The sequence below is a fragment of the Castor canadensis genome, chromosome 14 (assembly GCF_047511655.1).
Source record: "Castor canadensis chromosome 14, mCasCan1.hap1v2, whole genome shotgun sequence".
Lineage (NCBI taxonomy): Eukaryota > Metazoa > Chordata > Mammalia > Rodentia > Castoridae > Castor > Castor canadensis.
The window spans coordinates 57,425,376-57,679,647 of record NC_133399.1 but is presented as its reverse complement, the minus strand read 5'-3'; the positions used below and the strand labels follow the sequence as shown (position 1 = coordinate 57,679,647).

Here is a 254,272-nt window from a genome sequence, read left to right as displayed (position 1 = left end):
CTGGCCCGCCCCAAATGCTGGTGAGGTCAGTGTTTCGGATTTTGTCACTATAAAAGGTGTGTGGTGGCACCTAATTTCAGTTTGCAATTTCCTAATGACGTGATGTGGAACATCTTTTTCATATGTGTCTTTGTTGAGTTGTCTGTTCAGCATTTTTAACTGGGCTGTTATTGTTGACTTTTAAGAACTCTTTGTATGCTTTGGACGATAGTCCTGTGATGTGATTTTCATAAATGTCTTTCTCCCAGCCTGTGTCTTCTCATTTTCTTGCCATCCTAGGGCAGACAGTTTAAATTTCTTTCTTTCTTTCTTTCTTTTTTTTTTTTGTGTGCTGTTTATCATTGTATTCCCTCCTCTTACTGGTTGGGTGTCTCTGAAGACCCTGGTCAGAAGATTCTTAGGCTCTTGGCTCTGGAACAAAGCACATTTGAATGGGAAGCTACACCAATTGCAGAGCAGAAGAGTTTTGTTAAAAGTAGAGAAAAAAGCATGAGCATTGTAACAAAAAAGTGATGGGCCAGATGGCTCAGAAGCCAAAAACCCTGAGCTTGTGTGTTTGTGTGTGTGTGTGTGTGTGTGTGTGTGTGTGTGTGTGTGTGTGTGTATTTATAGACCACAAGGAGGCTGTGTGGGGGGAATCTGGGCTGTTTTTGCAGGATGGGCTAGGATGGGTGTGACAAAATAACACTGGGTCCAACCTACCCCCAGTTTCTGGTTTTTCTTTCCTGTGTCTTTTTTTCTATCCTTTCAAGATGTTGATGTTGACACATCCTAGAATGGATAAGTCAAAAACACCTTGTGACTTCCTATGACCTTGATGGGTTATTTTGATCCTAATGGAGGGTGTTAGTTGGTTTTTCTCTCAGAGACCTTAAAGAATTCCCCATTTTTGGTTCTCTTTGCATATCCCAATTACTTCATTGGGTTGGGACAAGCAGGGGTTTCTTCTTTTTCTATTACTAGTCTCTCATTCTTTAAAGTTTTTTTTTTTTTTTTTTTTTTTTTGTGGTAGAGGGCTTTAACTCAAGGCCTATACCTTGATTCACTCCACCAGCCCTTTTTTGTGACAGGTTATTTGAGATAAGGTCTCAAGAACTATATGCCTGAGCTGACTTTGAACCATGATCCTCCCAATCTCTGCCTCCTGAGTAACTAGGATTACAGGTGAGAGCCACCAGCACCCGACTCATTCTTTAAAGTTTTTGAGAACATAATAGCTATTTACTGTAGAAATCATGTTGTACAATAGATCTCTTGAAATTATTCCTCCTATCAAAAACGTTTGTACCTTTTGAAAAACATCTGGCCCTGTCCTTGTCTCACTACCAGTATCTTGTAACTACCATTTTTCCCTAGTAGAAAGGATTGAACTTAGGGCCTCATGCATGCTAGACAAGGGCTCTTCCATTTAACCACACCCTCATCCCTTTTGTTTTTGTAAATTTTGTTTATGATATAGGGTCTCCCTAACTTTGCCTACTGTGGCTTCAAACTTATGATCCTCTTGTCTCTGCCTTCTGGGATTATAGATGTGCACCACTATGTCCAGCATCTACCATTCTACTTTCTGCATCTGTGAATTCGGCTTTTTAAGATTCTCACATACAACAGGTATTCCGGTGGCTCACACCTGTAACTCCAGCTACTTAGGAGGCAGAGATAAGGAGGATCATGGTTCAAGGCCAGCCTGAGCGAATAGTTTTCAACATCCTATCTCAAAAATACCTAACACAAAAAATGGCTGGTGGAGTGGGTCAAGTGGTAGAGTTCCTGCCTAGCAAACATGCAGCCCTGAGTTCAAACCCCAATAACAACAACAAAAAAGATTCCCACATATAACTGAGTTTATATATTTGTCTGTGTTAGGCCTCTTTTAATTACATAGTGTCCATCAGGTCCCCCCATTGCAAATGACAGGACTCCTTCTTTTTAAAGGCTAAATATCATCCCCTCATTCACTGTTGAGCCGTGGGTTGGTTCTTCATATTGACTGTTGTGAAAATGCTGCAGTGAGCACTGGAGTGCATATATTCCTGTGAGGTGCTGATTTCCTTCTCTGGATTTGCAGCCAAGAGAAGAATTGCTGTATGTAGAAGGGATTTACTACCACACAGATCATCAACATTGGATTTACATTTCTTTTTTTTCCTTCTTAGTTGATGCATAATAATTGTACAAACTTATGGGGTACAGTGTGATATAATGTGTAACGATCTAATGAAGATAATTGTCATTTCTATCTCCTTATTTATCATTTCATTGTGATCAGAACCTTCTCATTCTTCTCTTCAGTTCCATACAAAATGTACAATTATTGTGAACTATAGTCACTTATTTCTCTAATATAACTATATTTTGGTCCCCATTATCCAATTTCTGTCCTTCCTAACACTTTGCCACCAGTATTCTACTCTTTCTATGAAGTCAAATATTTTAGCTTCCATATAGAAGTGAGAATATGTGCTCTTTGTCTTTCTCTACCTGGTTCATTTATTTCACTTAGCATAATGTCCTCCAGTTACATTCATGTTGCCCCAAATGATAATATTTTCATCTTTATGGCTGAATAATTTTCCATTGTGAATATATACCACATTGGTTGAGTCTGTGCCTTGGCTATTAGGAATAATGCTGCAGTAAGCACGGGGATGCAGATATCTTTTCGAGGCATGGTGTCTTTTGGACTTTATCCATACAGTAGTGGGATGGGTGAATAATATGGTAGTTTGAGGAATCCCCACACTGTTTTACATAATGGCTATACTAATTCACATTCTCACCAGTAGTGTAGAAGAAAGAGTTCCCCCCCCTTTTTTTTTTTTCACATCCTCACCAGCATTTGCTATCTTTCTGATTGCAGCCATTATAACTGGAGTGAGAGAACTGGTTGTCATTGACTTATATTTTCCTTGTGACTAGTGGTATTTTGCATTTTTAACACATATTTACAGGTCATTTGCATCTTTCTTTTGAGGTAGGGTCTTGGTAAGTACCTAGGTGGGCTTTTAACTCATGATCCTCCTGCTTTGGCCTCCCATGAGGCTTGTGCCTTCCATGAGGCTTGTGCCACTGATCCGAGCTTTGTACATCTTGTTTTTCTTTGAGAATGATATTCAGATCATTTGCCAAATTTCTTCTGTGGTACTTGTGACACAGGGTCTTTGGGCTGACTTTGAATGTGATCCTCTTGATCTCTGCCTCCTCAGCAGCTAGGATTGGAGGTGTGAGCCACTGGCACTCGGCCAGTTTTAACTTCTTAAGAATTTTTTCTTTAGTAGTATGTGAATACATTCCAAAAGAAGAAAAAGAGATTATCCCTCTTGGCTGTCAGTTTTACTGTGCTTTTAAATATTACTACTGTGTTTATCCTATTGGTGGCACTTTTAACTATACATTTAGCTATGAGTATATAGAAATATAGAAATATATATATATAAATATATATATAAAGTATATATAAATATACTTTAAAGTATATATAAATATATAAAGTATATATAAATATACTTTTATATTTGTAAATGATGAATGCATGTTTCATATATTTATGTGTGCTATTTATTTCTCTGTATTTTGAATATTAGTTGTTCTATGTCTTACACAGGTTGTTTCCAAGACTTTTGCTTATCTTAGATAACTTTATTTGTGATATCTTGTTTTTCATATTAAGCTTATCTACCTTTTTTTCATGGTTTCTGCATTTTCTGTTTTGCTTATTAAGAAGGCTTCCTTCATGAGAGGAAGCAGAGTACAACAGTGACAGGAAGAGGGCCAGGGCAAGATACAGCCCCAATATCATGCCCCACTATCTACTTCCTCCAGCCAGGCCCACATTCCACAGTTCACCAGGTCCCAATAGTCTGTTCAGAGTTTGAATACATCAGTAGATTAAACCACTCGTTCTGTCAGAGGTATGCTTTGTTAATCTCCTGGGTGTTTCTCAGTTCAATTAAGTTGGCAATCGAGATTAACCTATATTTAGTAGATGTTAAATTCTGATCCTCCAACTCACACATGTCGTCTTAGAGTACTGTCAAGAGACCCAGGACTCATTGAAAGCATTTAATTGAAGACAGTGTGATGATGGGATTATTTATAGAGATATGAGAACCAATAATTAATTTTGAAATACACAGGGACTAGTAACATTGGAAAGTCACATCCATGTGGTAGAATGCTTGCAAAGATGATTATAGTTTTAATAATTCATCCATCCTTGCAGGCACTTTTTGCAATGTTTCTTTGTCATTCTTCTCATGAAGATGTGGAAGTTATTTTCCATCCCTTGAATCTAGCTGGTCCTGAAACTTGCTCTAACCATTTGAATGTGACAGAAGTGACTTGAGACTTCCAGGCCTCTGCTTCCAGAGGCCTTGCAGCTTATCCTTTTCTCTCTTTAGATACTACCTTAAGACTGCTCTGTGAGGAGTCCTGGACTAGGAGGATATGATGCCATGTGAAGTAGAGATGAGACTTGGCCATCTGGTTGAGACAAGAGAGTGGTTAATTTAGCCCATCTGGGCCCAGGTCTGCTGCCAGATGCCTGCAGCCATATCAGTTTCAGGCATACAAATCTTTTAGGTCTGCCATGTCACAAGTCTGGAGTGGCAGTGCAGTGTGGATTATTATCTTGGACTTGCTGCAGTGTCTTCTCTTGCTTCAGGCCCTAATCAAATTTGACAATTTTGTGGGTCACTTGATAAATGACTGAGATGGTCACACCCCAAACAGTATGTATTTCTCTAAATTCAGAGGCTTACAACTCCTTGTGCTTCTTCCTTTGTGGTGGGTAAAGCAAGGTACAGCCACTGAACCATTGTATATATGTAACACATTTTCTTTATCCTATCATTGGTTATTGGACTGATTACCTAGCTTGGCTATTGGGAAGAATTGTGCTGCTATAAAAAAATGGGAGTGCAGAAATCTCTATTGTATGTGGAATCACTTTCTTTGGAGTGGTATAACATGACAATATGAAAGTTCTATTTTTATTTTCTTGAGGAACCTCTATACTGATTTCCACAGTGGCTGACTAAAGGACAGTGCATAAAATTCCTCCCCCATCCCCTAGCATCTTCTCCCGCATTCGTTGTTTCCTTGACGATAGCCATTCTGACTGGGGTGAGATAGAAGGATTTCATACTTTTCTTTACGCATTCTTTCATGCTTATTCCTAGGTCTTTCACAGTTTTTATTGCTTTTGTGAATGAGATGAGCTCCTTTTTAAAAAAATTAGATATCTAGCAGGCAGAATGGTTCAAATGGTAGAGAGCGTGCCTAGCAAGCATGAGGCCCTGAGTTCAAACCCCAGTTCCACCAAAAAAAAAAAAAAAAAAGAAACCTGATTGGTCATTACTGGTGTGTAATGAAACAATTGATAGTACTTTTATATTTTGCCCTGTTCTAATTTTTTCAAAATCTTTTTTTAATGTAGATTATCATATCATCCTTTACATATGATAGTGTTACTTTACCCCAGTATTTAGAACTCCTTGTGCTATTATTTGAGTCAAAAATTGGTATTTTGTCTTCTATCAGATTAATGAAATTCCCTTCTATTTTTAATTTGTGGAGATTTTTAAAACTCATGTTGAATTTTATTATTTTTGCATCTATTGAGATTATGTGCTTTTTATTGCTTCTTTGATATACTGAGAATGACATCATTATTTTTTCTAGTGTTAAAATTATGTAGTGATTCTGAGATAAGTTTTACTTGGTCATGATGTAAAATTTTGATACACTGATGAATTTGGTTTGTTAATACATTTTGCATTTATTGTCATAAGTGAGATTGACTTATTTACCTTTTTTATACTGCCCCTGGCTTCATTATCCATATTATATTATCTTTGTAATGGATGAGTTTTATCAGATAGGAATTATATATTCTTTGATAGAACTAACCTGTAAAACTATTCAGATGTTTTCTGTCTCCCCATTCTTCTTCCTTATCTTCCTCCCTGATTACCTGCCTCTCTCCTCTCTTCCTTCCATTCTGATTTACTTATTAATTTTTTTAAACCTGGGATACTTTCTACAGTTGTATTGTTTAGCAATTTCCCTTAAAAAGTCATTTATAGAATTCAGTGATAGTGCAGGGTGTGTACATTGTGGCATTTACAAAAGTTCTTATAATATATCATACTTGAATTCACCCCCCATCATTCTTTTTTATTCCTCCTCCCCCCATTCCTGGAATAGGTCTCGTTTTTCCATTTATATAAATGTGTATACAGTATTTGTACCATATTCACCCACCTTCACCATTTCTCCACATCCCCCTCCCACTGGTACCAACCCTCTAGACAAGACCTGTTCTGCCTTCCTATTCTCTGATTCTGTAAAAGAAAAAAATGACATTTTTGTTTAAAGAGAGCTAAACAGGGAGTTTCATTGTGACATATTTATATATATATGTATTATAACTGTATTGGTTCATCCCCTCTATTTTTCTCCTTTCTACCTTAGTCCCCTTCTTATGGTGATTTCAACAGGTTTAAAAATTCTATTTTCATTTCTTGTGTAGGAAGTATATCCACCATTTTCACCTTCTTAACTTCCTTCTTTTACCCTCCCACTCTCATATGTGACCTCCCTTTAGCATGATCACTCACTATGTAACCAAGGTTGGCCTTGAACTCATGATCCTTCTGCCTCATCCTCCCAAGTGCTGAAATTACAGGTGTGTATCACCATGCCTGGTTTTACTGTTATTTCTTTCATGTACTTGAAAGGAGACCAGCCAACTGGAGGCTTCACCACAAAGTTTACAATGATACAGTTTCCTTTTAGTGCAGGTTCTTGTATGTATTCAAAATGAACTGAGTCAACTGAATGCTTTTCCACATTCCTCACATTTATATGGTCCATCTCCAATGTGCATTATCAGGTGCCTTCCAAAGCTTGAGAAGTGAATGAATGCTTCCCACATTCCTTACAGTCATGGGGTTCTCTCCAGTGCGAGCTCTTTCACACATTTGTAAACACTCATAATGTTTTTCTCCAGTGTGAGTCTTTTCATGTCTGAAAAAAGACTGGTGATAACCAAAGTATTCCTCATAATCTCTTAGATTTATAGGGATTGAATGGTGGTTTTGTTCATGTTTTTGAAAAGATGGATTTGTTTGTGGTTTTGAAAAGATAAGTGAAGGTTTTCCCACATTCCCTGCATTTATCTGGCTTCCACTGTTAAGTGTCTTCCTGACACTAATATGGGCTCCCATGGTGTTCAGTGTGGGACTGATGTGTTTATTGAGAGGCGAGCTGCATATGAAGACTTTCTCACATATGGCATTCCCATGGCTTGACCCTCTTTATTTTTATAGGGTCTCTCTATCACATGTCTTCTCATATTTCTCTTCTGGTTTTGTGCAAGCTTCAGTGTTAGGATCTTCATGTTTTCTCCCTAAAATGCAGACTCAAAAGAATCATCACAAATCATTAGAAACTATTGAAAAATTATTAGATTCTAGTTTCTTGATGTGCTGTCACTGTGCCTAGTTTATTTAGCATAGTAAATGAACATTTTGTTTTTAAGTTATAGAAGGTTGTTGTCATTATCTACTGTATCCAGTTTCCTGCAGGTTTCCACATCACATCTTGTACAGATTTTCTGCAGAGATTCCAGCAAAGCGACTTCTCAAGTGTGAAGCTCACAGCCACATCCTCAAAGACCATTCCTGAGTCTATTTCCCATCTTTGGGGTCTACTGATATGCTATCTACACCTCGAGCCACTGACCAAGAGGGTACTTAAGTCCAGGCACTTAAGACTGTTAAAAGGCTGGCAAGAGAACCTGAAACAAGACTGTGGTGGAAGTGTTCAGTTGTTCAAATGATTCTTTTGAGTTTTCCAGCAATATAGTAACACATGCGAAAAGAATTTTAGGATCACACAATTTTAGAACCAGAGAAAGGTTTGGAAATTACAGAGATGCTACAATGTGATAGAATCAAACTATCAGGAAAAACATGCATCAACAATGTGGGACAACACTGAAAACAACATGCTGCCACATCATCTCAGGGCTCTAGAGAGCAGAATCACTGCTCTGAGAATCTAGAAGGGCCAAATGATTTTACCACTACATATGCCAAAAGGAACAAATCTTCACGAGTGACTGCCATCTGACAATTCTCACTTCTGTAGCCAAGTCTTATGTGACTTTCTGAATAACAGAACCTTTCAAATGCCTCTATCCTAACTGCGATAGAGTCTGGTATATGAGTCATTTGGCTTCTGATCCTTTCTAGTATAGGAAAGCAAGATAGAAAAGAGTCTGAATGATTTGATATTTGGTCTACACGTAGTGTTCCACAGTCTATGTGTAGTTGGACTGGTTGACATCCATATTCACCCTTCTAACATTACTAATCTTTCAAGAAACAACACACAAAATAACTTGTTGCCTCATATAATAGAACCATTGCTTACACAGACAAGTTAGGCAAATACATGTAGTATGTTAAATTTCACTTACTGGATTTATTTATTCTTCTCTAATTCAGGGCCAACTTTAAAGGGCTTTATAAGCTTACATGAGTTGACTTTTGGGTGCTATTGGCATATTGCACATCTGCGTTTCTTCTTTCGGTTAGATGTTCACAGGAAGCCATAAGGGGAGTTGAAGGAGTGGTGGCAGTGTGACTGGACAAGGCACGGTGGAGTGTGGGTCACCTGAGTGTGCCAGGACCTGTTTAAAACCAACCCGAGGAGGCTGATGAGTACTCCTGGGAACGGCTGACAAGGTCCTTCCGTGAAGAGTGGCACAAGTTGCAAATCATGTAGTAGTACATGGTCTGAGTTTTAGCCTGTACTAGAGACCAGTTCCAGTAGAGCCCTAAACTTTCATAAAAGAAATATAGTTATATACTGTATTATTTTTCTGTGACTACCATGACAAACTTGGTAGTTTAATAAAACAAATTTATTCTTTCACAGTTCTGGAACCCAGAAGTCTGAAGTCATGGTATTGGAAATGTTGATTGCTTTTGGAGGCTTAGAGAAGAATCCCTTCCAAACCTCTCTTAGTTTTTGATGGTTGCTAGCAATCCTTGGCTTGCAGACTTATCATTCCAATCTTTGCCTCTGTCTTCACATTGCCCTCTTCTTCCTTTCTCTTGTAGGACAGTTGTCATTGGAAGATCCATTCTAATCCAGGATAGTCTCATTTCAAGATCCTTAACAATCCCTTGCAAAACCCTCTGTTTCTGGATTTTTGGTGGGCATACCTTTTGGAATGGCCATTATTTACCCCACTGCGTATACTAATGAGGGCATGTCTGCTATGATTATCCTAAAGGGACTCAACACGGGCTGGATTGAACATGAACATCTACCACCTACTCTTCATGTACTATTGTTTCTCTTGGCTATTAAGGAAAATCAAGAACTGTTTGTATAGCAGTCCACATCGATTGAGGAGATTTCTCTTACTCTGGCATCTTGCGAAGTTGGTAACCTCTAGTTTGTTTTTTAAAAGGATCAAAGCAAACAGAGTCATATGTGATATAATATGTTGTCTTCAAAATTCAAAGTGGTGGGGGAGCAGGGGGGAGAAATGACCCAAACCATGTATGCACATGTGAATAAATGAATAATAAAATAAAATAAATTAAAAAAAATTCAAAGTGGTCTACTAAATGTGCCTCTTGTCATTTATTATGGAGGAGGATATGTTCTCTAGACCGCTAGATATATATCCACTGATTTCTATATATATATTGTTTGTGTATACGTTTAATCAAGACTCTAGCACACCTGCTTCATACTGAGGCTTCTAATACTCCTACTACCTTCTTTAGGTCTCACAGGCATCATTTTTTTTATATAGTATATTACTTTCCTCTTGCTGTTATAGAAAGCTATCATAAACTTAGTGGTTTAAACAGTTTGAATTTATCTTACAGTTCTGTAGGTCGTAAGTCCAAAGTAGGTTCCATGGGCTTAAACCAAGGCCCTGTGTTCCTTCTTGAGGCTCTAGGAGAGAATCTGTGCTTACCCTTTCCAGCTTCTAGAAGCTGTCAGCACCTCTTAGCTTGAAGCACCTTTTTCCATCTTCAAAGCCAAGAACATTGGGCTGAGTCCTTTTTACACTGCCAAGTATCTTTCTGCTTCCTTCTTCTACTTACGAGAAACCCAAGGTCCTCTCTCGGGTTAATCACATAGGGATAACTCAAGATAACTTCCTTATTTTAAGGTCAGCTGATAGCAACTTTCTGTCTTGCCATGTAACCTAACACATTCATAGGTTCTGGAGATCAGGGTGTGGATATCTTTTGTGGGTCAGTATTCTATCTACCACAGATACCGAGGTGGTTAGGATCCAAATAGAAACAGATCCAGAGCTTTGAAAAGGATGTGAGGCAAAATTGTGAAGGTATATTGCCATCACTGCCAAGCAAAAATGCAAACTTGTTTCTGGAATTCTTGGCTTATTGGGATAGAGAAAATAGCAGTTAAAAAAACATCAATGGTTGCATATAGGGACCAATTCCTATGTTGATTTGCTTGAGCAAAGAGTCCCCATCTGGCACAATATTTGTCTTTACAGTCATCACCTGATTAAACCTAAGACTATTCACTTTCATTCTCTATTGCTTACCTGCCATTTGCACAGATCAAAGAAGTCAAATGGGGATACGGTAGGGATGATCACCCTTATACATTTTAGTTCTCTCTTGGTGGGACTCATTTTTTAATTCAGAATGACTGTAGCTTACTGTTTTGGTGAGGGCAGAGATGATATTCAGGGGTTTCCATTTGGCTATCCCTGTCATAACAACCCTTATCATCTGGGTCAGAGAGACAATGTACGAATCCTACAAGTTACTACTTGTGTCTCTTTAACAAACTGTTCCACAAGTAAGCAGATTTGATAGGATAGATTTGTAGAACCATGGGTGTACTCCTAAATCTGAACTTGAATTTCACTCTCATCTGACCTCTTATAAGCATTCATTTTTCCCTAAGTAAAATAGTGATATTTTAGGTTTCAAAATCAGGTTTGAGCCAGAGCTTAACATTATTCAGAAAGGTTGAGTAATTGGGTTCTGATTTTGAAAATCTAGTCCAAAGATTTTTCTTTTAGTCAGTTACTTCACCGTCCTTAAATTCATTGATATGCAGAGATGTTTGCACTATTTTATGCTTCCTAGTTATGTTGTACAATTCTGACTTCATGGTTTTGTCACAGCCAAACTTATCTACTCTACAGTGAGGCTTGGGTTTATTTTCTTGGTGCTTTGGATATGTTCTCTTAATTTAGAACATGTAGAGTCTGTTGTACATAGTAAATGGAGGGAGTCTCTCATGATATCTTACCAAAAGTGATTAGGAAATGTAGTCTCCTAGCACTTCTTATCTTCTGGTTTCCCTTTTATGGCATGATTATGGTTATTTTAATTTTGGCTTGTGTACCCTTATACCATGAAATGATTCCACTATTTGCTTTGATCTTTAATTCACTTTTCAAACTCGTTCTCTACAGTAAATTTAAGGAAGTCAGTACGCTTATGTGTTCTTCCTCTGCTGTTGGTGGGTGGGTTAGTGTGCCTCCATCACCACAAGCTTCAGCGTCTCATGCAGCCTTTCTCCTGTGTTCACACTTATTTTATGCTCACAACTAGGGCTTTTATCACAATTCCACTGATATATTTGTTGGGAGATACTTGTCTGTCTTTTGTGGAAGACACACGTGAACTGTTTTTTGGAAGATTTTCCTTGTAAATATCTGCCTTTGTCTCAATAGTTGAGTGACAGTTTAGCCTGGGTGTAAATTTCTTGGATCCTAATTTTTCCCCTTAAATATACATTTAAGAACATTGTTCTTCAGTCTTTTGGCATTGAATACTCAAGTCAGCCTGCTTCTCTCTCTTTATGCCAACATGATTTTATTTTTCTTCATATTCCTAGAGCATTCTTTATCTGAGAAACCCAAGAATTTGCCTCAGTTTTGATTAATTACTGCCAGTCATTTCTGAAATGCTATATACTTTCTAGTTTTATATCTTTTATTTCAGGAAAGTTTTCTTTCTTCATTTTTTTTCTTGATGGTACTAGGGCTTGAATTCAGGACCTTGTGCTCGCTGTTGAGGTGCTCTACCATTTGAGCCACACTTCCAGTCTTCAAGAAGGGTTTCTTCAAGTGTATCTTTGATTGGTTTAATTATTTTCACCTATTCTGTTTGGTCAGGAGCAGCAAATTTTGTGTAAGTTGAATACCTCCTCCAAGACTTTCTCTGGTCTTTCATGGTTATTTTGACTGTTTTTTCATTTTCTAATTAACATTAAAATTCATTAACGTTGCAAAGCTATGATGTGCAACAAAACAGGACATAAGTTACTATATTCATAACGAGTCAAAGGAAAATAAAATATTATATTTCTTTTGTAAATCATGACCAACCCTAGTATTTCTTGCAGGGCCACATCAATATCTTGCACACAGACAGCAGAACTAATAGTAGTAAAAAGGTTACAGTAAGTTAATTTTGCCATAATGACATCATGTGTACTGTGGTAATGAAAATATTTTTGAAACAGAGAACAGGAAGGTAAAACAGGTCCAGTCTTGGGATTGGTAACAGTGGGAGGGGGAGGATATTAGGAAAGAAGGAAGGAGGCTGAATGTAGTGGAAATATTATATACTCATGTATGAAAACGGAAAAATGAGACCTGTTGAAACTATTCCAGGAATGGGGGTGGGGAGGATAAAGGAGAATGATGAGGGGAGTGAATTCAACTATGATACATTTTAAGAAGTTTAGTAAATGTCACAAGGTGCCCCCCAGTACAACAATAATATAATTAAAAAGAAAATATTTTTAAAATATATATGAGAATGCATTAGAGCTTAAGAAATTCTAAACTATGTTCTATGTGAAGTGTTCTAAGTTGACTGTTTTTTAAATAAAATATTTTCAGGGTTTTTGTTGTTTTGTTTTAAATACAGAAGACTTCATGAAGTTGTGTGTCATCCTTGCACGGGGCCATGCCAATCATCTCTGTCATTCAGTTTGAATACAGATGCTGGTAAAGGGAGCACTCAAGGTTTTATAGGTGTACACAATGATGGGCCATTGATAATTGTATAAATAAACCTTATGCAAAAAATTGAGCAGGTATTTAGTTAAGCAAAAGGCAGGGTTACTAACTGTTTTTGTTTAAATTTCCTTAGGTTCTGAAAATCCATTTATACAAATCGTACTTCCAGAGAAAATCCAAGAAAATACAAATTCAGAAGTAAGAAATATTTTAAAATTATACTCTAAATTGTTATATGAAATTTCTTATTTTTTATTACATAGCTCTAAAAGCATCACCCCATTATACTATGAATATAAATATCTAATATTTATATACTTCTTATCTGACAAGAAATTGAAAGTTTTGATGGTGAAAGCAAATACTTGAGTAAAAAAAAATGCCTGCTTTAACATTTGTTACTTCATCGGCATAAATTATTTTAAGAGTTCAAATATAGAAAATAATTAGAAGTGGGGAGACAGGATAAAGGAGAATGATGGAGGGGGTGAAACCAGCTACGATATGTTGTAAGAACTTTTATAAATGTCACAATGTACCTCCAGTACAACAGTAATAAAAATAAATTTTAAAAATTAAAAAAGAAAATAATGTAGAAGAATTGAGTCTTATCTGAACAATATCAAGGAGTTATTTAGGAGACTCAGATGAGACTAATGTTCTCCAAATTGGCTAAAAATGTCCTTTAACAAAAACCTACATTTTCACTCTTCATCTCTATACACAAGAAACCTTTTATTCTCCTATTTTTATTACAGAGGGAAATACTTTGTAATAAAATTTGAATTTCATTCAGTGATTGATTTAATAAATATTTCTCTGGAGTTCCTTTTGTGCATATTCTAGTTAAAAAAAGAAATACAATTAAGCATGTCTGACTTACAAGTGTTCAGTCTTTTATTTGGTGGGACTGGCAGGGCTTCACACTTGCAAAGCAGGTGCTCTACCACTTGAGCCATTCCTCCAGTCCATTTTGCTCTGGAGATGGGGGTCTTGTGAACTATTTGTCCAGGCTGGCTTTGAACTGTGATTCTCCTGATCTCAGCCTCCCAAGTAGCTAGGATTACAGGCATGAGCCTTCTGCACCTGGCAGTGGCCAGGCTTTTGATTACACTTTGTTTTTAAACAATTTTATTGTGGTATAAATTTACACACTACCGAATTCATTCATCATAAGTACATGAATCATAAGTACAACTTAATGATTAGCACATGAATAGAATTGGGCAACCATCACCAAAATCCAGTTGTAGAATTCTTTTTTTTGCTCTAAATAGTTTCCTCTCTCCTTTTGTCCCCAGCCCTTGATATCTGTTTTCTGTCTCTATAAAGTTGCTCTTTTTGACATTTTCTATTAATGGAAATACCATATGTAGGCCTTTGCCTTGGGCTTATTTCACTCAGACTCACCCACTTTGTAATGTTTCTCAGGCCATTAATGTTTATTAATAAATGGGGGTATGTCACTTTTTTTATTCTTTCACCAGTGGATGGATGTTTGCATTGTTTTCAGATGTTGGCTATTGGGTTATTCATGTGTGGTCACCTATTTTCCTTTCTTTTCGGTAGGTTCTGTGGAGTGAAATTGATGAACTATAGGATAAGTTTATGATTAACATTTTTAGAAGATGCTACATTGTTTTACATAGTGACCATTCCAATTTATATTTCACATCAGCAATATGAGTATTCCAGTTTTCCCACATAGTTAGGAACATTTGATGTGGTCTGTCTTTCAGATTAAATCATTTTTAAGGCCTGGGGACATGGCTGCTGTGGTAGAGTGCCTGCCTAGCAAGTGCAAGGCCCTGAGTTAAAACACCAGTACTACCAAAACCCCCTATTTTTGTGGAGGTGTAGGGATATGTCACCGTGGGTTTAATTTACATTTCTCCTAAAAATAATGAGGTCGAACACTTTGACTCTTATTAGCCATTTATATACCTTTCTTTCAAATGTCTATTCAAATCACTTATTTACTTTACACTCAGATTTATTTATTTTTTGTTGTATTAGAGATGGAAGTCAGGGTCTTGCTCTACCCCTGAGCCACACTCTCAGTCATTTCACGTTTACTTTGTTTTTCACATAGGGTCTTATACTTTCTCCCAGGCCAGCTTCTGACCAACATCCTCCTTCCTCTGCCTCTGTAGTAGCTACAATTATGGGAGTGAAACACCATGCCTGTCCTCTTGATTTTTGAGTTTTAAGAATTTGCTGTATATCCTTGATATAAGTTCTTTATCAGGTGTATTATTTGTAGATTTTTCCCCCAGCTTAGAGCTTGCATTTTCTCAAAATTCTTGAAACAAATATTTTCATTTTTGATGACAATTTTTTTCCTTTGTGGATCCTGGTTTTGGCTTTGTGTCTAAGAGCTCTATTATGGACTGAATTTTGTCCCTTTCAAATTTGTATATTGAAGCCCTAACCCCCAGTGTGACTATATTTGGAGAAAATATTTTGAGATACGTAACCCGTGTTAAATGAGGTCGTAAGGGAAGGGCGCTCATCCAATATGACTGTACACTTATAAGAAGAGGAAGAGATGACATGGGTGCCCAAATAAAATGCAAAAGTCATATGAGAATATAACAAGAAGGCAACTGTGTGTAAGCCAGGAAGAGAGGTCTTAACCAAACCTTACTCTGCTGGCACCTTGATCTTGAACTTCTAGCCTCCAGAACTATGAGAAAATTAACTTCTGCTGTGTAAACCACCTATTCTATGGTATTTTGTTTAGGCAACCTGAACAGACTTTGGTAATGTTAAGTGCAGTGCTGTTGTAACAAGTACTTAAAAATATGGAGGTGGCTTTGGAAGTGGGTAGATGGAGGCTGAAAATGTACCTCTTAGATTGCCTTGAAGGCGCTATAGGTAGAAACATGACTGTTAAAGGTGACTTTGGTAAGGGCTCAGAAAGAAAGCTTCTGTAGTTTTTGGGAATACAGGTATCGTAATGAATAGAATGCTGGTAGAAATATGAACATTAAAGGTATTCTCAGTGAGGTCACAGATGAAAATGAGAAATATTCTCTGAGATATGGAAGGGAAGGAAACTTCTTGATTATATAGAGCAAACCACTTGAGTGGATTGTGTTCTAATATTTGGTGGAAGGTAGAATTTGTGAGGACAACCTTAGGTATGTAGCAGAGGAGATTTCTAAGCAAAGTGTTGAAAGTGGTGAAGACCTATTGTTTCCATAATTCTTGTAGTAAAATGTGAGAAGAGAGAGGTAATTGAAGGGACTGTGAAGCAAAAAAGGAATGAGTACTTGAAGATTTGGGAAATTCTTAGCCTATTCGTATTTCAAAAAACGAGAAAGCATATTCTTGAGAGAACACAAAAAGGGTGGCTGGACAATTGCCCTATAAAAAGATTGACTGTGATGTGATGTACTGAGTCATCTAAGCTGGAGTCAGGAATAGAGTGGAATTATACTAGAAGAAACAATGCCTGCTGGGATTAATGGGAACAGAGAAAATGGAAAAGAATGAAGGAACACTGGGTTAACTTCTGGGATTCTACAGGACAGGACAGTAGAGCTAGCTATTTGTTGTAAAGCTTTATTAGTGTATATTAATTGTACACAATAATGAGTTCCATTGTGACATTTTCATATGTGCATATAATGTACTTTTTTCATATTTAACCCCCCTTATCCTCTTTTATCTCCCCTCCCTCTAGATTCCACCACTGGAAAAAAAAACATGGGACAATTGCCTTTCTGAGTCTGGCTTATTTCACTTAACAGGATGCTCTCCAGATCCCCCAATTTTCCTGCAAATCACATGCCTATCTTCATTAGGGCTGAATAATACTCCATTGTGTATATATGCCACATCTCTTTATCCATTCATCTGTTCATGGACACCTATACAACTTGGCTATTGTAAATAGTGCTGTAATAAACATGGGTGTGCAGGTTATCTCTATTGTATGCTGACTTATATTCCTTGTGGTATACACCCAGGAGTGGTATGGCTGGATCATACGGGAAGTTCTATTTTTAGTTTCTTGAGAAACCTCCATACTGATTCTCATTAGTGGCTGTACTAATTTACATTTCTGCCAAGAGTGCATAAAGCTTCCTTCCTCCTTGCCTCTGAATCCTTGCCAGTATTTGTTGTTGTTTGTTTTCTCGATGACTGGGGTGAGATGGAATTTCAATGTCATTTTGATTTGCATTTCCATGATGTTTAAAGATGTCAAACATTTTTTCATGTATTTATTGGCCATTGTATTTCCTTTCTTGAAAAGTATCTGTTTAGTTCATTTGCCCATGTACTGATTACATTATTTATTCTTTTGGTGTTTAATTTTTTGAGTTCTTTATATATTCTGAATTGTAATCACCTGTCAGATGAGCTAGCAAATATTTTGTTCCCATTCTGTACGCTGTCTCTTCATTGTGGTAATCATTTCCTTTGCTGTGAAGAAGCTTTTCATTTTGATGCAATCCCATTAATCAATTCTTGCTATTTTCCCTAAGCTATTCAGAAAGATTCAGTGCTTATGCCTATATGGTTACCCTGTATTTTCCTCTAGTAATTTTGAACTTTCATGTCTTACAGAAGATCTGAATCCATTCTGCAATGAGTTTTGTAGAGAAGGAGAACTAGTAATCTAGTTTCAGTCCTCTACATATGTTCCCTATATATTCTGGTTATCAGTCCTTTGTCTGATGTGTAGCTGGCAAATATTTTCTCCCACTCTGTGGGTGTTCTCTTCAGTTTAGAGACCATTTCTTTTGATGAACAGAAGCTTTTTAGCTTTATGAGGTCCCATTTATCTATGCTATCTCTTAGTTGCTGTGCTGCTGGGGTTTCGTTGAGAAAGTTCTTACCTATACCTACTAACTCCAGAGTATTTCCTACTCTTTCCTGTATCACCTTAAGAGTTTGTGGTCTGATATTAAGATCCTTGATCCATTTTGAGTTAATCTTGGTATAGGGTGATATACATGGATCTAGTTTCAGTTTTTTGCAGACTGCTAACCAGTTTTCCCAGCAGTTTTTGTTGAAGAGGCTGCTATTTCTCCATCGTATATTTTTAGCTCCTTTGTCAAAGACGAGTTGGTTATAGTTTGTGGCTTCATATCTGGATCCTCTATTCTGTTCCACTGGTCTTCATGTCTGTTTTTGTGCCAGTACCATGCTGTTTTTATTGTTATTGCTTTGTAATATAGTTTGAAGTCAGGTATTGTGATACCTCCTGCATTGTTCTTTTGACTGAGTATTGCCCTGGCTATTCGTGGTCTCTTGTGTTTCCATATAAATTTAACAGTAGATTTTTCAATCTCTTTAATGAATGTCATTGGAATTTTGATGGGAATTGCATTAAACATGTAGATTACTTTTGGGAGTATAGACATTTTTACTATGTTGACTCTACCAATCCATGAGCATGGGAGATCTCTCCACTTTCTATAGTCTTCCTCAATCTCTTTCTTCAGAAGTTTATAGTTTTCCTTGTAGAGGTCTTTCACATCTTTTGTTAGGTTTACACCTAGGTATTTGATTTTTTTTGAGGCTATTGTAAATGGAATTGTTTTCATACATTCTTTTTCAGTTTGCTCATTGTTAGTGTATAGAAATGCTAATGATTTTTCTATGTTGATTTTATATCCTGCTACCTTGCTGTAGCTATTGATGATGTCTACGAGCTTCTGAGTAGAGTTTTTTGGGACTTTAAGGTATAGGATCATGTCGTTTGCAAATAGGGATATTTTGACAGTTTCTTTACCTATTTGTATTCCTTTTATTCCTTCTTCTTGCCTAATTGCTCTGGCTAGGAATTCCAGTACTATGGTTGAATAGGAGTGGAGATAGTGGGCATCCTTGTCTAGTTCCTGATTTTAGAGGGAATGGTTTTAGTTTTTCTCCGATAAGTATAATGCTGGCTGTAGGTTTGTCATATATAGCTTTTATAATGTTGAGGTACTTTCCTTCTATTCCTAGTTTTCTTAGAGCTTTTATCATGAAATGATGTTGGATCTTATCAAAGGCTTTTTGTGCATCTATTGAGATGATCAAGTGGTTTTTGTCTTTGCTTCTGTTAATGTGGTTTATTACGTTTATTGATTTTTGTATGTTGAACCACCCTTGCATCCCTGGGATGAAGCCTACTTGGTCGTGGTGAATAATCTTTTTGATGTGTTGTTGAATTTGGTTTGCCATTATTTTGTTGAGGATTTTTGCATCAATGTTCATTAAGGAGATTGGCCTATAGTTCTCCTTTTTGGAGGTGTCTTTGCCTAGTTTTGGGATAAGTGTAATACTGGCTTCATAAAATGTGTTTGGCAGTTTTCCTTCCCTTTCTATTTCATGGAACATTTTAAGGAGGGTTGATATCAGTTTTTCTTTAAAGGTCTGATAGAATTCAGCAGAGAATCCATCAGGTCCTGGACTTTTCTTTTTGGGGAGACTCTTGATTGCTGCTTCAATTTCATTTTGTGTTATAGGTCTGTTCAGGTGTTTAATTTCCTCTTTGTTCAGTTTTGGATGATCGTATGTATCTAGAAATCTGTCCATTTCTTTAAGATTTTCAAATTTATTTGAATATATGTTCTCGAAGTAGTGTCTGATGATTTCCTGGACTTCCATGGTGTTTGTTGTTATCTCCACTTTTGCATTCCTAATTCTACTAATTTGGTTTTTTTCTCTCCTCATTTTAGTCAAGTTTGCCAGGGGTGTATCAATCTTGTTTATTTTTTCAAAGAACCAACTTTTTGTTTCATTAATTCTTTGTATGGTTTTTTTGGTTTCTATTTTGTTGATTTCAGCTCTTATTTTTATTATTTCTCTCCTTCTATTTGTTTTGGGATTTGCTTGTTCTTATTTTTCTAGGAGTTTGAGATGTATCATTAGGTCATTGATTTGGGATCTTTCAGTCTTTTTAATATATGCACTCATGGCTATAAACTTTCCTCTCAGGACTGCCTTAGCTGTGTCCCATAGGTTCCGGTAGGTTGTGTTTTCATTTTCATTAACTTCCAGGAACTTTTAAATTTCCTCTTTTATTTCATCGATGATCCATTCTTCATTAAGTAATGAGTTATTTAGTTTCCAGCTGTTTGCATGTTTTTTGTCTTTACTTTTGTTGTTGAGTTCTACTTTTACTGCATTGTGATCAGATAGTATGCACGGTATAATTTCTATTTTCTTATATTTGCTGAGACTTGCTTTGTGCCCTAGGATATGATCTATTTTGGAGTAGGTTCCATGGGCTGCTGAGAAGAATGTATATTGTGTAGATGTTTGATGAAATGTTCTGTAGACATCTACTAGGTCCATTTGATTTATTGCATATTTTAGATCTTGGATTTCTTTATTGATTTTTTTGTTTGGATGACCTATCTATTGATGATAATGGGGTGTTAAAGTCTCCCACAACCACTGTGTTGCCGTTAATATATGCTTTTAGGTCTTTCAGTGTATGTTTGATGAAATTGGGTGCGTTGACATTGGGTGCATACAGATTGATGATTATTATCTCCTTTTGGTCTACTTCCCCTTTTATTAGTATGGAATGTCCTTCTTTATCTCATTTGATCAATGTAGGTTTGAAGTCTACTTTGTCAGAGATAAGTATTGCTATTCCTGCCTGTTTTCGGGGGCCATTGGCTTGGTAAATCTTCTTCCAGCCTTTCATCCTAAGCCTATGCTTATTTCTGTCGGTGTGATGGGTCTCCTGTAAGCAACAAATTGTTGGATCTTCCTTTTTAATCCATTTCATCAAGCGGTGCCTTTTGATGGGTGAATTAAGTCTGTTAACATTAAGCGTTAGTACTGATAGTTATGTGGTGATTCCTGTCATTTAGTTGTCTTAGTTGTTTGAAGGTTTGACTGTGTGTACCTAAGTTGAGGTTACTCTCTGCTGTCTTGCTTTTTCTTTTCTTATAGTTTGGTGCTGCCTGTCTTTTCATGGTTAAGTTGGGTTTCACTTTCTGTGTGCAGAATCCCTTGAAGAATCCTTTGTAGTGGTGTCTTTGTGGTCACATATTGTTTTAGTTTCTGCTTATTATGGAAGACTTTTATTGCTCCATCTATTTTGAATGATAGTTTTGCTGGGTAGAGTATCCTGGGGTTGAAGTTTTTTTCATTCAGTGCCCGGAAGATCTCACCCCACGCTCTTCTTGCTTTTAATGTTTCTGTTGAGAAGTCTGCTGTGATTTTGATAGGTTTACCTTTGTATATTATTTGTTTTTTCTCTCTTACAGCCTTCAATATTCTTTCCTTAGTTTCTGAACTTGTTGTTTTAATGATGATATGTCATGGAGTAGTTCTATTTTGATCTGGTCTGTTTGGTGTCCTGGAGGCCTCTTGCATCTGTATGGGAATATCCTTCTCTAGATTTGGGAAATTTTCCATTATTATTTTGTTGAATAGATTACGCATTCCCTTCGCTTGCACCTCTTCTCCTTCTTCGATGCTCATGATTGTCAAGTTTGGTCTTTTGATGGAGTCGGTGAGTTCTTGCATTTTCTTTTCACAGGTCTTGAGTTGTTTAATTAATAGTTCTTCAGTTTATCCTTTAATTACCATTTCATCTTCAAGTTCTGAGATTCTGTCTTCTGTTTGTTCTATTCTGCTGGATTGGCCTTCCGTTTCGTTTTACAGTTCTGTTTCGTTCTTTTTTCTGAGGTTTTCCATATCCTGGCTGTTTTCCTCTTTAATGTTGTCTATTTTTGTCCTGAGTTCATTTATCCATTTATTCATCGTGTTCTCTCTTTCACTTGGTGTTTATACAGTACTTCTATGGTTTCCTTTATTTCTTCTTTTGCTTTTTCAAATTCTCTATTTTTGTTGTCTTGGAATTTCTTGAGTGTTTCCTGTACATTTTGGTTGACTCTATCCAGTATCATCTCTATAAAATTCTCATTGAGTAACTGTAGTATGTCTTCTTTTAAATTATTCTTGTGGGCTTCATTGGGTCCTTTGGCATAGTTTATCTTCATTGTTTTGGAGTCTGGATCTGAGTATCTGTTTTCTTCATTCCCCTCTTGTTCCTGTACTAATTTTTTGCTGTGGGGAAACTGTTTTCCCTGTTTTTTCTGTCTTCCCGTCATTGTCTTTGGTGTTGTTACTGTCCCTGTACTGTGTGCAATTAAGTATTTTCTAACTTGTAATAATAACAATGGTGATATTTAGAATGGAAGGGTGAGCTGAGATGGAAAGCAAGAAGTTAAAGAAAAGGGGAAAACAAATACACAGAACAGAGGGAAAGCAGAACAAGGTTTCAGACAAGAAAGTTTCAAAGGTATAAACAAGGAGCATTAGTGCACTAATTGACAGTAAGCTGAACAGACATTAGAAAGACAGAGAGAGGATTGAAAAATAAAAAAAAATTAAGATAGGAATATAAATAAAAATTAAGTAAATGAAAGAAATATCTATATATTAAAAATGAATTAAAATACAATGGAAAATAGAAAATTAAAAAAAACCCCTCTAAGTTCAAATGCAATGAAATTTCCGTCTTAATAATTTGGGTTTCCGTCTCAGTCCCCAATCCTGGAGATGGTGCCTCAGATGTTGTTTTGTAGTTGTCTCATCAAAGGGGATGCATAAAGTAGAACAAAACTACACACGCACACACACAAAAACCACACCTAGTGTCCCAAGTTCAAATGCAATAGAGTTTCAGTAAGTTTTTCTGCTTGAAGGTGTAATTAGGTTGTTCTCTCATCAAAGGTAGGGAGAAAAAGAAAAAAGAGTCTGGAGACAGTTCTGAGAATGGTATCTGCAACTGTTGCTTGCCTGCCTGCTGCTGTCAGCTGCTGTTGCTGGAGGCATTGTTTATGCAGATCTCTGGAGTGAGCTTAGCACTCACCTGGCCCTGCAGGCTTTGTTTGTTCAGAGTTCTGCTGTGCGGGAGCCTCTGCTACAGGCTTTCCCCTTTCCAAGCACTGGGAAAGGTGACACTGCACCCGTGTTGTCAGGCCTGCGTGTTTATTTACAGTTCATGTGGGAGGTGGGTCTTCCCCTCTCTCCTGTGAAGTTTTCCCTCCTCTGCCACTCTCACAAGCTTCCCCGCTCCTGGTTGCTGGGCACGCACCCCGCCCCCACTCCCACCAGAGGCTCTCCGGCCCACCCGGCTTGTTTATTTACAGTTTATTTACAGTCCCGGGAAGGGTTCCCTTCCCCCAATCTTCAGCGCTCAGGGCACCCCACCCTCTTTCCAGCGTGTCTTTATTGCTCTTATTGCTTATTACTCAGTTTCTCTTTTTTCCCTGGGTGGAGGTCAGTCTGTCCAGGGGGCTATGCTGCTCTGGCCCAGGCTTGTCTGTGGGAGTACCGTGTACCGCTTAGCTCACCAGGTCTGCGTCTTCCCAAGCCGTCTGGGTGCCGGAGACTGGCGGCCCAGGGGCCCTCCTTGTTTCTCTGTTTAACGTGAAGTGGAGATTCTCTGCACTGGCTGGAGGTGTGGAGGGGTTAAAGTTATGCCTTTTCTCAGTGATTATGCCTGCAAAGTGTGTCTCCAGCGTCTCTCCAAGATTTCACTATAGGAAGCTCACTTTCTGCTTCCTCCCTCTAGCTGCCATCTTGGAATCCTCTCCACTGGTCTTCATGTCTGTTTTTGTGCCAGTACCATGCTGTTTTTATTGTTATTGCTTTGTAATATAGTTTGAAGTCGGGTATCGTGATACCTCCAGCATTGTTCTTTTGACTGAGTATTGCCTTGGCTATTTGTGGCCTCCTGTGTTTCCATATAAATTTAACAGTAGATTTTTCAATCTCTTTAATGAATGTTATTGGAATTTTGATGGGAATTGCATTAAACATGTAGATTTCTTTTGGGAGTATAGACATTTTTACTATGTTGATTCTACCAATCCATGAGCATGGGAGATCTCTCCACTTTCTATAGTCTTCCTCAATCTCTTTTTTCAGAAGTTTATAGTTTTCCTTGTAGAAGTTGTTCATATCCTTTCTTAGGTTTACACCTAGGTATTTGATTTTGTTTGAGGCTATTGTAAATGGAATTGTTTTCATATATTCTTTTTCAGTTTGCTCATTATTAGTGTATAGAAATGCTAATGAGTTTTCTATGTTGATTTTATATCCTGCTACCTTGATATAGCTATTGATGTGTCTAGGAGCTTTTGAGTAGAATTTTTTGGGTCTTTAAAGAATAGGATCATGTCATCTGCAAATAGGAATATTTTGACAGTTCCTTTCTTATTTGTATTCCTTTTATTCCTTCTTCTTGCCTAATAGCTCTGGCTAGGAATTCAAGTATTATGTTGAATAGGAATGGAGATAGTGGGCATCCTTGTCTAGTTCCTGATTTTAGAGGGAATGGTTTCACTTTTTCACTGTTAAGTGTAATGCTGGCTGTAGGATTGTCATATATAGCTTTTATAATGTTGAGGTACTTTCCTTCTATTCCTTGTTTTCTTAGAGCTTTTATCATGAAATGATGTTGGATCTTATCAAAGGCAGTTTCTGCATCTATTGAGATGATCAAGTGGTTTTTGTCTTTGCTTCTGTTAATGTGGTTTATTATGTTTATTTATTTTCATATGTTGAACCACACCTGCATTCCTTGGATGAAGCCTACTTGGTTGTGGTGAATAATCTTTTCAATGTGTCATTGAATTTGGTTTGCCATTATTTTGTTGAGGATTTTTGCATCAATGTTCATTAAGGAGATTGGCCTATAGTTCTCCTTTTTGGAGGTGTCTTTGCCTGGTTTTGGGATAAGTGTAATGCTGGCTTCATAAAATGTATTAGGCAGTTTTCCTTCCCTTTCTATTTTGTGGAACATTTTAAGGAGGGTTGATATCAGTTCTTCTTTAAAGGTCTGATAGAATTCAGCAGAGAATCCATCAGGTCCTGGACTTTTCTTTTTGCAGAGACTGTTGATTGCTGCTTCAATTTCATTTTGTTTTATAGATTTATTCAGGTGATTAATATCCTCTTAGTTCAGTTTTGGATGATCATATGTATCTAGAAATCTGTCCATTTCTTTAAGATTGTCAAATTTATTTGAATATAGGTTCTTGAAGTAGTCTCTGATGATTTCCTGGACTTTGATAGTGTTTGTTGTTATCTCCCCTTTTGCATTCCTGATTCTACTAATTTGGGTTTTTTCTCTCCTCATTTTAGTCAGGTTTGCCAGGGGTCTGTGGTTCTTGTTTATTTTTTCAAGGAACTGACTTTTTGTTTCATTAATTCTTTGTATGGTTTTTTTGGTTTCTATTTTGTTGATTTCAGCTCTTATTTTTATTATTTCTCTCCTATTTATTTTGGGATTTGCTTGTTCTTGTTTTTCTAGGAGTTTGAGATGTATCATTAGGTCATTGATTTGGGATCTTTTAGTCTTTTTAATATATGCAGTCATGGCTATAAACTTTCCTCTCAGCACTGCCTTTGCTGTGTCCCATAGGTTCCAGTAGGTTGTGTTTTCATTTTCATTGACTTCCAGTAACTTTTAAATTTCCTCTTTTATTTCATCAATGACCCATTGTTCATTAAATAAGTTATTCATTTTCCAGTGGTTTGCATGTTTTTTTGTCTTTACTTTTGTTGTTGAGTTCTAGTTTTATTGCATTGTGATCAGATAGTATGCATGGTATAATTTCTATTTTCTAATCTTTGCTGAGGCTTGCTTTGTGCCCTAGGATTTGATCTATTTTGGAGAAGGTTCCATGGGCTGCTGAGAAGAATGTATATTGTGTAGAAGTTGGATGAAGTGTTCTGTAGTCATCATGTAGGTCCATTTGATCTATTGTATGTTTTAGATCTTGGATTTCTTTATTGATTTTTTGTTTGGATGACCTATCTATTGATGGTAATGGGGTGTTAACGTCTCCCACAACCACTGTGTTGGGGTTAATATATGCTTTTAGTTCTTTCACGGTATGTTTGATGAAATTGGTTGCATTGACATTGGGTGCATATAGGTTGATAATTGTTATTTCCTTTTGGTCCATTTACCCTTTTATTAGTATGGAATGTCCTTCTTTATCTCAGTTGAGATCAATGTAGGTTTGTAGTCTCCTTTGTCAGAGATAAGTATTGCTAGTCCTGCCTGTTTTGGGGGGCCATTGGCTTGGTAAATCTTCTTCCAGCCTTTCATCCTAAGTTTATGCTTATTTCTGTCAGTGAGATGGGTCTCCTGTAAGCAACAAATTGTTGGATCTTGCTTATTGTCTCTGAGCCTATGATCACTTCTGCTATTTCACCACTAGATCATGTTCTAAGTCTAAATGTGCCACATGGCCACAATTGGTGTATCATCACTGTTTCAATTTGTCCCAAATTGGCAGTTGGTGTGTTATTGAGAATCAACTGGAGTGCCTAACCATTTATCTAGAGCTGAGTTGGGCCCAGTCACCCTGCAAACAGTTAATACTTGTGGTCAGGTGTGTGGGACTCTTCCTAGCTTAAGGTCTCACTGTAGAAGGATTTACTCCAGGCTCCTGTGCAATGAATTGGTGTCTGATCACTCATTTGGTTTTCTTAGCTCTTGTGAAGACAGTTTAGTACATGAATAGCTGTTCAAGTTGAAGTTTCTTTGGGGAGATGATCTCTGGAGAGTCTTACTTAGCTGTCATCTTTCTGTTTCCTGGTATGAAATTTCTTAAGGCTCAAAAGTAGATAAATTGCTTGTTACTAGAAATTTAACACAAACTTATTTATTGTTCAATAAATTGCCATATGGCCTTCATTGGTCAACCCCTCTGCTTTCTTTAAGGATTTGATTAAGTTTCTCTCTAGAGTTGCAAATAAAGTTAATCCTTGCTAACTCCCAGCATAAAAATACAATTAGGGGCAGTATTATTTGGTACAGGAGCATCTTTTTTCCTTTCATTTCAAATTAGTGTATATTAATTTTACAAAGGGGTTTCATTGTGACATTTCCATAAGTGCATTTACATTCTAATAATCAGTAAGCTTTTGTTTTGAGAAAGTATTTACCCAAGAAGTAGTTAAGGTAATTATTTGCACATCAAGTCCACTTTAAAACAAGGTAAAGGTGTTCTTGCATCCATGTTGATCTGAATTATTACATTCAGATCAATCTCTCCTTAGAGCTATATTCTCACCATTGTGAATTTTAAAACTAGGTTACTCTGCAACTTTAGTAGCAGAATCTTTTCTTTGGTATTTCTGCCTTATATCTACCATATGCCCATTTTGCTTTTATCCTCAATTTATTTCTGTTTTTAAAAATAAATAAAAAAATTTTGGAATAAATTTAGGTTTATAGAAAAAGTTTGAATATACTACAGAGAACTCCCACGTGCTTTTCACTAGGTTTCCCCTTATATAACTACGTTGCTGGATTATAGTTGTTAAAATCAAGAAAATAACATTGGTACATTTCAGGTAACTGGAGTACTTTATTTGGATTTCACTAGTTTTTCCACTGACATCCTTCTTCTCTTCCAGGAGCCAAACCATGATACTACATTGCATTTCTCACCAATCTCCTTTGCTCTAATTCTCAGTCTTTCCTTGGGTTTTTTTTTTAATTGTCTTGACAGTTTTGAAGAGTATTGGTCAGGTGTTTTGTAGAATGCCTCTCAATTTGTCTTTGATATTTTCTCATAATTAGATTGAGGTTTTGAGTTTATAAAGATTACCAGAGGTGAAATGCTTTTCTCATTACATCATTTTGAAGGGTGTTTGATATCAACTTCTCACTAATGATGTCAACTTCTAATATCATTTTGATCACTTGTTGTCTTGAGCTACCTGCTTTGTGGTAGCTGTCCTCCTCTGGTCTGTATAATATCCAAGTTGCTTCTTATTCTCACAAATAAGGACCTTTTTCTGGGTCCTTGTATTTGTATCTTTTCATTTTTATATGCCTTATTTTTTCTTTCCATAGATGCTCTAATATTTACTTTTGCATGCTCTTTTTTTGCTGGATAAAATCTTGTCACTCATGTTCACTGACCTACAGATAATTCAACTATTCTGATCAATGTTCTAACTTAGAAATAGATCTTGTTCAAGAAATCTTCATTTAAAAATACAGGAAATAGGCAATACCATTTAGCTAGGAGAATTTTGAAGAAAATGGTAAAAATTTTGTGCCTGGGAGAGTAATATTCATTGGTACAGATTATCTTATTATTCCAGTGATGCCACCTAATTAGGCTGTACAGCATTGTACCAGGTCTTTCCAAAGAGTATAGAATTTAGTGACATGTATACCTCTAGTCCTGTGTAAATCCTCAGGTTGACTATTTTTGTGGGTAGTAAGAATGCATTATATAAGAAGTAAATGTAAAAAATTTAAATATCTTATAGATTATAAATCATATGTTATTGTAGACATTTTTACAAAGACATTGCAAGCATTGTTTAAAGGGATTAATTAATACAGAGATGTTGTTTTGCTTCTTATATTAAATTTGTCTTCACTTCTTGTTGTTCTGGACTTTCTAGGAACAGATATCCTATATTATTCCAATAGATGAGAAACCACATATTGTGCACCTGAAGAAAAGGTAATTTTTTATTCTTTAGTTTGGGATTTCATTTTATTTCTTTGAAACTGATTACTTGTAATACCAAATGGAGTATGAAAAATAGTAAGTATAGTTATTAAAACTTTTAGTTGTATTGCATGAACAGATACTCTCTGGAAAAATAGAGACTCACCTCCTGAAGACTGATGTAAGTAATATTAAGTTGGTAGGACCAGCAAAACCTGTATGAACAGAGCAGAGGGAGAAAGGGAGTAGACCCTAGTCAGGGAAACTATGGGCTCATTGTTAGAGAAGTTGGTATGAATTGCTTGTAGGACATTCCAGGAGAATGGTTTATAGCATGGGAGAGAGAAATGTACTAAAAAAAACCCCTCAACAAATTAGGTATAGGAGGAATGTATGTTAACACAATAAAGGCATATATGAAAACACACAATCAACATCATACCCAGTGGTGAAAGGCTGAAGGCAAAGACAAGAGGCCCATATTGACCACTTTGTTCAACAGAATACTGGAAAGCCTAGCCAGAGCAGTTAGGCAAAAGAAGGAAAGAGAAGTCTTCTGAATTGGAAAGGAGTAAGTTAAATTTTCTGTCTTTGTAGAGAACATGATATTACATGTAGAAAACCTTAAAGACTCCACCAAAAACTGTCAAAGCCAGTAAATTAATTTGGTAAGTTGCAGAATACAAAATCAACTTACAAAAATCTGTAGCATTTCTATATAGTAATAATGAACTATCTGAAAAGAAATTAAGAAAGCAGTTCTATTCATAATAGCAAAATTACAGTGGCATTTTCATAAATGTAGAAAAACCAATCCTAAAATGTATATGAAAATGAAAAATATGCCAAATAGCCACAGCAATCTTGAGCAAAAATGAACAAGCTAGAAGTATCAAACTACTAAGCTTCAAAATATACTACAAAGCTGCAGTAATGAAAGCTGTCTTTTAATATAGATAGTAATGTAGTCACAGGAATAAACAAAACACCTGTAGAGGTATGAATGAGTTTTAAAGTCCAGAAGGAAAAACAGTGTAAAATTGAATGCCATGGAAACAGTTAAGGGTCAAAGGAAGGGACTTAACTAACATATATAGCTAGAAAAACATGAATGGGAAATTGGCAGGAAATAGTATCATTAAAGCCAAAGAAAAGATGGTTCGTGAAGAGGAATGTAGTCAGGTATGCAGTGCTTCAGAGTAATTTTACTTCAGACTACCTTTTGCATCTGACAACTAGTGGTCATCAATAACCTTTGCAAGACCAGGTTTATTGGAAGCTTCCCAACAGAAGCTAGTCTGAACAGTCTACTTAAGTTGGAGGAAGCATGAGGTGAGGAAACATCACTAAAATGACATGATAAATTAAGAAAATAACCAGAGAAGGTTGAACTTGGACTTAAAATTTAAGTACATTGCTAAAAATAATAAGACTTTTATATAATACTTTTTCACCTTATTATGAAAGTAACGTATTTGCATGTGGTAAAACCTAGAATGAAAGAACAGAAAACTTTCAAAATTCTATATCCAGTTCATATCTCTGTTATTTTAAAAATGTGTTTCCCTCTCTTCTTGTAGTCCCTTGTCTTATTATTTTTTAAAAGGAGTCCTTTCAATTGAGAAAATTAATCTTCCTTGAGTCAATGAGTAATACTTTTAATAAAATATAAGTCAAAAGAAAACACTACATTTATATCAAGGTTGACAAACATTCTTTTCTAAAGATCCAGAAAATACATATTTTAGACTTTAAGGGTCATATCATTTGTGCCAAAACCACTTAACTCTGCTATTGTAGCATGAAAAGAGACATAAAAGGTATGTAAGTGACTGGTTTCCAATAAAACTTTATTTACAGATTTGGCTAGAGGTATCCATTTACTGACTGCTGCTTTGTATGCTTCAAAAAGACTAATTGTAAATTGTCTCTTTTTTGTACTCAGATATTTTTTAGCAGATCATTTTATGATTTATTTGTATAATCAAGGATCTGTGAGTTCTCAATATTCAGATATTCCGGTAAGATTTAAGTTCTCTGTTTTAGGAAGTTTTAGAAAACCTTTTGTTTTTGCTTTCCTAATATAGAAATTCTCTAAGAACCCACAAAGGATATATTTAAGACACTTATTGATTAATTATTAGGCTTTCTGGAAGTCTTGATAAGCTTAATGTAAAGTAGATTGACTAAGCACATTTCACAGTGCCTAGAACATGGGCACTATTTATTTACTTATTTATTCATTTATATTTTGTTGAATCAGTGACTATAAATGAAGGTGAGATAAGCAGACACAAATGTTATTTAACAAAAATCACAGATCAAACCTTTTTTTCATTTACCCCTATTGTATTCATCAATAAATCCTACTGTCCTTAAAACTGCATACTCAGAATTATCCTCCTCTTTTGTTTCCATCCAGTGATATGACTCATGTCAAAGGAAACATCATATTTAGTGTGGATTATTGTTACAACTTTGATACAACCCATTTCCAAGTAAACATCATTTATAGTTTGGATTATTGCCATAACTTTTTGAATAGTCTCCCTGCTTCCATATCTTGTCCATTCCCTCAATCAATTCTCAATATGGCAACCAGATCTATCACAACTCTTTATGGGGATGGCCTTCCATTATTCACAAATGCCAGAGTCATTTCAGCGTTTTACATATTCACATAGTCTAGTTCACTTCTACACCTCTGACTTTGTTTCCTCATATTATACTCTTTCTCACTTTGTACCAGTCACACTGGCCTTTGTCAATTCCCAATAGCCTTACATTGTACATTGCTTACATCACCCCCACCATCTTTCACCTCCTGCAACCCTCTCTCTATCCCATTTCAAAGCAATTGCAAGAGGTTTCATCATTCTATTTCATATATGTATATGGAGCCCATCAACCATATTCCATTACCTTCATCTTCTCCATCCACCCTCTCCCCTCCCACAAGTATCCCCCCTACCCGCCCCACCCCGTACCTGTTTCACAGTCTGTTTTTCGTTATTAATTTCAAGGTCAATGTTCAAAGGGGTTTCTTGATTTATCACTCCTGTGAGTATACTTTGCTTTGGTTGGTTCATCCCCTTCCATTACTCTTCCTTTACCCTTCCCTCCCACCTCACCGTCATTCAGTAGCTTTCAGTATATATTGTTATACCCTCTACTTGGACAGATGTAATGCATTTTGATATTACTGACTCTGCAACATTCTGTATTCTCTCCTCCCCCATGTTCCATAGAGTAGTCCCACTTTTGCAAACATGCTCTTCATATAAATGTGTACGATTATTTGATTTCTTGTTGTTTCTTCTTCCCCTCAGTTCTGTTATAAAGCAGTGTGTTAATAAGAAAAATTACATTTACTTATACCAAAATTGATAGCACTATTGAATCTTGGAAATTTTATGATAGTTCTTTTTTTCTATAACAATGTTTTCACCTCCTCTATATATAACTTGATTGAGGTTAGAGACCAAATTCTGTACAATTTCACTGTTTTGACATTTGTCAAGTCCTGAATTTATGGCCCAGAATGCAGTTTCATTTTTGTAAATGCTTCATGTGTGTTTAGAAAGTATATTCTAAAGATTTTAGTTATTATGTTCCGTATATATCAATCAGTCCTTTGCTAACTTTGTTGTTCAAACCTGTAAATTTTGAATGCTTGTTTTTTTTTTTTTGAAGCTACATTATTTGGTGAATGCAAGTTTGGAATATTTGTGTCTTCCTGGTGAATTGAAACTCCTATTATTATCAAATGTTCCTCCTTACCTGCAGTAAGGCTTCTTGCCTTAACATCTGCATTTTCTGTTAATATAGCTTCACAGTCCTTCTTTTGGTTTACATTCAGTCTTCCTGGGTCATATTTTCATATGTTTCCTTTTAGCAGCATATTGTAATTTTAAGGAAAATCAGGTTTACGGTCTTTGTATTTTTACTGATAACCTAAATTATATTGAAAAATAACTTACCTACAAATGATATATATACCTTGAAAGCAGGGAATATTAAATCTGAAGTCATAATCTAACAAGCATAGTTGATATGGTGAAAGTGGCAGATAAGTGGAGACTTTTTTACTCATACTGATATAAATCATGTATCTTGTGGTCAATATTGAGAAGGTTCTATTAAGTATAGAAATGGGAGTCATTAGAAAGTTTTGTCAGTTCTTAAGTAACGAGTTTGCTTTCTTTCTTTCCTAGGCTCTATGTTTCTATCATGGCTATGTTGAAGGATACCCACATTCTTTTGTCACACTCAACACGTGTTCTGGACTGAGGTTACTTATTTTCTATTGTTGATTACAGAACAGCATGGTTATGATATCTGTTCTAGTGAATTTATTTTGCTTACATCATAGTGTAGCTGGAGGAGGATTCCTGTGTGATTGTTCAGCCATGTCCGCCTCTGAGCAGTTGTCATTGCTCTTCTCACTTTCCATACTAACCAGTGACTCTTCTAATGTTCTGGAAGGTTTGGGCTCTCTAGTGTCCTTGTGCTATCTCTTAGTTTTTCTTAACTACTAAATTGACAATAGAATAACTTGACTATAGTAAGTGTGTAGGAGCTAAGTTTAGGATGGCTTAGTGTTTTCAGAAAAAAGAGTATTTTTGACACCTCCCATGTATCTTGGTGTTTGATGATATAAACAAAATTGTATCTTGTTTTTTCTCAAAAAAATCATCTTCACAGAGAAGAGGTAAATTAAATATGTACCATGATTAACATACTCATATTTTTCTCATAATATCACTTTCTTCAACTCTTGAAGAAAGTTTGGGTTTTTTTCTTAGAGGGAATCTTAGAGTGTTTTCCATTTTGTCAGGAAATTGTACATCTTTTTTTTTAGTGTAAGATCCTTGTTCTCAGAAACAAATGTTTTCCAGTGCTTTCTTACTTGGAATCCTGAAATTTAGATCTGAAATTTGTTTTTTTTTTAATGGAAGGTAATTTAAACTGTTCCACTATTCAAGGAAAGATAGTTAACTAGAATCTTTTTATTTTTTATTTAAACTGTGTACCTAAACAAAATTAATAAATGTCATTTTGCAATGGTTGCTAAATTTTATTTTTATAAATAAAATTGCCTTATTTCTATTTTTGTAATAAAAGCCATGTAATACTGGACTCAACACATTCTATATCTTCATTTTTTCTTAAAGATTTTGTCCATTTTTATAATATAGATTTGGTTAAAAGTACTTAAAATTTTAAATCTTAATTTACAGAGGATTACTGCAATTTGAAAACATTTCTTATGGAATCGAGCCTCTGGAATCTGCAGTTAAAAATCAGCACATTCTTTATAAACTAGGCAATGCAAGCAATGGAACTGCAATTTTACAGGAAAATAGCAGAAGCATGGAAAAACATCAAATGGATTATAATATTTTTATAAGTAAAAAAGTGAGTTGTATATGGTTTATCACTACTTTCAAAAACAGTTATTGCTTCTAATTTATTTAAAAAAACTATTAGCCTACTGGAGAGTTGTAGCAAATATCCTTTCCTTACAATGACCCTAATCTTTCATTAATCTAACAATTTTCTTGAAACCTTAAATTCCCCTTTTCTCTAACAACATTGTCATTCACTTCCTTATTTACTTTATTTTAGCTCTTATTTTGTTTGCTACATTCTTATCGCTTTTTAAAAATTACCTAGAATATATTCAATATAAACTCAAAACACTCTGAACCTGCTTTTGTCTTTGTATGTCTGGATAGTAACAATGCCAATATTTATAAAGGTTTTATTCATGACTAAGGAGTCAGAACTAATTAAATTATATAGATTATTAAAATGTTACTAGCAGAATTGTCAGGTATGGTCATATAAATTGGTCAGTGCACATCCTGCATTAGTGTATGTGTTGTTTTTCACAAATGTAATTATGAAAGAAAAAATATGCCAAGTAACATTGACATAAATATGTGCAGTTTATACGGGGGTATGTGGCAGTGCCACTTGTTCCCAGTATATGTTCCCCTATCTTCTGTCAGTTTAACAAAGCCTCACAATTTAGCTGAGCATTAAAAAGCAAAGAAAGAAAAATGAAGGAAGGAAGAAAGGAAGAAAGAAAAAAAAACAGAAAGAAAAGAAAAACTGCATTTCTCAATCTCCCTTACATCTAGAGAGGAGCATGTTGAAAAAATATGGCTGATGTCATGTGACTATATATGTCAGCTCTGGATTGAATTCTAAAGGGGAGGGTCTTATTCACTTCATCTTTTCCCTTTCTTGCTGGCTGGAGTGTGGTCCACAAGGATAAGGATGGTGTCATATGGGTAGCAGAACAAAGTAGCATAAGCTTTGCTCATGAAGCATTTGCTGAAAGGAACCAGTGCACCTTTTCACACACATATGTGAGGGAGAAATGATTTACCATGCACTACTGCTATCTCCCTCTGTTACAACCACTACCATATCCTCAATAACACAAGGCCCAAATGGACTACAAAGCATGCATCTGGCATCAAAGAATTCAGTGTGATCCCATGTATGTGTATCATCTACAAAGGTCTAGCTGACCCAGCCTACTAGATAGTGTTGGGGCCGTGCCCAGATCCTCTCAGATTCCCTTCTGCAGTATTTTGTGGGGTGTTGCAGGTGGGTGGAACACCCTGTCTTTTTTGTACTTTTTGCTTTTGAAGTCCAGCACCTGTGACCCTTTTGTCAATGTACTGCTCTTCAGCCACTGACAGCCAGATGACAGAGAGCAGTTAGTTCTGGAGATTTACACTTCTCTAGGTGACCCTTCTCTAGTGCTGCACTGGTATGGAGCTCACTTCCCTGTCATAGGTCAGAACAACTTGAGGCTTAAATTACACTCCAGAGTTTAGTTGTGGATTTGTGGTCATTTCTGATAATCTGTGCCCAGAACTTCCATAGCCCAGATGGATGCATGAAGTAAAGTAGCAAAAATGTTAGTAACTGAGAAAGTAGAAGCTCTGTCTTTATGTGGAAATAGCATCATACTGAGTGAAGTTAACACAATTTGAGGCTTCCTGAGCTGGGATCTGAGAAGGGCCAGTAGATAATTTTCTTTTGAAGTGGTAGGTTTTCCTTTGTTGTGCAGAAATAAGGTGACACAGTGCATTTGGAGAACAGTGTGCTATTGGACCCAGGGAAAGAGGTGGCTAGACCATATAGAGTGCCAGTGGTGGATGTACAAAGTAGCAAAATTTTTTGTTTTACTATTCTTGATTAATAGAGTACTATAAATATATTTTAAAAATTAATTGTACAAAATAATAGGATTCATTATAGCATTTTATACTTGCATACTATAAACTTTGATTGTATTCACTGCCCCATTAGCCTCTCTTGCCCCCCCACAGACTCCCCAAATTTCCCTTTCTACTTTCATGTCTTTTTAAAAATTCTGGATTTTGCATGTGAGAGGAAACATGCAAAACTTGTCTTTCTTAGTCTGACTAATTTGCTTAATATGACAATTTTTGGTTCTATCCATTTTCCTGTAAATGACACGATTTCATATTTCTTTATGGCTGAATAAAACTCCATCTTGTGTCTTTATGTGTATATCTATATCTATATCTCTGTATCTCTATAGCACATTTTTCTTCACACATTCATCTAACACCTAGGCTAATTCCATGAGTTGGATATCATGAATATTGCTACAATCAACATGGGTATGCAAGTATCTCCATTGCACGCTGACTTTGATTCCTACAGGTGTCTACCCAGGAGTGGTAGAGCAGCATGATATAACAGTTATGTTTTTACTTTTTGAGGATCCTCAATACTGATTTCCACAGTGGATGGACTAATTTACATTCCCATTAACAGTGTATAAGGGTTCCCTTCCCCTTTGCATCCTCGCTAGCAATAATTCTTGTTTTTTCCTTGATGATTGTGATTTTGACCAGAGAGAGACAGAATATCAATGAGGTTTTGACTTGCATTTCCCTGATGGCTAAAGATGCAAATATTTAAAAAAATGTAGCACTCATAGCTGTTAACATCCCTTTAGAATGCCTTTGATGCATCCCAAGGTTTTTGATAAGCTGTGTTATCATTTTCATTTGAATCTAGGAATATTTTAATTTCCTCCCTGATTTCATCAATGACCCACAGCTGATTCAAAAAGTGTATTGTTTAATTTCCATGTGTTTGTGTAGTTTTTGTAATTTCTCACTATTAATTTCTAATTTTATTCCATTATGATATGTTGAGATACAAGAAATTTTTTTGATATTTTCTAAGACTTCTTTTATGGTCTAAAACATGATCTATTTTGGAGAAAGATCCATGGGCTGCTGAAAAGAATGCATATTCTACAGCAGTTGGATGGAGTAGTCTGTAAATGTCTGTTAAGTCCATTTGATTTTTGGTGCAGTTTAACTCCGATGTTTCTTTGTTGATTCTTTTTTTTGGTCTGGATGATTGGTCTATTGATGAGAGTTGGGTAATGAAGTCATTTAGTCATTCACTATTATTATATCTGGACTTGTCTGTCCCTTTTTGTTCAGTGGTGTTTGTTTTATGAAATTGAGTGCACCAATGTTTGGTGCATATATATTTATAATCACTATATCTTCTGAATGGATTTATTGTTATGTAGTGACCTTATTTATCTCTTCTGACTAATTTTGGCTTGAAGTCTACTTTGTCAGAGGTGAGTATAGTGAATCCTGCTTGACTTTGGTTTCTACTTGCTGGTATATCATTTTCCATCCTTTCACTTTGTGGGGCTTCTTTGTGCCACAGCATGGCCTGTGTTTCTCCTCTGTGGAGAAGAGCAGTCTGCAGCTTGCACCTCCAGTCAAGGACATTTGTCAGCAGAATTCCTTCTTTTTTTTTTTTTTTTTAAAGTTGGTAGCCATGCAAATTTTTTTATTTTTAATATTTTTGGCAGTAATAGGGTTTGAGCTCAGGGCCTCATGCTTGCTTGGCAGGCACTCTACCGCTTCAGAAACTCTGTTAGCCCTTTTTTTGTCTTGGATATTTTCTTTTTTTTTTGTTCATGTATTCACATGTGCGTACATTGTTTGGGTCATTTGTTCCTCCTGACCCCCTCCCCCACCCTTCCCCCTCCCCCACCCCCAGTTCCAGGCAGGTCCCGTTCTGCCCTTATCACTAATCTTGTTGAAGAAAAGACATAAACATAATAAGGAAGACAAAGTGTTTTTGCTAGTTGAGTTAAAGATAGCTATACAGAGAGATTCCTACTATTGCTTTCGTGTACCCATGTGTTATGACCCATGTTGATTCCAACTGTAACTGATCTTTACATTGGTTCCTGATCCCCTGCTCATGATCACCTCTGTCGTTTCAAGGTTTATTTATTAGTTCCTCTGCAGTGGGGACATCAAATGCTTTCATATTTTGGTTTTTCTATCTATTCCCATAACTCCCATATGTGCTCTCCCCTTGTCATGTGATCCAAGTCCAACCACACTGCTGCATTTGCTCTAGATCTAAAGTCCACATATGAGGGAGAACATATGATTTTTGGTCCTCTGAGCCTGGCTGACCTCGCTCAGAATGATGTTCTCCAGTTCCATCCATTTACCTGCAAATGATAAGATTTCATTCTTCTTCACGGCTGAGCAAAATTCCATTGTGTACAAGTGCCACATTTTCTTGATCTGTTCATCAGTAGTGGGGCATCTTGGTTGTTTCCATAACTTGGCTATTGTGAATAGCACTGCAATAAACATCGGTGTGCAGGTGCCTCTGGAGTAACCTGTGTCACATTCCTTTGGGTATATCCCCAGAAGTGGGATTGCTGGATCATATGGCAGGTCTATGTTTAGATTTTTAAGAAGTCTCCAAATTTTTTCCAGAGTGGTTGCAACAGCTTGCATTCCCACCAGCAGTGTACGAGGGTTCCTTTTTCCCCACATCCTCGCCAACACGTGGTTGGTGGTGTTTTTGATGATGGCTATTCTAACGGGTGAGGTGGAATCTTAGTGTGGTTTTGATTTGCATTTCCTTTATGGTTAGAGATGGTGAGCATCTTTTCATGTGTTTTTTGGCCATTTGAATTTCTTCTTTTGAAAATGTTCTGTTTAGTTCAGTTGCCCATTTCTTAATTGGTTCATTGATTTTAGGAGAGTTTAGTTTCTTAAAACCCCTATATATTCTGGATATCAGTACCTTGTCTGATGTAGAGCTGGCAAATATTTTCTCCCACTCTGTGGGTGGTCTCTTCAGTTTAGAGACCATTTCTTTTGTTGTGCAGAAGCTTTTTAGTTTTTTGAAGTCCCATTTATTCATCCTTTCTCTTAGTTGCTGGGCTGCTGGGGTTCTATTGAGGAAGTCTTTGCCTATACCTATTTGTTCTAGAGTGTTTCATACTCCTTCCTGTAGTAACTTCAGAGTTTCATTACTGATATTTAGGTCCTTGATCCATTTTGAGTTGATACTAGTAAGGGTGATAGACATGGATCTAGTTTCAGTTTCTTGCAGATGGATAACCACTTTTTCCCAGCAACATTTGTTGAAGAGGCTGTCTGCTCTCCATTATATATTTTTGGCACCTTTGTCAAAAATGAGGTGGGTGTGGTTGTGTGGATTCATCTCTGGGTCCTCTATTCTGTTCCACTGGTCTTTATGTCTGTTTTTGTGCCAGTACCATGCTGTTTTTATTATTGTTGCTTTGTAATACAGTTTGAAGTCAGGTATTGTGATACCTCCAGCATTGCTCTTTTTGCTCAGCATTGCCTTGGCTATTCATGGTCTCTTGTGTTTCCAAATGAACTTTAGGGTAGATTTTTCAGTCCCTGTGATGAAAGTCATTGGGATTTTGATGGGAATTGCATTAAACATGTAGATTGCTTTTGGTAGTATAGCCGTTTTTACTATGCTGAATCTATCGATCCATGAGCATGGGAGATCTGTCCACCTTCTGTAGTCTTCCTCGATCTCTTTCTTCAGGTGTTTGTAATTCTCCTTATAGAGGTCATTCACATCCTTTGTTAAATTTACTCCTAGGTATTTGATTTTTTTTGAGGCTACAGTGAATGGAATTGTTTCCATATATTCCTTCTCAGTTTGTTCATTGTTGGTGTATAGAAAAGCTAATGATTTTTATAAGTTGATTTTGTATCCTGGCACTTTACTGTAGCTGTTTATGGTGTCTGAGAGTGTTTGGATAGAGTTTTTTGGGTCTTTAAGGTATAGGATCATATCATCTACAAAAAAGGATATTTTGACCATTTCTTTACCTATTTATATTCCTTTTATTTCTTCTTGCCTAATTGCTCTGGCTAGAAATTTCAGTACTATGTTGAATAGGAGTGGGGATAGTGGGTACCCTTATCTTGTTCCTGATTTTAAGAGGAATGATTTCAGTTTTTCACCATTAAGTATGATGTTGACTATAGGTTTGCCATATATAGCCTTTACAATGTTGAGGCACATTCCTTCTATTCCTAGTTTTCTTAGAGCTTTTATCATGAAGTGGTGTTTGATCTTGTCCAAGGTTTTTTCTGCATCTATTGAGATGATCAAGTGGTTTTTGTCTTTGCTTCTATTGATGTGCTGTATTACATTTATAGATTTGTGTATGTTGAACCACCCCTGCATCCCTGGGATGAAGCTGACTTGGTTGTGGTGAATGATCTTTCTGATGTGTTGTTGGATTCAGTTTGCTATTATTTTATTGAGGATTTTTGCATTGATATTCATTAAGGAAATTGGCCTGTAGTTCTCCTTTTTGGAGGTGTCTTTGTCTGGTTGTGTGATGAGAGTAATATTGGCTTCATAAAATGTGTTAGGCAGTGTTCCTTCCCTTTCTATTTTGTGGAACAGTTTAAGGAGAGTTGGTATTAGTTCTTCTTTAAATGTCTGATAGAATTCAGCAGTGAATCTGTCAGGTCCTGGACTTTTCTTTTTTGTGAGGCTCTTGATGGCAGCTTCAATTTCTTTTTGTGTTATAGATCTATTCAAGTGATTAATATCCTCTTGGTTCAGTTTTGGGTGGTTGTAAGTTTCTAGAAATCTACCCATTTAAGATTTTCAAATTTATTAAGTATAGGCTCTCAAAGTAGTCTCTGATGATTTCCTGGATTTCCGTGGTGTTCGTTATTATCACCTCTTTTGCATTTCTGATTTTACTGATTTGGGTTTTTTTTTCTCTCCTCATTTTAGTCAGGTTTTCTAGATGTCTGTCAATCTTGTTTATTTTTTCAAAGAACCAGCTTTTTGTCTCATTGATTCCTTTTATGTTTTTTTTGTTTGTTTCAATTTCATTAATTTCTGCCCTTATTTTTATTATTTTTCTCCTTCTGCTTGTTTTGGGATTTGCTTGTTCTTGTTTTCCTAGGAGTTTGAGCTGTAGTGTTTGGTCATTGATTTGAGAACTTTCTGTCCTTTAAATATATGCACTCATGGCTATAAACTTTCCTCTTAGGACTGCCTTTGCTGTGTCCCATAGGTTCCAGTAGGTCGTGTTTTCATTTTCATTAACTTCCAGAAACCTTTTATTTTCCTCTTTTATTTCATCAATGATGCATTGATATATTGAGCAATGTGTTATTCAGCTTCCAATTGTTTGAATGTTTTTCACTGCTGTTTTTGTTGTTGATTTCTAGTTTTAGTGCATTGTGGTCAGATTCTGAATGCATGGGATTATTTCTATTTTCTTATATTTTCTGAGGCTTGCTTTGTGCCCTAAGATATGATCAATTTTGGAGTATGTTCCCTGAGCTGCTGAGAAGAAAATATATTGTGCAGAAGTTGGATGAAATATTGTGTAGACATCAGCTAGGTCCATTGTGTGATTTAGTTATAGGATTTCTTTTTTTTTTTTTTTCATTTTTCTTTTATTATTCATATGTGCATACAAGGCTTGGTTTATTTCTCCCCCCTGCCCCCACCCCCTCCCTTACCACCCACTCCACCCCCTCCCGCTCCCCCCCTCAATACCCAGCAGAAACTATTTTGCCCTTATCTCTAATTTTGTTGTAGAGAGAGTATAAGCAATAATAGGAAGGAACAAGGGGTTTTGCTGGTTGAGATAAGGATAGCTATACAGGGCATTGACTCACATTGATTTCCTGTGCGTGGGTGTTACCTTCTAGGTTAATTCTTTTTAATCTAACCTTTTCTCTAGTTCCTGGTCTCCTTTTCCTATTGGCCTCAGTTGCTTTAAGGTATCTGCTTTAGTTTCTCTGCATTAAGGGCAACAAATGCTAGCTAGTTTTTTAGGTGTCTTACCTATCCTCACCCCTCCCTTGTGTGCTCTCGCTTTTATCATGTGCTCATAGTCCAATCCCCTTGTTGTGTTTGCCCTTGATCTAATGTCCACATATGAGGGAGAACATACGATTTTTGGTCTTTTGAGCCAGGCTAACCTCACTCAGAATGATGTTCTCCAATTCCATCCATTTACCAGCGAATGATAACATTTCGTTCTTCTTCATGGCTGCATAAAATTCCATTGTGTATAGATACCACATTTTCTTAATCCATTCGTCAGTGCTGGGGCATCTTGGCTGTTTCCCTAACTTGGCTATTGTGAATAGTGCTGCAATAAACATGGATGAATAAAAATGAATTAAAATAAAAATGAATTAAAATGCCATGAAACTAAACATAGGAAATAGCTCCCTTTTCCACCAGTATTTTTCTTTCTGTTGTTAGAAATTCCTCATACTTGACTGCCTCCAATCTTTGGACACCAGGCCAGTGATAATCATCTCAGGACTTTTGTAAGAATTAATTGAAAAAATTAATCTGATACCCCAGGAATTGTTAAGTTTAAGAATGTAACCAGAAGATGAGTGTGGTCAAATTTGAACCACACTGAGATGATGTTTCTGATATTGAAGACAGCACAGAGGACTGAGAGGTGGAGTGATACAATGCTGAAGAATTTCAGCAAAAATGTTAAACTATACCATAGGACTCTTCAGTATCATAAATTTATGTGCATGTATTTGCTGAAACAACTTTGAATTGCATTTTGAGACCTGCTGGGATTATAGGTATGTACCACCATGCCCAGTTTCAGATATACATTTAAAGTAATCAACACAGAAATGAGTATAATTTTCAATTCAGCTAATATAATAAAAAATGGAGACATTGCCAGATTACAGAAGAAAGGACCAAGAGGTGAGCTGATGAGAGATCAAGAGACAACAGGGATCCAGCAATACCACTCTTGGGGATATACCCAAAAGACTGTTACTCCAGAGGCACCTGCACATCCATGTTTATTGTGGCACTATTCACAATAGCCAAGTTATGGAAACAGCCATGATGCCCCAGCACTGACGAATGGATTAAGAAAATGTGGTATCTATACACAATGGAATTTTATGCAGCCATGAAGAAGAACGAAATGTTATCATTCGCTGGTAAATGGATGGAATTGGAGAACACCATTTTGAGTGAGGTTAGCCTGGCCCAAAAGACCAAAAATCGTATGTTCTCCCTCATATGTGGACATTAGATCAAGGGCAAACACAACAAGGTGATTGGACTATGAGCACATGATAAAAGCGAGAGCACACAAGGGAGGGGTGAGGATAGGTAAGACACCTAAAAAACTAGCTAGCATTTGTTGCCCTTAATGCAGAGAAACTAAAGCAGATACCTTAAAGCAACTGAGGCCAATAGGAAAAGGGGACCAGGAACTAGAGAAAAGGTTAGATCAAAAAGAATTAACCTAGAAGGTAACACCCACGCACAGGAAATCAATGTGAGTCAATGCCCTGTATAACTATCCTTATCTCAACCAGCAAAACCCCTTGTTCCTTCCTATTATTGCTTATACTCTCTCTACAACAAAATTAGAGATAAGGGCAAAATAGTTTCTGCTGGGTATTGGGGGGGGGAGCGGGAGGGGGTGGAGTGGGTGGTAAGGGAGGGGGTGGGGGCAGGGGGGGAGAAATGAACCAAGCCTTGTATGCACATATGAATAATAAAGGAAAAATGAAAAAAAAAATGAGAGATTTGGAAAAAAAAAAAAAAAAAGAGACAACAGGGAGAATGTAGCTCAGTTTCCTGTTACTCTTCATTGTGCACACTCACATTTCTGTCTCGTATGTTCTTTTCTTAAAGAACTTTTTGACACTCTTTGAGCAGGGGGCAGGTCACCTTACAGTGATTCCTATGACCTTTTGTTTATATCAACACTGTTTTATTCATTTTTGAGAAGTTCTTCAGCTTGGTACAGAATGTTGGGGTAGCAGTATTTTTCTCTTTTAGCACTTTCATGATGCCATTTCATTGTCACTTACCTTTCAAGGTTTCTAAAGGAGGTTGTGCTGTAATTCTGATCTTTATTCTTCCATATGTAATTTCTCCCTTGTCTCTGGCTGCCTCCAACATTTGTTTTTCTTTGAGTTTAAACAATTGAAATATGAAGCATTATGTGTTTCTTATGTTTGTTTTTGGTAGTTCTGCCTTGTGTTCTCTGTGGCTTGATGTCTTATTATTTTGGGAAAATTCTCAGGCATTATTTGATTAACTATTATCTGTATAGTGCTTTCTCATATTTATTTTTTCTTTTTTATTATCATATTATTGTTGCATTGGGGTACATTGTGACATTTACAAAAGTTCCTACAATAAAGCTTAGTTAAATTCATCTCCTCCATCATTCTCCTCTATTTCACCTTCCCCCCATTCCTAGAATAGTTTCAACAGGTCTCATTTTTCCATTTTCATACATGAGTACATAGTATTGCCACTACATTCAGCTTCCTTCACCCTTTCCTTATATCTTCCTCCCTCCCACTGGTACCTACTCCTAGACCTGTTTTACCTTCCTGTCCTCCATTTTTGAAAAACAGACATTTTTGTTTTTTTAAGATATCTATGCAGGAGTTTCATTATTATCTTTTCATGTATATATGTATTGTATCCTGAATTTGTTCATTCCCTCCATTTTTCTTCATTTTACCTTAGTCCTCTTCCTACAGTGATTCCAACATGTTTAAAAATTCTATATTCATTATTGTATAGAAAGTACATCAACCATATTCATCTTCTTTACTTCCTTTTCTCTCCTACTTCTTGAGGTAAAATGATAAATATGTTACAGCATTTGGTATTGTCTCACAGCTGATGAATGCTCTGTCCACTCTTTTTCTCTTTGATGTCATCTCATGTAATTACATAGTTTCAGGTTCAGTGATTCTTTCCTCAGCCCTGTCAAGTTTATTCATAAGCCCCTTAATAAAATCCTTTTTGCTTAGATTTAAATTTCTAGTGTTTAAATATAATTATTTCTTAGTTTTTATTTCCCTGCTACATTGTCTCATCTTTTTGTGAGACATCAATATTTTATAGAAATTTTAATATATTAATAGCTGTTATTTTAAATTCTGTGACTGATATTTCCAACTTTTGGGTTATATTTTAGTCTAGTTCTGTTGGTTACTATGTTTCTTAACAGTGTATACTTTTTCCTTGCATTTTTGTCATAGTTTTTACTTACATCTACACATCACATTGAGGACAATAAAGACTTAAGTTAAATAGTAACTATTGCAGAAATAAGCACACTTCTTTTGTTAACTCTTTAGTATATAAAGTTAGATCAACTTAGTCTAGAATTCAGATGAGTTTGGGTTTGGCTGTTGTCATGGTTTCTTTCAGTGCACGCCTGACTTTAATCTTCTCTGAAAACCCAACTATATGTGCCTCCATTTCACAGCTAAAGATGTGCATAGATGAAAAGCAAAGGATTGGAAAAAGATATGTAACACAAATGGAAATCAAAAACAAGCAGGAATAACTATTCTCCTATTAGACAAAGCAGATTTTAAGTAAAAAATCTATAAAAAGAGACAAAAAGATAATTTTATATTGATAAATGGGTTAATTTACAAGAAGATATAATAATTATAAACATATATGCACCCAATAAGGGATCACCCAGATATATAAGCAAATATTATTAAATCTCAAGTGAGAAATAAATTCTAATACAGTGATAGCTGGGAGATGTCATTACCTACTTTCCTTAATGGACATACCATCCAAACAGAAAAGAAATACCTGAGTTAAACCAGACTATACAGTGAATGGACCTAACATATATGTACAGAACATTTCATCCATCAGTAGGAGAATTCATATTCTTCTCATCAGTACATGAAACAATTTCCAGGATAGATCATTTTTTAGGCCACAAATAAAATCTTAATAAATTAATAAAATTGAAATTTTATCCTGTATCTTCTCAGTATGGATATCTTAACAGTATCAATTCTTTGAAACCATCAACATAGGAAGTATGTTTTTATTTGTGTCATCTATAATATCTTCAGTATTTTATAGTACATAATGTACAAATCATTATCTTAGTTAACTTACTCTAACTTAATTTTTTTGGTGCTACTGGGGGTTTAAACTCAGGGCTTCATGGTTGCTAGGCAGTTGCTCTACTACTTGAGTCACTCTGCCAGACCTTCTTTTGACAGGGTGTGTGTTAGATATTTTTTGAGATAGGGTTTTATGAACTGTTTGCCCAGAGTGGCTACAAACTGTGATTCTCCTGATCTCTGCCTCTTAAGTAGCTAGAGTTATAGGCATGAGCCACTGGCACCCAGATCTGATTTTGTTTTTTGATATCACTGGAAATGGTATTGTTTTATTAATTTCTTTTCCAGATAGTTGTTAGTGTATAGAAATGCTACTGATTTTTGTATATTGATTTTTGAATCCTGAAACTTTACTGAATTTGTTTATCAGTTCTAGAAGGTTTTTGGTCTTTAGAATTTTCTGTAAATAAGATGGTGTTGTTAGCAAACAGAAACAACTTAACTTCTTCCTTTCAAATTTGAATGCCTTCTTTTTCTTTCTCTTGTCTAATTGTTGCTCTGTCTTTGTAGATTATGTGTTTCAAGGAATTTATTTTTTCTAGGTTGTCTAAACTATTGAGGTATAATTGTTCATAATAGACTTATGAAACTTTGTATTTCTGTTTTACCAATTACAATAAGTCTTCTTTAATTTCTGATTTTATTTGTTTGAATCTACTTTTTTCCTCATTACTTAACACTTTGTCAGTTTTATTTAGCTTTTCAAAAATAAACCTCAATTTTGTTGGTATTTTATACTCTTTTTCTTGTCTCTTTTTCATTTTTTTCTGCTCAGATTTTTATTATTTTCTTCTAGCTACTTGGGCTGAGTATGTTCTTGTCTTCTAGCTCCTTGAGATGTAACACTAGGTTTTATATTTGAGCTCTTTCTTTCTTTTTTTTTTGAGGTAAGAATTCCTTTTTTTTTTTGAAGGAATTTTACTATAAAATGCCTTTTTAGAACTTGTTTTCCTGCACCTCATGATTGTTAAATGGGAAATCTATCTAAAAATAAGAAAAAAATATGCTCATCTTCTTTCATTTCCAGAACTGTGAAAAATAAATCAACAGTGGTTTCCATCCTTGTATCCATGAGATTTGTAAAATTTGTAGAATACCAAGTCTTGGTAAAGAAGAGCAAGAGAAATATCATTTGGTGCTTATGGGTATTCCTACTGATAACAAGTTATGAAATAGTTTGTTATTCTTTAGCAAAATATGAGGTAATTCATCCTTTATGGCCCTGAGACTTCGGGGTACAGAAATGTACACTAAGTGCACTAAAATGCAGGATTTTTCATAGCATTGTAATACCAAAAAATCTTTGGGAGAATCCCAATTCTTGTAATAAAATTAATAAATGAATTAATTTTTACTCATGCAGTGGTCTGTCCTCTAGTCAGAAAATAAATGAGTTACAGCTATAACTCATACAACATGGAAGAATATTTAAAACATGAAAAGGAGTGAAATAAGCCAGGTACACATACCGTATTTTTCTGCTCATTTATAAGAAGATAAAATACAAGAAAAAAGGAATTCATTTGGAATAAAATCTTATGAAGGAATTAATTGATTATCATAATGACAGGGATGTGTTTACCTCTAGAAGCTATGAGCAGGTAAAAGAGGCCTAAGTGGATTCTGGGGGTGGGGAGGACAAGTAGATATGTTTCATTTCTTGAACTAAGTGAAATTATAAATTTCAGTTTATAATTTATCAAGTTGTACCCTGTACATTTTGTGTACTTAAACAATTAAAAAGGAAAAGCAACAATTTTTCTCCCTCCCTTTCATGCCAAAATCTCAATTCCACTTTTAAAAAATATACTTTCTTCTGTTTCTGATGTTAATTTTGATTTCCTTCTCACTTATTTTTCTATATAATTTTTAGTTATCTGGCTATTACAATTAACATCTTAAATTTATAATAATTCTAGTCTGAATTAATACCAGTTTAGCCTCCATAATATGCAGAAACTCTGCTTCTCTACTGCTTCACCTCCTTTATATTGTCATTGTCACAAATTATGGACTTACATTGTATTCTCATTAGCATATGCTTATACTTACTATTTTATATAGTTTTAAAAACTAATTTGGGGAAAAGAGAGGAGTTCTAAGTAAAAAATAATAATATTGGCATCTATATTTACCAAATATATTTACCTTTACTTTGTTCTTAATTTTTTATTGTGTCTAGAAGTTATTTTCTATTGTGCTTTTATTTGTGAATGAAGGACTACCTTTGACACAGAGTCTAGTTAACGGGGTCTACTGTAACAAACCTTATAGATTGCATGGCTTAAACAATAAGATTTTATTTTTCACAATTATGGCTGTTAGAAGTTTGAGATCAAGGTGTCATCAGAGGTGGTTTCTTTGGAGTCCTGTGTCTGCCTCCTAAACGATAGTCTTCATATCTTTCATCAAATTTGGGAAGTTTTCACTCAATACTTAAATATTCTAATATGCTTTCTGATCTTTCCTTTTTCTCTTTCTATGGGGTCTCCCAATGTGCATACATTAGTATGCTTGATAGTATTCCACAGGACTCTTAGATTCTGTTCTTTTCTCTTCATTTTAAAATTATGTTCTTTAGACTAAACGATCCATTAGACAGGAGAAATAAATTATAGTGTTCTCCAGCACAATAGGGTTCCCAATAACTTAATATATGTTTCATAAAGAACTAGAAGACAGGATTTCAGAAGCTCAAAAGTAAGAAATAATGGATGTTTAAGGAGATGGAGATGCTTAGTACCCTGATATCGTCATTGCGCATTTGTATACATGTTTAAATTTTCACACTGTAACTTATGAATAGGTATACTTACTGTTTGTCAATTAAAAATAAATTTTAAAAAGCTTTGATTTGTTTTGAAATTTGATTTTTTTCTTCATTCTGCTCATCTGCTATTGAATCTTGCTGGTAATTTATATTTGTTCTACTTTTCAGTACCATAATTCTCTTTTTATAACTTTTGTAATTTTTATCTAAACTGGTGAAGTATTACTCTGGTTTCCTTTCTAGTTGTTTGTCCATGATTTCCCTGACCTCTTTGAGCACATTTTAAACAGTTAATTCAAAATCTTTATCCATTAAATCCAATATCTGAACTTCCTTAGGGATTTTTTTTTTCCTTTTTTTCCCCCCAGAGAATGGGCTATTCATCCTTGTTTCTGTTCATGCCTCATATTTCTTTTTGTTGAAAAACTGGACATTTTGAGTATTTTGCTGTGGTATTACTGGAAATCAGATTCTTGCATTACTCCCCACCAGGGTTTGTTGCTGCTATTATTTTTATTGGTTGTAGTTGTTTAGTGACTTTTCTAAAATAGTTTTGCAAATAAGTGGTCACCCAGTGATCTGGCAGAGGTTTCCTTAAATAACTGGAGCCTCACCCAGCCACCCCGAGAAAACAGCTCTCCTGGCTTTTACACATTGACTCTGTTTGGGTGTACCTGCAACATGTCTGCCTGGACCTTCACTCCTCCTTGCATACCATCTAAAGATTAGTGAGGAGAGAAAGCTTAGCCTCATCTCAAAGCTTTTCTGAACTCATATTTAGCTTTGGGCATGTGTGTGACCTAGATTTTCCAGTGAATGCTAGATATTTCCAGAGCTTTTCCCTCTCTGCCCACATCCTTTCCGAGCCTCTTTTTAGGCTTTTCAGTGTGCTGGTTGCTTGTCTCTTCTGTTATTTCTTGCTCCAGGTTGCTGTAGCTGGTATATTTTTCTTTAAATGCTTTTCCACAAACACCACAAAAGTCTACTCAGCTCTGTGAAATTTCCAAGGTAGAGGAAACAAAAGAAAGTCCTTGAGCAAATCCTTCAGGAAGTTCCTGGACAGCTCAAAACTCTCAACCATAATTCTTGAGAACAAGTTTGGTATTGTCATCTCTGGCACCAGCAAGCCACATCAAGAGCATAGGCTGCCAATCTCATGTATGACATTGAACTCTGTGTGTGGGGTAGAATGGTAGTTAGGTATGTTCAAGGATCACATACCCTCTTACAGAAATTCAGCATCTTCTTTTTTTCCTAAAGCAATACCCTATTCTCCTCCCCCTGCCTTCCCTGGAACCATTGGGGTGAAAGCGCCAACTGTTTATTGTCCTAAGGTAGCTGAGACAAGCAGCTGTTCAAGAGCAGGAGTGGCGATATGAAAGGTGACTCAAACAGTGAGTTGACAAAATAGCACTTCCACTGCACCTATATAATCTGTAAAGTAGAAGTTTAATTCATTTCTGATGTTCAGAGGAAACAGGTGGTTAAAAATGCTCAGCGCTTTGCCCTTAGTTCACAAATTGGAAGCTGTAGATCTTTTGAGTGATATTGACCAATGTTCTTATTACTAGATTCCATACCATAAAACTGGGAACACTATATGTTAATAGCTACCAATTATAACAGTAAACACAATTGCATATCCTGTAAATGCTGTGATAAAAGCTTTCATAGAGTTTAGAATAAATAATCTATGAAGAATTTCAAGTTTTATATGCTGCTTTTCTTTTTTTTTGTTCTAGTCAGAATCACCTTCTCCATACTTGGTTCCTCTTTATCTAGAGATGAATATTGTGGTGGACAAAGGTTTGGTATGTGTTTTGGTTTTTCTTTGCTTTATAAATATTTGATGTAAATGTATGATTGTGTGTAGCTGGAGAGAGACTAGAAGATCTCTAGTGTTCTTACTTGCCTGATGTATGTAGTGTACTGTAAAAATGTACAAACTCAAAACCAAATAGTCAAAGCTACTCTAGTCTTATCAGAAATGTTTTGTATGAAATATTCTGCATAACAATCCTACAGAGCAAAACCATTTTTTTTTCAGCGATTCTTCAGTTTTAGGGCTTCTCTCAAGCCAAACAATTTTTTAATGGTGACATTTGGTCAAGGTGAAATTCTTTAAGCTTCTTAGTTTTATTTTGGAGAACTTGTTAAGGGCAGTATGGATTTCAGAGACTATTTTAATCTATGAAATAATGACTTAGATAGAAGTAATGACAGCATAACTGCATATGAGAACTGCTTACATTAACATAGCAAGATTTTTCAAGCAGTTTTTGAAGGTGTACTTGTTCCAGTCCATTGTTTACCTGAAAGAAAGATACTTCTACATCCTTAATTAACCACTTATGGCTTATTTCTTCTGCTATTTGAAGATTTTAGGAAATAGGGATAAAATGTATTTTCCAGGTTTTAGTATGATAGTGAGCATTTGATTATAATACTTATGGATCATTACCTTGAATGTGACAGTGACCACTACCAATTCCACACCCAGGGTTGTAGAATGTGTCTGGAACTTAGAGTTGAGCTCAGACACAGAGAGATTTGCAGAAAGACATGATAATACTTAGTTTCTTAGATGCTGGGAGAAGGACAAAGGGAACATTTAAAATTGAATTTAAAAATTAAGAGAAAATTGAGATATTTCAGTAAATTTATGTTTCTAGGGAATATTTTGGATTCTGAAAAAAATATATTGTCAGCACTAGGGTTGAACTCAGGACACTCCATCATGTGAGCCATGCCCCCAGCCCTTTTTGCTTTAGTTATATTTGTGACAGGGTCTTGCTTTTTGTCCCAAGGTGGCTTGGACTGTAATACTTCTGTTTACATTTCCCACATAGCTGACATGGCAGGCATGCACCATCACACACAGATACTGGTTGAGATGGTGTCTCACAGACTTTTTGCCCAGACTGGCCTTGAACTTTAGCCTTCTGATCTCTACCTCTGGAGTAGATAGGATTATAGGCGTGCACCACCACATTTGACCTGGATGATGGAAATATTTTGCTTCAGGATTGTATTATAATGTTTTTAGAGTTGTTTTAAAAGTTTATTGTTCATGAGATCTCAATGTACATGCAGGATCTAGGACACATCCTGTTGAACTGCTTGTGGCCATGGATGACTTTGTTCTTTGGTTCTTATTTGTTTGTTTCCTGTAATGCACATATAACTTAAAGTTTATTTTAAACACCTGAAAAAAACCTTTTGCTCAAATTGCCAGTTTTGCAAGCCATACAATGTTAACTAAATGTTCATTTTCTATGTTCTTATGCATATTTAAAAATATTTTAATGAAACAAACATTGAGCCAGCTATGAAATCTGCATTACCAGATATAGGCATATAAGAAAGAATAATTCTGATATTTTCTTTAGTGACTTCATAAATTGCCATTCCATAATTGTAGCTTAGTGAATTCAGTGTCATAATTGAGAGAAGCTTAAAATGCAGTTTAGTAATAAGAAAACACACAGTTGTTACTTGGAATACCATGAAAACATTCAGGTGAGTCTTTTAAAATGTAGGCTTTATTATTCAGTCATGCTGAGGCTGATAGATCTGGAGATGATTTCTGTAGAACAGTTATTCACTCATAGTTCCCAAAAGGAAGGGACACTGTATCATGCAAGGGTCATATGGAGAGGCACTGGTGTCCATCAGCAAAGGGGACATGTGTGGTCAAGAACTGGAGTGGGGAGGCTTTCCCTAGTGGTTTACCTGGTCTTAGGGAGGACAGGGCAGGTAAATAGTGGTCCTGAGTGAGAGTCTACAAGAGGAGGTTATTAGAGTGTAGGCTATACATTGATCGCTTTGCGTATGAAAAGAGCATCTGAAGACAAATCATGTACTATCTTTAGGAATTATCTAGGCTGTGAAGGAAAATCTTTCCAGGCTCAACAAGTTCCTAAGATGTCAGAGCATAAGAAATACAGAGGAAAAAAGGCATATTGATACAGTGGGTCACATAATGAATACAAGAAATGGGTAATGGGTGGAGGGTGGGGCCAGGAAGACTGTGCAAAACCTTCCTTAACAAGTGTGAGAGAAGGTTCTGTGATTAATACACAGGGTTAAAAAAGGGACTTGAAAACAGGTGAATTAAAGAATCGATAGCTTATTTGTATTTTATCCTAAAGGTCATGGAAAGTCATTGAAAAATTTTAAGCAAGGGAGTAATTCGTTTCAGAAGAATCAGGGTAACAAAGGAAAGACTATATTCTGAAACAGAAATAGAGGAAAAGCATTGTGAATTATGTAAGAGGTGGTTGGATAGCTAAAAATCATGGAAAAACAACCACAACAGAGAGAAGTAGGAAACAGTCTGTAGCACTGACCCCAGTTGCCTGGGAGGAAGGAAGCTGAAGCACAGCCACAGGAAGCCAGGTGGCCCTGGTGACAAGACTGGTAGTCCACGCTGCAGGATAAGCCCATACTTCCGGTAAGCCTTAAAACCTGTGACTACTTCTGCATAGTAGGCTAGCATTGGAAAATTTTGTTCATATCTCAGAGTACTATAGCTAGATTCCATCTTGAGAAGGGTCCTATTGTATAAGGTACTCTCGAGACTTATAAACAAGGAACAATCAGGGCACAAGGAGCTTAGGTATATCTTTCACAGTGTCTGGATAAGAGATGGTCATGAAAGGTGGTGTTGGAGAGTGGAGGGTCTGTGTAGAACCATTAAGTTTAAGCAGTGAGGAGCTTGGGCAGTGATGGGTGGCATGATGGTTGGTGGCCCCACACTCTGTGGCAAGGAACATGCTCCATTACTGAGGATCAATGCGAAAACAGAGCTCTGAGCCACAGTCTCAGTGCTGAGACACTACTTCCCAGTTGTGTGTGGGCAGGACTGAGAGATCTGAGCCCAGGTCAAATAGATTGAGGGATTTCCCAGTGTCCTCTTTCCTGCAGGCTAGTTAACTGCTGGGGAGAGTCTAAAAGTACTGATATCAGCAAACAAAGTGCCTGATTCTCTTATTTTTTCTCTTTTAGTTCAGAAATTACTGCTCCATCCACTCTCCCAACATTTGGGGGACACCTTTAGGCTTAGATGCTTGCTGCCCCTTGAGGCACAAGCTGTGGGAGTCTGTGGAGCAAGTGGGAAACTGCCAGTCCCACAGGCTGTAAAGTTCTTTGCAGCCAGCAGCAGTTCCTGGAACACAAAGAAGGGAAACTTGTAAAGGGAAAGCATTTCTGAAGCCAATAACTGACCCTTGAACCAACCCAGCCCTCATCCCACATACTTCACCAACTAGTACACTAGGAATGTCAGAGACTCCAGCTAGTTTTCTTTTTTTCTGAGTGGTGCTGTGGATCAGGCCCAGTGCCCTGAGCAAATGAGTGAATGTCTGGCTACTGACCTGTATGTCTAGTCCAGTGGTGAAAAACTGCACATCAGCCTTGCCACTACCCACTTCTGCCTGCATGTTGAGAATACTTCAACTGAAAGAATACATTTGATTAAATCTTCAACTAACAGCTTGGCCACAGATGTGTAAATATGAAAAAAGAAGGTAGCATGACTCCTCTAAAAGTCAATAGTTCTGTAATGATGGACTTTACTGTAGTGAAGTTGATAAATCTCAAGGAATTCAAAAAAATTACTATAGGAATGATCAGCTAATTTAAAGAGGACATAAATAAACATCTGAATGAATTCAAAGACAATACAAATAAACTCCTGGATAAAATAAACAATGCCATCCAAGATGTGCAAGAGGAATTCAATAAAGATATAGAAATCCTGAAAATCAAATTGAAATGAAAATCTCAAGTCAAATAAAAACTCGGTTGTCAGCCTCATCGATAGAATGGATCAAGTTGAAGACAGGATATTAGGGCCTGAAGACAAGGTAAATAAATTAGAACATTCAGACAATGGGGGCTGGCAGAATGGCTCAAGTTGTAGAGTTCCTGTTTAGCAAGTGTGAGGCCCTGAATTCAAACCCCAGTACCACCAAAAAAAAAAAAAAAAAAAAGACAATGATAAGAAAAAGGAAATAATAAAGAATGAATGGAATGTTCAAGACATCTTGGACACTATTAAAGAAAAAACTGAATCATGGAGATAGAAGGAGGAGAGGAGGTGTAAGCTAATGGCATAGAAGGCATACCTTATAAAATAATAGCAGAAAATGTCCCAAATCTTGAAAACAGAGATGGCCATTCATGTTTAGGAGGCATTTAGATCACCAAACAGAAAAGACCAAAAAAGAATCCCTTTCAGCATCTTCTTATAGTTAAAACATTATGTATAGAACAAAGGAATATTGAAAGCTGCAAGAGAGAAGCACCGCATCACATGTAAAGGCAAACTCATCAGAATAACAGTGAATTTCTCAACAGAAATTCTAAAAGCAAGGAAGGCATGGAATGACACATTTCAATCCCTGAAAAGAAGTAACTGCCAACCTAGGTTATTGTAGCCAGCAATGTTCTCCTTCATAATCAACCTTCCATGATAAACAAAAACAAAAGGCAATCATGACCATTATGCCAGCACTGCAGAAGATACTACACACAGAAGAGGATGGTAAACACAACATGGATATATGGAAAAGAATAAATCTCAGAAGATGAGTAGATAAGCAAATGAGGACTATGAAAGAACCAAACATCATAAAAGCAACAGTATGACAGGAAATAATACATTTCAATGACAACTCTGAATGTTAATGGTCTCAATTACCATTGAAAGACACAGACTGATGGACTGGATTAAAAAATAAGATCCAACAAGCCTTACTGGCAAAGACAAACACAGACTTAAAGTGAAAGGATGGAAAAAGATATTCCAAGCAATTTAGCTCCAAAATAAGCAGGACTAATGATACTCATATCTGACAAGCAGATTTCAAATCAAAAGACAGAGAAGGTCACTTCATACTGATAAAGGCTACAATTTATTAGGATATAACAATTGTTATGCTACTGAACATAAAAGCATAGATAGATACCAGAATAATAGTGGATGGGTTTAATCACTTACCCTTATCAATAATATGTCATCCAGACAAAAAACCCAGCAAAGAAACTTCAGAATTAAATGATACTATAGACCAAATGGACTTAAAAGTCATCTACAGAATATTCCAACCCAACAGCTATAGAATATACATTCTTCTTAGTAGCCCATTGAACTTTTTCCAAAACAGTATTTTAAGACATAAAATAGCTCTTAACAAATACAAGAAAATTGAAATAAGTTTTATTTTATCAGATTACAATGGAATAAATCTAGAAATCAACATATGAGAAGCTACTGTAAATCCTTGATATCCATGGGTGTATGGTTCCAAGGAGACTGCCACTGAGAAAAACAGAATGGTCAGGATGAATAGAGCTCGGCTTTTTTTTTTTTGTGGCAGTACTGGGGTTTGAACTCAGGGCCTCACGCTTGCTAGCCAGGCACTCTTACCACTTAAGCCACTCTGCCAGCCCTCTCAAATTTACCTATATTATATGTACAGTAAGTCTAAGTATCTATAGCCTGAAATTGCATAGAGTGGGCTACATTACTGTCACAAACATGACTGTTGTACACAGTATGACTGATCATCAAAAAAACCCTAGATCTTTTTTTTTTTTTCATTTTTCTTTTATTATTCATATGTGCATACAAGGCTTGGTTCATTTCTCCCCCCTGCCCCCACCCCCTCCCTTACCACCCACTCCACCCCCTCCCGCTCCCCCCCTCAATACCCAGCAGAAACTATTTTGCCCTTATTTCTAATTTTGTTGAAGAGAGAGTATAAGCAATAATAGGAAGGAACAAGGGTTTTTGCTGGTTGAGATAAGGATAGCTATACAGGGAGTTGACTCACATTAATTTCCTGTGTGTGGGTGTTACCTTCTAGGTTAATTCTTTTTGATCTAACCTTTTCTCTAGTTCCTGGTCCCCTTTTCCTATTGGCCTCAGTTGCTTTAAGGTATCTGCTTTAGTTTCTCTGCATTAAGGGCAACAAATGCTAGCTAGTTTTTTAGGTGTCTTACCTATCCTCACCCCTTCCTTGTGTGCTCTCGCTTTTATCATGTGCTCATAGTCCAATCCCCTTGTTGTGTTTGCCCTTGATCTAATGTCCACATATGAGGGAGAACATACGATTTTTGGTCTTTTGGGCCAGGCTAACCTCACTCAGAATGATGTTCTCCAATTCCATCCATTTACCAGCGAATGATAACATTTCGTTCTTCTTCATGGCTGCATAAAATTCCATTGTGTATAGATACCACATTTTCTTAATCCATTCGTCAGTTCTGGGGCATCTTGGCTGTTTCCATAACTTGGCTATTGTGAATAGTGCCGCAATAAACATGGATGTGCAGGTGCCTCTGGAGTAACAGTCTTTTGGGTATATCCCCAAGAGTGGTATTGCTGGATCAAATGGTAGATCGATGTCCAGCTTTTTAAGTAGCCTCCAAATTTTTTTCCAGAGTGGTTGTACTAGTCTACATTCCCACCAACAGTGTAAGAGGGTTCCTTTTTCCCCGCATCCTCGCCAACACCTGTTGTTGGTGGTGTTGCTGATGATGGCTATTCTAACAGGGGTGAGGTGGAATCTTAGCGTGGTTTTAATTTGCATTTCCTTTATTGCTAGAGATGGTGAGCATTTTTTCATGTGTTTTCTGGCCATTTGAATTTCTTCTTTTGAGAAAGTTCTGTTTAGTTCACATGCCCATTTCTTTATTGAAAACCCTAGATCTTATTTCATGTCCTTTATCTTGAACACAGCAGGTGCTTGATTCATTTGTTCCATAATGCCACCTATAACTTTTGCTAAAGACATGTCTTCTTTCACAACTCTAAAATTTTTATGTTATTACTTTAAGCATAACACATGATATTTTTAGCTTGGGAGAATTACCATGACTTTTACCTTGCTTTTAGGGAATCACTTATTTTTTTGGAGGAATATTTTCACCAAATGAAGATAGGGAAACATTCAGGAGATCACACAAGGATTTCAACATAACTGGTGATATAATTCAGGACCAACTGAGAGCTTTTCTTTATCAAGCAAGCTGTATAATGAATGTATGGTAATTTAAAATTTTTGTTTTTGAAATTACTTTTGACTTTTTATTATTTTTAAATCATGCTTGGTCATAATGTCATGTAATAAATCCATGATACATATTATGATTTATATTTTGTATAAAATATACAACTGCATGAAGCATGAAAAATACACTTTGTGATCAATTGGCTATGGAAGAAATAAAGGGGGAAATCAGAAAACTCCTAAAATCAAATGAAAATGAAAACAAAATACCAGAACCTCTGGAACCCAAAAAATGCAGTTCTAAGAGAAGAATTTATAGTCACGAGAGCCTACATTAAAAAAAAAAAAGATCTCAATAGCCTAATGATGCACCTTGAACTCTTACAAAAACAAGAGTAAGTCAAACTCCAAGTGAATAGATGGAAATAAATAATAACTATCAGGGCAGAAATTAATGCAATGAATTAACAAAGCAAATAGTTGTTTTTTGAAAAGATTTTGTTTGTTAATCTTGTTAGATTGATAAACCCTTAGCAAACTAACCAAAAGAAAGATAGGGAAGACCCAAATCAATAAAATTAAAGATGAAATGGCACTATCACAACAAATAAAAATGAAATTCAGAGGATCATTAGGGAATATTTTGAAAATATATTCTAATAAACTGGAAAATCTAGAAGATATGGACAAATGGCTAGATGTATATGACCTACAAAAATTGGTCCAAGAGGATATAAACAACTTACACAGATGTATAAAAAGCAATGAGATTGAAGCACCATAAGTCACCTTGGTGACTTTTTATTGGTCCTGGGAAAGCCCAGGACCATGGATGGATTTACTGCTGAAGTCTACTAGATCATTAAAGGACGAGCATCAATGGTCCTCAAATTATTACACAAACTAGAAAGGATAGGAATACTACCAAAACCACGCAAGGACACAACAGCAACAAAAAAGAGGAGGATAACCAATTCCCTTGATGAACGTAGATGCACAAAATTCTTTTTTAAAATTAAATAAATTTTTAAAAATTTATTCATATGTGTATACATTGTTTGGGCCTTCTCTCTCCCCTGTTCCCCTCCCCTCTCTCCCCCTCCCCTCCACCTCCCTCGCTTCCAGGCAGAACCTGTTCTGCCCTCTTCTCCAGTTTTTTGAAGAGAAAGCATAAGAGATAATAAGAAAGACAAAGCATTTTTGCTAGCTTGAGATAAAGATAGCTATACAGAGAGATTCCTAGCATTGCTTCCATGCACATGTGTATAACAACCCAAATTGATTCATCTCTACCAGACCTTTTCACTACTTCCTGGTCTCAATAAAATTCTTGCAAACCAAATTCAGCAACACATTCAAAACAGTACGCACTATGATCAAGTTGATTTCATGTCAGGGAATGCAAAGGTGGCTCAATATACAGAAATCAATAAACATAATGCATCTCATAAACAGTAAAAAAGGACAAAAGTGCTGGGTGCTGGTGTCTTGCACCTGTATCCTAGCTACTTGGGAGACTGAGGTTGGGAGGATAACAGTTCTAGGCCAGCCCTGACAAATAGTTTGCAAGATCCCATCTCCAAAATAACCAGAGCAAAATAGATCGGAGGTGTGGCTCAGGTGGTAAAGCACCTGCTTTGCAGGTGTGAAGCCCTGAGTTCAAATCCCAGTCTCACCAAAAAGTGGGCCAGGTACAGTGACTCACACCTGTACTACCAGCTACTCATGAGGTAGAGATTGGAAAGATGGCAGTTTGTGACCATCCTGGGGGAAAAAGAGATCTCATCTCAACAGATAAGCCAGGTGTGGTGTTTCATGTCTGTAATCCTAGCTACATGGGAGGCATAGGTAGGAGGAGGATCATGGTTCAAGACCAGTGGGGGTAAAAATGGTGAGACTGTCTGAAAAATAAGTGAAGCCAAAAAGGGCTAGAGGCATGGCTCAAATTGTAGAGTACCCAGCTACCAAGTTGGGGGCCTGAGTTCAAGCCATGGTACCACAAAATAAAACAAAAGCTCTAGAAAAAAATTGAAGAAGACATTATACTGTGGAAACACCTTCCATGTTCATGAATTGACAGAATTAATATGGTGAAAGTGGTACACTACTGAAAGCAATCTGCAGATTCAATGCAATTTCCATCAAAATCCCAATGTCATTCTTCGCAGAGATAGAAAAACCATTTCTAAAATTCTACATGGAAGCACAAAAGATCCTGAATAGCCAAAGCAATCTTGAGCAAAGACAGAAATGCTGGGGATATCCTAATAACTGACCTCAAATTATACTATGAAGCCAAAGTAACAAAAACAGCATGGAATCAGCACAAAAATAGACACACAGACCAGTGGAATAGAAAGAAAAACCCATAAATAAGGTAACATGGTGACAGCTATCTGATTTTTAACAAAGGTGCCAAAAACATACATTGGAGAAAAGACAGCCTCTTCAACAAATGGTGTTGGAAAAATTCATATGTACATGTTGAAGACAAGATCCCTATCTCTTACCCTGTACAAAAATCAATTCAAAATGGATTAAAGGCATTAATATAAGGCTCGGAACTTTGAAAGTACTGTGGGAAACACAGGCATAGGTAATGACTTTTGAATAGGTCTCCAATGCCTCGAAATAAGAGCAAGAATTGATAAATAGGATTGAATTAAATTAAAAAATTTCTGACAGCAAATACAACAATTACCAGAATCAATAGACAATCTACAAAATTCCCATTCTGAAAAGCTTTCCCAGTTATTTATTGAATAAATGATTAGTATCTAGAATATATAAAGAGTTCTAAAAATTAACAGAAGAACAAGCAATCCAATTAATGAATGAGCACATAAATTGCACAGTTCTCTAAACAAGTACAAATTATCAATAAATGCATGAGGAAATGTTCAATATCTTTTAACAGCAAAGCTAAGAATGAAATAACATTGAGATTCCACCTCACCCAAGTCAGAATGGCAATCATCAACAGTAAATGCTGATGAGGACACTTGGAAAAATAAACTCTTATACTCTGTTGGTGGGAATGTAAATTAGTGCAGCCACTATAGAAATTAGTATTGAGGTTCCTCAAAATCTCAAAATAGAACTACCATTTGATCTTGCTATGCCGCTCTTGGGCATATATCCAAACAGATGTCAGACTTCATATAATAGAGATTCCTGTGCATCCATGTTTATTGCACCACTATACACAATAGCTAAGTTATGTAATCAGCCAAGCGGCCAATTACCCAATAAACGGATAAAGAAAACATGGTATACATACACAATAGAGAAACTTAGTCATAAAATAAGAGCAAACTATGTTATTTGCAAGAGAATGGATAGAACCAGAGATCATCACACAAAATAAGCCATGCTCGGAAACATAAATATTACATGTGTTCTTTCATGTGCAGAATGTAGACCAAAAAATGTCATGAATGCAAACAGGATATTCTCTGCGGGGAGGTGAAATGAGTGGGAGGGGAGATTGTGAAAAAAAGGGCGATAGAGATTGAATATGATTAAAGTACATTATATGAACATATGAAAAAGGATAATACAGTTAGATACTGTAAAAAAGAGAGAGTGAATTCGACAAAGTCTATTATATGCATGCATGAAAACATTACAGTGTAACCCCTTTGTACTGTTAATAAGCACTATTAAAAAGGAGAAGAAGAAGGTATACAGCAGCGAACAAATGGAAAAAATATATGCTGTCATGGTAACAAAGGTGGGATATGATAGATGATAATACCATTCATAAGGGAAGTGAAAATACAAATAGGAACAGATGTTTTTTGAGAGAAGGTGGCGAGTTTAACTTAGTTTTGGATATGAGCTTATTTTTGAATAAATTAAGGGTCCTGTGAAATATCCAGAGAGTTGATCTATATGTATAGTACATGGAGTTTGATGTTACAGTCCAGAGTTTATTCTGATTCTAACACAAATATACACTCGTGTGTGCATGTGTGCGTGTGTGCGTTGTGGTTTTATGCTCTAGTGTCACATCAGTAGTCTTGTGTAACCACCACCACAGTCAAGATGATCAACAGCTCTATTCTTATGACTCTCACCCACATACCCTTCTCCTCCCCCTTGGCTTTTTCCTCCTTTTCTCTTTGCATTACTAGAGATTGAACCCAGAGCTTCTTGCATATGCTTTACTATGACTCCCGCCTTAAAACTTAGGCTAATCTATTTATTTTTTTTGCAGCAGTACTGGGGATTGAACACAGAACTTGATGTTTGCTAGGCAAGCACTTTGCCACTTAAACTATACTCCCAGCTGTTAATCCTTTTTATGGATATTTCCCTTCACAAATATTCCATTATGTTCTCATACAGTATGTGTCCTTTGGGGATTTTTTTTTAAACTCAGCATAATTTTCTTGAGGTTTTCCCAAGCTGTTCCATATGTCAACAGTTCATTTTCTTTTCTTGCTGAGCAATATTTCATGGAATGAATGTTGTATTACTTTGTTTAACCATTGGACTATTACAAGCAGTGCTGCTAAGTCTGTTCATGTGTTGGTTTTTGTGTGCGCGTGAGCACTAGTTTTCATTTCTTTGGATTAAATGTTCAGGAGTGCAGTAAGTTCGTAGAGTAATCCCATTATTTGTTTTGAAAGAAGTTTTCAAACTATTTCCAGAGTGGCTGTAGCATTTTACATTTCCATCAGTAATGTGAGTGATCAAGTTTATATTCATTTTTTATTTGTTAATGTCTTATTTTAAATGCCATATCAGCCTCCTCAAACTTCTGACAGTAGTACTTCTTTAAAACATTACATAACAAGTTGTGTTTAACTATAAAATTCTGTCTTTCAGTATGATTACTTGGGCTCTGATAGCATGATTGTAACAAATAAAGTTGTGGAAATGATCAGCCTTGTAAATTCAGTAAGTATTTTCCTTTTCACATCAGATTTCATTTTGTATTGAATTATCATTTGCACTAACTTGAACCAAGGAATCCATGTAAAGTGACTGGATTTGTGAAAATATTGAAATAATTTATAGGTTATTATAAAATCATATCAATAATATTAATCTTGCATGTATTTATTTCTTTTGTTTTCAGGTGTTTAACCAATTTAAAGTTACTGTTGTGCTGTCATCATTGGAGTTGTGGTCAGATAAAAATAAGATTTCTACAATTGGGGAGGTAGATGAAGTATTGCGAAGATTTGCAGAATGGAAACAATCTTATCTTACCCTAAGACCTCATGATGTTGCATATCTATTCATGTAAGAATAATGTTTCATTCCTCTTCTTTGGGCAATGGGGTAGAAGAATAACAGAGGAGATGAAGCAATTTGGGGTACAACACATGAATGTATGGAAATGTCACAACCAACCCCCCTGTGTAACTACCATAAACTAATAAAAAAATTTTAAATGAAGGACAGGATGGTAAAACAGATCCTGGCTGGGGAAGAGTACCAGTGGGAGTGGGAGGGCATAAGGAAAGGGTGAAGGAGGGCCAATATGACAGACATACTTTGTATTCATGCATGAAAATACAACAATGAAACCTGTTGAAATTGTTCTAACCTCACTCAGAATGATGTTCTCCAATTCCATCCATTTACCAGCGAATGGTAACATTTCGTTCTTCTTCATGGCAGCATAAAATTCCATTGTGTATAAATACCACATTTTCTTAATCCATTCGTCAGTGGTGGGGCATCTTGGCTGTTTCCATAACTTGGCTATTGTGAATAGTGGTGCAATAAACATGGGTGTGCAGGTGCATCTGGAGTAACCTGTGTCACAGTCTTTTGGGTATATCCCCAAGAGTGGTATTGCTGGATCATATGGTAGATCAATGCTTAGCTTTTTAAGTAGCCTCCAGATTTTTTCCAGAGTGGTTGTACTAGTTTACATTTCCACCAACAGTGTAAGAGGGTTCCTTTTTCCCCGCATCCTCGCCAACACCTGTTGTTGGTGGTGTTTTTGACGATGGCTATTCTAACAGGGGTGAGGTGGAATCTTAGAAGGGGAGGAGGAAGAAGCTAAAGAGAAAGATGGAGGGGGTGAATCTAATTAAGATGTATGGTAAGCACTTGTGCAAATGTAACAATATATCCCCTGTATGACTATAGTGTGCTAACAGTAAACAAGAATAATGTTTCAGTGTTCCTACGAAGAAAAAACAGAACTCTGAGAATCATGTAGGTTAATTTAGGGAGCTGTTTGTTAGTTTCAGATTATTTTCTCTGTGCTTTATTCAGGTCTGTGCTTTCTTTTTGTTTGTCAAGCAATAAAAAAGATTATTCATATTTATGTCTAAGTTTATCAACCTTTTAAAATGAAGAGATTCCACATATGAGAGAAAACATGTGGCTTTGGCTTCCTGAGCCTGGCTAACTTCACTTAACATGCTGTTCTCCAGTTCCATGCATTTACCTGCAAACGACAAAATTTCATTTTTCTTTGTGGCCGAATAAAATTCCATTGTATATAAATACCACGTTTTCTTAATCCATTAGTCAGTAGTGGGGCATCTTGGCTGTTTCCATAACTTTCCTATGGAATAATGCTGCAATAAACATGGATGTCCATGTGCCTTTATTGTAACCTGACTCACATTCCTTTGGGGGTATCCCGAGGAGTGGAATTGCTGGATCATAAAACAGGTCACGCTAAGGAGAGGTCAACATAAGGGGAGGGTAAAAGAAGGAAGTTAAGAAGGTGAATATGGTTGATGTACTCTCTATATAGGAATGAATACAAGTTTTTAAACCTGTTGAAACTACCATAAGAAGGTTGGGGGACTAAGGTGGAAGGAAGGAAAACAGAGGAGATGCAGCAATTCAGGTTGTAATATGTGTATGCATGGAAATGTCACAAGTAAACACTCTGTGAGTTTAAACAAAGGAAAATGTCATCTTTTTTTTTTTTTTTTTTTTTTTTTTACAAAACTGGAGAATAGGAGGGCAGAACAGGTCCTGCCTGGGAGGGTTGGTACCAGTGGGAGGGGGAGGAGGTGGGGAGAGGGTGTGGGAAGGTGCATATAGTGCAAATACTGCGTATACAAGTATGTAAATGGGAAAAATGAGACGTGCTGAAACTATTCCAGGACTGGGGGGAGGTGGGGAATAAGGGAAAATGGTGGAGGGGGTGAATTCAAGTATGATACATTCCATATATTGTAAGAACTTTTGTAAATGCCACAATGTACTCCTACCCAGCACAATAACAAATAAAATAAATGAAGAGATTCCAAGAAGTTAAGCCATATTGGGACTTTTGTATCTAGCAGCATATCAAGGATTTGAACTCAGTTTGTCACTTCAGTGCCCACCCTTAACCACTATATAAGTAGACTAGAGTTATCTTGTAAGGTTTATATTTCATTATAAGGTTGATCAAAGATTTGTTAAAGTAGGTTATAAGTCCTAATTATGTTTCTACATTATTTAAAAGTGCTAGTTTTATAGGGATGGCAGTTACAAATTTATAATTATAGTCATAATAGCTTTGTTAGCAATAATCAACAATGTTTTTATATTTATGTATTTCTCTCTGTATATTTTAAAGTTAGCATGTCAATATTTCCTTTTGTATGTGTGAGGTTAGTCTTTCCCTCACATATCATTAATCTTTCTCTCACATTATTGCTAAATCTGTTACTCTTTTTATTTTTTGCTAGTCTGATGGACATAAATTACTGTCATTATCATCTTGTTTTTTTCTGATCACTGGTGGAATTGAGCAGTGGATTTCATTTCATGTGACTCTTTCCTTGTACTTTATGAGGGTGTTTTTAAGGTTTATATATTAACCTTTTGTTTTCTGCATGAGAATTTTTTTCTATATGTACTCTTATTTTGCTACATGGAAAATTTTATATTTCACATGACTAACTTTGTTGATCTTTTCTTTTTTACTTTTGGGTTTCTGATATGGTGAAAAGTTTTTTCTGTGTCCTAGATTGTTTGTGTTTTAAGGAGTAATAACACTAGTTTTTATAATTTAAGTCTTCAGCGCATATTTTATTAATTTTTATATATTATAAAAGAGAGGCCCAATTTTATTTCCTGTCACATGGATAGCCAGTTTTCCACCAATTTCACTAGTACTTTTACCTCACACTTGTCCAGTCCCCAATACCTGTTAGGAACTTTCAGGGCTTAAAGTAATTCTATATATCAGTTGGTGGTGGGCTGACATATTTACAAAGCTGAGTCTTCAAATCTACATTTATTTATTATGTTGAATATCCCAATCAAGGATTATAGTACACTGCTTCACTTATAAAGCCTTTGTTAGTCTCTTGGAAAATGCTGGCAGTTTTCTGCAGAGATCTTACAGATAATTTTGATATTTATTTCTAGGTCTTTGATATTTTGGTGCTAATGTAAATAATATCTTAAATATTCTAATATATACTGAAGATATATAGAATTGCAATTAATTTTGATAAGTACTAAATTCACTTTTTACATTAATACACTATTTTTTATAGAGGAATTTTAGTTTTACAGATAAAATAAGCAGTAGGTGCAGAATTTCCATACATTGCCTTTACCTCCCCCTCCAGCTTCCTGTATTTTTTAACATCTGTGATTGGTATGGTTCTTTTCTTGCAAGCTATAAACCAATATTGGTACATTATTGTTGAACTAAAGTCTATAGTTTACTAATATAATTAGGGTTTTCTCTCTGTTGTATGAATTTTTATTTTAGCATCTTATTTTACATTAACATTCGATTTATCATACATTATTAAACAAGGGGATTACATTACGATAATTCCATACATGTGTGTATATTGAACAAATTCGCCCCTCCATTAAATATTCCTATTCCTCCTCTCCCTCTTCCCCCTCAGATCTTGCTAGGTGAGATAATCCAAGCTCAAAGGCCAAATATTGCATATTCTCATTCATTTGTGGAACTTAGACCTAAAATGATGATGATGGTGATGATAATAATGGGACATGAATGTGTATGGGGACTCTCTGGGGGTGGGTTAATGGGGGAGGAGGGAGAAAGGAAAAGGAACTTAGGTGTGAAGAAGATGGAAGTACACTGCATCTATACATATGAAGATAGCATAATGAAACTCACCAAACATTGTTTGAAAGAGAGAGGAAGAGAGAGGTGGAATGGGACGTAATGGAGTGAAGTTGTTCAAGGTACACTGTATGCATGTACTGAATTACCACAATGAAATATCCTCATATTACTAATGTATGATAAAAAACAAAACACTCAAAAGGATATGAAGATGCAATCAAATATGCACTCAAAATCATATATATAACTAGCTGCTTACATTTAGTCATGTGTATGTATATATAAATGTATAGATAAATGTATTCGTACAGACTCGAAAACATTTACAGATGTTTTCTGCTTAGAATGGAAAATGTTTTAGTGTTAAATAAAACCCTTATTAAAATTTTTATTGGCTACTAAATAAAAACAAATGAGGTGATTCATGTAAAACTCCAAGAATAGCACTGTTGCAATGTGACCGTTTATATGCATTCTTTCTCAAAGATGAATGATAATGTTTGGCTGGGAAATAATCAAGTAATTCTATGAAAAACAGTTGAACTTTTCTACAGAAGAGTAACATATTCTTATCCATGCATTAAAACTTTCTGTCACTGTCACTTTAAGAAAATGTTTTTCATCAAAATGTTTGAATAAAGGCTTTGGTAAACTCAAATGTGATGAGAAGCCATCAAAAACTTGTGGATATGTCTTAAAACTTAACATAATTTAGTTGGGAACTTCTCCAATTTGAAATGTTTAAGGACATATTGAACAATTATACCTCAGTTTGCTTCAGACTAGTATTTTACCAACTAGAGACTTAAATTAGCAGGAATGCTCACATTTAAGTTGTCTGCTAAAATTAATTATGTATACTTATTTAGTTACAGTTATTATCCAAATTATGTGGGAGCAACGTTTCCTGGAAAGATGTGTGTTACCCGTTATTCTGTAGGAATTGTGATGGTATGTAATTGTTTAATCTTTTTATAAAAAGTGAACACATTAAAAATTATTCAACATGAGTGCATATATTTCATACCGCTTATATTTAGAAATTTCAATTTGCTTTCCTTTGCTATTAATATTTTGAAGTGTGTGGAAGGAAGACTTATTTTTAGTTGCTATTAGGTATATTTGGAAATTAAAGCGGGTATAAAATATATGTACAAACAGTGCATTATGAGAAATTATCTGTAAGGGAATTTGTATAATTTAGATAGATTTTTGTGTGTAGATGTTAAATTGGAGAAATGTCATTATAGGTAATGTAGCTTCAAAATCAAAAGAAACAAAGAAACTTCAATAAAAATCTTTAAAATACTTCAAACTTCTTAGAGATAGAATTTAAAAGAAACTTTTATGTGTACTTTAAATATTTATTGTATTTATAAATGCATTACATATAAAAATCACTGGTAAAATTAAATACATTATTGACAGTCATGTAGTCCAGCCTCTTCCCATCCTACTAACAATTTTTAAAAACAAGTTTAAATATTATTTTAAAAAGCCTACACAGCAGTTTATGTAACCATACCATACTTATTAAGCACATATATAAAAATCATATAGAATAAATTATAAATTTTATAAATTTTGGCAATGGATAAAAGTATACAACTATGTTGTACCTCTTACTTTTAATAGCAAGTAATCAATGAGCATTGTCTAAGGTGTACAAATATTATTTAAAATAAAAAATGAAGAGGGTTTGGGGGAGCTTAGTGGTATAGCACTTTGCTTAATATGGTGAGGCCCTGGGATCAATCCCCAGAACTGCAAAACAAACATTTAATTTAAAATAAAAGAACCCCAAGTACTGGACTAAATGTGTTGGAGTTAATATTGCCAATATTACCTATAGTTTATAATCAAAGTAGGGGTAAGAAAGCAGTATATGTATTTTTAAATAAATGAATTAACTAACAGAGGAATTTAATGCAAATTCTTTTTGTAAAATTATATTCATATATGCATACAATGTTTGGGTCATTTCTCCCCCCTTCCCCTCGCTCCCTAATGCAAATTCTTAACCAGGACTCTATGGAAGGTATAAAAGGGAGAGCTTCACTGTCATTTCTTGCTTTATACATTTACAGTTTAAAAATTTTTTATGTGTATGCATTATTTCCATAATAAAATTTAAGTTTTAGAGATTAAAAATTTGTTCTACAAAGTACCATATTAAAAAAAAAAGTACATATGGTAGAGTGCTTTCTTGTCATGCTTGAGGATCTGGGTTCAATCGCTACCAGTACTGTAAACAAGCACACAATAAAAAAGATGTGTGTGTGTGTGTGTGTGAGAGAGAGAAAGAAAGAGAGAGAGAGAGAGAGAGAGAGAGAGAACATGCACATCATTCAAAGTGTTGATGGTGGTTCTCTCTGCCTGGGTGGTAAAATGCCAGGTTATGTGAATTTTCTCACATGTTCTTGTATGTGCTGAACATATTTGACATTAATACATAATCTGGTTAAAAATTCAATCAGTAAATGTAAATACAGAAAGCAGAGAAACTACAAATCTCATGTATTGTTTATGGAGTGAAAATTGCTATAGTCACTTTACAAAACTAGTAACATGCTTAAAGTGAGCAGATACCTGTTTCTGTGTACACAAATAGATAGATATGTGCATTGAAAGAATGTCCATGGCAGCCTTTTTCTAATAGCATAAACTGAGAACACCCCAAATGTCTATCAAGAGTATGATGGGTAAATAAAAAGTGCCATAGTCACATAATGTCCATACTCATTGTGAAAATGTGTGAGCTACTGTCACGCAAATTCCATGAATAAATCTTACAATCATAACATTGCGTGAAAGAGATCTTACCCTCCAAATATTTAAAATATGTCTGACACAATATCAAAGACAGGCAATCTAATTCATAGTGTTAGAAGTTCCAATAGTAGTTGTTGGGAATGAGAAAAGGATAGTAACTTCTAAAGGACATGAAAGTGTGTGTATATGTATGTGTGTGTGTGTGTATGTGTGTATGTGTGTGTGTGTGTGTGTGTGTGTGTTGTAAAGTTCTTGACATAAAGAGGTTCAACAGACAAGAGTGATTACTAGAACATCGGATAATTATGTGGACAGGGCCACCTGATATTTGTGGCTTTAGTATAGAAATACAAAATGTGATAAATTGAAGTGGGATGGCCCTGTGGAGAAAATGCTGTATTAAGTGAGTATCTGCATAAAGTTCTTCAGGTTACAAATCACTAGGTAAATGACATGATTGTACTAATTATCACTTCTTTCAAAGTCTATTGGTGATTGGCCATTGGGCACCAATATGACTCAATTCATGAACAGCGCAAAACCTGTAGTTGTGTTGTCTCCTTGTTACTGAGTTTCTCAGTGACTAATCCATGTGACATTTATAAAAATGAATAACTGAAAGGGGAAATTGGCCTACAAAATGAAAGTACAGTAAGCACTTTCCCTCCTCCCTCCCTCCCTCCCTCCCTCTCTCTTTCTTCTTTCTTTTTTCTTTTCTGTCTTTTTCTTCCTCTCACCCCCCTTTCCTCCCCTCTTTTTCCTCCTCCCTCTTCCCCCTCTTCTTCTCCTCTTTCTCCTCCTCACTCTTGCTGTATTGGCCAGGTTGGCCTCAAACTTGCTATTCTCATTTCTCATCCTCCTGAATAGCTGGGACTACATAAGTGTAACACCATACCTGGCTTCTTGTTCTTTTGAACGAGACTTCAATGTCCACTTCTGGCTGCTGCTGGCATAGCTTACTGATCCAGTCATAGACTAGGCCTGTGCTTTTTCCTTGTCTTTTAACAATACATGTATATTCAGGGTCATAAAAAGTATCATTGAGTTGTTAGGAGAGGAAGCAAAAGGAACATTTTACCATGGGAGTCTGAGCTACTTGTTTGTGAAGTTTACTTATTCTTTCTAAACCTGTTCAATAGAGCATTGCTGTAAGCATCCAACTTTATGATTTGTGGATCAGGTGATAGCTATTTCCTGTTGAGACATTGAGGTCAAAGTCACTGTTTCATATCATGTTTTCAACCTATATTGGGACAAGTATCAACCTAGGACCTCCTTATGGAATGACTGGCAAATTATTCAGAGCAGTTTATCCAAATATGGCATATGTTGCCTCTAAGACCATCAAATATAGAGTTCCTATTTTGTTTACTAGGATACAGTAAGTTTATAAACTTGTGTCTAATTTTGGAAAGGGTTTCTTGATATATTGTAAATTACTGCAGCCTTAAGAATTTAACCATTGTAGCAGGTTCCTGAAGTGTTGCAGAATTAATTCCTATTCTCTAACATGCATACATTTTATTAAAACATAAAATGCATTAAAACATAAAATGCATACATTTTATTTGTGATATTTGCTACTTCCTTTTATCAGGTCTAGTAAGCTATTATCACCAGGACAGTGGGGCCAGCATGATGTTTTGTGTGCTGTAAAGACAATCAAGTTTTCTCTCGGCTAAAGCGGAGAGTTGGCATAGCCATAGGCAAGGTTCAGCAGTGATTTACTTCGGATCCCCTGTGACTGCCCTCTTCTGTGATAGTTACTGCTACTGATGGATTAAAAAAGGGGATTACTGGGTCAGTTGCTACCTGCCACTTGCCAGAGGCTGTGTTGATTGACACCCAGTAAAGATTCCATATTGGGCATCTCCAGTGTGGTTGCTGCCATTACCAAATTAAGTTTGGAGTAATTTACAGTCATTTTTCCACCTGTCATTTGACTTTTGTACCAGGCAAACAAGCAAGTTAAGCAATGATATTATATTCATCATTAATCCTACAGTTTCCAACTTTGAGGTTGGCATTAGTTTATGTAATTCTCCTAGGGTTGCTGTATTATTTTTATTTATCTTGAGAGCAATTCCATGGCTTTCCTATGGACCTCTTTAGCACAATAGCTCTCACTCCATTTGGAGACCAATGTGAGGAATTTGCCTAGTACTTCTATTCCAGCCATAATTCAAATTTGGAAAATAATAGTAGGATCCATTTACAGGCAATGGTAGACGAACTAGATTCAATGTTAGAACTTGCAACAAGATCCAGTTGACCATCTGACCTCCATAAGCCTACATTTTTTGCAAGATGACTACAAAATCTTCATTATTGCTGTGGGTACCTTAGCAATAAAATGCCTTGATCTTGATACACAGATGACACGCAGGAATTTTTGGGTGTTGGGGTTCTTGGTCTGCTCTGAGATTGAAAGCAGAAGCAGACTTGAGCGGTAGAGGTCAGAAAGATTTTATTTGTAGAGAAGAGAAGAGAAAGGCTGCATGAGGTCATGCAGTGGGACCTGGAAACCAGTGGTACCTTAGGTCAGGTTCGAAATTGGGTTTTTATAGCCTTTTTTTTTCCTTGTTCGAGGGTGGAGATGTCTCTCTGGTGCAAACAGATGTTTCCTGGGAAGGAGAAGTGTCTCCCTGGCTAACTATCACCTTTTGGGACCTTCTGCAGTCCACCCTTCAATCTTCTTTACAACTTTCCCTCCACTAGCTAGCTTAGTGATAACTTGAGAAATGGTGTCATCGCATGCTATGAATTAACACTGTTCTAGTTCTCGTTGGCAAGAGCTGTGCACTGGTTCTATACATTATCTAACCCAAGAATGCTATCCAGAGTGTCTGTTTTCTTTAACTTTTCCTGATATGAGTCACAGTGTCAACAAAGGTCCTAGCTTTCCTGCTGACAACACACTTAAATTGGGTAACTTGGTTTATGTAGACTGTCCTAAATGAATATCAGAGCTCTTGTAAGAAATTGGATGAATGGAAAAATTATGGTCCATAGAGCCAAAAGTCTGATGAAAATTTTCTCTTTATCAAAAATACATGGTTTGTATAGTTATGGTAGCAACCTCAGAATCTTGTTAGGTGGTCAATTGGCAAAGCTTGGCATTGGCTGAATCTCCTATATCTCAGTAAAATTTCATGAGAGTGCCATCTTCTCACCTGTCCAGGGAACTACATTTCATTTTCCTTAACTATTTGATACAAAAGTAAAAATGTTCAGAGTTAGAACAGGATTATTTTTAATGACCATTAAATGAGATGTCTTTCCTTTGAAATTTCTTTTTTGTTCTAGTATCCCAAGGACATAAATTTGGAGGCATTTTCAGTTATTGTCACTCAGATGTTGGGACTTAGTCTGGGAATATCATATGATGATCCAGTGAAATGTCACTGTTCAGAAGCTATCTGTATAATGAATCCAGAGGCTATGTAAGTTTTAAAAATGGTTTACTTATTGGTCATGTGTATTTTGTTTTAAATATAGTATTTACTATATTTACTAGCACAAATTAACTACAAAGGGCTCAATTTCACAACAAAATGTAAACATGTAATTTTAAGTGTAAGAGTCACATAGGGTAAGATATACCATTAAGGATAATCAAGGAAAATAAGTCCAATCTGCAATACACACTAGCAAAAGAGTATTCCTTAGCATATGTATTTATGAAAGCACTTCGTAAGAATCTTTGAAAACATGTTAACAAGCAATAACAAGTGTTCTTTTGAAGGCATAATTCTTGTTTTAGATTAGTCTTTCTATGCCTTGGGTTCATGGGTTTTTGTTTTGAATGACAGAGTATCCTTCTGCTTAAAGGCTGAATAGTTTTGCACATAGCCCTTTCCTGATATCCATGGGAATTGTGTCCAGGATCTCTCTTCTAGGATTCCAAATCTTAGGATGATCAGAGTCCCTTATATAAAATGGAACAGTAGAGGTTGAGCATCCCTAATCTGAAATACAGAATCTAAATGCTCTAAATTATGAAAGTTTTTGAGCACCAACATACCATGAGTGGAAAATTCTACACCTGACCTCATGTGATGGGGATGCAGTCAAAATGCAGGTACACTAAACACACTGTGTAAAATTACCCTTTAAGCTATGTGTATAATATGCATATGAAACACAAGTGGTGTTTAGACCTGAATCTCATGACCAGGGTCTAGGTACACCTTCTGAAATTAAAAAAATCTGAAATACTTCTGGTTTCAATAATTTTGGATGAGGGATACTCAGCCTGTATTTGTGTACAACCTATGCACATACTCCTGCTAAGACAGTATGTTCTTGCAACAACAAAAGTAGTGAAGTGATGGATATGCCACTTTGCTTGATTTAATTATTCTGTAACAAGTACATATCAAAACAGTACCTTGTAGTCCATAAATATATACAGTTTAAAAACTGTGTGATTACTCATCCTTCAATTTACAAGCTGTCTGACTTTTCAGTTTTGTATTTTCTTTGACCTTTAGTTCAGTTTCTATGAAATGCTGATAATATCTCCTAATTTTGTGATTCAGAATAACTAATCAAATATATAAAATATTTGATTCATAATTAAGGTCTCAATAAATGTCAGTTTCCTCTTTGCCTTACAGATTTTTTTGCTACATACCCAGAGTGACTCATCCCATGGAAGTACTCTCTGAATTTATCCTTATTAGTGCTACATGGATATAACTATAAAAACATTTGATTAATGTACCATTTATTTGAGGTCTTTGAGAAACTTCATAACTAAGAGTATAATTTGTTTGATAAAAGTTTATTGATAATTGGGTATACATTTTTATTTGAAGCAATGACTAATTCTTTGCTTATTTTTAAAATCAATATTAGTTTTTGCTATTGATTTGCACTTAATTTTGTTTTAATAATGACCTGCATTCCAGTGAATGAAATGAAATCACATGGCCTCCTCAAGAATGATTATGAGCACCTATTAGGAGTATTTATTTTTAGTTATTAAACTTAACATTTTGAAATTAACTTAATATGATACACAATTAAGGTTTCAGAAGTGTATTGCCAGTGACATGATATGGCTTCATCTTTAGGCAGTCCAGTGGTATGAAGACTTTCAGCAATTGCAGTTTGAGAGACTATGAAAGTTTTATTTCAAATGCGGGTGCCAAATGTCTTCAGAATAAACCACAGATGCAGATGACTCCAAGACCTGTCTGCGGCAATGGTATAGTGGAAGGAAATGAAATATGTGACTGTGGTCCTCCAGATGTAAGTCTGATAATTTTGATTAACAAATTTATTGTTTTAGTTTGTTTCTTTTTCATAAATGTTATACATCTAAAATATGACTGAGGACATGCAGAATACTGGAAGTAATTAAATTAGTTTGAAGTGAAGTATAAGAAAATACTGTGTACCTTAGTCCCCTTCTTCTGGTGTGTTCATCAGGTTTAAATATGCTATATTCATTCTTCTATAGAAGTACATTAACCATATGCTGCACCTAAAGGAGAAAAATAGAGTGGATGATCCAGTTTGGATTATAATACAAATATACATGGAAATGTCACAATGAAACTCCCAGTGTAGCTATCTGAAACAACAATAACAGAAAATGTCATTTTTCAAAAACGGAGAACAGGAAGGTAAAATAGGTCCTGAATGGGGGTTGGTATCAGTGGAAGGGGGGAGGATGTAAGGAAAGGGTTTAGGAGAGTGAATGTAGTGAAATATTATGTACTCATGTATGAAAATGGAAAAATGAGACCTGTTGAAACTATTCTAAGAATGGGGGAAGGTGAAATAAAAGGAAATAATGGAAGGGGTGAATTCAACTATGATATATTGTAAGAACTTTTGTAAATGTTACAGTGTACAACAATAATATGGTAAAAAAGAAACAAAATAGTAAAATTTGAATATGAATAAATGAAAGAAAGAGAAAATACTGTATAGATTTTAGCGGTTGAAATGTTTGAACAAGGAGATTCAAGATGGCGGTTTGCTGATAATTCCAAACTTCACATGGAGCTCCCAAAGGAACATGGAAACTGAGGGCCCTGGAAAGACACATCCCAGGCCCCACAGGCAGCCAGAATCAGAACTCTGTCTGAACCTAAACCAATTGAAACAACAAAATACAGAGAAACGGTTGCAGGTTTGCACTTCCTGCTGTGCGCTAGAGCCAAGTACCAGAGCTAAGCGTTGGCAACCACAGCAGGGCTGGCAGAACTGAAACCTTCAGCACAAGAACCATGTGGAGAAGTTTGGTGCCCAAACAACAAAGGCGCCCAGTGGGCAATCTGCCAGGAGAGCTGTGGGGACCTGGTGGGCAGAAGTGAAGTCACACTGTGCTATGGTTCAGAACACAAGCCCTCACTGGAGCCATGGCAAACTTCCTGGGAGGGTGTGAGCCCCCCCCCGCCACTGGAGCCTCAGCGAATCCCACCATGGTCAGCAAGGCCCCTGCTTGATTGAGCACGTGTGACCATCAGCGGAAGACCTGTGAGGAACAGGTACCTAATAGGGAAAATTTATTGGGACCCAGCAAGAGCACACGGAGGTCACAGAACTGCTGAACTGAAGTAATCCCTAATGAAGATCAGTTGCTAACACACACATTGTGTCAGCACTACCATTAAGGTGCTGCACCTTTAGCCTTCCAGAGATTGGACAACATCTGGACAAAAATCCTGTGCTTGGTGCATAACTATAGTCTGTAAGTTCTGGGGACCTTGAGAGTTGGGAACAATGCAAATGTGAATGGGGTGAGGCTAGCCAGTGGTCAGTACAAACTCCAAAGAGTTAGATCTACAAATACCCCTCTCTCTATAGTACCAGTCATCAACCCAGAGGCAAGTATCCAATTTAGTCTGCCTTCTAGTGGACTGAACAATTCAGACACAGAAGGGTGGGATCAGAGCCACAGCAATAGAAAATTCACAATTTTTATGTAAAATTTATGCATATTGTTGCTGAAACTATGATGTAGATCTCTTGCTCATTTACTTGCAGCTGTTTTTTTCTATACATTCCAACAGCAGTTTTGTCTTCTTGCTCTCCAATTCCCTCTTCTAAACTACCTTCCTCCCTCCCCTCTCACTGTAGGCATTCACAATACCCCCATAAACCATCTCCAAATTTACCTCCCTAAACTCTCTTCTCTCCTTTCTACCACTCTCCCCAGTTCATACTTTCTACCTATCAACTGGCAGAACAGCAACCTAGTTACCAATCTCCTTTCTTGTTGTCTACCCTCCCTCAATCTTCGTTTAATACCAATAATTCCAATAGATAAAGGAATTCCCAGATTTTCTTTTTCCTTTTCTCAGTTCTGTGAAACTTATATTTTTTGTCTATTAATTTTCTCCAATATTCTTCCTCTTATCTCTCCCCTATTTTTTCTTCTACCCATCCTAGTCTGCCTCCTAATCTATGCCTTATATTAGCTTATCCACAACCCCTCCTACTATATAAACTTTTCACTTCATATGCCTACTAGACCTTTCCCTCTGTCTCTGTCCCACTACAACCCCTACTACTGTTAGCTGTCCAGGACCATGAAGATTCATTTTTGCTCCAATTGGAAACCAAACAGACAGGAAGAATAGCAGTAACTGATCTTCATTAGAGATTACTGTAACTTCAAGTCTGCAGTTCAGTAACTGAGACAGCTTTAGTAGTTCTATGTGGAACAGGGGATAGAATTCAACATCTTGAGAATAAGAAGCTGAAGGGATTGATATCAAGCCACTAGCCCCTCCATCTTGAGAGAAGAAAACACACCAGTGCTCAACCACCACCAAGTTCTGTAAAACCCTAAAACCCCAACAACAGGGGCACAAGGGACTGGAACCACAAACCAAAAATAACCCAAATGCATAAATCTCAAACTAGAAACATGAAATAGCAATGCAATAGCTCCTCAAAAGCTAACTCCACCACTAAGGATCTAAACAATAGTGAAGAGAACGAAATAATCAAATACTGAATTCAAAAAAATAATAGGAAGAATGATTAATGAACTCAAAGAAGAGACACAAAAGCTAGAGGATATGAATAAACAACTGAAAGAGCTCAAAGAGAATTCAAACAAACAGATGAATGAAATTAAGAAGACCATGCAGGATATGAAAGAGGAATTCAATAAAGGTATAGAAATCCTGAAAATGAATCATTCTGAAGTGAACAGCTCAATATCCCAGATAAAAATCTCAATTGAAAGCTTGGCAGACAAAGTTGAGCAAGTTAAAAATAGAGTATCAGGAACAGAAGACAAAGTTGAGGAAATAGATCAAATGGTAAAAGAACAGGAAAAAACATCCTAACAAAACATGAATGGAACATGCAAGACATATGGGACACCATGAAAATACCAAACCTATGAATCATGCATATAGAAGAAGGAGAAGAGATACAAACTAAAGGTATAAACCACCTATTCGATAAAATAATTCCTGAAATTGTCCCCAGTCTCTAGAAAGAGAAGAACATCCAGGTGCAGGAAGCTTACAGAACACCAAACCATCAGAAACAACCCCAGACATATCATAGTTAAAATACTCAACATACAGAACAGAAAGCTGCAAAAGAGAAAGGACAAGTTACATATAAAGGCAAACCCATTAGACTAACAGCACATTTCTAAACATAAACTCTAATTGCAAGAAGGTCATGGAAAGACATATTCCAGGCCCTGAAAGAAAAAACTGTTAACTTAGACATAGTCTATCCAGAAAAACTATCCTTGCTAATTGAAGGAGAAATTAAAACCTTCCACAACAAGCAAAAACTAAAGGAATTCATGACTACTAAGCCAGTACACAGAAAATAAAAAGACTCTTACACACTGAAGAAGAAATTAGAGTGAGATAGGATGGTGCAAGAAAGAATAAACCATTTTGACCAAGCAGAGCAGTAAACATGGAATAGACAAAAAGTAAACAACAGAGGAATAAGAATGACTAAAAACACCACAAACCTCTCAATACTAACATCAAATGTCAATAGCCTCAATGTGCCAATCAAAAGACATAGAATAACAACTAGGTTAAAAAACAAGACTTAACCATATGTTGCTTAGAAGAGACTCATCTCACTGAAAAAAAATAAACACTGGCTTAGAGCTAAAGAGAGGAAAAAATTCTATCAAGCAAATAGGCCCCATAAACTGGCAGGGGTAGCTATACTCATATCTGACAAAGTAGATTTCAGATTAAAATCAGAAGAGACAATGACGCTTACTTCATATAACTTAAAGGAACCATTCATCAAGAGGAAATATCAATTCTTAGCACCAAACATAGGCACACCAATTACATTAAAAAGCACAAATGGAACAAGAGCATAAGTAGACTCTACCACAGTGATAGAGGGAGACCTGAATACCCCACTATCACCAATAGATAAGTCATCCAGGCAAAAGATCAACAAAGAAACTTCAGAATTTCTGCACACCTTAGATCAAGTGAACATAATAGACGTCTACAGAGTATTTCACACAACAATCATGCAATACCCATTCTTTTCTGCAGCTCATGGATCTTTTTCCAAAATAGATCATATTTTAGGACACAAACCTTTAGCCAACATTATAAAACTGAGGAAGAAAAAGACCCAAATTAATAAAATCAAAGATGAAAAAGGGGATATAACCACAAATACAAACAAAATCCAGAGGATCATTAGAGAGTACTTTGAAAACTTATATTCAAATAAACTGGAAAATCTAGACAAAATAGATAAATTTCTAAATGTATATAACAACCCAAAATTTAACTAAGAAAATATTAACCATTAAAATAGACCTATTACAAGCAATGAGATTGAAGCAGTAATAAAGAGCCCCCTACAAAGAGCTCAGGACCTGATGTATTCATGGCCAAATTTTACCAAATCTTTAAAGAAGAACTAACACCAATTTTCCTCAGACTTTTCCAGGAAACAGAAAGGGAATGGCCACTACCAAAATCATTCTATGAAGCCAGCATTACCCTCATTCCAAAACCCAATATAGATGCAACAAAAAAGAGAATTATAGACTAATATCTTTAATGATTGTTGACACAAAGATTCTCAACAAAATACTGGCAAACAGAATTCAACAATGCATCAAAAAGATCATATACCTTGACCAAGTTAGTTTCTTTCCAGAAATGCAAGGATGGTTCAACATATGCAAATCTATAAATGTTATACAGCATATAAACAGAAACAAGGACAAAAGTCACATGGTCATCTCAATAGATTTGGAAAAAGTCATTGCCAAAATTCATCATGAAAGCTTGAAGAAACTGGGAATAAAAGTAATGTTCCTCAACATAATAAAGTCTGTCTATGACAAACCTATGGCCAACATTATATTAAATGGGGGAACAACTGAAACCAATCCTACTAAAGTCAGGAATGAGATAGAGAAGTCTGCTTTTCCTGCTCCTATTCAACATAGTTTTGGAATTCCTGGCCAGAGCAATAAAACAGGAGCAAGAAGACATTCAAATAGTGAAGGAAGAAGTCAAACTATCCCTATTTGCAGATGACATGATCCTATACCAAAAAGGTACTAAAAACTCTACCAAAGACTATTGGAAATCATAAACATTTGGCAAAGTAGCAGGATACAAAAATTAACATACAGAAATCAGGAGCCTTCCTGGATACTAACAATGAACAGACTGAGAAAGAAATCAGGGCAACAATCCCATTTACAATAGCCTCAAAATAATAAAGTACCTTGAAATAATTTAACAAAGGAAACCAAAGAACTTTACAATGAAAACTATAAACCAATGAAGAGAAAAATAGAAGACATCAGAAGATGGAAATATTTCCCATGTTCATGGATTGGTAGAATCAACAGTGTGAAAATGGCACACTACCAAAAGCAATCTACATGTTCAACATGATCCCTATCAAAATTCCAATAACATTCTTCAAGAAATAGATCAATGCTGAAATACACATGGAAACACAAAAGACCTCAAATAGCCAAAGCATTTCTGAGCACAAAGTCTAATGCTTGAGGAATCACAATACCTGACCTCAAACTCTAATACAGAGCCTTAACAATAAAAACAGCATGGTATTGGCACAAAACCAGACAGGAATACCGATGGATAGAAGACCCAGACATAAACCAATACAGCTACAGCCAACTGATCTTTAACAAAGCAGCCCAAAACACACAAGGTAGAGAAGATGGCCTCTTCAACCAGTGTTGCTGGGAAAACTGGATATCCACATGTAGAAGACTGAAATTAGATTATTGCCTCTCACCCTATACCAAAATCAATTCAAAGTGGATCACAGACCTTACTCTAAGACCTGGAGCTTTGAATCAATTATAAGAAGTAGAAGGAAATATACAGAAACAGGTAGACATAGGGAACAACTTCTCAAGCAGAACTCAAAAGGCTCAGCATCTAAGAGAAAGAATGAACATATGGGACTGCATCAAACTAAAAAGCTTCTGCACAGCAAAAGAAACAGTCACTAGACTCAAGAGACTGCGCACAGAATGGGAGAAAATCTTTGCCAGCTATTCATCCATTAAGGGACTAATATCCAGAATCGACAGGGAACTCAAAAACCCAACCCCCAAAGAATCAATATCCCAATGAAGAAATGGGCACGTGAATCAAACAGGGAATTCTCAAAGGAAGAGGCACAAATGACCAGTAAATACATGAAGAAGTGTTCAGCTTCTCTGGTTATAAAAGAGATGCAAATGAAAATTACATTAAGATTTCATCTCACCCCATTTAGAATGACCATTTCAAGGGCAAAAACAACAACAAATGATGGTAAGGAGGCAGCCAAACAGGAACCCTTACAAACTGTTGTTAGGAATGCAAATTAGTATAACCATTATGGAAAGCAATATGGAGACTCCTGAAAAAGCTAAAGGTAGAAATGCCATACTGCTCCTGGGCATCAACCCAAAGGAACATAAGTCTATCTACCCAGTGGAGACACCTGTACACCGATGTTCATTGCGGACTGTTCACCATAGCTAAGCTATGGAAACAGCCCAGATGCTTTACAACTGATGAATCAATCAAGAAAATGTGGTATAGATACACAATGGAGTTTTATTGAGCCATGTGGATGGTAAGTAAATGGATACAATTGGAGGACATCATGTTAAATGAAATAAGCCAGGCTCAGAAAGACAAAGGCTGCATGTGTTTTCTCATACATGGAAGATAGATCCAAAAGATAAAACATATACACAGAAACAAACATGACCACATACAAACTCATATGTAGAACTTGTTTGTAGCAATGGAACTACTCTATGGAACTCAGGGAAGGAGGGAAAGGAAAAATGAATGATAGAGCATCAACAATATCATAAAACAACATCTATGAAGGTAGAGGATATAAGGATGTGTATTGAAAGCTGTTGAAAAATGGGGGGTAGGAGGTAAAAGGGTAAGGGAGAGTAATGGAAGGTGTTGAATGGACCAAAGGTGAGGGTATATGGTGAATGAACTTCATATATTTATATGAAATAGAACAAAGAAAACTATTGAAATTGCTTTAAGTGGGGCAGAGAGGGGATTGAGGGGGAGAGGTAGTGGAGGTGAGCTAACCAATGCACAACATAAGCTTATTTAGAATTGTCACAATGAATCCCATGTACAATGAATATATTACAATACTAAAAAATCAAAACAAAAGGAGGAAAAGAATTTGAACAAGTTTAAAATGTCCTACAAAACTTATTGATAATGAGAAAAAAAGGAATCTAGAATAAACTTTTGCATTCATTCTAGATATATATATTTCCAAATCTTTGTTTATTCTTTGAACATTAATCTGTCGGCAGCATAACAAGTGTCTTAGGGATCTGTGTTAATGTTGAAGAGTGAACATAAGGTAACTTTGATTATTCATTTGACAGGGAAGTCCTGAAGGTATAATGAATACAAAAAGTACAGGGTGTAATGCTGCTAGATAATTCATTATTTCCAGAGATAATACAGACATGAATTTTTATCTTTTTTTTTATTCATATGTGCATACAAGGCTTGGGTCATTTCTCCCCCTGCCCCCACCCCCTCCCTTACCAGCCACTCAGCCCCCTCCCTCTCCCCCCTACCCCCTCAATACCCAGCAGAAACTATTTTGCCTTTATTTCTAATTTTGTTGTAGAGAGAGTATAAGCAATAATAGGAAGGAACAAGGGTTTTTGCTGGTTGAGATAAGGATAGCTATACAGGGAGTTGACTCACATTAATTTCCTGTGCGTGTGTGTTACCTTCTAGGTTAATTCTTTTTGATCTAACCTTTTCTCTAGTTCCTGGTCCCCTTCTCCTATTGGCCTCAGTTGCTTTTAAGGTATCTACTTTAGTTTCTCTGTGTTAAGGGCAACAAATGCTAGCTAATTTTTTAGGTGTCTTACCTATCCTCACCCCTCCCTTGTGTGCTCTCGCTTTTATCATGTGCTCAAAGTCCAATCCCCTTTTTGTGTTTGCCCTTGATCTAATGTCTGCATATGAGGGAGAACATACGATTTTTGGTCTTTTGGGCCAGGCTAACCTCACTCAGAATGATGTTCTCCAATTCCATCCATTTACCAGCGAATGATAACATTTTGTTCTTCTTCATGGCTGCATAAAATTCCATTGTGTATAGATACCACATTTTCTTAATCCATTCGTCAGTGGTGGGGCATCTTGGCTGTTTCCATAACTTGGCTATTGTGAATAGTGCTGCAGTATACATGGGTGTGCAGGTGCCTCTGGAGTAACCTGTGTCACAGTCTTTTGGGTATATCCCCAAGAGTGGTATTGCTAGATCAAATGGTAGATCAATGTTTAGCATTTTAAGTAGCCTCCAAATTTTTTTCCAGAGTGGTTGTACTAGTTTACATTCCCACCAACAGTGTATGAGGGTTCCTTTTTCCCCGCATCCTCACCAACTCCTGTTGTTGGTGGTGTTGCTAATGATGGCTATTCTAACAGGGGTGAGGTGGAATCTTAGCGTGGTTTTAATTTGCATTTCCTTTATTGCTAGAGATGGTGAGCATTTTTTTGGACATTTGAATTTCTTCTTTTGAGCAAGTTCTGTTTAGTTCACTTGCCCATTTCTTTATTGGTTCATTAGTTTTGGGAGAATTTAGTTTTTTAAGTTCCCTATATATTCTGGTTATCAGTCCTTTGTCTGATGTGTAGCTGGCAAATATTTTCTCCCACTCTGTGGGTGTTCTCTTCAGTTTAGAGACCATTTCTTTTGATGAACAGAAACTTTTTAGTTTTATGAGATCCCATTTATCTATGCTATCTCTTAGTTGCTGTGCTGCTGGGGTTTCGTTGAAAAGTTCTTGCCTATATCTACTAACTCCTGAGTATTTTTTACTGTTTCCTGTATCAACTTTAGAGTTTGTGGTCTGATATTAAGATCCTTGATCCATTTTGAGTTAATATTGGTATAGGGTGATATACATGGATCTAGTTTCAGTTTTTTGCAGACTGCTAACCAGTTTTCCCCGCAGTTTTTGTTGAAGAGGCTGCTATTTCTCCATCGTATATTTTTAGCTCCTTTGTCAAAGACAAGTTGGTTATAGTTGTGTGGCTTCATATCTGGGTCCTCTGTTCTGTTCCACTGGTCTTCATGTCTGTTTTTGTGCCAGTACCATGCTGTTTTTATCATTATTGCTTTGTAATATAGTTTGAAGTCAGGTATCGTGATACCTCCAGCATTGTTCTTTTGACTGAGTATTACCCTGGCTGTTCGTGGCCTCTTGTGTTTCCATATAAATTTCATGGTAGATTTTTCAATCTCTTTAATGAATGTCATTGGAATTTTGATGGGAATTGCATTAAACATGTAGATTACTTTAGGGAGTATCGACATTTTTACTATGTTGATTCTACGAATCCATGAGCATGGGAGATCTCTCCACTTTCTATAGTCTTCCTCAATCTCTTTCTTCAGAAGTGTATAGTTTTCCTTGTAGAGGTCATTCACATCTTTTGTTAGGTTTACACCTAGCTATTTAATTTTTTTTGAGGCTATTGTAAATGGAATTGTTTTCATACATTCTTTTTCAGTTTGCTCATTATTAGTGTATAGAAATGCTAATGATTTTTCTATGTTGATTTTATATCCTGCTACCTTGCTGTAGCTATTGATGCTGTCTAGAAGCTTCTGAGTAGAGTTTTTTGGGTCTTTAAGGTATAGGATCATGTCGTCTGCAAATAGGGGTATTTTGACAGTTTCTTTACCTATTTGTATTCCTTTTATTCCTTCTTCTTGCCTAATTCCTCTGGGTAGGAATTCCAGTACTATGTTGAACAGGAGTGGAGATAGTGGGCATCCTTGTCTGGTTCCTGATTTTAGAGGGCATGGTTTTAATTTTTCTCCATTAACTTTAATACTGGCTATAGGTTTGTCATATATAGCTTTTATAAATGTTGAGGTACTTTCCTTCTATTCTTAGTTTTCTTAGAGCTTTTATCATGAAATGGTGTTGGATCTTATCAAAGGCTTTTTGTGCATCTATTGAGATGATCAAGTGGTTTTTGTCTTTGCTTCTGTTAATGTGGTTTATTACATTTATTGATTTTCGTATGTTGAACCACCCCTGCATTCCTGGGATGAAGCCTACTTGGTCATGGTGAATAATCTTTTGATGTGTTGTTGAATTTGGTTTGCCATTATTTTGTTGAGCATTTTTGCATCAATGTTCATTAAGGAGATTGGCCTATAGTTCTCCTTTTTGGAGGTGTCTTTGCCTGTTTTTTTTTTTCTTTTATTATTCATATGTGCATACAAGGCTTGGTTCATTTCTCCCCCCTGCCCCCACCCCCTCCCTTACCAGCCACTCAGCCCCCTCCCTCTCCCCCCCACCCCCTCAATACCCAGCAGAAACTATTTTGCCCTTATCTCTAATTTTGTTGTAGAGAGAGTATAAGCAATAATAGGAAGGAACAAGGGGTTTTGCTGGTTGAGATAAGGATAGCTATACAGGGCATTGACTCACATTGATTTCCTGTGCATGGGTGTTACCTTCTAGGTTAATTCTTTTTGATCTAACCTTTTCTCTAGTTCCTGGTCCCCTTCTCCTATTGGCCTCAGTTGCTTTAAGGTATCTGCTTTAGTTTCTCTGCATTAAGGGTAACAAAGGCTAGCTAGTTTTTTAAGTGTCTTACCTATCCTCACCCCTCCCTTGTGTGCTCTTGCTTTTATCATGTGCTCATAGTCCAGTCCCCTTGTTGTGTTTGCCCTTGATCTAATGTCCACATATGAGGGAGAACATACGATTTTTGGTCTTTTGGGCCAGGCTTACCTCACTCAGAATGATGTTCTCCAATTCCATCCATTTACCAGCAAATGATAACATTTCATTCTTCTTAATGGCTGCATAAAATTCCATTGTGTATAGATACCACATTTTCTTAATCCATTCGTCAGTGGTGGGGCATCTTGGCTGTTTCCATAACTTGGCTATTGTGAATAGTGCCGCAATAAACATGGATGTGCAGGTGCCTCTGGAGTAACAGTCTTTTGGGTATATCCCCAAGAGTGGTATTGCTGGATCAAATGGTAGATCGATGTCCAGCTTTTTAAGTAGCCTCCAAATTTTTTTCCAGAGTGGTTGTACTAGTCTACATTCCCACCAACAGTGTAAGAGGGTTCCTTTTTCCCCGCATCCTCGCCAACACCTGTTGTTGGTGGTGTTGCTGATGATGGCTATTCTAACAGGGGTGAGGTGGAATCTTAGCGTGGTTTTAATTTGCATTTTCTTTATTGCTAGAGATGGTGAGCATTTTTTCATGTGTTTTCTGGCCATTTAAATTTCTTCTTTTGAGAAAGTTCTGTTTAGTTCATTTGCCCATTTCTTTATTGGTTCATTAGTTTTGGGAGAATTTAGTTTTTTAAGTTCCCTATATATTCTGGTTATCAGTCCTTTGTCTGATGTATAATTGGCAAATATTTTCTCCCACTCTGTGGGTGTTCTCTTCAGTTTAGAGACCATTTCTTTTGATGAACAGAAGCTTTTTAGTTTTATGAGGTCCCATTTATCTATGCTATCTCTTAGTTGCTGTGCTGCTGGGGTTTCATTGAGAAAGTTCTTACCTATACCTACTAACTCCAGAGTATTTCCTACTCTTTCTTGTATCAACTTAAGAGTTTGGGGTCTGATATTAAGATCCTTGATCCATTTTGAGTTAATCTTGGTATAGGGTGATATACATGAATCTAGTTTCAGTTTTTTGCAGACTGCTAACCAGTTTTCCCAGCAGTTTTTGTTGAAGAGGCTGCTATTTCTCCATCGTATATTTTTAGCTCCTTTGTCAAAGATAAGTTGCTCATAGTTGTGTGGCTTCATATCTGGATCCTCTATTCTGTTCCACTGGTCTTCATGTCTGTTTTTGTGCCAGTACCATGTTGTTTTTATTGTTATTGCTTTGTAATATAGTTTGAAGTCAGGTATTGTGATACCTCCTGCATTGTTCTTTTGACTGAGTATTGCCTTGGCTATTCGTGGCCTCTTGTGTTTCCATATAAATTTAACAGTAGATTTTTCAATCTCCTTAATGAATGTCATTGGAGTTTTGATGGGAATTGCATTAAACATGTAGATTACTTTGGGGAGTATCGACATTTTTACTATGTTGATTCTACCAATCCATGAGCATGGGAGATCTCTCCACTTTCTATAGTTTTCCTCAATCTCTTTCTTCAGAAGTGTATAGTTTTCCTTGTAGAGGTCTTTCACATCTTTTGTTAGGTTTACACCTAGGTATTTGATTTTTCTTGAGGCTATTGTAAATGGAATCGTTTTCATTCATTCTTTTTCCGTTTGCTCATTGTTAGTGTATAGAAATGCTAATGATTTTTCTATGTTGATTTTATATCCTGCTACCTTGCTATAGCTATTGATGATGTCTAGAAGCTTCTGAGTAGAGTTTTTTGGGTCTTTAAGGTATAGGATCATGTCATCTGCAAATAGGGATATTTTGACAGTTTCTTTACCTATTTGTATTCCTTTTATTCCTTCTTCTTGCCTAATTGCTCTGGCTAGGAATTCCAGTACTATGTTGAATAGGAGTGGAGATAGTGGGCATCCGTGTCTGGTTCCTGATTTTAGAGGGAATGGTTTTAATTTTTCTCCGATAAGTATAATGCTGGCTGTAGGTTTGTCATATATAGCTTTTATAATGTTGAGGAACTTTCCTTCTATTCCTAGTTTTCTTAGAGCTTTTATCATGAAATGATGTTGGATCTTATCAAAGGCTTTTTCTGCATCTATTGAGATGATCAAGTGGTTTTTGTCTTTGCTTCTGTTAATGTGGTTTATTACGTTTATTGATTTTTGTATGTTGAACCACCCCTGCATCCCTGGGATGAAGCCTACCTGGTTGTGGTGAATAATCTTTTTGATGTGTTGCTGAATTCAATTTGCCATTATTTTGTTGAGGATTTTTGCATCAATGTTCATTAAGGAGATTGGCCTATAGTTCTCCTTTTTGGAGGTGTCTTTGCCTGGTTTTGGGATAAGTGTAATACTGGCTTCATAAAATGTGTTAGGCAGTTTTCCTTCCCTTTCTATTTCATGGAACAGTTTAAGGAGGGTTGGTATCAGTTCTTCTTTAACGGTCTGATAGAATTCAGCAGAGAATCCATCAGGTCCTGGACTTTTCTTTTTGGGGAGACTCTTGATTGCTGCTTCGATTTCATTTTGTGTTATAGGTCTATTCAGGTGATTAATTTCCTCTTGGTTCAGTTTTGGATGATCATATGTATCTAGAAATCTGTCCATTTCTTTTAGATTTTCAAATTTATTTGAATATAGGTTCTCAAAGTAGTCTCTGATGATTTCCTGGACTTCCATGGTGTTTGTTGTTATCTCCCCTTTTGCATTCCTAATTCTACTAATTTGGATTTTTTCTCTCCTCATTTTAGTCAGGTTTGCCAGGGGTCTATCGATCTTGTTTATTTTTTCAAAGAACTAACTTTTTGTTTCATTAATTCTTTGTATGGTTTTTTTGGTTTCTATTTCATTGATTTCAGCTCTTATTTTTATTATTTCTCTCCTTCTATTTGTTTTGGGATTTGCTTGTTCTTGTTTTTCTAGGAGTTTGAGATGTATCATTAGGTCATTGATTTGGGATCTTTCAATCTTTTTAATATATGCACTCATGGCTATAAACTTTCCTCTCAAGACTGCCTTAGCTGTGTCCCATAGGTTCCGGTAGGTTGTGTTTTCATTTTCATTGACTTCTAAGAACTTTTTAATTTCCTCTTTTATTGCATCGATGATCCATTCTTCATTAAGTAATGAGTTATTTAGTTTCCAGCTGTTTGCATGTTTTTTGTCTTTACTTTTGTTGTTGAGTTCTACTTTTACTGCATTGTGGTCAGATAGTATGCATGGTATTATTTCTATTTTCTTATATTTGCTGAGGCTTGCTTTGTGCCCTAGGATATGATCTATTTTGGAGAAGGTTCCATGGGCTGCTGAGAAGAATGTATATTGTGTAGAGGTTGGATGAAATGTTCTGTAGACATCTACTAGGTCCACTTGATCTATTGCATATTTTAGATCTTGGATTTCTTTATTGAGTTTTTGTTTGGATGACCTATCTATTGATGATAATGGAGTGTTAAAGTCTCCCACAACCACTGTGTTGGCGTTTATATATGCTTTTAGGTCTTTCAGGGTATGTTTGATGAAATTGGGTGCGTTGACATTGGGTGCGTACAGATTGATGATTATTATTTCCTTTTGGTCTATTTCCCCTTTTATTAGTATGGAATGTCCTTCTTTATCTCTTTTGATCAATGTAGGTTTGAAGTCTACTTTGTCAGAGATAAGTATTGCTACTCCTGCCTGTTTTTGGGGGCCATGTGCTTTGTAAATCTTCTTCCAGCCTTTCATCCTAAGCATATGCTTATTTCTGTCGGTGAGATGGGTCTCCTGTAAGCAACAAATTGTTGGATCTTCTTCTTTAATCCATTTCGTCAAACGGTGCCTTTTGATGGGTGAATTAAGTCCATTAACATTAAGTGTTAGTACTGATAGGTATGTGGTGATTCCTGCCATTTAGTTATCTTAGTTGTTTGAAGGTTTGATTGTGTGTACCTAACTTGATGTTACTCTCTACTGTCTTGCTTTTTCTTATCCTGTGGTTTGGTGCTGCCTGACTTTTCATGGTTAAGTTGGGTGTCACTTTCTGTGTGCAGGATCCCTTGCAGAATCTTTTGTAATGGTGACTTTGTGGTCACATATTGTTTTAGTTTCTGCTTATCATGGAAGACTTTTATTGCTCCATCTATTTTGAATGATAGCTTTGCTGGGTAGAATATCCTGGGGTTGATGTTACTTTCATTCAGTGCCCGGAAGATCTCACCCCACGCTCTTCTTGCTTTTAATGTTTCTGTTGAGAAGTCTGCTGTGATTTTGATGGGTTTACCTTTGTATGTTACTTGTTTTTTCTCTCTTACAGCCTTCAATATTCTTTCCTTAGTTTCTGAGCTTGTTGTTTTAATGATAATATGCCGTGGGGTAGTTCTATTTTGATCTGGTCTGTTTGGTGTCCTGGAGGCCTCTTGCATTTGTATGGGAATATCTTTCTCTAGATTTGGGAAATTTTCCGTTATTATTTTGTTGAATATATTACGCATTCCCTTCGCTTGCACCTCTTCTCCTTCTTCGATGCCCATGATTCTCAAGTTTGGTCTTTTGATGGAGTCAGTGAGTTCTTGCATTTTCTTTTCACAGGTCTTGAATTTTTTAATTAATAGTTCTTCAGTTTTTCCTTTAATTACCATTTCATCTTCAAGTTCTGAGATTCTGTCTTCTGTTTGTTCTATTCTGCTGGATTGGCCTTCCGTTTTGTTTTGCAGTTCTGTTTCATTCTTTTTTCTGAGGTTTTCCATATCCTGGCTGTTTTCTTCTTTATTGTTGTCTATTTTTGTCCTGAGTTCATTTATCCATTTATTCATTGTGTTCTCTCTTTCACTTTGGTGTTTATACAGTGCTTCTATGGTTTCCTTTATTTCTTCTTTTGCTTTTTCAAATTCTCTATTTTATATTGTCTTGGAATTTCTTGAGTGTCTCCTGTACATTTTGGTTGACCCTAACCAGTATCATCTCTATAAAATTCTCATTGAGTACTTGTAGTATGTCTTCTTTTAAATTATTCTTGTGGGCTTCATTGGGTCCTTTGGCATAGTTTATCTTCATTTTGTTGGAGTCTGGATCTGAGTTTCTGTTCTCTTCATTCCCCTCTGGTTCCTGTACTAATTTTTTGCTGTGGGGAAACTGGTTTCCTTGTTTTTTCTGTCTTCCTGTCATTGTCCTTGGTGTTGTTACTGTCCCTGTACTGTGTGTAATTAAGTATTTTCTAGCTTGTAATAATAACAATGGTAATATTGAAAATGGAAGAGTGAGCTGAGATGGAAAGGAAGAAGTTAAAGAAAAGGGGAAAACAAATATACAGACAAGAGGGAGAAAGCAGAACAAGGTGTCAGACAAGAGAGTTTCAAAGGTATAAACAGGGAGTGTTAGTGTACTAATCGACAGTAAGCTGAACAGACAATAGAGAGACAGAGAGAGGATTGAAAATCAAAGATAAAAAAATAAAAAATAAGTATATGAAAGTAATATCTATATATAAAAATGAATTAAAATAAAATGGAAAATAGAAAATTAAAAAAAAAACAAACCAAAAAACTTCCATGTTTATATGCAATGCAATTTCAGTCTTAATAATTTGGATGTCCGTCTCAATCTCCAGTCCTGGAGTTGGTGCCTCAGATGTTGTTCTGTAGTTGTCTCATCAAAGGGGATACATAAAGTAGAACAAAACTACACTCACACACACACAGAAGGAAAAAAAAAAAAAGCCCCACCAAATGTCCCCAGTTCAAATGCAATGCAGTTTCAGTAAGTTTTTCGGCTTGCAGGTGTAATTCGGTTGTTCTCTCATCAAAGGTAGGGAGAAAAAGAAACAAAAGCATCTGGAGGCAGTTCTGAGAGTGGTATCTGCAACTGTGGCTTGCCTGCCTGCTGCTCTCAGCCTGTAGCTGGCGGCGTTATTTATGCAGATTTCTGGGGTGAGCTAGCACTCACCTGGTCCCACAGGCTTTGTTTGCTCAGAGTTCTCCTGTGCGGGGGCCTCTGCCACAGGCTTTCCCCTTTCCAAGCACTGGGAAAGGTGACACTGCCCCGCGTTGTCAGGCCTGCGTGTTTATTTACAGTTCACATGGGAAGTGGGTCTTCCCTCCTCTCACAAGCTTCCCCGCTCCTGGTTGCTGGGCACGTGCCCCGCTCCCGCCAGAGCCTCTCCGGCCCACCCGGCTCGTTTATTTACAGTCCCGGGAAGGATTCCCATCCCCCAATCTTCAGCGCTCAGGGCGCCCCACCCTCTTTCCAGCGTGTCTTAACTGTTCTTATTGCTTAGTACTCAGTTTCTCTTTTTTTTCCCCCCCGGGTGGAGGTCAGTCTGTCCAGGGGGCTATGCTGCTCTGGCCCAGGGTTGTCTGTGGGGCTACCGCGGTACCGCGAAGCTCACCTGGTCCGCGTCTTCCCAAGCCGTATGGGCCCCGGCCACTGGCGGCCCCGGGGGCCCTCCTCGGTTCTCTGTTTAACGTGAAGTGGAGATTCTCTGTGCCGGCTGGAGATGTGGAGGAGTCAAAGTTATGCCTTTTCTCGGTGATTATGCCTGCAAAGTGTGTCTCCAGCGTCTCTCCAAGATTTCACTATAGGAGGGTCGCTTTCTGCTTCCTACCTCTAGCCGCCATCTTGGAATCCCCCTGCCTGGTTTTGGATAAGTGTAATACTGGCTTCATAAAATGTATTAGGCAGTTTTCCTTCCCTTTCTATTTCTTGGAACAGTTTAAGGAGGGTTGGTATCAGTTCTTCTTTAACGGTCTGATAGAATTCAGCAGAGAATCCATCAGGTCCTGGACTTTTCTTTTTGGGGAGACTCTTGATTGCTGCTTCAATTTCATTTTGTGTTATAGGTCTGTTCAGGTGTTTAATTTCCTCTTTGTTCAGTTTTGGATGATCGTATGTATCTAGAAATCTGTCCATTTCTTTAAGATTTTCAAATTTATTTGAATATAGGTTCTCAAAGTAGTCTCTGATGATTTCCTGGACTTCCATGGTGTTTGTTGTTATCTCCCCTTTTGCATTCCTGATTCTACTAATTTGGGGTTTTTCTCTCCTCATTTTAGTCAGGTTTGCCAGGGGTCTATCGATCTTGTTTATTTTTTCAAAGAACTAACTTTTTGTTTCATTAATTCTTTGTATGGTCTTTTTGGTTTCTATTTCATTGATTTCATCTCTTATTTTTATTATTTCTCTCCTATTTGTTTTGGGATTTGCTTGTTCTTGTTTTTCTAGGAGTTTGAGATGTATCATTAGGTCATTGATTTGGGATCTTTCAGTCTTTTTTAATATATGCACTCATGGCTATAAACTTTCCTCTCAGCACTGCCTTTGCTGTGTCCCATTGGTTCCGGTAGGTTGTGTTTTCATTTTCACTGACTTTCAGGAACCTTTTAATTTCCTCTTTTATTTCATCGATGATCCATTCTTCATTAAGTAATGAATTATTTAGTTTCCAGCTGTTTGCATGTTTTTTGTCTTTACTTTTGTTGTTGTGTTCTAGTTTTACTGCATTGTGATCAGATAGTATGCATTGTATAATTTCTATTTTCTTATATTTGCTGAGGCTTGCTTCATGCCCTAGGATATGATCTATTTTGGAGAAGGTTCCATGTGCTGCTGAGAAGAATGTATATTGTGTAGAAGTTGGATGAAATGTTCTGTAGACATCAAGTGGGTCCATTTGATCTATTGTATATTTTAGATCTTGGATTTCTTTATTTTTGTTTGGATGACCTATCTATTGATGATAATGGAGTGTTAAAGTCTCCCACAACCACTGTGTTGGTGTTAATATATGCTTTTAGCTCTTTCAGGTATGATTGATGAAATTGGGTGCATTGACATTGGGTGCATACAGGTTGATGATTATTATTTCCTTTTGGTCTATTTCCCCTTTTATTAGTATGGAAGTCCTTCTTTATCTCATTTGATCAATGTAGGTTTGAATTCTACTTTGTCAGAGATAAGTATTGCTACTCCTGCCTGTTTTCAGGGGCCATTGGCTTGGTTAATCTTCTTCCAACCTTTCATCCTTAGCCTATGCTTATTTCTGTCGGTGAGATGGGTCTCCTGTAAGCAAGAAATTGTTGGATCTTCCTTTTTAATCCATTTCGTCAAACGGTGCCTTTTGATGGGTGAATTAAGTCCATTAACATTAAGTGTTAGTACTGATAGGTATGTGGTGATTCCTGTCATTTAGTTGTCTTAGTTGTTTGAAGGTTTGATTGTGTGTGCCTAAGTTGAGTCTACTCTCTACTTTCTTGCTTTTTCTTTTCCTGTGGTTTGGAGCTGCCTGTCTTTTCACAGTTAAGTTGGGTTTCCCTTTCTGTGTGCTTTTTTAGTGGTGGCTTTGTGGTCAAATATTGTTTTAGTTTCTGCTTATCATGGAAGACTTTTATTGCTCCATCTAATTTGAATGATAGTTTTGCTGGGTAGAGTATCCTGGGGTTGGAATTATTTTCATTCAGTTCCCAGAAGTTCTCACCCCATGCTCTTCTCGCTTTTAATGTTTCTGTTGAGAAGTCTGCTGTGATTTTGATGGGTTTACCTTTGTATGTTACTTGTTTTTTCTCTCTTACAGCCTTCAATATTCTTTCCTTAGTTTCTGAGCTTGTTGTTTTAATGATAATATGCCGTGGGGTAGTTCTATTTTGATCTGGTCTGTTTGGTGTCTTGGAGGCCTCTTGCATCTGTATGGGAATATCTTTCTCTAGATTTGGGAAATTTTCCGTTATTATTTCATTGAATGTATTATGCATTCCCTTTGCTTGCACCTCTTCTCCTTCTTTGATGCCCATGATTGTCAAGTTTGGTCTTTTGATGGAGTTGGTGAGTTCTTGCATTTTCTTTTCACAGGTCTTGAATTGTTTAATTAATAGTTCTTTGGTTTTTCCTTTGATTATCATTTCATCCTCAAGTTCTGAGATTCTGTCTGCTGTTTGTTGTATTCTGCTGGATTGGCCTTCCATTTTGTTTTGCAGTTCTGTTTTGTTCTTTTTTCTGAGGTTTTCCATATCCTGGGTGGTTTCCTCTTTAATGTTGTCTATTTTTGTCCTGAGTTCATTTATCTCTTTATCAATTGTGTTCTCTGTTTCACTTTGGTGTATATACAGTGCTTCTATGGTTTCCTTTATTTCTTCTTTTGCTTTTTCAAATTCTCTGTTTTTTTGTCTTGGAATTTCTTGAGTGTCTCCTGTACATTTTGGTTGACCATATCCAGTATCATCTCTATAAAATTCTCACTGAATACCTGTTGTATGTCTTCTTTTATATTATTCTTGTGGGCTTCATTGTGTTCTTTGGCATAGTTTATCTTCATTTCATTGGAGTCTAGATCTGAGTATGTGTTTTCTTCATTCCCCTCTGTTCCTGTACTAATTTTTTGTTGTGGGGAAACTGTTTTCCCTGTTTTTTCTGTCTTCCCATCATTGTCCTTGGTGTTGTTACTGTCCCTGTACTGTGTGCAATTAAGTATTTTCTATCTTGTAATAATAACAATGGTAATATTTAGAATGGAAGGGTGAGAGAAGATGGAAAGCAAGAAGTTAAAGAGAAGGGAAAAACAAATAAACAGACAAGTAGGAGAAAACAAAACAAGGAATCAAACAAGAAAGTTTCAAAGGTATAAACAGGGAGCGTTAGTGTAATAATCAACAGTAATCTGAACAGGCATTAGAGAGACAGAGGATTGAAAATAAAAAATAAAAAGAATAAAGATAAGAATAAACACAAAAAAAGTAAATGAAAGAAATATATATATATATATATATATATATATATATATATATATATATAAAACAAAACAAAATGAAAAATAGAAAAAAAACACTCCAAGTTCAAATGCAATGAAGTTTCAGTCTTAATAATTTTGGTGTCCGTCTCAGTCTCCAATCCTGGAGATGGTGCCTCAGATGTTGTTCTGTAGTTGTCTCATCAAAGGGAACATATAAAGTAGAACAAAACTGCACACACACACACACACACACACACACACACACACACACACAAAGAAAACCCCACAAAGTGTCCCAAGTTCAAATGCAATACAGTTTCAGTAAGTTTTTCAGCATGCAGGTGTATTTTGGTTGTTTTCTCATCAAAGGTAGGGAGAGAGAAAAAAAAAGAGTCTGGAGACAGTTCTGTGAATGGTATCTGTGGCCGTGGCTTGCCTGCCTGCTGCTGTCAGCCTGCTGTTGCTGGAGGCGTTATTCATGCAGAGCTCACGAGTGAGCTTAACACTCACCTGACCTCGCAGGCCTTGTTTACTCAGAGTTCTCCTGTTTGTGAGCCTCTGCTACAAGTTTTCCCCTTTCCAAGCACACTGGGGGAGGTGACACTGCACCTGCTTTCTCAGGCCTTCGTGTTTATTTACAGCTCATGTGGGAAGTGGGTCTTCCCCCCCTCCTGTGGAGTTTTCCTCCCACCACCACTTTTACAAGTTTTTCCACTCCTGATTACTGGGCAGTGCTGCTGCTCCTGCCAGTGGCCATGTTTGTTTACAGCTCACGTGGGAGGTGGGTCTTCCCCTGTCTCCTGTGGAGTTTTCCTCCCTCCATCACTCTCACAGCTTTCCCACTCCTGGTTGCTGGGTGCGTGCCCCACTCCCACCGGCCCGGCTTGTTTATTTACAGTGCCGGGAAGGATTCCCTTTCCCCAATCTTCAGTGCTCAGTGTGCCCCACTCTCTTTCCCATGTGTCTTTATTGTTCTTATTGCTTATTACTCAGTTTCTCTTATTTCCTGGGTGGAGGTCGGTCTGTCCAGGGGGCTTGCTCCTCTGGCCCAGGGTTGTCTGTGGGAGTACCACGGTACCACTAAGCTCACCTTGTCCGTGTCTTCCCAAGCCATCTGGGCACAGGCGACTGGCGGCCCGAGGGCCCTCCTGGTTTCTCCGTTTAACGTAAAGTGTAGATGCTGTGTGCCAGCTGGAGGTGTGGAGGGGTCTAAGTTTCGCCCCTTTTCAGTGGTTTTGCCTGCAAGCTGTGTCTCAAGCGTCTCTCCAAGATTTCATTATAGGAGGCATGCTTTCTGCTTCCTCCCTCTAGCCACCATCTTGGAATCTCCCCCAGAGTATACTTTGTTATTCTATCTCCTTAATTGTATTATTATAACTACTTGTTTTATTTTTAGTGGTTTCCCAAGAGTTTATGATCTCTATTTTGAACTTGTCTTAAGACTACCACTGCACTACAGTATACTTCACTGATAATGTGTAATCACTAAATGATATACTTCCATTCGCTCCTTCCTAATTTATTATGGCAATGTTTTCATATATTTCACTTCTACATATGTTATTAACCCCACAATATGTTAGTACTGTTTTTACTTTACACAGTCAGTTTCATTTTAAGGCAATTTTGAAAGGGAAGACAATTCTTATTTGCTACCCACAATGTATTTCAAGAATGCTTCATTGTTTTGTGCAGATTTGAATTTCTACCACAAATCATTTTTCTACTCCTTTATCAATTTTTACAAGGCAGGTTAGGTGGCAAGGAATTTTGTGATTGTCTGAAAATATTTTTATTTAATATTCATATTTAAAAGGTAGGTTTATTTGTGGTAGAATGATATACTTAGATTTTTTTCTTTTGGCTCTTTACAAAGGACTTTTTGTTGTTTCATGGTATTTTATTTCTGATTAGAATTTAGTGGTAATTTTTACCTTATTTTCTTAAACATGAGGTGGTTTATTTTTTGAATTCTTTTGTGATATTCTTTTTATCTTTGGCTTTTAGCAGCTGGTTATGAAGTTTACATGTGTGGTTCTGTTGTTATTTGTCCTGCCTGGAGTTAGATGGGTTTCCCAAATATGTAGGATTTCAGTATATATCACATTTGAAAAAAAAGTACTACAGTCATTTCTTCACAGCCTCACCCCACAAATTTTTGAGCTCCCATTGCACATGTATTAGACTGCTTGGTATTGTCTCACATTTAATGAGGACTCTGATATTATCTCCTTACTTCTGCTTGAATATTTTTATTACTGTTTCTTCAAGTTCACCTGAATTTTTCTGTACAGCCTATATACTTTTCAACCTGTGCAAGGAGGACTATATGGGGAATTCTAGAGACCTTTCATTAGGTGACTCCCTGTCCAACAATCGTCTCACCCACAAATTCAAGCAACTTCAAACAGCCATCTTTGTCTTTTTTAAAAAGAGAGTTATTATTATGCTTATTTTGAATAGTGGTATTGTTCCTTTCAATTTATTTTATTATATCCTTCGAAATTACAAATATTTATACACATGGTACAAAATTCAAAGCCATAAAAAGGAAATCTTAAAAATCTTTTTCCCCTATTTTTGTTCTTTTTAAAAAAATTGTTGTTCTGGGGATACATTGTGACATTTACAAAAGTTCTAACATTTTATCATAGTTGGATTTATCCCCTCCATCATTCTCCCTTATCCTTCCTTCCCCCCATTCCTGGAATAGTTTCAACTATTTACATACTTGTGTACATAATATTTCCACCATATTCACACTCCTACACCCATTTGTTATAAATTCCTCTCTCCCACTGCTACAAGTCCCTCCCCTCCCCACTGCCTGCCACGGATAGGATCTATTTGCCTTTCTGTTCTCTGTTTTTTGTAAAAAAAAAAAAAAGACATTTGGCTCATTTGAGATAGCTATACAGGGTGTTTCATTGTGACATTGACATGTATATTATAAAGTGAATTGGTTCATCCACTGTACTTTTCCTCCTTTTTTACCTTAGTTTCCTTCTTATGGTGATTTTAAGAGGTTTAAAAATTCTGTATTCATTCTTGTATAGGAAGTACATCAATCATATTCACCTTTTTGACTTCCTCCTTTTACCTTCCCTCTCTCGTATGTGACCTGTCCTTAGTGTGACCTGTTTTTCATGATATTGCTTGTATTTGTATTGGGTCTATATTTCACATATGAGAGAAAACATATGGCACTTGGCTTTCTGAACCTGGTTAACTTCACTTAAGATGATGTTCTCCAGTTCCATCCATTTACCTTCAAATGACAAAATTTCATTCTTTGTTTCTGAATAAAATTCCATTGTATATAAATACCACAGTTTCTTTTTTTAATTATTCATTTGTTCATATGTGTGTACATTGTTTGGGTCATTTCTCCCCCCTGCCCCCACCCTCTCCCTCCCAACCCCCTTGCTTCCAGACAGGACCTGTTCTGCGCTTTTCTCCAGTTCCATTGAAGAGTAGAAATAAGCAATAATAAGAAAGACATAGCATTTTTGCTAGTTGAGATAAGGACAGCTATACAGAGAGATTCCTACCATTGCTTTCATGTACAAATGTGTTAGAACCCAGGTTGATTCATCTCCAACTGATCTTTACACTAGTTCCTGATCCCCTTCTCATGTTGACCTCTGTCGCTTTAAGGTTTCTGTATTAGTTCCTCTGGAGTGGAGACGTCAAATGCTTTCATGTTTTAGTTTTCTGCCTATCCCCTGCATGTGTTCTCCCCTTGTCATGTGACCCAAGTCCAACAACATTGCTGTATTTGTCCTGAATCTAAAGACTGCATATGAGGGAGAACATATGATTTTTGGTCTTCTGAGTCTAGCTAACCTTGCTCAGAATGATGTTCTCCAGTTCCATCCTTTTACTTGCAGATGATAAAATTTCATTCTTCTTCATGGCTGAGTAAAATTCCATTGTGTACAAGTACCACATTTTCTTGACCATTCATCAGTAGGGGCATCTTGGTTGTTTCCATAACTTGGCTATTGTGAATAGTGCTGCAATAAACATGGGTATGCAGGTACCTTCGGAGTAACCTGTGTTGCATTCCTTTGGGTATATCCCCAGGAGTGGGATCACTGGATTATATGGCAGATCTATGTTTAGATTTTTAAGAAGTCTCCAAATTTTTTTCCAGAGTGGTTGCACCAGCTTGCATTCCCACCAGCAGTGCATGAGGGTTCCTTTTTCCCCACATCCTCACCAGCACATGTTGTTGGTGAATACCACAATTTCTTAATCCATTTATCAATAGTGGGGCATCCTACCTATGTCCATACCTTAGCTATTGTGAATAATGCTGCAATAAATATGGGTGTGCAGGTGCCTTTATTGTAACCTGCTTGCTTTACAGGATGAGTTTGGCAATGTTCCTTCTCTTTCTATTTCTTTTTTTTATTGTTTTATTATTCATATGTGCATACAAGCCTTGGGTCATTTCTCTCCCCTGCCCCCACTCTTTCTATTTCAAGGAAAAGTTTGAGAAGAGTTGGTATTAGTTCTTTGTTGAAGATCTAGTTGAATTCAGCAGTGAATCCATCAGGATCAAGGCTTTTCTTTTATGGGAGACTACTGCTGCTTCAATTTCATTGCTGTTATAGATTTATTTAGTTGATTTATATCCTCTTGCTTCAATTTTAGATCATCATGTATGTGTAGAAATTTGTTTGTTTCTTCTAGATTTTCCAATTTATTTGAATATAGGTTTTCAAAGTAGTCCCCAGTGATTCCCTGGATTTCCTTGGTGTTTGTTGTCCTCTTCTCTTTTTCTTTTCTAATATTATTAATTTGGGTCTTTTCCACCCTCATTTTAGTCAGATTTGCTAGGGGTTTATCAGTCATTATTTATATTTTCAAAGAACCATCTTTTCATTTTGTTGATTGTTTGAAAGTTTTTTTTTTTGGTGCATGTGTTTTCTTTTTTGATTCTATGTGGTTGATTTTGGCCCTTATTTTTATAATTTCTTTCCTTTTGCTAGTTTTGGGTTTAGCTTATTATTTTTTCTAAGAGCTTAAGATAAATCATTAGGTCACTTATTTGAGATATTTCTGTGTTGTTAGTACATGCATTCATAGCTATGAACTTTCCCCTTGGGGATGTCTTTGCTGTGTCCCATAGGTTCTGATAGGTTATACTTACATTTTCATTAAATTATAGGAACTTCTTGATTTCCTCCCTTATTTCTTCAATGACCCACTGATCATGGAGCAATGTGTTGTTCAGACTCCAGGTGTTTGAGTATTTTCTGCTGCTTATGTTGTTGAGGTCTAGTTTTCTTGCATTGTGGTCAGATAGTATGCAAGGGTTATTTCAGTTTTCTTATATTTGTTAAGAGTTACATTGTGACCTAAAATATGGTCTATTTTGAAGAAAGTTCCATGGGCTGCTGAGAAGAATGCACATTGTGTTGGTGTAGGATGGAATACTCTGCAGACATCTGTCAGGTCCATTTGATCTATGGTGTCATTCAGAGTTTCTTTGTTGAGTTTTTGTCTGGATGACCTAACTCTTGGTGGTAGAGGACTATTGAAGTCTCCCACCACCCTGTTTTAGGGTGTATCTATGTTTTTCAGTGGAGTAGTATATGTTTCATGAAATTGGGTACATCAACACTAGGTGCATATAAGTTAACAATTGTTATTTCCTCTTGATGTATTATTCCTTTTATTAGTATTTGTCTCTTCTGACTAATTTGTGTTTTATTTGCCTTAAGGAACTTTTTACTTCCAGGGTTTCTGTTTGATTTTTTTGAGGCTTTCCATATTTTTGTTAAGCACCTCTTTCATATCTGATACTGTCTTCTGTATTTCATTTGTCTCCTTTTTTTATAATTTCCTTGGTTTCATTTTGGAGAGGTTGACATCTTTGAATTCATTTAATTGTTTCTGTGTCTTCTCAAGTTTTTTGTCTATTTGCTCTTGGGGTTCATTGAGTTGTTTTTGTATGTCCTCTTTAAGCTTATTAAACATTCTTATCATGATTCGTCTGACCTCAGCAATTGAGGCTTCATCTTCACTTTCCACCAAATCCTCTATTTTGTGATTGTTAGCCTTTTAAGGAGTCATATTCCTCTGTCTTCTTTTTTTTTTTTTTAGCCATGTTTCTATTTTGACCTTTGCTCATGGGTTGTTGATTAGCTAGAGTCTTTTAATCACCTGTTATCTTTCCCTTGACTTAATTTCTATGCTCTGGCTAGCTTAGTTGTTAGCTAAGTTGTTTTAACGTTTCTATTCACTGATCTGGAGGAATAAGTTAGCAATAACAAATTCATGGATTCAATGCCAAACCAGTTATTTACATAATATATAAAACACTTGACAGTATTATGTATAAACAGTGGGTATTGGGAAAATAAAAGTTGTTTGCATAGAGATTAATACTTAGGTAATTAAAATGATGGGAATAGAAGAGGAGAAGGGAAGGGTTGGGATAGGTGAGGGACAGAGGAGGTATGAGGTGTGAGGGCTCTGGGGTAATAAGGACCCAATATGTGTAAAGTTATAGTTCAGTCACTGTTGGAGAGGGTGCTATTGTGAGGAATTGCAGAGGGATAGAAGGGATGAGGGTGATGTGTAGAGTTGGTATATGTTACCACTCAGTGAATGGTTAGTATGGAGGGGGTAGGTACAGTGAGGGGGAAGGGAAGGGGAGGAGAGGAAGATGAGAAGGAAGAAAGAAAGAAGAAAAGAGATAAAACAGATTTAGGGAGACAAAGGAAAGTGGAACAGGAGAGGGCTAATCAAATTAAAATGTTGACAGAATGGAAAAAGGAAAAATAAAAACTAAATATATATTTATTGTTCAAATTTCTTCCTTATTATGGAGAGGAGTGGTTTCCTCTGAGTTCTATGGGTGCACTGGAGACTTCCCTGTGATTTCTAATTTTAGTGCTATCCCTTCTAACAGGGGCTTTCTCTGTGTTCACCTCTCCTTAAGGTTGATATGCTGGGGTGTGTGGGAATCAATGGTGCTCTTCTCTATTGGATAGCTTTCAGTTGGGGGGGCAGGTTCTATCCATCAGGGTGTTTAAGACCAGGCTCTTTTTTGGGAGTTGCAATCTGAGTCAGCTTGCTTTTGTGGCTCCTTCAAAGAGCTGGTATTTGAGCAATCACCAGCCCCTTCTACATACAGGAAAAGCCTGGGAGCTTGAGTTGCGCTTTTTGGTTGACTGCTTTTCTCTGGGAGGGCAGTTTCAGCTCACTCACTACCAGTTTCTCCAAGGTGGTTGAATGTGTTATTTTCCCCTGAGTGGGGATAGGCCACCCTGCCCCCCAAAGTCTAGCTCAGATCAGGACTCCACCCCACCCTCACCAAGCAGAGGTGAATTTTTCCCTCTGTTAATCAGTCCACCAGTTTTGTCCAGGAGGGGTGCAATCTGCCCACAAGCTGCACCGGACTATGAATTCCTCCAGAGCAGATGATGTGGCATGCTCACCTGGAGAGGCTGTAGTTTCACTTGATGGTATCAGTGGTCTACCCAGGTTTGTGTAGGTAGGTGGCAGTCAAATGTTCTGTGTCCACAAATTTTTGTTGGTCAAGGACATCCCAGGTGCTTGCTGAACTTTTTCAGCAATTCTCTGCATTGAGTTTTTGCTCTTTGGAGAGAGGAAAAGAAGAAAAAAAGAGAACCAGTTCTCCAGTGGGTGGGCCAGGTATAGCTGCTGGCCTGCAGCAACTGGGCTTCCATGGCTGTTATGTACTAAAAAAAGCTAATTTAAAGGTTGTCATTTTCCATTATGCTCCCATATGTATTGGCAGTCTCTTACTTGGTGAAATAACCATGTTATCCAATCTTTGCAACCATGAATCTGAAATTTTTTTTTAGACTCATGAGAGCTCAGAATTCCAGGGTATTTTGGCTATCCGCCATCTTGGTTTTCTTCTTTATCTTTTTAAGTCACTGAAATTGTAATGGAATGCTTTGAAAAATACCTCTAGATGGAAACCTGATGATTTAGAGCTGACTTTATTTACTTTTCTTCTCTTTTGAATCATGATTCAGCTTTACCAATTTCTGGAGTGTATTTTTTCAAGGCTTCTAGTTGGGTAAGAAGATAAATGGAATATTAGTTACTCTGTTATGATCTTTAGTAAAGTTTCATGTTAGTATTTTAAGTATTTCAAGATGCTAGAATTTTTACAAGTTAATAACATATCTTTCCTCAAAATAAAAGTTAAGTTGAGCTAATACAGCTCTTACCAAAGTTTTCATTATTGCCATCATGTATTTTTACTTGTACATTCCATCAACTCTAGAAATGTCCATCTTTTTCCTGTTGTGATTCTGGAACGTGCATGCTGAAGCCAGGAGCAGAATGTAATGCAGTAATGGAGCAGTCATGCTGTAACTCTTCTTGTATGGTGAGGTTTAAGTTTATCAGCATTTTGCAACTCTATAATGAATCATGTGTAGAATACATTAGAATACTTAGATCTACAGTTTTATGCCAGAACAAATGACATTTCTTTCTTTCTTTTTTTTTAGTGGTACTGGGGCTTGAACTCAGGGCCTCATGAGGTCTGTGCAGATGCTCTACTACTGGAGCTATGCCCCACTCATTTGTTTTTATTTTGTTTTTGGGACAGGGTCTCACTATCTTTGTGCCTGGGTTGGTCTCATGCTTTTGATTCTCTTGCTTCTGCTTTCCAAGTAGCTGAGATCACAGACTGTGACTTTTTAAATAAATAAAAATAAATTTAGATTCAGATGTTTCATTTTGTAAGCATCTGCTGTGTGCCTAATGCCATATTGTCACTAATTTTATGTATTTCTTCTTCTCCTCCCGTTCCTTCCCCCTCCCTCTCCTGTCCTACTCCTCCCTGCCCTCCCATCCCTTCCTTCTTTCTTTCATTTTTGGAGATATAGCCAGGCTGTCCTTGAAATTGAGATCCTCCTGCCTCAGCTTCCCTTGTGCTGGCTTTACAGGCATGCTCCACCCTGTCTGGAAATGCTATTGTTTTTAAGCTTTAGTTGAGAGCTACTGTAGAGTTCTTCAATGCAGGAGGTTTCCATTGAAAGGAACAATTACTCCTTTACTATATCCAGTATTTATATTTATATTTATAAACAAAAATGTGGTTACTGTTTGTGATAAGTATCTGTACATATGTAGTTGGAAGATACAGTAATTTTCCATAAATGTGTAAGGAATGAAACTCACTAGAAGTAACATTTTCCAAATAGTACCTGTAGAAAAATTTAAAGTATGAACTTATTATTCACAGAAATCATTTTACTAAAGGATCACAACTTAGTTTATATGTTGAAGATGTGAACTGCTGTTCTTTGATTTCCTTTTGAGTTCTTCTAATTATTTGTGACAAGTTTCTGATATGAGAATATTACTGCTGAACTAGCTACCATTGGTCCTGCCTTAATGACTGTCCTCAATTGATAGTTTTACATTTTTTTTCTAGACTCTTATGTGGGTACATTCTTGCCTTTTTAGTTTTTTTAGTCTCAACTTTAATAATCAAGAAGTGTGATATATATGCTCATTTAAGATTCTGTAAATAAAACTTCAGAATTCTGTAGATGAAAGAATTAACTAACTATAACATAACTCAGGAAAAAGATTACAGTTGGGTTCATTCCTGAAACACTCTCATAGTTGCAATGCTTTTTTATTCACTCTTTTGTTTCTCTTCTTTCATTCTTATTTATGTATATTTCATATCTGCCGTAGAATTTGGAAATATTCCATATTACAGATTGTAGTTTAAATAAGTACTCATACACACATATGTATTAGAAATTGACTGAAGTATTTTCTCTCCAAAAGGAATATTTTTCAAAAATAAAATTGATTTTTCCTCCCTTGTGCTAAAAACCACAGAACTTTGGCTCTCATCATGTCAGATATTTTTATTATACATTTTCTTAAAATATGTTTTTTTAATCTATGATGGGTTTTTGGCAGTACTGGGGTCTGAACTCAGTTCCTTGCACTGGCATGCTGTCAACCTCTTTTTTTGCTTTGGTTATTTTTCAGATAGTGTCTTCCTGGGCTGGCCTCAGAGAATGATCATTCTCCTTATGGCCTCCTGTGTAGCAGGATGACAGGCATGGACCATCATACATGGTTTATTGGTTGAGGTGGAGCCTTGCTAACTTTCTGCCTGGACTGGCCTCAAATTGCAATCCTCTCCTGATTCTCCTCCTCCCGAGTAGCTGGGATTACAGCAATGAGCTATCATGCCCAACCTCATCTACTGTCTTAATTGAAACACACACTCAATTTGGTTTTAAATCATTAGGATAATAATTTATACAAAAGATTAATAGATATTAATGAATCAAAACTATAAATAATCAACATAAGTTTAAAGTAAGCACTGATAAACAGAACATCATATGTAATGCTTTATTTTTTATATTTTAATTTCTATTAGTTTATCAGAACAAATGATGTCTGCAGGTCTGCTCAGCATCCTGAGTGTGATATCCCTGAATACTGTAATGGAACTTCAGGGTTCTGTCCGCCTGATGTCACTATAGCAGATGGAAATATGTGTGACAATAATACTTATTTTTGTTATGATGGGGCTTGCCATAATCTTGATGAACGTTGTGAGAAAAATTTTGGAGCAGGTGAGTGTTTTTGTTCTATGTTAGTATTTGGCACTCAATATTTCTATTAACATTACCAGAATGATAGGAAATCTTTTATGTTTTACTTTTTGTTTAATACATACATCATTTTTTCCATCTTTATTGAAGTATAATTGAAAAAAATTCATGTCTTTAGGTATATGTCTTGATGTTTTGATATATGTGAAATATTTGCCATAATCAAACTAATTAAAATACCTATCACTTCACAGTTACCATTTTCTCTTTCTTCTATGTTAAAAAAAGATTCCATTGAATAATCTGAAATCATCTGTTGAGTTGTTGCAACCATTTTATTTGTTTTGACTGCATCTTAAGATCTGTCCTCTTGGTAAATTTCAAGAATGCAATATAGTATCATTTACTCTGGTCACATTGCTGTGCTTTAGAACTCCTGAACTTATTTATTTTGCATAACTCAAACTTTGCACCTCTTGACCAACTTCTTCCCATTTCCCCCTTTTCCAGTCTCTAAAAATCACCATTCTAAACTCTGCCTCTATGAATTTGATAATTTTGGATTCCACATACAAGTGAAATGATGTAGTGTTTATCTTTCTGTACTTAGCCCTCTTCCATATTCATCCATCTTGTCACAAATAGCAGGGTTTTCTCCTTTACTAAGGCTGAATAATATTTAAATGTGTACATGTCTCTATCTATGAATCATCTCAGTCATATTTTAATTTGTTTATCCATTGGTAGATATTTAAGTTGCTTCCAAATCTTGGCTGTTGTAAGTAGTGTAAACATGAGCGTGGGAATATATATCTCTTTGATGTAATGATTTAATTTCCTTTGTATACCCAGAGGTGGGATTCTGAATCTTGAGGTAGTTCAATTTTTGTTCTTTTGAGGAAGCTCCATACTGTTTCCCATCGAATCTATATCAATTTATATTTCCACCAACAATGTGCAAGAGTTCATATTCTCTACAACATTGCCAACATTTGGTAACTTTTGTCTTTTTGACAAAACAACTGTGAAAGTATAGATCACTGTGATTGTTCTTTTGTATTTTCATGATGATTTGTTATGTTGAGGATTTAAAAATTCCTTTGATGATTTTCAATTCTTTTTTGGAGAAATTTCCATTCATGGAAATTAGATGGTGATGATTACAATGATGATTGTTATTGAGTTGTATGAGTTCCTTATGCATTTGGAACTTAACCTTTTAGAAGATACATAGTCTGATAACATTTTATAAGTTGGCTTTTCACTCTGTTATTTTCCTTGCTATGCAGAAGTTAAGGAGATACCCATCTGCATTCCCTCACACACAAAAGCCCCCAAATAAATGGCTATCTTGAACTAAAATACCCTTGAGAGGGCTCCAGGGCACATTTAAGAACCTGCAGTAACACAGTGGAGCCAAAAAATGGAAGAAAAAACTATAGAGATAGAATTGCTGAGTATAGTTCATCTCCAATGTATCTGAAGATGGCTTGGAATTAGGAAGAATGGAGGGTTTGTCAGTATCAGACACTCAGCAGTTGCCACTGTGACTTTTGTGGGTCTGCCCCACAGAAGACAATGGGATCTTTTGCCACTGAAGTTATCAACGGTCATCTCTTTGTCTGACCTCCTGCAAAGGGAGATGCAATAGTATTTCCCCTGACCCCTAAGAAGCAGCCAAAGTTGTATTGTACTGGAACTTGAACTTCTACATCTCCAAACCCTGTACACACCCCTGGCCCTGAAACAGTGGCTTTTCTTCTCATACCCACTGTAGACCGCTGCTCTGTAATCATTCTGTCCTTGCTAGTGTTTCAGATGCTAGCACTGTGGTCATATTGTGCATCCCTCAGACTCTGGAACTGCTGCCAGGTAAGGTGTAGTTTTGCTGTTCTGGGTCCTGGTGTTTCTCATTGCTCTGAGCTATGGATCTTAGCTCCACAGCTATTCCATGAGTTTCCCATGTCTGGGGCATTTGAACCACAGTCACAGACGACCATCCCACCTCCTGGTAACTGGAGTTGTTGAAGCTCCTTGTGTGTTCATGCTCCTGACCCTGAACAAGACCTAATGCTATGCTGCATAAAAGAGACTCATGTTAGCTTTAAGAGGGAATGCATAGACTGAAAGTGAAAGGATGGAAGAGGTATTCTATTACATAATGATAAAGACTTCAGCTCATCTAGAAGAAATAATAATTAAAAATATATATGTACTAGACATCAGAGCACCTGAATATATAAACCAAGAATTATTAGATGTGAAGGGAGAGATAGACTACAATACAACAATAGTGGGGAACTTCCATCCATCACTTTCACAATGGACAGATCATTCTGACAGAAAATCAATTAGGAAACAGGACTTGAATTGCACTTCTGACCAAATGTACTTAATACACAAATGCCAAACATACCATCCAATAGCAAACATATTCTTCTCAAGCACATATAGAATATATTGCAGGAGAGACCATATGTTAGTCCTTAGAGAGTCTTGACAAATTTAAGAGTATTGGATTCATATCAAGAATATTCTGACAACAGTGGTATAAAATTAGAAATCAATAATATGATGAGTTTCAGAAAATTCATACATACACAGAATTAAACAACACTCTCCTCAATATCCAATGGATCAAATAAATTAAAAGAGAAATTATAAAATATACTAAGACAAATGAAGAAACACCAAACAACAAAACTTATGGGATACAGCAAAGCAGTTTTTAGATGGAAGTTTGTGAATGCATACATCAAAAGGAAGAAAGAGTTCAAATAAATAACCTAACATTATACTTCATATTATATTATATAGGAAAGGAAGAACAAACTAAGCCGAAAGTTAGTAGATGAAAGGAAATAATAAAGACCAGAGCAGAAATAAAAAAATAGACTAGAAAAATAATAGAAAAAAATGATTGAGACTTGGTTTTTTGAAAAGATAAACAAAATCAACAAACTAGACTAAGAAAAAAAAATCAGACTCAAACAAAACCAGGAAAGAGAGCACACATTATAGTGACAACAAAAACACAGAGTCCTAAGAGTTTTATACAAACAACTATGTATATGCAAGTTGGATAGCCATGAACAAATAACTAAATTCCTAGAAACATGCAGTGTACCAGACTCAGTCACATAGAAATAGAAAATCAGGACAGACCAATAACAAGTTAGGAAACTGCAAAAGTAATGAGACACCTGAGATTTAAAAAGATCCAGGACCTGATAGCTCTTTGCTGTATCGACCACTTTATCTTTATGTCTTGTTTTACAGTTTTTAACTTAAATTCTCTGTGATTTGATGTTGCTTCCATTGATCGCTTTTTGGTTTCTGTTTGTAAGGATTTTTTTCTTAGTGATTGTCAGTCAGTAGAGATAAATAAATAAGAGAATGATAACCTGATTTTCATTTTTAAAGTGTTTATTCTGATTTATGTTTTGGGTAATTACGGGGAGTGAAGAGTGCAAAGAAGGACTCAATTAGAAAGCAGTGTGGAAGAATGGAAGGTATAGAAAAGGTGAGAAGTGACCATGCTCATGGTGCCTTCAGTAAAGGGATTGTCAATAAGATTTGGATTAGATGGAGGGGGAAGGCAGTGAGGAGAGAAATGGAATCAAGGATGATTTCTATGTTTTGGCCTGCACATCTGGTTGACTAATGGGGCCATAAACTAAGCTACAGGTGTCTGGGAGATTCAAAAAGGAGTTTTGTTTTAGGATGTTGTATTTAGTTGTAAATACCTGTTGGTCAAAGATGAAGTGAGTCGGGTTCTAAAAGCTACAAGTTTAGCTAACATTTCAGTGGTGCTCCTTATTCCAGTTAATATAGAATTGCCTTCTAATATATCTAATTCTCTCTGATATTTGTCAGGGAGTATATAATGTCAAACTCTCTACTTCAATGATTGTATGAAGGATTACCTAAAGTGTTTGCAATAATTTTCCAACACCAACATTTAGTACACTAGTATTTGCAATGCACAGGTATCTTTGAAAATGCATCCACTATCTGAAAGCACTTCAGACATTTGGTAATAGAGTGTAGAGCATGTAGCTGCCATATGTAGACCATGGAAAAGGAAATTCTGCTCATTTGTATACTTGGGATGTAGTGAATGCCATTAATAGACTACCAAAATTAGGCTGAGTGAAGACTGCTAAATGATCTCACCAAAGCTCCTTTTGAAATCTGATTGCATTGTGAGGTGTGACCAGGTGGGACCTTTAAGAGGTGATTTGGTCATAAGAGCTCTGCCTCTGTCTTTGGAAATGGATTAGTCTATTCATGAATTACTGGATTAGTGAATTATATGGTTTTGTTATAAGAATAGTAGGACTTGCTTGCCCTGTCTTGCCATGTAATTCCCTCTGCCATGTCATAGTTTATACTTCAGCAGCTCTCTCTTAAACTGTATTGTCTTTTGTGTGATAGAAATAAATGAAAATGAAGCAAAAGAGCAATAACCACAAACATCGCTTTTTACTTTACTTCTTTCTCTTTCTTTAAACCTCACTAGGAAGGCATTTGATTTAGATAATACTGATGGTGATAAAGGAAATATATATAAGAACATGGATAAATATGTTTGGGTTAAAACATATTTATCACTTTGACAGGTTCAAAAAATGCTCCATTTGCCTGCTATGAAGAAATACAAGGTCATACAGACAGGTTTGGCCACTGTGGTAAGGATCAAAACAACAAATATGTTTTCTGTGGATGGAGGTATGCTATTGAAATATTTTCATGACACTTTTCTTGTGTTCTGTAGTTTCTTTAAAATTTTTTTTCTTTCTCTGTATTGTATGTTATTCATTCCAGTGGTTTCACATATCACATTTCCATGGTGATGAATCTCATATCCAAGTCTCTAGGCCTGACATGTTTCTTGTGTTAGAGGCTAAAATTTTATTCAATTTTTAAACATTTATATGTAGATGATCATTAAGCTCCTAAATCCAATCTAAAACCAAGACTCATAACACTCACTGAACCTTTTCTCTTATAAAACCTTTTCTGCTTAGAAAAATGGTTTCCCCATATACTTAGTTGTTTGCACAATAGGAAGACTGCTCAGTGTCCATAAAATTAATTTCAATCTCTCCTACATCTGAAGAAGTAGCTCTTTGATGCTTTTGTCATGAATTTAGTTAAACAAAATATTTACTATGAACCTACTATGTGTCAGATACTGGATAAGTAATATTCAGCAAAACATACTCATGTACTCATGGAGTTTGTAGACTGAGTAGAAATACCATGTGGTTTCATGTTTCCTCAACTCCTTTATGCTGTTGACTTGTTTATAAATGTGTCATTCTTCTGTTGAAAACTTACCACTTTGTAACTTTTGACTCAGATATAGCATACTCCCTATGGAGTTTCCATAATTGCTAAGTTAGAATGCATCCTTATCTTAAATTTTCATAAGGGTTTATTTCATCTGTAGCATCTTAAATGGAATTTGTAACAGATTTAATATCAGACTGTGAGGTCCATGAGGCTACAGGTAACAAACCTAGTCACCATTCTATCCCTCTACAGGGAGACATAAAATGTTGGGGTGAATTAATTATTTGACAATAAATGTACAATCAACACACTAAAAAAAAAGACTATCAGTACTATTGAAAGATAACTTTAGATCAATGGATTATACATTTTTTACTTTTTTTGCCTTAAATGTTAACTTCAACAGAATTCATTTTCCCTAAGTATATTGCCATAAATGGAGAACCATTGTTTTGTCAAAGAAAGCATACATAGATCATTCCTAATATGCCTAATACATAATAATCATATCATTTTACTATGTTTACAGGAATCTCATATGTGGGAGATTAGTTTGTACTTACTCTAAGCGAACTCCTATATCTTATTCTCACGAGGCCCATTCTGTGATTTATGCTTTCGTACGAAATACCATATGTGTAAGTGTAGATGCTGGAACCACTGATCCATTAATGATCAAAAGTGGCCCTCACTGTGATGAGGACAGGGTAAGTGACTTAATACTCATTACTTCAATCAATATTTTCATTTAAGTACAAAATTTTAATTTGCTGATTAGTGCTATATAACCCTGAATATTTAGAAGACAGAAATGAAAAAGTTTAATTGATCTTTAGCTAGTAAGAGGGCAATAGGAATGCTTATCTCCTTCAGAATTTCATTGTTACACATAAGTGTTTGGGCTGGTGTGAGGAGAAAGAAAGCTTTGTGTTGTGGTTAAGAACTTCACACTGTGGAAGCTCACTTTTCTTCTGAGAGTTAGTCTTTGTGGCTGTGGGGATTAGAGCACATTTGAAATTGGAATGCCCAGAACCGTATCTTCACCTTTTATTATTTGACATTTTGCAAGTTATCTAAGCTGTCTGAGATGTTTTAATTGTATGTAAATTGAGGATTATAATAGCATTTATTGTCTTTTTGGGCTTTTTTTTTAATCATTTTTGCATTTACTTACAGGTGCATACATGATTTGGGCCCCCTCCCCCCACCTCTGAGCAAAACCTGTTCTGCCTTGTTGTTCTCTGATTTTGTAGAAGAAAAACATAAAAGATAATAAGAAAAATATGACATTTTTGCTAGATTTGAGATAAAGATAGCTATATAGGGAGATTTCCTTATGTTGTTTCCATGAACGTGTGTATTACAACCCAAATTGGATTATCTCTACCAGAACTCTTCACTACTCCCTGGTCTCCTTCCCAGAGTGACCTCAGCCAGTTTAAGATTACTATATTTGTTCCTATACAGTGAGCACATCAACCACATCCAAGTTTTTGGTTTCTTTCCCTTACCCTAACCCTCCCATGTGCAGTCTCCCCTTAGTGTGTAACCTGTGCCCAATAATATTACTGCATTTGTTTTAGGTCTATAATCTGCATATGAGGGAGAACATGCAATTTTTGGCCTTCTGCGCATAACTTCACTTAAGATGATGTTCTCCAGTTCCATCCTTTTTCCTGTGAATGACAAAATTTCATTCTTCTTTGTGGCTGAGTAAAATTCTATTGTGTATAAATACCACATTTTCTTAATCCATTCATTGGTAGTGGGGCATCTTGGCTGTTTCCATAACTTGGCTATTGTGAATATTGCTGTAATAAACATGGGTGTGTAGGTGCCTTTGTAGTAATCTGGGTCACATTCCTTCAGGTATATCCCTAGGAGTAGGATTTCTGGATCATATGGAAGATCTACTTTTAGTTTTTTAAGAAACCTCCATGTTGTTTTTCATAGTGGAAACTCACCAGCAGTGTATGAGGGTTCCTATTTCCTGCATCCTTGCCAACATTATTTGTTGTTGGTGTTTTTGATGATAACTGTTCTAACAAGAGTGAGGTAGAATCTAAGTGTGGTTTTAATTTGAATTTTCTTTATGGCCAGGGATGGTGAGCATTTTTTCATGTGTTTTTTTAGCCATTTGGACTTCTTCCCTTGAACAAGTTCTGTTGCCCATTTCTTTATTGGATCACTGATTTTTGGGGAGTTTAATTTTTTGTATATTCTGGTTATCAGAATGTATAGCTAGCAAAGATTCACCCATTCGGTGGGTGGCCTCTTCAATTTAGAGATCATTTCTTTGTTGTGCAGAAGTCTTTAAAATTCGTGTAGTCCCATTTGTGAATCCTTTCTCTTAGTTGCTGGGCTGCTGGAGTTCTACTGAGGAAGTCCTTCCCTATACCTGTTGCTTCCAGTGTATTCCCTGCTCTTTCTTGTACTAACTTGAATTTTCAGGATGATATTGAGATGATACAAGAACCAGATGACAGGCATGGATCTAGTTTCAGTTTTCTGCAGGAAAATATCCAGTTTTCCCAGCAACATTTGTTGGAGAGACTGTCTTTTCTCCATCGTATGTTTTTGGTGCCTTTGTCAAAGATTAGGTGAGTGTAGTTGTGTGGATTCATATCTGGGTATTCTGTTCTATTATACACTGATCTTCATGTCTATTTTTGTGCCAGTACCTGCTGTTTTTATTGCTATTGCTTTGTAAAATAGTTTGAAGTCAGGTATTGTGACACCTCCAGCATTGCTCTTTTTACTGAGTATTGCCTTGGCTATTCATGGTCTTTTGTGTTTTCAAATGAACTTTAGGGTTGATTTTTCATTTTCTGTGATGAATGTCATTGGGATTTTGATGGGAATTGTGCTGAACATGTATATTGCTTTTGGTGGTGTAGCTATTTTCACTATGTTGATTCTGCTAATCCATGAGCATGGGACATCTTTCCACCCTCTGTAGTCTTCCTCAATTTCTTTCTTCAGAGGTTTGTAGTTCTCCTTTAGAGGTCATTCCCATCCTTTTTAAAGTTTTTTCCTAGGTGTTTGATTTTTTTGAAGCTTTTGTAAATGGAATTGTTTTCCTATTAATCTGATCATTTTTGCTATATAGAAAGGCTACTGATTTTTAAAGTTGATTTTGTATCCTGCTATTTTGCTGAAGCTATTTATGGTTTTTGGGTGGAGTTTTTCAGGTCTTTAAGGCAAAAGATCATGTCATCTGTGAATAGAGATAATTTGACTACTTCTTTACCTATTTGTATTCCTTTTATTTCTTCTTCTTGCCTTATAGTTCTGGCTAGGAATTCCAGGACTATGTTGAATAGGAGTGGAGATAGTGGGCACCCTTGTCTCATTCCTGATTTCAGGGGAAATGGTTTTAGTTTTTCACCGTTAAGTATGATGTTGGCTGTAGGTTTGTCATATATAGCCTTTACAATGTTGAGGTACATTCCTTCTATTCCTAGTTTTCTTAGAGCTTTTATCATGAGTGGTGTTGGATCTTGTTGAAGGCGTTTTCTGCATCTATTGAGAAGATCAAGTGGTTTTTGTATTTGCTTCTATTAATGTGCTGTATTACATTTATAGATTTGCATATGTTGAACAACTCCTGCATCCTTGGGATAAAGCCAACTTGGTCGTGATGAATGATCTTTCTGCTAAGTTGTTGGATTTGGCTTGCCATTATTTTATTAAGGATTTTTGCATCAATGTTCATTAAGGAGAGTTCCTGTAATTCTCCATTTTGGATGTATCCATGTCCAGTTTTAGGATGAGTGTAATACTTGCTTCAAAGAATGAGTTAGGCAGGAGTATTGGTATTAGTTCTTCTTTGAATGTCTGGTAGAATTCAGTGGAGAATCTGTCAGGTCCTTGGACTTTTCTTTTTTGGGAGACTTCATTGCTACTTCAATTTCATTACATGTTATAGATCTGCTCATGTGGTTAATATTCTCTTGGTTCAGTTTTGGATGGTCATAAGTATCTAGAAATTTGTCAATTTCTTCTACATTTTCCAATTTATTTGAATATAAGTTCTCAAAGTAGTACCTGATGATTCTCTGGATTTCCTTGGTATTTGTTGTTTTCTCCCCTTTTTCGTTTCTGATTTTACTGATTTGGGTCTTTTCTCTCTTCATTTTCATCAGATTTGCTAGGGGTCTGTCAGTTTTGTTTATTTTTTCAAAGAACCAGCTTTTTTATGAGACTTTTTTTTTCATTTTTCTTTTATTATTCATATGTGCATACAAGGCTTGGTTTATTTCTCCCCCCTGACCCCACCCCCTCCCTTACCACCCACTCCACCCCCTCCCGCTCCCCCCCTCAATACCCAGCAGAAACTATTTTGCCCTTATCTCTAATTTTGTTGTAGAGAGAGTATAAGCAATAATAGGAAGGAACAAGGGGTTTTGCTGGTTGAGATAAGGATAGCTATACAGGGCATTGACTCACATTGATTTCCTGTGTGTGGGTGTTACCTTCTAGGTTAATTCTTTTTGATCTAACCTTTTCTCTAGTACCTGTTCCCCTTTTCCTATTGGCCTCAGTTGCTTTTAAGGTATCTGCTTTAGTTTCTCTGCATTAAGGGCAACAAATGCTAGCTAGTTTTTTAGGTGTCTTACCTATCCTCACCCCTCCCTTGTGTGTTCTCGCTTTTATCTTGTGATCATAGTCCAATCCCCTTGTTGTGTTTGCCCTTGATCTAATGTCCACATATGAGGGAGAACATACGATTTTTGGTCTTTTGAGCCAGTCTAACCTCACTCAGAATGATGTTCTCCAATTCCATCCATTTACCAGCGAATGATAACATTTCGTTCTTCTTCATGGCTGCATAAAATTCCATTGTGTATAGATACCACATTTTCTTAATCCATTCGTCAGTGCTGGGGCATCTTGGCTGTTTCCATAACTTGGCTATTGTGAATAGTGCCGCAATAAACATGGATGTGCAGGTGCCTCTGGAGTAACAGTCTTTTGGGTATATCCCCAAGAGTGGTATTGCTGGATCAAATGGTAGATCGATGTCCAGCTTTTTAAGTAGCCTCCAAATTTTTTTCCAGAGTGGTTGTACTAGTCTACATTCCCACCAACAGTGTAAGAGGGTTCCTTTTTCCCCCGCATCCTCGCCAACACCTGTTGTTGGTGGTGTTGCTGATGATGGCTATTCTAACAGGGGTGAGGTGGAATCTTAGTGTGGTTTTAATTTGCATTTCCTTTATTGCTAGAGATGGTGAGCATTTTTTCATGTGTTTTCTGGCCATTTGAATTTCTTCTTTTGAGAAAGTTCTGTTTAGTTCACCTGCCCATTTCTTTATTGAAGAACCAGCTTTTTGTTTCATTGATTCTTTCTATGGTTTTTTTCCTTCTGATTGTTTTGGGTTTAGTTTGTTCTTGTTTTTCTAGGAGTTTGAGATACAGCATTAGGCCATTTATTTGAGATCTTTCTGTGTATTTAGTATATGCATGCATGGCTATAAAGGTTCCTCTTTGGCCTGCCTTTGCTGTGTCCCATAGGTTCTGATAGGTCGTGTTTTCATTTTTTTTAAATTTCAGGAATTTTTTCATTTCTTCTTTTACTTCTATGACCCACTAATTGTTGAGCAATGTGTTGTTCAACCTCCAATTGTGTGCATATTTTCTGCTGCTGCTTTTGTTGTTGAGTTCCAGTTTTATTGCATTGTGATGAGATAGTGTTATTTCAATTTTCTTATATTTTTTGAGGCTTTCTTTGTGTCCTAAGATATGGTCTGTTTTGGAGAAAGTTCCATGGGCTGCTGAGAAGAATGTATATTGTGCTGTTGCAGGGTGGAATATTCTGTAGACATTAGTTAGGTCTATTTGATGTATAGTGGCATTTAGTCTAGGATTTCTTTGTTGATTTTTTTTGGTCTGAATGACCTGTCTATTGGTGATAGGGGGTATTAAAGTCTCCTACTATCACTGTGTTGGAGTCTATATGTGGTTTTAAGTCTTTTAAGTGTATGTTTGATGAAATTGGGTACACTGACATTGGATGCATATAGGTTGATAATTGTTATTTCCTTTTGGTGTATTTCCCCTTTTATTATTATGAAGTGTCCTTCTTTATCTCATTTGATCAATATAAGTTTGAAGTCTACTTTGTCTGAGATAATATTGCTACTCCTGCTTATTTTGGGGGGCCATTGGCTTGGTAAATCTTCTTCCAGCCTTTCACCCTAAGCCAGTGCTTGTTTATGTCAATGAGATGGGTCTCCTGTAAACAACAGATTTTTAGATCTTGCTTTTAAATCTGGTTTGCCAAATGCTGCCTTTTGAAGGGGGAGTTGAGTCCATTGACATTCAGTGTTAATATGTATGTTGTGACTCCTTCCATTTAGTTGTTTTTGCTGTTTAAGGATTTGCATGTGTGCAGCCGAATCAATGCTACTCTCTGATTACTTGTCTTGTCTATTCCTGTAGTTTAATACTTCCTGTCTTCTTGTGGTTTTGTTTGCTTTCATCTTCTGTGTGTAGAATTCCTTATAGAATCATCTGTAGTGGTAGCTTAATGGTTATACATTATTTTAGTTTCTGTTTATTGTGGAAGACATTTCTCCATCAATTTTGAATGATAGTTTTGCTGGGTAGAGTATCCTAGGGCTGAAATTATTCTCATTTAGTGCACAGAATACCTCACTCTATACCTTTCTTGCTTTTAAGGTTTCTGTTGAGACATCTCCTATTATTTTGATGGGATCACTTTTATAAGTTATTTGTCTTTTCTGTCTTACAGCCTTCAACATTCCTTCTTTGTTCTCTGTGCTAGTTGTTTTAATGATAATATGCCATGGAGAGGTTCTGTTTTGGTCAAGTTTGTTTGGTGTCCTGGAGGCTTCCTGTTCCTGAATGGGCAACTCTTTCTCAAGATTTGGGAATTTTTCTGTTATTATTTTATTGAATATATCATGTATCCATTTGGCTTACACCTCTTCTCCTTTTATAATGCCCATGATTCTTAGGTTTGGTCTTTTGATATGGAGTCCCTGAGTTCTTGCATATTCCTTTCATAGCTCTTGAGTTGTTCAACTAAGAGTTCTGTTTTTTCTTTAATATCTATTTTATCTTCAAGCTCTGAGATTCTGTCTTCCACTTGTTCTAGTCTGCTAGAGTGGCCTTCCATTGTATTTTTTATTTGACTAAAGGGACATTTTGTTTCCAGGATTTCTGTTTGATTCTTTTTTCTGAGGTTTTCCATATCTTTGTTCAACTCCTCTTTTATATCTTGTGTTATCTTCTTTATTTCATCTCTCTCTTTTTTTATAGTCTCCTTTGTTTCACTTTGGAGTTTGCTGAAGTCCTCTCTGAGTTCATTCAATTGTTTCTGTGTCTTCTCAAGTTTTTTTTTTGTGGTGTCTTGATATTTCTTGAGTGCATCTTGCACTTTCTGGTTAACCATGTCTTGTAGCTTCTCATGAGTTTCTCTGTGATCTCACCCATGATTTCCTCATTGAGAGATTTTTTGTGGGTGTCACTGAACTCAGTAGTGACATTTATCATTGTTTCATTGGGGTCAGGAACTGGGTATTCATTTTCTTCATTTCCCAGTAAATCCTCTATTGAATTGGGTTTTTTTGAGGAGTATAGTTTCCTTTCCTTCTTCTTCTCCCCATCACTCCAGTTGATGCCATGCAACTATGTTCTTGATTGGCTGTTTGGCAGTTTTACTGGCCTGTTTTCTCTCCCTTGATTTAATTTTTGCATTGTGTCTATGTTAGTTGTTAACTAGTTTGATGTGCTGTTTCTGTCCCCAGCCTGGGAGGTGTAAATTAGCAATAACAAGTTCACAAGCTAAATGCCATAGTAGTTATTTACATATTATGTAGAAAACCTCTTGGTGATAATCTCTATAAACAGTGGGAGTTGGGGAGGGTAATGGTTGTTTGGGCAGAGATAGAAACTTTGGTAATTGGTAAAGGTGGCATTAAAAGGGGGAGTAGGGTGGGTATGAGAAGAGGTATTGGAGCTGCTAGGTTTTGGGGCCCTTGTTTGTGTTTGGGTGTAGTTCTGCTGTTGTAGTAGTGGGTGCTTGTGTCAGGGATTTCAGAGGGCTGGGGGTGTGTACAATTGGTACAGTAGGCTAGTCAGTGGGTGGTGAATGTGTAGGAGCAAGGGGTACTGTGGTGACAGGTAGGGGAAGGTGAGGAGGGGTCAGGCAAAGACAGAAGGAGAGAGTGGATGAGAAGGGGAAGAAAGAATAGTTGGGGGCAGAACAATGTGTTGCAACACGAGAAAAGGAGAGAAAGTGAAGGGGGTAAGAATAGGGTTAAGAAAATAGTAATGATAAAATGATACAAAAAAATAAAAGAAAAACCAGGTACAGCAACCACAAAAAGTTCAGTCTGCTTGGTAAAAGTTCTGGACTTAGTCCTTTGGTGTCCAATCCTGGTATTGGCGCTTGGTATTCTGGGCTTTGTGGGGAAGGGTACTGCCCCTCTTGTCAGACAGCTTGGGGAGGAGACGGCTAGAGGTTTTTTGGTTTTTTGTTTTCCACTTTCCTTGGTCTTATGGGCCATCCATTGTAAGTGGGAACTCTGAAATAGTCTCACCAGATGGCTGGCTTGTGAGCAGTATTTGTTCCTTCTGTCCACAGAGCAGGTTGCAATTTGAACCTGTATTAGCTCATTATCAGTTTGTGCAAGGTGGTCTGATCTGTTGTTTTTGCCAGGTGGCAGCTGTGTTGCCCTACCACTGCAACCCCGTCTGGTCAGCTGCTCCCCAGCAAGGTGGGGCAATTTAGTTTTGAGTACTGCCCTCAGTCCCATGGGACTAGCTCAGCAATCCACCACACCCTGCTTTAGGAGGTTGGCTTTTTGCCCCACCCCTGCTCTCAGCCTCTGTTCCTTACCCCTCCTTCCTTTGCTGAGAGTTCAGCTTCTTGCCCCACCCCCATTCTCCAGGGTTGGTTCAACGCTCCACCCCACCCCCACTGTTGATGGTAGATTACAATTCACTGTTTATGCTTTCAGTTTTGTTCAGTGTGTGTGTGTGGGGGGGGTGTTCAATCTGCCCAGGGGCTTCACTGGATTATGTTCTGGAGGGTGGGTGAGGGAGTCATGTGTGGTGAGTGTTGCTCACCTGATGCAGATTTACTCATGCAGCTTTGAAGCTGGTTGGCAGGCAAGAATGGTGTGCCACTTTTCTCAAGCAGACACCTATTTGGACTGGGTTCAGCCCAGCAGGTGTAGGTAGGCTTTCCATGGGTCAGGGGTCTAGAATGTCACAGGGTTCAGTTCTGTTTGATGCTCTATCTTCTGCTTTTTGAAAATAAAAAAGAAAGAAAAAGAAAGAAAGAAAGAAAAGGGAGAAATGGCCAGGGGGCTGATGTGCCCTATTGGCTGTGTCACACTGGGATTTTCCCAGCTGTTAGGTGCAATTAATAGCTGTTTTAAGATTTAGTCCTTGAATTTTATGTGCACCTAAGGTTTTGGCAGTTATTATTTTGGCTTGAAACAATCAGAATTACCTAAGTGTTGCTCCCATGTCTTGAAGTGGCTTCTGAAATCATGGAGCTCAGGAATTCTGATCCCCGCATTTACTGTCTTAAAGATTAAATGAGATAACATGTAAAGTATTTAGCACAATGCCTTGTACATGGTAGGAGCTAAATATAACATAGCTTTTTTTTCTTTTGTCAGCACTTGAGGTTTGAACTTAAGGACTTGCAAGTGCTCTACCACTTGACCCATGCCCCTAGTCCTTTTTACTTTAGCTATTTTTGTTTTTAGCTAGGGTCTTTCATTTTTGTCTGGGCTGGCCTTAGATGGCAATCCTCCTACCTGTGACTTCTACATAGCTGGATTATAGAAGTATACAATGCTGCATGACTTACTTGTTGAGATGGGGTCTCACTGACTCCTTCCCCTCACCCACTCACACAGACTGGCCTCAAACGTCAATCCTCCTGGTGTCCACCTCCTGAATAGCTGGAATTATAAGCACGAGTCATTGTGGCTGGCTGATTTGGCTATTATTACTGATTTTAACATTATACTTGATTATCACTGAAATCAACCAAAACCTGGGGAAGACAGCAGAAATAAATTTAATTTCATTTAATTCCTGACTATACCTGTGTTCATGAGGAACCCTAATATAGTATAAAGCATAGGCTTTAATGGAAGATACAAATGATTGAATTCTGATTCTGCCTCTTATGTGGTAGATGATCTTGCATAAATTATTTATAGTTTAAATAAAGTTTATTGTAGGTAAACGTCTCATTTGCATTGGTTTTCTTACCATACCTGAGAATCATAAATACCTTTCATGAAGGAGGTCTAGTCCTGGGGCTCAATAGATCTATTTAGGCCAAGTACCCAAAACAGCTAAAATGTAGCAATTCAACAGATGTTTTCAGATTAGTCAATGGGTAATTTAGAATAGAATCTTTTTTTTTTCAACATGGAAAGTTCTTCTCAGAGAAAATGTATGAAAAGAAATTCTACCAGGTGGTTTTTAATGATAGTGTAAATCATACTTAGTTTCTGTGAGCTTATGTCCTTTGTAGGGGGACTTCACCTCAATCTCAACAGGACCTGGCCAGCAGTAGGCACTACATTACGGAGAGTATGCCGTTGTGACGGGGACCGGTGGGAGAGCTCAGACAGCACAGGCTTAGAGGGTTAGATGCTTGCAGTAGCAGAGGTCTCATGAAGCTATACCTTTGGAGTGAGCTGCACTGTGCTTTAATGTTTAAAATGAAATCATTTTCACATTCCTTATCTCATTTTTAACCTGAAGCAAACTTAAATGCTATTTTTTTTAAAAAGAAAAAGTAATGTTATACTCAAGTAAGAAAACTGAAATTTAGGGAGATTGAGATTTTTCTAAGTAGTCCTCTGGTTATTATATCTTAAATTTGACAGAATTATTTCTAGATTTTTATTACATTCTATAGGCTAATGTATGTCCTTATTAGATTTTAATAAAATGTGTATTATTAAAGACTTAGGGGACTCTAACAATAGCTCATATTTTATGAAAACTGAATTTATGCCATAATGATAGGAAATAAGTTTCCTTCCTATGAGCACTTTTGGCATGTGCAGTAAGTAGAGGATATTCTTCTTATTGTATGGTTGGGAATAGGTTTGTTGGACTTCATGTTATTTTACTTTAAAAAGTAGTTCATTGGTTATGATTTGTTTTGTTATGACCAATTTTGTTTCCCTGAAAATCCTACCTCTCTGCCTTTAATCATTTTTGAAATAATTTAAATAAACAATTAATGTAAAAGACTTTGTATTTTCACAGCAAAATTTAGTGGAGTTACAGAATGCCCATATTGTTTTTGTCCCCTGTCTCTACTCTCCATAGCTCATACGTGAACAGTGTATTTGTTACAGCTCATACAACATTATCAGAGTCCATTGTCTCCATTAGGGTTACCTGAAATTACCCATAAATACTTTGCAATTAATCAATACATTTAAAATACCATACTGATCAAAGAAGAATTCCCAAGAAAAACTTAAAATATTTTAAGCTAAATGAAGACATAACTTGGTAAAATTTGAGGAATGCTGTAAAAGTAACACTGTGAGTGAAATTTATAGCATTGAATTGTTATGATTTTATGTCACATTAATTGCTAATTATGATGTGATGATGGCTGCACCCCTCTGAATTGGAAACTTCTTTGTGCTTTTTTTTAAAGATATGCATAAATCATATATGCGTAGAATCCAGAATGATTAAGAGCCAATCTGAAAATTGTGCAAAACAGTGCTCTGGACATGGAGTAAGTAGGAGCCTGGATCCTGGAGTTACACCTCTCTTGGGTGCTTTTTAAGAACCCTGATTAATTTATCAGTGCTCATTTGGTTCTTAGAAAGAGCCAGACACATTGGAGCTGAATTGCATAACTAAATTCAGCAGCTACAATTAGTGCTAAATAACACTTTGGGTTGAATTGAATAGCTGATGACTTAAGTTTATTGTTATAGTGTTTACTTTTCAAAGATATTAAATACTTAAATACATAAACTTGTTCTCAAAAGGAAGAAAATTCCTGTGCCCTGAGCACACAGGGTCGTGAGAAACTTGATTTTATCTCTCTTTTTAAAAATAGATTTTATTTTTTGAAGGTTTAGATTCACAGCAAAATTGAGTGGGAAGTACAGAGATTTTGCACAGTTCCCCCATTTATACACTTCTCACAATTTCAACATAACACGTTAAGAGTGCTAGAATTGATGATAGATGTTGACATATTGCCCAAAGTCTATAGTTTACATTAGAGTTCACTCTTGGTTTGATAAAATCTATGGGTTTTGGCAAATGTACAATGACACATATCCACTATTATAATATCCTGAAGAGTGTTTTCATTGCCCTAAAAACTTTTAATAAGATTTTAAGACAGTTTACATTTAGATTTATTATTGAGAGCAATGTGGTAAGGCCTGTAATTTTGTTGGTTTTTATTCTGGTTGATTTAAATACTGTTTGTTATTTTCTTTTTCCCTTGTTCATCTTAGGGGTTTGCTAGCTCACTGAGTTGGACGTGATTGATTCTTTCCTAATTCTCATTTGTTCATATCTTCTTCCTGTGAGATTTATTTTTTCCCAAGCTCTCATGATTGTAACTGTCTTTCTTCCTTATATGTGTGTAGGATTCCTCTGACTATGTTCTGCAATGTTGACTTAGTGGTCATGAATTGCTTACTTTGTTCTTATTGAAGGTCTTTATTTCTCCTTTGAGTTAAAGGATAATTTAAAGGATAATTTTGCTGGATGGCAGTTATTTACTCTCAAGGCTTTAAAGTATGTCATTCTATGTTCTCCTGGATTTTCAGCTTTCTTCTGAGAAGTCTGCTGTTATTCAGACAAGTTTACCTTTGTAAGAAATAAGGTGCTTCTCTCTTGTAGCTTTTAATATTATTTCATTTTCCCCCCTGTACTCTTGCTATTTTAGCTATAATATGACATGGAGAGGTTCTTTTTCCTGATCATGTCTATTTGGGGTTCTGAATGCTTCCTGTACTTGTGTGTCTATTTCCCTAGATTTGGGAAGTTTTCTGTTGAAATTTCAAAGAATAGGTTTTCTATGACTTTAGTTTGTATCTCAGCTCCTTTTTCTACCCCATGGATTTTTAGGTTTGGTCTCTTGATCATGTCCCAGAGTTATTGAACATTGATGGCCATGATTGCTTATTTTTTTCTTTTTGATACATGAATGTAAAAATTGATTGTCCTTATCTGCAATTCCTGATGTTTTAGTCTATTGGAAATGCTTTCCACTGTTTTTTAAAAAATTTGATTTAATGATATTTTCATTTTCAATACTTCTATTTGACTTTTTTTCTAATCTCAGTTTTGCTGCTGAATTTTCCATCAAAATTCATGTTTTTACATTGACACTTAGAAACAATTAAGACCCCAGAAATGGAGATGTGTTTTATATTAATTTGAAGGGTAGCATAACATAGCAATCAAGAGCAAGCTCTCTGTTATCAGACTGCTTCCTGTAAATCTTGGCTCCATACTTCTTAGCTGTTTGACTTTGGGGATGCTAAACTTGAATGCCTCAGTTTCTTTATTCCTAAGGAGGAGGAATAATAGTTCCTACCTCACAGGGCTGCTGTGTTTATTGAGTCAATCCACGCAGAGTGCTCATAACAGTGATTCACAGATAGTAAGCACAATTAATGTGTTTGCTGTGATGCCTTTTTGGACTCTAATAGCATTTGCTTAAAATGAAACAAACAGATTTAATTCCTAGAGAAGAGCAGTCTTTTTAAATTTTTTAAAATTTTTATTGTTGTACTGGGTACATTGTGACATTTACAAAATTCTTACAATATATCATAGTTGAATTCACCCCTCCGTCATTCAAAGGGCAGTTTTATGCAGTAATGTTTTGTGACCCGCAGAAGGGAAAAGCCCTTGTTTGTAAGGGCAAATACTTGAACATGAAGTCACTGACATGGAGATGGCAAGAGACGCACACAAATCATCTCTGGGAACTGGTACTAGTGGTCTCAAGCATACCACTGGAAGAATTAGTAGCACACATTTTTAAACTTGCATGTTACATTTGCAGGTAAACATTTGAAGGTGTGACATTTTCTTGATGCATAGGACCCTCACCTTACAGTTTTCCTTCATTTTTTTCTGACTTCCTTCCTTTCCTCCTCCCTTCCTTCTTGCCTTCCTCCCCTCCCTCTTTCCTTCCCTCCCTCTTCTTCCTTCTCTTTTTTTATCCTTCCTTTCTTCCTCCCTTCCTTCCTGTCTTTCTTTCTTTCCTCCCCTTCCTCCCTCCTTCCTCCTTTCTTTCCTCCCTCCCTCCCTCCCCTCTTTCCTTCCATTGTATTTCTTGTGTTTTAGTCTGAAAAACGCAATCATTCATTTTAGTGAAATTATCTTTCTAAATAAATTATGTAAATAAGATTACACCAGGTTAAGGTACAACAGTAAACATGATGCTCTACCTCATAATTTCAATGTAAAAATATTTTTTAAAAAGTCATTTAATTTTTTAAAAATACTGATCCTAGGTGTGCACTTCTGAAGGTAACTGCCACTGTTCTGAAGGCTACGAGCCTCCAAATTGCCAACAACCTGTTCCAGGAGGTCTTTTATTACCTAAAGAAAAAGGCAAGTACCCATCTGTTAAGATAGCCATTTAATAAAATTCGAAAATTGCTTATTTCACTAAAATAAATTCAGATTTTTGTCACCTGAAAAAGACTAATAATGTATATAATTAAAAGGCAATTACATTTATCTCAGAGAATGGCAACTACATAGCCCTCCTTAATCTTACACAATATTTTGTCAAAATGTTGATTGAAGTGGAATATCTTTGAAACTTTCTTTACTTATATCATAGACATTTTTAAACCTGTTCCTCCACCTTGATTCTGGAATTTCAGCTCTAAACAAACATATATTCTATGGCTAGCACTGTGACTATGTTTCTGTTACAGAAGAAATTGAATGGAAGATAAGATTTTACTCTTGATGAAGTTTATAGTACAAATGAAAACAGTCTACAAATTGCTGGTAGTAGATGACAGAAGAGACACTAGCAAGATGCTTTGTTTGCTTACTGTGCCTTGAGTTTCTGTCATTTATGAGACTGCAGAGTTTTCAAATACTATTGAACTCTTAATGTATGATGTGTGCCATTCTAGCACTGGGGATGTAAAGTAAACAAATCAAATGCTTTTCATGGAGCATAAAGACTAAATTTAGGTCTGTAGACCCCGTGCTAACAAGTGGGAGAAATGGGGCTGGGAATCAAGCTTCCTGATTTTTATCTTGGTGCTCTCTGAAGTAGAACTTCAGTGGCTGAATAAATAAAAGCACAGCTCTAAGGTCAAAGCCAACAATCTGCTAACTAACAATGGGGCGTATACTAACTAGTATCATGCAATGATTTGATAATCCAGTCCTTTGAAGACCTTGTAGCAAGGCAAATGTGAGTAGCTTTGTGATTCAACCACCCCGCATTTTATATCACTGAATTTTTGGGCTCACTTGCAGTGCTGCAATGAGATTTTCCGGCAGCTGCTGTATCATGTAGAATACTGTAGAACTTTCTGGTGCTTGGTTTCCAGGTTTTTAGAAAAGAAAGGTTTTAGATATAGTTTCAAATATTATGGTTCTGTAGTAATTTTTCCATGTTCCTCAACTAACAAAGATGAAGAATATTTCAATGAATTTGTTGCAACTTGAAAGTGGCATGGGACAGTTTAGTTTTTAATGCACTGCTTATTTTTAGGTTCCATCATGGAAACAGCTCCTACAAAGGCTAAAAAGAAATGGCTTCTTGGTCTCTATATTGGCTTGCCTGTTCTTATGGTAGCAGCCATGATAGTTGTGGCATGGAATAATGTGAAAACATGGCTCGCCAAGGAAGAGGAATCCCTAAGTAGCAAGTAAATCAAACTTGTGTTCCAGAGTTAAACTTTAGTAACATTTGAGATGAATGCTATGCTTTTCTTATTAATTTAAATTCCCACTGTTTTCTGACATACACTTTTTTTTGGTAGTCCTGAGGTTTGAACTCAGGGCCTCATGCTTGCTAAGGCACTTGAGCCACTCTAGTGGTAGAGGGCTTGAGCCACTCTACCAGCCCTTTTCACATTGGTTATTCCAAGGTGGGGTCTTGCATTATGCCCAGGTTGGTGTGGCCTGAGCTCCTCCTGTTTGTGCTTCCTGGAATAGCTAGGATGGGAGGCGTGTACCACTGTGCCGTGCCTAACATGAAGTTTAATTCTAAAACTTCTCCCTTACATATAATTTTCTTTATACTTTGGATCTAGAAAAGAAGTAAATTTTTTTCAAGTGCTTACTTGGTTGATATGCTCCAATTTATTTATTAATTTTCTATGGTGCTAGGATATGAACTCAGGACCTCACACTAGGAAAGTGCTCTACCATTTGAGAAGCTCTGCCAGCCTTTCAAATATGGTCTTCCACTTTTTGCCTGGCACTGTGATTTTCCTACCTCTATCTCCCACATAGCTGGGATTACAGTCATGTACAACCATACCCAACCCTCTAGGGTTTTGGAAGGAGCTTTATATTTCTATTGGTTCAAATTGTCCTTACACTTACTGTTTTTTCTATTTGATAATTTGCTGAAGTTTTCACGGTGTTGTGGCTTTCCATCTGATGGTTAAAATTTCTGCTTTACATATTTGGAGGCAGTGGCTGAAGATACAGTGTTCATTACAGTTATATTTTCTTTTTATCACTAATAATTATACTTAAAGTACTACATGCTCAGTTTTAGGATTCTATATCAACTTTCTTTTTGAAAAGCAAATTTACCTAGTACGTGCTTTTTCATTGCCTTATTTCCAACATTTCTATTGCTTTTAGTTAATGTGGAGTGTGGTAGAGTTCATTCTGCTGACGTGCTCAGCACGCTGATGTGTTTATGTTGAAATTTGCCATTGCAATTTTTACATTTCTCAGACATTGTGTGTGTGTCTGTTTAGTTTTCCATTTTCTTGCTTTTTCCATTCTCCCCCAACCTTTTTATGAACTCAGAGCTTCACGCTTGTGAGGCAGGCTCTCTACCACTTGGACCATGTCTCCAGTCCCGTGTTCTCTTTTTTTTTCCCCAACTACTTTGGACATTTTTATATTCTGTCATTTTAGTGATTTTCTTTACATTTTAGTATTTATAGTAAACATTTCATGACGTCTAAATTTAATCATTATGTGTAGTCTTCCTCTAAATTGCAAGAGGATTTTAGCAATCTCACTCTGACTCTTCCCCATCCTGCTGACCATTTGCTCCTTGGTCTCCCTCATAAGTCAGGGTTATTTGGTTATCATAACTTTTATATATAAGTCAATAAATAGCTATATATTTTCCGTTATATTTCATACGGTCTACCTCACCATTCCTTTTTTAAAAAACCCTTTTTGTTTTAAAGCATTTGGGAAAAACAAAGAGTTGTATAACTAACACAGTTGTCATGTCGCCTTTCCCAGTGATAATGTCTTACATTTGTCTGGCTTGCTTTCACAACTGGGGCGTTCTGATTGGGGTAATACTCCTGATGAGAGGAGCTCCTGGCAGCTTCTTTACACTTGCTGAGTTTGTGTGTGCTCATTTGTGTGGGTACAATACGAATGTTAGGGAATTTTGTCGTATCTGTTTACCATCACTGTTGCTTTTTGGAATCCCACTTCTCTGTTCTGTTCAGTGTCTTTTCCTCAGCTTCACTGAGGTATGAGTGATAGTAAAAACTGTGAGGAATACAGCACTGTGGCTGGATGTGCATATGTGTTGTGATGTCATTGCCACAATCAAGGTAATTAAAATATCCTATATCTCACATAGTTACCACTTTTTTGTGCATGTGATAAGAACACTTAAGGTCTACTCTTACAGTAAATTTTGAGTAAGTTATGATTATTATTTTTAAAATTAAATTTATTAAAAACAATACAATACATAAAAATACATAGCAATATAAAAATTATGCATATTTGTGTGGTACCATAAGTGTTTGAATACATGTGTACATTGTGTAATGTTTAAAGCATTTTAAACGTTTCTATCTCCTAAAACATTTATCATTGCTTTTTGGTGAAAATGAATCCCTTCTTCCATTGGACATATACAGTACACTGTTGTCCACAGTTGCTCTGCTGTGCAGCACAACACCAGGATGTCTTACTGGTATCTAAGTGTAAATTCAGGACTCAAAACCATCTTTCTTGATTCCCTCCTACACCTATTCTCCCTGGCTTCTGGTAACCACCTTTCTACTCAGTAATTCTCTGAGATCAGCTTTTTTTGTGCAGTGCTGGGACTTGAACTCAGGGCCTTGCACTTGCTGGGCCACTACTCTGCCACCTGAGCCAGAGCCCAGCACTTTTTTATTTTTTGGATAGGATCATGACTGCAGTCCTCCTGCTTATGTCTCCCATGTAGCTGGGATCACAGCCATTTACCAACACATTTGACTTATTGTTTGAGATGGGGTCTTATTAACGTTTGTACAGGCTTACTTTGAGCCACAATCCTCCTGATCTCCACCTCCCAAGTAGCTGGGATTACAGGCATGGGCCTGTGAACCCAACTATTGGTTGAAATGGTCTATTGCTGTTGAATTCTGTTTGCAAGTATTTTATTGAGGATTTTCACATCTATATTCATCAGAGATATTGGCCTATAACTTTCTGGTTTTGATGCTTCTTTACCTGGCTTTGGTATTAGGGCAATACTGGCTTCATAAAATGAGTTTGGTAGTATTCCTTACTTTTGTACTTTATGGAATAACTTGAGGAACATTGGTATTAGTTCTTTAAAGTTCTGGTAGAATTCAGCAGTGAATTCATCAGGATCTGGGCTATTCTTTGTTGAGAGGTTCTCATTGCTTGTTATAGATCTGTTTAAGTTTTTAATGACTCGAGTCAATTTTGATGAGTCATATGTGTCAAGAAATTTACCTATTCTCCATTTTCCAGTTTGCTGGAGGATAGATTTTTAAAGTATTCCTATATGATCTGAATTTCATTGGCATCTGTTGTAATATTCCCTATTTCATCTCTAATTTTTATTACTTCGGATTTTCTCCTTTCAGTTAATTTGGCTAGAGTTTTGTTGATCTTGTTTATTTTTTCAAAGAATCAACCTTTTGTTTCATTGATTTGTTGTTTCTTTTTTTTGATCAACAGTTCACTGATTTTCTGCCTTGATTTTTATTTTCTCTTCTATCTGTTAGTTTTTAGGTTGGCTTCCATTTGTTTTTCTTTCTTTCTTTTTTCAAGTAACAAATTCATATTTATTGAATGTCTTCGAAGTACATCTCAATAATATATTCTTTTTAAATTTTTTATTTTTTTCTTTTATTTATATGTACATACAATGCTTGGGTCATTTCTCCCCCCTTCCCTCACCTGCTCCCTTACCCCCCCACCCCTTCTTCTCCCCCCACCCCCTCACTACCAAGTAGAAACTATTTTGCCCTTATCTCTAATTTTGTTGAAGAGAGAGTATAAGCAATAATAGGAAGGAACAAGGGTTTTTGCTAGTTGAGATAAGGACAGCTATACAGGGAATTGACTTGCATTGATTTCCTGTGCATGTGTGTTACCTTCTAAATTAATTCTTCTTGAACTAACCTTTTCTCTAGTTCCTGGTCCCCTTCTCCTATTGGCCTCTGTCGCTTTAAAGTATCTGCATTAGTTTCCCTGCATTGAGGGCAGCAAATGCTATCTAGTTTTTTTGGTGTCTTACCTATCCTCATACCTCCATTGTGTGCTCTCACTTTATCATGTGATTGAAGTCCAATCCCCTTGTTGTGTTTACCCTCAATCTAATGTGTGCATATGAGGGAGAACATATGATTTTTGGGTTTTCGGACTAGGCTAACCTCACTCAGAATTATGTTCTCTAGTTCTGTCCATGTACTTGCGAATGATAACATTTCTTTCTTCATGGCTGCATAAAATTCCAACATGTATAAATACCAGATTTTCTTAATCCATTCGTCATAGTGGGGCATCTTGGGTGTTTCCATAACTTGGCTATTGTGAATAGTGCTGCAATAAACATGGGTGTGCAGGTGCCTCTGGAGTAACCTGTGTCACATTCTTTTGGTTATATCCCCAAGAGTGGTATTGCTGGATCATATAGTAGATCTATGCTTAGATTTTTAAGAAGCCTCCAAATTTTTTTCCAGAGTAGTTGTACTAGTTTACATTCCCACCAGCAGTGTAAAAGGATTCCTTTTTCCCCACATCCTCGCCAACACCTGTTGTTAGTGGTGTTGCTAATGGGGGTGAGGTGGAATCTTAGTGTGGTTTTAATTTGCATTTCCTTTATTGCTAGAGATGGTGAGCATTTTTTCATGTGTTTTTTTGGCCATTTGAATTTCTTCTTTTGAGAAAGTTCTGTTTAATTCACTTGCCCATTTCTTTATTGGTTCATTAATTTTGGGAGAATTTAGTTTTTTGAGTTCCCTATATATTCTGGTTATCAGTCCTTTGTCTGATGTGTAGCTGCCAAATATTTTCTCCCACTCTCTGGGTGATATCTTCAGTTTAGAGACCATTTCCTTTGTTGAGCAGAAGCTTTTTAGTTTTATGAAGTCGCATTTATCTATGCTATCTCTTAATTGCTGAACTGCTGGGATTCCATTGAGAAAGACTTTGCCTATACATATTAGTTCCAAAGTATTTCCTACTCTTTCCTGTATCAACTTTAGAGTTTGGGGTCTGATATTAAGATCCTTGATCCATTTTGAGTTAATATTGGTATAGGGTGATAAACATGGATGTAGTTTCAGTTTTTTGCAGACTGCTAACCAGTTTCCCCAGCAGTTTTTGTTGAAGAGGCTGTCTCTTCTCCAACGTATATTTTTAGTGCTTTTGTCAAAGACAAGTTGGTTATAGTTGTGTCTTCATATCCAGGTCCTTTATTCTGTTCCACTGGTCTTCATGTCTGTTTTTGTGCCAGTACCATGCTGTTTTTATTGTTATTGCTTTGTAATATAGTTTGAAGTTGGGTATTGTGACACCTCCAGTGTTGTTCTTTTGACTGAGTATTGCCTTGGCTATTCATGGCCTCTTGTGTTTCCATATAAATTTAATGGTAATTTTTCAATCTCTTTGATGAATGTCGTTGGGGATTTTGATGGGAATTGCATTAAACATGTAGATTACTTTTGGGAGTATAGACATTTTTACTATGTTGATTCTACCAATCCATGAGCATGGGAGATCTCTCTGCTTTCTATAGTCTTCTCAATCTCTTCAGAAGTTTATAGTTTTCCTTGTAGAGGTTGTTCACATCCTTTGTTAGGTTTACATCTAGGTATTTGATTTTTTTTGAGGGTATTGTAAATGGAATTGTTTTCATATGTTCTTTCTCAGTTTGTTCATTACTAGTGTATAGAAATGCTAATGATTTTTCTATGTTGATTTTATATCCTGCTTCCTTGATATAGCTATTGATGGTGTCTAGGAGCTTTTGAGTAGAGCTTTTTGGGTCTTTAAGGTATAGGATCATGTCATCTGCAAATAGGAATATTTTGACAGTTTCTTTACCTGTTTGTATTCCTTTTATTCCTTCTTCTTGCCTAATTGCTCTGGCTAGGAATTTCAGTACTGTGTTGAATAGGAGTGGGGAGTAGGTATCCTTGTCTTGTTCCTGATTTTAGGGGAAATGGTTTCAGATTTTCTCCATTAAGTGTGATGTTGGCTATAGGTTTGTCATATATAGCCTTTATAATTTTGAAGTACATTCCTTCTATTCCTATTTTTCTTAGAGCTTTTCTCATGAAGTGGTGTTGGATCTTGTCAAAAGGCTTTTTCTGCATCTATTGAGATGATCAAGTGGTTTTTGTCTTTGCTTCTATTAATGTGTTATATTACATTTATTGATTTGCATATGTTGAACCACCCCTGCATCTCTGGGATGAAGCCAACTTGGTTATGGTGAATGATCTTTCTGATGTGTTGTTGGATTCGGTTTGCTATTATTTTGTTGAGGATTTTTGCATCAGTGTTCATAAAGGAGATTGGCCTGTTGTTCTCCTTTTTGGAGGTGCTTTGTCTCATTTTGGGATGAGTGTAATACTGGCTTCATAAAATGAGTTAAGCAGTATTCCTTCCCTTGCTGTTTAATGGAACAGTTTAAGGAGGGTTGGTATTAGTTCTTTAATCATCTGATAGAATTCAGCAGAGAATGCATCAGGTCCTGGACTTTTCATTTTTGGGATATTTGTCATTGCTGCTTCAATTTCATTTTGTGTTATAGATCTATTCAGGTGATTAATGTCCTCTTGGTTCAATGTTGGATGATCATAAGTATCTAGAATTTGTCTATTTCTTGAAGTTTTTCAAATTTATTAAAATATAGGTTCTCAAAGTAGTCTCTGATGATTTCCTGGATTTCCATGGTGTTTGTTGTTATCTTCCATTTTGTATTTCTGATTTTACTGATTTGGGTTTTTTCTCTCTTCATATTCATCAGGTTTGCCAAGGGTCTGTCGATCTTGCTTATTTTTTTCAAAGAATCAGCTTTTTGTTTCATTGATTCTTTGTATTTTTTGTTTGTTTCTATTTCATTAATTTTGACCCTTATTTTTATTATTTCTCTCCATCTGCTTGTTTTGGGTTGCTTGTTCTTGTTTTTCTAGGAGTTTGAGATGTAGCATTAGGTCATTGACTTGAGATCTTTCTGTCCTTTTAATATATGCACTCACAGCTATAAACTTTCTCCTTAGGACTGCCTTTGCTGTGTCCCATAGTTTCTGGTAGGTTGTGTTTTCATTTTCATTATCTTCCAGGAATCTTTTAATTTCTTCTTTTATTTCATCAGTGACCCATTGATCATTGAGCAGTGTGATGTTCACCTTCCAATTGTTTGCATTTTTTTACTGTTGTTTGTGTTGTTGATTTCTATTCTTAATGCACTGTGATCAGGTAGACTGCATGGGATTATTTCTATTTTCTTTTATTTTGCTGAGGCTTGCTTTGTGCCCTAAAATATGACCAATTTGGGAGAAGCTTCCATGGGCTGCTGAGAAGGATGTATATTGTGCAGAAGTTGTATGAAATGTTGTATAGACATCAACTAGGTCCATTTGATCTATGGTGTGATTAAGTTCTAGAATTTCTTTATTGATTTTTTGTTTGGATGACCTATCTTTTGGTGATGGGGGTATTAAAGTCTCCCACTACCACTGTGTTGTAGGCTATATATGCTTTTGGGTCCTTCAGAGTATTTTGATGAAATTGGGTGCATTGACATTGGGTGCATATAGGTTGATAATTGTTATTTCCTTTTGGTGTATTTCCCTATTTATTAGTATGGAATGTCCTTCTCTATCTTGTTTGATCAATGTAGGTTTGAAGTCTACTTTGTCTGAGATAAGTATTGCTACTCCTGTCTGTTTTTCGGGGGCATTGGCTTGGTAAATCTTCTTCCAGCCTTTCACCCTAAGCCAGTGCTTGTTTCTGTCATTGAGATTGGTCTCCTATAAGCAACAGATCATTGGATGTTCCTTTTTTTTTTTATTCATATGTGCATACAAGGCTTGGTTCATTTCTCCCCCCTGCCCCCACCCCCTCCCTTACCACCCACTCCGCCCCCTCCCTCTCCCCCCACCAATACCCAGCAGAAACTATTTTGCCCTTATTTCTAATTTTGTTGTAGAGAGAGTATAAGCAATAATAGGAAGGGACAAGGGTTTTTGCTGGTTGAGATAGGATGTTCCTTTTTAATCCAGTTTGCCAAACAGTGTCTCTTGATGGGGGAATTAAGTCCATTAACATTCAATGTTAGTATTGATACATATGTGGTGATTCCTCTCTTTTAGTTGTTTTTGTTGTTTAAGGGTTTGATTGTGTGCAGCTGTATCAGTGTTACTTTCTGATTCCTTGTCTTTTCTTCTCCTGTGGTTTGATCCTGCCTGTCCTTTCATGATTTTGTTTGCTTTCATTTTCTGTGTGCAGAATTCCTTGAAGAATCTTTTGTAGTGTTGGCTTGGTGGTCATAAATTGTTTTAGTTTCTGCTTATCATGGATGACCTTTATTGCTCCATCTATTTTGAATGATAGTTTTGCTGGATAGAGTATCCTAGGGTTGAAGTTATTTTCATTCAGTGCCTGAAATACCTCACTCCATCCTCTTTTTGCTTTTAAGGTTTCCATTGAGAAATCTGCTACGATTTTGATAGGTTTACCTTTGTATGTTATTTTTTTTTTCTCTCTTATGGTCTTCAGTATTCTTTCTCTTGTCTCTGTGTTTGTTGTTTAATGATAATGTGTTGTGGGGTAGTTCTATTTTGGTCAAGTTTGTTTGATGTCCTGGAGGCTTCCTGTAACTGAATTGTCATAGCTTTCTCTAGATTTAGAAATTTTTCTGTTATTATTTTGTTGAATATATTACGCATTCCTTTTGCTTGCACCTCTTCTCCTTCTTCAGTGCCCATGATTCTCAGGTTTGGTCTTTAAATGGAGTTGGTGAGTTCTTGCATATTCCTATCACAGGTCTTGAGTTGTTTGAATAATAGTTCTTCAGTTTTTTCTTTAATTTCCATTTCATCTTCAAGTCCTAAGATTCTGTCTTCTGTTTGTTTTGGTCTGCTGGAGTGGCCTTCCATTGTGTTTTGTATTTCTGTTTCATTCTTTTTTCTGAGGTTTTCTATATTATGAGTCACTTCAATTTTTGTCTTTAATCATTTATCTCTCTATTTATAGTGTCCTCTCTTTCACTTTGGTGTTTATTTAGGGATCCTATGAGTTCATTTATTTGTTTCTGTGTCTTTTCATATTCTTTATTTTTGGTGTCTAGGAATTTCTTGAGTGCCTCCTGTATGTTTTGGTTGACCACATCTAGTAACATCTCCATGAAATTATCAGTGATTACTTGCAGAATTTCTTCTTTCAGGTTTTTCTTGTGGGCTTCATTGGGTTCCTTGGCATAGTTTATCTTTGTTTTGTTGGAGTTTGGATCTGGGTATTCATTTTCTTCATTTCCCTCTGAATCCTGTATTAAATTATTATTGGGTGAGAATGGTTTCCATCCCTTTTTTGTCTTCCATTGCTCCACTTGGTGCTATTTCTGTCCCTGGTCTGTGTGTAATTTAGTATTAGCTAACTTATATTAGTAAAACTAACAAAGCAAAGAAATCAAGAGAAAAAGAGACAGAGAAAAAAAAAGAGAACCAAAGAAATCAACAAGGAGAGGTGTTGGACAAACATACAGGGAACAAAACAAGCAAACAAAGAAACAAACACACAAAAAACTTCCTGGTTCAGGAACAATAGAATTTCAATCTTAGTGTTTGTGGTGTTACTCCGTCAGCATCCAGTCCTATTGTTGGTATAAGGAGAAGCTCTGTCTTAGTCTCACCAGGGAGTTGAAGAGTTTCATCAGTTTTTTTTCCCTGTCTTTCAATGGCAGCTCCCTCAGTGAGGTGTGGCAGTTTAAATTTGCATGTCATCCTCAGGTTCTCAGATCAGCTCTGTGGCCCACCAGCTGTCCTGCTTTGGAGTTGAGTTTTCCCTGTGCTGGTTTATTGGGGGCTTGTTTCTTTGGCTTTCTGCCTTTCTCTGATGCAAGGTCAGAGATCTGTCAGCCAGCTCCCTGCTTTCAGTGTGTTATGATGGTTTGCTGATTGTTTTTCAGTTTTGCAACCTCATTTGACTTTTGATGTTGCTCACTGGCTCAGGAGATGATCTTTGTGGACTGGTACCTGCCCTGTTTGAGGGAGCAGCTTATCACCCACCCACTGTCAGCCTTTCTGCCTTTCCATCTTTGTTTACTGAAAGTTTCCGTGGAGATCAGCTCCTTGCTCTTCCCCCCTTCTCCAGTACGCTTACAGCACCCCGCCCTCTCTGCTGTGTGTTCCTTTTCAGTTCCTTGTTTATTGTTCAGTTTTTGGGGTTTTTTTGTGGGGCGGGGTTTATCCCAGTGGTGGCTGGGGAAATACCATGTGCTGCTTATTTACTCACCTGTTCGTCTGCTGAATGTCTCCCAAGCAGGTTTGGAGCTGGTGTCTGGTGGCGTGGGAGCCCTCCTGTTTTCTCAGTGTAATGTGGCATGAAGAGTCTTTGTATGGGCTGGGGGTTAAGGGTGTCGAAGTTTTGATTCTTCTTTGTGCTTTTTTCCTGCCAAGTGTTGCTCCAGCGTCTCAGCAAAGTTTTGATTTATGGAGCTCATGCTGTCTGCTTCTGCACTCTAGTCACCATCTTGCATCCTCTCCTGTATGGACATTTAAAAAATATCAGTTCTTCTAATCCATGAATAAGGAATATCTTCCCATTTATGTTTAAACCTTCTTTTTTCTGATGTTTTATAATTTTCACTGTATGTCTTTTTTTTGTTTATTCATTTATTCACATGTGCATACATTATTTGGGTCACTTCTCCCCCTTGCCCTCTGACCCCATCCTCTCCCCTTCTCCCCACTCACTTCCAGGCAGAACCTTTTCTGCCCTTATCTCTAATTTTGTTGAAGAGAAGACATAAGCATAGTAAGAAAGACAAAGTGTTTTGGTAGTTAAGGATAGCTATACAGAGAGATTCCTAGCATTGCTTCCATGTACAAATGTGTTACAACCCAAGTTGATTCATGTCTAACTGATCTTTACACTGGTTCCTGATCCCCTTCTCATGTTCACCTCTGTTGCTTTAAGGTTTCTGTATTAGTTTCTCTGCAGTGGGGACATCAAATGCTTTCATGTTTTGGGTTTTCTATCTAACCCCGTCCCTCCCGTATGTGCTCTCCCTTGTCTTATGACCCAAGTCCAACCACATTGCTGCATTTGCCCTAGATCTAAAGTCTGTATATGAGGGAGAACATACAATTTTTTTGTCTTCTGAGCCTGGCTAACCTCACTCAGGATGATGGTTTCCAGTTCCATCCATTTACTTGAGAATGATAAGATTTCGTTCTTCTTCATGGCTGAGTAAAATTCCATTGTGTATAAATACCACATTTTCTTGATCCATTTGTCAGTAGTGGGGCATCTTGGTTGGTTCCGTAACTTGGCTATTGTGAATAGTGCCGCAATAAACATGGGTGTGCAGGTGCCTCTGGAGTAACCTGTGTTGCATTCCTTTGGGTATATCCTCAGGAGTGGGATTGCTGGATCATATGGCAGATCTATGTTTAGATTTTTAAGAAGCCTCCAAATTTTTTCCAGAGTGGTTGCACCAGCTTGCATTCCCACCAGCAGTGTACGAGGGTTCCTTTTTCCCCACATCCTCGCCAACACCTGTTGGTAGTTTTTTTGATGATGGCTATTCTAACGGGGGTGAGGTGGAATCTTAGTGTGGTTTTGATTTGCATTTCCTTTATGGCTAGAAATCGTGAGCATTTTTTGATGTGTTTTTTTTTTTGCCATTTGAATTTCTTCTTTTGAGAAAGTTCTGTTTAGTTCAGTTGCTTATTTCTTTATTGGTTCATTGTACATATCTTTAGTTAAATTTGTTCAGAAACATTTTTTATATATTGAGGGTATTGTAAGTGGGATTCTTGAGTCTCTTTTTTTTGAAAGTTTGTTGTATGAATAGAAATAACACTGATTTTTGTGTGTTGATTTTGTGTCCTGCAACTTTTCTGAAATTTTAAAATTAGTCCTTAGAAGTTTTGTTTTTGTGGCATCTTCGGGGATTTTTATATATAAGATCATATCATCTGCAAAGAGATCATTTTACTTCTTCCTTTGCAGTTTGGATGCCATTTGCTTCCTTTTTTTCTTGCCTAATTCCTGTGGTGAGGCCTTGTAGCACTATGTTGAATAGAAATAGAGAGAGTGACCATCCTTGTTTTGTTCCTGATGTTAGAGAAAAAGCCAAACGCTCTGCACTATACATATGACGTAAGAGTGGGCTTGTGATACATGTCCTTTCTATGTCAAGGGGAGGCTGAGGAAGAGCCTTGTGTGGAAGGACTTTGCCATGAAAAGATGCCAGATTTTGTCAAATACTTTTCCTGCATCTGTCAAATTATCTTTGCATCCCAGTGACAAATCCTTCTTGATCATGATGCATGATCATTTTTAATGCTCTGCTGAATTCTGTTTATTACAATTTTGTTGAGGCTTTTTACATCTATAGTTATTAGTTAGATTGTCCTGTAAATTTCTTGTCATGTTCATGTCTAGCTTTGGTATCAGAACAATGCAATTTTGGCCCTATAAAATGAGTTGAGAAGTGTTCTTTCCTCTTCAGTTTATGGTGCATTTTGAGAAGGTTTGGTATGAATTTTTCTCTAAATGTTTGATAAGAATTCACCCATGAAGCCATCCATTTCTGTATTTTTCTTTGTTTGGAGATTTTTTTGATTGCCACTTCTGTCTCCTGGCTTGTTATTGCTCTGTTCATACTTTCATGATCCTCATGATTCAGTTGTGTGTTGTACCTTTTTAGGAATTTGTGTATTTCTTTTAATTTATTAAGTTTGTTTGCATATTATTGCTCTAGGTTTGGTTTTCATCTTTGAAGGAAGTATATATTTCAGTAGATGTCACAGTAAGAGTCTATGTGTAATAATCTCTTTGATTTCTATGCCCCAAATTGTCTTCATTTTTACATTCACTCTTGAATAATAGTTTTCAGGGTTATACTATTTTAATGTAGGCAATATTTCTGCCATCCCTTTAACCAAATGCCACTGAGTTCTGACATTTGTTGTAGTTGGTTATTTTTTATTTTCATATCTAAACTGCATTTTCTTCTCTGCAATATCTCTCCAATGATCAGCTCTTCTTTACTGTTCTCTGTTCCTCCTTCTGAAAGCCTGTGTTTCAGGATCTCCATTGCAGCCTCCCTTGTGATGGTGTGATACTAGTTCTCCTGGTTCTGATCTTTATTCTTTTTCTCTTTTGATTTTTTTTGAGATGAACTATGGATTTTAAAAACAGGGATGTAATTTACACATAGCAAAATTAATCATTTTTAGTGTGTGCCATGTTAAAAGAGTTCAGCAGTCACATACACAAACACATATACCATTAGCAAAATAAAATGCAGAACAATTTTATCATCTAAAAAATTCCTTCTTGTTCCACTTCCAGCTCTGGGAACTGATAGATGTTTTTTTCTGGGTCGGTAGTTTTGCCTGTTTCAGAGCATTTTATAAGTGGCATCAAACATTTTGCAGTCACCTGAGCTGGCTTCTTTCCTTTTCCATAGTGCATTTAAAAGCCACCCATGTTTTTAAGTATATCATTATTTGTTATTTAACGTATAGTTTTATTTAGATACTGTTGATATAAAGTTCCCATATTTCCAGTGTATAATTTGATATCCTTTAATATTTGAAAGCTAAGACTAGTCAACACAATCAAGAGTATGAGGGTATCCGTCACAGCCAAGAATCCCCTTATACTCATTCACAATCCCCTCTTCCTGCCTACCCCTCATCCATTTACCTCTAGATTACTGCAAATCTGCTGTCACTATTTTTTTATTAGTGTATATTAATTTCATAAAATAATAGGTTTCGTTATATTTTCATACATATAATGTACTTTGATTATATTTACCCCTATTTCCCTCTCGCTCTGTTACCCTCCACTGCTCTCCCCAGGACCCACTTCTTCCTGTTCTTCCTGAGTAGTCCTCTTATGCCTTCATGTCTTTTTTTTTCCCTAGATTCCACATATGAGAGAAAACATGGGATGTTTCTCTTTCTGAGTCTGGCTTATTTTGCTTGGCATAGTGATCTTCAGTTCCATCCTTTTTCTTGTGAATGACATGACTTTGTTCATTTTAATGACTGAATTATTTAATGACTGTATAGATATCACATTTTTTAATCCATCCATCTGTTGATGGGCACCTAGGCTGCTATGGTGAACAGTGTTGTGATAAACACATGTATGCAGGTATCTCTATAATGTGCTGATTTTTTATTACTTTGGGATACACACACACACACACACACACACACACACTCACACTATATGTAAATCTCAGGAGTAGTATAGCTGGATCATAGGGTAATTCTATTTTTATTTTATTTTATTTTGCCACCTCCACACACATAGCAGGAATGACAGGCATGCACCACCACAAACAGTTGGCTTGTTGATTGAGATGGGGTCTTGCTTGCCTTTTGCCTGCAACTGACCTCAGTTGTAGTTCTATTTATAGCCTCCTACATGGCTGGAATCACAGTCATATGATGATGTCATATGTTCTACATATGAGTTTGTAAATGATCATGTTTGTTTTTGTGTATATTTATCTTTTGGCTCTATCTTCTACATATGAGAGAAAACATATGGCCTTTGTCTTTCTGAGCCTAGCTTACTTCACTAAGCATGATGTCCTCCAATTGCATCCACTTACCTTCAAACCACATGTCATTATTCCTTATGGCTGAGTAATATTCCATTGTGTATATATACCACAGTTGTAGGTATATATACCTACAACTGATGTATATATCATCAGTTGTAGGGCATATGGGTTGTTTCCATAGCTTGGCTATTTTGAATAGTGTTATGATGAACCTTGGTGTATAGGTATCTCTATTGTATCCTGACATATGTTCCTTTAGATAGATGCCCAGGAGTGGCATTACTGGATCATAGGTATCTTTAGCTTTTGAAGGAATTTCCATACTGCTTTCCTTAATGGTTGTACTTATTTATAAGGGTTCCTATTTCTCTGCATCCTTGCCAGCATTTGTTATTGTTTTGCCCTTGAATATGGCCATTCTAACTGAGGTGAGATGAAATCTGTGTTGTTTTGACTTGCATCTCTTTTATAACCAGGGAAGTTGAACACTTCTTCATGTATTTACTGGCCATTTGTACCTCTTCCTTTGAGAATTCCCTGTTTAATTAATGTGTCCATGTCTCCATTGGAATGTTGGTTCTTTGGGGGTTCCTGTGCTTTTATAATTTTATACAATCTCATTTTTCAATTCTTGCTGTTATTTCTTGGGTGATTATAATCCTATTCAGAGAGTTGTTTCCTGTGTCTATATCTTCAACTGTTTTCTCTAGTAATTTCAAAATTCTTCCATTAATATTTTTGATCCAATTTTAATTAATGGATGAGAAATAGAGGTCTAGTTTTTCATATCTATGTGGATATCCAGTTTTCCCAGCACACTTATTAACAAGGTTATTTTTTGTTTTCTAGACTTTTATATAAATGGAAACATAATATATGTTCTTTTATTATCTGGCTTATTTCACTGCCCATAAATATACTGACAGCCATGTTCTTGTATCAATAGTTTGACCTTTTTTAATTATTGAGATTTATTCAGTTTTATGCAAATACCATATTTTTTCATCCATTCATCTGTTGGTGAATATTTGAATTGCCTGCGGTATTTAGCTGAAATAAATAAGCTATAAGCCTTTATGTGAATATTCTCTCTCTCTCTCTCTCTTTTTCTCCCTTCCTCTCCCTCCCTCTCTCTCTTGGTTTATAAAAACAGTGTGGAGTAGCCAGATAATATGATAGGTATATGTTTAACTTCTAAAGAATGAGCAAGATTGTTTTCCACAGCAGTTGTAACATCTTGTATTCCAACCACCTGTATATGAAACGTCTGGCTCCTTCACATCCTTGCCAACAAATGGTATGGTCTCATTATTAGTTTTAGCAGTTTGAGTAGTGTACAGTGATACCCCATAATAGGTTTAGGTTGCCTGTTTCTTATGATGCTGGCAATTGTTTCATGTAGTTATTTTGCTATTGGTACATCATTTTTGGATAAATATATTCTAATTCTTTGCTAATTTTAAACTGGGGTATTTATCTTTTTTTTACTATCAAGTTATTCAAGTCTTTTGATCCTTTTAAATTGGTTGCTATACTTTGAGTATTATTTATACATTCCAGATAAAAGTCCTTCATCATGTATGTTATTTGCAAATATGTCCTCCCACTCTAAGGTTTTTCCTTCAATTCTTTGAACAATCTTTCAAACAGCAAAAAAATTTTAATTTTTGATGAAATGCGCCATACCATTTTCACCTATAGATCATGATTTTGGTATTTTAGCTGAGAAAGAAGTGCCTAACCCAAGTTCAAAAAGATTTTCTCCTGTTTTTTTTGCTAGAAGTTTCGTAAGTTTAGGTTTTACATCTACATTTAATTTAATTTTTGTGTAGGTTTAGAGGAATGGATTGAGTATTCTTGTTTCTACATAAGAGTATTTAATTGCTTTTAGGCTCTGTTAAGCGGGGTCTGAATAGACACCAATGTAAGGTAATACCCTCTGAGCAATTCTACCCAACTCGGTGTCTGAGAGTTAGGAGATTTTCCAATTCAGTTGTGGGAACATAAACTATTCCTGTCCCAGTGTGAACACAAGAGATTATTCACTTTATTTGTTTTGAGTAAATGATTACTGTAGCTAAGGTGGGTTTTTTTTGTATGCATGGTGCAGCACTTTGCACAGACCTCAGTGGCTCTTTCTGGACGTCTTCTATACTCTCTGCTCTCTGTGATGTCTGCCTTACCATACTCCCAATTCTATTGCTACATCTCATTAAGATGCCTGGACTTTTTCTGGCAACCACCCACACTACAATTCAGGGCAGCCAGTAGGATTCAGTCAGGCCTCATCTTGTTTCTTTTCTTCTCTCAGAGTTCGCCATACTGTATTTTTAAATATCCAGTGCCTGAAAACCATTGTTTCATATTTTTTGTCTGGATCTCCAGGTGCTTCAGCAGGAAGATAAATTCAATCTGTAATTTTATCTTGGTCACATTAGAAATTATACTTCTATGGTTTGCAATTAACTTTCATGTATCATTTTAAACTCTGTATCTCACATTATGTTTGATTTTCTAGAAATCACTCTTTAATTTCTCTGATTCCTCTTTCTATCTCTGTCCTGTGCTAGACTTTGGACTATCTTTCTATAAAGATCTCTGTAGAGATCATGAATGTTCTTACATTAAAGTGTTTTTTAAAACCAGATTTCATTGTGTTGGTCTGTGAATTCATTGTTTTTCTGTGGTGGTGACATTTTTTTAATCATAGGTTCTGCCTGTGCTGGGTTGTAGAGAAGTATATGTAGATTGTTTCCTTTTTTCTTCTTGTAAAGAAACAATATTTAATATACTTGCATGGTGTTTTCAGGTATGTGAGATTGTAAACCAGGGTCCTGACACCACACTGTTTTGACATTTGGGAGTCCTTTTTCTCTCACTGATGCACTTTCATCCATATGTGCCCACTACATAATGTGTAGTGCCTAGAAAAGTTCCAAAGGTCACTGGTCATGATTTTTATCATTACAGTTTCATGGGTAATATGGTCCTAGTGTGTATAACTTGGTTAAATACTTCTGCAGCCATTCATCCTTAGCTTATGGTTAGCTCTGAGCTCACAGTTTTATAATTTTTATGAGTACCAGGAGAAGTCTTTCCTTGTGTACTAAATGTTGTTATGTTTTTAAGCACTCCTTCATGTAAGGAATGGGAAGGGAAAACTGGTTTGCCAGCCTGCTCTACCAGATCATCTAGAAGTCACTTTACGTTTTAGTTTGCAATATGTCATCAGCTTTTTAACAATGAATGAAAAGTTGAAAGTTGGGGTATGAAAATCAGAAGACATTCAGGATCACATGTCATATATTCTGTGTTTAGAACTGATAAGAAAAGGGATCTAACTTGGTGGCAGAGTACTTACTTGGCATGCTTGAGGCCTTGAGTTCAATCCTCAGTACTGAAAAAAAAAAAGAAAAAAGAGGGAAAAAGCAAATCTGTGATTTCTTGATACTCTATTCACTGCAAGATTTGAAATTTGCACTCTTTGTGAATGAAGTAAATGAGAATATACTAATGTTATTGCATCTTTTTTCAGTGTCCTTTGGACATTATTTTATGTAAGAAAAGAGATAATATTTCTTAAAAGACAGTTTTTCTAATTAAGACACTGTTTAAAATTGTTTTAGATCAAAATCAGAAAGCAGCACTCACACATACACCAGTGGGTAAGTATGTTAGATGATGTTTTAAAGATACATATTAAAATCTGTGAATAAATTAATTTATTAATATTTTTGAACAATCTCGATTGATAAAGTAATACATTGAAAACCAGGATATATATCTATATATTTATATCTGTATCTATGTTTACTTCTAATAAATTAGTCCTTTACTTATTAAATGTTTATTAGAGGTCTATTCTGGAAAAGTACAAGGAATAAAATGTCTTAGTCTAAGAGGAAATAAGTTGAATGAGTAAAGAAGAATAATGTGTAGTGCCTAGAAGTTATAAACTAGGGTTAAATAAGTATATTGCTTATAAGCAAACCAATGCCTAAAATTTGATAAATGGTGACAGAGCTCACAAATCTGGATATATAAATATTTATCACAGTTATGGCTTGGGAAGAATTAATTATATTGACCAACATCTTCTGATCTTTTTACCATTAATAAATAGCATTTTGTTCCTATTAATGCTTCTTAACCACAAATTCAGTTCTCACTGTTCTATGATAGATCATGAACTAAACTCAGTATTCTCTTTCAGTGTACAGACCCATATATTTCTTCAAATTTGGAAAAGTATTAGACTTATCTCTTCAAATAGTGAATCTCCTCTATTCTAAATCCCTTGAGTGTGAAGTCTCCCATATTTCTTAACTGGTCTTTCTTATATTTGTTTTCTATCTAAATCTGGTATTCTGGATGATTTCCCTAAGTAACTTAAAAATCAATTTTTTTCCATCTCTGATATTTCTCATTTAAAGGAGTTTAAACCTTTAAATAAGGCTCCTTTTTAACCCTCTTTGGAAACACTAAATATTCTTTTTTCAAGCTTTTCTGTTACCTGTATTTGTCCCTTTTCTCTGGCTGTCGACATTGATTCTTAGGGGCTGTTTTTGTTTGTAATGTTGTATTAAGTAGTAGTGATTTTCTCATGAGAAGACTGCATATTCTACTTTGCAGAAGTCTTCTTATGGAGCTTATGTTTTACCTTTCTAAGTGTCAGATTTTATAAGAACTGTTACACTGGTGATCTAGAATTAATGGGAAGCACATATTTGTATCCTCAACCTATACTTGGTAAAGGGTTATGGTTCCTTTGCCTTCTACATCCCTAAGCCAGTTTAAGTGCTGAGGAGTCCCACGTCTAGGAGTTTCATCTTCATCCATACTTGGGTAGCAATTTCCCTGATGCCTCCCAACGTCTAGTAGTAACACTTTCACAATCCCTGTTTCATGGGTAGTATGGCCTTTTATGGCTGCCAGGATTACAGAAGGAAGTCAGTTCCAACTTTGTGAGAGGTCTCAACTCTGATAAGCTGAGTCCTTCAGCTTAGAGGTCACTACCCTAGAGTCACTATGCTTTTAGTCCCTATCTATCTTTTCCACTTTCAATTCCTTTCTTTTTTTAATCATTAGCAATTTCCTTCCCTTAAATTTTAAGTTAGTATTTTGTGTTACTGTTTTTGCCATTTGTCTATTTTTAGAATAAGGAAGGAAATTAGTCTACCAACCCTAAGTTGGCACTCTCCTCCAATGGGAAGAGGAGAATGTTTCCAGTTTACTTCTCCTGAGGTGTGAGTCTTAAATCACTTCTATGCTGGCTGGCTCAAATTTGTGTGGAGTAGAATTAAGCAACTGGGGTCCTGCCCTATTACATGGTTCAGGCCTGCAGTTCCTGCATCTCTAACTCATCCTTCCTGTCCAAATTCCTGAGAAAATTTGTCTGTTACATTCTTAAGTCCAGTGGTCATAGCTTTTGTTACCTACCTTTGGGACTACCAGGCTCAGGTAAGCATTTTCGTTCCAACTTTCTAACACAATGGTACATACCCTCAACTCCTTCCAAGCCAGGTTCATTAATATACCTTAGGGGATATTTAATTTACCTTTAGCTCCTGTTTTTTTCCGGTGAGCTTTATTATTCTTCATTTTTCATGGATACAGGGAAAAAGCTTTTTTTTGGATATCATTCTCAGTTTTGGTTTAGATTTTTGTGCTATTTTCTCTAGCTTTTTGATACATGTAGAATAGAAAGGAGAAATTTTTCTTCCAGTCCAGTTTACTAAACTGCCCTGACAAAAATGGGAGTTTTAATTTACAACAGATAGTACTTTATATATATAAAAAATAACAAGCTAACTTAAACCTCAAATTTAGGAATTTAGAGTCAAACATATATTTTATAGAGGTCATGAGAAACAAAAGACCTCTGCTATCTCCATGGGAAAATTTGAGTTTTGTACTATATGTTGCACTGTTTGGGTAAAGAAGAATGCTACTTATTCGCAAGTGCCTAGGTGTTTAAAGAGTTAGTTTTGGTATAAAATAGTCTGTTCTTCATTTGCAAAGTAGGCAAGTTTCTTAGTATTAACTTTTCAACCTTATTTTTATTTAGGTCCACATCAGAAGATAACACACAACCATATACCAGCAGGTAAACCTAGGCAGTATTTCATACAAGTAAATATGTTGAAAACAAAGATTGAAAAAGTTGCTAACTCACAAATAACTGCTAAGTATGTTTTTTAGCAGCCACAGTTGATAAAACACTGCATCTTAAACAACGTTAATATTTCCCATTCTTGTGACAAGTATTGATTAACTCAACTAATCTTTGTTTAGTTGACTTTTTATTAATTGCCTACCCTTGTGATATGTCAGAGAATATTTGTGAAATCTAGTAAGAAAGAAGGTATTTATAATTAGACTGTAAAACTAACTCATAAATTGAACATTTTTGTATTTTATGCTTTATCTAGCTTTTATGCAAAGGAAAATATTACTTCTTTGAATTGCACTTCTACTTACAAACTCAATATAAACAACTGAGTAAGTGATTATTCCCCATAGGAGGAGTTTACTTAAGAGACAGTACCATAGGCACATTAAAACTACTTTGCTGAACAACCTTTAACATCTCACAGTCATGTTATTGAGAGATTTCTGAGTTCTTTTTAAGTTTTTTGTTTCCCATGCTCCACAGTTAAGGCTTTGTGATCTTCTTGGATTTACCCAATATTTACTGGTCTGTTCATCTTTCTTTCTCTTGCAGTGTTTTCATTTTCTTGTGTTGTCTACTATTTTTCCTTAAAGTGATCTCTTTTAGTTACGGTCAATCCACTGCCTTTCTAGAATACCTTTTATATGCACAGGTTATGTTTCTTAGGCCATACCACAAAATTATTCAGTTTGTCTCCTCCCTGATGGAGTCAACTCATCTATTTGGAAAGCCACCACATTTCTGTATCCTTTATCATTTGTTCTTGAATGTCTCCTAACATAGCCACCCTTTTAGGCATTAGTTAGTACTTTCTCCAAACTAAATGTGACAAAGAGCTGAGTTTTCTTAACTGTCTCCGCTCTGACACTGTCAACAAGGGAGTTGTGATAGAGGGCACAGTTCTCCTGGAAACATTACACACTCTTTATATTCTCATCACCAATCACTCATCACCAATTTATAGGTAGCAATGAGCAGAATGACTGCTCAATAAATACTTGTTAATGAATGAGTCATTAGCCTTGACCTCCACACATGAACATGTAATAGTGTTAGAATTACTCCAGTTGTCCCTCATTCTCTTATCATAGAATATGCCATTCACATTATAATCCTCTTGTAGGAGTGAGGTTCAACTAGACAGGGGAAAAGAGTAATTTGGGAATGTTAACTCATAATCTAGCCTTGTGTTTAGCATATACCAGAAAAGTATTATTGATTATTCTTTTATTGATGTATAATAAACTTGTCAGATACAGTTGCTGTGCTTTACTGTTACAGCTACTATCATATTTTCTTTTTTACATTTATGTTTTTATTATTTTTTTTCCATTTGGAGGGCCAGTAGGAAATGCTGGCAGAGCCAACTCCTTGGGTAAATACATCCAGACATAGAGAGCTTTAATAGCAGACATACATAGTCATAGTTTCACAAGTGTAGATATTCAGTTGTCTTTAGTGGCTTGGGGGAGAACTAACTATATTAAATCAGGAATATTTCTAGATCAGAATAATGTGAAAAGCAACTGAGGTAGGGAGAAGATTGAAAGGGTAAAATTTTGAAGTCCTTCACTGTATTACTATCTATCTACTCTGTGAATGAATCTCAATTTGTCTTCTTCACTCCATTCTTTTTCTCTCCCATTATTTTAAGTGGTAGATTAGAAATAAGGAATCTGTGGACATAAAATGTAGGGGAGGCCCAAGAATTTTCACTTTTGATAATAATTAGTGTAAAAATGGAAATTTGCCAGATATTTCTTTTTTTAAAACCAAAATTTTGAAAGGAAAAAGGAAAAAATTGCTAGAAAAACTAAACATACCATAACTTTGACAGATTGAATTATGTCAACCTAAAAGTGTTATTTCTTGTTTTTGTTAGGTCAAAAACACAGGGAAGCACTGAGACACATAGCAGCACGTAAGTGTATGAAGAGATATTTCTCTTTTTAAAATAAATTTTATTAGGATCTATTCATTATACAGGGCAGATTCATAGTGACAATTCCAATTAGACTTATATTGTACATTATTTACATTGCCCCCATTATCGCTCCCCCTCAACTCCCTCCTCACCCCACTTAAAGCAACTGCAAAAGGTTATTTAGTTCTAAGGGATAGTTTTAAAAATAAATATATATTTAAAAATAAAATTAGTATTCCACAATTAATTCCTAAGTATTGATTAGGTAGATGAATTGTTAAAGCACTGACCAATAAATAACCTATCAGTTTGTATGAAACTTGTTATTAATGAATTCTTAAGAAAATGGAAAAATGAGACCTACTGAAACTATTTCAAGAATGAGGGGGAGGATAAAGGAGAATGGTGCAGGGGGTGAATTCAACTATGATATATTGTGAGAGCTTTGGTAAATGTCATAATGTACCCCCAGTACAACAATGGTAAAAAAAAAAGGGAAAATGAATATTTAAATAATTTTAGTCTGTTTTTATTCAGTTTAGTAATATTGTCTTAAGGTCTTAAGTTTATTGGAAACTTGTTCTTACTGTTAAATAGAATTAAAGAGTTGATGCTAACAAGATGTAAATCTTAGTTTATAATACAAACTTATAATCAGAGCATAACTGTAGGCATAGGACTTACAATTCATGAGTTTTGAAGGCCTCAAAAAGCTGCTTACAGTATGAAAACCCAAAAATGATTGCCTCCTGCTATGGAAAAGTAAAGTTAATATGTATTTAAATTTACAAAAGGTAAATAAATTAACTTGCTGCATACAGAAATAGTATATATGAAAAATGTGAAATTCATTTATAAGTACTTATGATTAAAAATGATAGTTTCTCAGAAATCATAGAAAATGATAAAGTAACTGTTACTCATGGCCAAATGGTTTTCTTTTTTGGAGGGAGTGGCAGTACTGGGGTTCAAACTCAGGGCCTTGTGCTTGCCACGCAGGCACTCTGCCACTTGAGCTAAATCACCAGCTCTCCCTGCTTTTTAAAGTTTTAGGTTTTTGTTCAGATAGGATCTGTGCTTTTTCCTGGGGGTGGACCTTGTACTGCAATCTTCCTACCTATGGCCTCCCACATAGCTAGGATTACAGGTGCCCACACTACCATTCCTGGCCAATTTGTTGAGATGGGATCTGTGAAATTCTGGTCCAGGCTGGCCTTGAACCGTAATCTTACCAGATCTCTGCCTCCTGAGTAGCTGCACCGTGCCTAGCCTAATGTCAAAAAATTTTAATAAAATTGTGGACATTATTTCAAGGATTCTTTTTTTCTGCCACATGAATGTATTACTGGAAGTACTCCATTTGTATGTTGTTCAGTAGAATGAATTTGCTATAGTTACCTTGAGCATGATATGTGTTTATGTTCTCTTCCACAGTAAATAGTCATCTCTCCAAGAAAGTAATGGAAACATCGAGGGTCTTACTGAGAAATGAAAGTTCAACCTTTCCTTCCCTGGTCAAACTGATGGAACCAATAAACTGAGTGTGGACCAATTTGCATTCTGCTTGTCTGTTTTTCTTTTCCTCATCCTCTACCTCAGAATTCAACCCACAGGGCTGTAGTACTGCTGCATCTGGGCCCTGAAGTGAGGATAATGGTCCAGACTTGGGCAGTTCCATTCTCACTTGACTTCCCACTATCTTCCCATTCTCTTCTCTGCAGCTCTCCTGTCATCTGCCAGCCTCTTCTGGTTGCCTGGGGCTCCAGATATATTTGGTGCCCCCACTAAGGACAATGTCCAGTCAGTGTGCCATGTTACTGCCCAGGACTGCACACTGGCCTTGACCTGCAGCACAAACATTGAGTGGAAATCCAAATATGCCTTCCTCACCCTCTCACAACCCCAACCAGACCTGTGAGGGTCTGTGTTCACTTCATGGGCTATGTTCTCTTAAGGGACTCTCCCTCTACTCCCTGATTTTCCCTTGCCCCTTGGCCAGGTGACCTGCAAGAAAAAGCCCAAAAAGCAGGTTAGCAGTTTCCAAAAAGGACCCAGAGAGCTTAGGCTTGAGTGTAAGGATCAAAAATTGGTAAATTTTTGGTGTGAGGAATGATAAAATGAATTAAGAAGAGGTTCTTTCATTTTACATGTTCTGCAAGAATGTGTGTAAAGTTAAGGTCCTCAATTAAATATTAGGCAAAACTAACCAATGAAGCGCTCCAGAACTAGAGATTTTGGAGTGATGATTTTTAATTATAGATTCAATCTCTTTAATAAAGTATTCAGAGTATTCAAGTTTACCATTTATTTTTGTGATAGTTATTTTAGATGTTATGTTCTTAAAGGACTTACCTATTTTGTTTAGTGATGAATCATTCTCTTTAAAGTTGTTGATAGTATCATTTTTAATGTATAGAGCCTATAACTTCAAGGTTCTGTCTGTCATTCCTGATAACAGTGATGCCTGTTGTCTGATCAATCTTGCTAAGAACTTACCCATTTAATTCACTTACCAATTTCTCCAGACTGGATCTTGATTTGTTGGTTTTTCTATTTATCTCTGTTTTCTGTTTCACTCGTGTCACCTTAATTTGCTCTTTCCTTAGCTTCTTGAGGTAAAAGCTTCATTGATTTTAATCTTCCTTTCTAATGCATTGAACTGTATAAATTTGCTCTGTTTTTCTTTGTTACTTTCCACAAACTTTAATATGTTGTATTTTCATTTTTGTTCAGATAAAAATATTCCTTTTTATTTTGATTTCCACTCTGAATTATGCATTACTTAGTAGCCTATTATTTAATATCCAAATATTTGGATGATTTAAACTTATTCCTTAATTCCAGTTTTTAAAAAATACACAGTGCATTATCATTATCATCAACCTATTGAGCAGTGTAGCACCAGAACTTATTTCTTCTGTCTAAATGTGATTCAGTACCTATTGACCAACTTTCCCCATCCTTCCCCTCCTGTACTCTCATAGTCACTATTCTACTCCACACTCATGTGAGATCAGTGTTTTTAGACTTTACATATGAGTGAGATCATGTGGTATTTGCCTTCTGTGCCTAACTTATTTCACTGAACGTTATGATCTCATCCACATTGTCATGGATGACAGAATTTCCATCTTTATATAGGTTGAACAATAGTCCATTGTGAATATAAACCAAATTTTCTTTACCCATTCATCTATTAATAGACTGGCTAATTCTATAACTTGGCTATTGTAAATATTGGTGTAGTAAAGATGGTGGTGTATACAGCTTCTCCACAAGCCAATTTCTAATCTTCTTGGGTAAATACCTAAGAGTGGGATTGCTCAATCACATGGTAATTCACCTTTAGTGTTTTGAGGAAACCTCATTCAGTTTTTCATAATTGCTGTACATGTGGAACATCTTGTACCCCAAGTGCTTGGGAACAGAATTATTTTGTATATTTTATATTTCAAATTTCAGAATATTTGCATATACATAATAACATATTTTGGGAATGAGGCCCAAGTATAAACATGAAATTCATTTTGATTTCAGATACATTTTATATACATACATAGCCTGAATGTAATTTTCTATTATGAATTATGTATTATATATATATGTATATATTGGCAATTGTTTTCATGTCATAGAATTTTCTATTTGCTGCTTCATATTGGTGCTTGGATTTTGGAGCATTTTGGATTTTGGATTTTTTTCCTCTTTTCTATTTTACTTGTTTTATTTATTTATTTTTTTATTGTTGTGCTGGGGGTACAATGTGATATTTACAAAAGTTCTTAACAATGTATCATAGTTGAATTTACCCCCTCCATCATTCTCCTTTATTCCCCTCCCATTTCTGGAATAGTTTCAAAAGGTCTCATTTTTCCCTTTATATACATGTGTACACACTATTGGTATCATATTCACCCTCCTATACCCTCTCCCCACATCTCCCCCTCCCACTGGTACCAATCCCCCAGACAGGACCTGTTCTACCCTCCTGCTGTCTGTTTTGTAAAAAAAAAAAAAAAGACATTTTTCTTTATGATAGCAATACAGGGAGTTTCCTTGTGACATTTCCATATATATATGTACTATAACCCAAATTGGTTCATCTCCTCTACTTTTCTCCTTTGTATCTTTGTCCCCTTCTTATGGTGATTTCAACAGGTTTTAAACTTCTATATTCATTCTTGTGTAGGAAGTACCCCATCCATATTCACCTTCTTTAAACCCCCCCTCCTATTAGTGACCTCCCCTTAGCATGACCTGTTTTTAATAATATTGCTTGTATTTGTTTTAGGTCTACATATGAGAGAAAACATGTGACCTTTGACTTTCTGAACCTGGCTAGCTTCACTTAAGATGATGATCTGCCTTTCCATACATTTACCTGCAAATGATAAAATTTCATTCTTTATGGCTGAATAAAATTCCACTGTATATAAATACCACGTTTTCTTAATTGGGTTTTGGATTTTTGGATATGAGAGATGTTCAACCTGTACTAATTTACATTCTCACCAACAGTGTAAAGGTTTACCTTTTCTCCACATCCTCACCAACTCTTTCTTTTTTTCTTTCCTTTCTTCCTTCCCTCTTTCCTTCCTTCCTTCCCTCTTTCCTTCCTTCCTTCCTTCCTTCCTTTCCTCCCCCCTCTTCTTCTTTTTTTTTTATTATTCATATGTGCATACAAGGCTTGGGTCATTTCTCCCCCCTGCCCCCACCCCCTCCCTTACCACCCACTCTGCCCCCTCCCTCTCCCCACCAATCCCTCAGAATGATGTTCTCCAATTCCATCCATTTACCAGCGAATAATAACATTTCATTCTTCTTCATGGCTGCATAGAATTCCATTGTGTATAGATACCACATTTTCTTTTTTTTTAAATTGTTGGGATGCAGTATTCTTTTTAATCCCTTGTTGGTCCCAGTGTCTTCTTGAATTCTAAGATTGACACTGTTAGGACCGTGTTTTCATGGTATATTGATAATGAAAGCTACAAAAGGCCGATACAATCAGGTTCAAAATTGCTTATGAGATATGGAATGATGTGCTCAGGCAAGACGTGATGGTTGAGAGGAGCAGGTAAGGCTTGGCTCCTAGAGGGCATATCAGGTAACAAGTGGTAACAGAAGATCAGAAACAGTGATTCCTAAAAATGATAGGAAAAACCAGGTAGGGTGTGTATCACCAGGCCAGCATCTTGAGATAGAGGCAGACAAATGAGTGAAGACAAATCGAGAGCTGTTGACTTCTGAAGCCTGACTTCAGAGCTGGCACAGGACAAGAGGGTGGTTCAGAGGGAAAAGGGTAAATGGCAAAGTATACTAAAGAATGACATGCTAAAAATGACAATACTGGGACATGAAGATCTGCCCACTGCGTGGTCTACTTTTTCTTTAACCTCCATGTTGGTAATATGATTTCCTTCCACACTGGGATCAGGGTGATTAGAAATGTGTGTTACTATTTTTTTATTATTATTGTTGTGCAGATGGTACATTGTAACATTTACAAAAGTTCTTACAATATACCAAATATATCATAGTTGAATGCACCCCCTCCATCATTCTCCTTTATCCTCCTCTCCCCCTATTCCCGAAATAGTTTCAACAGGTCTTGTTTTTTCCATTTACATACATGTGTACACAATATGTCCACCATATTCACCCTCTTTTTTTTTTCATTTTTCTTTTATTATTCATATGTGCATACAAGGCTTGGTTCATTTCTCCCCCCTGCCCCCACCCCCTCCCTTACCACCCACTCCCCCCTCCCTCTCCCCCCCTCAATACCCAGCAGAAACTATTTTGCCCTTATTTCTAATTTTATTGTAGAGAGAGTATAAGCAATAATAGGAAGGAACAAGGGGTTTTGCTGGTTGAGATAAGGATAGCTATACAGGGCATTGACTCACATTGATTTCCTGTGCGTGGGTGTTACCTTCTAGGTTAATTCTTTTTGATCTAACCTTTTCTCTAGTACCTGTTCCCCTTTTCCTATTGGCCTCAGTTGCTTTAAGGTATCTGCTTTAGTTTCTCTGCGTTAAGGGCAACAAATGCTAGCTAGTTTTTTAGGTGTCTTACCTATCCTCACCCATCCCCTGTGTGCTCTTGCTTTTATCATGTGCTCATAGTCTGATCCACTTGTTGTGTTTGCCCTTGATCTAATGTCCACATATGAGGGAGAACATATGATTTTTGCTCTTTTGGGCCAGGCTAACCTCACTCAGAATGATGTTCTCCAATTCCATCCATTTACCAGCGAATAATAACATTTCATTCTTCTTCATGGCTGCATAAAATTCCATTGTGTATAGATACCACATTTTCTTAATCCATTTGTCAGTGGTGGGGCATCTTGGCTGTTTCCATAACTTAGCTATTGTGAATAGTGCCGCAATAAACATAGGTGTGCCCCCTCTTCTTCTTTCTTCTTCCTCTTGCTCTTCCTCTTTCTTCTTCTTCCCCAGATTTTTTTTTTTTGTTTGATTTTTTCCGGTTCTGTACTATTTATATCTGTTTGTTCAATTTTCTCCATTGTTCTCCCCCTGCTAACTCCTATCTTAACACCTATTTGATCCTCTCTACTTATTGCTATCTGCTTCTCAGTCAACCCTTTCTATCAGCTCAACCACTACCTCTTTCTGCTACATAAACTTTTTGCCTCATAATATCTACTAAAGCTAACCCACTGTCTCCCTCCCATCATGAACCTTACTTCTTTTAGTCTTTTACCATCACAAAGATTAACCTTTGCTCCAATAGACAACTAAAGATACTGGAACAGTAGCAGTAACTGACATTCTTTAGAGATTACTATAATTTCAAGGCTGAAGCTTAACAACTCTGAGAGCCTTAGCAGCTAAAATAAACCCCTGTGTCCTATGTGGAACAGGGAGTATAATCCAGCATCTTGAGACCATGAAACTAAAATGTTTACTATTGTCACTACCCAACTCCCATCTAGAGATAAGAAAATGCACCAGAGCTCAACTACCACCCAATTCTATATAATATTTCTTAAATCCCAACTACAGAAACACAGGGGACTGGAACTGCCAGCCAAAAAAAACCACAGATGTATAAATCTCAACACAGAAACATGAAGGAACAAGGCAGCAGATCTCTGCAAAAAGCCAACTCCACCACTAAAGATCTAAACAATATTGTTTTTTGAATTCCAAAAAATAATAGTAATAATGATCAATGAGCTCAAAGAGGAGACACACAAGCTAGTGACTGAACTCAAACAACTAAATGTGCTCAAAGAGAATTAAACAGATGAATGAAATAAAAACACCATGCAGGATATGAAAGAGGAAATCAATAAAGATAAATACTGTGGAACAATTTTAAACGAATAGCTCAATATCCCAAATAAAAACCTCGATCAAAAACTTGGCTAACAGAATAGAGCAAATTGAAGATAGATTATCAGGAAAAGGAGACAAAGTAGAGGAATTAGATCAATCAATCAAAGACCCTGAAAAAATGCTAAGAAAATATGAATGGAACATGAAAAATGTCTGGAAGACCATCAAAAGACCGAATCTATGATCATGGGCATAGAAGGAGAATTGATACAAACTAAAGGCATGGATAACTTATTCAATAACACAAGAGCTGGTAACTTTCCTAACCTTGAGAAAGGGAGGGACATCCAGATACAGGAGTCTTACAGAACACCTAACTGTCAGGACAAGAAAAGAAATACTCCAGGCATGTAATATATAAAACAAAGGATACTGAAAGCTGCAAAAGAGAAACATATAAAGGCAAACCCAATAAAATAACTGCAGATTTCTCACCACAAACACTAAATAAATGCAAGAAGTTAATAGATATGTCTCAGACCCTGAAAGAAAACAACTGTCAACCTAGACTAGTCAATAAAGCAAAACTATTCTTTCTAATCAAAGGAGAAATGAAAACCTTCCACAATAGACAAGAACTAAAACATGACCATGAAACCAGCACTGCAGAAAATACTTAAATGTCTGTTACATGCAGAAGAAGAAATTAGAGTCAGCCAGGAAAATTCAAGAAAGAATAAAACTTTTTGAAAAAGATCAACAAACAAGGAAGAGGGAAAAAGTAAACATCAGGGGAATAAAAATAACTGGAAATACCACACACATCTCAATACTAAGACTGAATGTTAATGGCCATGATTCTCCAAACAAAAGACATAGAATAGTGAATTCAATTAAAAAATAAGACCGCAACCATTTGTTGCTTACAAGAAACACGTCACTGAGAAAAAAAAACAATGGCTTATAGTGAAAAGGTGAAAATGTTTTCCAAGCAAATGGACCCCCAATACAGGCAGGGGTAGTTACATTTGACAAAGTGGACTTCAGACTAAAATCAGAAGAGAGAATGATGGTCATGTCATATTAGTAAAAGGAACAATTCATCAAGAGGAAATAATTCTTAACATATTTGCACCAAACATTGGTGTGCTTAATTACACCAAAAAAGCACTAATGGACTTAAAAGCACAGATAGACCCCAACACAGTGATAATAGGAGATTTTAATAGCCACTGTCACCAATAGATAGGTGATCCAGACAAAAAACAACAACCAAAGGTCAGAATTAATAGACTAAATGGAGTTAGACATCTACAGGGTATTCCATCCAGTTACCACACAATACACATACTTCTCAATAGCACATGAAACTTTCTCCAAAATGGATCATATTCGAGGACACAAAGCAAGTCTTAACAATTATGAGAAAATTGAAATAACTCCTTGTACCATATCTGACCACAATGGAATAAAATTAGAAGTCAACAAAAAAAGAAACTATAGAAAATATTTGAAAACATGAGACTGAACAATATACATTAAAAAATAACCTAATGATACAAGTTAAGCTTTTAGACAAGAACAAGTTAAACCCAAAACTAGTAAACAGAGGGAAATAATAAAGAATAGGGCCAAGATCAATGAAATTGAGTCCAAAAAACTGCAAAGAATCAATGAAAAAAATGATGGTTTGTTGAAAAGATAATAAGCTCAATAAACCCATGGCCAATCTGACTAGAACAAAGAGGAAAAGACTTCTTTTTAGACACATTTAACCAACCAAAATTGAATCAAAAGGATATAAGACACCGAAATAGATAGATGACAAGCAACGAAATTGATGTAGTTATGCTCAACAATGAAAAGACCAGGATCTCATGGATTCACTGCCAAATTCTATCAGACCATTAAAGAAGAACTAATGCCAATACTCCTCAAAGTTTTCCATGAAATAGAAAGGGAAGGAACACCACCAGACTCATTCTATGAAGTCAGTATTACACTCATTCCAAAACCCAACAAAGATGCAAAAAAAGAATTATAGCCGATATCTTCAGCAAGCATAGATGTAAAACGTCACACAACAAATACTGGCAAACTGAATTCAACAACACATCAAAAAGATCATATACTATGATCAAGACAATTTCATTCTAGGGATGTCAGGATGGCTCAATATACACAAAGTGAAAAATGTCATACAGCATATAAACAGAAACAAGGACAAAAATTACATGATCATCTCAATAGATGCTGAAAAAGCCTTTGACAAAATTCAACATCCTTTCATGACCAAAGCACTGAAGAAACTAGGAATAGGAGGAATGTACCTCTACTTAATAAAGGCTATATATGATAAGCCTATATTCAACATTATACTAAATGGAGAAAAACTGAAATGATTTCCACTAAAGTTAGGAATTAGACAAGAATGGAATTTCTAGCAAGAGAAATAAAACTAGAGGTAGAAATAAAAAGAGATTCAAATAGGAAAGGAAGAAGTCAACCTATCCCTATTTGCAGATGATATGATCTTATACCTAAAAACTCCATCAAAAATTCTTAAGAAATCATAAGCTCTTTCAGAAAAGTAGTAGGATACAAAATCAATATATAGAAACAAGTAGCTTTTCTATATACAAACAGTGAGAAAGAAATCAAGAAAACAATCCCATTTACAACAGCTTCAAAAAAAGTTCCAAGGAATAAATTTAATGAAGGAAATGAAAGACTTTTTCAATGAAAACTATAAATCACTAAAGAAAGAAATCAAAGACATCAGAAGATAGAAACACCTCCATGCCCATGGATCCGCAGAATCAATATTGTGAAAATGGCACACTACCAAAAGCAGTCAACATGTTCAATGCAATCGCCATCAAAATTCCATGACAGCCTTATGGTTTCTTCTGTGAAACACTTTTCTTATATGAATCTCTGCCACGTCTTCTTTGAAATTAATTACCAGAGGGAAAATGTAAATTTGTACCCTCACATGTGAATTCCATTTTGAAGATCTCAGTCGATACTGTACTAATGTGAACCCATGATTTCATGCCTTCAATATCATTGTGAGTGCTGATTTGATTCTTGTCGCTTGCTTGGTGATCTGTCCTTCTGAAAGATTTTAGAATTCCCTCTTGGCTGTCAATTTATTTTTCATGCATGTCTTATTTTATTTCATTTTTCTCTTCAATGCCCACATTGCAATCTCTAATCTTTTCAATTTTTGGTCATTTCTTAAATGTACAGAAACTTTTCAATTTGCATTTTTAATATTTTCTCCTGCTTTGATTTTTCTTTCCTTTTTTAGAAATCCTATTATCTGGATATCTAATTCTCTTGTCTCTTAATTTTATTTTTGCATCTTTATTTTTTGACCTCCTCCTTTTTGGGAGTGCTTGTCAATGTAACATTTCAAATTACTAATTCACTAAGCATTTGTGCCCATTGTATTTATTCTATCTTGTGTGGGTATTTCTTGGTCATTGGGTTCCTTTCAATGATGCTTTGTTATTGCTATTGTGCTAATAACTTCACTTAGTTTTGTTTACTGGCAGTAATTCCAAAGTGAATTTATAAAGATTATTTCTTCACTTTTTACAGCAAATTTATAGTTTGTGTGAGGCTGTGGCTGTATTTTAATATTCTCATTATGAAGTGAGCTAGGGTTTGCAAAGGAATCCCAATTGTCTCTGTTTCCAGTACAGGAATTATTAAAGGGCTAATTAAAGGAAAAACCAAGTCTGCAGGATTATAGGGTATAGCTACAGTAACTTGGGATGTTGCCTAAGATTTTTTAGAAGTGTCTATATGAGCAGGCATATTTTATGAGGTGTCCTGCACTCAACATCTGTCTTACAACAGTGCATCCAACCACGAAAAAGTTTTGGCACTTGCAACTTTTTTTTTTTTTAACATGTAACAGGAGAACCTGGTTCTACCTACTCGGATATTACATGGATGCAATGGGAGGACATGTGATCATGCTGTCTGTAACTTGAGCATTTTAATATTTGTTTGTTTTTCTCACTGGAAATTAATTGAAAAAAGGCGATGGTGGGAATGAAAGACACAGAATCCTGCCAGGCACAGCCCTAGCCTTGAGGTAAACCTCCCGCAGCAGCGTGGGGTGCCCGAAGCCCCTACACGCGCTGGCCTCCCGCTCCTCTGCGACTGCAGCACGAGCTTCACTCCGCACAGCAACGACCTAACTGTTGCCTCTGCCAGCGGCTCCCGGACAGCGGAGCCATGGTGGCCCTCCTGCTGCTGCTGCTCTCCACTCTGGGCCCCCTACACGCAAGCCACTGTGAGTCAAGGCTTGGTGCCCTTAGCGGGTTATCCACGTCTCTCAGGTTGGGCCACCCTGCTCACCTTCACTCAGGCACTTTTCCTTCTCTGTAAAATTGACAAAAATGATTCTGTAAGGGAAACAGCATCCACACCAAGAAGCAATTTATCAAGGATTTATTTCCTGCTTTGGCAACGGCTGTTCTCTACGCGCTGCACTGAAAAGTGGGCTTGGCTCCTAGGCTTGCATTCTTTCCTCCCAGCCGACTGGCTTCTCCATGAGACTGGCTTGCTCATTTCCATGCCTTGTATCACTTACCACACCGTAATTTGGTACTTAGTGTTTGGTACTCTGTCAAGCTGTGCAACTGCTGAATTTGTGTGTGTGTATGTGGAGAGAAAGAGAGAGAGAGAGAGAGAGAGAGAGAGAGAGGGAGAACAGTTCAGATATTTGTAGGTAAGGATGACTAGAAAGACAATAGAAAGGAAAGGGTATAGATTTTTAAAAAAATAGCTGCTAATGTAGAGAAACAAATGCAGAATTAGGCTTAGAAATGATAATGTAAAACCAAGATATCAAAATAATATCTTTTGTTTTTATTTTTAGATTCTCAGAAAATCTTCCTGCAGACCACAGTTCCTGAAAAGATTTCATCACCAGATGCCAAAAGAGATCCAGAAAATAATGTAATTAGAGAATAATAGTTTTTGATTTTGGATTATGTTAAATTGCTTTTAACGTTGACCAAAGCTGCTGAACAAAGGCAGCAGGCTGAGCTAGCAGCTCACAACAAGTTCACAGCAAAGCATTTTGGAGTGTATGACTATGCACAAGACCACATGTTGTTTCTGTTGAGGATGAAGGACTTCCAGGATAAGATCTCAACAGTGCATACTCTTAGGGGGTGGCAAAAAACTGGGATTCCCCCAAACTGGATTAGGATGAAGCTATTTGTGTTGGGCTTGGTGGTCTGGTAGGGTCTGTCTGAGCCAGAAGATAGCAGATAACATCAGGTGAGTATGTATCCCCAAGAAATGTGTGTGATCATGCTTGCAGACACAGGGTTCACCCCCTGCTTGTCTGTTCACAATACTGAGGCTTCACATAGCTCATGGGAGGGGAAGCCAACAAGATGGTTATATATTATTAATTTTTAGAGCATAATTTAACATGTGATTTACAAGTGTTATTGATTTTTTGATATTCTTATTACAGGTTGCTTATGTTATTACAATATCAGGAAAGCCGTATTTTGTTCACCTTAAAAAGCAGTAAGTAATTATTTTCTCCTTTCATATTTTAATTCTTTGGTCTCTTAATTTTTAACATAGTTATGATTAGATTCATTTCACTTTATTTGTGTTGCTACCTGTTGAATATTGGATATTAGGCAAAATAATAAGCATAACAGAATAAAATACAGTGCACAGTTACCAAATGTATCACACATGAAGATACATTCAGGCAAATTCATAGAGAAACAGAATTTTATTATAATTTGGTATTGTGATAAGTGTGTAAGTAGTACTCCTTAGAAGTCAGGAAAGGCTTTTTGGAAAGAGATAAGAGATGTCTTGTATATTGAGGGAAGGTACATAGCTATCTATGTAAAGAAGAAGGGTAGGTCAGTGACATTCTATTTAGAAAGAAAATCATTTGCAAAACAAGGAGATGTGAGACATAGTGGCTCTTTGGATATAAAAAATGTTCATGTAAATTATAAATTATATATTTTCCTGTAAGCTAAAGGTAAAAGATTCTAGAAAAGTAGGCAGAGTCAAGTGGCAGAAGATATACTGTAAGGATTCTGGGCTTGCAAATTGGATTTGTAGGCTGATATTCAGAGATCAAAAGCAGAGGTGCAGTGATGAATCGCATGACTGTGAAGCTCAGGTGAATGATGATGGTTGCACTGGGAAAAAAATTCAATAGACCTCAAGACAGATCTGGTAGTGTGATTGAGATACTGTGAGGGACATCAGACAATTTAGTCATTGCTCAAGAAAATTGGTATCTTATTGTATAATTAAATGAGGGAGACAAGCAAGGGTGATATTTATGTGAAGAAGGGGTAAGTTTGGATTTTAATGCTTATAACTAAGTGGGTTTTTCCCACTGGATATGAGAATATAGTAATTTGAATCTCTAAGGAGCTTCAATAGGAATATAGATTTAGCAGTAAACAGCTTGTCTATATTGTTATAAATAATTATTATTATTAATGAGACTGCAAATGCACATTGTTTATAAACAAATTAAGTAGAAAAATGTAGACAATATGAAGGATCAAGCTGGAGGGGTCAGGGATGTGGGACAAGAATCAAAAGTGCAAAGTGTAATATGAATTAAGGGATTGTATTGCATGGTCATAGTTTTCAAATAGGAGATAGAAGTTCAATGCAGTCATGCTTTTTTCATGGGAGTTGACATGCTAGTGGTCATGGATATTTTCTAGAGATGTTTCAGGGTGAATAAAAATTGGGAAAGCCAAGGACATTTGTGTAGACTACTCTTCTATAAAATCTGTTGAGAAGTACAAAAATACATAGGAATGGTAGAACATGGGACCAAGGGTAATGACTTGAAAGTATGTTTTAAATAGCATTTGGGTAAAAAGCTATGGAGAGGAAGAGTTTGAAATGGTAGAAAATTTTCTATCCTTAGTATATGATCCAGTATGGGATCTATGGCACAGGTATAATGGTTTGTTTTAAACAAAAGAAGCAATACTCTGGAAATAAAGAATGAGTAAGGGGGGCACAGATGACTGAGAGTGAGAGAACATGGTTCTCCTATCATGGTTGATAGGAGTAGTGTCAAGGTTTTGAATAATTACTGAGGAGTATGAAAAAAAATTCTAACCAATGTTATTAGGAAGAGCTTGGCACTTAGTTTAAGTTTAATGACTATGAATTTGTAGTGAGACCAAGCAAATCTTAAAATTCGGTGCCAACCCTACCTTTTAATTTTGAGATACAAGTATAGCATCTGAAATCAATGAATGATAAAGACTAAAGATTTGAAAGTTCCGTGCTGGAAATTGGGACCTATGTTATTTTCTGCTAATATATCGAGTGATTTGAGTTGCTCAGTATCCAGCGTTTTAGCATTTTGTTTCTCTACTTAAAATACCACTTTCAGTATCTAGTTTGTATAAATGACAGGGAAATATTTGAACAATAAGCAATTCCTAGTTGATTGGCACTGTTGTAAATTCTTCAATACCTAGACAATTTGTACCTGAAGAATAATTTTTCTACTTTTCTGTTTCATTTGAGTGTGCTTTTGTGTTTGTGTGTGTGATTTTTGCCTAGATCATTTTTATCTTCAACTTCTGTCGTTTATTTTTATGGCCAAGATAACACCCAACATTCTGAGCCTTTGTCACCTCAGGTAAGCCTTTGGAATTTTCTCCTTACAGATTCTTTATTTTGGATTTTCTCTAAAGAGATGAATAGTCTATAATTACTATAATATTATTTTGCACATTTACTTAAATTTGAATAACCCAGACTGGTGCTTATTTCTATATGATGCAAATTCATTGGGAAACTATCATCTCAGAGTATTGAGGTAGGTAAAGTAATAAATGTAAATTACCTATCTGGAGTATGCATTTTAAAAATGAATTATCCATTTGTTTTTCTTCATGTATTTTTTTCAGATGAATTGCAATTACAATGGATATATTGCAGGTTTTCCAAGTTCTCTTGTGACACTCAGCATTTGTTCAGGACTCAGGTTGTATACTACTTAAAGATAATAAGTTTGCCAGCATTATGTAATAGCCTGCTTAGCCTATGAACGAATCCTCCATGCTCCTTTTCTAATTCTGTAATCACCTTTATGTTTTAATTCCCCACAGACCAAATCAGAATTATTAGTAAAGTGTGTGACCACCCTGGTAGCAACTGCTCCTGCAGAGAGGCCACTTGCTGGCCCTGTCAGGACCTGTTGCTGGAGGCTCTGAGCCACCTCTGGTGTAGGGAGCACTAACTTAAGCTTGCCATGCTCCTGAAGTTCCCCCAAATTCTGTTTTTGCCCTATTTCTCAATTTGCTACTATAAATGATAGTTGTAGAATATCTGAGACTTATAGACACTTTGGCTCTGCATTGGATAGTTTTTAGGTATGTAGTACCTTCAGTTCAGCCACATAAGCAAATTATTTAGGATATTAGATATCAGAGGCAAGTTAACTGTATCAAAGATAAGGGACCTTAAGAATGAGGATGAACTTGTCTACAGACCCTCAGGCTGGAGCAGAAAGCTGACACACTAGTAATGGGTCTTTACTATTTAAGAGCATAAATCCATGCCACGGTCACAGTTCTTTATGATAATGAAAAGGATTTGTAGTAGAAAGCAATATGCATCCTGTAGTAGAATTGTCTATTTCTGGTGTAGGAACTCAAAGAACTAAGAGATAAACTAGAAAAATCAAGATGACTTTGAATCAAAAAGTTTTGGTCAAAATTTCTCATTAGAATATGATACCATTGGTTAAAATCATTTCAGACTTTCTTTGATTATTTTATTATTCAGGGGAACAATCCAATTTAAAAACATTTCATATGGAATTGAGCCAGTGGAGATTGTATCAGGATTTGTTCACATGATTTATGAAGAAAGGAGTGATGACATTAATATTCCAGACGTAGGAAAAAATGAAACTTATGCTTGGCTTAGTGATTCACAGTATCACCTCAGAAGCAGTCCAAATGTAAGTGTTAACTCTTTTAACTTATTTTGTATAATTTCATGAAATGAAAAAATGCTTCCAAAGCCCAATTTTGATTGGTGACTTGCAGATCTTAACATTATTTAACTTTTTTCATGAAGGTATTGTATGACTTTTAAATGGCTATTTAATGACTTTTAAATATTCATTGTTGTAACTTATCATTAGATACGAAAAGTTAGGTAATTAACCTTGTAATGAGAGACGTGACTATAGTGCTAAAAGAAACTAAAACACTAAATTTCACATGTGGCCTTAATATAATTAATGTAAAAATGTTCCTTTACCTCAAGTGCTCAGATAATTTAGATGAAAATATTAAGAATTTGTTCCATGAAAGCTCAAAAATGGATTATGTCAGTGCCTTACATAAGGCAAGTAATGGCTTTTTCCTCCACAAAGATGTGTAAACTGCCATAAATAACAAAACCTGGCACCATTGATTGTGAATTTTAATACTTTTTCTAAACCTAAGTATTTGCTAAAAGTAGTTTCCTAGCAATTGGTAGCAGAAAAGCTTCCCACATAGATAGTGTAAAAATTATCAGAAAGATAAGCAATGCTTTTATTATAAACTTAAATTTCATATTTATTAATACAAAAATAGATACCTGTAATCTTATATAGCTTGGAGAGTATGACTGAAAATTCTTGCTAATCACTAAACTTCTAAACTGGGATCCTCTGAATAGTACTTAAATTTTGTACTGGAAAAAGACGCATTATATACTTAGTAGCAACATATTTTTTTTATGTCTGCATACAGTCTTAGTAGAAAATAAAGTTTTACGAATACCTCTGTACTCATAGTGTGTGTTTTTCAGAGAAATGAATTTGTCAAGTTATTCCCACGAACTCTTGAAATGCATATTGTTGTGGACAAAAACCTGGTATGTTCTACTCTATGCAGTGTTATTTTAAAGTTGCTTAATAGTTATCTTTAGTTTGATTTCAATAATGCAATGGAAATTTTCAATGATTTTATTTTGCATTTTCAAATCATAACTTCTTAAAATTGTGAATAAACAAAATATTTTTTATTATTGTTGTACTGGGGAAATATTGTGACATTTACAAAATTTCTTACAATTTATCATAGTTGACTTCACCCCCTCCACCATTCTCCTTTATCCTTCCTGCCCCCATTTCTGGAATAGTTTCAACAGGTCTCATTTTTCCACTTACATGCATGTGTATAGAATATTTCTACCATATTCACCCTCCAACCCCCTTTCCTTATATCCTCCCCCTCCCACTTATCCCCACCTCCCAGACAAGACCTATTTTACCTTGCTAGTCTCTATTTTTGTCAAAAAATGGCATTTTTGTTTGTTTAAGACAGTTATACAGGGTGTTGCATTGTGACATTTCCATGTATATCAGTATTATTTCCCAAATTGGTTCAGGAAATAATACCTATTTTTCTCCTTTCTACCTTAGTCCCCTTCTTATGGTGATTTAAGCAGGTGTAAAAAATTCTGTTCTTGTACAGAAATTACATTAAGCATATTCACCTTCTTAACTTTCTGCTCTTTACCCTTCCTGTAGTATGTGACCTCCCCTTAGTGTGACCTGTTTTTCATAATATTGTATTTGAATTGGGTCTATATTCCACATATGAGAGAAAACATGTGGCCTTTAGTTTTCTGAGCCTGGCTAACTTCATTTAAATTGATGTTCTCCAGTTCAATCTATTTACCTGCAAATGACACAATTTCATTCCTCTTTGTGGCTGAGTAAAATTCCATTGTGTAAGATACCACATTTTCTTAATCCATTCATCAGTACTGGGGCATCTTGGCTGTTTCCACAGTTTAGCTATTATGAATAATGCTGCAATAAACATGGGTGTGCAGGTGCCTTTATTGTAACCTGTATTATATTCCTTTGGGTATATCCCTAAGAGTGGAATTGCTGAGTCACATGACATGCTGTTTTCCATAGGGGTTTTACTAATTTTCATTCCCACCAGGAATGTATGAGAGTTCCCTTTTTATATATCCTTGCCAACTTTTGTTGTTGTTTTGTTCTTGATAGTAGCCACTCTAACAGGAGTGAGATGAAATCTTAGTGTGGTTTTGATTTGCATTTCCTTTATGTACAAGGGTGTTGATCATTTCTTCATGTGTTTTTTAGCCATTTGGACTTCCTCCTTTGAAAAAGCTCTGTTCCAAAGGACTGATAACCAGAATATATAGGGAACTTAAAAAACTAAATTCTCCCAAAACTAATGAACCAATAAAGAAATGGGCAAGTGAACTAAACAGAACTTTCTCAAAAGAAGAAATTCAAATGACCAAAAAACACATGAAAAAATGTTCACCATCTCTAGCAATAAAGGAAATGCAAATTAAAACCACACTAAGATTCCACCTCACCCCTGTTAGAATAGCCATCATCAGCAACACCACCACCAACAGGTGTTGGCGAGGATGCGGGGAAAAAGGAACCCTCTTACACTGTTGGTGGGAATGTAGACTAGTACAACCACTCTGGAAAAAAATCTGGAGGCTACTTAAAAAGCTAGACATCGATCTACCATTTGATCCAGCACTACCACTCTTGGGATATACCCAAAAGACTGTGACACAGGTTACTCCAGAGGCACCTGCACACCCATGTTTATTGCAGCACTATTCACAATAGCCAAGTTATGGAAACAGCCAAGATGCCCCACTACTGACGAACGGATCAAGAAAATGTGGTATCTATACACAATGGAATTTTATGCAGCCATGAAGAAGAACGAAATGTTATCATTCTCTGGTAAATGGATGGAATTGGAGAGCATCATTCTGAGTGAGGTTAGCCTGGCCCAAAAGACCAAAAATCGTATGTTCTCCCTCATATGTGGACATTAGATCAAGGGCAAACACAACAAGGGGATTGGACTATGAGCACATGATAAAAGCGAGAGCACACAAGGGATGGGTGAGGATAGGTAAGACACCTAAAAAATTAGCTAGCATTTGTTGCCCTTAACGCAGAGAAACGAAAGCAGATACCTTAAAAGCAACTGAAGCCAATAGGAAAAGGGGAACAGGTACTAAAGAAAAGGTTAGATGAAAAAGAATTAACCTAGAAGGTAACACCCACGCACAGGAAATCAATGTGAGTCAATGCCCTGTATAGCTATCCTTATCTCAACCAGCAAAAACCCTTGTCCCTTCCTGTTACTGCTTTTACTCTCTCTACAACAAAATTAGAAATAAGGGCAAAATAGTTTCTGCTGGGTATCGAGGGGGTGGGGGGTAGAGGGAGGGGGCAGAGTGGGTGGTAAGGGAGGGGGTGGGGGCAGTGGGGAGAAATGACCCAAGCCTTGTATGCACATATGAATAGTAAAAGAAAAAGGAAAAAAAATAGCCAAAAAAAAAAAAAAGTAAAAAGAAAAATCTCTGTTCAGTTCATTTTCTCATTTCTTCATTGGGTCATTGATATTTTTGGGAGTTCAGTTCTTTGATCTCCCTGTATAACCAGAATTGGTTATTAATCCTTTGTCAAATATATAGCTAGCAAAGATTTTTCCCATTCTGTGAGCAACCTCTTCAATTTGGAGACCATTTCTTTTGTTGTGCAGAAGCCTTATAATTTCATGTCGTCCTATTTGTCCATCCTTTCTTTTAGTTGCTGAGCTCTTTGAGTTCTATTCAGGAAGAAATTGCCTGTGCCTATTAATACCGTTGTATCTCTGCTCTTTTCTGCACTAGCCCCACAGTTTCAGGTCTTATATTAAGGTCCTTAATGAGTTGATACTTTTATAGGTTGAAGGACATGGATCTAGTTTCAGTTTTCTGCAGGTAGACATCCAGTTTTCCCAGCAACATTTGTTGAAGGGCTGTCTTTCCTCCATTGTATGTTTTTGGCGCCTTTGTCAAAAATTAAGTGGCATAGCTGTGTGGATTCATATCTGAGTCTCCTATTCTGTTCCATTTGTCTTCATATCTGTTTTTGTGCCAGTACCATGCTGGTTTTTTTTTGTTACTATGGCTCTGTAATATAGTTTGAAGTCAGGTATTGTGATATCTCCAGCATTATTCTTTTTGTGCAGTATTGCCATGACTATTCTCAGTCTTTTGTGCTACCAAATGAACTTTAGGGTTGATTTTTAATCTCTGTGGTGAGTGTCATTGGAATTTTGATGGGGATTGCATTGAACAAGTAGATTGTCTTGGTAATATAGTCATTTTCACAATATTGATTCTGCAAATACATGAGCATAGGAGATCTTTCTTTCTTCTGATGTCTTCTTTGATTTCTTTCTCCAGTGGTTTATAGTTTTCATTGGAGAGGTGTTTAACTTTGTTAAGTTTATTCCTGGTGTTTTATTTGACGCTATTGTAAATGGAATTTTATTGCATATATTCTTTTTTCAGTCTATTCATCGTTGGTATATAGAAAGGTTACTGAGTTTTGTAAATTGATCTTGTATCTTGATACTTTGCTTGAGGTGTTTATGATGTCTAGGAGTTTTTTGGTCACTTTAGGTATAACATCATGTCATCTGCAAACAGGGACAGTTTGAGTTCTCCCTTTATTTAAGATTCCTTTAAAATTCCTATTTAAATTCCTTTTATTTCCTCTTCCTGCTTTAGCTACGAATTCCAAGACTATGTTGAGTAAGAGAGGAGAGAGTGGACACCCTTGCCTTGTTCCTGATTTTAGAGGAAACGGTTTCAGTTCTTCCCCATTTAGTATGGTGGTATCTGCAGGCTTTTCATATACAGCCTTTATTATGTTGAGGTGCATTCCTTCTATTACTAGTTTCATTGAGCTTTTATCATAAATGGATGTTGAAGGCTTTTTCTGCATTTGTTGAGATGATCATATGATTTTTGTCTTTGCTTCTGTTAACATGCTGTACTACATTTAATGATTTGTGTATGTTGACCCATCCCTGCATCCCTGGGATGAAGTCAGCTTGATCATGGTGCATGATCTTTTCATTATGTTGTTGAATTTGTTTTGTTAGTATTTTATTGAGGATTTTTGGGTCTAAGTTCATTAATGAGATTGACCTGTAATTCTCTTTATTGTTGTGTCCTTGACCCGGTTTTGGGATGAATGTAGTACTGGTTTCATAGAATGAGTTTGGTAGTGTTCTTTCCCTTCCTATTTCAAGGATAAGTTTGAGGAGTGTTTGTATTAGTTCTTTAAAGATCTGGTAGAATTCATTAGTGAATCCATTGGGTCCTGGACTTTTTTGGGAGACTATTGCTGCTTCAATATGACTGCTTGTTATAGGTCTATTTAAGTGATTTATATCCTCCTGATTCAATTTGGATGGTCATACGTGTCTAGAAAATTTTCCATTTCTTCTAGATTTTCGAATTTATTTGATGCAGGTTTTCAAAGTAGTCCCTAATAATTCCCTGGGTTTCTTTGGTGTTTGTTGTAGTCTCCCCTTTTTTGTTTCTGGTTTTATTAATTTGGGTCTTTTCCCTCCTCATTTTAGTCAGATTTCTAAGGGTTTATCAATCTTATTTGTCTTTTTAAACAATCAGCTTATTGTTTCATTAATTTTTTGTATGGGTTTTTGGTCTCTATTTCATTGATTCTAGCCCTTATTTATTATTTCTCTCCTTCTGCAAGTTTTGAGTTTAGATTATTATTGTTTTTCTAGGTCATTTATTTGAGTCTTTATATGTTTTGAGTATATGCATTCATGGCTGTAAACTTTACCCTTAGCACTGCCTTTGCTGTGTCCTCTAGTTTCTGATAGGTTGTACTTTCATTTTCATTAAATTCTAGGGACTTCCTACCTCGTTTCTTTGATTACCCATTGACCATGGAGGAACATGTTCCACGGTCAGGTTTTAGAGCATTTTCTGCTATTTCTTTTGTTGTTGAGTTCTAGTTTTATTTCATTGTGGTCAGCCAGTATGCAGGGGTTATTTCAACTTTCTTATATTTGTTAAGACTTGCTTTGTGATCTACAATATGGCCTATTTTGTAGAACGTTCCATGGGCTGCTGAGAAGAACGTATATTGTGCTTTTGCAGGGTGGAATCCTCTATAGACGTCTGTCGGGTCCATGTTGTTATTCATTTGATCTATGTTGTCATTCAATTCTAGGGTTATTTTGTTGATTTTTTTTTTTTTTGCTTGAGTGACCTGTCTATTGGTGATAGAGGAGTATTGGAGTCACCCACATTCACTGTGTTGGGATCTCTCTCTGTTTTTAAGTCCAGTAGTGTATGTTTAATGAAGTTAGGTGCACTGATAATGAGTGCATGTAAGTTAACAATTGTCATTTCCTCTTGTTGTATTGCTCCTTTTATTAGTATGAAGTGACCTTCTTTGTCCTTCTGACTGATTTAGGTTTGAAGTCTACTTTATCTGATATAAATATAGTTTCTCCTGCCTGTTTTGACAGAGCATTACCTTGATAAATGTTTTTCCACTCTTTTAGCCTTCACCAATGTTTGTTTCTTTCTGCAAGGTGGCTTTATGTAAACAATAAATTGTTGGATCTTCTTTTTTAATCATGCTTGCCAATCTATGTCTTTTGATGGGGGAGTTAAGGCTGTTGACATTCAGTGTTAATATTGAGATATATGTGGTAATTCCTGCCATTTAATTGTGAGGGTTTGTGTGTGTGAAGCTAATTTTATGCTAGTCTCTAATTCTTTGTCTGCTATTCTATTGAGATTTAATAATTCCCATCTTTCCATGGTCATGTTTTCATTTTCTGAGTGTAGGATTCCTTTCAGAATCTTCTGTAGTGCTGATTTAGTGATCATTTATTATTTTAGTTTCTGTTTATCATGGAAGGTTTTTATTCCTCCCCCAATTGTGAATGATAGATTTGCTAGGTAGAGTATCCTAGGATTGAAATAGTTTTCTTTCAGTGCTCAAAATACCTCACTTCATGCCCTTCTTTAAGGTTTCTATTGAGATGGGTTTATCTTATATGTTATTTGATTTTTCTGTCTTACAGCTTTCAGTATTCTTTCTTTGTTCTCTGGCTAATTGTTTTAAGTATGATAATCTGTTGCGAGGTTCTATTTTAATCATGTCTTTTTGGTGTTCTGGAGGCTTCCTGTACCTTGACGGGCATCTCTTTCTCAAGATTTGGGAAGAATAATTTCTGCTATTATTTTGTATATATTACTATAACGTTTGCTTGAACATCTTCTCCTTTTTGATGCCCATGCTTCTCAGGTTTGATGTTTTGATGGAGTCACAGAATTCTTGTGTATTCTTTCTGCAGCTCTTCAGTCTTTTGTCTACATATTCTTCTGTTCTTTCTTTAATCTCTATTTTGTCTTTGAGCCCTGAAATTCTGTCTTCCACTTGTTCCAGTCTCCTGGAGTGGCTTCAACTGTATGTTTTTATTTGACTTAAGGAACTTTTTATTTCTAGGCTTTCTGTTTGATTTTTTTTTTTGGGGGGGATTTTCCATATATTTGTTAAGCCCCTCTTTCACATCTTGTACTGCTTTCTTTATTTCATTTATCGCTCTCTTTTTAAAAAATAATTTCCTTGGCTTTGTTTTGAAGTTTGTTGACATCCTCTTTGATTTCATTTAGTTGTTTCTATGTTTTCTTGAGTTTTTTCTCTGTGTTTTCTTGGGATTCATTGAGTTGTTTTTGTATATCCTCTTTAAGCTCAACTTTAAGCTTATTAAACATTCTTATTATCATTCTTCTGACCTTGGCAAATGGAGATTCATCCTTTTCACTGTCCACCAAATTTTCTATTGTGTGATTATGAACCTTTTGAGGAATCTTATTCCCCTGCCTTCTTTTTTCCCATGATTTTATTTTGAGTTTTGCTCATGTGTTGTTCATTATTAATTGAGGGTTTTAGTCACCAGTTCTCTTTTCCTTGACTTAATTTCTATACTCTAGCTAACTTAGTTGTTATCTAGGTCATTGTAATGTTTCTGTTCACTGACCTGGATGTATAACTTAGCAGTACCAATTCATAGGTTCATTGTCAAACCAGTTATTTACATAGTATATAAAACCCTTGGTAATATTATCTGTATACAGTGGGTACTGGGGAGATAATAGTTGTTTGTAAAGATATTGGTACTTAAAATGATGGCAACAGAAGAGAAGACTGGGAGAGGTGAATGGGGTAAGAGGGAGAAAGATATGAGATGTGGGGGCTCTGGAATAGTAGGTCTATAATGTGTATATATGTGTAGTTCAGTCATTGTGGGGGAAGATGCTGTTATCAGAAATTGTACAGGGATTGTAAGCATGGGTGTAATATGTAAAGTTGGTGTAATAGACTACTCAGTGAATACTTATCATACAGGAGGGAGGAACAGTGCAGGGGGAAGGTGAGGGAGTAGAGGAACACAGGAGAGTGGAGGAAGAAAGAGAAGAAGGGAAAGAAAAAATAAATAAATTTAAAAATCAGGGGAGAGAATAATATGTGGGAAAAGGGAGGGTTAAGAAAATTGAAATTACACCAAAGTGGAAAAAGGATATAAGTAACAAAACCAAAAACAAAGCAAAAGAGAGAAACAATTTTTAAAAGAAAACCAAAAGGAAGAAAAAAGAAAAAAAATATGTATTTACTGTCCAAATTTCTTCTTTGTTGTGGAGAGGAGTGGGTTTCTGTTGAGTTCAATGAGTGCTCTGGACACTTTCCTTCAATTTCTTATCTGGGTGCTTTCCCTTCTAGGGGTTGATATGCTGGGTTGTGTGGCAGTTGAAGGTGCCCCTCTCTATCCAACAGGTTTGGAGGGGATCCACTCAGGGTGTTTAAACCAGGCTCTTCTTTATGGGGGTGGGTTGTCATGGTCTTCTGATTTGAATAGGCAGGTCCAATGTGGTCCTGCAAGGAGCTGGTGTGTGAGCAGTGGTCAGCTCTTTCCACCTACAGGGCAAACCTGGGAGCTGGGGTTGAGTGCTTTTTGCTGGGAGCAAGTGCTACTAATTTCAGCATGCTACCAGTTTCTCCAAGGTGGTCGAATGTGTTGTGATTTTCCCAAAACTATGTCTGGGCTGCATTACCCCCACACAGGCTGGATCAGCTCAGTGCTCAAGCCCCACTCCCACCAGGCACAGGTAAAAATTTCCCTCCATTTATTAGGCCACCAGTTTTGTCCAGGAGGGGTGCAATCTTCCCCCAAACTGCACTGGTCTATATTTTCAGAGTAGATGATACAGCAGGTTCACCTGGAACAGCTGCACTTTCTCTCAGTGGTATCAGGAGTTGGCAGCACAGGCCACACACAGGCTGTCAGGGAGGTGCAGTCACAGTCAGATGTTCCACAGCTGCAAATCTTGGTGGGTCTGGGACAGTCCAGGCACTTTCAGAACTTGTCGGCTGGTCTGCAGATCCCAGGCTTCCAGGGCTGTTTTGGACTTTGAAAAGCTAATGTAAAGGTCAGTCATTGTACATTATGGGCTCCCTATGCATTGGTGGTATCTTACTTGGCAAAAAAGCCACGTTGCCAATCCTTACAGTCGTCAATCTGAAGTTCTCTGCCAGATTCGTGAGAGCTCAGAAACACAGAGTCTGTTGGCTATCTGCTTTCTTGGTCCCTCCCAAACCAAATTTTTATTAATTAATTTATTTCTTACTTTGATAAGATCTCTACTTTTATAAGATGAAGCAACTTAATCTTCTAAAGCTTATTGACTAGTTTTCTTTTGTCAAAAAAGACTACATCTTCTGTGAAAGGATGGATTACATCCCCTCAAAAACTCACTCCTACATAAAATAGTATTATTTAGCTCCTTCAACCTAATTGGAAGGATAGTCTACAAACCAAATATGACAATTATTTCCAGCAAAGGGCAAAAACAGATTATCATCTGTTTTCTTCCCAGTTCTACACAATTGGACCAAAAAAGAAAAATAAGTAAACAAAATTCTCATATTGAGAATTCATGACTATCCTTTATATCTTACAGGGGTTTAGTCTTTGAATGTATGTTAACATATATGGTTAGAATTCTAACCTGTTAGGCTCTGTTTGTCCCAGTTTAATAAGAACTGAGAGCATCTGATGGAATCAAACAGTATTCATCTCTGGAGATGTGCAGCTTCAAGCAGAATATCTCACAACTGCTGTAATTTTTGTTAAATTATAAAACAGTTAGATGGAGGAAAGCAGGATTTTAAGCAAAATCAAGAAAAAAATCAATAAAGGATGAAAAAACATATGCTAAAGCATCTGTATCATAAATGTGGAACAAATTTAAAGGCTAAGTTTAAGATGAAAGATTTAAACTCATTATGTAAGTTCTGCAATTAAAAACTAAAGAAAAATATTAATAGCAGAGAAAGGCTATCATACAAGACATACACGCACGCACATTTTGCTTACAACTGACATATCTAAAATATAGTACATAAAAAATGAAAGTAAAAGAACAGAAAAAATATAAATAGAAATTTGAAACAATTTCTGGATTGATATTGTTGGAGTTAATAACCCTCTGGTGTCAAAAACAGACACACAAGAGACAGAAAATCTTGACAAGGCAATTTTCTCTTGATCAAGAAGGGAAAGCATGTGCTCACTCCAGCTAAGCAGACACACAAGTACAAAATGACTGACAGTGGCTCCTCCTTATATCCCTGACACAGTTGTACCTGCTCCTCACTTGGGATTTGTCCAGGTCACAAGTTCACAATCTCCCTCCATTGGCTAAAAGGCTTGGGGGATGGGTTAGGCCATGCAGTTGGTGGACAATGGAGATATACAGGAATCTGAAGAAGAAGCAAGGACCTAAGATGGTGACCTGAGGAATTTTTAAGTAATCTAAGAGGGTAACAAATACTTTGATAGAAAAGATCATTTTTCTTACAATTTCCCTTCTTTTAATTTAAATTCTTTTTTTCAAACTCACTTAGGAGCCATTGGCTCTCATGTTCCTATGTTTCTAATAGAAACAAGTTATTTTGGTAGGGCAAGGGTGATTGTTTAGTGAATGTTGCCTCAATTAACTGATGTATTAGTCTTGGGCACAAGGAATTATGCAGCATCCTATTAAAATTAAAACTCCAGCCACTACAATCAAGGAGGTTAAGATTGAGATCATCCAGCCCTTTCATCTCCCAAACCAATTTTCTGTTAAGTCAGTGAAGGGATCATTTATACCTGAATTTTCACCCTATAGGGCTTTAGTAATAGTTCCATTGGGGGCTGTATTATTTGGTATATATGTGCAACACGAAACACCAATCATTATGCAAACCCCTCCCTTTTTGGCCAACATCATGTCTAATGCTAGCCTGTTCTCCCAAGCCATCTGGCTAGTTGGTTCCAGTTGCTCTGCTATGCCTTTGATGGCATCTCTGGTATAGTTAGCAAACCTTTGTTGGTTATAATAAATATAATTAATCCAATCGACATTTTTATTTATAGTGAACCACCAGAAGAATACTGATTCAAATCCTGCTTCAATTTGATTTCTGGCTTTAAATTCATTTGACACCCTCTAGGAACCCCAATGGCATCAATGTAAGCATGGGGACCAAAGGAGCTTCTGAGGTTGGCTGCAGTGTCTGTGTCTATGTCTCTCATTTTTCTAGATGTTGTGGCATGGGCTGGGGATCTAAATGCTAGGATGAAAGGGATTGCCAACTGCACCAAAGCACAGGTGCCTTTCCAGTTACCTGGGAGAGTCTCAAGTAAAGGTCTTCCACAGAACCGCAGACATCAGCTCTGCCCACCAAGAGTGTGGACTGGTTTGTGAGGCTGTTGAAGGACTGGCTTTCACTGTATCCTGTCAGGTTTCCCACATTTGTCAATTGTTTCTCCTGTCTGTGAGACATGGAGTATAATTGACGTCTAGGGTGGGTGGTCTAATAGTCCTTGGGGGCTGGCCTGCAGACCTCTGACCTCTGGGAACAGTAGCGATAGTGTCTGGCAGGATTCGTTGCTCCAAGCTTTGGCATCCTAAAACAGAGCCAACATGCAGTACATTCCACCTGGATCTGAGAAGCATCCTAATGACCACCTGAGACTCTGGCCTCCCAGTAGTACAAACTTAGCAATTGCTCTTATTTAATGTGCAGACAGCATTTTATCCATTCATCCAAGCATTTGTGTCCCTGTACCCAACTTCAATAGCCACAGTTTGTCTTAGGTCTTTGACTTCTACTACAGTTATCTGAGTTTGATTGTTGTTCAAACGTAGAGGTAATATTGGAGTGGAGGTAGAACTGGGTGTTGCCTGGGAGGGGTTGGGAGCTGGATAGAGCTCAAAGGCACCTAACGGGTCTGTCCTGAGACATCTGTCCCCAATATCTATGAAATATAGATGGTTCTCATGACATACTCCAAGGGCTTTCTATGACTAAGTGGGTTACATTGTTTATCTTTACAAGTAGGAGAGAGTATGTTAAAAGACTGTTGATTGTTCTGGATGGTGGAAATTGGAGTCTTACCAGTGTCTTGGGGTCTGGCCCAGCCCTTAGGATTGTCATAAAAGGGAGAAGTGTATCCTTTATACCCAGTGTTTTACCCCACATCTGTCCACTCTGGACAGATACCAGTCTTCCTTGTGGGTCCCCGGATGGGGCACATATAAAAGGAGTATCCTTGGAGCTGCCATTGGGATGTAAGGTCTCCACAAGGAAGGATATGGTATGCATCAAATTCAACAGTTAAGGGGAAAGTACTCTGAGTTACATTAATAATAAGCACACCATTTCCCAAATAGAAGGGAAAGAATATTTTAACTATAGTCTTTTTAAAGTCACTTTGGTGTTGTCTGGATGTGAGAGCACAGCCCATTATTCCTTCTCGTCAGGTGGGGGCGCCTTCTTTACCTGTGTGTGATGAGTCCATTCCTGCTCCGCAGTCCGGACGGCTGTCTCCATGGTCAGCAGGACCAGGAAGGGTCCATCCCAAACTGGCTCAAGCTTATTTTCTTTCCAGGTCTTGATTAGCACCTAATTGCCAGACTGGTGTGAGTGAATGGGACAGTCAAGTGGAGGAGACTGTGGTAACAACCCCCTTTTTTTTATCTTAATAAAGTAAGATAGAGGACAATCCAAGTATATAATTTTTGAGGAAATGGTCTTTGGTTTTAAAGGTAGGCATGTCAGTAACAGAGCAAAGGTAAGGAAGGCCATAAAGCATTTCATAAGGGGAGAGGCCAATGTCCTTTCGAGGGGCTGTCCTTATCCTGAGTAGTGCTATGGGAAGGCATTTAATCCAAGGTAATCTGGTCTCTAAGACAAATTTAGTGGGCTGATTTTTAAAAATTTTTTATTTTATTATTCATATGTGCATACATGCTTGGGTCATTTCTCCCCCCCTGCCCCCACCCCCTCCTTTACCACCCACTTTGCCCCCTCCCTCTCCCCCCCAACCCCTCAATACCCGGCAGAAACTATTTTGCCCTTATCCCTAATTGTGTTGAAGAGAGAGTATAAGCAATAATAGGAAGGAACAAGGGTTTTTGCTGGTTGAGATAAGGATAGCTATACAGGGAGTTGACTCACACTAATTTCCTGTGCATATGTGTTACCTTCTAGGTTAATTCTTTTTGATCTAAACTTTTCTCTAGTTCCTGGTCCCCTTCTCCTATTGGCCTCAGTTGCTTTTAAGGTATCTGCTTTAGTTTCTCTGTGTTGAGGGCAACAAATGCTAGCTAATTTTTTAGGTGTCTTACCTATCCTCACCCCTCCCTTGTGTGCTCTTGCTTTTATCATGTGCTCAAAGTTAGTGGGCTGATTTTTAAGTGTCTGATTTAGAGCAAACAATCAGATCCTCAAGTACCTGAGAGGATCCACCCACAAAGAAATGGAACCCAGTCTGGAAAGATATTCAATTATATCTCAACATTTATGTGCGGGGCTCCTCCTTCCTGCTTCCCCTTTCCAAGAATGTAGCTGGATTTAGGGCCTCATCAGTAGTTAAATTAGGTCATCCTTTTCTAGCAAGACAACCTCATACTTTAGGATCCTGGAATCTGTCAGCCATCTACCTACCTTTTTGGTTTAAGATTGTTCTATCTTGATGGGGAGTGCTAATAACTAGATTTTCCCCAAAGGTGACTTTTCTACTTTCTTCAGTTAAAAGGACTATAGCCATTATTGCCTGAAGGTACTCATGCTAACCTCGGGTGATAGAATCTAGGAATTTGGGTAAGAAGGTCACACGTTCAGGTTGACCCTTATGTTTTTGGGTTAGCACCCTGAGGACAACTCTCTTATTTACATTCATAAAGAGGTGAAAAGGCTATTCAAGAGAGGGCAAGGCTAGCACTGGAGCTGTGATAACCGCTTGTTTATATTTTATCCCTTTTTACATGTAAACTGGTTCCTAATTGGGTCATTAAGTCTCTTCCAATCAGGTTGGTACCTGCCTCAGGGACTAGGAGAAATTGTATCTTAGTGGTCCTGCCTTGGAAGTAAACATTTGTTTCTTGTAATATTTTAACTGAAAAGCTTTCTCCCTTTACCCCAGAAATTAGTATCCTCTCCAGGGAACAGATTAAGCCCCTGGGCAGAAGACAGGGGAGGATCTGGAAGTGCCTGAGTCAATCAGGAAGGCAACAACTTCACGTTGTGGTCCCACTTCTAAATTTATCAAGGGCCCTGAGTGGGACCCTTCAAGGTAAAAGAGCCCCTGACCCCCTATTCTTCATCAAAGGTCATTAAGAGAACAGTTTCCTACACTCTCTTTCCTTCTGGACATTCTCTCTTAAAGTGTCCAGTCTCCCCACATTTAAAGCACTCATTTTCCCCTCTTCTTTGTTTCATCTTCTGACTTTCTGGTCTCTTATACCCCATGAGGGAGGCCAGGCCGATTGAGGTCCAATAGGATATTGGTTTGGCTTTTCCCTATTAACCTGCTTGTGAATAACATAATCTTTGCTTTTTGTTTTTGTTTTTCTTCCTCTCTCCTACACATACTTTTTGCACCTCTCCTAATAATTCCTCCATGGATCTATTTTTCCAATTTTCTAGTTTTTGTAATTTTAAGCTGAAGCTTGAGGGGCTGGGGGTTGAAGGGGGGTAGACATGGAAGGGTTAGGAGGGGAAGATAGAGAGGCAGAAGCCTGGAGGGCAGGGCTAGGGTCAGCTCTGGCACCTGAGCCAGAGGAAAAGCAGGCAAAAGGTGGTGGGGGAGGTGAGAGTAAATCCCAGTTAGAAAGGGGGCTTAGGTTTTTTTTTTCTTAAAGTGGAAACAGGACTATAGGACTCTGTCTCCAACAGAGGGCGTAGTCCATCTCCTCTTGAATGACTGAGCTCTTGTTGTTAACATGCTCAATTAATAGCTGACAGACCCAGTCCTCGTCAGACCCAAATTTTGGCCAAAAGAATAAAAGGCTTTAAGATCGGTTCTTGGGTCCAGATAAAACAACAGTATTTCACCATTCTTTGTTTCTTTTTTCCTTTTGTAGGGGAGCTATCATCCCAATATTTTAACATCTTCCCTAAGGGGCTCCCAGAGGGTATTTTATCTTGGGCCTTTGTTTTCTGGTCCCTTGTTTGCTGCCTTTATTTCCCATTTCTCCCTTCTGGTCAACTGTGCTTTATCAGGAGCTCAACCCTCCTTTGCCTTGGAGGTTTCTTGCACTCTGATTCTTTTTCTCTTTGTCCTTCTCCACCCACATCCTTCGTGGGAGCTTGAGGCACCCGTGGTAGTTGGCAGGTCCGTATAAGCTGCTGGTCTGGATTAGATTCAAGAATCTAATTCCACCTTAAACAATATGAGGTTGCCCCAGAACTGTGGATCAGGACTCTGCTTTCCCTTTGTGTCACCTGACATGTCTCATTCACACATCACACAGCCTCTAGTATCCCGACGACCAAGACATTACTTGGTCACCCCCATGATGTTTCTTGTCATGGTTTGTGCACAAAACTTACGTGGTCACCATGGTCTCTTCTTCAGAGCTCTTTTACCCATGTTGTCAAGAAATTCTGCAGTCTGAGTTCATTCGCAGATCAGGACAGTTGTTGCCCTCGGCCAAACCTTGGGGCTGCCATAATCAGGCAGCAGGATGCATCTTCCCAGGGAGGGACTGGGACCCTCTTCCTGGATGGAATGTAAAATCCCAGACGAGCCCCCAAATTGTTGGTATTAATAACCCTCCGGTGCCAAAAACAGACACAAGAGACAGAAAATCTTGACAAGGCAATTTCTCTTGATCAAGAGGGTGCAAGCATGTGCTCACTCCAGCTAACCAAACACGCAAGCACAAAATGACTGACAGTGGCTCCTCCTTATATCCCTAACACAGTTGTACCTGCCCCTCATCTGGGATTTGTCCAGGTCAAAGGTTCACAATCTCCCTTGATTGGCTAAAAGGCTTGGGGGTTGGGTAAGGGCATAAAGTTGATGGCAATGGAGTCATACAGGAATCCAGAAGAAGAAGCAAGGACCTAAGATGGTGACCTGAGGAATTTTTAAGTAATCTAAGAGGATAACAAATACTTTGATAGAAAAGATAATTTTTCTCACAATGTCAGACAAAGTAGACTCTAAGATACATGTAAGCTCTTTTTTGCTCCCATAGCAAGCCACTACTAAATTTGGTGGCTTAAACTAACAAGAGGCTGGGCACAGTGACTCAATCTTGTAATCCTATCTGTGCAGGAGGCAGAGATCTGGAGATTGCTGTTCACCACAGCCAACCCTGACAAAAAATTCATGAATTCCCATCTCAACAAATGGCTAGGTGTATAGCATCTGTCCCAGGTATACAGGAAGCACAAATCAGAGGTTCATGGTCCAACCCATCCTAGGCATAAATTCCAGACTGAGAAATCACCAACATCAAAGGGCCAGTGGAGTGGCTCAAGTGAGCACAAGGGTCTGAGCTCAACTCCAGTACCACCAAAAAAATATTTATTTGGTTGGGAGTCCAGAGACTATTTTGTACTTTTGTTAATTTCATACATATCCTTTTGGTCCGAACTGATGGCCTTTTATTGATACACTTCTTTTTTAAATGGTACAAGCCTTCTTCCTTTATGAAATGACTTTCTAACAATTCTTTACTCACACAGAATTTTTTTTGCTAAGATTTCAAAGGCATAGGGATATACTTAAGGTGCTATCAGTGACTTCATTTACATAAAATACACCTTGCTGTGAGGCATGAGAATAGCCAGGGGAAGTTCTTCCACTCTTTCATTCTAAAAGTGACCTACTAGTAGGAAATTACTTCATGTTCCCATAGGTTTTCCTCATTTCTTTTCATTCTTTTATCTCTTGCAACAATGTTTATTCAAACAGATTGTCTTTGAGCTTCATGATTCTCTCTTCTCTGATCTGTTCTCCTGTTGATGACTTCTATCATGTTTTTAATTTTGCTTTATATAGATTTAAATATATATATATATATATATTTAGCTCATGAACTTCTGTTTGATTCTCAAAAATTTCTTCCCTCTCTTAAATTTCTTTGTTAAAATATTAAATCACTTCCTTGCGTTCTCTTGAAGCTCATCAAATTTCCTTTAAATTTTTCATACAAACATTTGCATGTACTGGTTACTATCTGGTCAAAGTCTGTTTTCTTATTTTGATTGTACGGTTCCTTGAAAGTTCCTAATGCTTACTGGTGTGTGCCATCATCTATTTACTGAAGGATAAGAGTATTTATTCCAGTCTTTGTATCTGTCTTTATGTCTGTCATTCCAGAATTTCAAGCATTCTGCTCATTTTCTCTGAGCTATAGTTACTTTTGCTATTTTGGCATGTGATGACACCGTAATTCCAGGATTGCTGTAAATCCAGGTTTGATGTTGGAATACTGTAACTGTTTCATCACTAGAGGGCAATTCAAGCCCCTATTTTTCCCAGATCTGGAGTTGATGTGTTATTTAGTATGAATTGAGGGAGGATCTAGAAGGGCAGTCAATCCGCTTAAGCCTCTTGTTGGGGCTGGGGAAGGCCAAAATGCCTCATCCACAGTCACTGATCTGTGGTGAGGGACTGAGGAACTCCATCCAGTTCTGGGCAGAATCACCATAGAGGGGGCTAGCTCCAGGCTCCTATGCCATACCTGTGGCCAAGAACTCTGCAATATCATGTCACATTCTGAGATTACAAACTCCTGGAGAAAAGAAAAGACTAGATTCCTGGGTTAGCGAGGCATGCAAATGGACAGCAGTATGTGAAAAGCTGCTCAATATAAGTAATTGTCAGAAAAATCTAAATCCAAACTACAATGATATCTCAACTCACACTGGAGAGAGAGAGAGAGCGAGAGCGCGAGAGAGAGCTGGTGATGATTCATTGTACAAAGAAAATGGAAAACAGTTTGATGGAGGTTGCTCAAAAATTAAAAATGGAATTATCATATGATGCACCATTTATAATTTGGTATATGTGTACAAAGAAAGTCAGGACCTTGAAGTAATGTATTCACTCTCCTGGTCAATGAAGCATTTTTTTTTCACAATAGGCAACATATGGAAGCAACCTAATGTTCATCAGCAGATGAATAGATAGACAATGTGGTATGTACACACAGTGAGATAGTATTCAGCTTTAGAAAAGAAGCAAATCCTATATTATGTAACAACAATGGAGGGTGTTAGGTTAGGTTAAATAAACCAATCACAGAATACTGCATGATTCTACTTACATGAGGTCTTTAAAAATAGTCATACTCATAAAAACAGAAAAATGATGGTTTCTGGGGAGTGTGGTAGGTGAGGGGAACAAGAAGTTGATGTTCAATGGGTATAAAATTTCAGTTGTGCAAGATGAATAAGATCTAGAGATTAGCTGTATAGCACAGTACCCATAGTTAACAATACTATGCTCTTAAATTTTTGTTAAGAGAGTAAATCTCATATTAAGTTTTCTTAGCACAATGGAAAAGAAAGCATACTTGAAAAATAGACATGTAATATTGGATTATACAGTACTGAATAAAAAAGAAATAGGGAATTGGGTATATCAAACATTATATATATATATCATTTCAAGTTAAAACACTGATATTGTCACATAACATGAACATGTGATACTATTACATAAAATAAAGAGAATACAAGCTCTAGCAACAGACACAAGGCTTCTTTGTTTAATTCAAGTAGCAAATAAAAAACAGTGAGTGATAGGACAGATTTTAAACAATTATTGGTATTGGGAAGAATTTGCTTTAAAATGATAAAAATTGATCTTGATCTACCGTTCCAATCATACTCTAAAATAAATTATTATAAATCTTCATGTAATAAATGAAACCAAGTAAGTAGCAATATTAGAGAAAGTAATTGTGTTGATGAATTTAATGCTACCAGTTCTCCTCCCAGCACTGCTGTGTTCTACCAATGTTGATATTATGTTTTCACTTTACTTTGCTCAATTTATTTTTGAAAAATTTCCTTTGATACTTTCTCTTTGATTCATGAATTACTAAGAAGTATGCCATTTAGTTTCCAAATGTTTTAAATATTTTTCCTGTTACCTCTTCCCCCTTCATTTTATTTTGTTTTCATTGTGGTCAGGGAAGACACTCTGTATGATCTGAATTCTTTTACATTTGTTCAAGTATGTTTTATGGTTAAATACATTGTATGAGTGCTTAAGATGCATATTGTGCTATGTTAAGTGTAATGTTATAATCTTAATTAGATACATAGGCTTATGGTGTTGTTGAGCTTTTTTCTAAAAAAGCTGATTTTTTTTTTGTAAGTGTTCTAACAATATTGTGAGAGAGGGGTTGAGGTTTCCAGGACATTTCCATTTCTATTTCTCCTTTCATTTCTTATAACTTTTTCTCTAAGCAGGTGCTGTGATTTCTTATCTGACTCACTCTGCTCCCCTGAAGGTGGACTGATGTATGAATAGCTGTGCAGACTGATGCCTCTGTGGAGAAAGGATAGATAGAGCATCTTAGCTGATATATTGCTCCAGTGTTGAGTGTATTAAAATAGCACAATTGAAAAGAAAAATCATATTGCTGAATATTTTTTATAAAGTCATTATTAACATCATTGTTAATTTTCTGAATTCCAAATGTAGTTCTATGGCTACTTCACAGTACAGCACAGCACATGATATGCTTAAAGGGCTGTGATATGTTAATTATATCACTATTTTTAAAAAATAACTCATCTTTTTCAGTTTGATTATATGGGCTCTGACACAAAGGCTGTAACACAGAAGATTATTCAGATCATTGGCCTTGTTAATGCTGTAAGTTTTTAAAAACTGTTTTGTTTATATATTTTGTAAATATATGAGTAATATGTATTCAGGTGTATAAGTACTTTATTGGGGTCTTGAAGACTTCCTGTAGCCAAAATAGCAAATTTGTTTTTATAAAAGTTTAATATAATATTCAAATTTATTTAAAGTTGATCATTTATCTTTGCCTTTTAGATGTTTAGCCAGTTAAAACTGACTGTCATAATCTCTTCCATTGAAATCTGGTCAAATAAGAACAAGATTTCTACTCTAGGTCTTATTGAGCATATGCTACTTAGGTTTTTAAGATGGAAACATGACCATCTTAACCATCGACCACATCACATGTCGTACTTATTTACGTAAGTGAAATATTCTATATTTTATAAAATTGAAGAAATAACCCCAAATAACTTAGTATGTTAATTATGGAAAAATACATTTGCCATATTCTAAAAATTTGATAGATATCATGAGGTGCAAAAAATGAAAGCTACAGTCCTTGTCCCATAGTAGTTATGTGAGACAAATTTTGAAAGATGTGATGTATAATATTGTGCTTCTCGTAACCAATAGCATACCGTAAACTTAAAAATTTGTTAAGAAGGTAGCTTGCAAATTATTTCTTCCTGTGGCAATAATGTAAAAATCCCAATGATAATGCAAAAAGTAAAAGTATTAAAAAAGAATTGAAATAATTAAAAGCTTAATTACGAAATGGTATAATTTTCTTGAGCTTATAAAAACTAGTATTATCAAATTTCTAAATTCATGCTTCTTAACTAATGTATTCTTATATTTTATTTTCTAATAAAATGAATATATTGAATTGCCATAGTATCTAGAATCTGATGTGCAAAAAAATCTATTCATCTTTAGTGAATAAATGAGGAATCAGGCCATAGAAAATTGAATTTTTAGGGCTGTAAATGTAGAGGAATGAGAATGAAAACAACAGCTAAGAATGCAATGGTATTTTGCATAAATTATTAGGCCTTGATGTTTATCAAATTCAAAATTGATACATTGGAATACCCTTAATATAGAAACATTCTTAGTATTAAAGCTTTGAGGAACATGTATTTAAATAGTACAATTCTGTCTAGCATGGTGTGTTGCTCATATAACTGTTGAGCAACATTTGCTGCTATGGAAATTCTTATAATTAGTAATACTACTTTAAGGTGCAGTTATGAATACAATTATTGTTTTTTAGCTTTCAGAAATATCCTGCTTCAATAGGTGCCACATTTCCAGGGAAAATATGTGACAAGCATTATGATGCTGCGATTGCTGTGGTATGTAATGAACATAATCTAGTTTGTTTTCACTAGTGTCGTATTTCAGAATTGTAAAGCACGTATACATATATTTCGTAGTTTACTCATCTTTTTATAACTTTATCTTACTAATTTGGAACATCAAAATTAAACTGTTTATGAATACTTCAAAAACAGGACACTTGAAAGTTGAACTGATCATAATAGCAATTGTTTTTTAAAAAATATGCTCGGTCTTTATCAAATTAAAAATTTTTTTGAACAATGGTGTGCTAAACATTATTGTGCTCTAATTTAATTATTGCTGTGTATCACATACTTTTTAGTAAATGGTATCATCATTTCTGTTAGTTTAATTGTATGATCTCATCAAATTGTTTATTCACAATCTATTGTTTTCTGAAGAGGGGTAGAATAAGTTTTTACTTCAAGGTCACTTTCCTTGTATTATCATGTTATATGAAAATTGGAGTGATGAACTAATCTGAGAGTATTTCAGAAAAGAGACTTGCACTCTGGTTTTTTAAGTTGAACTTCTTGTTAATGCTTTCTTGCCATGCACAAAGAAGCAAACTGCCATGGCCAGGTTTAAAGCTAATCCTGCTGTGTGCCTGTTAGGTTTGCTGTAAAAACAATGCACTGATTGATTAGGTGAGTAGAAAGCCAGTTGCAGGTTACCCATTACGATGGTTAGAGAATAATTTGATACTTCCTAGGGACTTGCTTTTATTCTTCACTTTTGGTCATCTCTCACCCAAAGCTTGACAGGAGCCCATCAGCAATTGTTTGGATCTCCGTTATTATTGCCAATGATACTTGAAAGTCATGTTTCTTTACTCTATGTGTGTGTGTTAACAAGAACTATTTGATAGAAATTAGTATATTTGTTTTCCTGGTAGCATTTTTATGCTTTAATTTTAATTGGATATTTTGGTCATAGCAATTTGTAAAGAAAAAGAACCAATATATAAGTTAATTAAGAATATTATAAAATGTCAACATAAAATTTAAATAAGTACGAAATTAGTGTATTTGTTAATACCGAAACAAATACCTTAAAAGTTGAATTTTGTGAAGGTGACATACAAATCACAATATCATAAACTATGCTTTTAAAAATTAATAATCATTTCCTTCAATATGGTGGTTTTATTGAATTTCTTGAAAGTCCTTCATTGAATGTCTTTTAAGTTTTCCAACTTTGTTCTTTGTCAGTTACTCTATCTTCAATATGTACCTTTGTATTTTTGTATAAATTTTAGAATCAGCTTACATCTTATTCCACTGGAAGTGGGAGCTTACTGGATTTTGAGTATAATTTGGGGCAAATTGACAACATACCAACATTTGTTCTTTTAGTCCACTAGAATGATTAATTTACCCATGTTTTTAAGTCTTTCAAAAGTTCTCTGACAGTGTTTTGTAGTTTTAAATGTAGATGTTTTGTACACTTTTGATAAACCTTATTCTTTTATAAGTTTTGATTTGTATTGCAATATATATAGATTGTTTAACTTCCTTTCCCCATTTTTACTGGTGGGATACAGAGATACAGCTGATAATGGTTTTGTGTATATCCCATAATCTCATTGAATTTTTACATACAACATCTGTTAAAATTTTTATTCCTTTAGATTTTCAACATATTTTGTTATGTTGTCTGAGAGAAACATAGTTTTATTGAGTTTTCTTTCCTTCCTTAAATTCCTTGGACCTTCAGTGCAATGTTTTTTAATTAGCATATAGTAATTGTAAAAAGTGAGATGTTTCATTGTGGTATTTACATAGCTGCATAAAAAGCACTTTTATCATATTCATCTCCTCTTACAATTTCTTATACCCCTTACCCTAGCCATCTCCTTCCTAAACTTTCTTACAAATTTATTACATGGCTTCATTATGACCTTTTCAAATGTAGTACAATACACTTCTATCAAATTTTCCTCCTCTTTTTTCCCCACCCATCTCCCACTGGTTTTCCCCTACATATACTTAAAGAGTCCACCATTTGTGTTTCTGTCTTTTTTTTTTGTAAAGAAAAGACCTAGATTCCACATGTGAGTGAAAACATGCAATATTTATCTTTCTAGCTTATATCAAGATGATCTCTAGTTCCATCCTTTTTCTGGTAAATGACATAATTTTGTCCTTTATAGCTGAATAAATACTCCATCAATATATATACACATATATATCACATTTTCCTTACTCATTCATCTGTTCCTGGGCACCTACAATGACTCAGTAGCTTGGATATTGTGAATAGTGCTATAATAAACATGGGTGTGCAGGTAAACCAAGAATGGTGTAGTAGGATCATAAAGTAGTTCATAAGGTAGATCATTAAGTAGTTTTTGAGGAACCTCCATACTGGTTTCCTCCACACTGTAGAGTGCTACACTAGTGTTTCCCTAATTTTTTTCTCAGCATGTTCATTATTGGTTTGTAGAAAATGCTACTGATTTTTTTCTATGTTGATTTTGTATCCTACCACTTTGCTAAAAGTGTTTATCAGATCTAAGACTTTTCTGGTGTAGTCTTCAGGGTCTTTTAACTATAGGACATACCATTCGCAAATAGGGATAGTTTGATTACTTTCTTTCCTACTGTATCCCTTTTATTCCTTTCTCTTGCCTTATTGCTCAGGGTAAAAATTTAATCACTGTATTGAATACAAGTGGAGAGCGTAGGCACCTTGCCTCATTCCTGATTTTAGAGGAAATGCTTTTAAGTTTTTTCCCATTTAGTACAATGCTGGCTATAGGCTTGTCTTATATAGTCTATTATGTTGAGACATGTTCCTTTTATTCCTATTTTCTCCAAGGCTTTATGTCATGAATGGATGTTGAGTTTTGTCAAAGGCTTTTTTTTCCTGCATCTTTTGAAATATCATGTGATTTTTGTTTTTGATTCTGCTATGTGCTGTATTATGCTTATTGATTTGCATATGGTGGCCCATCCTTGGATCTCTACGATGAAACTAACTAGATCATGGTGTATGATCTTTTTAATGAGTTGTTAAATTTGGTTTGTAAGTTTTTGTTATGCTCACGAATGAAATTGGTCTAATAGTTTTCTCTCTTTTTTGTGTGTTCTTATTCAGTTTTGGTATCAGGGTAATACTAATTTCATATAATGACTTTGGTAGTGATCCTTTTCCATTTTATGCAATAGTTTGAGAAGCATGGTGATATCTCTTTGTTAATGGTCTGGTAGAATTCAGCAGTGAATCCATCCGGTCATGTGCTCTTCTTTGTCAGAAGACTATTACTGCTTCAGTTTTATTGCTCTTTATAGATAAGTTTACATTGTTTATATACACTTACTTCAATTTCAGTAAGTCATATGTATCTAGGAACATCCATTTCTTCTAGTTTTTCCAGTTTATTATAATACAAAATTTCAAAATATTCTCTAATGATCCTCTAAATTTCATTGGTATCTGTTGTAATATTTCCTTTTTCACCTACAGTTTTATTAACTTGAATATTATCTCCCTTTCTTTTAGTTAGTTTGGCTAAGGATTTGTCAACCTTGTTTACCTTTTTAAAGAGCCAACACTTGGTTTCACTGATTCGTTGTCTTGTTCTTTTAGTCTCCATTTCAGTAATTTCTGTTTTGAATTTTACTATTTGTTTCTATATACTGATTTTAGGTTTGGCTTGTTCTTGTTTTTTAAGAACTTGAAGCACATCATTAGGTTATTTATTTGTATGCATGTCAAAAGCTTTGAAGGTCTCAATGAGTATCCTGCCATCTTGCAGGATGCACCTCATCCTGTGGTCAATGTGCTCAGCCTCTCCTGCTTTGGCTCACAGTCACAGTGGCAGTTCTGATGGTTTGGATGTGCACTGGATATGTTTCCTGAGAGGGCTAGACACCCACCAGAGTTATCTTTTTAAAAATCATCCTTCAGGTCATTGATCAGCTTTAAAAAAAGTATGATTTCTTTCACCTTTCAGTCATTTCATTATCTTTGGATTCAGTTATTGAGGTATTATGAACTTTTTTGGAGGAGTCATATTGCCTTGATATTCCATATTACTTGTGTTTCTAAATTATGATTTATATATGTGTTAAGTTGGATATTTCTTTCACTACCACTCAGAGGAGAGAATGCATATAGCAATAACAAGTCACTAATTCAAAACCAAACCAAATATTTAAATGTAACAAAAATAATTGGAAACATCTACTATAACCCCAAAAGGTTATAGAAGAAAGAAACTAGGGTTCTTACAGGATAAAGTGGGAATTTAAAAATTATTAAAAGTATACCTGTTCAAATTTAAGTAGTAAAAGAAGGGACTGCAGGGAAGGGAGAAAAGAAGAAGGAAGATAGGAAAAGGGGGAGATGTATATGGGACAAAGATGTAGGAAATAACAGTGTGTGAGTATACTGCACAGTTATACAGGGAAAGGCAGTACAGTCAAGGGAAAAGAAAAAATAAGAATAAAAATAAAATCATAAAAATCAGTGCTTCTTTCTTTCTAAGGAGAGTGTGTACCAACTGCACTCCAACATGGCAGCAGTTGTTTTCCTCAAATTTCTAGTCCTCAAAGTTGTTTCTGTGGCTCTCCTTGTAGTCATGTACCTGAGATTTTCAGATTCATGGAGAAGAAAGAACATAGTAGGTGTCTTTAATCTTTCTCCTCAGACAATGCTTCATAGAAGTGATGAGAAAGGAGATACTTGCACTTTTCCTGAACTTAGGTAGAAAATGTTTCATTTTGTCCCAATCAGTTCTTAGCTTGCTACAAATTGTCATGAATAACTTGAATATTGTCAAATTTTCTTCTTTGAGACAAACATCCTTTTTCTCTCTTTTCAGTTAATATAAGTAGATTTTAAAATTGGCCTGTTTGCATGCTTAAGATAAACCCTAATTGGTCAGGTTATATTGTCTCTTTTGTGTGTTTATGGATTTGATTTTCTAATTTTTGTTTTAAGGATTTGTTTATTTGTTGGTAATGTTGGTTTGTCTTTTTCCTGTGTGGATTCTGGTAAACTGTGTTTTTCACAAATGTGCCCATTGTGTGTGTGTGTGTGTGTGTGTGTGTGTGTGTGTGTGTGTGTATGTGTGTGTGTGTGTGTGTGTGTATATATATATATATATATATATATATATATATATATATAATAAAATTGACTGCTATAGATTACTCATACTATTCTCTTATCCTGTGGTAAGATCTGTAGTCCTAACCTTGTCATCATACTTTTTAGATTGATCTTCTTAGGGGTTTCTTTTAATTTTTTAAAAAATGACCAAACCGTGACTTGATTGTTACATTTTTTTTTTTACTTTAGAGGATTAATTTCTTTATTATAATTTGTTTGGATTATTACTGCTCTTTCATTACTGGCTTCTAAAGGCAGAAACTTACATGATGGAGTTATCTGAAACCCTTTAACCATGAAGGCAATTAAAGCCATGAATGTTTTGTTAGTGTCAACTTAGGTGTATCCTAGATATTTTGAAGCTTTATAATTAGGTCTAAAGTATTTTCTAATTTCCCTTTTGAGTTCTCATTTGGCTTTTGAGAATTACATGTATGTTGTTAAATATCTAAATTTTTGTGTATTTTATTAATATATTTTTGCTGATATTTTGTCATTTGATTCATTTGGCAGGGAATATACTCTATATTATTTTAATCCTTAGACATTTATTGTGAGTTGTTTTATACTCACCATATGAACTATAATATTGGCATATTTTTCTCAAATATACTTAAAGAGAAAATATATTCATTACATACTTGTTAGATAGAATGTTCTGCAAATATTTGCTATGTTGAATAAATTAACAAGGTATTGTATTTTTGTCTATTTATATAAATTACTGAGTTATTAGTGTTAAAACCACTAATAATTATGGATTTACCTATTTTCCCCATTAGCTCTGTTGATTTCTGATTCACACACTTTAAACATCTGATTGTACATGCATAAATATTAGGGATTGTTAATATTTGTGATACATTGGCCCTTTTTATAATTATGAGATTCTCCTTCTTCCTATTTCTCCTTGCTTTGAAGTTTACCTTGCCTGAGATCAATTTAGCAGCACCAAGGTTATGATTGTGTAGTGTTTCCTTTCCACACTCTTACCTATCTACTTCTACCTTCTACCTTTGGTAATCAACCACCCTGTAAAAATTCCACTCTGACAATATTTGTTTTTAAGTGGAATGTTTAGTTCATTAACATTTAATGTAATTATTAAGTTTGAGTATAGGGCTTCCATCTTGTTATGTGTTTTTCACTTGCCCTTTCTGTTTTTTTTCACTTTGATTTTCTGTTTTAGTTTCAGATTTTAGTTATAATAAATAGATGTCTTTATCATATCACTGTCTACTCGAGTTACTGTTACATCATCATATGCAATTATTCTGTGACAATATAATTCCATTTAGCATCTTTTTGGTTCAATTTAAACATCTTGTGCCATCCAAATAAGTTGTATCCTGTATAATTATAATTCCTCAATTCAATTAACCTTTTCCCCCTTTAAATTTTCAAATGTCCTTCAAATGAATTAGGAAAATAAAAAATATGGTATTATATTTTTAGCTATTTATTTACAGTTAGAAACACTCTGCAATCTCTTGTACAGCTTCAACTTTCAATCTATGATTACATGTATAAATTGTGAAGGATTCGCTTGGCTTTTTTATAATGGAAGTCTGCTAATATTGAATTCTCTCAGCTTTAGTTTATTTGTTGATATTTTTCTTTCACAATGTCTTTTATTTTACTTCAATCTAGGAGGGAGAATTCTAGATTGAGAAAATTTTTTTTCTTTTGCTAATTTTGAAATGCAGTTTGTTTTTTACAGGTATGCATTGTTTGGTGAGAAGTCAGTTATCCTTCACTTATTTTTTATATTTTTAATATTCTTTTCCTCTGACTGTTTTATAATTTTTATGTTCTCCTTGGTTACATTATGCCTAGATTTTTCTCCCATTTACTTACCTTGATTTTGGTTGAAGTTTTTTGATTAGTGGATGGATATTATCCATCAAGTGTGGAAAAATATAATGTCTTCAAAAATTAATTTCTGTTTTATTGTTTAGCTACTTGCTACAGGTCATTTTTTAAAGAATTAAAAAAAATTTTATTTTATTTTTTATTCATTTGTTCATACATTGTTTGTGACATTTTCCCCCCTGCCCCCCAGGTCATTCTTCATTCAGTTTTTTTTCAACCTTTTTCTCTGTGATTAATTTGATATCATTTCTATTGATCAGATTTTAAGTACATTAATCCATTGAAAAATAGTTTTGAATCTTCCTTAAGCATACCAAATATATTTCTTTATTTAAACATTGCATTTTTAAATTCTAGAATTCCCACTTGGTTTTTAAAAAACATTGTCACTTAATAAAAAAATTAAAACTGGTCTATTGCTACATGATAAATAAAACTTCATATTTAATGCACACAACTCAATGAGTTTGAGCTAACCATGTGAATCATAATTATAGTCATACATCAATCTATTCATCACCTCTAAAAGACTCCTCTGTCAAGTATGATATATTTGATACATTGTAAGAAGTTTTGTAAATGCCATAATGTACCCTCCACCCAGCATAACAATTAAAAAAAGAAAAAAATCTTAAGATTAAAAAAACCCCAAAGAGTAGAGAAAAAGTCACAATGGCTGATTGTTGACATCCTTATAACCCAGTGGTGACTACCCTAAAAAAGGAAGATCAAAGGACCCAAAAAGGCACCCATGGGGTCGCATAACCAGTGAGATGCAAAGCCCTCTCCAAATCTGCAAATAGAGATGCAACTAACACCACAGGAAGAATGGGAAGAACAGTCTGCAGCTCAACACTCCCAATCCCCCTCCCCTGAAGTCTCTGCACAGCTCCAGGCTCCATTACTCTGCACCCTCAGCAGTAAGTCCTGCTTCCCCGCACACACAGTAACTTGGAGCTCAATGCTCTCCCCTACTACATGACCTGCTACCTTCACCCTGAAATGCCAGGGAAACTGGTACACCTGTATAAGGAGGACCCACAGCTCCTGCTGCTCCATGGATTACTGAAGGCACAAGCCAGCGGGCTTGGTTCCCCAGAGACAGCAGCAGCATCACTGAACTGTGCTCCCTGAAGCCCATGCCAGCAATCAGGCCCCAGAACTCCTGCTGCCTGCAGACAGCTGTTCTGGCTCCTGGTAGTCAGTACCAGCAAGGACTCCCACTGCCTGCAGGTTGGTTCCCATGGTGCCCTAGCAGTGCCTCTGGAAGCCTGTGCCTGCAATTAGGCCCCAGAACTCCTGCTGCCTGCTGGCTTGGTTCCACCATGATTACAGCAGCTGCTGTGGCTCCTAGTGGCCTGCACCAGCAAGTAGGCCCCACGGCTCCTGCTACCCAAAGGCTTGGTTCCCCTGTGCCTGCAGCACTACCACACTGCACTCCTGGAGCTCGTGCCTGGAGCAGGCCCCAGAACTCCTGCTGCCTGAAGGCTTGGTTTCTCTGTGCCTGCAGTAGTTCCCATTGCTCCTGGTAGCCTGCCTCAGGCTCTCACTGCCTGCAGACTTGGGTCCCCTGTACCTGCAGCAGTTGCTGGAGTCCCTGGAAGCCCATGCCCCAATGCAAGTAGACCTTAGGTCTCCACTGCCTGGTAGCTTCACTGCCCCATGGGTACCCTCCACTTGCTACTCAGTGCCAGGAGCCCACCACTACACACCTAAGAGAACCTCAGGCTCCAGGCTTTGCTATTCTGCTGAAACCAGGAGGCTTCCCTCCCCACAAACCATGGAGGCCAAGACTCCCCACTCCCTGCCAGCAAGACAGCAGTCACTTCCCCATCAAAGATTCCCCACTGAGAGGAGGAAAGCTATAACCTGCTACTCTGCAGGCAACACTAGAAGCCCTGTTTCCCCAAGGTACACAGAAGCCCAGTGCTTCACACTGCACCTCCCTACAGGACAGTCAGGTCTGTCCTGTCCAAGGGCTGGAATCCCAGTTCCTCCACTGAGTGGAACTCTGCCACTCTGCTGGTACTAGAAGGACTTCCCCCTGCAGTACACAGACACCCAATGTTCCCCACTGTGACTGCAGGAGAGCCTCTGTCTCCTCATCAAAGAGTGGGAACTCTAGCTCCCTCACTGAGGGGAGAAAAGAGGTAAACTGCACCATACAAGAATGCTGCAAGGGGTAACATTTCCAGCATACCTCTCTCTGAGAAAAACTGCTGGAGCTCCAGGAGAAAAAACTGAAAACCCTAACTACAACTGCTCTCTCTCAAAAGCCAATTCCACCACTAAGGATCTAAAAACCTGCGCAAAGGAAGTGCTATCAAATAATAAATTCCAAAAAAATGGTAAAAATGATTAACGACCTCAAAGAAGAAACACAACAGTTAGCATTTGACCTTAAAGAGGACATGAATAAACAAATGAGCACAAAGAGAATAAAACCAAACAGATGAATGAAATTAAGAAGACTATCCAGGATATGAAAGGGGAAATTAATAAATATATGGAAACCCTGAAAAATAATCAGTCCGAAATAAACAACTCAATATCCCAAATAAACATCTCAATTGAAAGCTTGGCAAACTGAGTAGAGCAAGTTGAAAATAGACTATCATGAATGGAAGAAAGAGTAGAAAAATTAGACAAAACAGTAAAATATCATGAAACAATACTAAGGAAATATGGATGGAACATGCAAGATATCTGGACATCATAAAAAGACCAAACCTACAAATTATGGGTGTAAAAGGAGAAGAAATACAAACTAAAAGCATTGACAACCTATTCAATAGAATAATAGCTGAAAGCTTCCCTAACCTTGAGAGAAAGAGAGTCACCCAGGTGCAGGAAACTTGCAGAACACCAAACCATCAGTGTCAAAAAAGAAACACCCAGACATATCATAATCAAAACACTCAGTACACAGAACAAAGAAGGAATTCTGAAAGCTGCAAAAGAGAAAAGACAAGTCACAGATAAAGTCAGACTCATTACAATAACAGCAGATTTCTCAGCTCAAACTCTAAATGCATGAAGTTCATGGAACATCAATTCAAATATTAATTATGAAAACCAGGACTGTAAAATAGGCACAGTGTGTGCAGGGGCAGGGATACTAGTGTGAGAGGGGAGGGTGAACTAAGGAGATTAAGGTGACCGTACATGGTAGATGGACTTCATATACCTGTATGAAACAACTAGAAAACCTCTTGCAATTGCTTTAAGTTGGGTGGGGAGGGGGTTGAGGGAGAGAGACGATGGCAGCAATGCAACCAATGTACAATATAAGTCTAATCAGAATTGTCACTATGAACCTCCCCCCTCCTGTATCATAAATGTATCCTAATAAAAATTTATTTAAAAAAAGGACATAACTCAGGCCCTGAAAGAAAGAAACTGCTAACCTAGACTAGTATATCCAGCAAAACTACCCTTCCTAATTGAAGGAGAAATTAAAACCTTCCACAATAAGGAAAAACTAAAGGAATTCATGACTACCAAGTTAGCACTGCAGGAGATACTTAAAGGACTTTTACATATAGAAGAAGCTGGAGTAAGACAGGAAGACTCAAGAAAGAATAAACCTTTTTGAGCAAGCAGACCAGTAAACAAGGAATAGTTAAAACTAAACAACAAAGGAATAAAAATGGCTGGAAACAACTATCACCTCTCAGTATTAACACTGAATGTAAATGGCCTCCATGCCCCAATCAAAAGGGATAGAACACAAAACTGGATTAAAAAACAAGACCCAACCATGTGTTGCTCACAAGAGACTCATCTCACTGAAAACACAGGCTTAGAGACAAGGGGTGGAAAAAAGTTTTCTAAGCAAATGGACCCCATAAACAGGCAGGAGCAGCTATACTCATATCTGACAAAGTAGACTTCTGACTAAAATCAATAAGAAGAGACAATGAAGTCACTTCATATTAATTAAAGGAACAATTCATCAAGAGGCAATATCAATCCTTAACATATATGCACCAAACTCAGGGGCACCTATTTACATTTAAAAAAAAAAAACTCTAATGGCTCTAAGAGCACAGATAGACACTAACACAGTGATAGTGGGAGACCTGAATCCCCACTGCCACCAATACATAGTTCATCCAGGCAAAAGATCGATAAAGAAACTTCAGAGCTACTCCACACATTAGACCAAATAGATTTGACTGATACCTACAGAGTATGTCACCCAATAACTAGGCAATACACATTCTTCTCTGCAGCTCAAGGAACTTTCTCCAAACTAGATCATATTTTAGGACACAAAGCAAGTCTCAACACATTCAAGAAAACTGAAATAACCCCCTTCATCATACCAGATCACAATGGAGTAAAACAAAGAAACCCCAGAAAATATTCAAACACATGGATACTGAACAACACACTGCTGAAAAACCAATAGGTGACCAATGTAATAAGGGAAGAAACAAAAAGTTCCTAAAATCCAATGAAAAGAAAATAACAATCTTACATATTTTGTGGGACACAACAAGGGCTGTGCTAAGGGGATAGTTTATAGGTATAAGTGAGTACAACAAAAAACCAGAGACCTCTCAAATAAGCAATCTAATGATGTACCTTAAGCTCCTAGAAAAACAAGAACAAACCAAACCCAAAACCAGCAGATGGAAAGAAATAATAAAGATCAGGGTTGAGATCAATCTGATTGAAACCAAACAAACTATACAAAGAATCAATGAAACAAAGGGACACATGGGGTAATTTACCAAACCTTTAAAGAAGAACTAATGCCAATACTCCTCAAACTTTTCTAGGAAATAGAAAGGGAATGAACACTACTAAATTCATGCTATGCAGCAAGGATTACACCTCATTTCAAAACCCAATAAAGATGTAACCAGAAAAGAGAGTTATAGATGAATATCTTTAATGAATACGGATGCAAAGATTCTCAACAAAATATTGGCAAGAAGAATTCAGCAACAAGTCCAAATGATCATATAACATTACCAAGTCTGTTTCATTCCAGAAATGCAAGGATGGCTGAACACATGTAAATCCATAACCATAATACAGCATATCAACAGAAGCAAGGACAAAACCCACCTGATCCTCTGAATAGATGCTAAAAACGACTGACAAAATCCAACACCCATTCACGATAAAAGCTCTGAAGGAACTAGGAATAGAAGGAATGTTTCCCAACATGATAAAGGCTATATATAACAAACCTAAAGTCAATGTTATACTAAATGGAGAACAACTGAAACTGTTCCCCTTAGAGTCAAGAACAAGACAGGGCTATCGGTTTTCTTCACTCCTATTCAATATAGTTTTGGAACTCCTAGCCAGAGCAATAAGACAAGAGCAAGAAATAAATGGGATTTAAAGAGGGAAGGAAGAAGTCAAACTGTCCCTATTTGCAGATTACATGACCGTATACCTAACAGAACCCAAAAACTCTATGAGAAAACTATTAGAAATCATAAACTCTTTCAGCAAAGTAGTAGGATACAAAATTAACATACGGAAATCAATAGCTTTTCTATATACCAACAACACACAAACTGAGAAAGAAATCAGGGAAAATCCCATTTACAATACCCTCAAAAACAATAAAGTACCTTGGAATAAATTTAATGAAAAAAACCAAAGAACATTTTAGTGAAATCTACAAACCACAGAAGACAGAAAGTGAAGAAAACATCAGAAGATGGAAAGACCTTCCATGGTCATGGACTGGTAGAATCAACATTGTGAAAATGGCCATACTACCAAATGCAATCTATGTGTTCAACACAATTCCTATCAAAATTCCAATGACATTCTGCACAGAAATAGAAAAAACAATCATGAGATACATATGGAAACACAAAAGACCTGAAACAGCCAATGCACTCCTGAGCAAAATGCCCAATGCTGGAGGCATAACAATATCTTACTTTAAAACTATTCTACAGTGCCATAACAATAAAAACAGCATGGTATCAGCACAAAACAGACATAACGACCAATGGATCAGAATAAAAGATCCGGACATAAACCCACACATCAATAGCCAACTGATCTTCAACAAAGGAGCCTAAAACACATGATGGAGAAAAGACAGCCTCTTCAACAAATGCTGCTGGGAAAACTGGATATCAACAAGTAGAAGACTGAAACTAGATCCCTGACTTTCACCCTATATAAAAATCAATCCACAGTAGATCAAAGACCTTAATATAAGGCCTGGAACTTTGAAACAACTTCAAGAAGCAGTGGAAATACACTGGAACAGATAGGTACAGGGAATGACTTCCTAAACAGAACTCAAAAGGCTTATCATCTAAGAGAAACAATGAACAAATGGGACTGCATCAAACTAAAGAGCTTCTGCACAGGAAAGGAAACAATTACCAGACTCAAGAGACAGCCCACAGAATGGGCTAATATTTTTGCCAGCTACTCATCTAATAAGTGACTAATATCCGGAATTTATAGGAAACTCAAAAAACTCAGCCCCCAAAGAATCCACACCCTCATGAACAAACGGGCACATGAATTCATGTGCCCGTACATACAGGAAATTCTCAAAGGAAGAGATACAAATGGCCAGTAAATACATGAAGAAGTGTTCAACTTCCCTCGTTCTAAAAAAGATGCAAATCAAAACAACACTTAGAGTTCATTTCACCCCCAGTTAGAATGGCATAATCAAGGGTAATAACAACAACAAATGCTGGTGAGGATGCGGAGGAACAGGAACACTTATACACTGCTGGTGGGAATGCAAATTAGTACAACCACTCTGAAGATGCCTGAAAAAACTAGAGATAGAACTGCCATATGATCCAGTGAACCATTCCTGGGCATCAACCCAAAAGAATGTAAGAAAGGATACAGTAGAGACATCCATACACTGTTGTTCATCATAGCACTATTCACAATAGCCAAGCTCTGGAAGCTACCCATATGCTCTACAATTGATGAATGGATCATGAAATTGTGGTAATAGAGTATTACTCTGCTACAAGAAATAATGGCATTTGGTTTGAAGGTAAATGAATGCAATCAGAGGACATCATGTTAAGTGAAGTTAGGCAGAGTCAGAAATACAAAAGTGGCATGTTTTCTCTCATATATGGAAGATAGATCCAAAGATAAAGATAAACATGCACACAAAACCAAGCATGATCATATACAAACTCAGTGATAGAGCATGTTTACAATTGAGTTTGTATATGATCATGCTTCTAAGTGATTCTTTAGTTTGATGCAGTCCCATTTGTTTATTCTTTCTTTTAGATGCAGAACCTTTTGAGTTCTGTTTAGGAAGTCATTCCCTGTACCTATCTGTTCCACTGTATTTCCTACTGCTTCTTGAAGTTGTTTCAAAGTTCCAGGCCTTATATTAAGGTCTTTGATCTACTGTGGATTGATTTTTGTACAGGGTAAAAGTCTGGAACCTAGTTTCAGTCTTCTACATGTAGATATGTACTTTTCTCAATGACATTGGTTGAAGAGGCTGTCTTTTCTCCATTGTGTGTTTTGGACTCCTTTGTTGAAGATCAGTTGGCTATAGATGTGTGAGTTTATGTCTGGATCTTCTGTTCTGATCCATTTGTCTTCCTTTCTGTTTTTGTGCCAATACCATGCTGCTTTTATTGTTATGACTCTATAGAATAGTCAGGTATTGTGATGCCTTCAGCATTGGACTTTTTGTTCAGAATTGAATTGGCTATTTGAGGTCTTGTTTCCATATGTATTTCATGATTTTTTTGCAAACTTTTTCCAAAATTGACACCATCATTAAGAGCAGACTTAGTTAATGGATAGGATTTCAGTTCCTTCATGTCATAGATTTCTTTAAGCAATCATTGTGCCTGTCTTTGGGGTGTTTGTTTCACAAGAGAGTAGTTTTTATTATCTTCATGTTCAGAGAATTCAACATTGCACATTAACCCAGTTTTGTGGTCAGCTTTTAGCCTTTATCCATTCCTGCTTGCAAGCCAGATTTTGGACCAGGGAAGTTACCTCCCCAGTGACGGTGGATCCCATCATATCTGTCATTGTAATTGGTCCTGATACTCTCCTCCAGCTTAGCCAGAGCTTATTTGTCTTCTGAGTTAATTTGTGTGAACGCAGTGGTAGTGCACATCTTCCTGTGGACTAGTGGTCCCAGTCTGGGCTTCTCTTTGATAATTCAGTTGAGGGGCTGGCCCTATCTTGCGACACAAGGCAGGCAGGAATACAGCCAATTCCATAGGATCCACATCATGTGCAGTCACCACTGACTGAGACTTCTTGTTCTCCACCAAGGTACTATCATATTGATTTCTGCTTAAAGGACCGGTGATCTTCTAATGGGGATGTCTCCTTTGGCAGCAGGTTTCTTCTCAGCCTAGGCCAGCAGCCTTTGCTTCTTCTCCTGCGTCATCTCTGGCATGTGGATCAGCTTAAGAAGCTGTGTATCATTTGGTGGTCTAAGACCTGAATGAGCTGGTTTTGCAAAAGTTATGTTCAGCCTCTAAGAGAGGACAGTTCTTTGCCACTGTAGATAGATGTGTGTGTGTGTGTGTGGGGCATTTGGTAAAGCAATCTCTTTAGGATTGGCTGTTCTGTTCTATGCCATAGATCTTAGATCACTAACAGTGGATTTATCACTTTCTTGGCCTCTTGCTTCTTCATGACAGCAGGGGCCAAGGCCACCTTCTTCCAGTTGGCCTTCTTCCCTTTTGACATCATTGGTGGTTGGAGAGAGCAGACTTTTTAAAAAAATTTTTTTAAACATTGCATCTTCAGAACCCCTTTTAAACTTTAGTCTGCCAATATTCAGATAACCAAAATTCAGAGTCACTTTACTTATGTTTTCATTTTTACAACCTTGTTATTGAGGGTCAGAGTTCCTGACCAAGCCATGGTAGGTCCAAAAAGAGAATCTGCAGCTGTGTTATTTTTTGATGAAATCACTTAACATAAGATCCACTCACTTAGCGAATTTTAAATGCAAATACGGTATTGTTAGCTATGGACAATATGCTTGCTGTGTTGTAGTGGAGTTTCAGGACTTGCTCACCTTATGTAACTGAAGCTTTGTACCTTTTGACTAATATTGTTTCATTTCTTCCTCCTTTTTCCTTCAATGGCCATTTTACTATCTAAGTTTACCTATTTGAGATTTATTAAAAATATGATGTTATGTCCTTTTTTGACTATTTTGCTTCCGTAACACCCTCCAAGTTCATCCATATTGTTGTAAATGACAGGGTTCCTTAGTTTTTAAATACTGAATAATATTTGTATATGTCTGAAAGTATATGCATATATGTGTATGTATAGCCATATGAAAAAATATATATAGTGTAGCTTTCTAATATAATTGGAAATTTAAAAATGATGCTACCAGTTTTGTTTTTCTTATTCAAAATGGTTTTGGCTAATGGGAGGAAGGGGTCTTGTGATTTCATACAAATTTTAAGATGTTTTTCTATTTCTGTGAAGAATGCCATTAGGATTTTGACAGGAAGTTTATTTAATCTGAATATAATTTGAGTTAGTAAAGATATTTAACAATTTTGGTTCTTCCAATTCATGAGGATGAGATATTTTGCCATTTGTTTGTATTTCCTTTTATTTTTCATCAATATTTTATAGTTCTCAGTGTATGGACCTTATATATTCTTTGTTAAATTTATTCAAGTAATATATTTTACTATGCTATCAAGAAGAGGATTATTTTCATGGTTTCTTTTTTTTCTAGGTCATTATTTTTAGAAACTAAAGATTTTTTTGATGTTGATTTTATATCCTTCAGCTTTACTGAATCACTCTCTAGTTCTAACATTCTTTTTAATGGAATACTTGGGGTTTTACAAATATAGGATCATGTCATCTGCAAATAGAGATAATTTTACTCTTTCTTTTCTTACTCAGATGTCTTTTTAATCTTTTTTCTTAACTGATTGCTCTTGCTAGTATTTTCAGTACTATGTTGAATAGAAGTGGTGAATGTGGGTATCTGTGCTTAGCATCAGATTGTATGAGAAAAACTTCAGTTTTTCCTCACTAATTATGATGTTAACGTGGGTTTAATAATGGCCTGTGGAGGAAGGAAGAGAGTTGCTTCCAACAGCTGTCACTTTCAAAATCCAAGACTAGCCTGGCTCTGATAGTACTAGAAGAAGCAGGAGTTGTGAAACTGTTGATCCTGGATTAAACTGAAAGTCTTGGAATCAACTTCTACTTTAGAGGCAAAATGCAGCAGATTTAACAATGCTGACAGAAACAATAGTACATGGGAAGAAAAAAAATACCTTCTTCCTTTCATCTGCCAATAGTTTCATGAAAAAGTATACAAAATATAACTTTCACACTCTTAAGTCCTTTGATCTTATAGTAGGTAGAGTTAGAAGTGGATTTGGAACCCCATTTGTTGTTTTTATGATGCTTATCCTCATCTGGTGTATCATTTTTTTCTTGAGATTCCTTTGGGATCTGAGTTAATTGGCTGGAACTTTGTATTTTTTTTTTGTAGTACTGGGGCTTGAACTCAAGGCCTTATACTTGCTAGGCAAGTGCTTTCCCACTTGAGCTACTCCAAACTGGCTAGAATTTTGTATCAATAAAAGGAGAACTTTATTTCATCCTGTAGGGAGTAGAGAAAATGATGTATGTGAGAATGCAGCAAAAATCTTTCCTATACTCTGTTCTTTATTTCTGTCAAACAGTCTTCAGGAAATGAAATAAGTAACTCACCTTTGAGGGGACGTCAGTGTCTGAAGAATTAGTTTGTTGTAATTGGCCATGCTGTTTTTCTTCTTAATGTTAACAGCTGAATAATAAACAACACAGGGAAATAGGGGATCAACCATCTCCATGGATTGTGACCATCTTCTATTCTGAGATGCTCTTTACTTGCCCTTCCCTTCCCTCACTGCCAAGATGTCATATGGCTTGTCTATTAAAAATCAGATTTACATTTCTGGTAATTTCAAATTAGTTATATGATCAATCAAATCAATCAACTTTCTTCCACAATGTTGCTGTTTAGTATTATGGAAGTGTTCTGCTGTCCATATTATTTTATTGCATAGTTTAAGGATTAATTGACTTTCATCCCAAAATGCTTAAATATACAGATTAATAATGTGAATAATTAAGGCAGATAAAGGCTGGGTTAGTCCAGATATTTTCAGTTTGCCCTCATTTCACAATACCAGTTCAAAATTATTTAAACACAGAGATTAGAGCTATTTTCACTCATCTATATGACAACACTCTTTAATTATTATTTATTTTATTATTTTATTTATTTATTTTATTCATATGTGCATACAATGTTTGGGTCATTTCTCCCTTCTGCCCCCCACCCATTGAAGTTGGAAATGGTATAGAGGAAAATAATAGAACCTATTTAGAGGGTGTTAACCATCTATTGCTATGGAATCAACTACAGCAAAACTTAGCAAAATGAAAACCACATTGTTCTGTTGTCAGGGATGCAGGAACAGCTCAGTGGGTGGTTCAGTCTTGGGGTTTCTTACCAAGTTGCAATCAAGGTGTAAGTAGAGGCTGTAGTTATTACTTTAAGGTTCAACTGGGGGGGTAGGATCTTTCTTTCCTTTAGAAAATCTCTGAAGGTCTAATTCACCACATAACAGCTGGCTCCCAGCAGAGTGAGCCAAAAAGAGCAAGATAGAGAATCCAAGAAGATGGTCCTTTCATAAGAATCCAAGAAGATGGTCCTTTCATAACCTATCTTAGAAACGATTATCCATAACTTCAGCTATACTCAGTTAACCAAAAGCAAGACAATTCTTGCCTCCACTTAATGGAATGTAATTATAAAGGACATAAAAACCAGGAACAAGGATGATTGAGACCCATTTTAGTAGCTGCCTACTACAAAAGGAATGTAGAATTGATCTTTAAAATAGAAAATTAAAGACATTTTTGTTAAAAATAATTAAAAGAAGAGAAGCAGTACAAATGTGGTGTTTAAGACTTAGATTTGCTAAGATAGCTTAGATTCTTATTGAAATTAAATTTAAATATCATGTTTTTGTTTTTATTATTCATATGTGCATACAAGGCTTGGGTCATTTCTCCCCCCTGCCCCCACCCCCTCCCTTACCACCAACTCCGCCCCCTCCTTCTCCCCCCCACCCCCTCAATACCCAGCAGAAACTATTTTGCCCTTATTTCTAATTTTGTTGTAGAGAGAGTATAAGCAATAATAGGAAGGAGCAAGGGTTTTTGCTAGTTGAGGTAAGGATAGCTATACAGGGCATTGACTCACATTGATTTCCTGTGCGTGGGTGTTACCTTCTAGGTTAATTCTTTTTGATCTAACCTTTTCTCTAGTTCCTGGTCTCCTTTTCCTATTGGCCTTAGTTGCTTTTAAGGTATCTGCTTTAGTTTCTCTGCGTTAAGGGCAACAAATGCTAGCTAGTTTTTTAGGTGTCTTACCTATCCTCACCCCTCCCTTGTGTGCTCTCGCTTTTATCATGTGCTCATAGTCCAATCCCCTTGTTGTGTTTGCCCTTGATCTAATGTCCACATATGAGGGAGAACACACGATTTTTGGTCTTTTGGGCCAGGCTAACCTCACTCAGAATGATGTTCTCCAATTCCATCCATTTACCAGCGAATGATAACATTTCGTTCCTCTTCATGGCTGCATAAAATTCCATTGTGTATAGATACCACATTTTCTTAATCCATTTGTCGGTTCTAGGGCATCTTGGCTGTTTCCATAACTTGGCTATTGTGAATAGTGCTGCAATAAACATGGGTGTGCAAGTGCCTCTGGAGTGACCTGTGTCACAGTCTTTTGGGTATATCCCCAAGAGTGATATTGCTGGATCAAATGGTAGATCAAAGTCTAGCTTTTTAAGTAGCCTTCAAATTTTTTTCCAGAGTGGTTGTGCTAGTTTACATTCCCACCAACAGTGTAAGAGGGTTCCTTTTTCCCCCCATCCTTGCCAACACCTGTTGTTGGTGGTGTTGCTGATGATGGCTATTCTAACAGGGGTGAGGTGGAATCTTAGTGTGGTTTTAATTTGCATTTCCTTTATTGCTAGAGATGGTGAGCATTTTTTCATGTGTTTTCTGGCCATTTGAATTTCTTCTTTTGAGAAAGTTCTGTTTAGTTCACTTGCCCATTTCTTTATTGGTTCATTAGTTTTGGGAGAATTTAGTTTTTTAAGTTCCCTATATATTCTGGTTATCAGTCCTTTGTCTGATGTATAGTTGGCAAATATTTTCTCCCACTCTGTGGGTGTTCTTATCAGTTTAGAGACCATTTCTTTTGATGAACAGAAGCTTTTTAGCTTTATGAGGTCCCATTTATCTATGCTATCTCTTAGTTGCTGTGCTGCTGGGATTTTGTTGAGAAAGTTCTTACCTATACCTACTAACTCCAGAGTATTTCCTACTCTTTCCTGTATCAACTTTAGAGTTTGTGGTCTGATATTAAGATCCTTGATCCATTTTGAGTTAATATTGGTATAGGGTGATATACATGGATCTAGTTTCAGTTTTTTGCAGACTGCTAACCAGTTTTCCCAACAGTTTTTGTTGAAGAGGCTGCTATTTCTCCATCATATATTTTTAGCTCCTTTGTCAAAGACAAGTTGGTTATACTTGTGTGGCTTCATATCTGGGTCCTCTATTCTGTTCCACTGGTCTTCATGTCTGTTTTTGTGCCAGTACCATGCTGTTTTTATTATTATTGCTTTGTAATATAGTTTGAAGTCAGGTATTGTGATACCTCCTGAATTGTTCTATTGACAGAGTATTGCCTTGGCTATTCGTGGCCTCTTGTGTTTCCATATAAATTTCACGGTAGATTTTTCAATCTCTTTAATGAATGTCATTGGAATTTTGATGGGAATTGCATTAAACATGTAGATTACTTTTGGGAGTATCGACATTTCTACTATGTTGATTCTACCAATCCATGAGCATGGGAGATCTCTCCACTTTCTATAGTCTTCCTCAATCTCTTTCTTCAGAAGTGTATAGTTTTCCTTGTAGAGGTCATTCACATCTTTTGTTAGGTTTACACCTAGGTATTTGATTTTTTTTGAGGCTATTGTAAATGGAATTGTTTTCATACATTCTTTTTCAGTTTGCTCGTTGTTAGTGTATAGAAATGCTAATGATTTTTCTATGTGGATTTTATATCCTGCTACCTTGCTATAGCTATTGATGATTTCTAGAAGCTTCTGAGTAGAGTTTTTTGGGTCTTTAAGGTATAGGATCTTGTCGTTTGCAAATAGGGATATTTTGACTGTTTCTTTACCTATTTACCTATTCCTTCTTCTTGCCTAATTGCTCTGGCTAGGAATTCCAGTACTACGTTGAATAGGAGTGGAGATAGTGGGCATCCTCATCTGGTTCCTGATTTTAGAGGGAATGGTTTCAGTTTTTCTCCATTAAGTATAATGCTGGCTGTAGGTTCGTCATATATAGCTTTTATAATGTTGAGGGACTTTCCTTCTATTCCTAGTTTTCTTAGAGCTTTTATCATGAAATGATGTTGGATCTTATCAAAGGCTTTTTCTGCATCTATTGAGATGATCAAGTGGTTTTTGTCTTTGCTTCTGTTAATGTGGTTTATTATGTTTATTGATTTTCGTATGTTGAACCACCCCTGCATCCCTGGGATGAAGCCTACTTGGTCATGGTGAATAATCTTTTTGATGTGTTGCTGAATTCGGTTTGCCATTATTTTGTTGAGGATTTTTGCATCAATTTTCATTAAGGAGATTGGCCTATAGTTCTCCTTTTTGGAGGTGTCTTTGCCTGGTTTTGGGATAAGTGTAATACTGGCTTCATAAAATGTGTTTGGCAGTTTTCCTTCCCTTTCTATTTCATGGAACAGTTTAAGGAGGGGTGGTATCAGTTCTTCTTTAAAGGTCTGATAGAATTCAGCAGAGAATCCATCTGGTCCTGGACTTTTCTTTTTGGGGAGACTCTTGATTGCTGCTTCGATTTCATTTTGTGTTATAGGTCTATTCAGGTGATTAATTTCCTCTTGGTTCAGTTTTGGATGCTCATATGTATCTAGAAATGTGTCCATTTCTTTTAGATTTTCAAATTTTTTTGAATATAGGTTCTCAAAATAGTCTCTGATGATTTCCTGTACTTCCATGGTGTTTGTTGTTATCTCCCCTTTTGCATTCCTAATTCTACTAATTTGGGTTTTTTCTCTCCTCATTTTAGTCAGGTTTGCCAGGGGTCTATCGATCTTGTTTATTTTTTCAAAGAACCAACTTTTTGTTTCATTAATTCTTTGTATGGTTTTTTTGGTTTCTATTTCGTTGATTTCAGCTCTTATTTTTATTATTTCTCTCCTTCTATTTGTTTTGGGATTTGCTTGTTCTTGTTTTTCTAGGAGTTTGAGATGTATCATTAGGTCATTGATTTGGGATCTTTCAATCTTTTTAATATATGCACTCATGGCTATAAACTTTCCTCTCAAGACTGCCTTAGCTGTGTCCCATAGGTTCCGGTAGGTTGTGTTTTCATTTTCATTGACTTCCAGGAACTTTTTAATTTCCTCTTTTATTGCATCGATGATCCATTCTTCATTAAGTAATGAGTTATTTAGTTTCCAGCTGTTTGCATGTTTTTTGTGTTTACTTTTGTTGTTGAATTCTACTTTTACTGCATTGTGGTCAGATAGTATGCACGGTATTATTTCTATTTTCTTATATTTGCTGAGGCTTGCTTTGTGCCCTAGGATATGATCTATTTTGGAGAAGGTTCCATGGGCTGCTGAGATGTTTGAAGGTTTGATTGTGTGTATCTAAGTTGAGGTTACTCTCTCCTGTCTTGCTTTTTCTTTTCCTGTGGTTTGGTGCTGCCTGTCTTTTCATGGTTAAGTTGGTTTTCACTTTCTGTGTGCAGAATCCCTTGCAGAATCTTTTGTAGTGGTGGCTTTGTGGTCACATATTGTTTTAATTTCTGCTTATCATGGAAGACTTTTATTGCTCCATCTATTTTGAATGATAGTTTTGCTGGGTAGAGTATCCTGGGGTTGAAGTTTTTTTCATTCAGTGCCCAGAAGATCTCACCCCATGCTCTTCTTGCTTTTAATGTTTCTGTTGAGAAGTCTGCTGTGATTTTGATGGGTTTACCTTTGTATGTTACTTGTTTTTTCTCTCTTACAGCCTTCAATATTCTTTCCTTAGTTTCTGAACTTGTTGTATTAATAATGATATGTTGTGGAGTAGTTCTATTTTGATCTGGTCTATTTGGTGTCCTGGAGGCCTCTTGCATCTGTACGGGTATATTTTTTCTCTAGACTTGGGAAATTTTCCATTATTATTTTGTTGAATAGATTATGCATTCCCTTCGCTTGCATCTCTTCTCCTTCTTCGATGCCCATGATTCTCAAGTTTGGTCTTTTGATGGAGTCAGTGAGTTCTTGCATTTTCTTTTCACAGGTCTTGAGTTGTTTAATTAATAGTTCTTCAGTTTATCCTTTAATTACCATTTCATCTTCAAGTTCTGAGATTCTGTCTTCTGTTTGTTCTATTCTGCTGGATTGGCTTTCCGTTTTGTTTTGCAGTTCTGTTTCATTCTTTTTTCTGAGGTTTTCCATATCCTGTCTGTTTTCCTCTTTAATGTTGTCTATTTTTGTCCTGAGTTCATTTATCCTTTTATTCATTGTGTTCTCTGTTTCACTTTGGTGTTTATACAGTGCCTCTATGGTTTCCTTTATTTCTTCTTTTGTTTTTTCAAATTCTCTATTTTGTGTCTTGGAATTTCTTGAGTGTCTCCTGTACATTTTGGTTGACCCTGTCCAGTATCATCTCTATAAATTTCTCATTGAGTACTTTGTAGTATGTGTTCTTTTAAATTATTCTTGTGGGCTTCATTGGGTCTTTTGGCATAGTTTATTTTCATTTTGTTGGAGTCTGGATCTGAGTTTCTGTTCTCTTCATTCCCCTTTTGTTTCTGTACTAATTTTTTGCTGTGGGGAAACTGGGTTCCCTGTTTTTTCTGTCTTCCCATCATTGTCTTTGGTGTTGTTACTGTCCCTGTCTGTGTGCAATTAAGTATTTTCTAGCTTGTAATAATAATAATGGTAATATTTAGAATGGAAGGGTGAGCTGAGATGGAAAGCAAGAAGTTAAAGAAACTAGGAAAACAAATACACAGACAAGAGGGAGAAAGCAGAACAAGGTTTCAGATAAGAAAGTTTCAAAGGTATAAACAGGGAGCGTTAGTGTACTAATTGACAGTAAGCTGAACAGACACTGGAGGGACAGAGATAGGATTGAAAATCAAAAATAAAAAAAAATTAAGATAGGAATGAAAATAAAAAATAAGTAAATGAAAGAAATATCTATATATTAAAAATGAATTAAAATAAAATGGAAAATAGAAAATTTAAAAAAAAAAACAAAAAACCCTCCAAGTTCAAATGCAATGCAATTTCTGTCTTAATAATTTAGGTGTCCATCTCAGTCTCCAATACTGGAGATGGTGCCTCAGATATTGTTCTGTAGTTGTAGAACAAAACTACACACACACACACACACACACACACACACACAAATCAAAACAAAAAAAAAACAACAAAAAAAACCCCACCTAGTGTCCCAAGTTCAAATGTAATACAGTTTCAGAAAGTTTTTCCGCTTGCAGGTGTAATTCGGTTGTTCTCTCATCAAAGGTAGGGACAGAAAGAAAAAAAAGAGTCTGGAGACAGTTCTGAGAATGGTATCTGCAGCTGTGGCTTGCCTGCCCACTGCTGTCAGCCTGCTGTTGCTGGAGGCATTGTTTATGCAGATCTCTGGGGTGAGCTTAGCACTCACCTGGCCCCGCAGGCTTTGTTCAGAGTTCTCCTGTGCGGGAGCCTCTGGTACAGGCTTTCCCCTTTCCAAACACTGGGAAAGGTGACACTGCACCTGCATTGTCAGGCCTGCGTGTTTATTTACAGTTCATGTGGGAGGTGGGTCTTCCCTCCTCTCCTGTGAAGTTTTCCTCCCACTGCCACTTTCACAAGCTTTCCTGCTCCTGATTACTGGGCAGTGCTGCTGCTCCTGCCAGCCGCCATGTTTGTTTACAGGTCACGTGGGAAGTGGGTCTTCCCTCCTCTCCTGTGGTGTTTTCCTCCCTCCACCACTCTCACAAGCTTTCTGGCTCCTGGTTGCTGGGCATGCGCCCCGCCCCTGCTCCTGCCAGAGGCTCTCTGGCCCACCTGGCTTGTTTATTTAGTCCCAGGAAGGATTCCCTTCCCCCAATCTTCAGGGCTTAGGGCGCCTCACCCTCTTTCCAGCGTGTCTTTATTGCTCTTATTGCTTATTACTCAGTTTCTCTTTTTTCCCTGGGTGGAGGTCAGTCTGTCCAGGGGGCTATGCTGCTCTGGCCCAGGCTTGTCTGTGGGAGTACCGTGGTACCACGAAATAACACGTGGTACCAGTGTTCATAAATAACTGTCTTTAGGTAGCTCGTCTGATTTCGGGGTGCTTAGCGAAGTTCTCTGTGTTAAGCTTTTTCTAGTTAAATCATTATGCGAAAGGTACAAGGTGTAATCTTTGCTTTTTAGTGCTTTGAGTTAATCTTTCATCTTTCCCTTGCGGTACTGGCTCTATGGCTCCGTGGTATGTATTTCTATCACCTATACTTTACAATTTGGTGAATGTTTTATTTGTTGGTTTTATGTAGTTGTGGTTGTTGGTTTTTGGGCTAGAATTGGCTCAAAATGTTCATTGTGTGAAGTCTTCTGGGTGTAGGCCAGATGCTTTGTGGCTAAGCTACATTTTGATGTTCCAAGCACACTTTCCAGTATGCTTACCTTGTTACGACTTATCTCCTCTTAATTTTTGTGGTGGCAGCTTATGTAGGCTTAGTATTAAAAATATTGAGGAGGGTGACGGGCGGTGTGTGCGTGCTTCATTGCTCAGTTCAATTGAGCTTTCTAAGTTCAATTTACTGCTAAATCCTCCTTATCCTCTTCAGTTTCATAAGAGTTTCCGTTAGTTTTCTTAGGGCAAGAAAATGTAGCCCATTTCTTCCCACCTCATTGGCTACACCTTGACCTAACGTTTTTATGTTGTATGTTTTGGCTTACTTAGAGTGCCTTAATTAGGGTTTGCTGAAGATGGCGGTATATAGGCTGACTTAGCAAGAGATGGTGAGGTGAATCGGGGTTTATCGATTATAGAACAGGCTCCTCTAGATGGATATAAAGCACCGCCAAGTCCTTTGAGTTTTAAGCAATTGCTAGTAGTTCTCTGGCGAATATGTTTGTTAGGTTTACATATCTAAGTTTACGGCTAAGCATAGTGGGGTATCTAATCCCAGTTTGGGTCTTAGCTGTCGTGTTATCAGATTTATTTTAAGATCACTTTCGTGGGTTATTTTTTCTTCAACTATAGCTTTTTACAGCTTAGGTCAAGTTTATCCTTATTGAGGGTGGATATTCTTAAACACGCTTTACGCCGGGGTTTATTAGTTTGGGTCTATCGTATGACCGCGGTGGCTGGCACGATATTTACCAACCCTGTGGTCAGTGTAACTAAGTCAAACTTTCGTTTATTGCTTAATTTTTATTACTGCTGTATCCCGTGGGGGTGTGGCAAGGCAAAGCGTCATTAGCTACAAGTTTTGTGTGCTTGATGCTTGCTCCTTTTGGTCTGTTAGACTTAGAGGGCGTACTCACTGGGGCACGGATATTTGCATGTATAATTTCACTGAAAACCAATAAAAAGGCTAGGACCAAACCTTTACTTGTTTATGGGATTATGTAATCCATCTAGGCATTTTCAGTGCCTTGCTTTGGTATATAAGCTACATTAACTTTTGTGTTTGAGTCAGTTTCTTTTATATGGTCGGTTGTTTTGGGTGTCTTATTAGTATGTGGAAGGGGGGCGGGAAGCATGGGTTGTGATTTAATTTACGAGATACTGAGATGGCACATTAATAAATTGAACGTATAAAATAAAGGATTAAGACATGAGGTTTAGGGGTAGGTAGTTATGTGAAGTTTGTTGGTAGAGCATGTTTCTTGTTTTTGGGGTTTGGCAAGAGTTAGTCATGCGGGGGGGGTAGGGGGGGGTTTGCCCATATATACGTGTATACGTGTATACGTGTATACGTGTATACGTGTATACGTGTATACGTGTATACGTGTATACGTGTATACGTGTATACGTGTATACGTGTATACGTGTGTACGTGTGTACGTGTGTACGTGTGTACGTGTGTGTTGTTTTTTCTTTATGTCCATCAAGCATGAAGTTCTAGCATACCTTGATTTTTATTATGCGGGTAAAGAATATTGATTTAAAAGTCCAGCTACAATTGAATTGACTGAGACCATGCCTTGACGGCTATGCTGAGTCACAGCATCCTAAAAATTAAAAAATACCAAATGTATGACAGAACAGTTATGTTGATCATGGGCCAGTCTAGTCATGAATCCATCGAGATGTCTTATTTAAGGGGAACGTGTGGGCGATCTTAGTTATCATGGCCCTGAAGTAAGAACCAGATGCCAGGTATAGTTTCAGAATAGAAACCCCCAAGTTGTATGGGCCCGGAGCGAGAAGAGGGGTACTTCCCGAGCGGGTTGCTGGTTTCACGGAGGATGGTAGATTAAGAGACTATCCAGTGGTGGAGGATATCCATTTTGAGGTGGATTGTTTATGACTTTATGCGCTAATGCACGATTAATAGATTGATGTTTTATGTCCGCTTGTAGGGACTGCTTGGTTTTGAATAGTCATGTTGTTGTTAACGTCCTGTTGGTTATTGTTGTATGTACTATAGTCCGGTTGTTATTATTGTACTTGCTTGTATGCTTGTCTTAAAAGAATTTGTATGTACAGTTATGCAGTTATGTGCTATGTACGATTAGCATTTAAAGTACTCAGGCATTATTAATGTGGAAGATAACTTAATGCACGATATACATAGGTTGTTCTTGTGTGGTGCAGGGGGTAGTTTAATTATGAGAATGTCAGCTTTGGGTGCTGGTGGTGGGACTTTGTCTCCTCCTTGATGTCCTAAGGGGTGTTTTTTCCCATTGTTGGTTTACAAGACCAAAGTAATAGTTTATACTATGAGGACTCTTCATTTAAGTATTTTGTTTTCAATTAGGCTGGCGGTAGGTATGAGGATGAGGATGATGAAGAAGTATAGGATTGATGCTGTTTGGCCGATAATGATGAATGGGGGTTCGACGGGTTGTCCGCCGATTCATGTTAGGGTTAGGAGATCTGCGGCTAGTGCTCAGAACAGGCACTGGCTGATTGGACGGAATATTAGGCTTCGTTGTTTTGATGTGTGGAGTAGTGGGAAGGCCATTAGGATTAGGATTGACAGTACTAGGGCTACAACTCCGCCTAGCTTGTTGGGGATGGATCGTAGGATTGCGTATGCGAATAGAAAGTATCACTCTGGTTTGATGTGTGGAGGAGTGCTTAGGGGGTTGGCTGGTGTGTAGTTGTCTGGGTCTCCTAGTAGGTCTGGTGAGAATAGTGTTAGTGTTAGGAGAGGGGTGAGTAGGAGTAGTACTCCTAGGGAGTCCTTGATGGTAAAGTATGGGTGGAAGGGGATTTTGTCAGAGTCTGAGTTGATTCCTGATGGATTATTGGATCCTGTTTCGTGTAGGAATAGGAGGTGGACTGTTGCCAGTGCTGCAATAATAAAGGGTAAGATGAAGTGGAATGCAAAGAATCGGGTTAGGGTGGCTTTGTCTACAGAGAAGCCGCCTCAAATTCATTCTACTAGGTTGGGGCCGATGTATGGAATTGCTGAGAGTAGATTTGTGATTACTGTGGCTCCTCAAAAGGATATTTGCCCTCACGGGAGGACGTATCCTATAAAGGCGGTTGCTATGACTGTGAATAGTAGAATGATGCCAATGTTCCATGTCTCTGTGAAGGTATATGATCCATAGTAGACCCCTCGTCCTACGTGTATGAATAGGCAGATAAAGAATATGGAGGCTCCGTTGGCATGAAGATATCGGATAATTCAGCCGTAGTTGACGTCTCGGCAAATATGTGCGACTGAAGAGAATGCTGTCGCGGTGTCTGATGTGTAGTGTATTGCTAGGAATAGCCCTGTTGCAATTTGTAGGATTAGGCAGATTCCTAGCAGGGATCCAAAGTTTCATCATGCTGAGATGTTGGATGGTGTTGGGAGGTCAATGAATGAGTGGTTAATAATTTTTATTAATGGGTGTGTTTTTCGGATGTTTGTCATTAGGGGTTTTCGTAGTTGAATTACAACGATGATTTTTCATGTCATTAGTCTTGGTTTAAGTCCATGTGGAAACTATGACTTATTCTATGTACTTATTAAGTATTATGTTTGTGTTGGGGTTCGTGGGTTTTTCTTCTAAGCCCTCTCCTATTTACGGCGGGCTTGGGTTGATTGTTAGCGGTGGGGTTGGTTGTGGGTTAATTTTGAGTTCTGGTGGTTCTTTTTTAGGGCTGATGGTATTTTTAGTTTATTTGGGTGGGATGATAGTGGTGTTTGGTTATACTACGGCTATGGCTATTGAAGATTATCCTGAGACGTGGGGTTCTAATGTGGCTATTTGAAGTGCTTTGGTTTTTGGCTTGTTTGTTGAGTTAATTTTTTTAGCCTTGTTGGTGAAGAATGATGAGGTAGATGTATTGGGGGGTGTTTATAATACGAGCGACTGGGTTGTTTATAGTGGTGAGGGGGTTGAGTGTATTAATAAAGATGTTATGGGTGTTGCAGCTGTTTATAGTTATGGGTGTTGATTAATGGTGTTGGCGGGTTGGTCTTTGTTTGTGAGTATTTTTATTGTTCTTGAGATTACTCGTGGTCGTTAAATGATGATTGTTAGTGCTAAAGCTGCTGATAGTAGGAAGGACAGGAAGTATAGTTTGATTATTCCTTTTTGGTTGGATACGGTAATGGAGGCTTTAATTTGTACGTGAGCTAGCAGTTTGGGTGTGATTTTTTCTGTTCATGTTGTATCTAGGAGGGTTGACGCTGTTTTTTGGCTGAGTATTAGTGTGTGTTTGGGTGAAGTTCGGTGTATGATGGCTGGAAAGAATCCTAGTATTGTGGAGAATGAGTTGGTATTGGAGGTTAGGTTTAGTTTTAGGTTGTAGGTTATGTTATTTAGTTCTATTGCGATGGTGAAGCCTAATATGGTGATTGCCAGGGCTATTAATTTTAGGTATAGGGGTATGGTTAATGTGGGGTTGTTTATGGGAATGATGTTGTTTGAGATAATGAAGCCAGCGAAAATGCTTCCTACTAGTAATCGCTTGATAGAGTTTGTTAGTTGTGGGTTGTTTTCATTGATGTTGATGAGTGGGTGAAATCGGGGTTGCCCTAGTAGGGCGAAGAAGATAATTCGTGTGCTGTATACAGCTGTAAGGGAGGTTGCAATGAGTGTGATTAGTAGGGCTCAGGCGTTGGTATACGACGTGTTGGCGGATTCAATGATAAGGTCTTTTGAGTAGAACCCTGTTAGGAAAGGCATGCCTGTGAGTGCGAGACTTCCTACTACCAGGGAGGAAGTTGTAAATGGTATTGCTTTGGCTAGTCCTCCTATTTTACGGATGTCCGGCTCAAACCACAGCTTCATGCCAATCGTGTTAGAAATAGTCCCACTTAAATACTTCGAAAACTGGTCCCTATCTATACTATAAGTACATTATGAAGCTACAGCAGCGTTAACCTTTTAAGTTAGAGATAGAGAGTAATCTCTCCATAATGACATGCCACAACTCGATACATCCACATGATTCACAACGATCACCTCTATAATTCTCACCCTATTCATCATCTTCCAACTAAAAGTAAAAACATTCACCTTCACACCTAATCCCACACCCAAAAATGTTGAATCTATAAAACAAAAAAACCCTTGAGAAAAAAAATGAACGAAAATTTATTTGCCTCTTTTATTACCCCTACTATAATAGGACTCCCTATTGTTACCCTAATTATCCTTTTCCCAAGTATTACACTCCCAACCCCAAACCGATTAATTAACAACCGGTTAGTCTCTATTCAACAATGAGCAGTTAAACTAATCACCAAGCAAATAATAACAATACATAACTCCAAAGGACGTACTTGATCTTTGATGCTAATATCACTCATTATCTTCATTGGATCAACCAACCTACTCGGACTTTTCCCATACTCCTTCACCCCAACAACCCAGCTGTCAATAAATCTCGGAATAGCCATCCCACTTTGAGCAGGAGCCGTAATTCTAGGCTTCCGCCATAAAATAAAATCATCCCTAGCTCACTTTTTACCACAAGGAACCCCTATCCCCCTAATCCCAATACTAGTTATTATTGAAACTATCAGCCTGTTCATTCAACCAATAGCACTAGCCATTCGACTAACAGCCAATATCACAGCAGGCCACCTACTAATACACCTAATCAGCGGAGCCACACTAGCACTACTAACCATCAACCCAACCACAGCCTTCGTAACATTTATCATTCTAATCCTCCTCACAATCCTCGAATTCGCAGTAGCCCTAATTCAAGCTTACGTATTCACACTCCTAGTTAGCCTGTATCTCCATGACAACACATAATGACCCACCAAGTCCACGCTTACCACATAGTCAACCCAAGCCCATGACCGCTAACAGGAGCACTATCTGCCCTCCTCATAACATCAGGCCTAGCAATGTGATTTCACTTTAACTCCATCTCCCTCTTAACACTAGGACTACTTACCAACTCACTAACCATATACCAATGATGACGAGACGTAGTACGAGAAGGTACATTCCAGGGCCACCACACCCCAATTGTTCAAAAAGGACTGCGATACGGAATAGTACTATTCATCGTCTCCGAAGTTTTCTTCTTCGCCGGATTTTTCTGAGCCTTTTACCACTCAAGCCTAGCCCCAACCCCAGAACTAGGCGGCTGCTGACCACCCACCGGTATCAACCCACTAGACCCCCTAGACGTCCCTCTCCTCAACACATCAGTTCTTCTCGCATCAGGAGTATCCATTACCTGAGCCCATCATAGCCTAATAGAAGGAAGCCGAAAAAATATAATCCAAGCACTGTCAATCACCATCCTATTGGGCATCTACTTCACCCTTCTACAAGCCTCAGAATATTTTGAAACCTCATTCACAATCTCCGATGGCATCTACGGCTCAACTTTCTTTATAGCAACAGGATTCCACGGCCTACATGTAATTATCGGCTCCACATTTCTACTAGTATGCCTAACCCGACAACTAAAATTCCACTTCACATCAAAACATCACTTTGGTTTCGAAGCTGCAGCCTGATACTGACATTTTGTTGATGTAGTATGACTATTCCTATACGTCTCCATCTATTGATGAGGCTCATACTCTCTTAGTATTAATTAGTACAGCTGACTTCCAATCAACTAGATTTGGTATAAACCCAAAAGAGAGTAATAAACCTAATCATTGCACTAACTTTAAACTCCTTCCTAGCAACTCTCCTAGTCACCATCGCATTCTGAATTCCACAAATCAACATCTATAACGAAAAATCAAACCCTTACGAATGCGGATTTGACCCCATAGGTTCAGCACGACTCCCATTCTCAATAAAATTCTTCCTAGTTGCAATCACCTTCCTCCTATTTGACCTTGAAATCGCCCTGCTCCTCCCCCTCCCTTGAGCACTACAAACAAACAACCTCTACCCAGTTATCCTCATAGCTCTTGCTCTCATCGTCATCCTATCACTGGGGCTGGCATACGAATGGTCCCAAAAGGGATTAGAATGAAATGAATATGGTGCTTAGTTTAACACAAAGCAAATGACTTCGACTCATTAGATTATGAACAACTCATAAGCACCAAATGTCCCCCATCCTAATCAACCTATTCCTGGCCTTCCTAGCATCCCTGTTGGGAGCACTAATTTATCGATCACACCTAATATCCTCACTCCTGTGCCTAGAAGGTATAATACTATCAATTTTTATTACCACAACCCTAATCGCCCTAAACTACAACATCACCCTATCATTTATATTCCCCATCATCATTCTAGTTTTTGCAGCCTGCGAAGCCGCAGTAGGACTAGCCCTGCTAGTCACAATATCAAACGCATACGGAACGGACTATGTACAAAACCTAAACCTTTTACAATGCTAAAAATTATTATACCAACAATCATACTAATCCCCATAACATGATTCTCAAAAAACAATATAATCTGAATCAACTCAACCGCCCACAGCCTACTAATCAGTATACTATGCCTATTCACCCTAAACCAATCAAACGAAAACAGCCTTAATTTCTCATTATTATTCTCCTCAGACGCCCTCTCAGCCCCCCTCCTAATCTTAACAGCCTGATTACTACCACTAATAATCATAGCCAGCCAGCAACACATGAACAAAGAGCCAGTAGGACGAAAAAAAATATACATCACTATACTAGTACTACTACAAACCCTACTAATCATAACATTCACCGCCATAGAACTAATCCTGTTCTACATCCTATTTGAGGCCACACTAATCCCCACACTAATCATCATTACACGATGGGGGAACCAAACAGAACGACTTAACGCAGGCCTATACTTCTTATTTTATACACTAATTGGATCCCTGCCCCTTTTAGTTGCATTAATCTACCTACAAAACTCGCTAGGATCCCTAAACCTCCATATCCTGAACAACTACTCAGAACAATTAAACCTGTCATGATCCAACGACCTGCTGTGGTTAGCATGCATAATAGCATTTATAGTCAAAATACCATTATATGGTCTACACCTATGACTGCCTAAAGCCCATGTTGAAGCACCCATTGCCGGCTCCATGGTACTAGCAGCAGTCCTACTAAAACTAGGAGGATACGGCATGATACGAATTACCATCCTTCTATCACCCATCACAAACCACATGATATACCCATTTATACTACTATCCCTATGAGGAATAGTAATAACCAGCTCAATCTGCCTACGACAAACAGACCTAAAATCCTTAATTGCATACTCATCAGTCAGCCACATAGCACTAGTGATCGTCGCTATCTTAATTCAATCTCCATGGAGTTTCATAGGAGCTACAGCACTAATAGTAGCCCACGGTCTAACCTCATCAGTCTTATTCTGCCTAGCAAACACGAACTACGAACGAGTACACAGCCGAACCATACTCCTAACCCGAGGCCTTCAAACAATACTCCCACTAATAGCCCTATGATGACTCACAGCAAGCCTAACCAACCTCGCACTGCCCCCAACAATCAACCTAATTGGAGAACTAATAATTATTACCTCCTCATTTTCATGATCCAACTTCACCATCCTCCTCATAGGAATCAATACCCTGATCACAGCCCTATACACCTTGTATATATTAACCACCACCCAACGAGGCAAGCCTACTTATCACATAAACAACATCCACCCGTCATTCACACGAGAAAACTCCCTAGTTTTCCTCCACCTGCTCCCCCTACTCCTACTCTCTTTAAATCCAAAGATTATCCTCGGCACAATATTCTGTAAATATAGTTTAACAAAAACACTAGATTGTGAATCTAGAGTCAGAAAATAAAACTTTCTTATTTACCAAGAAAGTATGCAAGAACTGCTAACTCATGCCACCATACCTAAAAATATGGCTTTCTTACTTTTAAAGGATGGCAGTTATCCATTGGTCTTAGGAACCAAAAAATTGGTGCAACTCCAAATAAAAGTAATAAACATACTAGCTTTGTCCATAATCATAACATTTATTATCCTCATATACCCCATCCTAATATCACTAACAGACTTTTACAAAAACAAAAGCTACTCTGAACACACCAAAACCTCAGTAAAACTAGCATTCATTACCAGCACAATCCCCATAATCATGTTCATTCACTTAGGCAACGAAACCATTGTATCCAACTGACACTGACTTACTATCCATACCACAAAACTCTCACTCAGCCTCAAACTAGACTATTTCTCACTACTCTTCGTACCAGTGGCCCTATTTGTAACATGATCTATCATAGAATTCTCCCTATGATACATACACTCCGACCCCAACATTAACCAATTCCTCAAATACCTACTATTTTTTCTTATCACCATATTAATTCTAGTCACAGCAAATAACCTATTTCAGCTATTCATCGGATGAGAAGGAGTCGGAATCATATCATTCCTCCTCATTGGATGATGATACGGACGCACTGACGCCAACACCTCAGCACTACAAGCAATCTTGTACAATCGAATCGGAGACATCGGATTCATCCTATCAATAGCATGATTCCTAGTCTACTCCAACTCATGAGACCTCCAACAACTATTCATAGACCCTAAAATAACAACAATCCCCCTACTAGGCCTACTACTAGCCGCCACCGGAAAATCAGCCCAATTCGGACTCCACCCATGACTCCCTTCAGCCATAGAAGGCCCCACACTTCTCCTCAGACGCCCTCTCAGCCCCCCTCCTAATCTTAACAGCCTGATTACTACCACTAATAATCATAGCCAGCCAGCAACACATGAACAAAGAGCCAGTAGGACGAAAAAAAATATACATCACTATACTAGTACTACTACAAACCCTACTAATCATAACATTCACCGCCACAGAACTAATCCTGTTCTACATCCTATTTGAGGCCACACTAATCCCCACACTAATCATCATTACACGATGGGGGAACCAAACAGAACGACTTAACGCAGGCCTATACTTCTTATTTTATACACTAATTGGATCCCTGCCCCTTTTAGTTGCATTAATCTACCTACAAAACTCGCTAGGATCCCTAAACCTCCATATCCTGAACAACTACTCAGAACAATTAAACCTGTCATGATCCAACGACCTGCTGTGGTTAGCATGCATAATAGCATTTATAGTCAAAATACCATTATATGGTCTACACCTATGACTGCCTAAAGCCCATGTTGAAGCACCCATTGCCGGCTCCATGGTACTAGCAGCAGTCCTACTAAAACTAGGAGGATACGGCATGATACGAATTACCATCCTTCTATCACCCATCACAAACCACATGATATACCCATTTATACTACTATCCCTATGAGGAATAGTAATAACCAGCTCAATCTGCCTACGACAAACAGACCTAAAATCCTTAATTGCATACTCATCAGTCAGCCACATAGCACTAGTGATCGTCGCTATCTTAATTCAATCTCCATGGAGTTTCATAGGAGCTACAGCACTAATAGTAGCCCACGGTCTAACCTCATCAGTCTTATTCTGCCTAGCAAACACGAACTACGAACGAGTACACAGCCGAACCATACTCCTAACCCGAGGCCTTCAAACAATACTCCCACTAATAGCCCTATGATGACTCACAGCAAGCCTAACCAACCTCGCACTGCCCCCAACAATCAACCTAATTGGAGAACTAATAATTATTACCTCCTCATTTTCATGATCCAACTTCACCATCCTCCTCATAGGAATCAATACCCTGATCACAGCCCTATACACCTTGTATATATTAACCACCACCCAACGAGGCAAGCCTACTTATCACATAAACAACATCCACCCGTCATTCACACGAGAAAACTCCCTAGTTTTCCTCCACCTGCTCCCCCTACTCCTACTCTCTTTAAATCCAAAGATTATCCTCGGCACAATATTCTGTAAATATAGTTTAACAAAAACACTAGATTGTGAATCTAGAGTCAGAAAATAAAACTTTCTTATTTACCAAGAAAGTATGCAAGAACTGCTAACTCATGCCACCATACCTAAAAATATGGCTTTCTTACTTTTAAAGGATGGCAGTTATCCATTGGTCTTAGGAACCAAAAAATTGGTGCAACTCCAAATAAAAGTAATAAACATACTAGCTTTGTCCATAATCATAACATTTATTATCCTCATATACCCCATCCTAATATCACTAACAGACTTTTACAAAAACAAAAGCTACTCTGAACACACCAAAACCTCAGTAAAACTAGCATTCATTACCAGCACAATCCCCATAATCATGTTCATTCACTTAGGCAACGAAACCATTGTATCCAACTGACACTGACTTACTATCCATACCACAAAACTCTCACTCAGCCTCAAACTAGACTATTTCTCACTACTCTTCGTACCAGTGGCCCTATTTGTAACATGATCTATCATAGAATTCTCCCTATGATACATACACTCCGACCCCAACATTAACCAATTCCTCAAATACCTACTATTTTTTCTTATCACCATATTAATTCTAGTCACAGCAAATAACCTATTTCAGCTATTCATCGGATGAGAAGGAGTCGGAATCATATCATTCCTCCTCATTGGATGATGATACGGACGCACTGACGCCAACACCTCAGCACTACAAGCAATCTTGTACAATCGAATCGGAGACATCGGATTCATCCTATCAATAGCATGATTCCTAGTCTACTCCAACTCATGAGACCTCCAACAACTATTCATAGACCCTAAAATAACAACAATCCCCCTACTAGGCCTACTACTAGCCGCCACCGGAAAATCAGCCCAATTCGGACTCCACCCATGACTCCCTTCAGCCATAGAAGGCCCCACACCAGTATCAGCTCTACTCCACTCAAGCACAATAGTTGTAGCAGGAATCTTTCTCCTAATCCGATTTCACCCCCTCCTAGAGACCAATAAACTAATTATATCAACCATACTATGCCTAGGAGCTATCACAACCCTCTTCACAGCAATCTGCGCCTTGACACAAAACGACATCAAAAAAATCATCGCATTCTCAACCTCCAGCCAATTAGGCCTTATAATAGTCACCCTAGGAATCAACCAACCCTACCTGTCATTCCTCCACATTTGCAATCATGCATTCTTCAAGGCAATATTATTTATATGCTCAGGGTCCATTATCCACAGCCTCAACGACGAACAAGACATCCGTAAAATAGGAGGACTAGCCAAAGCAATACCATTTACAACTTCCTCCCTGGTAGTAGGAAGTCTCGCACTCACAGGCATGCCTTTCCTAACAGGGTTCTACTCAAAAGACCTTATCATTGAATCCGCCAACACGTCGTATACCAACGCCTGAGCCCTACTAATCACACTCATTGCAACCTCCCTTACAGCTGTATACAGCACACGAATTATCTTCTTCGCCCTACTAGGGCAACCCCGATTTCACCCACTCATCAACATCAATGAAAACAACCCACAACTAACAAACTCTATCAAGCGATTACTAGTAGGAAGCATTTTCGCTGGCTTCATTATCTCAAACAACATCATTCCCATAAACAACCCCACATTAACCATACCCCTATACCTAAAATTAATAGCCCTGGCAATCACCATATTAGGCTTCACCATCGCAATAGAACTAAATAACATAACCTACAACCTAAAACTAAACCTAACCTCCAATACCAACTCATTCTCCACAATACTAGGATTCTTTCCAGCCATCATACACCGAACTTCACCCAAACACACACTAATACTCAGCCAAAAAACAGCGTCAACCCTCCTAGATACAACATGAACAGAAAAAATCACACCCAAACTGCTAGCTCACGTACAAATTAAAGCCTCCATTACCGTATCCAACCAAAAAGGAATAATCAAACTATACTTCCTGTCCTTCCTACTATCAGCAGCTTTAGCACTAACAATCATCATTTAACGACCACGAGTAATCTCAAGAACAATAAAAATACTCACAAACAAAGACCAACCCGCCAACACCATTAATCAACACCCATAACTATAAACAGGTGCAACACCCATAACATCTTTATTAATACACTCAACCCCCTCACCACTATAAACAACCCAGTCGCTCGTATTATAAACACCCCCCAATACATCTACCTCATCATTCTTCACCAACAAGGCTAAAAAAATTAACTCAACAAACAAGCCAAAAACCAAAGCACTTCAAATAGCCACATTAGAACCCCACGTCTCAGGATAATCTTCAATAGCCATAGCCGTAGTATAACCAAACACCACTATCATCCCACCCAAATAAACTAAAAATACCATCAGCCCTAAAAAAGAACCACCAGAACTCAAAATTAACCCACAACCAACCCCACCGCTAACAATCAACCCAAGCCCGCCGTAAATAGGAGAGGGCTTAGAAGAAAAACCCACGAACCCCAACACAAACATAATACTTAATAAGTACATAGAATAAGTCATAGTTTCCACATGGACTTAAACCAAGACTAATGACATGAAAAATCATCGTTGTAATTCAACTACGAAAACCCCTAATGACAAACATCCGAAAAACACACCCATTAATAAAAATTATTAACCACTCATTCATTGACCTCCCAACACCATCCAACATCTCAGCATGATGAAACTTTGGATCCCTGCTAGGAATCTGCCTAATCCTACAAATTGCAACAGGGCTATTCCTAGCAATACACTACACATCAGACACCGCGACAGCATTCTCTTCAGTCGCACATATTTGCCGAGACGTCAACTACGGCTGAATTATCCGATATCTTCATGCCAACGGAGCCTCCATATTCTTTATCTGCCTATTCATACACGTAGGACGAGGGGTCTACTATGGATCATATACCTTCACAGAGACATGGAACATTGGCATCATTCTACTATTCACAGTCATAGCAACCGCCTTTATAGGATACGTCCTCCCGTGAGGGCAAATATCCTTTTGAGGAGCCACAGTAATCACAAATCTACTCTCAGCAATTCCATACATCGGCCCCAACCTAGTAGAATGAATTTGAGGCGGCTTCTCTGTAGACAAAGCCACCCTAACCCGATTCTTTGCATTCCACTTCATCTTACCCTTTATTATTGCAGCACTGGCAACAGTCCACCTCCTATTCCTACACGAAACAGGATCCAATAATCCATCAGGAATCAACTCAGACTCTGACAAAATCCCCTTCCACCCATACTTTACCATCAAGGACTCCCTAGGAGTACTACTCCTACTCACCCCTCTCCTAACACTAACACTATTCTCACCAGACCTACTAGGAGACCCAGACAACTACACACCAGCCAACCCCCTAAGCACTCCTCCACACATCAAACCAGAGTGATACTTTCTATTCGCATACGCAATCCTACGATCCATCCCCAACAAGCTAGGCGGAGTTGTAGCCCTAGTGTCTTCCCAAGCTGTCTGGGCGCCGGCCAGACACGGCCGATCGCATACGCAATCCTACGATCCATCCCCAACAAGCTAGGCGGAGTTGTAGCCCTAGTGTCTTCCCAAGCTGTCTGGGCGCCGGCGACTGGTGGCCTGGGGGCCCTCCTTGTTTCTCCATTTAACGTGAAGTGGAGATTCTCTGTGCCGGCTGGAGGTGTGGAGGGGTCAAAGTTATGCTTTTTCTCAGTGATTATGCATGCAAAGTGTGTCTCCAGTGTCTCTCCAAGATTTCACTATAGGAGGCTCGCTTTCTGCTTCCTCCCTCTAGCCACCATCTTCGACTCTCTCCTGAAATTAAATTTAAATATCATGTTTAAATTTAACTCATCCATGTTTAATAAGTCCATCATCAAAATGTTTATATAACTACTACAATTACACCCACATAGGTATCTTGAATGCATTAGTAAATTTAAAAATGAGTTTTATGTCTACTAATTTTTTATTAGTCAATGTTGTTTTATTTTATAACTGACTATAATTCTCAGTTAACTCCTTCTTTTTTGTTTGTATTTAGTATTCAGAAGGTTTATCCCTGGAGTCATATACTATCATTATTGTGCAGTTGCTGGGCCTTAGTCTGGGACTAGTTTATGACAATGATGATGTCTGCTATTGCTCAGGAGATGTTTGCACAATGATGCCAAATGCAGTGTAAGATAATTTTCTTTATTAAATACTCATATTGTTTTTGGTTAGTTTTGTATTTCTATTAATTAAGTGATTGGCAATGATAGAAGACTACCAAAATAACTTCAAAATACACTTTTCAAATGCAAAACTGACACATACCAAAATAAGCCCAGCACTCCTTCAGGTCTCTCCTGGGCTGGAGGAAATTCTTCCTCTTTATCTTCCAGAAGCTGGATTCACCTGTTTCTTCTAGTCAGTTCAAGAACTCATACTACTAGGAAGTCATATAAGTTGTGGAATTTCAGTGATTGTTAAAGATCTGTGTACTGAAATCTGAAAAAAACTGGTGAAAGAAATTGAAGAAGATACAAATAAAAGGAAAGACAGCCTATGCTCATTAAAAAGTAATATACAGATTTAATACAAATCCATATTAAAATTCTACTTTCATTTTTCAGAGAAATAGAAAAGAATCCTAAAATTTGTATGAAGTTACAAAAATTCTGAATATCCATATCAACTTATAGTTATCAAAACAACATGGTAATGGAATAAAGATGGATTTTTGTATCTTGTGGAAATTCTACTTTCAGTTTTTTGAGAACTTCCCTAATGACTATGCCAATTGACATTTTAACAAAACAGTATATGACTAGAGATTCTAACTGATCTGCAGTGCTGGTGATGCCAGTATCAACTGGTGTTTTTAGTGATACTTCTATTTGATCTTGGAGAGGAGGGCATCTATCTGAGCTCCTTTTGTTGACAGGTTATGATTCCGAAAACATTAAACCTGAGTCATTGCCTTTTGTTGGGAGAGGGATATAAGATCCACAGATACTATATTGTTACTCTGGTCCTGGGAACCCCAACCTGTTTACTTATGCTTTGATTTTTCAGAATTTTCCTTAGGTTGGTTCCCATATTATTTCCAGATTTAGTACTTGGATGTGGTTTAGATAAGCAGGGAAAACAAGTCCGTTCCCCTGCAGACACAAGGGATCACCTCTACTACATCTTATATAAACATGATATATGACAAAAGAGAATATATTTTTTTCATTTTTTCTTGGTAGAATTATGAAAGTGTGCTAAAACATGTTATTAAAATATCAATATTTTAAAAAGTATGCTCATTTTTTTTTACAAAGAATGATGTTATTGAAATCTTTCTTCAAAACATCATATAAGGGGAAATGTAGAGAAATACAGCAATAAATTTTCTCATACCCATGTTTTTTATTGTAGGCACTCTTGGGGTGTAAAGGAGTTTAGCACTTGTAGCTTGGAAAACTTTAAATATTTTACATCACAATATGGTCTTAAATGTCTTCAGAGCATTTCTGTTGAGAGGCAACAAAATTCTCCAGCAGTAAAGAAAGTCTGTGGCAATGGACTGTTGGAAAGTGGTGAACAATGTGACTGTGGTACTTCAAAGGTTGGTGGAAACTTTTCTCAATTTCTTACATATGTATATAATAGCAAGAAAGGAAGATGAACAGTTTATCCTCCAGTAAAACAGGTTTTAAAAAGACATTTTTTTTCTTTCAGGAAGATGATAACTTTTAAATCTCCTTATTTCATTTTGGAAGTTAGTGCATAGGTTCTTTGAATAATGTTTGTGTTTACATATTGCCTGCCAGCACTGTTTAATGGATGTGACCACAAAGACTGTCTAAGTTGGCAAGGAAACATACTGTTAATAACAAGCAGTAACAAAGCCCCCAAGATGTTGAAAGACAGCAGACTGTGTCCAATGAGACAGCAAAATGTGCTGTTGCCTAATATGTAAATTGCATGGAAACAGAAAAATGAGACATGTTTAAACTATTCCAGGAATGGGGTGAGAGGGTGATTAAAGGAGACTGATAGAGGGGGTAATTTCAACTATGATATATTATAAGAACTTTTGTAAATGTCACAATGTACCCCCAGTACAATAATAATATGATAATAAAAATTTAAAAAAAGAAAAAAGAAAAATTGTATTATTGATAAATGATACCAGTTAAAATACTCTAAAGTGAAACCTATCGCTTGTAAAAATATAACAATTCAAACTAAGATCAAACCAGAAAACAGATGAAACTGGTAGAGGGACAGGAGCAAGATGGTCAGTTAGAGTTACCCCTTATAAAAGATAAAACAATAGATAAACACATTCAAACAGAGTAACTAAAACGTACATCTGTGAAACTTGTACTTCCCCAAAGTGTGATGCCCTCAAACACTTGCTTTAACTCTGAAGAGCTTTTAACCAAGGTACATTATAGTAAAAAAGTCAAAAGTGAAAGACAAAGAAAGAATTTAAAAACAGTAAAAGAAACCTCTTAGTGACATACAAGAGAATCTCCATCAGGCCATCAGTGGATTTCTCAGCACAAACCCTTCAGGCTGGGATGATATAATCCAAGTGCTGAAAGAAAAATATCTGTCCTTCAGATTCACTTGTTCTTTTTCAGACAAGTAGTAGCTAAGAGAGTTCATCATTACGATACTTGCCTTGTAATAAAATCTTACTGGAATTCTTCAGCCATAAACAAGATCATAAACCAAATGCTATCTATAAGGGCTGCATTTTAGTTTTAAGGACACACATATGCTAAGGCTTTCTTCCAAGAAGAAAGGTCATAGCAATAAATGCCTACATGAAAATGGTGAAAGATTCTAAATAAGGAATCTAATGTTACACTTCAATGAGCTAAAATAAACCCAAAGTTAGCAGATGGGAAATCATATGAGCTAGAATAGAAATAAATCAAAGAGAGAAAAAGAGAATAGGTAAAAATCAAAATGTTGAATTTTGGTTCTTTCAAAAAGTAGATAAAACTGACAATCCCATAGCTAGATCATCAGAGAAAAAAAGAGAGAGAAAGAGAGAGAGAGTTGAATAAGATCAGAAGTGTAGTGTAAGGGGAGACATTGCACATTACAACTTGATGTCTTCTTGGGGGCAGGATAAGGAATCTTAAGGGACTGTTATGAACAGAGCGACATGGATAGATTACAAGAAAAAAAATATAACCTCCTAAAGCTGAATCAGGAAGAAACAGAAAACTTGAACGGACCAATAATAAAGAGATTGAAGAAGTAATTAAAATTCTTGCCCAGCCAGGCATCGGTGGCTCATGCCTGTAATCCTAACTACTCAGGAGGCAGAGATCAGGAACATTGCAGTTTGAAGCCAGCCTAGGGCAAATAGTTTACAAGACCCTATCTCAAAAATACCCATCATAAAAAGCGCTAGAGGAGTGATTCAAGGTGAAGGCCCTGAGTTCAAACTCCAGTACCACACACACACACAAAGTTCCAAAAGAAAAGCCGAGGACCAAATGGTTTTTATGACTGAATTCTCCCAAACATTCAAGTAAGAATTGGAACCAATATTCAATATTTCTCCCCAAAATAGATCTAGAGTAGAGAATACTAAAGACACTTTCATGGAAGGCCAGCATCACCTTGACCTAACACAAAGACTATAAGAAAAGAATAATATAGGCCAGTATCTGTAGTGAATATTGAGGTAAAAAGTAATGTTAAATATTAGCAAACCAAATTAGCTAACACATCAGAATGAGTCAGTGGGTTTATCCCCAGCTGGCAAGGCTAGTTGAACATATCTAAATGAATACATGTGATGTGTTACACTGACAGAAGGAAGGATGAAAAACCACATGGTCATATTGATTGATGCTGAATAAACATTTGCCAAAATTCCACATCCTTTCTTGATACTACTCATAGCCTAAAGTGTAGAAGGAAAGTTTCTTAGCATAATTAGGTCCATTTATGGAAAACTCTAACATCAAAATCAGTGAGGAAAAATGGAAAGCATTTTCACTGAGATGTGGCACAAAGATGGCGATACCCACATTTGCCACTTCTTTTCATCCTAATACCATAAGTACTGCAAAGCAATCAAAGAGATAAAGAAATCAAAGGCACTCAACTTTAAAAGGAAATAATGCCAAAGACTCTTTTAGAATTAAGAAATTAATTTAGTAGAGTTGCAGAATACAACATAATTATAGAAAAATCAGCATTCTTATACACAAATAACTACTTCACCTAAAGAAGAAATCACTGGTGAGAATGAAATTTATCACATTAAATGTATATATTAGAAAGTAAGAAAACTCTAAAATTACTCATCTATGCTTCCCCTCAGGAAACTGGAAAATGAAGAGCAAGCTAAATCCAAAATAAACTGAAGAAAACATACGATAAAAATTAGCATAGAAATCAGGAAAACAGGAAACCAATGGAGAAAATCAATGTAGCCAAAAGGTGGTCCTTTGAAAAGATAAAATAAATATGCCTCAAACCAGGTTAACTAGAAAAAAACGTCAACATCAGAAGTGAAAGAGGATGCATCTTTATAGATACCATGGATATTAATTAAAAGGATCATAGAGACACAATATCAATAACTCTATGCCCTCAAATTTTATAATTTAGAAAATGAACTAATTCCTTGGAAGATGCACTCTAGCAAATTAAGATAAGAAACAGGCAATAGGAAAGGCTTACATCTATTAAAGAAATTGAGTCAATAATTAACCATCTGAAAGAGAAAGCTCTTGGACTATATGGTTTGGTGAATTTTACCAAATATTTGAGGAAGAAATTATACTAATTCTCTACTATCTCTTCTAGAGACAGAAGCAGAGGGAACACTTCCTTATACACTCTATGCGACCAGCATATCCTAATACCAAAAAAAAGCATTGAAAGAGCAGCACAGAAAATCATTTCTCAAGAACACAGATTCAAACATACTCAACACAATACTAGTGAATCAAATCCAATAATTTATAAAAGGAATTATATACTATAATCAAGCAAAAATTATCATTGGTATACAAAGCTGCTACAATATTTGAAAATAAATTAATGTACTCCATTATGTCAATAGACTAACAGGACAAAAATCAAATTATCATATCAGTATATGCAGAATAACCATTTGACAAAACTCAACACCTGTTTATTATAAAAACACTCAGTAAACTAGAATAGAGGGGAACTTCCTCAACTTGATACAGAATATCCAAAAAAAACCCTACAGCTAACGTCATACTTGTCAAAGATGAAACTTTTCTACTAATTCAAAAAGAAGTAAGGATGTCTCTCTCATCACTGCTTTTTCAACATTGTATTGGAAGCCCCTAGATAATACAATGTGGTAAGAAAATTAAATAAAATACATATAGATTGAGAAGGATAAAATAAAAGTATCTTTGCTTACAGATTACATGATTGTCTGTGTTGAAAATTTAAAAGCATACACACACACAAAATCTTCTCAGAACAAATCAATGAAGTAATAATGGTGCAGGAAATAAGCTTAACATATAAAAGTGAATTGTTTTTTATATATCACATGGTCAGGTAGAATTTAAAATAGAAAACACAATACCATTTACATTCTTACTCCCCAAACTAAAATACTTAGTTATTGATTTCACAAAATATTACAATATCTATGTGAAGAAAACTATGAAACTCTGATGAAGAATTAAATCAGTGGGTTGGCAGAGTAGCTCAAGTGGTAGAGTACCTGCTTAGCAAGCATGAGGCCATGAGTTCAAATCCCAGTACTGCCAAAAAAATTAAATTAATGGAACAATGTTTCATGTTCATGTTCAGGGTGACTCAATATTGTCAAGATGCCAGTTTTTCCACATTAACAGAAGCAAAGACAAAAACCACTTGATCATCTCAATAGATGCAGAAAAAGCCTTTGATAAGATCCAAGTCCATTTCATGATAAAAGCTCTAAGAAAACTAGGAATAGAAGGAAAGTACCTCAACATTATAAAAGCTATATATGACAAACCTACAGCCAGCATTATACTTAATGGAGAAAAACTGAAACCATTCCGTCTAAAATCAGGAACCAGACAAGGATACCACTATCTCCACTCCTGTTCAACATAGTACTGGAATTCCTAGCCAGAGCAATTAGGCAAGAAGAAGGAATAAAAGGAATACAAATAGGTAAAGAAACTGTCAAAATATCCCTATTTGCAGACGATATGATCCTATACCTTAAAGACCCAAAACACTCCACTCAGAAGCTTCTAGACATCATCAATAGCTACAGCAAGGTAGCAGGATATAAAAATATAGAAAAATCATTAGCATTTCTATACACTAATAATGAGCAAACTGAAAAAGAATGTATGAAAACAATTCCATTTACAATAGCCTCAAAAAAAATCAAATACCTAGGTATAAACCTAACAAAGATGTGAATGACCTCTACAAGGAAAACTATAAACTTCTGAAGAGATTGAGGAAGACTGTAGAAAGTGGAGAGATCTCCCATGCTCATGGATTGGTAGAATCAACATAGTAAAAATGTCGATACTCCCAAAAGTAATCTATATGTTTAATGCAATTCCCATCAAAATTCCAATGACATTCATTAAAGGGATTGAAAAATCTACTGTGAAATTTATATGGAAACACAAGAGGCCACGAATAGCCAAGGCAATACTCAGTCAAAAGAACAATGCAGGAGGTATCACAATACCTGACTTCAAACTATATTACAAAGCAATAACAATAAAAACAGCATGGTACTTGCACAAAAACAGACATGAAGACCAGTGGAACAGAATAGAGGACCCAGATATGAAGCCACACAACTATAACCAACTTGTCTTTGACAAAGGAGCTAAAAATATACGATGGAGAAATAGCAGCCTCTTCAACAAAAACTGCTGGGAAAACTGGTTAGCAGTCTACAAAAAACTGAAACTAGATCCATGTATATCACCCTATACCAAGATTAACTCAAAATGGATCAAGGATCTTAATATCAGACCACAAACTCTAAAGTTGATCCAGGAAAGAGTAGGAAATACTCTGGAGTTAGTAGGTATAGGTAAGAACTTTCTCAATGAAACCACAGTAGCACAGCAACTAAGAGATAGCATAGATAAATGGGACCTCATAAAACTAAAAAGCTTCTGTTCATCAAAAGAAATGCTCCCTAAACTCAAGAGAACACCCACAGAATGGGAGAAAATATTTGCCGACTACACATCAGACAAAGGACTGATAACCAGAATATATAGGGAACTTAAAAAACTAAATTCTAAAACTAATGAACTAATAAAGAAATGGGCAAGTGACCTAAACAGAACTTTCTCAAAAGAAATTCAAATGACCAAAAACACGTGAAAAAATGCTCACCATCTCTAGCAATAAAGGAAATGCAAATTAAAACCATACTAAGATTCCACCTCACCCCTGTTAGAATAGCCATCACTAGCAACACCACCACCAACAGGTGTTGGTGAGGATGTGGGGAAAAAGGAACCCTCGTACACTGTTGGTGGGAATGTAGACTAGTACAACCACTCTGGAAAAAAATTTGGAGGCTACTTAAAAAGCTAGACATCGATCTACCATTTTATCCAGCAATACCACTCTTGGGGATATACCCAAAAGACTGTTACTCCAGAGGCACCTGCACATCCATGTTTATTGCAGCACTATTCACAACAGCCAAGTTATGGAAACAGCCAAGATGCCCTAGCACTGACGAATGGATTAAGAAAATGTGGTATCTATACACAATGGAATTTTATGCAGCCATGAAGAAGAATGAAATGTTATCATTCGCTGGTAAATGGATGGATTTGGAGAACATCATTCTGAGTGAGGTTAGCCTGGCCCAAAAGACCAAAAATCCTATGTTCTCCCTCATATGTGGACATTAGATCAAGGGCAAACACAACAATGGGATTGGACTTTGAGCACATGATAAAAGCTTTAGCACACAAGGGAGGGGTGAGGATAGGTAAGACACCTAAAAAACTAGCTAGCATTTGTTGCCCTTAACGCAGAGAAACTAAAGCAGATACCTTAAAGCAACTCAGGCCAATAGGAGAAGGCGACCAGGAACTAGAGAAAAGGTTAGATCAAAAAGAATTAACCTAGAAGGTAACACACACGCACAGGAAATCAATGTGAGTCAACTCCCTGTATAGCTATCCTTATCTCAACCAGCAAAAACCCTTGTTCCTTCCTATTATTGCTTATACTCTCTCTTCAACAAAATTAGAGATAAGGGCAAAATAGTTTCTGCCTGGTATTGAGGGGGTGGGGGGAGAGGGAGAGGGCTGGGTGGGGGAAGAGGGAGGAGTGTAGTGGGTGGTAAGGGAGGGGGTGGGGGCAGGGTGAGAAATGACCCAGGCATTGTATGCACATATGAATAATAAAACAATAAAAAAAATTGCCAGTTTTTCTCATCTTGGTTTATAGATTCAGTACATTTCTGATCAAACCTCCATTGAATTATTTTGTAGTTACTGACAGACTTATTTTAAATTTTATATGAAGGGACAAAAGACTCAGAATAGCCAACACATACTGAAGAGTAAAAGTCAAGTAGAAGTACTGACCCCACTGGAATTAAGAGTGTGAAGTGACAGTAATCACCACAGTGTGGCGTTAGTGAGCCAGCAGGCAGATGGCCAACGAACAGAATCGAGAGCCCAGAAACAGACCCACCAAAACACAATCAGCAAAGACAAAATAGTGCAATACAGCAAAGGTAGTCTTTGAACACTTGTACATCCACCTGTCATAAGTAAATAGTCAATATAGACTCAGATATTACACCTGTCACAAAAATTAACTCAAATGCTTTAAAGACCCTAATGTAAAATGAGATAGCATACTAGTCCAGAAGGCCTTGGGTTTGGCAGTGCCCTTTTAAATACGGCACCAAAGCCACAGTCCAAAAAAGAAAGAATTGACAAGTTGGACTTCATTAAAATAAAAAAAAGTATTCTACTCTGCACAAGACATTTTCAAGAGAAAACACATGACACGGACTTGGAGAAAACATTTGCAAAACCATATCTGACAGCAGTCTAGTATCCAAAATACACAGATGCTTTTTAAACTTGGCAATAAGAAAACAGTCTGGGGTTGGGGCATGGTTCAGAGGTAGAGTTCTTTCCTAGCAAGCACTAGACCCTGAGTTCAAACCCCAGTGCTGCTATACTGCTAAAAGAAAGAGAGAAAGAGAGAGAGAACCCTTAATGGGAATTTCCTCAAAAAAGATATATAGGTAGAAAATAAATATCTGAAAAGATGCTCCACATCATGTCATTAGTGAAATGCAAATTGAAACTAAGATCATCACTACACACCTACCAGAAGGACCAAAACCTACAACACTGTGCACCAAATGCGGATGAGGATGTGAGATGATGGGAACTTTCATTCATTGCTGAATGAGTAAAGTAAGCAGGAGAACAGGCTGGCAGTTTCTTACAAAACTAAACATATTCTTAGTGTAATGTCCAACAATCACAAACCTTGGTGTTTACCCAAGGAGTTGAAAACTTATGTTCACACAAAAACCTGCACATGTATGTTTATAGCAGTTTCATTCACGATTGCCAAAACTTGTAGGCAACCAACCTGTCCTTCACTAGGTACATGAAGACAGCCAGGCCATGGAACAGTTTTCAGCACAGAAAAGAAATGAGGTATCAAGCAGTGAAGAGATGTGGAAAAATCTTAAGGGCACATGCTATGGTTTGGATATGGATTGTCCCTAAAAGGTCATGTGCTAGAAGCTTGGCTCCCAGTGTGGAAATTAGGATGTGGAGAAACCTTTAAGGGGTGGAGCCTACAGGAAAGTGATTAGGTCATTGGGGAACTTGCCTTTGGAGCAGATTATTATAGTTTTTATGGGACTGTAATTTCCACAAGACTGGGTTGTTATAAAAAGAGTGATCCTTAATCTCTCTGGCTTCATGTCTTGCATGTGATCTCTCTCTCACAAGAAGTGCACCTGCCATGATGCCATCTGCTATGTTGAAATGCAGCCAAAGGGGCTGTCACCAGGCTATGAACAGAGAGCACTATGATCTTGGATTTTCTGGTCCAAAACAGTAAGCTAAGTGGACCTATTTTCATTATAAATTACCCAGCTGCAGGTATTTTTTTTTAAATAGCAACAGTAAAGCCTGTACAACACAAATACAGCATATTACTACGTGAAAGAAGCCAATGTGAAAAAGCTGCTGCAGACTATATGATTCCGGCTATAAGACATTCTGGAAAGGGGAAATCCATGGAGACAGCAAATAGATCAGTGGTTTCCAGATGTTAGTGGGGGAGAGAAGGATGAATACACAGGGAATTTCTTGGGCTGTTAATATCCTCTATGATGTGAATACATGTTACAAAAATTTTCCAAACTTGGAATCTGGGTGATATTGATGTATCAATGCAGGTCCATCAACTTCAACAAATGCATCACTTTGGGGTGTTCCTAAAAGGAGAGGCTATGTATATAAAGAGGCAATGGACATATGGGAAATATCTGTACTTTCAGTTCAATTTTACTATAATCCTAACATTGATCTATTTTTTTTTCAGTGCCAGGGATGGAACCAGGGACCCACATACTAAGCAAGTGCTCTGTCACTGAGACTAGCCCTAACTTTATTCTAAAAATAATATCTATTAAATAAAATTCAAAATGACAAAAGAAATATTTATATTATATTTTAAAATATTTTTAAATATTTAATATTTTTAAAAAATATTATTTAATATTTTTAAAATATAAATATTCTAAAAAAAATATATATATATTTATATTTTACAACTCAATAAAAAGTAGACAAATGGCCTAATGAGACTGACAGAATAGGCAATTCACATCAGAATATGTGAATACACACACACACATACATAAATGACAATAAGAAAATGAACTGATGTTTAACATCATTAGTCATCTGGGAAAACCCAATTAAAACTACGTGATGTAAAGTATAGTACATGGACACTGGAGTGACCAAAATAATAACCTAACCCTCTCCCTAACTAACAATATTAAACACTGTTTCTAGGATGTAGAAAAACTAGATTTGTATACATTGCTGGTGGGATGTAAAACATTGGAAAACATTTTTAACCAGTTATATAAAGTTAAATATGTACTTCCTATTCGATTCAGGTTTCTATTCCTAGGTGTTTTTCCCAAAGAAATAAAAACATATATCTACAAAATGTGTATAGTTGTTTAGAGCTGCTCTATTCATGGCAGTTGAATCCCAGAAAATCCATGTGTCTTATTATGTGAACAGATAAATTGTGGTAAAAATATGAATTGGAAAACAACTTCACAATAAAAATGAGTGAAATGCACATAGCTACATCATTATGGATGAATTTTAGAAGATTATACTATTGAAAGAAGCAAGTCTCACAAGCTTATGGAACATACAATTTTGTTGATGTGAAATTAAAAAGAATGGAAACTATAATGGTGGCTAGAGGTTTACTTCAGTGAACAGGAGGTGCCTTTGATTGACAGTGGAAGCATTCTGCATCTTGGTTGTGGTGAGGACTGTGTGGGTGAATGCATTTTGTCAAACTTGTCAAATTGAACATTCTAAATGGCAGTAGCTCGTAGTAGTTCAATTTGATAAAAGATACAATTTGGTTGTTCCCGGTGAACAACTCCTAGAGTGCCTAGAATTATTTATACTTTATTTTACACTTAAATATCTGCTAATAGCCTCAATCTCATGCTAACTATTGTTACTACAAAAAACAAGGATAAATAAAGTGCAGGAGGAAATCAAGAGTTGATGCACACACTGTGCAGATGGTTTCATGACAAAATCATCAACTTGTATACTTTAAGCATGTATAGCCCTTTGAATGTTAATCATGCATAATAAAAATGATTTTTTAAAAGGTAATGCTAAGAAAGGGCTGGCTTGAATGAACTTGGAGTAGCCCAAAGTAGTTTGAGAACCAAAATTATGAAGAAACACATTGTAATATATTGAATTAAATAAGCCAAAATTCTATAGTCATAGTAAAAAAAGAGGGAAGAGGTTAGAGGGATAATTTTTACTTATAGGAAAATGCTAAAAATATAGAAAAGATAATCAGACCATTATGCAGAGCCTGATGTAGTAATTGATTTAGGTAAGGATCAATTGATACTAAAACTAACTGGTTGAAAAATTGTTAGTGAAGAGGATATTTTAACAGTCTTCAATAACTTCCCACAGATTACTTATTAATTATAAAGAATAGAAAGTATTGCCATAAAGGAGAAATCTAGTGGAGGTCACCTGGCTTATTAAAATCAATCTTGGGGCTGGTGGAGAGGCTTGAGTGGTAGAGTGCCTTCCCAGCAAGCATGAGTTCAAACCCCAGCACCACCAAACATAAATAAATCTATCAATAAATAAAATAAGATCGATCTTAAATTTACAGGTCACATTGACATTCCATCCATGTGAGAAGATACAGTGGTAACACAATCTCACTCTTATTAATGTTGAATTCAGTGTAAGCATTAGCTCATTATTATTTTTTCTTTTTGCTTTTCATTGTTGCTGATGAAGACTTCATACTAGAGTAGAAGTAACCACACCTCCTTCCTTTTCTTGGTCACTTCCATTTGCATTATAATTAATACCTTGATCTAATTTTTGCAGAGTAAGTTCATTTATGTATTTTGCTACTTTGGCAGTGTAATGTAGTTTTGACTGCCATAATTATATTTTTCATCTCTAGAATTATATTGTCCGTTTTTCAAATCCTTGTGATCATTTTTGACAGCCTTTCACTTCTTAGTCATGTTTATGCTCCATTAAATTTTTGTTGTCAGTGAAGCATATTAATTAACTTAAAAAATTCTAATATTGTTCTATGGTTGTTTTTGCTACCTCTTATTCGTGGCTTATTATTTCCTTCCAGAAAACATTTGTCTTTGGTCTTCTAGGACCACTTTTTGAGTGGGGAAGGGTACAGGGCGGGGTTTGCCTTTTAAGAGGTTGTTGCTGAGATTTTGAATGTTGCTTTCAATAGCTGCACATCCAGAGACTGGTTTCCAACCCTTGCTGAATGTTCCTAAGGAGTAAGTTTGAACTGCTCACAGGTCCTCTCCTGGGCTGTATTTCCAATTCACATCTCAACCTCTATGAGCATGGAGTTAAGTGAGCTCAGCAATCCCAGTAAACACAGACAACACTGTTGGAAGAAATGGTTACCTTAAACAGTTACACAATGTGCAGCACAGTCACAGCAGTGTCAACACACAACCACTTAAATACCTAGACTAATATCAGGTAGTTAAGGAGGTAAAATACAGTAATGAGAATTAGTAGACAACTGAAACCCACAAAAATAAGATGTAAATTCCAGAAAAAGAAAATTACTGAATTATAGTACTCAATGAGGGGGTTTGACTGGATATTGCTGAAGATAGTAAATTTGAATGTAATGTGGCCAAAATATTCAGAACATAGAACAAGCACATAAGAGATCAAATAAATGAAGAAAACATGCCATACTTTCAAAGCAAAATACCACTGATGATTGAATTTCCAGCAGAAACAATTGCACCCAGGAAATGAAGGAATGTCATTGAAGTGTTAAAGGAAGCTAGCCGCCAATCTATAATTCCATCCTCAGCAAAAACGTTCTCTCAGAATTAAAGTATAAACATCACGTTTTTCAGGAGACTTTAAAATTGAGAGAATTTATCACCAGCAAAACTATACTAAAGGAAAATATATAGGGATTTCTAGGGTTTCCTGTCAGGATAAGGAAAATAATAGATGGAAGAATTAGCTCTAACTAGAAGTGAAAAAGTTGCAAATTTAAATTTAAATTTCATCATTCTTAATAACCGAAGGATACTTGCTGTTTTCTCCAAGTAAGCCACAAAGTTGGTAATAAATGACTATATATAAATAATAAATAATTTTAATACTAAATTATTAAGAAGAAAAGTATAATAATAAAATACAGGATAAACATGAAAGTAGCAAAGTAAAAAATCCATACAGATGAAGTCAGTATACAGAATATAGGAGGATGACTGATATAAATTCAAGTTTCTCAGTTATGAAGTATAATGGGCAACGCAATTGCCAGTTTAAGAAGAACTAACTAAATCCAATTGTGTGTTGCTTTCAAAAGAAATACTCTTTATACAAAAGGACATAGACAGATGAAGTTAAAAGTAAGGAAAAAAGATTTATACAAATATGAATCAAAAGTAGTTGTCCTTATATTAATATTGATGAAAGAAACAAGAAAACAGATGTCCTCAGATAGCAGGTGAAGGAAATAAGACATATTCTAGATATGAAGAGGGACATTTCATAATGTTAAAGTCAGTGGTTTGATAAATGTTAAGTCTCTGAATAAAAATGTAAATATATGTACATGTGTATGTGCATAGACTCACTAAATGTTACTGATATGAAGGATCTGGAACACAATTTATGAATGATAATAAAGTATACAAGACCATTTACTGCCAAGTTTCTTCCAGAATAATTTCACTGATTTTTGAAGAAGCCTGTGTCTGTAGTCAGATATAATGTAGCATTGTGACTCAACCATGATTTGATAAACGACACTCTATCTAATTTGTTAGGTCTTTCCAAGTTAAATTTATTATTTTTATACTTGGTATATTAACCACTGTTGAATTATATTCATTAAACCAAACCTTTTCAGCATCAGCCCTATGATAATCAACAAAGCTATAAATCAGACCATGATTTATAGCATTTTGCCCTCTAATAAGTATCCCACTGTAGCTGATTGCACGTGAAATGCAGCACTACTGAATGCTAAGTTGGAAAGATGTGAGCACCAGCAGAACAGTATTTATATAAATAGCTACTAAACATAACCTCAAGATCACAGTTAAAAGTAAAATCACAATCACCTCTCTCTCTCTTTCTCTCTCTCTCTCTCTCTCTCTCACATACACACACACACACACACACAACTTTGAGAAGTTCATTGTAAGAAAGGAAAAATAGAGGCCAATCATTCATAAATCTAGATGCAAAATCCTAAACAAATGTTAAATGATAAATTAGTGTTATTCACTATAGTAAAAGAAATAAAACTCATATGCTGTCATATAGATGTACATATAAAATAAGAATATTAGCTAAAATTAAACATCCATTTTAAAATTTCCTAGCAGTGCTTATCAGTAGAACTTTCTGTGATGACAGAAATGTCCTTTTTTGCTGTCCAGCACACTATCTACCAGCCACATGAGGCTACTGAGCATTTAGAGTATGCTCCATGTGACAGAATAGTAGCTACTAATTTTTCTTGTTTTAGTAAATTTAAATTTAAGTAGTTACACTTGCTTAGTGATCACCCTTGTATCGAGCAGCTCTACAAGACTTAGTTTTTCATTTCTTCCAAGGAAGTGAAGACATTGAGAAAAGGAACAGGTGCACTAAACCTTTGTGAACTCATGAACAATTACAGAAGTCATTTAACATTTGTGATTTATATGTTAATAGATCTGGTCAGTGCAATTTATTATTAAAGTAAGAAAATAAAAATACTTAAAGAGAAAGCTAAGTTAAGAAGGTATATACTAACTATTTCCTTCAGGTTTGGCTTCATAGTTGTACTGTTCAAATTATATTCAATTTAGAGAAATGATTCATTTATAAACTATTGAATGAGATGTTGATTTCTGTAAATCTCATAAAAAACGAGATTCCTGCAATTATGAAGGTAAGAGATCTTTAGACTTTGTAAAGTTGTGTGTTTCAATTGTATTTGATGGCACTCAATATTACCTTAAGTAACACTTAGCATTTCTTTTCAGAATTGTACACATCCGAACTGTTGTGACCCTAAACAATGTAGGCTAAAAGGTAAAGCTGCATGTGGCTCCGGAGAATGTTGCACAAATGCTTGCAAGGTAAGAGGCAATCTGTATTTGATAAGAGCTCTTTGCTTCTATTGATGTGCTGTATTACATTTATAGATTTGCATATGTTGAACAACCCCTGCATTCCTGGGATGAAGCTGACTTGGTCGTGGTGAATAATCTTTCTGATGTGTTGTTGGATTCGGTTTGCCATTATTGGCCTACAGTTCTCCTTTTTGGATATGTCTTTTTTCTGATTTTGGGATGAGTGTTACTGGCTTTGTAGAATGAGGCAGTATTCCTTCCCTTTCTATTTCATGGAAAAGTTTAAGGAGGGTTGGAATTAGTTGTTCTTTAAAGGTCTGATAGAATTCAACAGAGAATCCCTTAGGTCAGAAACTTTCTTTTTGGGAGACTCTTTTTTTTTTTTGGTATTGTTTTATTACTCATATGTGCATACAACGCTTGGGTCATTTCTCCCCCTTCCCCCACCCCCTCCCTTACCACCCACTCTGCCCCATCCCTCTCCCCCACACCCCCTCAATACCCAGCAGAAACTATTTTGCCCTTATCTCTAATTTTGTTGAAGAGAGAATATAAGCAATAATAGGAAGGAACAAGGGTTTTTGCTGGTTGAGATAAGGATAGCTATACAGGGGGTTGACTCACACTAATTTCCTGTGCGTGTGTGTTAGTTTCTAGGTTAATTCTTTTTGATCTAACCTTTTCTCTAGTTCTTGGTCCTTTTGGGAGACTCTTTATTGCTTCTTCAATTTAATTTCATGTTATAAATCTATTTAGGTAGCTAATAACTTCTTGGTTCAATTTTGGATGGCCATAATTATCTCAAAATTTGTCCATTTCTTCAAGATTTTCTAGAATATAGATTCTCAATGTAGTCTCTGATAATTCCCCAGATTTCTGTGGTGTTTGTTGTTATCGCCCCTTTTGTATTTCTGATTTTACTAATTTGGGTTTTTTCTCTCCTCATTTTAGTCAGGTTTGCCAGGGGTCTGTCAATCTTGTTTATTTTTTCAAAGAACCAGCTTTTTGTTTTGTTGATTCTTTGCATGGTTTTTATTATCTCTATTTCATTAATTTCAGCCCTTATTTTTATTTCTCTGCACCTGCTTGTTTTGGGTTTTGCTTGTTCTTGCTTTTCTAGGTGTTTGAGATGTAGCATTAGGTCATTAATTTGAGATCTTCCTGTCCTTTTAATATATGCACTCATGGCTATAAACTGTCCTATTAGGGCTGCCTTTGCTGTGTCCCAGAGGTTCTGGTAGGTTGTTTTTCATTTTCATTTACTTCCAGGAACATTTCAATTTTCTCTTTTATTTCATCAATGACCCACTGATCATTGAGCCGTATATTGTCAGCTTCCAATTGTTTGTGTATATTCTGCTGTTGTTTTTGTTGTTGAGTTCTAGTTTTAATGTATTTTGATCAGATAGAATGCATGGGATTATTTCTGTTTTCTTATATTTGCTGAGGCTTACTTTGTGCCCTAAAATATGATCAGTTTTGGAGAACGGTCCACAGGCTGCTGAGAAGAATGTATATTGTGCAGAAATTGAAGGAAATATTCTGTACACACCAGCTAGGTCCATTTGATCTATGGTGTGATGTAGTTCTAAAATTTCTTTATTGATTATTTTGTTTGGATAACCTATCTATTGGTGATGGGGGAGGTATTAAATTCTCCCACTACCTTTGTGTTGTAGTCTATATGTGCTTTTAAGTCCTTTAGCGTATGTTTGATGAAATTGGGTGCACTGACCTTGGGTGCATAAAGGTTGATAATTGTTATTTCCTTTTGGTGTATTTCTCCTTTTATTAGTACGGAGTGTCCTTGTTTATCTTGTTTGATCACTGTAAGTTTGAAATCTACTTTATCTGAAATAAGTATTGCTACTCCTGCCTGTTTTCAGGGGCCATTGCCTTGGTAAATCTTCTTCCAGCCTTTCACTTTAAGCCAGTGTTTGTTTCTGTCAATGAGCTGGGTCTCCTGTAAACAACAGATTGTTAGATCTTCCTTTTTATCCAGTTTGCCAAGTGGTGTTTTTTGATGAGGGAGTTGAGTCTGTTGACATTCAGTGTTAATATTGATAGGTATGTGGTGATCCCTGTCATTTAGTTGTTTTTGTTTTTTAAGGGTTTGATTGCATGCAGCTGAATCAATGTTACTCTCTGATTTCTTTTCTTCTCCTGTGCTTTGATACTTCCTGTCCTCTTGTGTTTTTGTTTGCTTTCTTTTTCTGTTTGTAGAATTCCTTGGAGAATCTTTTGTAGTAGTGGTTTGGTGGTCATATATTGTTTTAGTTTCTGTTTATCAGGGAAGACTTTTATTGCTCCATCTACTTTGAATGATAGTTTTGCTGGGTAGAGTATCCTAGGGTTGAAGTTATTTTCATTCAGTGCCTGAGTACCTCACTCCATGCCATTCTTGCTTTTAAGATTTCTGTTGAGAAATCTGCTGTGATTTTGATGGGTTTACCTTTGTATGTTATTTGTTTTTTTTCTCTTACAGCCTTCAATATTCTTTCTCCATTCTCTGTGCTTGTTTTAATGATAATATGTTGTGGGGAAGTTCTATTTTCGTCAAGTCTGTTTTGTATCCTGGAGGCTTACTGTACCTAAAGAGGCATAACTCCTTTAGATTTGGGAAATTTTTTGTTATTATTTTATTGAATATATTGCAAATTCCTTTTACTTGGACCTCTTCTCCTTCTTCAATGCCCTTGATTCTCAGGTTTGGTCTTTTGGTGGAGTCAGTGAGTTCTTGCATGTAATTTTTGCAGGTCGTGAGTTGTTTGACTAACATTTCTTCAGTTTTTCCTTTAATTTCCCATTTTATTTTCAAGTTGAGATTTTGTCTTCTGCTTGTTCTAGTCTGCTGGAGTGGACTTTCACTGTGTTTTGTGCTTCTGTTTCTTTTTTTTTCTGAGTTTTGCATATCATGGGTCACTTCCTCTTTAATGTTGTCTATTTTCATCTTTAATTCGTTTATTTCTCTATTTATGTTTTCTCTGTTTCACTTTGGTGTTTATTTAGGGCTCCTATGAGTTTATTTGTTCGTTTCTGTTTCTTCTCATATTCTTTATTTTTGGTGTCTTGAAATTTCTTGAGTGCCTCTTGTTTGTTTTGGTTAATTGTGTCTAGAATCATCTAGGGATTGCAGGGGCTTGAGGATGTGTAAAGTTGGTATAGTAGGTTGTTCAGTGGGTGACGAGTGTGAAGGAGGGAGGGGTAGTCTGGTGACAGGTTGGGGGGAGAATGGGAGGGGAAAGTGAGGGTTGGGGAAGAGAATGGGTAAGAAGGGTCAGAATAAGTTGTTGGAGAGGGAGCAATGGGTTTCAGCACAGGAGAAGGAGGGAGAGTGAAGGGGGTGAGAGTAAGATGAGAGGATGATGATGGTAAAGTTGTTAGTATAGAAAGAGAAAAGATAAGAAATAAAAAAAAGATATTAGGAATAAAAGTAAAAATAGAAAACCCACAATAATAAAACTAACAACAACAACAACAAAAGCCAAAGAAATCAATAGGGAGAAACTAACAAACGAACAAAAAAACCTCCAGGTTCAGGAACAATAGAATTTCAGTCTTAGTTCTGGATTTTCTCCTCCAGCATCCAGTCCTGGTGTTGGGATATAAGCAGAAGCTCTATCGTGCTCTCACCAGGTGACTGGCTTATGAGTTTTGTTTTTCTCTTCTGTCTTTCAGCTGCAGCTGCTTGGTCAGCTCCTCCCCCAATGAGGTGTGGTAGTTTAATTTTGTATGCTCCCCTCAGGCTCAGGAGATCAGTTCTAAAGTCCACTAGTTGTTCTACTTTGGAGGTGGCTTTTCTCTGTGCTTGTATACTGGGATTACCATGCTGGGGGCTTATTTCTTTGCCCTGCCCCCTTTCTCTGGGGCAGGGTTAGTGTTCTGTCAGCCCCTGTTACTATCAGTGTGTTATGATGGTTCGCTGTTTGTTTTTCAATTTTGCAGGGCAGTTTGACTTTGGGTGCTGCTTAGTGGCTCAGGAGATGAGATCTGCTACCTGCCCTGCTTCTGGGAGTGGCTTATCACCCACCCACTGTTGGCCTTCCTGCCTTTCCAGTGTTTGTTTACTGATAGTTCTGCTGAGATTAGCTCCTTGCCCCTCTCCCCTTCTCCAGTGCGCTTTTAGTGATCCTATCCCTTCAGCTCTGTGCTAGATTATAGTTCACTGTTTATTGTTCAGTGTTTTTTTGGAGGAATCAGTCTGCCCAGGGGGCTGTGCTGGTTTATCTTGGGGGTCACTGGGGGAATTCTGTGTGACATGTGGCTCTCACCTGTTTGGGCTGCTGAATATCTTGCAGGCAGGTTTGGAGCCAGTGGTGGCAGCTCCCTCAGTGTAATGTGGCATGGAGACACTTTCTACAGGCTAGGGGTTCTGAATGTTGTAGTTTTGATTCTCATTGGTGCTTTATTCCTGCCAAGTGGCTCCAGTGTCTCAGCAAGGTTTTGGAGTCATGGAGCTCATGCTGTCTGCTTCCACATCCTAGTCACCATCTTGGATCCCTTCCTACTCTATGTCTCTTGGTTGGGGCATTGAGACAATTTATATTCAGTGTTAGTATTGAGAGGTGATTGTTGTTTCCAGCCATTTCTTGTCCCCTGTTGTTTAGTTTTAACTATTCCTTGTTTACTGGTCTGCTTGCTCAAAAAGGTTTATTCTTTCTTGAGTCTTCCTGTCTCACTCTAGTTTCTTCTTCTATATGTAAAATTCCTTTAAATATCTCTGTACTGCTGGCTTGGTAGTTGTGAATTCCTTTAGTTTTTCCTCATTGTGGAATGTTTTAATTTCTCCTTCAATCGGGAAGGATAGTTTCGCTGGATAGACTCATGTTGGTGACAGTTGCTTTCTTTTAGGGTCTGAATTACGTCTTTCCATGACCTTCTTGCATTTAGAGCTTGAATTGAGACATCTGCTGTTATTCTAATGGGTTTGCTTTTATATGTGACTGTCTTTTCTTTTGTGACTTTCAGAATTGTTTCTTTGTTCTGTGTGCTGAGTGTTTTGATTATGATGTGTCTGGGGTGTTTCTTTTTTTGGTCCTGATGGTTTGGTGTTCTGTAAGCTTCCTATACCTGGGTGACTCTCCCTTTCTTGATGTTAGGGAAGTTTTCAGTTATTATTCTATTGAATAGATTGTCAATGCCTTAGTTTGTGCCTCTTCATCTTCTTCTACACCCATGATTCATAGATTTGGTGTTTTCATGGTGTCCCAAATATCTTGTATGCTCCATTTATATTTTCTTTGCATTCTTTTATGATCTTTTACTGGTTGGTCTAATTCATCTACTTTGTCTTCCATTCCTGATACTCTGTTTTCAAATTGCTCCACTCTGTTTGCCAAGCTTTCAATTGAGATTTTTTACTTGGGATATTAAGTTGTTTGTTTCAGATTGATTATTGTTCAGGGGTTCAGTGTTGAGCTGTGAGTCTTTCTTTCCATCTTCCATGGTTAGTTGCTTCTCTGTTTGTGGATTTGGAGTGGGCTTTGTTTCTTGCTGATTATGGGTCCCCGATCTTCCTTCTTCAGGGAAGTTAGTTGCTGCTGGGGTATAGGGATGTCAACAGTCTGCCATCTTGCTCCCTTTTACTTATTTTCTTTTAGAAACAGTTTTAATCATTGGTTTTGAGTTGACTGTCAACTGTGTCATGTGGGGACATAAGTAAACTCTCTGATCATTTTTATCCATCACTTGGAGAATTTGTGTGAGCTTTGCTATAGGTAACAAACACTTGCCAACAACACAAGAAAAAGTACAGAAACCTTTGGGAAGATCAATGATATACAGAAGCCTATTTTGGGGAGATCAATGTTGGTTAGCTGGGCCTCTAGGACCTTTGAAAGCTAGAAAATATTTAACTTACTTTGCATTGGATAGTGATGGTTTTGTGGCACTGACCAAAAGAAAAAAAAAGCTCTGAAGATAATGAGAGATGTCTAATTGGAGAATTCATTTTTAAAGTTGTTTATAATATAATGTAGGAAATAAACATTATCATCCATACTCTTAAAATGTATTTTTCTAAATGTTTATGATGTGTTTCTTTTTAAAATTTTTAAATTGATACATAGAGACATTAGAAGTTACTATTTGAACATAGCCACAATGATTTATAACAATTTCTATACTGATTTTTATTTTATTTTATTTTGTTTTCATTTTTCTTTTATTATTCATATGTGCATACAAGGCTTGGTTCATTTCTCCCCCCTGCCCCCACCCCCTCCCTTACCACCCACTCCGCCCCCTCCCTCTCCCCCCCCTCAATACCCAGCAGAAACTATTTTGCCCTTATTTCTAATTTTGTTGAAGAGAGAGTATAAGCAATAATAGGAAGGAACAAGGGTTTTTGCTAGTTGAGATAAGGATAGCTATACAGGGCATTGACTCACATTGATTTCCTGTGCGTGGGTGTTACCTTCTAGGTTAATTCTTTTTGATCTAACCTTTTCTCTAGTACCTGTTCCCCTTTTCCTATTGGCCTCAGTTGCTTTAAGGTATCTGCTTTAGTTTCTCTGTGTTGAGGGCAACAAATGCTAGCTAGTTTTTTAGGTGTCTTACCTATCCTCACCCCTCCCTTGTGTGCTCTCGCTTTTATCATGTGCTCATAGTCCAATCCCCTTGTTGTGTTTGCCCTTGATCCAATGTCCACATATGAGGGAGAACATATGATTTTTGGTCTTTTGGGCCAGGCTAACCTCACTTAGAATGATATTCTCCAATTCCATCCATTTACCAGAAAATGATAACATTTCGTTCTTCTTCATGGCTGCATAGAATTCCATTGTGTCTATACTGATTTTTAAACTCTACTTTCTTTCTCCTGTGGCATCTGATCATCAATCTCCCACAAGAAGTTACCCATTTTTTGATGCATGAAGGCTTCAATCATGTAAACCTCTGTATGGTGCTCTGGTGGGGACAAGAACACTTTATTTTCTTAATGCTTTTAGCAGTTTAGGGAAAAATAGATAGAAATTTGTGTCTTAGAGAAAAAATGAAATATCATTAATAAATAATCCTACCTTATATTCTTCTCTTCTAGTTGAAACCAGCTAATACCCTTTGTCGGAAATCAGTTGATGATGAATGCGACTTTGTTGAGTTTTGCAATGGAAAGGATCCGCACTGTGTACCTGACACACATGCACGAGATGGACATCACTGTGATTCGGGTCAATCCTACTGTTATCAAGGAATTTGTCGTATTTTTGACAAACAGTGTAAAAGATTATTTGGACGTGGTAATCATCATAATTTTTTTCTTAGTCCCTAAAATCTGACTATTCCAATGTCTGTTATTCAATTCTATAGGTCAAAAATGTAACACACTTTGTGAATGATAAAGTCTTACCTACTATTAAAGGAAATCACATACTTTGATTCTGTAAAATAAGAAAAATTCCTGAATTTATATGGAGTTCTAATTTGCAAAAGGAAGTAATCTCAAGTGAAAATGCAGCTTTTCACAATTTTGTAGAATTTGAGGTGGTAGGGTTTACTTTAGACTTAAAGGATTATGGCTAGTCATTGACTAGATGACATCTGATAAGCAAGGGCTTTAGCTAACAACCAGCCTGGTAGGTTTGATAGTTTCCTTTAAATGTACACATTTAAATGTACATACTTGCTTCACAGAAATACACAACTTCCACACATAAGCAGTCAATGTTTAATTTTCAGTCCTATAACTTGATTAAAAAAAGGAAAGGTAATAGCACATAAATTCACCCTCCCACTTCTCTTTGGTTCAGCATTACATATTACCACTAGAGATGCCCAAGTGCTGGAACTTAAGCACAAAGGGCTCAGGGAATTTGTAGTTCTGTTCCAGCAGATGGCAGGTTCCACACAACAGACAAGGAGGGACCCCAAGGCAATTCCAATAGAAAACCTCCTAGCAATCACAGTTCACTCTGATTTAGTAATCGAAAAGCTGAATTCATTTAGAATTCTTGCTTAGACAAGGGAAAAAATACCTAAAGGAAAATCAGCTTCTCATTAAATAAAAAGCAAGAAACAGTGCTAGGCTGAGTCATATTTCAGCCTTATCCCAAAGGAAACACATGCACTTTATATTCATTCATTTATTAAAATACCTTTCCATGTTTTGAGCCAAGTAGAAAAAGTCAACGAGAGTTCTATAGTAACAATACTCATGCAACTACAAACAGACTGAATGCTTAATAGAATGCCCAATGACTTCATTTATAACAATGAAAGACATAACTTTGAAAGTATACTTGAGGAATGTAAAATGCTATTATAGTTATAAAATGTTTTAGATGAGAGACATCAGCATTGGACTAGCTTACCTTCCCTTTAACTAAGAAAGTGAGGTACAGAATATTCTTACAACTTGCCTTGCATCCCACTTAGTGGAGAAATGGATCTGACCACTGATTCCTAACCCATGTCAGTGATCCACCTGCTTATGTAATTGTACTCTGTAGCCTGGCATGACTATTAGAAAACTATACAGAGCCTACATAGAATTTCACCCTACCCTGGCATGATTAAAAGCCAGAGGAAATTTGGTTTGAGAACTGCTGATGATAATAAGTCATGGTTTCCTCAAAGGTTCAGATTGTATGATGTCCAATTGATTGATTTTGGCTTACCCTAGTTAATTGTGAAGTTTATATTCTTCCTTCATTGTATATTAATGTGCTACTCATTCTCATTACTTCAGCCTAGGCAATCCAAGTGTGAGCCCATACTGGCTGCAACATCTTCTTATTGTATAGGCCCTTCACCATCCAGGACCTATTTTCATATATTCTGACACTCTTGAACCCCATTAGACATTCCAGTGATGGGTGAGGCTGGAATGTTTTTACATGGAAACATTTTATGGAACTATTTCAGCTCATCTTTATCCCTTCTTGCCCCAGGCATTTAACTGCAGGAGGCCACAGTGATGCTTTGTTTTGATTATTTTTGCTATACACCTCAACTCTGAGAGTAGCAGCCTGTAGGAGTGTTGAGCACTGGGCTTCATGTCACCAAGTGCAGGACACTGAATTTCCTCACTCATAAGCAGAAACACTGAAACACAGGCCTGCTCTGGTAATTAAGTGTGTTTGGAAAGCACTGTAAGTTATAAACCCAAGGAATTAACAACTAAGGCAAAGAGATACATAAAAGTCCACAAAATAAATGCTTTCTGTACAGTGAGTTTTGAGCTGCAAAAAGGTAAGGCAACAAACAAAACAACCCCCTCCCCCAAATAAAACAACAAACAGGTATACACAAAAATATCCAAACCAAGATGCAAAACAGAAACCAAAAACAAACAAATAAAAACCAGTCCTTAATGTTTCCTTGGCCCTACTGTGTGAAAAACACATCCTCTTTCCTAGAAGCAATTCCTAAAGCACTCCTATGTCAGGTCATTGCAGTTCTCCATGTCATCAGCCTTTGGCATTTTCTGTGTACCCCAAAATTTCAGGAGCCACTGCAAATTCCAATACAGATGTGAAGTCAAGGGTCTGCCCTAAAGTGTAACAAATAATTTTGGTCATGTGGCTTTCTTAAATTGTGTGTTCGGGTTCTGTGTAGACCTCAAGTCAAAGCCCACGAAATAGAAGCAAAAATTTGATAGGTCCAAATCTCCCTTTCTGGCCCCTAGGAGAATTAGGGAACTGAAGCCATGTCCACCTGTGGTGAGGACAATGCAAATCCTGACCAGGACTGGATCTGTCAAGGCTGAGAGGCTTCAGGAACCAAAAAACAAAAGAAAAACCAGGCTACAATATCTGTCATTCCAAGCTTCAAAAATAAGTTGAACAGGACAGCAGAGAGAGGCTGTTGGTTTTTCTAGAGTAGAGGAAACACTCGGAAACATTTTGCATTTGGCTGCTTTTGCTAAAAGCAAATGCTCTTGTCAGTCTAGGTGAGGGCTGCATGGCATTACGCAGACAAGGCCACCTGGGCCTGGTCAGGGAATCACTGACTGATTGGTGAAAAGCAAGTTGTAAATCAAATGACCTGTCCCTCTCCAAACATTTAGTGTTTTGTTCATTATGAATGCTTCTTGCATTAATTTTAATTTAAAAATATTGCAGGAAGGCATTATTTATTTTGATTATTGAGTTTTTGCTCTTTCTCCCTTAAATTTTTTGCCATCCCAATTCTGGCCCAGATTACAATTGGGAACTGGGAAATTTAAATTAGATTTAATCAAGGTTGCATTTTGATTGAAGCAAAGCAAAAAGAAGTCCTTTACTTATTGTGTGAGTTCAAGAGCAGCCTTTTCAAAAAAGGAATTGCTGGTGGTGCTGGATTGCCTTCACAGATCTATTTTGACGTGTTTTGTAGCATCCTCCACGTGTGTAGATTATTACATTTCTGGGTCAAAACATAGATTAATTCATTCAAGTAAATTGTGAAAGTAAAAAAAAAACAATAAGAGTAAACTGTGAAATTGTTGGAGGACTCAGTTGTCAATTAAAGGTGTTAGCGATACATTCAGCAAAATTACGGGTGAGCTTTTATACATGTTTGATTTTTTTCCCTAAATTTTAAATTAGACATAACTAAACATGTCAAAAGGCTAAAGCAG

General features: G+C 36.7%; 2 protein-coding genes, 1 long non-coding RNA gene, 1 other non-coding gene and 2 pseudogenes across 4 annotated transcripts in view; 3 read left to right on the top strand and 3 right to left on the bottom strand.

The window, feature by feature from the left end:
• Positions 1–10,712: 10,712 nt before the first annotated feature.
• Positions 10,713–127,069, top strand: Adam32 (ADAM metallopeptidase domain 32). The gene is made up of 19 exons (XM_074053315.1): positions 10,713–10,869; positions 13,185–13,249; positions 28,460–28,521; positions 30,455–30,530; positions 32,724–32,800; positions 33,750–33,927; positions 50,346–50,414; positions 62,454–62,525; positions 62,707–62,873; positions 67,521–67,602; positions 72,730–72,866; positions 74,502–74,679; positions 103,549–103,653; positions 105,685–105,883; positions 110,485–110,593; positions 111,690–111,867; positions 122,838–122,921; positions 125,680–125,779; positions 126,909–127,069. The coding sequence occupies exons 1-19, from the start codon at positions 10,713–10,715 to the stop codon at positions 127,067–127,069; spliced, it is 2,256 nt and encodes a 751-aa protein (XP_073909416.1).
• LOC141417064 (U6 spliceosomal RNA) lies at positions 12,950–13,052 on the bottom strand. Its single transcript, XR_012441691.1, has one exon. It is a non-coding gene; the product is annotated as a U6 spliceosomal RNA (small nuclear RNA).
• Positions 127,070–147,371: 20,302 nt separating the features above from the next.
• LOC141416424 (uncharacterized) lies at positions 147,372–151,045 on the top strand. The gene is made up of 3 exons (XR_012441150.1): positions 147,372–147,525; positions 149,474–149,512; positions 150,950–151,045. It is a non-coding gene; the product is annotated as an uncharacterized lncRNA (long non-coding RNA).
• Positions 151,046–161,073: 10,028 nt separating this feature from the next.
• LOC109676412 (disintegrin and metalloproteinase domain-containing protein 5-like) overlaps positions 161,074–254,272 on the top strand; it is a 208,130-nt gene continuing 114,931 nt past the window's right edge. Inside the window, exons 1-14 of the mRNA XM_074053314.1 lie at positions 161,074–161,131; positions 161,720–161,799; positions 162,329–162,384; positions 164,428–164,506; positions 164,778–164,854; positions 165,658–165,835; positions 166,678–166,743; positions 185,871–185,942; positions 186,129–186,295; positions 187,150–187,231; positions 227,845–227,981; positions 229,209–229,398; positions 243,622–243,717; positions 250,754–250,952. Coding sequence (XP_073909415.1) covers positions 161,074–161,131; positions 161,720–161,799; positions 162,329–162,384; positions 164,428–164,506; positions 164,778–164,854; positions 165,658–165,835; positions 166,678–166,743; positions 185,871–185,942; positions 186,129–186,295; positions 187,150–187,231; positions 227,845–227,981; positions 229,209–229,398; positions 243,622–243,717; positions 250,754–250,952 — 1,537 coding nt within the window. The remainder of the gene's footprint in view (positions 161,132–161,719; positions 161,800–162,328; positions 162,385–164,427; positions 164,507–164,777; positions 164,855–165,657; positions 165,836–166,677; positions 166,744–185,870; positions 185,943–186,128; positions 186,296–187,149; positions 187,232–227,844; positions 227,982–229,208; positions 229,399–243,621; positions 243,718–250,753; positions 250,953–254,272) is intronic.
• On the bottom strand, positions 202,144–202,904 carry LOC141416511 (large ribosomal subunit protein eL8-like; annotated as a pseudogene).
• LOC141416509 (NADH-ubiquinone oxidoreductase chain 5-like) lies at positions 215,253–217,758 on the bottom strand (annotated as a pseudogene).

Bases quoted from the DNA above. Each gene is read 5' to 3' on its own strand.
- Adam32 (XM_074053315.1), top strand. From the start codon at position 10,713: ATGACTGTAGCTTACTGTTTTGGTGAGGGCAGAGATGATATTCAGGGG. The intron at 62,874-67,520 runs GTAAGAATAATG...ATACTTATTTAG, and splicing joins GATGTTGCATATCTATTCAT to TTACAGTTATTATCCAAATT. The intron at 103,654-105,684 runs GTGAGGTTTAAG...AATTTCTATTAG, and splicing joins GCTGTAACTCTTCTTGTATG to TTTATCAGAACAAATGATGT.